Genomic DNA, 227,973 nt, shown 5'->3' with positions numbered 1-227,973 from the left:
TCGATGTAATGTAAGACACATTATATGCATAGGATATATCCATACAAGTGACAAAGGAAATGTGCAGTGTCCAGAAGCTGAGTGCCTTATTAATTCACCCACAAATTTAATTAAATCAATTGAGACTTCTATGACTGCAAATAATATTTCTGTACAACACGAAATTGATCCCGAGGACGAATTATTTAATGACGATGTAAATATTGTCGAAGAGTATGATAATATCAATGTTACTGGAAATAAAAGTTCATTGAGTAGTTACGATAACAATGCTATTGCATATTTTGCTGGATACGTAGCACGGAAAAGCATTGCACAAACTAAATGCGATAATTGTCGTAACATTATGACGAAAACGCCAATGGATGACGCCACAGCAAACGAAAAATATATAGAGCTGCGAGAGTTTTCAAATTCTGATGAAGATGCTCCTTCAGTTACAAAGTTGATACGACCGACAACTCTTTTTGCCAAAGTGATCGAAATTCAATTACATGCAATTGATTGTAACTGGGAACGCTATTGGGCATCTACAGCAGTTTTACAAAATATTAAAAAGGAATGCATAAACGTAACGAATAATACGTATTCAGAATGGTTTCATGAAGATAATTCATGTTATAAACATCGATTGGAAGCACTGCAACTTTTAATCCGTGTAAAACTATATTCACGTACACGATACAATAATCGTGCTGAAAAAACGGACAAGGAATCTCGTAAAAAGATGCAGAAATTATTGAACAAATAAAATGACGTAAAACGCATGAAAATAAAAAACAAATAATTTTTATATATCTCAAAGTATTTCCTTCCATTTATTTTTATTCTTTGTTTCTTCATAGTTTCATCATTGTAGAAAAAATAATTGCTGCATGTATATTATGATATTGTATTTATATAATAGTTCAACAGAGTGAAATATATTTACAAATCATATTACTGTGCAGCAAGTATTATTTTCAAGTAATGTGTAAAATTAATATGCATTTTTTAATATCGTAGAAGATCGCAATCACAATTGAAATAATTGCATAAATCTTAGATTAGCAGATGTTATCACAGGACAAATAAAAGATTAATGTGGTCATGCTACGACATTGTGAAATCATACATTTACTAGTTACTAATGATGTAATGCAAGACACAAAGCAAAAAAGAATGAAAGGAAATACATTAAATATGTTGGCAATAAATTATGCATACATGCATATATATGTTTATATATACATATAATATATATGTATATATGTATATACATATATTACGTACCGTGATTTTTAAAAATCACAGTATTTTATAATAAGATACAAAAATATTTTAATACACGTATGTGTATTAAAATATACAAAATATTTCAGAAAAAAAAAACTGATATTATATTAGTTATTTCAAAGAAGTTTACTACGTAAACTTCTCTGTGATAACATCTGCTAGTCTCAGATTTATGCAATTATTTCAATTGTGATTGCGATCTTTGTGACATGCTTAATAACAAAAACACCAACAATAATTGTAATTTTATAGTTTTAAAGAATTTCGATTTTTATAAACATGCGTTCTACGTTGAAAATATCAAATATAGATTATATATTTTACAAACTAAGAGATGCGCTCTTTTTAACTTTTTGCATATTCTTTCTCGACAGCGGCGGCGGCGACGTCGACAGCGGCGGCGGCGACGACGACGACGTCGACAGCGGCGGCGGCAACGACGACGACGTCGACGACGACGTCGACAGCGGCGGCGGCAACGACGACGACGTCGACGACGACGTCGACAGCGGCGGCGGCAACGACGACCCCAACGGCGTCAGCCGAAACGGCGACGACAGGATTCGTAACATTAAGTGTAAGTATTAATTAAATATAAACGAGTTTCTAGATGCGGCTATAGTTTCGCTATTAAAAAACGAGCGTATTGTCGAAACATGATCTTGGTTTGCCACGGTTCACCTACACAGGCAAATGTGGTTTTTTTTAATGACAAAGTTGACATATAAGCATCGTTTTATCTTTCTTCGGTATTCAATAAATGCTTTTACACATTCTTTAAATTTTTTGTTTCAGACTTTAGATCTAGAGAAAATAATTAGTGCGGCATTCGCTCGAGGAAGAAGGAGAGGCAGAGGAAGAGGGAGAGGACGAGGAAGAGGAAGAGGACGAGAACGAGGAAGAGGTAGAGGTGGTCGCGGGACGATAATAAGAGGAGGGGGGAGGGGCATACAAGTCCACAATTATTTATTATAATTAAAATTATTATAATAATTACAAAATATTTTAATAAAAATAAATAATTATTTTTAAAAAGGTATATATTTAATTAAATTGTCGCCCTCGTAACGTTGTATTGAAATTAGATCGATTATCTTCACGTAAAATCGCACTTGAAAGAAAATAAAAATATGATTCTCAGGTATCCATAAATTCTTTTATTACATTATTATTTTTTTGTACAATATTAAATACGCGCATATTGTCATTTTTAAATCATACATATGCGCGTACGTTATTACAACAAATATAACAAAATATAAAACATTTTTAAAGAGTAGGCGCTTTCTGGCCTTTCTACGTCCCTGCCCAGAAATCGTCCGAAGAGGACTTTCTGAATTTTACGGCCAAAACGTAGCGCGGAAAACGAGATAGGCGAGAGGGGAGTGGAGAGGAGGGTATCCGTAGAGATAACATCGCCGGTCGCTCCGTGTTTGCTTCTTCTTCTCAACGTTAATAGGCTTGTTTTCTGTTCCTGCACTAGACTGCACTGGAACGTTTCTTCTTGCTTTCGCTAACTTTGAAACATCTTTCTATTTCATTTTAAGTGTACACTTATTTAGAGAGTTCAGGAACAGAAAACAAACGGAATGGTACCCGTCCCCAGTGTAACAATGTGGCGGGGACGATTTGACCATAGTAACCAAGGTATTTTTATCTTGCTTTCAATAGTTATATGGGAAACAAAAAGACTTAAATAGGAATACAGAATATGCTTGCACAAGAAATAAAAAGGATTGCATCAGCAATCCTGACCGCGCTTTTTCACTCTATTACAAACACGCTTACTGGTACACGGCCAACCAGCGACCTCCGTGTTTGCTACCGCGATACTTTCTCTCTCTAACCGATGGTCTAAACAGAAGACAGACAGAAATCCATTATCCGTCTTTATCCAACTGATGCATCTCTCACTCCTGCACATAGCACAGAAGAGAACCGTAAAAATGGACATAGCACCGCTGAGAACCACCGAAGGCTGTGTTCCGATATAACTGCCAGTACTGGCAGTGGTGAAAAATCCGTTCCGTTATTGGTACGCAGCGCACTGCGACAGCATCTAGTAACATCAATGACGTCATGAATGGTAGCCATATTGCCACTGTGACTACTGCAGCTTCCAAGGTGAGGTAGCTACAGTGCAATATGGCTACTATGCTGTTCCGAAATACGATGCTATAGCAGTGCTGGCAGTAATGCAGTAATATTGGAACAGTTGTGACAGTGTACTGTCATGACGTCACATTTACTGCACTGCCAGTAAAAACGGAACACAGCCTAAACGTGGACATTACCGACGTGGAAAATGGACATTGGCTACGTAGTTCAAAGTCCATTTTTCACGAAACATAGAGGCGCTTCAAAATAAGGTTCCATCTAAACTCGAAGCCTGTCCCCTCTCAGGTTCCTCTCTGGTCGTGTTCATTATAGTTGCGACACTTTTTCTTAGATGCGTTTTTGAACGCGCAACTATAACGAGAGCTGAGAACGTGATTGGTTCTTACTTGTGGATCTAACCAATTACGTTCGCCCCTTGAAGAGCAAGGCTACATTCCAAAAACCATCGAAGAAAAAGTGTCGCAACTATAATGAACACGACTGTTCAGTTTCTATAAAATTCAATACTTTTTCGCGGATTCAGAAACATGATTCATATGGATTTATTTAATCCAATCATTTCTCGTTTGCTGGGGTGATTACTACTGAATCATACTGAATTTTACGAAATGGATAACGTAATTGAAGTAAGCAAAATATATAAAACTGAAAATTAATATTGTCCAATAATGTACAAATAAAATATGTATAATAAATTAATAATATGTAATTATAATAAAATTAATCATGCCCATCGTTGTATGATTATGTTTGCAAACTTTTGCTTTTACATCCTGTGACAAAGATCAATTAAAATAATTAATATAAATTGAGAAGTTTTAATTAGCTAACGTATGTAGTGAACAGCATTTCGCACGGCTTCGTATCGTCGCCATCGTCGGATGACGAACGACGCACGTCGGATGCAGTGTGAATCCAGCAATAGGCTTAAGAAATAGCATTGTGCTGCGTTCAGAATGAACGTCTAGGTGCACCCAGACATCATTCTATCCTTGTTTAACATTCGGTAAACAACAAAGATAAAATGACATTTCGGCTGGGCGCACCCAGACGTTCATTCTGAACGCATCTCTGATGATGGGCTATCCAAAGCTGCGTTCAGATTCCTCACCCGGGTGTACTATGATGTCGTTTTATCTTTGTTGTTTACCAAATGTTAAACAAGGATAGAATAATGTCTGGGTGCACCTTGGTGGTGAATCTGAACGAATCCCAAGGGCCAAGGGTGTGTTCATATTCCTCACCCGGGTGCATCCAGGGCTGCGTTCCGATATACACTGCAAGTACTGAAAATCTATAGTTCATGTTACGTATACTATAGATTTTCAGTACTGGCAGTGAATTTCGGAACGCAGCCCAGATGTCGTGCAAGTTTACTGAATATTAAACAAGGATGGAATAATGCCTGGGTGAACGCAGCTCAATGTAATTATTATTCGAATTTAATTTATTACCTAAAATTCAATTTTCACTAAAATTCACTCATCTTAAATACAACTAATATTTTTCAGTATTTTTCTTATATGATCTTTCTTTTCTATATTATTTATCTCATTTAAAAATAATAGTTGTTTTGATTCATTATATTTGCGTATAAAGAGGTATGAACACTTAACTTCCTTTTCTGTAAGAAGTCTCCTAGTGGCATCATACAACGTAAGTGTTTGCACAATTTTGCTCGATATTTTTATAATTTTTGTGCTAAATGAATCAGATGTATGTCGTCACAGGCATCTAAGATTCTTTTTGATATGAAATCTGCTTTAACGACAACAATTTTGTAATTAAATTAGAAAAGATGTGCGGCACACGTGGCATATTTTATCATTTTAAATACACATGTTTTCGGGTTATTTTTTTACATGTTATTAGTTCAAGCAGTAGAAAGGTTAAAGTATTAAATAGTATTTAATATAAAAAAAGTTTTACATAAATCAGATCCAGATTGATACATTATTTACGATTTTGAGGTTATATACCATTTGGTTATTTTTTCTTGATATTTTTCATTTAATGAATAAGGTATATACATAATTATATATCATATTAATTTGCATTGATGCGTATGATATTAAATTGTTTTTTATAAATTGTTTTCAAATATAATTTTGAATTATTAAAAAAATTTGTGGAACTTCAAAATTGAAATAAGAAAAAGTTTTTATATTTTATTTATAAAAGTAATTAATAATAAAAATATATTGTGAATCTTTTTATCAACTGAAAAGAAATTTATCGAAAAACTTGGAGAATATTTATTTTTAACAAAAGAGTCATAAACAAAGGTCATTAATGAGCAAGTAAAAATTTGGTTTGATTTCACATACACATTAATAAATACTTATTCCAGTTTTTCTTATAGTTTATTTGTTTGAGCAGTAGAAAGATTAAAATATTTAATATAAAAAAAATGATATTTTTATATAAATCATGGTTGATATATCCCGTACAGCATGTAATATTGTAATATTGCAACAATATTGCTGCAATATTGCTGTAATATTATTGCTATATTGTAATATTGCAATATTATGTGCTGTGCTGGATTACTTACAATTTTGAAGTTATATACTATTTATTATATTTTCTAAGTATAATAATCAAGTATTGTGCTAATGAAGGCTTAGCGAAGTTGAAACATTTATGATTTTTGTGCTTTATAAATTCCAGGTTAATCTTTTGAACATGTAATATCAAATAAAATATTTACTTTCTTGTTAATGATCTTTATTTATGATTTTTTGTTCAAATTAGAATTGTGTATGTTAAATACTTTTAATATTCATTTTTTTAATATAATGGTATATATTCTTTCCAAATACCAAATTAAAAATAAAATTCTTTCAGGTTGAATCGTAATTTAACCACAACGTTAAAATGTCAGGAGGTTTAGATGTGTTAGCCCTCAAAGAGGATGATGTTACTAAAATGTTAGCTGCTGGTACCCACCTAGGTGCTGAAAATGTAAACTTTCAGATGGAGCAATATGTTTATAAAAAGAGAGTTGATGGCAAGTAATCCCCACATGCTTCCAACATAATTTAAATTTGTACATCTATTTCCACCAATATAGAAATTAATTGTAATTTCTGTTTGAAATATTCTTTATTCTTTTGAAGAACTTGGTTTTAGAAAGAGAAAATTGAACCAAGATGAAAGCATTTACATTTATGAGAAATGGACATTAGTGTACATCACAATTTTCACATTTTTATATTTTACAATTTTAGGTGCTGGTGTAAATGTCATCAATCTTCGCCACACTTGGGAGAAACTGTTGCTCGCAGCTCGTGCCATTGTCGCCATTGAGCATCCTAGCGAGGTTTTCGTCATCAGCTGCCGTCATTCAGGTCAAAGAGCTGTGCTTAAATTTGCAGCTCATACTGGCGCCACTCCTATCGCTGGACGTTTTACACCAGGCGCATTTACGAATCAGATCCAGGTGAAAAAAAATAAATTCCTATTTAATTCAAAAAGATTCTCCAATTAAGAAAAAAAACAAAGGAAAGTTGTATGACTTTCTATTCATATATATCTTTTAACAAAGAAGCTTTATTGTCATTGCTTTAAAATAATAAATGAACAAAGTTGAAGCAAAAACGATAATTAAAAAATTTGTTTGTATTCATATTAATGTGGAAATTTTTTAAAGAATTGTTTATAATAATTTATTTTATTGTAGTAGTATTTTAAATATTACATTTTTACTACTGTGACATTTAGAAAGAACAGTTATAATTTATAAACATTTTATATTTGTCTACTTGCTTTTGTTAAATTAGTGAAAATTTTTCCAAATTACTTTAAACTCACTTTCATATAAGACTATTTTGGAAAGTTGTGTTTAAAGAAAATTATACAATCAATAAATTAGAAAAATTCAGGAATACCTATATATTAATTATAAACTCAAAATTCAACCAAGCTTTTATTTTATGTGAAATGGACTAAAGAACCTTTTTAATTTTATTAATTTTATATTATGAAGATTAAAGTGATGAAACACTTTATTCCAGAATTGGCATCTGTTGGTTTTTTTGGCTTAATCTTTTCTGATTTTTTTTTTATATTGGATATCTTGGCAAATAATTATTTTAGCGCAACTTATAATGACCAACTTTTTAGGCTGCCTTCCGCGAACCACGCTTACTGATTGTCACGGATCCGTCCACCGATCATCAGCCGATCACCGAGGCGAGCTATGTGAATATTCCTGTCATTGCTTTCTGCAACACCGATTCACCGTTACGTTTCGTGGACATCGCAATACCTTGTAACACCAAAAGCCTACACACTGTAGGTCTAATGTGGTGGCTGCTTGCCAGGGAAGTTCTGCGTCTGAGGGGATCCATCCCACGTGAAACCAAGTGGGACGTTGTAGTCGATCTCTTCTTTTACAGAGATCCCGAAGAGGTCTGTGTAATCTTCTTATTACTCTTCAATTTTCTTCACCTTTTGCTATCTTCCATTTAAGGAGGTTCTCTTTTTACATAATATAAGAACTTGATCAAATTTTGAAAGTAAGCTTATAATTAATACAAATACCTGAGTTGAATAAAGACTTTATTTTTTAAAAACTATATATACAGGGCATTCCATTTAAGGAGTAACGCCACCCCTAAAATGATACCTAAGTTTGAGAATTTATTGTGGGTAAATGAATAACTTTATATAAAAAAGCTTAGAGGTTTTATTGTACATATGTTGATGAGTAAAAAAATATGTTTTAATTTTCTTTCATACACAAAATAGCGGTGTACTGGCCCATTTACGAAATTCTTTATTTAAAGATAAATTTTTGTGTGCAAGTTTTCTGTGACATGGTTTATGCTGGAACCAAACAACAAAAATCTATATTATCTACATATTCAAAACTAAGGAAGTACGTAGGTATTTTTAAAAATAATTTTTATCAAAATGCCAGCTATTTATTTAAAAAAGTGCATTTTTCATCCAAAAATTTGTTCGAAAAATGCTGATTGCAAAAAGAGTTTTCAACATTTCGCAAAAAGCCTATGTACTTTCCTGTAGAATAGTTACAAGAAGATTGTGTTAATATTTCAAGTCAATTGGATAAAAATTGTAAGAGTGACGTACACAAATTTGAAAAACTGTTTTGAGAAAAATGCGTTTAAAGTTTTGGTAACTTATTTTTTTTGTATAAAATTGAAAACTTTTAATTTACCTCTAATCTGTGATGCCTGTCTCATAAAGCTGTCCTTCCACGAATTTAGCAACCTCATCATATTCCTTTCTTGTTGCTAATAATGATATTCTGGCCTCTTTTGCTTTTTGGGTGAGACTGCACTCGGCAAGTGCGATGCACTGCGCATCCGATTTTTGGCAATAATAATGACAAGTAGGACCCACCATGAGGTTTAAGACTTTCATAACTTTCATTAAACCGTTATAGCCATTATTATAATAGCAAACAGCTATAGTTTAAAAAAAACCGCTTTTTTTAAATCGCTAGAAAAAAACCGGAAAAATTCCCGTTTTTTTCTCGGAAAAATTGTTTTTTTGCAAAAAATTGCTGCTTTTACTATATAAATGACATGTTCCTTAATTTTTAATGTCTTTCATCACATTAATATGATCCTGTAAGTTATCTTATTTTTTTTGTTAAAATTTTTATTTCTTCTATTTTTATAGTAGAACATAGTCTAAACTTCCAATAGTAACATAGTAGAATTTAAATGTATAACTACACTTTGTACATATTATCTGCACAAGCGGTTATTGTGAAGATACTACTGTGTCCAAAAAGTAAGGTGACATTGCATTTATTTCGAAAATTATTTATTCTTGCAAATCAATTTCGTCCCCTTCAAAGTAATCCCCCCTGATATAATACACTTATTCCAACGGATTGTCCAATCTTCGAAACAGTTGTAATAATCGATTTCAGGAATGGTCTTTAGCTCCTTCTTCGCAGCGGCTTGAATCTCTTCTATCGACTCGAAACGGTGTCCCCATAGCCAGAAGTCGCATGGAGCCAAATCAGGTGAATACGGTGGTTGTGGAACGATATTAGTCGAGTTTTTGGTTAAAAAATCACGAATCACCGTTTCGAGTCGATAGAAGAAATTCAAGCCGCTGCGAAGAAGGAGCTAAAGGCCATTCCTGAAATCGATTATTACAACTGTTTCGAAGATTGGAAAATCCGTTGGAATAAGTGTATTATATCAGGGGGGGATTACTTTGAAGGGGACGAAATTGATTTGCAAGAATAAATAAAGAATTTTCGAAATAAATGCAATGTCACCTTACTTTTTGGACACAGTAGTATATACATATAAAATGAACTTAGCATTAGCTCTAGACATGTGAATCATAATTTTCCCAATTACCATAAGAAATTTTACCATGAGAGATTACAAAAGATGGCTTACCGATTGCTCGCACAAGCTCATAGAGCCAACGTTCTTTCTCTTCTGCTGTCTGAGAAAAACTTAAAGACAGAGACTAATATTAATTTAATTTTGTATGGACCATTCTGTAATTATTTCTCATTAACACAGATTTCTAACTTTAGTTCTATATATTCCGGTTTAATGAACTCCTGAAGTGTAGTCTCGTTTTATAGTTTATTTTTTCCTACATATTTTGTTATAAATGTAATTACTTTAAATTCAAATTATTTTCTCGATCTGCTATTGTTTTATAAACATTAAGTTTAGACTACATACTTTTAATTTTTATAATACAAGCTTAAAAACTTTAATTAGTATGAGAGTAATAAGACGGAAAATTGAGCTATCTCACGAAGTATGGCAAACTACGGATTCGAAAATAAGTATGGCGAACTAAAGTTAAAAAATCATCTCGTAAAACTTTGATACTTTTTGAATTTTTCTGATGAATTTTGCTACCCTTGGGAAAAAAACCGAAAAGTCCGCGGAAAAATTGAAAAAAACGGGTTTTTTCCGAGCTTTTAAAACAGCCAAGTTTGTTGCATAAATACAGAAAAACTAATGACATTGCATAAACACCGAAACCGACGCTTCCAAAACTATTTATTGATTTAGTACAAGTAATAACATCTATATTATGTTAATCAAAGGTTTATTTTCGATGCATAAATAGGTATCTATACCTACAGAGCATGGAGAAGCTCCGAATCACCTACAGCTGCTCGGTAGGCGCACAGAGACGATTCATGTAATCAGCTCAAACACTATAGTACAGTTCGAATTTTGTTCTAGAATCACTTGCATCATATTTTTATAAGTATAAACTAATAATTTAAGCAAAGAAAAAAAATCGATTTTTTTTAAACCTCAGGGGTGGCGTTACCTTTTAAGTTGACACACTAATATATTTCTTAAAGAGTACATTTTAGAGAAAAATGTTTCAGACGAAAGTTGTATGGTTTGGAGAAAGATGTAAAATTGTTACAAAAATCTTTGTTTTAAAAAAAAAAAGAAAAAATGTACGCTAGATATCAAAAAGTGTCGTATAGTTTTCCAAAATTTTTAACAAAAATTTTTTTTTTTTAAGTATCGTATATTAGTCTATCTTATATTAAAAACATGTTTTTAAATTAAACTATTCCAAAAAAAGATTAGATCATACAATTAGCCAGGTATTTCATTAGCCCTTAAACACGTAAGTGGGTCTGAGAGACCCCATATGAAGTTTTGAACGCTTGCTATGTAAAGACGGAATGAGATAGGAGGTTCGGACCAAGACATAAAAAAAGTTTGAAATCTCTTCTTTCGCTTGATATAGTTGATCAACTTTTTTGGTCAACTAGAATTTGAACGGCACAGCAGCAAAGTTTTGTTAGGGTCAGTGCGACCCATATAATGTGTAAGTGAAACTTTTTTTGTGATTATTTTACATAAAAAAGCTGGACAAAATACGTTTGAACAGGTCGGTTTGCGGATGTTACTCGCATATACTTTGTCTAAAGTTGGAATACTATAAAATGCTGTAGAAAAGGGAGTTTTTTCGAAATATGTCATGAAACATCAATTTTCAATTTTAAACACGATTTAATCAAAAATATCTCATATTTGCCTTGTTACATAAGTACATTTTTTAATAGAAATGATATAATTTTTTTTTTTTTTTTTTTTTTTTTTGAAAGATGAATCTTTAGCTTTAAAACACCGTATTGTAAAGTTCTTCAAAGTTTTTTGTTGCAAAGATATGATTTTTTTTTTTAAGTGGATTTTTAGATGCCCAAAAATACTTCATATTCTCCATGTTACATAATTATACTTTTTAAAAGGAATGACTTTGCCAATTTTTATTTTGAAAATGTGACTCTTTAGCTTTAAAACGCTGTATTTGAAAGTCCTTAAAAGTTTCCCAGACCCAAAAATGTGTTTCCGTATTTTACAGGATCGGTGTGTTTAAGGGTTAGACATAAAAAAAAACAACAGTATTTTCCTCTAAACTTATGTAAACTTGAAACTTTTTTAAAACACGTATATTAAGACTATTCATTAGAACATTTAGCAAAGTGTTCGATTACTAAAAAGTATATGCAGTAAAAGTTCAATCTATTATTTTTCCAAATAATTTTAAGTTTTATAAAACAGACTTTAAGTGACTAAACGACAAACGGGATTATAGTGAAAAAAAAATTACTTGGCGTGCCTGGGTCTCTTTATATTACCTTTTATATATTTAAATAATACCACTCGGGCATGCAAAGTATTCTTTTTTTACTATGCCGTTTATCGTTTACTTACTTGAAATATACTGTTAAAATCTTGATTTTTTTATTATACAAATACTTCCTAAGCAAGTATGCATACTTATATTTAATAACGTCATATATTAAAATTAGGAAATAATGAGCTCAAGAGCCACGCAGGATGTCAGACGCACATAAATAAATCAACGCATAACTTCAATGTCAGACAAACGTTTCGACCTTTAATGACGGTCTTCTTCAGTACAGATGTTACAAGTCTATAAAACAACAAAGTAATCGCACTAATTAAGATATGAATTTATCGAAATAAACAAATAAAGATCAAAAATAAAAAATAAAAACAATTTACTGAATAAATAGAGATTATGCAAAACTGGTGTACATCTTGTTTCAACATCTTAGCATAATAACATAAACGATCTCCCAGAGCGTGTGCAGAGACAAGAGCTTCATAAAATTACATAAATTGGTTGCTAACAAATAAATAAATGATATTAAAATGATGACTGTAAAATTTGTAACAGACAACAATACAAATTAAATAGTTAAAAGAAATAAACAGAAAATAAATAAAAGTAAAAATATGAAAGCTATACAAGTCATAAGATATAAAATTGTAAAAAAAACGCATAAAAATTATGCAAAATCAAAAAAAAAGGGAAAGGAAATAAATTGAAGCAAAAATTATATACAAAATATCTCTAAGCACTAAAACTCGTCACAGCCTTAAGATGGGATGTTACATCTCGGTGAGAATAGATATAATAACGACTGAAATAAGATAGTCTCGGTGGCCCGAACGAAAGAAATAGAAAGAGAAGGGATGACGAACCTAAGAAGGGGGAATACGATCGAGGATAGGAAGATACGCATCCGAGAGGAGTTTGGTATCGCTTTATTTATTGAGTCCATGAAAATGATTTTTTATGTGTAATTTCTCGGATATAGATCTTTTAACATAAGATGGCTTTTTGTCTAAAATTTCCACGTTCTCCCAATCAAATTCATGGTTTTCTCCAATGCGATATAACGAAATAACTGAAGGAGAACTGGCTTTCCTAATATCTGCTTTATGTTTGCTGACTCTTGTTTTTAATTGGCGTTTTGTCTGTCCAACGTAAGAAGAATCGCAATCCTTACAATTACTTTTATAGACCACGTCATTACAAGAAAGACGCTCTATATGGTCTTTGCCAATAGTTATAAATTTATTCAATTTAGAAGGGATTGTGGACGCAGCACTGCAGTCAAAGAAACTTACATGAGAAAGACGAAAATTTCTCTGATACCGACTCAACGTAAGGGATCGCAAAAAATCTTCTCACACGTTTATCCTCAACGCAGGTGTAATCTTTATAAAAATTGTATTTGAGTCTGAAATTTAGAAAGCCAGTTCTTCTTCAGTTATTTCGTTATATCGCATTGAAGAAAACAGTTACAAGTTTTAAAGTCATTATTTTAATATCATTTATTTATTTATTTGTTAGCAACCAATTTATGTAATTTTATGAAGCTCTTGTCTCTGCACACGCTCTGGGAGGTTGTTTATAATGTTATTATGCTAGATGTTGAAATAAGATGTACACCGCGGTTTTGCACAATCTCTATTCGGTAACTTGTTTCCATTTTTTTATTTTTGATCTTTGTTTATTTTGATAAATTCATATCTTAATTAGTGCCATTACTTTGTTGTTTTATAGACTTGTAACATCTGTACTGAAGAAGACCGTCATTAAAGGTCAAAACGTTTGCCGGACATAGGAGTTATGCGTTGATTTATTTATTTGCGTCTGACATCCTGCGGAGCTCTTGAGCTTATTTCCTAATTTTAATTAATTTATAAGAGCTTTAACTTTCGTTTTATTTTGTTTGAACATCATATATATTGTTTCAAAATTTTAATTTTTTTTATCAATTATTATGTCTGTCGATAATCAAACTTGGATGTTAACATTAAATTGCAATTTTTAAAAATCGAGAATTTTTGGGTTACAAATACATAAGCATATCTATGAAACATCAGGATAATAATAAATCATAAAATTAGTACAATATTATCAGTTTATCATTAAAAATTTAACAGTCACGCAAATTTCTGTAAGGTTAGCGGTCTTTAATAGTCTCTTGTTGGTGGCTTTACTTTACATGCTTTTTACGACTATTTACTGACTGTTAAGCGGAAAAAGGATAGTTGCGACCGATATTTAGAAGTGTTTTAAAATCATCAGAGAAATCTGTTTTATCCAAATTGGCTTTATTTAGAAGTGGCACGTCGGATAAAATTACGTGTTATTTTACGCAATTTCTCGTTTCTGACGTCACGACTTCAATATTGCCGCTGCGAATACGGGAGCCTTAAGAAATTGAAGGTGACCTTCATGTGATCTTTAAACGACTATCCGACGTCAAACCAGTGACATCACCTTGTTTTCTGCCAAATCATATTGCTTTCGCCTGAAACATTTTTTTCTAAAATGTACTGTTTAAAAAATATTTTAGTGTGTCAACTTGAATGGGTCACCCTGTATATGTATGTATGTATGGAAGAGTGGGGAAATTACGGACGTTTAAGGGAAATCGGAAATAAAAAAACAATGAGATAGTAATCACTTTATTTATAAGAAACAGAACTTTGTTTATTCTTTCGCCAAAATAAAACAATTTATATAATTTGTCATACATAACTGACAATTTCAAATTATAAAACAAAGTTCTTACTGTCCGCAGTTATCTAAATCTATTTGAGTAATACCAGATGGAAATGTGAGTAATTATGGACATTATTTATGAATGAAATGTACTTTTCAAAACAAATATCAAAGTTATACTCGCGAGAGAAACTGCCACCAGTACAGTTCTCATATTCCCATTTTCGGTACATAATACACAATGTTCAACCCTCTGTTGCAGCATTTTATTTTTGACTGCTTATAAAGAGTTATGAAAAAATATTTTTTTTCCTATTCTATAGTTTTTTTGAAGTCCTTCAAATTTCTTACTTTTTTCTTTAATCTTTTTTTTTTTTTTTTTTTGGTGGTTGCTTTCGATTTTTTTTAGCTTGTTTCTCTATTCGTTTTTGTTTTTTTTTTATTCCAATTTTTTATAGGTAATTTAGTCAAAATTTATAAATGCTTTTTTCTTTGTGACTTTTTAGTTGTTTTTGTTTAAGGAATAGGTTGTGTAAGGAATAGACATTATGTCCTTTAATAAAATAGATGTACTCGTATTTTGATTATTGAACTAACATGGACTCATTATGGCTGACACCGTTGGCAATATTTGACATATGTTGAACGGTTGATTTATTTGATATTGAAGGTATAAAGTTTATTATTAATTCTTCACAAATTTGGTTAATCAGATTTTGGTTGTGTCGAGTCTGTAAATACATAAAATTTGTCCGCATCAAACGGGTAAATACCCGCAGTTTTAAAGCCACTAATTTCTTTTGCAATCTCTGCAGTCTTGTTGAAAGCTTTTGTAAAGAGATTTACAATTTCACATGATGTAATATTCTGGTTAGGATTATTTACCTTATAATACTCCCATTCTTTATTATAAGCATTTTTTAAAGGGCCATAGAAAGTTAGATTTAAAGGCTATATTTGGTGTGATGTGTGCGGTGGGAGAGACAGAAGATGAATGCCATTTGTTCGGCAAAACTCATACGCGTCTAAACTGATGTGGCTTTCGTGGTTGTCTAGAATGAGCAATACTGGAGACTTGACAGATGGATTTGAAGAATTTGAAATGATGCAACCAATGAACAAATAATTTTGTAGTAATCCAGCCAGATTCGGAAATAGCTATCATATTACTATTGCTTTCTTTCAAAAATTGTGGTTTATCCTTTTACGTTTAAAGATTGCAAGGTACTTTTTCAGTGCTCGCTAGGTGCAGGAGAGCACGCTCAATTCTAAGGGATGGGAAGTGGTAATTAACTAAAATTGTAATTCTTAATTGGGAGCTAGGCGCGATTTCTCGCACCACTCGACAAAAATCAGAAAATGCACGATAACAGAAGACTTAATACCTCTGCCCGCGGCTTGCTTAGTATATGGCAGAGGGGCGCAGTTCTTAATAGTAGCGGGAGGAAGAGGGAGGAAAACGCAAGATGTAATTTTAACAATTAATAACATTGTATTTTATAGAGTGACTAAGACATATTTTAACAGTCATTCTCAGTTTGAGAGGAGCAGACAGTTAGCAATTTTGAGTCGATAGAAGAATGAGAGAACAGTGATTTAAAAGAAGATATATAAGTATTAGAGCCTTAACTTAGTTTCCGCCCGCAAATGTTAGATGGCGATGTAAACAGTGCTAATAGTCATTATTAACGCGTCTGGTACTTTTTGCTTAGTTTTGACATTTCTCGATAACATTCAGTCAGCATATACAATTATTTGCGTAAACAATTTTATTTTACTTTGTGAAAAATGGAACGCGATAAAGTGTTTTTTTGACATGTGCTTTTGCACTACTTTGATTTGAAAAAAAGCGTAGCAGAAATTTATCGATTACTTGAAGAAGGTTATGGTGATCAAGCTCCATCGCATACAACATGTAAAGAGTGGTATAGACAATTCAGAAGTAATGATTTTAATATTGGTGACAAACCACGCTCAGGACAGCAGAAAAAATTCGAAGACGATAGATTGCTAGCATTATTGCATAAAAACTCAGCTTGAACGTTAGAAGAACTTGGAAACGAGCTACGAGTTACTGAAGCAGTTGTTTTCAAACATTTACACGCCATGAAAAAGATTCAAAAGGAAGGAAAATGCGTACCACATGAATTGTCTGAAAGTGCCTTTCACAATCGTTTCAATATCACAATTTCCTTGCTTACCAGGCAAAAAAAGAAGTTTTCTATGGTGTATTATGACTGGCGATGAAAAGTGGATCTACTACGACAATCTCAAACGCAAGAAATCATGGGTAAACCCAGGACAACCATTAACATCGCAGCTAAAACGAAACATCCACGGTTATAAGGTAATGCTTTGTATTTGGTGGAATCAGCAAGGAGTGCTACGAACTACTGAAACAGAACAAAACTGTTACTGTCGATGTCTACAAACGTCAATTAAACAAATTAAATGATGAACTGTTGCGAAAAAGACCAGCAATAGCGAGTAACAGGCGCAAAGTTATTTTCCTTCACGATAATGCTCGGTCACATACTGGAAAAATTGTCAAGGAAACACTGACATAGCTAGAATGGGAAACTCTTTCTCACCCAGCGTACTTACCAGACATAACGCCTTCAGATTACCACTTGTTCAAATCGATGCAGCACGGCTTGAGTGGTACACGCTTCCGAAATGTTGAAGAAGTGCGAGAATAGGTGGACGAATGGATTGCTTTGAAACCGACATCGTTTTATCGAGATAGTATCGCCCAGTTGCCAGAAAGATGGAAAAAAGTTGTAGAAAGTGATGGAAAATACACTCGACGCCAAAATTAAGGGATCACCTATTCTAACTCCGAAAAATAGGCGTAATTCAAGAGAGTGTGAATTTGTCAAAAATGATCATAAAAAAATTTTAGAAAAAGCATTTTAAAACTTGAAATCTCTAGTTTTGAGTTGATAAGTTATTAAACGATTTACATATTATTTACGAAGTTACGCGAATTTAAATAGGGAAGCGTTAAATCTCAAAATTTTTTATAAACTTTGCAAAATTCTACGACGTGAAATAAAAATTGCACGCAAATGCGCTTTACAGCGTTTGAAAGCGTGGATTTTTTAATTTGTTTTTTTGTTGAGCGTTGTACGATTTTTTTTTCACTGAGTTAGGCAACACTGAAGCAAAAATGGTCTCTTTTACTTCAATGTTGAATACTTCAGTGAATAAAAATCGTACAACGCTCAATAAAAACGCAAATTTAAGGTAAAGATTCATGCTTTTAAATGCTGTAAACCGCATTTTTGTGGAATTTTTATTTCACGCCGTGGAGCTTGGCAAAGTTCGTAAAAAAATCCGACAAATGTCAAAATCTTATAAAAATTTTGCCAAGTTGTACAGTGTAAAATAAAAATTGCACACAAATGCAGTTTACAGTATTTGAAAACGTGAATCTTTATCTTTAATTTGCGTTTTTGTTGAGCTTTGTACTTTTTTTTTTTTTTTTTTTTTTTTTTTACTGAGTTATTTAGCACTGAAGCAAAAATGGTTCCTTTATTCAATGTTGAATAAATCGGTGAATAAAAATCGTACTCGGATACTTACAATTACGGTTACCGGAGCGGCGGCTTACAATAAGTCGGCAAGCGGTAATTTTCGGGTCCCAGGCTGAACCTCCTCTGACGACATCACACACGACCACACACGACAGTGCCGAATCGATCCGTGCTTTTTGGCTCACCAGGCTCCGCCGAATTTCCAAGTGACATCACGATTCCTTCTCTCGCCGGTTTTTCACTGTTCCGGTATTCGCGATATTGCTCTCTCGCTTTTTCTTGAGATTCTGCGCCGTTGACACGTTGGTGATGTGAGCTTTGCCCATCAAACAACGAGCCGGCGGAGCAAGACGGGGTCCTTCGGAATCGTCCCAGTGTCGGCGCTCTAAGTTAGAATGGCGTTCCTTCCTAAGGTTGTTAGGCTGACCAGACCTTGACGGCTTCTGATCGGGATGACAGCTCAGCGGCCTGCAGTCTGCTGGCTCGGTTTTGGAGGCTCCTTCGCTGACGTCCGCTGCAATTAAAGATGACTATAGCATTTGAAGTGTTCGAGAATGTAAATGAAAGGAATAGGCGGAGCCAAGACTTAACTTTCCGGCGCGGTGTTGGCGTCGGTGCGGTTCCTGCTGTTCCCTCGGCTTCCTCGTTCGACGTTTTTCTCTGGACAGTCGCCGCGAACACAGAATTAATGGTACCGTCCGCTCGGGTTTACGCTAATTCTCTCGCTCTCTAACGCTCTTGATATTCTTACACAGTACAAAGAAAATATATAAACAGATAAAGAGCGGTGCAATGAGGTAATTAAAAGCGGAGTATTCACTTTCTCTTCTTTTTCCCGGAGAGAGAGAGACGCAACCCAGGATACCCCCGCGGCCTTATCGCTCTCCGGGACGGTGCTGAGGCATCATGTTACAAAATAAAAAACGGCGGTACGTAAGTTCCTGCAACATTAATAACAGTCATAAGAAATCCTCGTTCAACGCTTGTGTATTTTCCAATTTGCTTTTGTCTTTTGGGGCTAAAATTAAAAAATTTTTTTATACATTACTTATTTTAATCTCGTCATATTAAAGATTGAATCTTGCATGAATGTGTACTTTTTTATCAGATGTTGAAAATTTGTGAAAAATTGTTTAACTTTATCTTTATTAAAAGCAATCACGTGATTTAACTTCATAAGAGGTAACTTCATAAAATTTATAAAATTATAGTACCAGTCTATTCCAGCCATTTTTTTCTCTTGTTGAAGTTCTTCAGTCCATTTACAGCAGCAAAGTTAAATTTTACTATTTTTTTTATTTGCGTTATTGTTAGGCCATAGAAAATACAACAGTATTGTAATATATAATTCTCCAGTTCTCTCTCTGGGTCTTCATTGAACACAGGTTGTGCTTTTTTTGTTTTTTATAACAGTATTTTTTGACTGGTCCAACAATGTTGCTCTTGGGGTTGAATATTTTCTTTCTGCCTCCTGATATGAAATTTTCTTTCATTAATCGAATTGCTTTATTTAATTGTTCTATGGTATGTTTTTTGTTTTTTCTTAATATATTTTCAAGGCATCTGAAACGAAACAATTTGTTATTACTATACAACAACAAAATACTGTAACAACAGCGGTGCTGAATTGTTCATTTTGAATTCCAAAAAAGAAACGTTAGAATTTAATTTTATCCGCCACTAAACTTGAACTGGCACAACTTTACATGTCATCAACTTAATTTTGAGTTTTATTTGCTTCAAGTTTGATGGACAGTGTTATAAACAGGTATTTGATAGTCTTATGAGATCTTCATTATTATCGATCTTAGCTGATATTATTTCTGACGACTTAGAGGCTGATTATTTGAGAAAATTAAAATTTTATGCGTTTTACAGATATGTGGATGTTATTCTTATTATTCTACTAAAAAATGAAATTGATTTATGTACTGTCAGTTGTTAACAATTACCGTCCACATTTAAAATTTTTGTTTGTGATTGAAACCAATAACACAATTGCATTTTTAAACACTATGATCATTAGGGATAATGATAAACTGATAATGAATTGGTATCAAAAATTTGTGTTTTCCAATCAATATGTAAATTTTTTATCCAGTTATCTTCTCAAATACAAGAACAATAAAATTATTGTTAATATTACAATTAATAAACATAATTAACCTATTAAAAAACACAGAAAACTTATATTATTTGATTTAGAACAGAATAATAATGTGCATTTAATGTTTGTCTTTCTCATCGTTTGTTTAAATTTTGTGTTAAACCATCAGTCGCAAACCTTCGTTCTATAAAGGTACATGTGATTTTGATACGTGTTGACTCACGCTATTATATTTTAACATTTTTATCAAATTTTATTAATTTATATAGATTATTGACAATGGAAACAAGTAAATCCAGTGAATTTTTCTTTTTCTCTTTTTCTTTTTTGTTTCTGTATTGTATAAATACATTTATTTAGAAAGAACTCATGGACGGTCGTATTTTCTAAATAAATGATTTAAAATTGTTTAACCAACTTGCTTGGAAAGGACCTTGAGACATTGTGAATTAATTTAACTAATAAACAATTTGCGAGTTTTTTGGCTAAAAGAATTATTTACTTTTTGAAATATTGTATTGAAGTATTGCTGATCGTAATTTTTTGAATATAATAAATTTAAATATTATTTCTAAAGTATTTTCTTTAAATTTAAAGTATGCTTTAAAGTGTTTCGAAAATAATATTTAAATTTATTATATTCTGATGATAAGTATTAAAAAAATTACAATAAAAGTTATATATAAAATACAATTAGTTTTTATTCTATATTTTAATTTATTATTTGTAATATAATAAATGTAATTATGATTTCTGAAATATTTAATTTAAAAAATGCATAATATATATAATGTATATAAGAAAATATTTTGTTTGCGTGTGTAGGAGTATATTCTTGTACTACACACGCCGTAAACGGACTTAAAAAGTTTTTGTTCGTCCAATCGACGAAAGTAACAAAGCAAGTTTTTTGTTTGAATCTGTTAACATTTTCAAGCAAAAAATATGTCTAAGTTGAAAATTTTAAAAAGCACAATTTGCAAAGGACCCCGCATGATTTATATGAAAAAAATATTTTTAGTTAACTTGCTTGAATTTTTTATATGTTGTAAGTACTTGCATTTCTAATGAAAAACCTCAATTTTTAGAACATTTTTATATCTAGTTTCAGAATAAAAAATATTTGAAAGTCTCTTTTATGACATCAGCTCATAAGTATACCTGCACTAGTTTGAACTTAAATGCTTGCTCATATAGAGGAGACCGGGGCAATTCGGGAGACGGGGCAATTCGAAAAATGGAAATATCTTTTTATGGATACATATTAAAAATTTATTTTAAATACTGTAAAGACGTCCTAATGTAATGATACTGCTAACAAAGTTTTGTTGATAATGGCGTCATATTCAAGTTGTAGTAGTAAAAAATGTGTTTTGCGACAGTTAAAGTAATTTCTGATAGTCAGTATTTCTTTAAAATTTAAGTAAGATAAATAAAATTTTTTTTGGAAACTTTGAATATGCCATGTCCATTTGAATGTATTTGAAACATTTCGTGTTTACTGTTTGCTCTGTGATGTCTATTTTTTGTTAATTATACGCAATAATGCACACAGTTGATATCTGGGTTATTTGAAACACCAAACGTCGAATTGTCGTTTGGATGATTATTTTTTATATTTGCGTTCTATGTACCAAATATTCAATTTAATATTCAACAGATGTAATTACACGAATCGTTCTTTACTTGTTTCGAAAACGCTAAAGCAAAATTTTTTATTGTGCGTTTGTATTCTTTTATTGTATGTAACATTTCTTAATAATACTATATATCCTTTTCTGAATAAAACAAAGTCTTAACAACAGCTTTTTTACATTTTTTTTCATTTTAAAACATAAAATTCAGAATATTTTTAGACTAGTTTCGAATTATCCTGGGCTCGGAGCTATTCGAAATATTTGGTATTGATCGACATTTTTATATGTATTTCAAAGCAAGTATATTTCCGTGTTTTATCTATAATGGCATGGTGAAGGGAAAGATTTAATCTTTCAAATGGCCCAACTTTTTTTATTTTTTTTATTTTATTTATTTTTTTTTTATGCAAATAGGACTTAAAAGACGCAAAAAGTCTTCCGAATTGCCCCGGTCCCCCCTATTTATATCGGTAAGTAGAGAGGGTTTGGAGTTATTAAATACTACGGAAGTAACAAATCGTGAGGTTTTTATCTCTACTGACGCGCGCGCGCAATACGTACACGTAGAGAGGGTTTGAAGTCATTAAATACTACAGAAATGACGAACCATGGGGTTCTTATCTCTACTGACACATACATGCGCGCACGCGCACACACGCCCGTGTGTGCACGCACACACAGTTATCCACGGACATACGTACCGATATACATATATGAGTAAGCATACAAGTTTAAACTAGTGTAGGTAGGTATACATATGAGTCGATGTCTTGAAAGAAACCTTCAAATCTTTTTAATTCGAAACTAGACATAAAAATGTTCTAAAAATTGAGGTTTTTTTATAGGAATGCAAGTACTACACCATATAAAAAATTTAAGCAAATCAACTAAAAACGTTTTTTTCTTATAAATTGTGCGGAGTCCTTTACTGCGTATGATATATTTCAGAAACGTTTCTATTGCAACGTTTTATATCACAAAATTTAGAAACACTTTTGTTGCAACATTTTACATGACATTTTGTAGAATCTTTTCAGAAATATTCCATATAAGATGCGAAAGGTTTTTGTTCTAAACTTTTTGAAAGTTCTCTGCAACAATTAGTGCTTTATGGGAATGTTTTACGAATATGTCTACCTTTGAGAAAAAGTTTGAAAAAAATCTATACTTTTTAATCCTTATAACTACAAATTGATTTCAAAGCTCAAAAAGTTTTTTAGGCTTACTTGGATTTTTGAGTAAAATTCATGGAAAAATCGGGAATTTTTAGGGAATTGTTTTACATTTGAATAGATCTCTGTAAAAAGTTCTGTGTTAAAAGATCTATACAAATAAAAAAATTACGTAACTATTTTTTTAAACTGGAGAACCTCCTCAAGCTTATCGCAGTGATGAGACAATAAAACTCAGAAAGCAAATGTTGTTTTTTTTAAGGCTTAATCTTTTCTGATAAAAATAAAACAAGCGTTCCTCGCTGTATTTTCGTGCATTTACGCGATTAATAACGAGATGCGAAACTATTTTTCCAGGCAGAGAAGGAAGAACAGGCCGCAAAAGAGATTGCGCCGGCAAAGGAGTTCACGGGCCCAGTGGAAACTGCTCCCGCTCCGGAGCCCGGGTGGGTGAATGAGGTCGAGTCGACCGCCGTAGCCACAGAGAACTGGGCCGATGATGTAGCACCACCAGCAGCTGCTGCTATTCCCGCAGCCAGCGCCGCGCCGGCATTCCAAGCCAGCGGTGATTGGGCTGCCCAGGTGAGACATTTGCATTTAAACTTACTTTTGATTCATTAAATTGGTCCTTGTTATTTCTTCACTTTTAGCTTTGATTCATTATTTTACAAACTTGTACAATAGATGTTAAAATAAGACGAAAATCAAAAGGAAAGTTAACTCTTTGTGGCACGGAACGACACCTATCATTTAACAAAGAATATATCATGGGTGTCCGGCGCCGATTGATTTTCCTTGAAATATCTTGTTAAGCATGAAAATCTAAGAAACCTGTATTTTTTTATATTTGCGGAATCTTATGTTCAGGGGGTAAAACATTCTTTAAAAGAAGTTTTGCTTTCAGGACGGATATCGTCAAAAGTTAAGAGATTAAAACAAACATTTTTTTAACAAAAGTCGTACAGTTTAGAGTATTTTAAAGTTGTAAAAAAATATTTTATTTAACAAAATATTCCTACAACCCAAAGTTTTTTCAAATTAAAAAATTTTTTTTCTTTACATTAAAGGATATTTTTTCTAAATTTAATTATGTATAATAAAATTTAAAAATTTGAAAAAAGCTTTGAGTAGGGAGGTATTTTGTTAAACAAAAAAAATTAAAAAAAAATTTTTTTAACTATTTTAAAGTACTCTTTGAACCGTATAACTTTTGTTAAAAGAATTTTTTTCTTTCCCTTACACTTTTGACGATATTCGCGCTGAAAGAGAAATACTGTATTTTTTTCAAATGGGTGTTTTACCCCTCAAACATGAGATTCCGCATATATAAAAAAATACGGGTCTCTTGGATTTTTGTGTTTAACAACATATTTCACGAAGAATCAAATTTTTTCAATAAAAACCAATAGCGAATTTGACTGCACTGTGGTGCACATTAAAGCCGTTGTACACTGATTTAATCACAAGAAAAGAGACAGAGGTATCCTCCGAATTTAACAAGCCTTTAATATGTTGTAGTATAGATAAAAATAAGACATGTATTTTTTTGATATGTGTCAATACTCACTTTTAAAGGGTGAAACACCCTTTTGAAGAAAATCGGGTTTTTTCTTCTGAAGGGTACATTGTCGAAACTATAAGAGATAGAGATAAATGTTCTAATTGAGAATTAAATAGTTTGAAGAGTATTTTATAACTGTGATAAAAAAATTTCTTAAAAATTTCTTTTAATACTTTCCCTAACCACCTACCTATTTTTTTTAAAATTTTTATTTTTTTTATAAGCAAAATAAAACTTACTTTATTACAAATTAAATAGTATACGATAGTTATGTTGCAACATTTCTATTTTCCGAAAATAATTAAAAATCACTTTAATGTGCATTAGAGCTCACTAGTCCATCTAACCGAATTCTCTATAATATAATTTAACGCAATCAGTGCTTCATATATAAGCTACAATGTATAATCTTTGTTAAAAAATTTTATAGTCTTAAATTTCAACAGTATATTTTTATTTCGATATTACTATTATCATCTAAAAAACACAATGACTATTTTAATAATAATGGTGTTTTATTTCGACATTTAAAATTATATCAAGAAGATGAAAGTATTAAACAATAATACATTATATTAGACTGACGAAATTAAAAAACGAGAATAGAAGGCCTTCCTCAGCAGTGATTCTTGATGCCGAATAATAACTGTTTAATTTTTACAATTTTTATCTCAAATTGTGCGCCGTATATTTGTCGGATTTGAAATACAGTCATGAAACCGGTAATATTAATATTACAAGAAGCATATAAATATTTTCTCTCCAAAAAAAACTGAATTATTTTATTGCGAATAAATGATACCTTAGCCATGGTTCGAACCTGACTCTCCCTAATTCCGTGCAGGCGTCCTTTGACTACTGATGCATGTTATAATGAAAGTATTATTTTCATAAAGTCACTTGGAATAAAGATACGACACTGAGTATATACGAACATGCAGGCTTTGTTTTGTTATACCAAGCATGGGAAGTTATTACTTTATTATTACGTTAATTTTTTTTATAATAGCGATTTGTTAATGACTTTTGACAAGCAATTTGTTATCATTATGCATTATTTATTGCAAAAAGTAACACAAAAGTAATGCGTTACTTTAATTTGTTACGTAACGAGTAAAGTTACAATTTAATTTTTCAATGCATAACGCCGTTACTTGTTATTTTTTTATATTTTTTATAATTTGGTAATAATGTTACAATTTTCCATAATGGCAAGGCAGAAGAGGTTATGGCAGGCAAGGGAATGGCGGGATCCGCGGGATTAGGAAAGGCCGAGAAGGCCGGAAAGGTAGGAAAGCAACTGAGAATAACTACGGAGAGAAAAGAAGGGAGTAGGAGAGTTTCTTTTAGGCTAGCGGAAGAAAAGGATAGGGGGAACGGGAAGATTTGATTAAGGTAATGATGTCGGAACTGAAGATATTAAAAGGTGATAAGAAAATGTACAAAGAGAAGATAGAAAAGCTCAAGGGCGTAGTAAAAGAATGCGAGGAAAAGATAGGCAAGTTAGAAGAAAGATTAGAAGAAATGGAAAGGAACTGGAAAAAAGGAATGGAAAGAGACACGACAAGCGAGGTGTTAGAAGGAAAACAGGAAGATAGGAGAAGCGTTAGAAGCGTATGGAGCTTAAGGAGCAGGGCGGATAGCATGGGAATTCAAATTCCCTTCAAATTAAATTTAAATTAAAGTTTAGAAAATGATATTAAATTAAAATTTTTATTTTAGAAATTTGCATACTATATTAATATCATCAAGATAAATGAATACATTTATTAAAAAAAAAAAAAAAATATTGCACACATCCGGGAGCGAACTCGGATCTTACGATTGTGAAGCAAGCACCTAACGCACGGAGCCGACTGCACTGGTTGCGAGAACAGTTACCGGGAAGGCTCCTATGGCGCGCCGCGGTGTGACCAATTTTTACAAATTTATTATTTCGAAACTAAGGCCTATTCGATGAAACGCCGGGAGACGTAAACTTTTTTTCGTCTCCAGAATAACTAAAAAAATTGGGATCAAAATCCCAGGGTCTCTCACCTGGTTCTCCCCTTGTTAGAATAGGATGGGGTATCAGAGCTAGGAGATACGAGAATAGAATTAAAGAAGGGAAAGCAGGAGAAATAGTTAAGGAGTGTTGGTGGGAGAAAGAGAACTATAATTGGAACGACACATATGAGAAAGGAAGGGAAAGATATTACAATAGAAACGGCTGGGGGATAAAGGGGGATAAAAAAGATAAGAGAAGATGTAGGAGACGACTTAGAAATGGGATTAATAAACAGGGAAAGGGATACGCAGAGACAATGAGAGGATGAAAAAATTGCAAAGGCAAGATATAATAGGATATACAGGAGAATAGGTTTAAAAGGAAAGCTGCCGATGTATTTGGAAAGTAGAAATATAGAAGATACAAGTAGAGGTGATGAGATAAGGGCGAAAATGAAGCTAAAGTGTGGGAATTTAGAACAAGTGAATAAATATTGGTTAGAGGAAATACATTGGTCTTGTATATTTTGCGAGAAAGACAGGAATTATAGAACACTATGTTAAGGACTGTGAGAAAACTGGCGGATAGTTTGCGGAATTAGGAGATGATAAAGATAGGCTCATAGATCAAATATACGAAGAAGACTTAAATAGGCAGAAGGGAGTAGTAGTGAAGAAGCTATGGAAAGAGAGGGAAAGAGTACTAAAAAGAAGGAGGGAAAAGACGAAAGAGAGTGAGAAGACAGGAAGAAATGGAGGAGAGGGAGAGAGAGGGAAGGGTAGAATAAGACTGTAATATAGCTTTAAATGTTATAAGGTAGTACGTAGAGAGGAATGTTACATAAAACAAGGGCTGTGAAAGACTGAGAAAACATGCGAGGTAGGATATAGATAAAAAATAGAGTAGAACATAAAAATAGATTAAGGTGCAGAGGAATGAGTGTTTTAGAAAAACTTTGTAAACCAAGTCCCATTCTCGGCGTTGTAAGCTGAAGAGAAATAAATATCTATCTAAAATCGAAAAACAACCGAACGTATTAGAGATATTAAATCGGGATTTGTACTAATATTTTTAATACATATAGCTTCGTTAATAAAACGTAATTTTTTTTATTAAAAAATATTAAAAAATTTAAGAGATATTGCTGTTGGCATTAGATATATTTGCTGTTGTAGCTGTTTACGGTATCCATCGTAGAATCTATATAATTTATCCAAAACACAAAAATGCAGTATATTCTTCAAATATACATTGAAATCTAGTCTTTGTCGTAGCCGATATTTAAAAATCGCATTTATTATAAAATGGTGCTTATCTGAATTTAAGAGTCCGCATTATCGTCTAAAATTGAATCAATTTTTTTGGCTGTTAAAAAGAACTAATTATAAGATCTAAAAAAAATTTCCTACGACAAAGACTGCGTATTTTTATACTGAATAAATAGAAAAAAAATCCAAATCCGATCTATCCATTCGTTTTCGAAATATTTTGAATACCGATTTGAAAAACACGGTTTCGAGAAAAACGCGTTTAAAATTTCCAGTTTATGTTTAATCTCTTTAAAACGCTATATTTTTTTTATTTTTGCACATTTTGAGTTGAAACTTTAGGAAAGTCTTCTTTAGATCTATTCTAAGAAAATGTAAAAATTAAAAAATCTGTACTTTTAACTCATCCAGTACGTAACTCTCCTTAAAAATTATTTTCTTTTAACAAATTAAAATTAATGAGCAATTTATTCATTTTTACAACACAAAATTATGCAAGATATTCACTATCTGGAAAATCCTGGAAAGTTGTTGATAACAAATTTTTTAAAATAATTATTTTTAAAAAATATTGACCAGAATGAATAGAAATAATTTTATTGTAAAACTTTTGTATAAAACATGTTTTGATATCTTAAATAGTTTTTGAGATATAACAAAAAAAAATTGCTTTACACAAGAAGAGTGTTTTTACCCCTTAAAACCGTTTTTGGACTGCGACTAATATTTTCTAAATTCATCTATTTATGTAACCTACATGTATACAAAGTTACATTAAAATAAAAAATTTATACTTGGGAATGTTTCCTTATTAATGTTACTCCTTGGATACTTTTAAGCGTTCTCATTTTTGTTGTTCGCGCTAGTCTTTTTTTGTCATCGCCGTTTCTGCTCTTATTTCGGCTGCGTAGATCAATATAGGGCGTACGCAGATTTTATGAATTCTGACTTTGCTATTGACCGACATGTATTTATTATTCCATATTATGTCTCTCAAGTTGCCGGATATCCCTCAGGCGTTGGTGGCTTGATTACGCACTCGAAGAGAAGTCTGTTGCTTGTAGTCTCTTTGAAGTTCATACCAAATTATAAAAATATTATAAAAAGATAATGAGTAACGGCGTTACTTATTGTAAATCGTTACTTCCTATTCCTATTATACACTTCACTTATTTTTCGCGTTGCACGTCTTCTACTTGCATCTATTACTAACTAGCAAAACGTGCTTTTGAAAATATAGAAGATAGTAAACATGTGTTATTCTTATTTTGATAATATTAATTGTTTTGATAATAGAGCAGAATTGATGGAATATTGTATTCATATTTTTGAAATAAGACAAAAGAATTGTTATTATAAAACTTCTAATTAGACAATTTAATAGTGCAAACAGATTTTTTTAAAAGTATATACAGTCAAGTAAATAAAATTTAATTTTTATTTTTAAAAATTCTAATTTTTAGTTTTACAAAATTGTTATTTCCTATTTGATATCTTTTTTGTTTGAACTCATGAAAATTATTGTGAATATATTTGTCTTGATGAAACTACAAACAGTCAATAAATAGTTGAAAAAGCATGTAAAATGAAGCCTCTTCAGAAAGGAAAATACACGGACACCTGTTGAAAGGAGTGATAATTATGTATAGAATTCAAAGAAACTTTATTTACTCTCCATTTTTACGAATTTGATAAATATAAAACAAATCACATTTTTACGAAATACATAATAAAGTGTTAACATCAAGTGTCCGTGTGTAATATGTAACTTTATTATTCGATTAACAATGTAGAAGTTTCGATCCTTTGATTTGGACCTTAGACTGTATGTATATATAAATATGGACCGCTAAAAGCTAACTTTACGCGTGTAGTTAAGATGTGTAGCGCCATTAGTGTCTAAAATCTATAGTATGTGCTATTGAAGTTAGCTGTCATGCGTGCTAATGTGCACATGCCGCTAAGCGTGTCAGCAAGACAATTTTTCTAACCTAAATAGTCATCAACTTTAAGGAATATTATTTGCAAGACGAAGCGACGCTTATTTCTGTCAGATTTTTTTATTCTGTGCAAAAACGCGTCGAATATACAATATATAATATTCATACTGTTATAAAATGGTGTTGGATAACGTGATGTGAACTTCGCGCGTTTTTGACTACTGGATATGTTGGAACTTGTTGGCTTACAGTCGTGCTATAGTTTATGCAGATCATTAGCACTCCATATTTATATAGTCTAAGGTTTGTACCATTTTCAGTACAAAAATTGAAGTGATAGGTATTAATAATTATGGTGATCATTACTATTTTTACGACGGACGCATGATTGCCTAATAATGACCATTACGAAGCGCTGTATTGTTAGGCGACTATGCGCTCGTCGTGGGAATTCTAATAATCACCATAATTATTAATACCTATCACTTTAATTTTTGTACTGAAAATGGTCCAAACCAAAGAATCAAAACGTCTACACTGTTAATTTTTATCGGATAATGAGTTATATTATACATGAACACCCAGTGTCGACTTTATATTGGCATTACATTTATACATTTAATCTAATTTGCTAAGCCAAATACTATTTAGTTATAAAATATGAAATATTTCAGAAGTATTTTTCAATCTTTTTACTAATTTGATATGAATAAAATTATTTTAAATACAATGAAAAGATTGATATAAAAAAGAATTTTAAACAGTATTAGTACTAAAGAAATGTCCTTTAAACTTTTCATTTATTATTTTTTTTTGTCAACTGTAAAGTAGGTGCGCACTCGCATGTGTGTATGTATACATAGATACTATTGTTTATAAGTTCAAACACACTTACGATTTTCTCGCATCTCGCTAAAATTATCTTGGTGACGAAAAAATTGTAAAAAAATGTCCAAAAATGCCTTTTAAGAAGAAAAGATAACTTTCAAAATCGGTTTTTCAATTTTATCTGTATGATATTTTGTTCCATAATTATAAAATTGAAAATTGATACTTTTCAATTTTATAAAATATTGTATGTATGTTTATTGCTTCACTCTTACAATTGCCAAGAAGGGACTTGGTTTACAAAAGATTCTTAACCCATTCATCCATCCACACTTCTTACACCTGAATTCTACTCTATCTTAAAACTAATACTGATATCTACTCCAATATATTTCATTCCTTCACTATTTACATATTATACATTTTGTTGTGCTTAATCTCTAATGACTAACCTTCGACTAGTTCCGTATTGTCTTAACCTAATCCTTATCCTATTACTTTACAATTATACTAATCACTTTACCTATTTACATTTTTTACATTTCCTTTCTGTTTGCCTCTTCTACCAATTCTTTTCTTTTCCTCTTTTTCTTCTTATTCACCTCTTTTTCTCTTTCTTTCCATACCCTTCCTAAGATTTTACTTTTTACTTCTCATAATTTTTCTATAATTCTAACTTTATCCCTACCTAATTCACTAAATCTTTCCTTCACTTTTTTACATTCCCCATATAATGCTCCAAATTGTGTCCTAACCTACTTCACGCATTTCTTCTCCTTGTCTTCCAGTCAATATTTCTTTATTCCTTTTGTTACCATATCTTAAATTCACTAATGCTTTAATCCCCGCCGCCTTGCCTATCTTATCTATATTCTCAGCCCTCAAATATCTTGGACCTTCTATACCACTTTTTACTCCTCTTTCTCTGTATTTTATATTGTGTTTCGATTTTATGATTCTACTTTCCTCCTCTTGTCTTTGTATATCCTGTTCCCTCTTAATTAATTTTGCCTCTAAACTTTTTTCTGCCTCATCCCACTCCTCTACCACTTTCAGACTCCAACCATTTCTATTATATTTTTCCCTTTCTTTATCATAACCTTCATTCTCTCTACTTTTCTCCTTCTTTTTCCAACAACTTGTTGCTATATTTTCGGCTACTCCTGCTTTGATTGACCCTGTCCTCATATTTCTTTGCTCTTATCTTCTTAATTGAGAATAGGGTGGGCCCTATTCTCAATTTTTCCATTCCTAGTTTCCTTGTTATTATATACCTCGGTGTGCAAAATTCAATCCCGAATATCTACCTAACATAATCTAACATTATCTTTTTAAGTTCCGCTCTTTCTGTCCATCCCCATAATTTAACCCCATATGCCATTACGCTCTATACTAGGTATTTAAAAAATATCCACCTTCTTCTGAAATCATTCCTGCACACTCTTTTATCTAGACTCCACATCTTTTTTGTTGCTAACCTTCTTTTCCCACTCAATTCCTTAATATGTTGTTTATAATTTCCTTTCCTGTTAAACGTAAAACCTAGATATTTAAATGTGTGCACCTCTTTTATTTCCTTCTTTCCCCATTTCCACTTCTCTGTTCTTTCCTTACCTTTCCTATTAAACACTAATATTTTTGATTTTTCCGCACTTAACTTCAATTTTTTTCCCCTAAGAAAGCCTTTAAACGTGCCCATCATGTCTTCCATTGCTTCCCTATTCGCTAACATGATGTCATCCACATACGTCAGACTCCACACCCTCTCTTTATCTATTCCTACTTCTTCTATCCCTCTATCTCTCATTTTTTCCTCTAATTCCGCCATGTACATATTAAATAAGAGTAAATTTATTACACATCTTTGTCTTACTCCTTTTCTTGTGTAGAAATTTTCCTTTATTTCCGTTTCTCGGTTCATCTTCACCACCACTTCCGTTTCCTTGTAGATCCTCTCCACTTTTCTTACTAGTTGCTCCTTTATTCCTTTTTTTCCTCATGATTTCCCATAATACCACTCTATCCACGTTGTGGACAGGCCGCCTTCAGGTCCGCAAATAAAGCGTATACCTTCCGGCTACCTCCTTCCACACTCGATTTTCTCTGTGCCACGTGTGTTAGTAGAAAAATGTTGTCGATTGTCGACCTGCCTTTCCTAAAACCCGCTTGACCATCCGACAACAGGCCTACTCTCTCTACCTCTTCCTCCAATCTGTTCTTCACTATTTCTGTATATATCTTGGTCGCCATACAAAGCAGAGAGATGCCTCTATAATTCTCAACTTTTTCCTGATCTCTTTTTATATAAGGGCACTATGATACACTTTTTCCAATCTGAAGGCATCCCCCTCCCCCCTTTCCAGATAGTTTTCAATAATTTTGTTGTCATGGTCCTCACGAGTCCTTCTGCGTATTTCCAAGCCTCCATCGGGATATCGTCAATACCCGCTGCTTTCTTTATTTTCAACTTTCTTACTTGTCTATGTCCGCCAAACTGAGATCTTTTTCTTTATCTTCTTCCTGTTCTACTTTGAGTTCCTCTCTTTCTACCTCTACCTCCATCTCTTGTGTCTCTTCTTCCCCTCCAAGTAATTCCATAAAATGTTTCCTCCATTCTTTCTCAGGGTGTTATTTTTCACCCAATTTTTACCTCCTCTCTTCCTGTTTATGAATTTCCATATATTTGCTTTCCTCCTCAGTTTTCTTAGCTCTTCTTCTTTCTCTCTCTCTCTCTCTCTCTCTTCCTTTTGCCTTCTCTTCTTTAGATCCTTAAATTTTCCTCTCTCTTCTATATACTTTTCCTTTATCATTTTTCCTATCTTTTATTTCCTATATACTCTTAACTTCTCTCTTCTTCCTAGTACAGCTCCTATCCCACCTTGTAACGTAGGTTCTTTTTCTTTCTTTTAATCTTCTTTTTTACCATTGCTCCTTGTATTAGTTGTTTAATTTTTTGCCATTTATCTTCCACTGACATCGAATCCTGTTCTTCGGTGTCTTCCTCTCCCTTTTCTGTTGCCTCCTCGTATCTTGATTGCTTCCTCATTCCATAATATAATTTCTACATCTTCTCCTTCATCTTCTGTTGCCTCTTTTTGTTCTTCTTCTTCTTCTTCCAGCTCCAAGCACAAGGGTATGTGATCCGAGTCCACTCTTTCTCCTACCTTAAAATTACTGACGCTTTTACATAAATTATCATTCCTAATGATATAGTCTAGTACTACCTCTTGTTCCTACGTTCCTATGTAAACTCTCCTTCCCAATCTCCATTTGATGCACCATTCAAGATATACCATCCTTTCTCTTGTAACTATTCTATAAATTTCTTTCCTCCATTTCCTATTGTCTTGTCTTTACTACATCTTATCCTCTCATTCTCAATCTCTTCCGTCCCCATCTTGCTTAGCCTTAGATACAAATCTCCTTTTAATGTTTTCTCTTCCAATTCTTCGCTGAATACTTCATCTATTTTTTCTCTTATTTTTTTCCCCTCTTGTGCTATATATTGAAACTATACTCAATTTTACCTTCCTTAAATTTATTTCTGATAAAACCATACTTTCCTCTTCTCTCACCTCTAAACTATTTCCTTGCCTATCCCAACCTTTCCTTCTTCCTATAACAAAACCTCCTTTGTATCTCCCTCTTTTCTTATTTTTTTCCTTTTTTTTGCATAACTACAAGCCCACTCATGTGTGGCTGGTAACCTTTTCTTTAATCTATTCCATTTTTTTCCTCCACCCATATTTCACATAAACTAATAAAATCAAACTCATTTACACATTTCTACAAATCCTCGTCTTTATTGCCTATCCCTGCCATGTTCCAAAACAAAAATTTCCTCCGCCTCTTCGTCTCCTTATTCATTCTCCTTGTCTCTTTTCTAGCCTTTTCCACTTTTTCTTCCCCCTTCTCTCTCTTCTCTTCCCCTCCCTACTACTCCCTTCTTGGCTTATGCAAAACTGTTTTTCTCTCCCACTTTCCACTTTCCTTCCTCCTATTTCTACATTCTTCCTTGTACTCTATATTCCCCCATGCTCTCCATACTCCCTCTATTCTTACCCTTCCCGTTCCTGTCTTTACATTTCTTCCTTTTTCCCTCTGTTTTCTTATCCATCTGTTTATTTTCTCTTGTTTCTATCTTTCCTCCCAGCTCAAATCCCTTTCAATGTAAATTGTGCCATCTTTCAATTTTCTCTTATTTAACATAATCTCTCTCCTTTGAGCTTCATTCTCTACCGTAACTACAATTAACTTGCCGCTAAATCTCCATTCTTTTACCTGACATTCTACTTCTAATTTTTCTTTAACAAATTTCTCAAGCCATACGCACCCTTCTTTCTTAACTCCTAATTCTTTTGGTATTTCCAACTTCTTAATTACTACGTTGCCACGCCTTTCTTCTCTATCTTTTTCTGTCATCCATCTTTTGAGTTTTATCTACCTCTCTCACACTAAGTCCCAAACTCGCAACTGTTTATTGACCGCCTGCTACCCATACTATATTCGCTTCTAACCTCTAACTGCTGATTAACCTCTGAGCCCTCTATATTTCTCTCGAACCTCCTTTCTAATATTTCCTGTCTCTACACTATCCATCTTCTCTTTCCACATCTTTTCTTTAACTTTAAATTCTTCTAAATAATCTTTCATTGCCCTCCTTTCCTCTCCCACTGTCTTTTCTAACTGCTCTATTTCTTTCCTTAATTTCTCTAAATCCTCTACGATTTATGCTCTCCCGACAATCTAAACGTAACTTTCTTTTCGCTCTCTTTATCCTGTATCAATTTCCTTTGCTTGCTATCTCCTCTCAATCTCCCCGGTATTCCCGTCTCCTATCCCATTCCCGCTCTTCAAGCCCATAACCTTACTTTTGCCTCGCTACTAAAACCTTCGAAACTTTTAATTCTACTTTACCTCTCCTCCACTTCTTCTGCTTCTCCCCTACCACCTCTACTTACTTACTTTTCTCGCTTTTCTAATTACTCTCTTATCGCTTTAATCGCAATCGCTCAATATCGCACGCATCCACACGCTCTTGCCACACCTAACCAAGTCCCTTGTAAAATATTGAAATATAAAATATCATAGAAATAAAAGAAATTCAACGTCCTCTCTTTTGTTTTGAAAATGCATTTTTGAAAACTTATGATTCTTTTTATTAGTATACATGACTTTTAACTTACTTTTCGCAAGATGCAGGAAAATTGCAAGCGTTCTCGAATTTATGAATGATAGTATAAGCTCGTTATATATAAATGTATTTTACATTTTCTGTAAAAATAGCTCATAATATCCTAATAAATAAATAGCACATTATAGATAAAAATTGGTTTATAGATCATGCTTTTTAGGACTTATATTTTGCTACAATAAATATTAATTTTTCTCTTGATGAATTGTCAACCAACTTGCATCCAATCAAAGAACTTACATTACAGTGAAGTATCTGATTATTTTGTATAAATTGTCTTTTATGATGCTAAAATAACAGATTAGTAGTAAAGTCGTCTATTATGGGATAGGTTTCAAATATGAGATAATAGAAAACTCATCATTAAATCATGCATGCAATTGTAAAAAAACATTTTTTGAAATTATGTTGTCAAGTTTTATTCAGTTGAGTCTTTATTATATAATAAACAAATATCTAGTAATAAATTCTGCATGCAGTGATAAAGGCATATTAATAGAAAAATACGGGGTATGATAATTTGTTTAATTCATTAATTCTAAATATTAGATTTGGATTATGAAACCGCAAGGCGTGGAACTCGTAATATGAGACACTCAAAAATCTCCATTCGTTATTACATATTCTGGCTTCGAGAGTTTTTCAATAATAAAGTTTTTCATTGTGAATTATGAGGCTTGAAAGCTACGGCATTCAGCATTAGCACTGAAACTTTAAAACATCTCGAAGGGAATAGGTTTTGGAGAAAAATTTAATGTATAAAAGTTTTTGAGTATCGAAAGAGCTATCTGATTGGTCAACTAAATATTGAGCCCGGAGCCTAATTTAAACCCAGTAAGGTCCAAGTCAATAAAACTTATTTCACATAAAAAAAGACACCTTTCTGTTTTATATGAAGTCTTTTTTTTTTAATTGGTAAAATCAGCAATTTTGATAAGAAATTTCAAACACAACGAAGTAAAACCATTATCCATGGCTATCATTTAATGATAAAACTTAAATATATTTACTATTATATGTATAATTTGGATATAAAAATAGAAGTTTTAATAATACAAATTAATTAAGTTATACAAGCCTTTAAAAAATTATCTCACAATAGACGACTTTACTTTATCAAATGGCATCATTTGATATTATTTTCTGTTAGTACTTTCTCCAATTTAATATTCAAATCTCAAGTGGCTTTTCTTTGTCATTATACGTTTAAAGAATATTAAAAAGTGTATATGTAATAAAATAAATTTACTAAGGTAAGTCAAAAAATATCTGCACTTGTGCTAGAACACGTCTTTAAGTTTGTCATACTGCGTTACGGGCAGGCAGGCTTTAAGTTGACACTACTGGGGTCCTATAATCAAAGATGGACCTTGATTGCGTTAGTTTGTTTACCGCTACGAGTGTATAAATATGACTGTTCCGTTTGCACCAAGGAAGAACAGAAAGCTGTAATACGTTTTCTTTAGTCGGAAGGAGTGAAATTCATCGGAGGCTTTTAACACAATATGCCAGTTTGCCAATATCAACTCTTGACCTTACTGAACCTTTTTGTCGGTGGTAGAAGTTGACGGGCGTCCTGCTTCCTCTTTGTGTGTCACACTTGTGCGTCTACTTTTAAACTTTTTGATCCATTTATATACACTTCTGCGTGGTAAAGCATTGTCCCCACATTGTGTTGAAAGCCTCTGATGAATTTCAGCACCTTTTATTCCTTCCGACCAGAGTTGGGCAAGTAAAATACTCTATGTAAATATACATCGAAAATCGTCATCTTGATTTAAATAATATATAGAGTTTTCGAGTGCAGTCGGTTTTTTATAACTCAACCAACAATTCGGAATGGATTCCAATCGGAATTATTCCGTTTTCCTTACAAAATATAATAAAAATTTAAAGAATAATTGAATAATTTCAAACAGAATTTATTCCGAAATCTGGATAGTTTCACAATGTCGAGATTAAATTTAAACTTATGCACAGGGTCTATAATGCAGTCGCACGGTTGTGATACTGCGACGGATTAATCGGAAAAGAGAGCATTATATTATTACGTTATATATAATATATATTATGCAAAAATGTAAAACTAATTAGTCTGTCATAGCGTCATAATACTGCGTTTTTATTACGAATCTCTTTAAACTACTTTATATTTTACATTTTATGCATATTTTACGTAATATACATGTATATTACGTATAGTGTAAAAAACCCTAAAATGTATCAAATGACCCAATCCTGCTTCCGACTAAAAATCGTATCACAGCTCTCTGTTCCTCTTTCGTGCAAATTTCTAGCGGAGCGGTTATATTTACACGCTCATAGCGTCAACAAACTGACGCGATCAAGGTCCAGCTTTGATTATAAGACCCCAGTAGTGCCAACTTAAAGCTTGCCTGTCTGGAACGCAATATGACAAACTTAAAGACGTGTTTTAGCAAAAGTGCGGATAATTTTTGACTTACCCTCGTATTTTAAAGCTGCATTCAAAAATTCTCTAATCTGGAATTTTTAAAAAAATTCCTGAAAAATCCAGGAATTTTCAGGGAATGCATTTACAAATTTTGAATGGACATTCTGATAAGTGACAAAAGATGACAGCCTTATAATGTTATTATGATTCTATATTGTATGTGAGGAGTGATACAAAATGATGATAAAGTCAAACAACATTTTAGCTGTATAATTGTGTTGACTTGTATTGTACTTAGAAAGCACTGGATTATGCACTGTTATACAGTGTACGTTGCTGAAAAATACCCTATATAATGACGCATGTACGTTTGTTTGTACGTGTTATGTATATTACCTACATATTAATTCTGAGCTGACACACTATTGGATTTGATATTTTGCCACACATGAGGTGTACATCACCCGACCATTTTCAATTGCGTATATCTCTGTATGTAATGCATAGAATTTGAATAACTTTTTTTTAATTAATACGCCAGAAGGTCAAGAAGACTAAATAGGTGCGAAAATCGAGAAATTGAATATACTTAAATTATTCAGAAAAGAAGGAGAAAATGATTTATGAATGCCAAATATTTTTATAAGCAGCTCTGGTGTACAACATCCAGTATGTCAATTGAGGGTTAAATACGTCAATATATAATTAAAGTTACATATAATTAAATGTAAGACGTAGGACTTGTGAAAATGTAAACTAAGCAACGTATAAACAGCAAATACGAGTCAGGCGCGATAAACAGTGCGCGTAACAAAAACCTCAAATAATTGAGTAATCACATGTAAAATTCGTATAAATTTAATACAGAACGTTTCGGTTCTTGCTTTAGGTCATCTTCAGTTTACAAAATTCTTGACAAATATACAAAACAGCGCTAAAGATGAGACAAGCAAGAGCCGAAACGTTCTGTATTAAATTTATAAAAAAATTTTACATGTGATTACTCAATTATTCGAGATTTTCTTACGCGCACTGTTTACCGCGCCTGACTCGTATTTGCCGTTTATACATTGCTTAGTTTACATATAATTACATTGATTGATATTAACGTACGATTATCAATTAATATTAATCTGTTTAGCCTCCGGAAGAGTGGACAACGCCTGTAGCGACTGCCGCCGCTCAAAGCTGGGGAGGTGCAACCAGCGAAAAATGGTAATTTTGTGCTAACATTTCGAAGACAATTGATTGTATGCAATGTCTAACAAAACTCTTTAAAACAAAACATCGTGTTTTTTTCTTTTAATCCCACATTAGCATCCTGTATTCACTCCACAATTTTTGCGGTATTCGTAAGTGATACTGAAGTAATTTGTATGTATAGTATGTTCACACTAGAATTTATACGGAAAACAGTGCGATTTTCTACATCAGAGAAATAACGTTCCTTCTAACAAATTTTTTTTTAAGCAGTTTTTTTAAGTTTTTAACTAACAAGTTGTAAGAGGAGTTCAAAGTTTGCTAAAGAAAAAAAAAACTAATAACCATAATAAATGAACCTTTAAATTACGCACGAATCGTAGAATGTGTATGCTGTTCATTATTTTTCTAAAAGATTTCGTAATAACTACAAAAAGATGGGGTAAGACAAGGTATCGATTTAAGACGTATCCTCTGTATCTTGCAAATGCAGAAATCACAAATATGCGTTAGGTGTAGCCTCTCGGTCGTTGAAAGTTACCCACGAATCTGCGAAGTAGCTGCATTATTGAGTTAGATCAGAATTTATTTTTTGGCGATTTTCTAATGATTTTATCTCTTCACTTGTGACATTAATATTAAATTTTAGTAGTTCCTTTGTGAATGCATATGTTTCTAGAACAAATTAAATAAAATTAAGGCTGATAAACGAGCAGAAAAGGGGGGAGGGTGGTGTCAAAATAAAATTATTTATTCTACTCCAAGAGTCAATAGCGGGACGTTTCGGACTTACTTGTGCTTCTTCAGCCGTACAAGTTTCTACATAAGTTCGAAGCAATACAATTTAGATTCCTCCATGGTTATTGAACGTGTATCCAAATACTGAAATCTGTCCGTCATTCTTCAATGTTAACATGTCCGAAACGTGCCATTGACTCTTGGAGTAGAATAAATAATTTTATTTTGACAACCCCTTCCCCCTTTTACTGCTTGTTCATCGGCCTTAATTTTATTTAATATTTACAATACGAGCGTAAAAAGTTTATAAAATTTCTAGAACAAAATTTAATAGGCTATAAAGAAAAAATGTTATTTTCTATTTTTGTAAACAGTATTTCGAAAATTATTGATCATTTTGATTAAACGAGAAGGAGCAAGATGGGATAAAGGAAAGTAGAGTAACTATGCAGCGAGATTGTGCACATTCTCTTTAGCGGAGTCTACAATGGGGTCGTAGAGTCACAGGAATCGTAAATTTCTGTATTTTCGGTCATAGTTGTAGTCGCTTGGAGTTGATTCAATTCCAATTCCAGCGACTACGACTGACCAATTACAAAAGAACATGGTATATCGCGTATTAACAGAAACTTTATTTGGATTTACGATCACTCCTGCGACTTTACGACCCCATTGTAGACGCCGCTTTTGGCAATTGACCACAGCTACTCACAAAGCAGTTTTTTCTTTTGAACAGCCAATTAGCGACATGGATAAATGGATTATCCGAAGAAACCTGTGTCTGATAATCTTACCTATAGCCGGTATTCATAGTAGATTTCAAAATTAGTGAAAAGTAGGTAAATTGCACGCAGGGAAATTTATCATAGTAAAGTGATTTTTGAAGTTGAAATCGATACGAGTACAGAAATAGAAACTTTAAACATTTTTTTATCATTATGTATTGTCATATTGAACAATTTTTAATTTGGTAATGCTATATTTAGCAATAAGAGGCAAGTGGATAAACGAAAAAATTTCTCGCGCCTTGAGTAATTGTATGCGTGGTTGTATAAATGTACGCGGAGGAAAAATGAGGTTATGTCCATTCTTTTAGCTTTACTACACTGTACTAATGGCATTATAGTTGGTTTCACGCCACATACTGTGCTCACGCCTTTCAAGATGGATGCGTAAAGTTGTCCACGGCGGACCTAATTTGATAAAAAAACATTTACTTGATGACTAATTGAATTTAATAAACAATAGTTCAAAGAACGCAGAAACATACTTTTGTTAGATATAACAAGATTAAATAAATAAAGTAAAAATACGGACTTTTGCCTTATTTTCTGAACGCCAAAATCGCAACAAAAATCATGATTTTACTTTTTCTTATTTTTTTCAATTAACCACGTTTTTAAATGATATAACGTACGGTTATATATTTAAAAAATACCTTCAATCTACAAATAGCGTCGTGATATCTCTATTCATCGGGAAGATGTCAAACCACGGCGTATAATTACCCAGTGCGTACAATAACCCTACTTTTCCCTATCTTAAGGCTCTTGTCGCTCCTGAGTACTCGCTGCGGCCATATTGAAATCGTGACGTCAGAAGCGAGAAATTGCGTGAAATGGCATGTAATTTTGTCCGACGTGCTATTTGCAAATAAAGCCTATTTAGATAAAACAAACTAATCAGATGGCTTTAAAACATTTCTAAATATCGGTCAAGACTATTCTTTTACCGTCTAACAGTCCTTAAATAGTTGTAAAAAGCATGTAAAATGAAACTATTGAAACTGGAAATCACACGGTTAAGTTAATGTTTCCAACGTGCTATTTGTAAATAGACAATTTAGATAAAACAGACTAATCAGATGGCTTTTAAAACACTTCTAAATATCGGTCAAGACTATCTTTGTTTCGCCTAGCAGTCAGTAAGTAGTAGAAAGCACGTAAAGTGACGCCTATTCAGACAGGAAAACACAAGGATAACTATTGAAAAAAGTGAAAAATGTACTTTTATGTATAAAATTTAAAGAAACTTTTACTCGTGGTCCATTTTTATGAATTTGGTAAGTACGAGACAAGTATTTTTTCACAATGAAACAATAACAAAATAACATGCACAACATCTCATCGTTAATCTGTCACGTTCAACATCTATTAGTTCTAATTTTGTCTGCGACGAAATGTCGCTACCGTCAACGCAGAGTTCTCCGCTGAGGAGTCAGGAGCTTTAAGTTACTCCGCACGCAATAGCTCGTTAGGTTAGATTAGGTTAGGTTTAATTAAGGACGGAGGCCTCTCATTCCACATCACGCAGGTGCTCTCCGGCACGGTTGCTTCGGAGTGTACCTCCACGAGGTGCCACCACTGCCCAGAGGTGAGGGACACGGCGCAGCATACTTTAGAGGTGTGCCCAGCCTGGGAGGACGAGCGCCGTGCCCTCACCGACAGAATAGGGACCGACCTTGACCTGCCCTCGGTGGTGGGGCGGATGCTCGCCAGTGCTGACGAATGGGCAGCGGTGGCCTCCTTCTGCGACGTCGTCATGTCGCGGAGCGGGGCTGCTGACGCGCCGCAAGAGAGGAAGTGAAGGGGGGGGGGGAGGCGCAGAAGGTTCTTGCAACATCAACAGGGACCTCCTCCTCCCCCTTAACTAACAAGGGGAGGACCAGGTGAGAGACCCTGGGATTTTGATCCCAATTTTTTTAATTATTCTGGAGACAAAAAAAAGTTTACGTCTCTCGGCGTTTTATCGAATAGGCTTTAGTTTCGAAATAATAAATTTGTGAAAATTGGCTATACCGCGGCGCGTCATATGAGCCTTCCCCGTAACTGTTCTCGCAACCAGTGCAGTCGGGCGTTGGGTGCTTGCTTCATAATCGTAAGATCCGGGTTTGCTCCCGGATGTGTGCAATATTTTTTTCTTTTTTTTTAAATAAATGTATTTATTTGTCTTGATGATATTAATATAGTATGAAAATTTCTAAAATAGAAAATTTAATTTAATATTTTCTATATAAATTTATTTCTCTTCAAGCTTACATTGCCGAGAAGGGGACTTGGTTTACAATCGTTCCTTATCCACTCATTTATCCACACCCTATACTGTTCTTATGTTCTACGCCCTTCCTATCTATACTCTACCGCGCTCTTACATCTCTTTTTGTTTCCTATCCTTTTACATTACATTTACATTCATATTTTATTTCTCTACTTTACGTCTATACTATTCCTACTCACAGCCGTTCACAGTCTTTATTCTATAGTACATAACCCTACGTACTACCTTGTCGCACTTAATACTATCGCTATAATGCTATCTTACCTTACCATCTACTTCCCTATCACGTTTTTATTTACTATCTCCTATTTCCCCGTATTCTTCCCACTCTCTTTTTCGCTCTCCTTCTCTTCCATTCTTTCACATAATGGTCCATACTATCGCTTCCTTTACCACAGAATAAACACGCCCATTGTCCCTCGTCTATCCAATATTTATTCGCATGCTCTAAGTTTCCACACCTTAATTTTATCATCGCTCTCACCTCATTACCCCTGCTTGAATTTGCAATATTCCTTACCTCTAAGTACCTAGGCATTCTACCTTTTAAGTCAATTTCCCTGTACCTCTTATTATATCTTGCTTTAGCTATCCTTCCGTTTTCCCATTGTCTCTGCACCCCTCTCTTTCTTTTTATCAATTCTGCTTCTAAATCATATTCTCCAATCTCCCTTACCTCCCTAGCTTCTATTCCCCATCCGTTCTTATTATAATACCTCTCCCTTTCTTTGCCATATTCGTCCTTCCAATCGTATTGCTCTTTCTCCCTCCAGCATTCTTTCCCTATATCCCTTGGCCTACCTTCTTTGATTCTATTCTCGTATCTCCTAGCTCTAATCCCCCAGTCTACTCTTAGTTTATCCATCACTAGTTCCCTCGTTATAATATACCTTGGTGTACAGAATTCCAAGCCAAAAATCCATCTCACATAATCCATCATCACCTTTTCTAAATTATCCTTCTCTTCCCATCCCCTCAATTCTACTCCATATGACATTACACTTTACACTAAGTACTTGAATCCACCTTCTTTTAAAATCATTTCTACATATCCTTTCACCTAAACCCCAGACCTTTCTCGCAACTATTTTTCCTTTACCGTATAATTCTTTAATATGTTCCTTACTATTTCCATTTCCATTCAACACATAACCCAAGTATTTAAAGCTTTTTACCTCCTCTATCAACTTCTCTCCCCATTTCCATTTCTCGATTCTTTCTTTTCCTATTCACTACAAGCATTTTTGTTTTTTCTGAGCATAACTCCAGTTTCCTTTCCGTCAAAAAACGTTTAAACGTACCTATCATATCTAACATCGCATCCATATTATTCGCTATTAAAACTATGTCGTCCGCATACGCTAAGCTCCATATCCTAAGTCTACCTATTGCTACGCCACCTATGTTCCTAACTTCCATTTTTTCCCCCAATTCCGCTATATATAAATTAAACAGGAGTGGACTCATTACACAGTCTTGCCTCACTCCTTTTCCTGTGATAAAGCTTTCCGTGTATCCTTGTTCCGTCCTCACCATGACTTTCGTTCCCTCGTATATTTTTGCTATTCTCCTCACCAGCTGCTCCTTCATTCCTTTTCTTCTCATAATACTCCACATCGTCTCTCTGTCTACTTTATCAAATGCCGCCTTCAAGTCCGCGAACATCATATATACCTTTCTTTTTTTTTCTCCTCTCCCTTTGTATCACGTGATTCAAAACAAATTATTGTCCATCGTTGATCTTCCTTTCCTGAAGCCCGCTTGACTCGTTGGCACTATACCTCTTTCTTCTACCTCCATCTCCAGCCTATTTCTAATTACCTCTGCATATATTTTGTATACTGTGCACAGCAAGGATATTTCTCTGTAGTTGCCTACTATTTCCTTATCCCCTCTCTTGTACAGGGTACCACAATACTTTTTTTCCAATCTTTCGGTATCGTTCTTGCCTTCCATATTTGTTTTATCAGATTCTTCATCCTTTTCCATAGACTCTTACCAGCGTATTTCCATGCCTCCATCGGTATTCCATTAATTCCCGCAGCCTTCCTCTTTTTCATTTTATTCAGAGCTTTCGTAATCTCCTTCTTGTAATTCTTCCTCTCCCTGTTCCTCCTCCATTATGTTTGCACCGGCGTCTACTCCAGGCAGGCTCGAACCCATCATCGCACGTCGCTGCTGCCTCTCTTCTTTCTTTTTATCCTCCCTCTCTTCTTTCTCCGAACCTTCCAACAGGTTTTTAAAATATTTCCTCCATACCTCTTTCCCTATCCTATTTATTATCCTTGCTCTTTTGCCTCTCTTTTTGTTTATATATTTCCATACCTCTGCCTCACTCTTCATTTCTCTTAATTCTTCTTCCTCTTCCTCCCTTTTCTCTCTCTGCTTCTTCGCCAATAGTTCCTTAAAATTCTTTTTCTCCTTGGTATAATCTTCTCTTCCTATTTTTCCTTTCTTCCATTTCTTGTATATCCTCTTTACCTCTCTCTTTTTTCTTGTGCAGCTTCTATCCCACCAATCCTTGTCTCCAAGCTCCACCTTTTTCCTCTTTCTTATTTTTTTCTTTATCATGGTCGTGTGCACTATCCTCTTTATCTTATCCCATTTTTCCTCAATCGTATCGTCCTCCTTTTCTTCCAACTCTTTCACTTTACACAGTTCCTCCGTTATTTCTGCATATACCTCTCTTGCTTCTTCGTCCCATACTATTATTTCTATTTCTTTTTCCTCTTCCTCTTCTCCTGGGTCCCTTCCTTCCTCTTCTATGACCTCCATCTCCAATGGCAAGTGGTCTGAGTCCACCCTGTCCTCTACTGTAAACTTACAAATTTTATCGCGTACATCTTCATTTACAATAACATAATCAATAACCGAACATCCTCTCGCCTCTACATATGTAAATTCTCCCTCCCAATCGTCTTCCATTGTCCCATTCAAAATATACCACCCTTTTTCCATTATCCATCCTATCAGATTCCTTCCTCCATTTCCTATCACTTTATCCTTGCTATACCTCGCTATTTCTCCTTCTCCTATATCTCCTATATCTTTCCCACTTAATTCTCCTATTCTTATATTGAAGTCTCCTATTATCACATTACCTTTCTCTTCTTCCCCTATAAACTTTTTCAGTTTCTCCCTTAATCCCTTTCCCTCTTGTGCTCCGTACACTGATACAATTTTCACTCTCTCTCTCTCTCTCTCTCTCTCTTTACCTACCTCTGTCATTATCACCTCCTCTTCTTCCTTTATTATTTTTAACTTCATCTTTTTTTTTTTGACGGAGGAAATGCGTTACCGCATACCCCAGACCTCGGGAGAGGCCTGGCGGTTATGTTGGGCTCTCCCCCGCCGGCGAGGTCCTACCCACTAAAACCTCTCCGGGTGTCCTGCCCTGGTCCATAACTGGGGGGGCTCCGGGAACGCGTGCAGCATACTTCCGGAGCCCCCCGGACCCAGTCGGCCAGTTGGCGGCCGACTCGTCTCGCCAGGGGCGCCTTAGCGGTAGGCACCCCTGGCAGGGCTTTAGGGCCTAGTCTGCCCTAGGTCGGGGGAGAGGGACACCATCCCTTCCTCGCCTCTTCCCTTGTTGGCGTTGGGGGTACAGGCCCGGGGGTCCGGCCCCCGGATGGTTCCCGGGCCTAGCTGCACCTTTGGTGCAAGCTCCCATGCTCTCGTGGGGAGGGGACACTTGCCTTGCCCCACTCCCCTAACCCCGGCGAGGCTGGGAAGGTTACCCCATCTGACGGGAAAGGGGCCCTCTCCCATTAACTTCTTTACCTGTCCTATTCCTTCTTTACCCCTATTATGAAACCTCTCCTCGCCCTCCCTTTTTTCCTTTCTTTTTTCGCGAAGCTACACACCCAGTCATGTGTTCCTGGCAATTTATCTTTAATCTTTTCCCATCCTATTTCTTCTACCCAGGTTTCACACATACTAATAATGTCATATCCTTTTACATATTCTCAAAACTCCCTTTCCTTATTACTTATTCCTGCTACGTTCCAAAATACGTATCTTTTCCTATTTTTATTTTCTACCCCTCTCTCTTCCTCCTCTACCCTCCCTTTCCACTTTCCGGCTTACTTGAAATCCTGATCTCTCTCTTCTTTGTTGTTCCTTTCCAGCTCTTCCTCCCTCCTCTTTTCCATTCTTCTTTTTTCCTCTTTTTCTAATTCCCACTCTATTTCCTCCCACATTTTCCACATCCCTTTAACTCTCACCCTACCTGTTCCTGCCTTTACTTCTACACCTTTTTCTTTTTGCTCTTTTGTCCATCTATGTATCCTTTTCTGCACTTTCCTTTCCTCCCAACTTAAATCGTTTTCTATGTATAAGTTTTCCCCTTTTAATTTATATTTGTTTCTCATTATTTCTTTTTTACATTCCTCATTGTCTAATTTCATTAAAATTATCTTACCGCTTTCTCTGCAGTTAACTATTTTACCATCTATATCTACACCTATCTTTTCTTTTATTAAGGCCGCTGCCCTTGCACGGGCAGCACTCTTCCTTGCACTCTTTCTCCTTGCACTCTTTCTCATTCCTCTCTACACCTTTAGGTATTTTTATACCTCATTATAATATTGTTTTTTCTTTCCTCCCTATCTTTTTCCTTCACCTACTTCTTAATTTTTCCTACTTCGCTCTCGCTAAAGCCGCTACATACGCTTATTCTACCTCTGCTGCTCAAACTACCTACGCTGCTATCCCTTGATCTTGCACTATATGTACTTCTTACCTCCTCCCTATTGCCTTCCACGCTTTCTACCTCTCTTCTTTTTCTTTCTAATTCTAGCTCCTCTACTCTCTCCTCTCCTCATATAATCTCACTTTCGCTCTTAAAACCTCCATCTCATTTGCTTTTTTCCTATCCTCTCTCGGTAACTCTTTATTCTCTTGCCTTATCCTGATTCGTTCCTCTTTCCAATATTTTTCTTCACCTACCTTGAGAGTTACCTTCTTCCTTACTTCCTACCGTTAGCTTTCTCTGTCTCTCCTCCAGCTTCGTCTTTCCCGCCTTACCGGCCGCTCCCATTTCCATACTCGCCATAACCTCACTCTTTGCCTATCTCTAATCCGCTCGCAAATTCCGCCTTCCTCCTATTTCCTAAGCACGCCTCCACTTCCCTGTCTTCTCCGCTCGTTCTTCTACCTATCCTACCTTTTCGCACTTCTCTCCCTCACCTTTTTTCTCCTCAATCGCTTACTCAAATACGCTACGCTCTCACACACGTTCTCGTCCATGCGCTCCACCTAACCAAGTCCTTAATATCATTTTCTAAATTTCAATTTCAATTTAATTTGAAGGGAATTTGAATTCAAGTAATAATATTTGAAATAATAAATAGGTAATAATAATAATAATAATAATATATAAGTTATTTGAAATGGATAACATATAAAGCAGGGTGTCCACTCAAAATTTATAAATCAATTCCATGAAAATCCAGGATTTTCCAGGAATTTTTATTAAAATTCCAGGTAAAATTAGAGAATTTTTGAATATAGCTTTGAAATAAATTGATTTTATTTCACACTTTTTAACATACTTTAAATATGTATTATATAATCACAAAAAATATGTAACATAAATCTCTTTCAGACAAAAATAGTTCAAAAACTATATAAACATAAACTTATTAAAAATTGTAATAACAAACGTAATATATCTAATAAAAAAAAAAAAAAATATTTATATATGATTAAATAATTGAATATTTAGTAAGCACAAAGTAGTTACATACATATAAACATATAATCTATGTTTTCAAAGTTTTAATTTGTTTTTTAAGTGCATTTGCTTCTTTCTGAGCATTTTCTAGAATTTTTAAACGTTTGTTCTCCAATTCTGTTACTTCTCAAGTTTTTTCCTTTTTATAGACGCTTCTTGTTCTACAACAGATGCTTGCTGTCGACGTCGATTAAGATCTTCTATGTAACGGAAATAAGCATTTCGAACAATAAGCAAAAGAGCTTTAGGTATTTGTAAAACATCAATACCTTCATGTAATACGGCATCATGTATTTAACGACGCACAACTATGGATTCTTCCCGCATATTTTTAAAGACATTCAGCATTTATTGAAAAACCTCGTTCTACATTTGCATTGCCATGTGAAAGGCAACAAATCATTATTATTACATTCATGAATTCCTTAAAATCTTGGCCTACAATATTTCGCCAAAAGTGATCTAAGCGTTTTTCATTACGATTATAAGATTTCATGGTATCCATGATGTACGGTCGCGATGTTAGGTCTCGAAACTGTCGAATTACGATATCAGCTATTGATCCAGCTAAACGATTGTTTTTATTAATACTACATAAATTGTGTAACGTCTCTTGGCTAAATTTAAATTTGAAGTTATAAGACTTGGATCTAACCAAGTAACAGCTTTTGTCAAAGTATATGTTAACGGAGATCGTGTCATTAATTTGGAAACAAATTTCTGGAGACACTTCTTACAATCTTGTCAAAATTGAAGAAAATCTACATTCTTAATGTCGACTTTTTTTATTGCTTTTAGAGTATCAAATCCTAATATAATATTTTTTGCTGAAAGTAGATTTTCCTGTGTCTGAACATCTTTTAATGAGATTGATGACATATTGTCTATTATTTCGGGTTTCATAAAACGTTCTAATACGTTTTTCAACATTAAACAAAGAGCACTATGTAAAAAAGGAACCAAAGATGCGTTTGACTGGAATTCCCTTAAAAAAGGTTCTGTATCGGAAGCAAGAGGTTTAAAGAAAGCAAACTTTGCACATAATATATGATCTTGAATGCATTTTACAATTATCTTATAACTTTCACACGTTGGTTTAATTTTGTCTCGTTGTAAACCTTCTACATTTTTTTAATGCATTGTGTAACATCAATTGCTCTTTGAGCTACTGCACAATTTTCCAACCATCTTATAGGACAAAATTTAAGTGGAAAAATATCAGAACCGGAATAATGAATGTATAAAGCTCTACGAACTGGCACATCTTTGAAAAGATTATACAATGCTCTCATGTATGAGATAATGTTTCAATCTGTAGCACATATACCGGATTTGAATGTACAATGCAAAGAATGGAGACCGCAACTTCCAATATCAAGTAATTTGTTATTTGAGAATTCCAATTTATATTATTTTAAAAAAGTCCAATTTACGTTTGGTTCATCCATAGATACTTGCAGCAATTTTTCTGTCAGATTTCCAATACCTTCTTTAAATGCTTCAAAAAAATCCGTTGCTCTTGCGTCGAAGAAAACGTGAAGTTAAGTATCGTGTTTCTACTTCTTTTTCTTCGTCTTACCAAAATCTTACATTTTTATCCATGTTGACGTTTTATAACTTTGTCGAGAGATTCGTGAAAGCCAACAGCAATAAAAGTTGCACGGTTTACATTTTCTATTAATTTCTTATTAAAGAAAGGAGCGATGTCGTACATAATAATATATAGTATCCAATTTTGGTTCTCATCAGTTACATTTTTTGAGCAATATAATTATCCGTAAACATTTTCTTAAGGACACGTACGTCTTTCTGAATCACGCAATGATTTGTGGGTCATTACAGTTTCTATGCACCATAGTACTTCAGCTTTTATAATATCATCTTTCAACAAAAATGTTTCAATACCATGTTGCATCGATTGATTAGGTAAAAATTGATTAGTATAGAAACACGTAGACGAAGATTCAGGATTTACTTGAGATAATTCAGAGGAAGAAATAGAAGAAATAGCTGAAGCAGAATCGTCAGCTGTAGCTAAAAAAATCTCTTAATGATATGGAATTACATCGGTCAATGTGTTTCTTGCTCTTCATGTGACTTACAAGAGCTGACTTTTCCATATTACTCAAAAAAATATTGCAATAACATAAAATGCAGTGAGCATAATTTGGCTTCTCTGTTATAGGCTGTAGCCAGTTTTGAAATTCAGAGTTTTTAAGCCAGATTTCTTGGAATTTTATTAATTTTGACATCATAAAAGCCGTCAATCTGTGCATAATAATCAAATAATAACTTTAATATTGAATAAAAATTAACAATATAGAAGTTTTGATTCTATAATTTAGATCATCTTCAGTACAAAAATTAAAGTAATAGTATTAATAACTACGGTGACTATTACAATTCCTACGACGGGCGCATTCGAGGATATTATAATAGTCACTGTAATTGTTAATACTGTTACTTTAATTTTTGTATTTTTGTTACCGAAAATAATCCAAACCATAGGAACAAAATTTCTACATTGGATAATTATTTGGGCCTTACTTCCAATTTTGATAAAATTAAATTTTTTGCTCAAAATAAAAGAAGATGACAGAAATAATTGCTGCTCTGCCCCCCCGAAGTGAAATATCAATTGTTAAAGTTGACGAATTTAGGTTAGGAAACCTGTCAGATAAGGTACATATAGCGATATAAAAATGCCATGATAACATGCGCATGCTCTATGGTATATGAAAAGTGCACAAATTTGAAAGACGTATATAATGTAATATTTGTGATTTCAATAAACTAAATTTAAAAAATGTAAAAAATTATTTTGTCAAAAGATATAAAATTTTAGAAGTAAAACTTCAAAAAATTCCAGGACTTAATAATCAAATTGATCAAATTTCCAGGAAAATCCAGGATTCCAGGGGGCATAATGTGAAATCCATGACTTTCCAGGTTTTTCCAGGTAATGGACACCCTGTAAAGGCAACGTATCTAAATTTTCAAATTGTTTAAATTTAACACTGGTAAAAGAAGCGAATATAAAATGGTAAATAAACGAGAGGTTTTTAATCCCTTTGCATTGATATGTAGTCGGTTATAAAGCCGAAATTCTTTCACGTTTTGTCCTTGCTGTCCATCAAAATAATTTAATTTTGTAATAAATCTGCAATATTTGACTAATTAAATTTTGTAATAAAAGTATTTACATTCACATTCATAATCAGATGTTTGTTTATTATTCTTCTTTTACGATTAATTATTTTAAAAACTAGAATTTTAAAATACTGTTAATATTATTTCTAATTAAATTTTAAATTAAACAATTTGAAAATTTAGATACGTTGCCTTTATATGTTATCCATTTCAAATAACTTATACATTATTATTACCTATTTATTATTTCAAATATTATTACTTGAATTCAAATTCTCTTCAAATTAAATTTAAATTGAAGTTTAGAAAATGATATTAAATTAAATTTTCTATTTTAGAAATTTGCATACTATATTAACATCATCAAAATAAATACATTTAAAAAAAAGAAAAAAAAATTGCACACATCCGGGAGCAAACCCGGATCTTACGATTGTGAAGCAAGCACCTAACGCACGGAGCCTACTGCACTGGTTGCGAGAACAGTTACCGGGAAGGCTCATATGGCGCGCCGCGGTATGGCCAATTTTCACAAATTTATTGTTTCGAAACTAAGGCCTATTCGATGAAACGCCGGGAGACGTAAATTTTTTTTTCGCTTCCAGAATAACTAAAAAAATTGGGATCAAAATCCCAGGGTCTCTCACCTGGTCCTCCCCTTGCAAGATAGAAAGCGCGAAGGCTGGCCGGAAAGAGAGTGTGTTTCGCCGCCCTCTCCGGAGTTCGCCGACGTCAGTGGCGACAATATGTCGCTGTTGGGAAAACCCGGCTCGGCGCGGCTCACCGCTCCCCTCATTGAAGGTTTGAGCCGAGCCAAGAAGGAACAGTGGGGAGGGGGGACCCTCACGGCGCCGGCTAGACCGGACGGAGGGCCCACTCTTTCCACTGTTGAGGAGGTACGCCTCGGGCGGAATCAACGGCGGGGTAGTTGCCCGGCTGGCCCGTTCCGAGGCTTGGGATGTGGAAGTGTGAACCTAGGACCCTCTTCTACGGGGGTCCGTCGCACTCCTGGCATCCCGGTTCGGGCGGCTGGGGCTCAACTTCTGTCGAGCTGCTAACTCCGGAGGGGGGGTCCCTGCTTTCGGGAGACCCGTTTGGGCTAGGATGGATCGCGGTGCATGCTAGTTCGATTCCGTGATCCGTCCCGAGCCCAGACGCCGGAAAAAGTTGGGTTTCAGTGAGTATGCCGGCCACTTGTAGGTCGAAGAGTCTTACATACCCCGCGTCCTGCCCCCACAGGTGCGGAGACCCATAAAGGCGTTTCAAGAAAAAAAGGGGGAGGAAGCAGGTTTAGTTGCGTCAATCGCGTTTTCTTGAACACTTTCTTTTGTCTAACATTGCTCGTTACTTTCTTATGTTGATTTGCTTGCTACAATATATTTTCTAATTCTGTTACGTCGGCCTTCGTGTAACTTCTCGCTTGCTTCTTTCCTTTTTTACGAGGGCTATCTGCTTCGCCCCATCTTTTCCGCTCTGCCTCTCTACCGGTTAGGGGATTTGGCTGATCGGCCGCGTGCGAGCGATGATTTCTCAGTTTCGCGTTGGTTAAAAGTAACGTATGGTTTATGATAATGTATACGAAATTACCAACGCGTACTTGCGTTGGTAATTTCGTATACATTACTATCGGATCAGCTGACGCAACCTGTAATCGCGTTTGGCGTCCAACATCTCACGATTTGATGCAATTTTGATATAGATTCGGATCGTCGCTTTTATGTGATCGGTATTTCGCCTCCGCTCTCGCAAAAAAAATACAGGACAATATATATATATATAAAAAAAACTCAAAGAATATGTGAGACATAAAGGATTTATTTTATTATACATTAGTGAAACATAAGAACTATTAAAAACTCATTTCTAAAAAATGGATAAATGTCTAGCTAGCATATTCGAGAATAAAATTTGGCAGCATTAAATATTGAAATAGAAGTTGCATTAAAATAATTAAAAGATCTTTTAAAGCATATAAACTTGTAATGTCTTCACCTTTTATGATCCAAAAATGTGTTTAAAATGAGAAAATGGTATACATTAAACTTCAAAAGTATTTTGTCCTCTGTATGCATGTAATTTTAGAAGTGTTAATGTAACAAAAAATTAATATAATTTTAAAATAAATGAAAATACCTAAAATACATTTTCTATATGGTAATCGTGAGAAATCGGTTTACGCGCACGCGCACATATAAATAAAATACATATGAAACTTCATATTTTTCAACTTTTACTGTACTGAACTTTAAAAGTTAATAATAAAAATTTTAATAAGCTCTGCAGTGTTAATACATGCGCACAGAGGGCAAAGATTTCCATGTATATCTTTCTCACACGCATTTTGTTCTCTTTCATGCATACTATGCATATTATATGTACATATGGCTTTAATTCGATCAAATACAAAAAGTATTTCACACTGTAACAATTCTATTTCAAAATAAACATTTTATTTAATAATAACTTGGCACCAATAAAAAATGCTAGATAGTTTCTTAAAATTCATATTTTTTGTTTCGAAATGTGCAAATGTAAGCTAGATTTATATTCAATTGTGGATGCAAAAATTTTTTCTCATTGTTTTTAGACGTTTTCAAATCACAGATTATAATTTGAGATAATTTGATAAAATTTTAATTACCACTTTTATTCAAAAGTATAGTTATATTTATCATTGGCGTCGTCAAAAACATTCTTCACTCACAAATCAATATTACATATTTATTAGAAAATATCTTATAAAAAAAATTATATATATATATATATATATATATATATATATATATATATATATATATATTTATTATGCACACATACGCATTCACATACATACATATATGTATATATATTATAATCACTTATATTGTAAACTTTGAAATCGGAAGAAAAATAGCTTATAAATGTATGTAATAACTTTGGTATACAAAAAAGATAAAACTAAAACTGTTACTTAAACTGATTCATAGTAATTATAACGTAATATTTCAATTGCTCGAACGCAGTATCGCAAAGAGGGAAACAAAATTTCCGAAATCAATGATTACAACAGTGTAATAAAAAGTATATATGAATGGCACATTAAAAATAATCGAGCATTTTATTAAGTTATGGAAGTTCATTTATCGACAACTCAGAGCGATAAAACTCCGATTAATATGATCTTTTCTGCTGCAATCATATTGAATATACACTCACAATATATTATATGAGAAATAAATGCATTTTTTTTTCTATAATAATTCAATATAGATTCAAGAGTCGTAGCGAGAGTTTTAAAAATTATCTGAAAAGTTAGGACGCTAAAATAACCACTGATATAAATGCTAATTATATCCCCAATTTAAAGTTCATCATTTTTTTCTAAATAACATTTCATATTAATGTTAATATTGTCATAAAAAAAAAAAAGATTTTTTTTTAGAGCATTACTTTATAACAGCGTTATTATAAAAACAATAAAAGTACTGTAACGTTTAGTCGTAACCCCAAACCCTCTACGATCTTAATATCACAAAAATAAAATTCATTTCTTATCGAAGTAATTCGCTTGAGTTGTAAACTGATAAAAACAAAAAAAGACATACAAAAGTGAAATGATATGACACTAATGTTACAAAATAAAAGATTACAAGAAGTACAATGTATTTTGTAGTTGCGTATCCGGCGCCCGATGAATGAACTTACTCACTAGGAACGCAAGTTTGTGAGCATAATGACAGGGTGCCGGTACTCTAACAGTGTTTGAACAATTATAATACATATGGGTTAATTTGTACGTTAGACGTTGTATTTTATCGGGATCTAGGCGGAGGTTGTCGAAGATGACACTATACGCGGTGGGCGTTACCGTGCCTTGTCGCACTTTTTGCGACACAATAAAGAAATCGTATTTAACTGGGCTTGTGATGATATCATCAACCACCGTGCCTGGGGGTGGGTTGTCATCATTATGAAAGAATCGTGTATTCAAACGCTTCGTTACGATTATAAAAGCCATGGTGTACCTATCCGGAGCACCATACATCTGGTCGAGCTTCCTTTTTATTTGCGCGACCTCTCGCTCCAATACCTGCGATACTTGGCCTTCGCCAACGCCGTCGCGGTAAATCACAAAGCGTATCGGCAGAGACTTGTTAAGCGAATAATATGCTTGCACAGCCCTACAGATATTGTCGGAGAGATCATTCGACAGCTCCTCGCCATTCTCATGCGCGTTTACCGCGCTAAAGTACTTTGTCATAGGTTTATTTAAAGTGGCCACTGTAGCGCCTGTAACAAATAACAAATCGTTATTAACGCGAGTTCAATGAAATCGAGAGAATTTGATGTCTTTAATATTTTAAATTATCGCAAAGATAACATTTAAAACAATTATAAAGTTTGTGAATATTTTGTGCATAATAATTTATTGATTTTTTATTACAATAATATTCGTAGAATATCTTCACAATATTTCACAAATATTAAAACAATATACTACAAATATTATATAAAAATGGACATACGAGGTGTGTTCAAAAAGTATCGCGAATTTTGAATTTTCGCGGGTTACGTATATTCGAATTTCGATCTTTTTGTGGCGTTATGTTGGTACTCATGTCTCTCACTTATGCCGACAAGCTCGGCCATTTTGAATGTTCACTTAATTGTTGACAGCTGCTTTGCTTGCACGTGTTTTGGATCGTCTTCGATTTTTACCTATTCAAAAAAATGGATCAAAGAACCTGTATCAAATTTTGTGTGAAAAACGAAATTAAGTGCGCGGATGCATTCCGAATGTTGACTGTGGCATACGGAGAAGCTACCTTGGACCGAAGCAACGTTTATCGGTGGTACAAAATGTTCTCAGAAGGCCGAGAAGATGTGAACGACGAAGAGCGTGCCGGACGCCCGAGCACTTCAACAACAGACGAAAAAATTAATGAAGTGGAGAAAATGGTATTGGCCAATCGTCGAATCACCGTTAGAGAAGTTGCTGAGGACCTAAACATATCGATTGGCTCGTGCCATTCGATTTTTATCAATGATTTGGGCATGAGACGGGTCGCCGCGAAATTCGTACCAAAATTGCTCAATTGCGACCAAAAACAGCATCGCATGAACATTGCTAATGAGATGTTGGACTCTGTCCGCGACGACCCAAATTTGCTCCAGAGGGTCATAACTGGTGACGAATCGTGGGTTTATGGTTATGACGTGGAAACCAAAGCTCAATCATCTCAATGGAAGCTGCCGCACGAACCAAGACCGAAAAAAGCGCGCCAAGTTCGGTCGAATGTGAAAGTTTTGCTGACAGTTTTCTTCGATTGCAGGGGCGTGGTGCATCATGAGTTCTTGCCACAGGGTAGAACGGTCAATAAGGAATATTACCTGCAAGTTATGCGCAATTTGCGCGAAGCAATCCGCCAGAAACGCCCGGATTTGTGGAAGAACAAAAATTGGCTTTTGCACCACGATAACGCCCCTGCTCACACATCGTTGCTTGTGCGCGACTTTTTGGCCAAAAACAACACACTAATGATGCCGCAGCCACCGTATTCCCCAGATCTGGCCCCCTGTGACTTTTTCTTGTTCCCTAAACTGAAGAGGCCCATGAAAGGACGACGTTACGCTACGCTTGACGAGATAAAGACGGCATCGAAGGAGGAGCTGAACAAGATAAAAAAAAATGATTTTTTGAAGTGCTTCGAAGATTGGAAAAACCGTTGGCACAAGTGTATAATATCTCATGGGGATTACTTTGAAGGGGACAAAATAGATATTCATGAATAAATAAATAATTTTTGAAAAAACACAAAATTCGCGATACTTTTTGAACACACCTCGTAATAATATTCCCATAATATTAAAATATTAAAAATATTGAATCTGAATATTATTTTAATATTAGTTTAATTTTTAATAATATTCGTATAATATTTTAGGAATATTGTGGCACTTTTAGAGATGTTCCTTAATCATTCAATTAAAAAGAAAAAAAGCTTTAACTTTTGAATATTAAATTTGAGAAAGTATTAAAAAAGAAATAATATGAATTAAATATGACATAACAATTTGTTTACAATACACATATTTAGCTCAGCGAAAGTACAGAATTCGAAAGGTAATTAAGCACACAATGTCAATTTAGAATGATTTATGTGTTCTATTACTACTTTCTTAAATAAAAAATTGTAAATAAAAGAATGTATGTGGATGTATATACCATATTTATTGCTTATTAATTTTACATTATGTAAAAAAAATAACTGAAGAAATAATTTTGTCAGAAAGATAAAATTTAACCCTAACTTTCCACACTTGTCAAGAGGCGCGGTTGTTATTATAATTTATTATAAATATTTTAAGCTCGAAAGTAATTATTATTTTTATAACATTATCTTTAGATTGTATTTAGACATCTAGTAGCGCCAAGTTTTTGTAGTTCAAAAATTTTTTATTTCAATAAAATTTTATATTTCTTTTTCCTCTTTAATTCTTTGAGATTAAATGTTATATATTAAAACTGGAAACTTTTTAAAATAAAATACATCTATTTGGGTTAGAACAGATTTTTCATTGAAAATACACAGATAATACCACTTGAATTTTATTTAATCCTCCATTGCTCCCGTATGAGGTGGACGCTCAGGTCACATCTAATTTTGTTAATTACATGAACGTGGCATAAAATTTGACTATGAAACTTTTTGACTTTTTCACTTATAAGCTTCTAGATTATATTTGTATATTTTCTCAATTTTCGTAAAATTTTTATCAAATGCTTTGAAGATGTTAACGTGTGATACGTCTGAGCGCCACGCTCATGACGAGAGCAAATACGTACAGTCGACAAAACTCGCGCTGTTGCCAAACCTTGTTTACTGTGATAGCTAGATCAATGTATCGGTCAATATCTTTTGTTTTTACAAGACTGCGTTGATATAAAAGTAAGTAAACTTAGCTATTAATTTGACTCTAACAAGGAAATGCTACAAATTGTGAAACATGGAATCAGATGAGCCTTAGCTTATTCGAAATGGGTAATCGAGAGTATAAAAAATGTCAGAGCGTTTGAACGCATGGGCCTTTGTTTTAGAGACATTTGCATGTGAAGTTTGGCATTCGCTGCGCGGTGTGTTAAGTACTATTGTGCGGTAATTTAAAGCGTGAAACGCAGTGGCCTAGGAGACTAAGATGCGCGCCTTCTATCTTGTCCTCGGCGGCAGCGTGTATTCGAAACCTCGCAGTGTCTCTCTCTCTTTCTCTCTCTATAATAGCTACAATTTATCAATTGTAATTAATTTTTATTATTCTTAGCAAGGTATTAATTATTGTATATTATTTGTTATATGTAACAAAATATAATCAGAAAGTTTGCATATTTGCTCAAATTTATTTATTTATTTTTATTCATTATACAATTCTGACATTGCTGTACATTGTCCTGATATTGTTGGCGAAGAACAGAGTTAAATACGCGATATGATGCAATCAGAATTCAATCGTTAAAACACTATTATCTGCGCCAAAATTTAAAAATATGCTACAATTTGCTTGGTACGCGTCAAAGTTAGCACATGATCGCGACATTTTTAGTAATGTGAATCAATTATGTTTTCCTGTAAACTTACATAATACTAAAGCCTGATCTACAATGTGCTCTTTGCGTTTTGTCTTGTCCTTTTTGCTTTTTGTTTTGTGCTTTCTGCTTTTTGTTTCCTTGCTTTGTGTATTTTTGTCACACGAAGCCGAGAAACATCGTCATGCACAAAAGGCAAGGATTTTTCTGCACAAAATTAGCAAACAATTCGCCAAAAGCTTCGTTTACTTGTATCTCAGCTTTATTTTCTTTATTATTTTTTATTTAGACATATTTTTTATCAGACTTATGTTCGATTCGCCACGATACCGTGGTCGTATTTAACCTAACCAACATGTTTCTTTGTCTTTCTTGTCCGAGATAAAATTTGACGAACTTCAGAAAAGACAAGAAACACGTGACAAAAACACGATTGTCGGTAAAACAGTGCGCGATGAGACAAGAAAGCAAGAGGCAAAAAGCAAGAAATAGGAAGCAAAAAGCATATTGTAGATCAGGCTTAAATATTCTTGTAAAACACGTTATTCTTTTATACAATGTTCATGGTGTACAGTCACTTTGTGTTTTCAATGCTTTTACGTAAATTTTCACTCACAACATTGTACAGCAATGCCAGAATTGTACAATGAATAAAAATAAATAAACTCGAATAAATAAACTTTCTGATCATTACATTTTGTTACATATAACAAATAATATATAACGATTAATATCTTGCTAAGAATAATAAAAATTAATTACAATTAACAAATGTAGCTATTATTAGGGAAAAAAAATTGGCACTGCGAGGTTTTGAACACGTCAAAAACCGAAATAACTTTGAAATTTTTGAGGTCACAGTCACATGCACGTGCTTCATTTTTTGAGTAATTCTCACGCGTGATTAGTAGTGACTAATAGTACTTAACGATAGTGATTTGTATAAAGTGATGCGTTAGTAATTTTTGATCAAGAGAATGATTGCAGTGAATGTGACAAGTGATGTGATTTAAGAAAAAAAGAGGAAAATCTTAAGTTTAAGGCTCCTGAATACTCGCCGCGGCTATATTGAAGTCGTGACGTCAGAAGCCAGAAATTGCGTGAAATGACAAGTAATTTTGTCAAGCATGCCATTTGTAAATAAAGCCAATGTAGATAAAACAAACTAAACAGATGGCTTTAAAACACTTCTAAATATCGATCACGACTATTCTTTTGCCGCCTAACAGTCAGTAAATAGTCGTAAAAAGCATGCAAAGTGAAGCTATTGAAACAAGAACACAGGATCACGTAATTTTGTCAAACATGCCATTTGTAAATAAAGCAAATTTGGATAAAACAAACTAAACAGATGACTTTAAAACACTTCTAAATATCGGTCACGACTATCCTTCTTTCACCTAGCAGTCAGTAAATAGTCGTAAAAAGTACGTAAAGTGACGCCCATTCAGACAGGAAAACACACGGATAGCTATTGAAAGAAGTGAAAAATGTACTTTTATGTATAAAATTCGAAGAAACTTTACTCGCGGTCCGTTTTTACGAATTTGGTAAATACGAGACAAGTCATATTTTCATAATGAAACATCTAATAACAAAATGACATGCACGACAACATTTCATCATCAATCTGTCATGTTTCACGTGTATTAGTTCTAATTGTGTCCGCCACGGAACGTCGCTACCGTCAACGCAAAGTTCTCGGCTGAGGAGTCAGGAGCCTTAATACGGATTTTCTTTGTGAAAATAAAGCTGATTGCTGTGCAGGATAAGTGAGTATACATGTTCAAATTTGATAGAACTCCCCTCCCCCCTCTCTCTCTCTGTTTCTCTTTCACTCTGCATTTTTATGTTTCAATCACGCATTTTAAATATTTTTACTTAAAAAGAATATTTTTTACTCGTACAAAATTATAAAAGACATATCAAATAATTAAATATCGTTTTTAATTCTAGCATTATTTTAGTGTTAGTGTATGAATTGATAAATAGATAAGAAAAAAATGAAAATGAGAATGGGATAAAGGTTTTAAGAGAAGGGGGGGGGGGCAGTGTTCGAGCTGCCAGCTGATCATTGCGATCGTTTCACGTAATCGCCCATTTCAAATGATGAATTGTACCGGCTTTCTCACCGCTGTACGCGCCCAGTTATTAGATCAGTATTTCTTTTTATAATTCAAAAACTAAGCTTCGGACAAATTTTTGCCAAAAAAAGTTGTTTCAGAATAACCTCAGGAATATGTCTCTTCAAAGACATAAGGTTATTCTGAATCACCCTGTATACTGACATATGTCAAAAATCAAGATCATTGGCGCAATGTTACTTAATTCAAATTATATAAAAATTCATAAAAAATAAAAATGTGATCTGTTCTTGCATACAATATAGTATAGCTTTCAATTATCTCATGCTGGTTTTTTTTTTTAAATAAATAATATTCCTCACATCTCTTGCGATTTCTTTCTTATATTAACCCTTAAACAAGTAAGTGGGTCTGAGAGACCCCATATGAACTTTTGAACGCTTGCTATGTGAAGACGGAATGAGATAGGAGGTTTGGATCAAAACGTAAAAAAAGTTTGAAATCTCTTTCGATTGATATGGTTGATCAACTTTTTTGGTCAACTAGAATTCGAATGTCACGGCAGCAAAGTTTTGTTAGGGTCAATGCGACCCATATAGTGTGTAAGTGAAAATTTTTTTGTGAGTATTTTACATAAAAAAAACTGGACAAAATACGTTCGAACAGGTCGGTTTGCAGATGTAACTCGCATATACTCTGTCTAAAGTTGGAATACTATAAAATGCTGTAGAAAAGGGAGTTTTTCCAAAATATATCATGAAACACATCCATTTTCAATTTTAGACATGATTTAATCAAAAATACCTCATATTCGCCTTGTTACATACAAAAAATACATTTTTTAATAGAAATGACAATGATATAATTTTTTTTTTAAAAGTATGAATCTTTAGCTTTAAAACACCGTATTGTAAAGTTCTTCAAAGTTTTTTGTTGCAAAGATATGATTTTTTTTAAGTAGATTTTTAATTGCCCAAAAATACCTCGTATTCTCCATGTTACATAATTATACTTTTTAAAAGAAATGACTTTGTCAAATTTTGAAAGTGTGACTCTTTAGCTTTAAAACGCCGTATTTGAAAGTTCTTAAACGTTTTTTGTTGCAAAGATATGATTTTTTGAAGGAAAAGTGGATTTTTGACCGATTTCTCATTTTTGCTTAATGGTTTTTCTTTTATAACTTCACAATAAATTATTTTTTGGCAATTCCGATTGTGCAGTCACACTCCCAAGATTTTGAACTTTCGTTTAAAAAAAAAATCGTAGAAAAATATTGATTGTAATCAAAGTTATAGTTTCTCAAAATTGAAAGTCTTCCAGACCCAAAAATATGTTTCTGTATTTTACAAGATCGATGTGTTTAAGGGTTAATAAAAAGATTCAAATTACTCAAATTTTGTATTTTAAGTCTTAAAAAAAAATGATAATCAAAAATATACCGTGAAAACTGAATTAATTGTATATATTTGTAATTAAACTGCAAGTTATATCATAAAAAAAATTATTTTTCCAAGAAAAAAAGCATCATAACTAGTACTGCTAAATCCGCAACTCAACTACAGCTGAATGATATAACTAAGGAGTTCAAATTTCTATCGTGGGTTTCTCGATCCTCTCTTGCTGACTCTTAAAAAAAATTATAATTTCGCATAATCTTATCTTGTAAAATTGTGAAACTTAAAAATTTTAATATTTACCGAAATCTTTGTTCTTCATTGTTGTGTCATGACAAACGTCAAATCCGATCATCATTAGCCCGTCCAATGGAATCTCCACGTACCATGGTGCCCCACCTAATTTACAATTCATTTGAATCGCTATTTTCGTAGCAATAGACACAACATTCCTATGTGTCATTGTTTTGGACAGGCAGACCTGCGATGGTACAGGACGGTCTAAACAGCATTTCTTCTTAATCGCCGAGTAACGATCGCTGCGATTGTTCGACACCACGCAGAATACTAACTGCGGTACTTGTTTGGACAGAACTTTTTCGAGTTCAGAGTTATATGTGCTCGGTTTATCGTCACGAATAAATATTTTCGTCGGTAACGCGATGCGGAATGACATTCCATCTGCTACTTTGATTAAGGTACGCAAAAAGACCTGAAATAAAATATCAATTAAAATCAGAACTCGATATTCATTTAAAATTTTTGGCGCCTTAGTCAAGAACTCCGTATTGACGGTAGCGTACCATCGCGGACAAAATTAGAATAGGCGTAAAACGTGACAGTTTGATGATAAAATTTTTTTTGCATGTCAGTTCGTTATGTTTCGTTGTGAAAATGTAACTTGTCTCATATTTACCAAATAAAAATAGACTGTATTTAAAGTTTCTTTATATTTTATACATAAAAGCATACTTTTCGCTCTTTTCAATAATTGTCCATGTATTTTTCCGTCTGAATAGGCTTCACTTTACATGCTTTTTACAATTCTTTATTAACTGTTAGACGGAAAAGATAATTGAGGCCCATTTTTATAAATGTTTTAAAGCAATTACATTATTCTGTTTTATCCTAATTCTTTTTATTTATATGTCACGGATCAACCTTCAGCTGAACCATGTTTGCCTGCCTAAATAGACTTCATTTCATGGGCCTTTCACGACTATTTACTAATTGTCAGAAAAAAAGGAATAATCAAAACCCATTTTTACAAGTGTTTTAAAGCAATCTTATTATTTTGTTTTATCCAAATTCTCCTTGTTTACAAATGCTACGGATAAAACTTATGCGACTTTTTACTTATGACGTCACAACTTCAATAAGAGTAGACGACAGGTACCAATCAATATATATTGTAATACAAGTTAACAATATACACACAATAAAATATTATAATTATAAAAAAACAAACGTTATTTTTCCTCAAAATTATTTTTTTTTTATTAGTTTTGTGTACGTAAAAATAAACTACAGAAAATTTTAATTTGGAAATTCCTTGATTTCTTCATGTTTTTTAGATGTCAGTAGAAAATTGTCTATGGTCAATATGAAATAAACTAAAAATTACATTCATACTTCAAAAAGCGCATACACCGAGACAAATCAAAATAGGACCAAATTTTTTCACACAAACACAAGTCGTGTTCATCCTGTTGTAGATTAAATTTCTCTATTTAATATTAAAATTTATCAAAAAATAATACAAAATAAAGTCATTCAAAAGCTTTTTTAAAAACAATGTTTATAGTGACCATTATTATTTCTACAGAACTCATCAGAAAGTAAAATGTAGAAAGTAGATATATTATTCGATGTAGTCATTTCTTTTTTAAAGTTATGTTTAAACAAAATGGCAGTTAATAAAAGTTAATGTAGGAGGTTTCTAAATATATTACATCAATGCAACAATTCTTAAATTTTTACAATCTTTTATTACAAAAAACTAAAATATAAATTAATTAAAATTTCTATAATTTTTTTCCCATCTTTCCGGTAACATGCAAATATTACATAAAAAAAGATCGTTTTTTAAGAAAAGTCCTTAAGGCTCCCGACTCTTCAGCCGAGAACTCCGCATTGACGGTAGCGACATTCCGTCGCGGACAAAATTAGAACTAATACACGTAAAACGTGACAGATTGACGATGAGATATTGTCGTGCATGTCATTTTGTTATTATGTGTTTCATTGTGAAAATGACTTGTCTCGTATTTACTAAATGCGTAAAAATGGACTGCGAGTAAAGTTTCTTTGAATTTTATACATAAAAGTACATTTTTCACTTCTTTCAATAGCTATCCGTGTTTTCCTGTCTGAATGGGCGTCACTTTACGTGCTTTTTACGACTACTGACTGCTAAGCGAAAAAAGGATAATCATTACCGATATTTAGAAGTGTTTTAAAGTCATCTGATTAATCTGTTTTATCCAAATTGGCTTTATTTACAAATGGCATATTTGACAAAATTATGTGACCGTGTTTTTCTGTTTCAATAGCTTCACTTTACATGCTTTTTACAACTATTTACTGAATGTAAGGCAGAAGAAAGATAGTCGTGACCAATATTTAGAAGTGTTTTAAAGCCATCTGCCTAGTCTGTTTTGTCAAAATTGGTTTTATTTACAAATGGCATGTTTGACAAAATTACGTGTCATTTCACGCAATTTCTCGCTTCTGACGTCACGACTTCAATATGACCACGGCGAGTACTCAGGAGCCTTAAGTATGCCACATTCCCTACTCTCCCCCACATACATTTTTTATTAATACAATATACTTTGTTTTCAAATTTTTCTTTTTCTTTATTCTTATTAAGCCTCTTGCCTATAATGATTTGGAATATTCTTGATAAGAATTCCACGTCATAATAATCATTTTTTGAATAAATTTCAACTCTAAACCACCTGCAGTTTGGACTACATTATATATTCTTACAATAATTGATCTATTGGATTTTCTATTTCAATCTTCTTATTTATTAAAAACTCTCTACAAGTGCATTTCTGTAACTAAAAATTAATATTTTCTTCATAAATATCTCAGATTATTGGAAAAAGACTTATCATTAAGAAACAGCTCTATAAAAATGATAAATTCTTTGACTCTCTCTTGTATTCCTTCAAAAATCTTAAATTGTTTTTCAATTTTATTACATTCCTTATTTGTCTGTACATTACAGGTAATTAGCCAATTAGTTTTAAGAAATAATTTTAAAGCTAAATCTAACTGCTTTAAAGAAAAACTAGATTTTCCTAAAAAAATAGGATCACCAAAATTTATCAATTTACATAATGTGTATTTAAGACATTTTTCCCAAAATTATAAAAAAATAATCTTTAACTCTTAAACACATATTGAAAATTCCCCTAGAATTTCGATCACTTACTGTGTGAAGACAAAATGAGAAAAAATTCGAACTAGGTAAAAAAAGTTTGAAGTCTCCTCTATCGACTGCTATGATTGACCAACTTCATTGCTAAAATAAAATGACACGAAAATAAAGTTTTTTTCGGAAAAGTCTCCCAGATCCACTTGAGCGTTTAAGGGTTAACATTAATTTATATTCATTTTAAAATTTAAAAAATTTTTAATTTTGAAAAGCCTTTTACTTTGTGCACCTCAGCGTCAACTGATTACGTAACTTCATATGTTAAAAAAAAAAACAAAACATCATTATTATTATTACTACCGAGATCAATTTTTTCAATTTTTTTTATATTTTCAAACTTTACTTTTGACGAACATTGTTACAAGCGCTTGCATTATACTTGTTAGACAGGAATACAAAAAGATATTGATTTATTTACTTGGAATTTAATCAAGAATGGTTCCAAAATATTAAAATTATAAGAAAAATAGCAATTTAGGATTTATCAATTGATTATTATTCATAGCATCAAGCATTAGGCGTACAACTTAATTCTCAACTTTTAATCAATTAAAATGCTCATTCAAATTGAAATCTCTTTTCCACAATTTGATTTAAAACATTACCAATCAGTTTTAAAACAAAATGTAATAGTTGTCGGTAATGCCAATATAATCTCAAAACACAGTAGTGAAAGTGACGGTGTTCAAAAAGCATTTCATCCGTTTTGCATTTCAACTGAAGAAAAATGCTAGCGAGATTAAGGAAATTATTTTCTTGATCTTAGGTAAAGTGTCTTAAAGCACATGTAAAAAGTAATTTTAAAAGTTTCAGGATTGTAATTTCAATCTTCAAGATGAAGAACACCCTAAACAACCAAAAAAATAACAAAAAATTGTAACAGCTTTTAGAAGAAAATACTTATTAGACTTGATCAAAGCTTACAAATGTACTTGCAATGCAGTGATCCATTTCGAAACATTGACATAAGCTTGGTAGAATTCAAAAAGTGGGCCGTTGAGTTCCGTATGCGTTCAGTTCTAAAAACAAAGAAAGACCTCGACACGGTTGTCTCTACTATCACGATTCAAGAAAGACTTTGTACAAAATTGTGATTGGTGATGAAAGATGAGTACTCTATAGTCACTATTCATAGTTGATTTTTATATTTAAAACCTTAAATACCATCTTAATATTACCATCAACCAATTAGAGAAGCATATTAGCATCTTAAGACATTACTTAAGACGATTTTAAAATAAAAAATAACTACAAATACCGGCCTATTAAAAAAAAAAAAAAAAAAAAAAAAAAAGGGTGGGTTGTCCAGGTGAGCTACTGACCACTAAGGCAAAATAAAACATTCACGAAAAAAAATGTGTATTTGGTGGAACAAAAAAAAAAATTTACTATAAAATTACTCAAATCTGGCGAAACAGTCACTTCTGAGTATTACCAGCAGCAATTGATTAGATTCAGTGACGCACTTAAAGAAAAGACCTTTTACTGGCGCTGGAAGGTGATTTTGCTTTACGAAAATATGCGACCGTACATGACGAAAACAACTTTAGAATCCAAACCATAGCGGATTACATCTCTTTCGATTCATGCAACATCACCGAATTGATTTTCACTTCAAGACCTGTGTGAAATTAGTACCCCTATGTTGAAAAAATGCCAAATTTTTTTTGTAAACGTTTACCACCTATTATTTGCCCGCAAATGTCCTGTTGGAATTTTTGTTTCTCTCCTTTCCAGTTCAAAAGTTATAAGCAAATCAATGTTGGGGTGCTAACTTCATACTGGTACTTCAATGTTGAAAAGTACTAAATTACATGCCTCGGTGATCAAAGTGATAGGACGCCCGCATTCGAGAAATCCAGGTTTGCACCCTGGCTAAAGTATTATTTTTTTCGCAATAAAATACTTCAGTTTTTTTCGGGGAGAGGGAGATATTATATATGCTTCTAAAAGCATTAATATTACTATTCCGGTTTCATGACTGTGTTTCAAATTCGACGAATATGCAGCGCACCATTTAAGTTAAAAATTGTAAAAATTAAAAAATATATATATATTTAGCACCAAAAATCGCTGTTACTGACATAGGCCTTCCAGTCTTGTTTTAATTTAATATAAGTCCAATATAATATATTAATTACTAAGTTTCCTTTTTGCAAACGTTTGCCCCGGTGGAATTTTTGTTTGCTCTTAATTTAAAAGTCGCACTCAATTAAATTTGAATGATCTTTACTGTAGTCCACAATAATTGTTTACTCATTCACAAAAAAAATTTCTAAAGTCAAGTAGAATTTAAAAATAACTTCTTCAAATTACTTTTTGTTCAGTAACTATAATTTAACTTTGGTTCTTTCTTTCTATTTTCTTTCTAAATTAACTTGCAAGGTGTCTCCATATATAATAGGTCAACTTGCATCAAGTGTCTCCCTTTGATTTTAACAAACTTTAGATATATTAAATTATAAATAAAGACGTACTTTTTTTTTAAGTTACACGTTAAGGAGATAAAAAAAGAACCATTTTCGTTTTAAACGAAAATTATCAAAATTATAAACAATAGAAAATATTTAAATTTTGAAAATAAAAGTTGAATGGTTTTAAGAATTCTGTACAACAGTATTTCTTTATTTTCATTAAAAATATTTTTCTCAATTCTTGTTTTAAAATTTATTTATTATAAAATGCTGTTTATTATTTTGATGTATCTTTTCTAAAAAAAAGTATGTAAAAAAATATATCAAATGTATATCAAAATATATCAAAATTATTGTTGTTAAATCAATCGGTATCGCTTTTCCGCGTTGCCGATTAATTCTTTCGTTGCGCTAACTTCGTGAATGGCTGTCATCGTGGAAATCGTGTATTAACTTTATGGATTGAGGGGTTAACAGTGTAATATTAAATTTGTAATTTATGTGAAATTATGCAACATCAAAAGCTATATAGGTGCACGCCTGTTTTGTTTAATATATGGGCCATTCCACGTGAAAGGGGTCCACCTAAAAATAAACTGTTTGGGATTTTTAAAATGATAATGAAAACATGTTAGTGGATATATTGTATAAGGTTAATGATAACAAAAAAAAAAAAAAAAAAAAAAATGATTATATGATTTGCATCAAAAATATTGAAAGCTATCGTTTAAATTAAAAAAAAAAGAAAGAAAATTTTTTTCTTTTTTTAACATTTGTAGCTAAAATTTAAAATAATTTTTTTAGGATTTTTCCCGTACTTTCAAAAATATTAATTTTAGTGGGAAAAATTTAATAGTATTAAAAAAAATTAATTTTTTAGATTTAAATAAAAAAATGAACAATTTTCTCTTTTTTTTATAAATCTGGAAAAATTCTCAAAAATACTTTAATACATGTAGAATATCGCATCATAAAGCAAATTTTGGGATCGCATTGGGATTCTCTCAAAAATATTTTTACCAATACAAAATTATAATTTCAACCAAAAGCTGAATAATATCAATTTTTATTGGCCAGTTATTTACTATTACGTAAATAATATATTTTTAACAAATAACTATAAGATAAAAAATAATTGTGAAATCTGCGTTTTATATTATTCAGTCTTAGAAATAAAACTTGAAGATTATGTAGAAAAATAGTCAGTAGATAAAATATTATTCTTTCATACGAGTAAACATCATTTTTGTAGAATAGTTTTATGCAATAGAAACACGTTTTTCGCGTTCTCCCAGGAACATGGGCGTAAATGGGCAATCTTAAATGGACAACATTTCCGTAAGGCGTGCATGCGCACTTTTATGAACGTTTCTTGACGCATGCGCTAAGCGTAGGGTCAAAATGCATGAACAAAGACAGTACAATTATCTCTTATAACCTTTAACAGAAACAGGCAGTGACAGAAAAACGCCATGCGCTTGTTTTGTTTGGAATGCCGCGAAAAACGTACTTTCATTGCATAAAGTACCATATACAACACAGAGCCAAGCACCGGTCTCGACTTCGGACGCTGTTTTCAGCACTCGGCTGCGCTACGCGCGCTTCGAGACCGGCAAAGCTTGGCTCCTTGTTGCACAATATACTGTTTGAGAAAAAAAATGTGGGGCATTACTTTTTGGGCAACCCGTATCATCCTGAAACTTGTAAAATTATTTTTACAAATGCTATAGCATTTTCACCTAAGGCCAAATAAATCATTTTCATAGTCTCGCTGGCATTTTTCTTTAGATAAAATGCGTAAAAAAGACCATGTCTCAGATGCTACCTTTCAAACAACATCGCTCTTACTAATATTTTTTGAAGTTATATCAGCAGCACCGTCAAGCATTATTCCTCGCTTTGAATTTAAAGGGTAATGTTTTAAAAACGACTATATGGTGGCAAAAACATTTAAATTTGAGGTGTTGTAATTAATTAAATGTAGGAGTTGAGAATTAAGTTATATTCTAATAATTTTGTCAGAAAGTAAATTAAACTTTTTATTCGGTTATACACATTCCAAGTTATGCAAAGTTATTCAATAGTATATTTTGTTGATGTAGTCAGAAGTGTGTTGATGGTATAGGGCATATCAAATTTTTCATATAAAAATATTTATCGATTGTGTCACTCTAGAGGTATTTAGAAATATTAGAAATATTTTATCTTTGTTGTTTAACAAATGTTAAATAAGGATAAAATACACTCGGATGCACCTAGACGCACTCATGCGATATTTTTACACACTGCTTTTCTAACCGATAATTCACAAGATATGTACCATACCCAAGCAGAACGAGTGGCAATAACGTAAAAATGATAATAAAGTGAATTGTGATTAATCAAAAAATGATTTTACTAATCATTTTGTGGTTATTTTGATGACGTAATGATTTTTGTTATGCTTGGAATAAATTTGTAGTGTCGACAGTAGGTAAATTACGTGTAAATGTTTGCATTTCGCAATATTTTATTATTTTCCATAATTAAAAATATAAAAGTTTAAAAGATTGTTTTATAAAAATTGCCTTTTTGGCTCTTTATATCTTGTAATTAAAATATGTATATCAGTATTTATCTTGAACTTTGCGATTACATTATGGATCTAACAATTTACTTTAATAAAATATAATTTTGTAACAAAACATCGAATTTTTTTAAACAAAATCTTTTTAATTTTTTAAACTTATTTTTGTAATGACTTGTATTACCATCCCTTTCTCTTCCATCCATCACGTTGTGTCATCATATTTTTCGTAAATCACGTCCTAAGTAATAAATATTTCACAACTTTAAGTCTAAAATTTATTGAACAGTTCGATGAATAATATAACTGTTAAAATTTCAAAATATTAATTAACAAGTCATTAAATAAAATGTAAATGGATGCCTATAATACCATCTCTTCTACTATTAACAATTCTATTTTTCTTGGTCTGAAAATATTATTTCCTATCTAACATTAATTCCTCTCAACTCATAAAAATTATTATTAAATAATATATTCTTATTTTGTTTACGCTATATTTTTATTTTTTTTTTAAATATTATTACTTTCTATTCAATATTTTTTCTCTCAATTTATGAAAATTATTGAACTATATATTTTTCTTAATAAAAATACAAAATTTAAAACAAAATTTAAAATAAAAATACAAAATTAAAAAAATTAAAAACAAATACAACTTTAAGGCTCTTATGAATAATAATTCAAATAAAACAAGACGAGCTAAGAAGCCGTGCTGGGTGTTGTGTGCCAAAAACAAATGCCAAATAAATGTAAACGTTTCGACCTTTAATCAACGGTCTTCCTCAGTACAAGAACTTAGATTCAAATGTGAAAATGCGACATCCGCTTACAAAAATCGTGATGTTGGAAACGCCGTAGTCATCTAAATGATAATCTCGAGAACCGTGAATAGATATCGTTTTCGGAACAAGATCTTCCAAAAACTACATCTTGCAAGAGGTTACTTAGAATGTCACAACACAAAATTTAAAATTCTAAATACAAAATTTTTCATGTAAACATATTGTGTTTAACACTGTATAACGCTTCTCATTCCAATGTTTAATATTTCAAAAATAAAGATGTTCTCAAACCAAGAATATCCTGTTTCTATACGTATACACATTGATCTATGTATTAATATTTAAAATCCATTTTTAATATAGATATGGAAATACCTCCGTTAGACCCTTATCTCTCTCCGAAATCATGAAGACCCAATCATTCAGTGATGGAGAAATTATGCATTTCATTGTCTGCATTTCTCTTGTCCAATCACCATTCGTTGCATTAACAGTTATGTTATAACCAAAAAAGAGTTTCTCTCTTTTTAATTCCCGCGCGGGGATTTCGAGCAGCTTATTATCCAACTGCAAGTTCCACTCGGCTAATTCCTGCACAATAGCAGGTTGGTTTTGAAGTCTATTATTGAAACTCATCAATTTTTCAATGCGTCTTGTGGGATTAAGACGCGTCTCAGCAGCTAGACTCGACATGAGTTTAAAGTTTTCTCTCATGGCATCAGTCAGACCTGTAAATAATAGTAAAATTAAGCAGAAAATACGAATTTCATAAATACTTGTAATAACATTTGTTTGCTATTAAATTTAAAGACAATGTATAAAAATAAAAAATAATGGAAAAAAAATTTTGCAAAAGTCAATAAAACAATAATACAAAGCACCTGTTGTACGACATAATTCGGGCACCAAAAAAACGCGCTCTCCCTCTCCAGCTTGTCTATCCCTTGTTTTGGATCTCGTCACCAACATTGGCTGCCTTGGATTCGAAATCCTGATGTCGTATCTTTTTTTGTAGTAGTTTGTATACGTTATTCTCTCACCGTTTTTCAAGGTAAATGTGTCATTAGGAGTCGTTGAGTAATCTACGTCTTCAATACGGTACGTATTATTGTTGTAATCAGTAAGGACTACCGTGCCAATCACCTGGTTAGAGAAAGCTCTCTGCACACACACACACACATACACATTCAACATATGCAACATAACCGAGAAAACAAGAATATACTTATATACAAATAATTAATAAAATTAAAAGTAAAATAAAATATATAAATAATTTCGCTTAAAGCTCTTATTTCCTGAAAAGATACATTGTATAGTGTAAGAAAAATTCGCATGATTCCTTTGTTAATTCAAGTATTAATGTTCAAAATAAGTCAATTCAAGTATATATACAGAAAAAAAATTTCTCTTAAAATTTGTCCTCAAACCATGGTAGTCGTAAGATAACGCGGAATTAAAAAAATTTTACTATAATTTTAACAAAATATAACTAAACTTTACTAGTATATTACAAGAAAGTCTATTTTCGTTAAGGACTTTCAGAGTTATAACGCTTGAAAATTACAGTATACCGTAGCTTTCAAACCTCACAACTCGGAAGGTACTTAACGAAAATAAACTTTCTTGTGGTGTGGAAAGGTCTCGAGATAAACTACAAAAATATGTAAATAAAAAGTAGACAGTCCCATTTAAAAAATTAAAGGTGTCCTTCAAGCAACTATTAATGACACCATCTTAGGACCCCCTTGAAACCATACAACTTTTGTCTGAAACATTTTTACTGAAAATGCTTCATTGAAGAATTATCGAAGTGCGTTTTTAAAATAGGATACCCTGTGTGTGCGTGTGTGTATGTATAGAAAAATTTTTCAGAGTCAATATTGTACCACAAATATTAATTTTGAAAATAAATTCTATAAAAAAAAGCTCTCTATATGACTAAAATAAGAAAACCAATATATTTCAAGATCTATCATCTTAAAAAAAAGAAAAGGAAGGAATCAAGTATCTTTTCATTCATATTTCTCTTAGACGAATACTGGAGTCGATAGTTTTATATAGAAAATAACAATTCATTTAATGCGTTTACACATATATAATTTACAATGCACATACGCACCTACAATTTACAAAACATCAAAACATCACCGCGTACTACTGTATCAATATTGCACGCATATGTATATTTGCATAGTAAATGTACAAGTGAATACAACACACCAATAAAATTTTATTACATCTGGTGACTAGAGACAGTTAGGTTCCTATTGTTAATGTTCTCAAACTTAATGTTCAGCATACAAAAAACTCAAATTGTTCAAATGTTGGACAGCGATGAGAAAATTCAGACTTTTTTGCCACAAGATTATAACAATTTAAGTTTTCAATATGTTAAACATTAAATTTGGGAACATTAAGTTTTGTATAGTACTTCACGAAGTGAAACTGAAACTGAAACGTCCATATGCATATGAAAATATAATACATTTTTTAACTAAACTAAATTTTTTTGCACAGATTATCGCATGTGAAACTCTAATTAATTAATGAACAAAATTTTAACCAAAAAAATTAAAAAATTATTTTTTTATAACATTGATAAACATTGATCACAAGATGCTATGCATAAATGGTAATAACATAAATTTATATCAAAACTGCAAAATTCAAAACTTCTATTCTTACCTGAAATTTTAAATAAAATTTTTAAAAAATCTAAAAATTCTTAGGAAATTCTTATACAAGGATATAGCCGAATTTGTATATAAAATCTGCCCCCACTCCAGAATAAATTTACCATACATCAATCTTTAGCCCTCAAGAAAAGAACAATTTTCACCAAGTTTTAACCCGCTATTCCGATTATGACAAATAAAAACATAATTATTTAATTATTTTTTTATTCACAAAAAATTCTAAAAAAATCAGTGATGTTTCACTTATTAAAATACATATCCAGAAATTTAAAATTGTTAATTTCTAAGTGAAATTATTAAAGTAACTGATTTCATTTTTTTTGTTACAACATTCTTTCTAACATTATTTACCTCAATTTTTTTCAGATTTTTTAAAAATAATCGTCAATATTGAAATATTAAAAATATAATTTTTTAAGTTTTTACATAAAAGATTAATTTAATATTATTTATAAACTTTCTAATATGCTATTTTATGTATTTAATTATTAATTGTATACTTCAATAACTTAAATTTTGTTCATATAAAAAGATAATATAATAGTCTTCTTTTGTTGAAATTTTTGCATTGAGGAAATACTTCTCATATGAAATTGCTTATTATACCTTTTTTTAAAGGCTTATAATTTAGTTAATTTATACCATTAACACCTAATTTTATATCTAAATTATAATAAATAATTTAAGTTTCATTGCCAAAAGTTAGCAATCGATAATAATTATGTTTATGACATTTTTTATCAAAATAGTCAATTTTGCTAATTCGAAAAAAAGTTCCTAAGATACAAAGGTTTTTTATATGAAATGAGTTATCGATTTGGACCTCACTAACAAGGGGAAAACCAGGTGAGAAACCCTGGAATTTTGATCCCAATTTTGTTAGTTATTCTGGAGACAAAAAAAAAGTTTATGTCTCCCGGCGTTTTATCGAATAAGCCTTAGTTTCGAAATAATAAATTTGTAAAAATTGGCCATACCGCGGCGCGCCATATGAGCCTTCCCGGTAACTGTTCTCGCAACCAGTGCAGTAGACTCCGTGCGTTAGGTGCTTGCTTCACAATCGTAAGATCCAGGTTCGCTCCCGGATGTGTGGAATATTTTTTTTTTTAATAAATGTATTTATTTATCTTGATGATATTAATATAGTGCAAAATTTCTAAAATAGAAAATTTAATATCTTTTTCTAAACTTCAATTTAAATTTAATTTGAAGGGAATTTGAATTCAAGTAATAATATTTGAAATAATAAATAGGTAATAATAATAATAATATATAAGTTATTTGAAATGGACAACATATAAAGGCAACGTATCTAAAATTTCAAATTGTTTAAATTAAAATTTAATTGAAAATAATATTAACAGTATTTAAAAATTCTAATAATTAATCGTAAAAGAAGAATAATAAACAAACATCTGATTGTGAATGTGAATGTAAATATTTTTATTACAAAAGTTAATTATTTAAGTATTGCAGATTTTACTTATATATTATTATTTTTACCTATTTATTATTTTAAATATTACTACTTGAATTCAAATTCCCTTCAAATTAAATTTAAATTGAAGTTTAGAAAATGATATTAAATAAAATTTTCAATTTTAAAAATTTGCATACTATATTAATATCATCAAAATACATAAAAAAAAAAAAAAAAAAAAAAAAAAAAAAAAAAAAAAGGGAACCCGCATCCGGGAGCGAACCCGGATCTTACGATTGCGAAGCAAGCACCCAACGCACGGAGCCAACTGCACTGGTTGCGAGAATAGTTACCGGGAAGGCTCATATGGCGCGCCGCGGTATGGGCAATTTTCACAAATTTATTATTTCGAAACTAAGGCCTATTCGATGAAACGCCGGAGACGTAAACTTTTTTTTCGTCTCCAAAATAACTAAAAAAATTGGGATCAAAATCCCAGGGTCTCTCACCTAGTCCCCCCCTTGTAAGTTTAAATTAGGCTCTAGACTCAAAATCTAGTTGACCACTCAAATAGCTCTTTCAATATTCAAAAACTTTTTATGTAACGTTTTTCTCCAAAATCTATTTTCTTCGAAATATTTTAAATTATCAGTGCTAATGTTGAGAACCATAAATTTCAAGCTTCATAATTTAAAAGTTCTCAATAAAAAAACTTTATTACAGCATTTTGGAAAGCTCTCGAAGTCAGAATGTGCAATAACAAATATGGATTTTTAGTGTCTATTAATAGGTCCATGTTTTACAGTTTCATGATCATCAAATCTAATACTTATAATTAAGCAAATTATTACATTCCATACTTTTCTATTAATGCAACTTTATCACTACATGCAGAATTTATTACTAAATATTTATTTACTTTATAATAAACAAGAATTAAAGACTCGTCTCAATAAATCTTGAGAACATTCAATTTCAAAAATATTTTACTTCAACGACTGCACGCATGATCTAATGATTTTTCTAGAAATTAAATTTCATTCCAAGCGTAATAAGTTTATGATGACACCAATCACATGTGTTTATTAATGTAGCAGAAACCTCATTATCTTATATTAGGAACCTGTCCTATAATAAGCGACTTTATCCTATAACCAATGCAAAAGTATCAGCAAAAAAAAACTTATATTACCTTTTTATCTAAACAAAATTTAAGTAATTAAAGTGTAACAAACCGCCTTCCGACCCCCCCCCCGGACCGCCTAATCGTCCAAGCCGTCCGGCCAAACATCCGCCGGACGGCAATTATCGGCGCATGGCGCCTAGTAAAACACGACATCGGAAGGAACGAGCGATCGCTCCCGCGCTTTCGTCTCCGCGCGCACGCGCTCTCGTTCCCGCGCAGTCCGTAGCCACGCTCTACGTGTGTAGCCCGAAGCGAGAGACCCGAGATTGAGTGGCGGGGATGCTGCCGCCGGATCGCTCCGCCGTAACACGCCGCACATCCTCTCACCTCGATTTTCGGGTATATAAGGCAGCGTTCGCCGGAGGCAGGGACCTTATCCGTTTCTGGCCGGTCCGCCGACTAGAAGCTCCTAGGTTGCTACTGAGATCGAGCACCTCGGTCTCCGCTAAGCCACTTAGCTCGCAACCGATTCCGACTCCGCTTCCCGACTCGTCAAACCGGGCTCAAGAAAAACTTGGGCCCTGTCAAGACACTTGACGAAAAGGCGACTTCCATCCTCTAAGCCTCCCGAGTCCGACGCCACCTCACGTACGGTGCTCCGTGCCTCCACCAAGCGCACTTGGCGTGAGGGAGTGTCTTCCGGCAATCACTAGCGGAATTAACCGCCTCGCAACGGGCCGCGCGAAAAACCGAAGTCAACACACGGATCCGTGTACGCGCCGCGCTCCGCTTTCCGCACAACACACCGCGTCTCACACTGATTTCACGGCCACAATAACAACCCAGTAAACATTTCGCAGCATTAATGTCTTCGAGACATCTAAAAGACATCTTAAAGACATCTTGGAAAAGATGTCTTGAAAAAAGACATCTTCAAGACATCTAAAAGATGTCTTAAACAAAACATCTTGAAGACTTCTTTAAATAATGTCTAAAAGATATCTTCAAGACATCTCGTAAAAGACATCTTTCATACATCTCTAAAAAATGTCTTAAAGATATCTTTAAGGCTCCTGACTCCTCAGGCGAGAACTCCGCGTTGACGGTAGCGACATTTCGTCGCGGACAAAATTAGAACTAATACACGTGAAACGTGACAGATTGACGATGAAATGTTATCGTGCATGTCATTTTGTTATTATGTGTTTCATTGTGAAAACATGACTTGTCTCGTATTTACCAAATTCGTAAAAATGGACCGCGAGTAAAGTTTCTTTGAATTTTATACATAAAAGTACATTTTTCACTCCTTTTAATAGCTATCCGTGTGTTTTCCTGTCTAAGTAGACGTCACTTTACGTGCTTTTTACGACTATTTACTGACTGCTAGGCAAAAAAAGGATAGTCGTGACCGATATTTAGAAGTGTTTTAAAGCCATCTGATTAGTCTGTTTTATCCAAATTGGCATTATTTAGAAATAGCACGTCGGACAAAATTACGTGCCCATGTGTTTTCCTGTTTCAATTGCTTCACTTTACATGCTTTTTACAACTATTTACTGATTGTTAGGCGGAAAAAGGATAGTCGTGACCGATATTTAAAAGTGTTTTAAAGTCATCTGCTTAGTTTGTTTTATCCAAATTGGCTTTATTTACAAATGGCATGTCGGACAAAATTACGTGTCATTTCACGCAATTTCTCGCTTCTGACGTCACGACTTCAATATGGCCGCGGCGAGTACTCAGGAGCCTTAAGAGATCTCGTAAAAGACATCTTCCACTTGCGCACGCGCACGGTAACGGCCAATCAGACTTAGACACACTTTACCTCGTCGCAACATTCCGCAGTATTAGCTTCCCCCCGCATCGTAATGCTCTCTGTCCCTATATTTCTATGTCCATGGTGAGAATTATAACCTAACGTTGTTCCGTAGCCGTCATTGACGTCGTTGTTGACTCTGGTTGAATCTGCTGTGAAGTCCGTTGATCCGTTTGGGGCAACAAACGTATGTGGACGCGTTTATTGTTTATCCGTTACAAGTACTAAAAATTAACTAAGTGAACTGTGCTAATCAAGTTTAAGAGCAACTTAATTATATTAACCTCATCAAAGGTCAGTAAATTGGTTTATCATGAAATGTAATAATGCTTAAGCTCATTACAAAATGTCAATATTAATAAAAATAAGGCTAATATATTAACGAGTCTAATTTCTGATTGAGGAACATATATAAAATTCGTTTGCTTTGGATTTTGTTGCTGTGCTTTTATTTGTATTCCTATTACTGTTGTTTGACATTTTGCAAAGGTTGAACTTCAAACAAAACAAATATGTGGTTTTGGTGTGATATTCTAAAGCTTCTTTTATATATTTTCCGTTTTATATGCATGATACGCATGTATCATTTTATCCTTGTTAAGTTCCTTGAATTTCAAATAGGATGAAATAATGAGTCATCTTACATAAAACAGAATAATAGACTAATCTTAACAGATTTCATCAATAAAAATATTGACATTTTTGATGCTTTAATAACTATATATATATACATGCATATATATATATAGTTCTTAAAATAAATAAAACTACAAAAATTATATGGAATTTTCTGAATAAGATTCATATAGAATTTGTTAAATATAAACTACATACATTTTTTATTGATATTTTTAATAGGAAGTTAAATAATTACGTCACAAAGGTTTAACTTTTATCTGAAGATTTTACTTTGTAATGTAATGTAAAAATTAAACCATGAAAATGTTTTACTTTATATAGTATTATATTTTTATCGGTATTAATTTACTATTTACTTTAAACAAAATTAACATCTGTAAAGTTCGTTTTTATGCTAATACAATTCTGTGATTGGTTTATTTTACAACTATTCATCAAAACGATCTTAAATATAATATAACAACGAACTATGAATATTGATTGAATAATGAAGATTAAAAATTATATTATAAATTAAAAAGTATGAATATTGATTGAATAATGAAGATTAATAATTATATTATAAATTAAAAAGTAACAATGAAAATAACTATTAAATTCGTTACTGTTACTAGACTGTAGCTACGTTATCGTTACAGTTACAAAAAATAAAAATTAACGCCGTTACTAATTTGTTACCAAAAAAAGTAACTATAACAGTAATGCCGTTATAAATAACTCGTTACTGCCAATCCCTGCTTACAACATATGAAAAATTTCAATTTTTTGAAAGGCTTTTTGAACATTTTATATATTTATGTATACAATAAATGCAATTTTCTATTTTTATTGATTTCATATTAATACTTAATCTTTTTATAGGTGTAGTTAATGCTAAAGATAATGGAAAAATTAATAGTATCGCAGAGATTAAGAAACACATTACAAGATGGTTTCAACATGCTGGTGATAAGATGCGATATTGCTTAAAAAAACAAGCCAACAATCTATAACATATGATTAATATTTTTATATACAGATTTTTATCTTTTTTTGTTTATTGTACAGTGTTACTGTTATGTGATAAGATGCGGTATTACTAAAAAAAAAGCACAATAACTAATGACACAACTAATATTTTTATATAATATTTTTATATATGTATTTTTTTGTTTATTGTGCAATGTTACTGTGATGTATGTACTGTTATGTATTCTACGATAGTACAATAAGTATTTTCAAAAATGACAATAATTCTGACTGAGTAATATTTTAAGATATAGTCATTTTTATTTTTAGTTCATTGTGCAATATTAATTTTATACGCTATATTTATATGTAAAAGTTCAATTATGTATTTATAAAATACCGAGTCAATAATTCTAAGTAACATTTTGATATATAAATATATTTTTAGTTTATCCAGTTTATTGATTTAAAATATGTATAATGAATTCTATTAAAATTATATTTACGACAAAATTTATTATCTCTTTAATTTAATGCAAATTCCTTATACAAATTAATTATGGCGTGACAAAAAAAATATTAATGTCATTAATTACTGTAAGGAGAAAAAACTATAATAAGTAATTACTACTAAAATAATTACGTACGTCTATATAATATAAGTGATTATTATGATCTAACAGTTTTATTGTCTTACAAACAGTTTCTTTGTGTCCAAAACGTGTTTTATATCCGATGTATGCTTAGGTTTAGATTCTATTATAAATTGGTGTAGTAAAGTTTAAATAAGCCTGTAGACCATGGGATGATTACAATCAAATGTGAGAAGAATAATTGACTATAATAATTGATCAATCAACTTTTTAAGGCTTAAGGCTTACTGCATTATCAAAGCTGGGCAAAAAGTAATTCAAGTACAAAATACAAAATATTGGCAATCTTAATATTTAAATTATAAAATACAAAATATTGGAAATCTTTTAATTTGAAATACAAAGTACAACTTATATTTTGTATTTTAAATCAATATTGCCAGTATTTTGTATTGTAATTCAAATACTAATATAAGTAATAAATAAACTAATATAACTAATATTTTGTACTTTGTATTTGAAATACACTCAGCCCTACAAAATATCTTCAAGGCGTCTTTTAAAGATATCTTAAAGAGATCTAAAAGATATCTTCAAGACATCTTTAAAATATCATAAAGATATCTTAAAGATATCTTCAAGATGTCTTTAAGACATCGTAAAGAAGTCTTAAAAATATCTTCAAGATGTCTTTTAGATATCTCAAGATATCAAAAAGATGTCTAAAACTGTTGCGTAAGAGTTCTAAAAGACTTCTAAAAGATGTCTTTACGACAATTATTAAGATATCTTGCAAGACATGCAAGACATCTTTAAGAAGTCTTTATGATGTCTTTTTGTCTATATGGAAAGGTCGCCGGGGTTCTGAGAAAAGAACCCAACGCCGTTCCGCGAACCGCGCAGCAGGTGCGCTATATAAATAGCCTGTAAATAGATTTCCGTACCACGTTCACCGATCATGTAAATAGATTTCCGAAGTTCATTGTTACGTCCGTCCGCGCTTTTTTATTACTAGTTAAGCTCCGCGTTTTGATTACCACCCGATCGCGTCTTCGGATTTTTGGATTGTCTCACCGCCGACAGTACTGCGTACTACCGACCATATATGTACGAGACTTATGTAGGTCTCACCGTGTCTTAGGTTCTGAACAAACGTTTTGTTTCATATCAACCTAAAACAACGTCTAGTTCCTCCAGGCGACCTTTCGCGCCCGTTCCCGTACCGCCAACCGTCCGCGCGCGAAGTACGGTCGTTACAAAAGTATATAATTAATAATTAGACACATAGCATATTAAAAAGTTCATAGATTAGAACACATAGCATATTAAAAAGTTCATAGGTTAAATATTAATCTTCAACGTAAAAACTTGAAAAAAATATTTTCAATATTTTAACATTGACGCTTATTTTTAAAAAAATCTGAAAAAATTTGAGATAAACAATGTTGGAAAGATGTAACAAAAAAATAAATAAATAAAATCAACCACTAAATAATTTCACTTAAAAATTGATAATTTTAAATTTCTTGAATTTAAAATTCAAACTTTTATCTTAAAAATCTCCAAAAATTTCTGAACATATATCTTAATAACTAAAATATCACTGATTTTTTTCAGAACTTTTTGTGAATAAAAATAAGAAAAAAATATAATTGCATAATTGTGCTTTTATTTGTCACTATCGCAATAGCAAGAATAACAGGTTAAAACTTGGTGAAAATTGTTCTTTCCTAGAGAGCTACAGATTGATGTATGGTAAATCTATTTTGGGGTAGGGGCAGATTTCATATACAAATCCGGCTATGTATTTAAACATCATCCCTTTGTATTTAACACCGTCTTGGCTGGGGGGGGGGGAAACTACATAATTAGTGATCTTAGAATTATGTAGTTTGTATTTATTATTACTAATTTTTTAATAAAAACTCGCAAATCATAGAAAATGTACATAAATGTACATGTCATTATTTATTGCTAACCAATTACCGATATTTGTATTTAAAAAAATGCTTAAAGAAACAATTTTGTCACAGAAAAAGAGAATTTAAGTTGAAAAGTAAAATTCCAACATATTCTCCAAGTATCAATAAAATCCATGACGAGTAAAAAGAAAAGAATTTCTTTGAAAATTTCAGATTTTCCCGATTTTTTCGGATAAACCCTGTATGGTAACTATTACGAATTGCGTATCTAGTTTAAATTCGTAAATCTAGTTTGAATGTATACATTACGAAACTCTGCACTAAAGTCACATTTCTTTCAAACTTATATAAATCACATCCCATTTTTTAAATAAACATCTGTAACTCATCTAGCTTTAGAAATGAAAAAACAGGATAGATAAATTGATTATTTACATCGCTTTAATTCTCCTACTTTGTAATTTTTTATTGTATGTAATTTTGTAAATTAATTGCTTAGAATTCATTAAATTTTCACAAAATTTTAATCAAAATTTCCGATAAAATTAGAAAATTATTTAATGCAGTCTTAAAATAAATTTATATATAATAAAGATTTCAATATTATCATTAAGTCAGTGATCCAAAAAAAGTAAAGCAGTGACAAAAAGTTACTTTTCTAGCATAAAATAGTAACCAAAATAATACTTTCTTTTTCAAGTTTTTAAAGTGATTAAAACCATTTAAGAAAAACTACTTTTATTTACTACGATTTACTTTGGATTAGCCTAACAGATAACATCTTTTCATAGTACGATTGAAAAGTTTATAAAGAAAAAGCAAAAAGAGACTTGAACGACGGAACACCAGTCTAATATACAGGATGATTCAGAATAACCCATTGTCCTTCAAGGGACGTATTCCTGGTCGAATTTTAAGATGATTTTTCCTTTGGCAAAAATTTGATAGACGCTTAGATTTTGAAATATAAGCCGATTAAGTTATCGTATCATAAGTCGAATACAGATAGTACGCAGGAGCGGCGCACTCATCGTTACGCGCGGGTGTGTCGTGAGGCGCCTGCTGCATTCAGCTGATACAACACACCAATGAAATATTTAACTTAAAAATGTAATTATTTTACGTCTTGATTTTAATAATTTGATAAGAAAAGTGCCAAACTCTTTGTACAGTCAAAGAATCAAACAAAGAATTACACAAAATCTACAAAAGTATTTACATCTCGAGTTTTTAGAAACAATAGTACTTTTCTTGTCACACACGCACGCACGCACACAGAGAAGGGGGGGAGGGGACTCTTGTGTTGTTTCAGGTGCGCGAGCAGGCGCCTTACGACATATCCGCGCGTGACGGCGAGTGCGCCGCCTCTGCGTACCATCTGTATACGACCCGTGATACGTTAACTTAATCGGCTTATATTTTAAAATCTAAGCATCTGCCAAATTTTTGCCAAAGAAAAAATCATCTTAGAATTCGACCAAGAATACATCTCTTGAAGAACAACGGGTTATTCTGAATTACCCTGTATTTTTGGTAAAGTTTATTAGATAAAGTAATAATATATTGTTATTAAATATAATAAAATAAAGATGAAACAAAAAACTAAAAGACTAAACAATAATTAAACAAAAATATTAATATCAAAATTAAACATTATTATCTAATTAAAACAAACAAATAAATACATAAATATGTACAGAAACACAGTATGTACTTAAAATATATTATTACAATCGTAAGTACATATTGTCTGACTTAAGTAATTGAAAGCTGCCTGAAAACTATATGTTAATAATTAAATATCGTTTCAAGAAATCATTTTAATAATCAAATATAATAAATTTTAAAAATTCAAAGAATTTTTTTAAACAGATAAATTGGTTATGTGTATGAAAACAGATTAGAAATACTTTCAAATTTTACAAAATACAAAAACTCAATTTTAAGAGTTAATGATAGGAGTAACAAAAAAGGGGAGGAGGAGAAAGAGAGAAGAAAAAAAGAGAATTTTTCAAGACTTTTATATGCAACTTTGTAAAAATAAAAAGAGATATTACTTTAGTTTAAAGATTGCCAAATTTTATAGACATTTAGCCTCTTCTTTTAGCTCTCGAAAGTAAACTCGGTGTTTGGATGAATTGATAGAGTTCTCGAGATCAACTAAAAAAATAAGAGTTTCTATTCAATTTGAAAATGATTTTAATAATTTCCAAAATATTAAAAGGTATTGATACTTCTAACACTCTATATTTTTTGTAGCATTTTCTTGTAGTCGATCTCGAGAACTTTTCAAAACACTATAAGAAAGCTATTTTTCCTTAAGTACTTTTCGAATTATAAGAATTGAAAATTACAGTTCTCACGGAATTGACTTTTTGAAGCCCATTTTCTTTGAAACAGCATGGCATCAAGTAAAGGCCTACATATTGGAATCAGTGTGAAAAACTATAGATCCATTCAAACATAGTTTACTTTCAAGGGCTAAAAAAAGGACCCAAACTTGGCTTTATCCTTCTTTTATATTTTTCGTCGTTTTGACATTTATTCTATAGAAAAATAACCTACATTTTTTTTCAAAAGATGATTTCACTCTTTTAACCCTTAAACACGTAAGTGGATCTGAGAAACCCCATATAAAGTTTTGAACGCTTGCTATATGAAGACGGAATGAGATAAGAGGTTCGGACCAAGACATAAAAAAAGTTTGAAATCTCCTCTTTCGATTGATATAGTTGATCAACTTTTTTGGTCAACTAGAATTCAAACGGCACGGCAGCAGTTTTGTTAGGGTCAATGCGACCCATATAGTGTGTAAATGAAACTTTTTTTGTGAGTATTTTACATAAAAAAGCTGGACAAAATACGTTCAAACAGGTTTGCGGATGTTACTTGCATATACTCTGTCTAAAATTGGAATACTATAAAATGCTGTAGAAAAGGGAGTTTTTCCGAAATATATCATGAAATACATCAATTTTCAATTTCAAACACAATTTAATCAAAAATACCTCATATTCCCCTTGTTACAAGTACATTTTTAATAGAAATGACAATGATATAATTCTTTTTTTAAGTATGAATTTTTAGCTTTAAAACGCCGTATTGTAAAGTTCTTCAAAGTTTTTTGTTGCAATGATTTTTTTTTTAAATGGATGTTTAGATGCCCAAAAATACCTCATATTCTCCATGTTACACAATTATACTTTATAAAAAAAATGACTTTGCCAAATTTTATTTTGAAAGTGTGATTTTTTTAGCTTTAAAACGCCGTATTTGAAAATCCTTAAACGTTTTTTGTTGCAAAGATATGATTTTCGACCTATTTCTCATTTTTGCTTAATGGTTTTGCTTTTATAACTCCACAATAAATTATTTTTCGGCAATGCCGATTGTGCAGTCACACTCCTGAGATTTTAAACTTTGGTTTAAAAAAAAAAATCATAGAAAAATATTGATTGTAATCAAAGTTATAGCTTCTCAAAGTTGAAAAAGTCTTCCAAACCCAAAAATGTGTCACTAACGATCCCTTTCTTCAAGAGAACAATAAATATATTGCCAGACATAAAGAACTTTCATATTTATTACTGTAGTAAAATATAAATTCTTGAAAAAAAAAAATTATAATTATTTAATATAATTTTTATAAAACAATTTTTATCCAAACTTTGCTTTTTTATCCATTAAAACATTATGAGCTTTTTTTAACCCTTAAACACATCGATCCCATAAAATACGTAAACACATTTTCGGTCTGGGAGACTCTTTTTAACTTTGAGAAGTTATAACTTTGGTTCTAATCAACATTTTTCAACAATCATTTTTTTTTATATTAAAGAAGAATCTCAGAAATGTGACCGCATAATCGATATTTCCGAGAAATTACTTATTGTTAAGTTATAAAAGAAACACCATTAAGCAAAAATTAAAAATTATTCAAAAATCCCCTTTCCCCTTAAAGATCTCCACAATAAAAAACTTTTAAGGACTTTCAAATACGGCATTTTAAAGCTAAAGAGTATCATATTAAAAAAAATGATGGCATTGTCATTCCTTTTAAAAAATAGTATTATCTAAGAAGAAGAATGAGGTATTTTTGGGTATCTAAAAATCCACTTTTTTCAAAAAAATCATATCTTTGAAACAAAAAACTTTTAAAGACTTTACAATTCGGCGTTTTAAATCTAAAAAGTCATACTTTCAAAAAAAATTACGTCACTGCCATTTCTATTAAAAAATATATTTACGTAACAAGGCAAATATAAAGTATTTTTCATAAACTAAAAGTGTCTAAAATTGAAAATTGATGTGTTCTATAATATATTTCGGACCCTACGCAAAAATCCTCTCTTTCACGGCACTATAGCATTTTAACTTTAAACAAAGTAACATACGCGAACGGACCTGTTTGAACATACTTTGTCCAACCTTTCAACATAAAATTACTCATAAAAAAGTTTTATTCACACACTATATGAGTCGCATTGACCCTAACAAAACTTTGCTGCCGTGCTGTTCGAATTCTAGTTGACCAAAAAAGTTGATCAAACATATCAATAGAAAAAGATTTCAAACTTTTTTTACGTTCTGGTCCAAACTTCCTATCTCATTCGTCTTCACATAGCAAGTGTTAAAACTTCATATTCTTCAGACCCACTTATGTGTTTAAGGGTTAAAGAAAATACATATTTATGTATAGTGAGTCTATGGCGGCGGTACGATTCGCATTCGAAACGCTATTGGCATCATTTTAACGTTATTGTTCATTAGGCATAAGTAAGACTAGATTGAAACCAATAGCAGTTTGAGCGCGAATCAGACCACGGCCTATACATACACTGTTCATAAAATCGAGAACAGTTACAATTTTCTCGCATTTTGCAAAAAGCATATTAAGCTAAAAGTTAAATATATTTAATATGGTTTAGTTAGTATATCGATAAAAAAATTGTAGTTTTTAAAAATATATATTAAAAAAGAAAAATAATGCTTTAAATATATCTTTTAGTTTTATTTCTATTATATTTTGTATTTCAATATTTTTAAAAATTGAAACTAATTTTCAATTTTAAGTAATTTTGGAACAAAATATTATACATGAAACTAAACAGATTCCTAACCCTTGAACACAACGAATCTGGAAAACTATGTTAACACATTTTCCGGTCTAGTTAACCCCACTTGATTTTAAAAAGCTATAATTTTGGGATTTCAGCCAATGCTTTTCAACTTTTTTTTTAAATGAAAGTTTAGAATCTTACAAGAGAAATGTCACGGGTGTCCGGCGCCAATTTGATTCTCCTTGAAATATGTTGTTAAACACGAAAATCTAAAAGGTCCATATTTTTTTATTTTATGTTTAGAAGATAAAACAACCCTTAAAAAAAAAATTCTCTTTCGGGGCAAATATCGTCAAAAATTGAAAACAAAATTTTTTTTACAAAAATTTTACGGTTTAAAGAGTAATTTAAAGTTGTGAAGAAAAAATTATTTATGCAAAGAAAGCACGTTTTTCGCGACATTGCAGGACAATTGGTAACATGGCCGTAAATGAGCAATCTTTGGGGTGGGAGATATTGTCGTCCGTGGACGGCAAAATGGGCAAAATCGATATTTTCGTACGGTTCCGCATGCGCACTTTTGTCAAGAAACTGTGACCGTTTCGTGACGCATGCGCTGAGCGTAGAGTCGAATGCATGAGCAAAGATAGTACACTGACAAGGAGTAAGTGCAAGAACTGTAAAATGAGATAAGTCATAGCTCATTCAAAAGGGGGGAAGAAGTATATTAACAGTGTAAAAGGGTTAGCGTAAATGGGCCTTACTTTTTAAGAAAATCGCAATTAAAGTTTAACATTGGGACGTTTGTACGTTAAGTACTAGAATCTTAAACCACCATCCAAGATAGTATCGTGACTAGATGCTAGCGTTACTAATTTTCCACCGTGGTGGACCGGGTTCGAATCTTCAAAAAAGCATCATTTTTTTTAAGTCTTTTGCTATTATATTTTACAATTACGTTATTTTTATTATTCTTTTAAATTAATTAATAATGTAATTACATATAATAAAATTTGTATTAATTAAAAATTAATACAAATATTTTATAAATTATTATAATAAAATTATTTATAAAAGGCCTTAACAGATCTATTTTGAAAAATAATACACTTTAAGAGTTTCTACAATATTATAAGTTATAATACCATAATAAATTAGTTATGAGTAAATGATATACTTTAAAAAACATTTTATTTGTCAAACATGTTTCTCATGCTACACAGAGCTTTCATCAGTAAACTTGTTAAAAACTAGTACATTTTAATAAATTATAGATAACTATATTAATATGTCTAACATTTTTCATGTTGATATCTCAAGTATCACCGCGAATTACAGAAATCCTAATTGACAAGCTTTTAATCCAAATTTTGAGATAAACACGCAAATAAACGTATGAAAGTAAATAAGTAAATAAATAAATAATAAAAAAGAAATAATTAATAAATATAATAATATCCATGTGCGTAAGTTGAACAAAACAATTGAAATAATATATTAACAAGTTAAAATTACTATGACTGTTTTGTGATTAAAATTATTTATATATTAATAAAATCTGTTATAAAACTTGCACATTGTACAATATTGTGAAAATCGAGGTAACAACATTTAAAACATAAATAAGACTGACAGATCGAAATTCCTTTATACGGTATAATTTGTAAACACGTCGGCTTATTTTTGTCATCTCGGAAAATTTCATTGTACATATAAATATCTTTGACCGCGTCAAGATTAATTTAAAAAATAATAAAAATAGTGTAATTGTAAAATATAATAGCAAAAGGTTAAAAAAGGGAAAAAAAATTCGGAAATTCGAACCCGGTCCACCGTAGAGAGAAATTAGTAACGCTAGCATCTAGCCTTTTTAGCCACGACGCTATCTTGGATGGTAGTTTAAGATTCTAGTATTTAACGTAGAAACGTCCAAGTTAAACTTTAATTGCGATTTTCTTAAAAAGTAAGGCCCATTCACGCTAACCCTTTTACACTATTAATATACTTGTTTTCCCCTTTCGAATGAGCTATGACTTATCTCATTTGGCATTTTACAGTTCTTGCCTACTTCTTGTGAGCTCTCATAACCAGTAACTGAAACAGGTAGTAGGATCGAAAGCCACATATCAAAGCCTGTAAAAATTGTACGTTTTCAAGCATGTGAAGATAAAGAACGAAGAAATGGAAGAATTGATGTAATGCACGCCGTCGGAGCTTGTTGAATTGGCCAATAATGCATCAACACCTTGCCAAAAGTCTCACGTAACAAATACGACGCGGCATATTCGGCGTTTAACGGGTATAAAAAGCAGCGGCGACATAAAACAACGGCGACAACGCAGAATGTGTTGTGCGCATATTCCAAAGAGTTGAGTTTACTTCGCGAAGCGCGCATAGCTACGCTTCGTACTAAAAACACCGTTCTCAATCGAGAACGGCAAGGCTCGGTTCCAAAGTACATAATGTACTATTTTGTTTGATTCAACAAAATACCCCCATCTCTAAAGTTTTTTCTCAAAATTTTCAAATTTTATTATATATGGTTAAAAAAAAACCTTTAATTTGACTGAAAAAAATATGAAAAAAACTTTGAGTGGTGAGAGTATTTTGTTAAACAAAAAAGTTTTTTTTACAACTTTAAAGTACTCTTTAAACCGTACTTTTGTTTAAAAAATTTTTTTTGTCTTCTATTTTCGACGATATTAGCCTCCAAAAAAAATATCGTTTTTTTTCCAAAGAAATATTTCACTCTCTAAACATGAGATTTCGCCGATATAAAAAAAAAAAGAGGGTCTCTTATTGTTAGATTTTCGTGTTTAACAACATATTTCAGGAATCAAATCGGCGCCGGACACCCGTGACATGTCCCTTGTCAAAAATGTAACTACATAATCGGCAATGCCAAAAAATAATTTATTGTAAAATTATACCAAAAAAAATCATAAAAAAATGAAAAAATTTGTCAAAAATCCACTTTTCAAAAAATCATTACAACAAAAAACTTTTAAGGACTTTCTAATATCGCGTTTTAAATCTAAAAAATCATACTTTCAAAAAAATCGTGGCATTGTGATTTAAAAAAATATAATTATGTAATAAGAAAAATGAAGTATTTTTGATTAACTTAAGATGTTTAAACATTAATGTGTTTTATAATATATTTTAGACCCCACGCAGAAGCCTCCTTCTCTACAACACTATAAAGTATTCTAACTTTAGACAGAGTTGCTTTCCAGCAGCGGAACACAGTCATACACTGTATTACATAGTGTCGACTCGTAATTCCAACACTGTTTCTGTCGAAAATGAACATATTCAACCTCCCACGGATAAATATCGGTCAGTTGACATCGTTCAAAATTGCGCAAAAACTGAGATTAAGATTGTTCGTTAAAAAAAAAAACGTCATCTGCTCCAGTGATACCAAATATAAAAATATCTATGAGCGACACAAAACAAGCTACACAGCATTTTAGCAATTTTGTCATAACTAAAAAGCTCTGGGTTGTACAGACTGCATTAATGCCTGGGTCACCGATTTTAGAAACCACGTTTTTGTCTTGGTTAATTTTTACGTTTATGACCGAATGCCGCGTACATGTTCTGTGCGTGGCATTAAGTCATGAACGTAAAAATAACCAAAAAAGTAACATGATCCCTAAAATCAGTGACCCAGGCATTAATACTACGGTCTGTATCCTGTGCTACACAATGTCACCTGTTTACACAGCTGGAAAGCACCCAGAGTATATGCGAGTAACATACGCAAACGGACCTGTTTTCAAACGTGTTTTGTCCGGTTTTTTTTTAAATATAAAATTACTCACAAAAAAGTTGAAAAAGGAGGGCGTGTTTAACTTTTGTAGGGAGAGGGGGAATTGGGAGACAAAAAAAAGTAAAGATGGGAAAGGATAAAAAAATCGACGGGGGACAAATGGTATCAGAAAATAAAAGGGGAGAAAATACCAGAATATTTAAGGAATGGGTGGGCTAAAAGTAGTTGAAAAAGAATAGCTAGATACAGATTAGGGAAGGGAATGAGGAAGAAAAACTATTGGGCAAGTGAGAAAAACAGAAAATAGAAGATATGCGGAATGGAGGTGAAATCATGAGAACATGTATGGGAAAAATGTGGAAATTGGGGAGAGATCATGGAAAGAATGCTTGGGAAGGATGGGGGAGAGAGAGGGGGAAGACGCCCCATCCCTCTCCCCCCATTCTTCTCTAGCATTTGCCCAAAATCGGTCAAAATTTAGAATAAAAAATATAAACAGAATTTTAATTGCGACGGAAACGAAAGTCTCAGGCATGTGTGTGCGCGTATGTAGGTATAAAAAGAGAAGTTAGCTTAAGATACAAGTAAGATAGACATAAGTTAGAAGTAAGGATTGTAATGTTAAGATTTGTAGCTCTAAGGAGATCAAATAAATTTATATTCTATTCTGCTCACAAAAAAGTTACACTCACACAATATAAGTCCGACAGGCTCTAAAAAACTTAGCTGCCGAGCTGCTCGAATTCTAGTTGACTAATAATAAAGTTGGTCAATCATATCAAAAGGGAAAATTTTAATCCCCTCCCCCTCCATCTCAATCAAGCATATTATATCATTCCGTGTTTACATAGCAAGCGTTCAAAATTTTATAAAAGCTTTTTTACTACAATCTTTTCACTAAGAAACTTTTCGCAAAATACAAAAAATTGCAAGGATTCCCTCTACATACCCTTTAATACGATTTCATAAGCTACTTCAACTTTTAATCTGGATACAAAAAATGTAAGAAATAAATTTTCTCAAGGAAAGAAATAAAATTGAAATTTAAAAGTAAAAATTCCCCAAATTTTCCTGAGTACTAATAAAATTCCATGAAAATCCATTATTCTCACAAATAAAAACAAAATCCTTGAAAATGACAAATTTTCTTCATTTTTCCAGGCAGTAGCCCACCTAATTCTCAAAACATAAAATATAAAAATTTTAAAAATGCACTTTTTGTTAGTAATTATTTAAGAATTTATTAATTTTGATTCCCAACATAGATAAATAATTTTTATTTATCTATATTAAGATCTATGTTAAGCGAGGTAAAAATTGACACATCCATTAATAGGTTGCGACTCATGCCTTGAAAATGTCAACAAAAAGAAATTAATATTAAGTTATTAGCTATAAAAGAAATGTACGTGCCATAATTATCGGTAACTGATTGTCATGACCATTTTGTATGTCAAGAAGAAATAATCAAAGAAATTTAAACATGTTTATTCAAATTTTGTAAGATTTTCCCAAAAACTTCCGGATTATTTAAAAATTTTATTCTAAAGTCCAAATAATATAAAATTTTATAATGTAGTTTTAAAATAAATTTATTCTTTTTCATGAAATTTTAACTCTCAGTGTATACACTGGATTAAAATTACCCGGGCCAATTTTCAAAGTTGTGGCATAATGGCGCTAGAGTTTAAGAAAAAAATTTGTGTATTTTCTCGACAATTCTCTTGGTTTGTGGACTTGGTGCGCCATTACCCTCAAAGTTGCCAGCATTAAAAATGCTTCCTCAGGTGAGATTCACCCTTACGAGGTGTGTTCAAAAAGTATCGCGAATTTTGAATTTTCGCGGGTTACGTATATTCGAATTTCGATCTTTTTGTGGCGTTATGTTGGTACTCATGTCTCTCACTTATGCCGACAAGCTCGGCCATTTTGAATGTTCACTTAATTGTTGACAGCTGCTTTGCTTGCACGTGTTTTGGATCGTCTTCGATTTTTACCTATTCAAAAAAATGGATCAAAGAACCTGTATCAAATTTTGTGTGAAAAACGAAATTAAGTGCGCGGATGCATTCCGAATGTTGACTGTGGCATACGGAGAAGCTACCTTGGACCGAAGCAACGTTTATCGGTGGTACGAAATGTTCTCAGAAGGCCGAGAAGATGTGAACGACGAAGAGCGTGCCGGACGCCCGAGCACTTCAACAACAGACGAAAAAATTAATGAAGTGGAGAAAATGGTATTGGCCAATCGTCGAATCACCGTTAGAGAAGTTACTGAGGACCTAAACATATCGATTGGCTCGTGCCATTCGATTTTTATCAATGATTTGGGCATGAGACGGGTCGCCGCGAAATTCGTACCAAACGCCCCTGCTCACACATCGTTGCTTGTGCGCGACTTTTTGGCCAAAAACAACACACTAATGATGCCGCAGCCACCGTATTCCCCAGATCTGGCCCCCTGTGACTTTTTCTTGTTCCCTAAACTGAAGAGGCCCATGAAAGGACGACGTTACGCTACGCTTGACGAGATAAAGACGGCATCGAAGGAGGAGCTGAACAAGATAAAAAAAAATGATTTTTTGAAGTGCTTCGAAGATTGGAAAAACCGTTGGCACAAGTGTATAATATCTCATGGGGATTACTTTGAAGGGGACAAAATAGATATTCATGAATAAATAAATAATTTTTGAAAAAACACAAAATTCGCGATACTTTTTGAACACACCTCGTATGTACAGATTGTTAGAAAACTGGAAATTTCAAAAAAGTAAAAATAAAAGTTTAGAGTAAAAATTGGATTATTTGTAATTTGAAACATTAATGTACATTATAAAAAATAAATTCAATGTTATTGTGTCTTTAATATCAGAGAAAAAAACTACCTGATTGGAAACTGCCTACAGCAAAACATTTAGTTTTGGATAAAGTGAGTTTTTTAATAGGAAACAGAAAACTCTTTTTAAACTAAATAAACGATTTTATAAATAAGAGAGAGAGAGAGAGAGAGAGAGAGAGAGAGAGAGAGAAAAAGAAAGCGTACAATTACATAATTTTATAATTATTTAAAAAAAGGGGGGGGGATAACATTATTGCGAATGCTCCATTCGCCATGGAAATTAATATAACATCGTCATATAATGTAACATTGTTAATATTTTTTAATTACCTTTCTTATCTATGTTTGAGGATAATTCATCAAAAAATGAAAATAAAAATAAGTTACTATCTTTCTTTGTAAACCGTCATTTTTTTATATGCTACTTTTATTGCTATTGTAAATTGTTAATATTTACCATAGAATAACACAGGACTTTTCCTTATTCATTTCTATCAAAATTCAGAGATATTTTCGGCCATATAATTATTTTTAATAAAACTGAAAAACAACTCATTTTTATTTCGCAAAAAATATCATTTTTGAAATTGGTCGTAAAACCGTCTTTGGTTTCTTAACGTTCAATGCATCAGCTGTTGATTTATCATTAATAAAATCTTCTCTCATTTATTTTTAACAAAAATACGGCAATTAAAATCTTTTTCTTTTCAAATTTTTTTGCAAAATATCTTTTGAGCTACGACTTTTCCAACTGTTGTACCAAAAAAATTTTTTTTTCATTCTTTAAACGATTAATAAAAAATTAAATAAAATCGATATATTATAACCGAAATATAAATGATAGAAAACGCCGAGTGAAAAATATCCAGTGTGTACAAATAAAAACTTTTTTGAAGTACAAATACTGAGGATTAAATTCCTTAAATCCTACAATCACAAAAAAACCTCTTAAGTCCTAAATATTAAATTTATTAAAATATTAAAAAATATATATACAAAATATAAACTAAATAATATATAACAATCTGTTTAATAAGGTATTAAAAAAATAGGTATAAAAAAAATTGAATGACATATAACAATCTGTCCACGACACACAAATCTAATTCATCGAAAGTACAGAATTCGAAAGATAATTAATAATAATTACACAACGCCAATTTAAAACAATGATTGTCTAATGCTATTCATTTTTTCATATAACCTCAAGAGAATGTAGTACGTGAATGTGTATGCCATTTTTATTGTTAATCGAATATCGATATTTTGCATTTAAAGAGAAAAAAAAATAATAATAAAAGAACAATTTTGTTAAGAACAAAATAAAATAAAAATTTAAAAGTAAAATTCAAAAAAATTTTGTTCAAATACTCCATAAAATTCTATAAAAAACATTGTATAAAAATCTAAATTTCTACCTTTCACGATAAATCCTCTGTTAAAAGTAAAATTTTAAAAATTTCTCTGGATGCAAATAAAATCCCATAAAAATAAATAAATTTTTTTAATTCTGAAAAGTCCAGATTTTTTCAATTTTTCCCTATAATAAACAATCTCATGTCGTAATATGGAAAAAAAATTAAGCAAAAATTGTTTATGATTTAAATATAGCAAAATCATTGCTACATTTTCACCAATATAACAACATATATTATTTAAGGCTATCAGAAGCATTAACTTTGCCTTAACAGTGACGACACAGTATCGCAAAAAGAATTAGAAAAGGGTGTGTGAAACTTTCAAGATAAAATTTTGTCTTACATGCCATTTCGAGCCTATGTACTCCTTAAAAACGTGACTTATATTGTATAATTATTTACTAAATTCGTAAAAATAGATCAAAAGTGATCTTTAAATTTTATACATAAAAGCATATTTTTCACTCGTTTTAACAGCTGTCCATGTTTTATTGTTAGAATAGATTTTATTTCACGTACCTTTTACAATTATTTATTAACTGTTAGAGAGAAAAAAAATAAATTTTTTTTAAATGTTTTGAAGCAATCTCATTATTTTGTTTTATCCAAATACTCTAAGAGCACTTTCCATTTGATAACACAAGTCGATACAAGCATCATTCTAGTTTTTTTTGGTATTCAATGAGTAACAAAGATAAAACAACACTTGTATCGACTTGTTTCACTAAATAAAAAGTATCATTTATTTACAAATTGTATGCAAGAAACATCATCTCAACCATGTGTTTTCCTGTATAAATAAACTTCACATGTCTTTTTAACTACTGACTGCCAAGGAAGAAAAGAATTTAGATTTTTATAAATGTTTGAAAGCGATTTCATTATTTTGTTTTATATAAATCCTCTTTAATTTTGCAAATAGCACGTACAAAACTTCAACGTGTCATTTCACGATTATGACGTCACGATTTCGATATGACGGGATGATTATTATTACTCAGGAACCTTAAAAGGGAACCTTAAAGAGAATTGTATAATTCATGAACATTTTATATCTTCATGAAAACAATACAGTAAAATTTCCATTTTTTTTAATTCAAAAAATGTTCTTTAAAGTCCATTCTTTCTTATATGGTTTTTTTGAAGGCTGCGTTTTAAAGTTTGGCAAATATGCCGCATGCAATTCGGGAGAATTTGTAAATGTACATATTCTCCTTGAAAATTCTTGAGCATTAAAATCTGCTTTTGGTTAGCAGATTTCCTTAGTTTAAATATATTACTTCTTGGTCATACTAGATTTATTGAGTTTCTTAAAATTTTTATATTTTACTTACAATATGTAACTAAATTACTCAAAATGTCTTCTCTTAAGACAGCCACTTTAGAAAGTTATTTAAAGAAAACTAAAATTTGAAAACATTTCAAAAAATGCCACTATAAATTTTTTAATAAACTTGTTATACTTATTTGATCAAATTCTTATATTATGTGAAAATACTGAAGAATTCCCTTAAATATTTTTTGAAAAAAATATGCAAATTATTTTCATATGAAAATTCCAGTAAAAATTTAAGCAGTTCTAAAATGCAACATACCTGGTAATTCTCCTGATATTGCTGGTAACAATTATTCAGAATATCTAGTAAAGTTTCTAGTCGCATAACTTTATTTGTTATTTCGACACACATCAAGATATCCTTTTCATGTTGACGAATGGATGACAAGTATCCTGGCCACAATTCCAATTTCCACTCTGGTAGCACAATCTACATTAACGCAAACAGAAATATTTTATATCGTGAGCATCTATCTCTTTCTGAACACCGATGCATTTCGTACTTACTTTATTCCCAGGATCAAAATAATTGCGTCCAACCAATTTTAGTCTTAAGTGGTCATAACATTTCCTCATAATTATGTTGAAAAATTGAATATAATGGGCATCTCCTGCTACCATATCGCCCACGAGACGAACAGTAATTGTGATATGTTGCTCATCCGATTGTCGGGTTGAAGTAAACACCATTCGCTGAAAAATTTCGCATGATTGTACTTAAATGTTTGCAAAGGTACACAGAAAAAAACATTAATATCAAATTAAAATGTATTTAACAATCATTACTTTATACAGACAAGAAATTATAGAAGATAAAGTAAATCAGACTATTTGCAGTTTTTTTTCTTTATAAAACGCAAATACAGTCAGATTATATAATCACTGGTTTCAAATCAAACCACTTCCTAATACAAATCGGACACTCCTATTGTCAACTTTTAGATAAAATTTTAAGAGACTTTAATGCACTTTCTTTAGTATTGAGTAAAAATAAGCAATATGAGTAAAAATTTTATTTAGAAAAAATCAATAAGTTTATATAGAGTTAAAATCAATAAAATTTAATTATATCACTCATATTTTATTAAAACCTTCAATGTACACACTGCGTTAAAATCACCTGGCCCAATTTTCAAATTCATTTTAAACACGCATTGAACAATGGCGCTGGGATTTGGGGGAAAAAACTTGTGTATCCTCTCAACAATTTCCTTTGTCCGTAGTTTTAAGGTGCCATTAGTTTCGAAGCTGCGAGCATTATAAGTGTGCGTATGGATAAAATTCACTCAGTATGTATAATGAGGTGCATTAATGAGATTCTCTTTCAGTGTAGAAACTTCAACAATTTAACCAATTATGTGTTGCCATTAACTCCGCCGGGGTGACTGCTGGAAGTCACGCCGCCGGTCCCAAGCCCAGATAAAGGAGGAAAGTTTGAGGGTGAAATTAGCAGCCTGCCCACTAGGGGAAGAAAAAAAAAACAAGATGCTCATAGTAACAATAATGCTGTCTCAGATAAGAACGGAAATACTGGTGACAACCTGGCGAGAAATAGAAAAAGAAAAAGGAAAACAAACATGCTGCGGAATGGAAGCTGGAACGTGACCTCATTTAATAACAAAGACCAAGAGATTCTGATCAAACTAAAAAAGCACAAAATAGACATATGTGCCATTTCAGGAAAAAAAAGAGAAAGGGAAAAAGAAGAAACATGAAGTACGAGGATTACATATTTATATACAGCGGAAAGAACAAGAATGAAAGAGCAACATCGGAAGTTGGCTTGCTAATACACCAAAGATACGAAACACACATACGAGATATAAAATACATTAGTGACAGGCTACTAAGAATCACAATCAATCTTGGAGCTAAAACAACACACTTGATAAGCATATATGCACCGGATACCACCAAAATCCAGGAAGAAAGAGAAAATTTTTACACAAATCTACAAAAAGCACTGGATGAAATACCAACCCAAGACAAAGTAATAATCCTTGCGACCTGAACGCAAGAGTCGAAAAGAAAATCATCACTGGAATAAAAAACCAATTTAATGAAGAGGCAATCAACGGAAACGGGGAATTACTCATCCAATTCTGTGCGTATAATAAACTGTAAATAAACAATACATTCTACCCCCATAAAACACAACATAAAACGACATTTGAGAACACTAGGGGACAAAAATCAATAATAGATTATTTGATAACAAACAGAAAAATCCATCCCTCTAGTGTTCTGGACGTTAGGGTGCTGAGCTCGGCAAATGGTGGGAGCAATCATAAGCTAGTATTGGCGAAGATAAGATGGCATATACACCTTGCTAAACAGAAAAAGGAGAACATCACAGAGAAACTGAACATAGAGTCATTATCCGACAAAACAACAAAATATCTATGCCAGCAGAGACTAACACAAAAAATCAACAGCAATAGAATACAAGACAAGGACAAAGTGGAAACTGCCTGAGAGAAACTCAAAACAAACACCATGGACACCGCTAAAAAAATAGTTGGCAAAAGGAAAATTAAATATGGCAGAAAACAAAGTAAACCCTGGTTCTGCAAAGAAATCAAAGAACTCGCAAAAGAAAAAAGACAATCATACTTAAAATATAAAAGCAAGACCATTACATTCGAACAGTACAAACAAGTAAGGAATAGACAAATACCGCAATACAAACAATTAAACGAGAATAGTGGGAAAAATTCTCAGCAGACATGAAACATGACCTCTATGGAACACAAAAAAAAAAAATATGAGACATGTTAAGAAACCGAAAAAAACCAGTCAACGAATACATACAGATTAATACAATCAAACCAGAAGAATGAGAGAAGCATTTCAAAACACTGTACAAAGACAGCGAACCGGAAGAGCCGTATAGGAGCAATGAGGACTCAGACTACAGTATTGTCGAGGTGATCCAGCAAGCAACCCGCAAAGAATAGGAAGGTACCAGGGCCGGACGAAATAACAAATAGAATGATTAAATATAGAGGAGATGCGCTGAGGAAAGAAATAACTACGCTGTACAATAACGTCATGAAATCCGGAAGAACACCCACACAATGGAAAGAAAGTGTCACAATCCCTGATAAGAGGAACAAAAGCTGAGCCACGAAATTACCAAGAAATTACATTACTAAGCGCAGCCTTGAAATTGATGACAAAAATTCTATCCAAGATCGCGGAGACGAGGATCTGCGAAGGACAGATCAACGTCAACGCGATATTCACAATACGGCAAATAGCCGAAAAGGCTAGAGAATACGACAAAGTGGCATATATATGCTTCGTGGACCTGAAGCAGGCATTCGACAAAGTCAGACTAAGAGATGTCTTGGAGCTGCTAAAGAGAAGAGAGATAGACCCCAAAATCATAACAAATCATAACAAAATCATTACAGAGCTTAATACGAACAATAGCACAATAATAAAAGCAGGTAGCAAACTCACAAAGAAAATTCCAATATCTAACGGAATAAGACAAGGAGATAGCCTCAGCCCGATACTGTTCAACTTAATCATGGATGAACCGATTAAGGAAGTAAAGACGGCGGGCAGGGGGTACCGAATGAGCAAGGAAGCTATCAAGATAATTTGCTATGCCGACGAAGCCGTCATCATCTCAGAGGATGAAGATGACCTACAAAGAATGGTACAAGTTCGAAGTAACTGCAACTAAATTCAACATGGTTATATCCGTACAGAAGACCGAGTCACTTGCCGTAACAAAGGAGCCGAGGCGCTGTAAGCTAGCCGTATACGACAAACTAGTAAACCAAGTCATGAAGTTCAAATACTTTGGAATAAACATCACAAGCGACAGAGACATAAAGAAAGAAATGAAAGATCAAATAATTAAAGCATCAATAATCTCGAGATACTTAAGAGGCATCGTGTGGAGAAATAAACACATGAGGATTAAAAGCAAGATCAGGATCTACCAAACGTGCATCAGACCAATAATGATATATTCGGGAGAAACAAGAGCAAAGACAACAAGCACTAAGCGGTACCTAAGGACAACCGAAATGAAGATACTCCGAGCAACTATAGGATACACAAGACACGATAGGAAAACAAATAAGGAAATAAGACAGGCGTGCGGAATCCAAGACGTAATAAGATGGATAAGAAGACGCGGGGAGTAGAGAGATCACGTCGACAAGATGGAAGACGATAGAATAACCAAAATCGCGAAAACGAACAAACCGAATACTACCAAACCTGTAGAAAGGTCACCAAAGAGATTATACAAAAGCTGGACGTCGACATCGCAAGAACGATAAGAGGACAGCGAATGTTGGGAATGACAGGACTGAGTCCTAACAAACGAAGAAGTGTTGCCATTGGCTTAGTGAGTTCGTCTGATTGGCTAAGATTACTGTGACTTATGCACTAGCTATATCGAAAAAAGACCTCATTAATGCACTTCACTGTACACAGTATTAGAAAATTGGGAGTTTTAAAAAAACCATAGTAAAAGTTCAGGTAAGTAATTAAATTATGATTTATATTATGAGTGTACATTATAAAAAATAATTTAATTCAATATGATTGTGTTTTTAATATCAGAGAAAGCAGGAGTGTCTAACTAGAGACTGTCTGAAGTAAAATCTTTATTATTATTAGATAAAATGACGGAGTTCTTTTAATAAAAAATAAAATATTTTTCCAAACTTTTAAACAGACAATTACATAAGATATAACAAAAAGTAACGTGGCGAATACGAGTCGAGCGCAGTAAACAGTGCACAAGTAACAATCTCAAATAAATAGTATAATCACATGAATAATTCGTTAAAATCTAGACGTTTCCGCTCTTGCTTCGAGCCATCTTCAGTATAATAAATTTAAAATAACATTGTTATTGTTACAGTAAAGATGGTTCGAAGCAAGAGCAGAAACGTCTCGATTTCAATAAATTACTCATATGATTATACTATTTATTTGAGATTGCCACTCATTGCGCACTGTTTACTGTGCTCGACTCGTATTTACCGCGTTACTTTCTGTTATAATGACATTTTCACGAGTCTCAATTCTTTTATTTAATTACATTTAACTTTATAATATATATTAAAACTTCAAAAAACACTGTCAAAAACATTATTGAATAAGAATGTTCTATTCACCGTGGATAGTAATATAATATTGTCATATTCTTTTAATAAACTACTTTCTTATTTATGTTTGAGTATATTTGAATATATGTTATCTCTCTTTGCAAGCCATTTTTTTATATGCCATTTTTATTGTTATTATAAATTGTTAATATTTACCATAGTATAATGATAAGAACACTTCCTTATTCATTTTTATTAAAATGTAAAAATTTTCCATGTGATTAATTTCAGTAAAACTAAAAAATGACGCATTCTTATATCACAAATAAAAAATAAAAAAAAACATTTTTTTTTACAGATCGCAAGTCTTTGGTTTTTTAACATTTAATTCATCAGCTGTTGATTTTTTACTAATAAGATCTTTATTTATTTATTTTTAACAAAAATACAATATTTAAAAAATTGTTTTTTTCACGTTTTCTTATGATCACTTTTTACTTATTGTAGAATATCTTTTGTCCTACGACTTTTCCAACTTTTGCATAAAAAAAACCGCCTTTTTTCAGTCTTTCAACAATTGATTAAAAAACAAAAATTAATTAAAATAGATGCATTACAACTCGAAATATAAGCAATAGAAAATGCCGAATGAAAAATACCTAGTGTATACACAGAGAGATTTTTTTGAAATGTGCACCGTGAGGGTTAACATTTCTAGAACCAGATCTGATCAGTCTATTGCCAGTGTTACGATCAGGATCGAGTTGCAATTTTGATATAGATCCGATTTGAAACGAGTACTTTCAAACTTTGAAACAAATTTTACAATAAATCGCAAAAGTAATCACAAACGTTAAATATTTTTTAATTCTACACTCTTTAAGTACTTTAAATTAATTACAAAATTTTAATAGCTTTTAAATAATTTACAAGAATTTTCTATTTTTTTTTTTAAATTGTTGCAAGACAGCTGAAAATACACATTCGTATCTATACTATAAATGTTATGACAAAGAAAGAAATAACTACTTTATAAGACATGTTTAATGTCTTATAAGAACTTAACCATTATAAATGGCATGCAAATCTGCTTAATTGTATTCATTTAAATTAAAAATTTCCTATTTGGAACCTGGTCAAATTTACCTCATTTTCCCATATTGTTGCTAATATATGATAAATTTGTTTATATATGTATAATTTAACATAACTTTTTCAGAAAAAATTTTTGTAGTGACCTGCATTACCACCTCTATTCCTCTTTCACTCACGCAATATTGTTACATTTTTATTACGTCTTAAATAATAAATATTTCATAACTTTGAATCTCTTGAAGAATTTATTAAAGAACAATTTATTGAATATAATCGTTGAAGTTTCAATACAAAATATTGATTATTAAATTAGCTATTGAATAAAATAAGTATAACACCTCTAATATATTGCATTAAACAATTATTTTTTCATACCTAAACATGAATTTATTCTTGCTTCTATACAAAAAAAAATACACGCGCGCACGCACAGCGATGATCTTGTTTAATTAATCTTTTAAAAAGAACTTGATAATCTTAAATTTTAGTAAAATATTTTGTATTTATATTTCAATATTATATTACTCATTTGAAGAACAAAATATAATTATTTTCACAATAATATCAAAAATATTCTTGATCTGAAAATATTTCCTATTCAATATCTTCTTTCCTAGACTTATAAAAATTATTGCCAAATAATAAGAATGCATTTTTCTCAATTAAATTATACAAAACTTCTTCATATAAGCAAGTTATTCTTTGTCCTCTTAAAATTACATAAATCTTATTTCAATATTCAACATTTTCAAAATAAAGATAATGTCAAAACAAAAATTGTTTATTTTTTAACAAAAATAAACAAAATATAATAAATTGTATTGCATTCAGTTGCAATCATATTTACTACTTACGTCAGATAATCGGTGGCTTGTATACATCACAGTACCATCAAAGATGTAAGCGCCAATACTCCTCTGATGTAATTTTAGCAAACCTTTACGCACAACTGTGCGATCTTCTTCAGGTGAAAAATCAACGTGATATTGGTAGAGAGCCCAATCGGTCGCCTTCAATAGCTTGAAATAATTCACTTTTAGCGTTTTAGGATCGCCAGATACACCTGAAGATCATATGTAAAAATGATCATGTTTGTAAGACAAAATAAAAATTATTAACTTAAGCGGAAAACTACGCGGTGTTCGACAAAAAAGTAAAAAAAAAAATTAACTATGATTCTAAATGACAGAAAAAGCAAAAATCAAGAACATTAATTAAATCGTCATTTATTTCATAAATGTTAAAATATTTATAAAAAGTGTCTAAAACACGTGAATATTTAGATAATTATATTTAAATAACAAAAGTTCCATCAAAAAACTCAAAATGTTTTTTATTTTATAACTCTAAATATTCAAATATTCTCGTAAAAATTAAAAGCACCTGAATATTTCAACATTTATAATTAAAACAGCCTTAATCACAATTTTACAATTTTTGATATTCATCCTATTTTAGCTAGAATTTTAAATTTTTGTCTCATTTTATTGCTAAACATCCTCTATAGATTATTATTAAGTAGAAAATATTCTAAAAAATTATGTTGAAAAGCAATGTTCAGGAATTTGTGAAAGTAAAAGATACACCCATCAAATATAGTTACTAATTACAATTTCTCATTCAACAATATAACTGTTATATAACACTGTTATAACCAAATATAAGTTTATTGTTGTACAAAATTATAACAGTTGTATAATTGTAATTTAGTGTTTACTGAAATAAATGTAAAAAGAATAAAAATAAATAATTAAAAATAAAAACAATTAAAATAATTTTCTGAAGAAAACAAATACATAATAAGATAAAAGAAAAGGAAGCAATACAGCACTTATTTTTTATTTTATTGAATAACTTTATTCAATGATCAATGTTTTATATTGAAACTTGAATAACATTCGTTAAAATATTGTTTAATAGGTTCTGAACTCAAAGTAATTAAATACTTATTATTTAAGATGTGATTTATAAAAGTGTGACGCACTGTATAACCAAAAGAAGAAAAGAAGTGGTAATACAACTAGCCCAAAAATAAATTAAAAAATTGGTGTAATTAAAAAACACAGTATTTTGTTACAAAATTAGATATTTTTAATTTTCTACCGTATAAAATATTCTTAATTTAACATTTTAGTGCGTTCAGAAACATTAAAGATATTATTAAAAATATCATTTATTTTATCCTGTTAATATTAACAAAAATAAAATATCTCTAACGTTTCTGAACACAGTCCTCCAGAGCGACAATCAACTCATCAAAGAAATATTTCAATATGAAAATTTCACTTAAAAAACCATGTTAACAAAATTCCATGTTATTGTTTAACTTTGCATAACTCAAAATGTGTACAGCCAAATAAGAAATTAAAACACAAAGACATTTAAATGTACGTACATTCGTGTGATAATATGCTCAAGTTTAAAAACAATGAGGAAGTATGTGTAATTAAGAGTGCTAAAATGTACCTTGAAAAAATTTTAAAGTGCTCAAAAGTAAAAATGCCTTATAACAATTGTCAGTTATTGTATATTGGCATATTAATATTACTAAAGAATAGCGGGCTACTAAACATAATACCACAAGCAATTGTTAAAATTTGTCACTTAATAAAGGAAATAAAAGGGATAGCCTTTTATTTCCAAGGGGTAATGTTCATAGTAACTATACTACCTCATTCTCTATTTAAAAATGCACAGAAGACATACTGATGTAAATTCATTTTGAAATTTATTCAGTGTCTACTCAAAATTTGTAAATCCATTGCATGAAAATTCCAGGATTTTCCAGGACTTTTTATCAAAATTGCAGGTAATTTTTTAATGCAGCTTTGAAATAAATTTATTCTATTCCACACATAAATACTTTGAATATGTAATCACAAAAAAGATACTCGAGATTTAAATATTAAATTAGACAAAGTACTGACAAAAAAAAACAATATCAACTAATGCCATACAATAATTTGTCTACAATATGTATATAGAGCTAACAAAAGTATAGAATTTGAAAAATGATAAAATAAACATGCTACGCTAAAATTTATCATAAAGAATACTATAGAGGAGAAGAGGGTATGTATTATGGCTACTGTCGCCAATATGGCTACCCCTATTATTTCAGTTATTAAGTGATGTATTCTAACAAATGCTTATGGAGTTATTCGTTTAGTAGCGCGCCGTTTTTTTAATGATGCTAATATGCCAATACATAATGATTGACAATTGTTATAAAGCATTTTTACTTTTAAACACTTCTAAACTTTTTCAAGGTACACTTTTAACCTTTAATTACAAACACTTCGTTATTATTCTTAAACTTGAGTGTATTATCACACGAAGGTACATACACTCGAGTGTTTTTTGTTATTTAATTTTTTATTCGGCCGTGTACATTTCAAGTTATATAAAATTAAAATAATAACATAGAATTTTGTTAATATGGTTAAGCAAAATTTTTATATCAAAATATTTCTTCGATAAATCGATTATCATTCTAAAGAACGGTGTTTAGAAACATTAGAGACATCATTTTATGTTTGTTGTTTAATGTTAAACAAAATAATATTTTTAATGAAATTTCTAATGATATTTCTAAAGCTTCTGAACGCAGGAAAATTCTAAATGAAGAAAATTCTAAACAATAGAAAATTAAAAATATATAATTTTGTAACAAGGTACTGTGTTTAAACTAAACTGATTTTTTTAAATTATTTTTATGGATAGCCATATTACAACCACTTTTTTTCTTCCACCGATTATACAGTGCATTAGATTTTATAAATCACGTCCTAAATAATATTTCAATACTTTGAGTCTAGAATCTGTCAAACAACACTCTGATGAATGGAATCGTTCAAGTTTCAATAGAAAACATGAATTATAAACAAAGTTATTCAATAAAATAAAAATGGATGTCATATTACCCTCTTCTCCTCTATTAATTGAACAATATATATTGAGGAACAAAGGAATTAATATTGAGTAATTAATTAGACAAATCTTTGGTAATAAAATAAAACTCAACAGTCATAAAACTTTTTCGCAAAAACTTAAACATTGAGATATAAAATTTACGAACTACAAAAACTATTTAACACAATCTCTTTCAAAAAAAATAGTTTAAAAACTGTATAAATATAACTCATTTAAACTTGTAATAACAAACGTAACTTATGTATTCAAAAAAAAGCTAAATAATATTTACGTATAATTATTTATGTATAATTTCAGTAAACTAGATTTAAAAAATGTAAAAAATTATTTTGTCAAAAAAATATAAAATTTAAATTTAAAAATAAAACTTTAAAAAGTTCTAGGATTAATGATTAAATTTCCAAGAAAATCAAGAATTCTAGAAGACACAATCTAAAATCCATGACTTTTCAGGTTTTTCCAGGTAGTGAACCTTATTATTAAATTAATAAATTAAATAATTTATTTCTTATTACTATTCACCTTTCTTGTTTTCCACATGACTCGGTTTTGAAATAAAAAGATCAGCAGGCAAGATCCTCTTGCCGCGAGCTGCGCCTCTTGTAGATGACACAACAACTACAGCACCTGCACCAGCGACTGTGGATGGTGCTGCACCTGCACTGGTACTAGCATCTCCACCAGCTACAAAAAACATCACTCATTTAATATTGTAAAAAAATATGTCTACTACTGCATAATAGAAATTAATGTTACTTAAATTTTGTAAAATATTTCTTTGAGAATTTCCAAGATTTTTACTTAACATTTCAAGTAAAATTAAAGAATTTTGTAAAGTTAAAAAAATCATACTTTTTTAAATCGCTGAAAAAAAAAACAAAAAAAATTCCAGGTTTTTTTAACGAAAAATTGCTATTTTTGCTGATTTTCTGAAGATGGCATGCTATCTAATTTTTAATATCCATTATATTAATGTGATCCAAAAAATTAAATAAATTTTATTTTTGTTAAAATTTGTATCTTTTTAGACACGGAACAAACATAAATGTAGTGAGCTAAAGCAATGCTGCATCAAGCAGCAACAAAAAAAAGAAATAAAAAAAACAAAAAAGTAATAGTGATTACTTTTTGATACAAAAGTAACAAAAAATTATTTTTTGGGAATAAAATAGTAATCAAAAGTGACACTTTTCATTAAATTTTCAGCGTAATTAAGACCATTTGAACAAAAAAAATTTATTTTCTAAGGTACACTTTTGGAAAGCTCAAATAACAAAAGTTTTTCAGAAAAAATCGAAGTATGTCGATATACTGCATTTCACAGTTTTGACAATTCGGTTTATATATGGCTTGATATTTCGTAATATTAGGCTGACATTAATGCTTATAAATAAAATAAATTAAATAATCACAGATGAGCAAAACAAAGTTTAAAAGTGATCTTATCATTATACGAAAAATTAAGTTAGTAGCAAGTCAGTTAATGTACAACAGCATCTTCACTACTTTACTATGTACTATGCCTGAGCGCTTGAATTATAAGCGCTATAATTGATTAACTTTAATCATTTATTATTTTAAAAATATTAAGCCTCGATATTTTCATATTCGTATTATGATCGGCTTAGAATATTCCGAAAAATCCGCTCATAAAAGCACCTCCGCTAATTCTGGAACACCCTGTATACTACAATATTCGTTGTATTTAATGTTTGTTTAATTGACCCTTAAACACACCGATCTTGTAAAATACGGAAACACATTTTTGGTTTTGGGAGACTTTTTCAACTTTGAGAAGCTATAACTTTGATTACAATCAATATTTTTCTACAATTTTTTTTTTAAACAAAAGTTCAAAATCTCAGGAGTGTGACTGCACAATCGGCATTGCCGAAAAATAATTTATTGTGAAGTTATAAAAGAAAAACCATTAAGCAAAAATGAGAAATTGGTCAAAAATCCACTTTTCCTTCAAAAAAAATCATGTCTTTGCAACAAAAATATTTAAGGACTTTTAAATACGGTGTTTTAAAGCTAAAGAGTCACACTTTCAAAATAAAATTTGGCAGTCATTCCTTTTACAAAGTATAATTATGTAACATGGAGAATACGAGATATTTTTGGGCAGCTAAAAAATCCACTTAAAAAAAAAAATCATATCTTTGCAACAAAAAACTTTGAAAAACTTTACAATACGGCGTTTTAAAACTAGATTCATACTTTCAAAAAAAATTATATCATTGTCATTTTTATTAAAAAATGTAATAAGGCGAATATGAGGTATTTTTGATTAAATCGTGTCTAAAATTGAAAATTGATGTATTTCATGATATATTTCGAAAAAACTCCCTTTTCTACAGCATTTTATAGTATTTCAACTTTAGACAGAGTATATGCGAGTAACATCCGCAAACCGACCTGTTCAAACGTATTTTGTCCAGCTTTTTTGTGTAAAATACTCACAAAAAAAGTTTCACTTACACATTATATGGGTCGCATTGACCCTAACAAAACTTTGCTGCCGTGCCATTCGAATTCTAGTTGACCAAAAAAGTTGATCAACCATATCAATTGAAAGAGATTTCAAACTTTTCTTACGTCTTGGTTCGAACCTTCTATCTCATTCCGTCTTTACATAGCAAGCGTTCAAAACTTCATATGGGGTCTCTCAGACCCACTTACGTGTTTAAGGATTAAATATAATATAATTTTTCAATAATTCCTAATTTTCACCCAGAATATTCCATGTTCATAGTGTTACGGTCGTGCGATATTTGTAATGTGTCACCGTATAGTTTATGTAATCGATAGTAATGAGTTGACGGTCGCTCGTTGACGGTTGTTGTTATGTTGCTGACGTCTGGAGCCTCGTTTCGGTGACAGACGTGTTCCAATAAACGTCTCAGTTTCTTTTAAAGAATCTGCTCAATTATTTATTGTGCGTGAGTGCGCGTGAGTGTCTTGTGCCACCGTCGGACGTAACAATATCATAGATATATAGATTGCTGATGTTTTAGGGTGCTTTCCAACAAGAGTGCCACAGTGTGACACAGTGTCACACAGAGAGACACAGTGTAACACAGTTGTGTAGTCTAATTGGAACGGATAAGTTACCAAACACGATCATTAGAGTGCGTAAAAGACTGACTTAGTAAAAAAAACACAGATACGAATTGAATCAGAAATCTTTCCGTAGGAAATCCAGACCCGTTAAAGAAAGAATTTTACATTATCCAACGTAGAAATAACTTCTTTACAATGCTGACAAAAGAATAAACTTGCAAATTAATCCGATGAAATATGAATAATAAATAATCAACGAATGCATGGTTTCTTAGACTTATACAATTCTTTAAATAAAAATAATGAATATTGATTACTATCTAAGAATTCTGGGTCCGGTACGTAATTTTCGAACACAAAGACATTTTTAGTAAACATACAAGTCCATTGTGCTAATTTAAAGATGTAACATGTAAAGAAACAAAAGATTCAAACTATAATTTTAATTTTGTATGTTAAGGCGACAAAACTTGACCGAACATGACTAAAATGTACCAGTACCACTTAAAAAAATAATTTATTTACCCGATGTGTTGGCACTATTGATGACTGACACGGCCAAACTTAAGATTGAGCTGTGTTTTGCAGTGTCGCTCTGTGTCTCTGTGTCATAGTTAGAAAGCACCAATGTAGACACTGTGTTACACAGTGTCGCCTGTGTCTCTTATTGGAAAGCACTCTTATTCTCCACCACAATTTTCAGGTTCCTCATTGAATGTCATCATATTGGAGAGATTGTGCTCACGCATGCACAATACGTGTATAAAGGCGCGCATTTACAATTGTAACTTGTAGACGAAAAGTGCAGAAAAGTAACGCAAACTTCACTTGATATCATTATAGATATATATTTGAAGTTATTAAAGAATTATAGGCTTGTTAGAGCATATATATGAATATATAAAGTAGATTATGTGTGTGTACTGTATGGATATATGTGTATTCATGTTATATCTCCCCGCAATATTTTCGTTCCAAATTAAATACAGGAATTTTTTAATTAAACAAAAGTTACTGTTGATAATTATTATAAATGGTTAAAGCATAAAGTGATCGAGTTAGTTGGTATCCAATTTTTAACAAGATAATTATTTAGCTATTGCTGTAAAAGTTGCTAATTGTTAAGCTATAATATATTTAAGGATATAATATTTAGATTTTGAGCTATTTAAATTAATTGCTTAAATTGATAAGATAAACATAACTTTTATATTGTACATACATATAACATATCGCTCACACGGATGAGTAGCGCACGCGTGCGACCGGTATCATACGATATGATCAAATCTCATATGATGACGCATCCGTCGGATACTGTGAGCTCACACTATGAAGATAATGTAAATAAAAGTAATGCAATAATGTAATATTTGTGATATAATAATGTAAATTCGTGCCTTCCCGTATTATTGCAAAAGCAACACCGTCCCAATTTAATTTATAGAAGCAAAACTTATTGCATAAATAGCTGTAAATACTTTTATAAACATTTTTTTTTTAATTTTGTGTCTTATTTGGGGCACGTATCGTCAACTTAACTAAACTCTTGTAAATAGAATGAGTTTTTTAATTTATCAATTGATCAATCGTATTATGCGCAAATGCAGCTTTTACAGAACAAAGTTGTATTTGCGCATAATGCGTTTGATCAATCGATGAATTAAAAAACCCGTCCATAATCCAACCTAGAGATTAAATAACTCTATAGGTGATGCGTTATATAACCTATATTAATACAAGGTTTACGACTCTGGTTTGATTCTCAAACTGTCAAAAAATAAATAAATAAATAAAAAACAATTCTGCGAGAAAATGCGCAAGCGTGAGCACTGTCTTTCTAATATGGCGATATTCAATTAGCGTTACAAATTCGACGCAATCAGCAATCTATATATCTATGATCCATGTACTTGGCGTACTGGATTTTTTTAGAAATATTTTTATATATAACATTTGCGAAATTGGTACATGTAATATATGGAATTGCATTTTTTTTTTAATTTTTTAAAATATTAATATTGCTGCAATACTTTTGCTGTCATAAGTTGGCGTCGATGTGCGGAATATAGTGCACATATCAGAAAAGGCTCTGAGAGAAGAGAGGGGAGGGAAAGAAAGGGAGGGAGGGAGGGAGGGAGGGAAGGAGGGAGGGGGAGAGAGAGAGAGAGAGAATGTACAGTCGTGAGCTAAAAGGTTGCAACACATTTTCTTCGATTGTTTTTGGAATGTAGACTAGCTCATCAAACGGTGAACGTCATTGGTTCTTACCTGTGGACCCAACCAATTAAGCATCGAGCCATCTAACCATCAAAGAAAATGTGTTGCAATCTTTTAGCTCACGACTGTACATCCTTCTCTCACAGCATTTTGCTCATATTGCCTTATAATCAGATTTTTATTTTAGGATCTTTAGAACGGTTATATTTTGCAAATTTTATGTCAACTCGGGAAAAAAGTAATAATAGTAACACTTTTTGAACAATAGTATAATTTTAGTAACTCGTAAAAAAAGTAACAAAAAGTAAATGCAATGACTAAATGGCAGCGCTGTTAAGGTTACAAAATTATATACTGTAGAAGGACTATTGTACTGATAACGTCACCATAGCACAATAACACTTTTTAGTTATTTAATTTTATAATGTAACGTCCAGCACCCCTCCCCCCTTTCCCTTTCTTTTTTTTATTTCGTAAATCGTACCTGCATCTATATTATTCGTTAGCCAATAAGTTTATTAATTAACAATTGCATTTAACGCGTGAGGAAGCAAGCAGCGAGTAGTTGTCGGATATCTTTGTTTAACCTAAATCGAAACCTTCAAAACCGTCATAGAATACTTTTAAGCGTCAAATTTTCAAACGTTAAACGTAACAAACAAAAGAAGTCACTCCTGTTAATCTCTGCCGACTGCAAGTCGCAACAGTCACGATAAAAGTTCTAAGCACGCCTCCGGCGATCGGATGTCTGTGAGAAACTATGGCTCGCTGTTTGGCTTCACACAAATATTATATTACTCGATAATGTTGGGGGAAATCTACACCTACATTTTATAATTAACTTCACAATTTACACCCTTTGTTCGTACTGACAATTATTCAATTCATTCAAATCTTGTTCTCTAGAAATTCGTTACCACCTTGTATCCAGCTAATCGTTATACGTCGACCTTGTCAATCGTGACTCCTAAATCATATATCTGTTCACTTCATATATCTGTTCTCTTTCAACTCCCCCTGCGTGCGTTAATTACTAAGACATATTACTATTTGCGCTAATTCTAAATTGCGTTAATTTTAAGTTGCGTAAATTTTAACCTGCAATTAATTAGTAAGTTGCGTTAGGAAGACTTCTCGAGCGTTAGAGTGCGATAAGCCGTGCGCAGAACGTTGGGCGGCTGCGCCACGGTCTTACGTTTGCGCTCACGGAGGAGTAATACAGCGCCCTTACGCCCAAGAACGGCATACGTCCCTTTCTTCTATTCGGATTCATTCATTCTTTGTCCGCAACTCATTAAATCCGGTCGTCGTCATCCGACATTTTAATACGCGTGTTAACTCTTTTCAATCGAGTTTACCCAATTCTTATACAATAAGTTTCAAATTCAGAAACACGTATTTCTTTCTTTATTTTCGTTATAAGCTCCCCGCGATATTCAACCAGTTCGAGCATCAATTTCATTGTTAATTTCAATATCGAGAATAAAATATTAATCTCAGTGAACCACCAAGAAAAATCTGGCCCGACGACGCCAACCAGCGGAGGCCGACCTATCCTCCACGCTACGAGACTTCCTTCCATCTATCCAACGACCATAACAATAATAGCTGGACGTGACAATAACGTACACATGTTACTACTGTCACAAAAAACCTGTTATCTAAATCATATTTAGGGTCCTGGCGCCTCAGTCGAGAAATCTGCGTTGACGATAGTAACGTATCGTCACAGATAAAATTAAAACTAATAAGCGTGAAACGTGACAGATTGAAATTTTGTTGTGCATATCATTTCGTTTTATTGTGAAAATGCAACTTGTTTCATATTTACCAAATTAGTAAAAATAAACCGCAAGTTTTTTTGAATGTTATACATGAAAATATTTTTCATTCCTTTTAATAAGTTATCCATGTGTTTTCCTGTCTAAATAGGCTTTAAGTGCTCTTTAAGACTATTTACTGACTGTTAGGCAAAAAGGATAGTCAAAGTTTATTTTTGCAAGTGTTTTAAAGTTGTTCTGTTTTATCCAAATTCTCTTTATTTACAAATGCCAATTACAAATGTCGGAAATTTTTATTCGTGATTTCTCGTTTATAACGTCACAACTTCGGCCGCGGTGTATAGACAAAAGCCTTACTAAATCAGCTTTTTCCATGACAGCAGTAAACATTAACTCGCTATAATTTAAAAATTTTTAAATGTTGTAACAAAGTTATCAAAAGACATTGTAATGTCTCACGCCAAAACTTACAGCGCGAAAAACGAGTGCGAGACTATCTCGTGTCTCTTTACGAAAGTCGACAACTTCAAAGTACTCGAGATCGGATTTCAATAATGACTAATCAATTAAATTCTGAGTAAGCTCAACATCGATAGATTGGGTTTAAATTGTATAATAAGTGTTTTTTTTCTTTGTACCTTATAAGTGGAGATATCGCGACGTAAAATCTAAATATTGAAATTTTCATAAAGATACCGTCGTTTTTGTCCATAATTTCAACACCAGCGGCGCTTGTTTACGGCTTGCTACTCTTATATGCGTAAAAAATTAGGACAAAAATGCTCCGTATATTCATTTAAAATGTATAACGCTATCAATAATAGCGCTTGGAAAATATCCTTCCAAGAGAGGAATTCTGCAACTTTTAACCGACACTAGCCAACATAATATTTGGTTCCTCACTAGCCAACATAGGCTCACTCGCGTTTTACGCTTCTATTAAAAAATACACCATAACGAGTTTCCAACCGTAGATTTACTTAGTTTCAACTTTCTAGTATACGATTACAAAGTGAAATGGCAATAACAATTGGTGAAACTATGCAATTTTGGCCCGTACTATAGCAATGTATGCAACGCGGGAATTTTGCTAGGATACGAGTAATCCTATATTGGCTAGTCAAGATTAATGATGTATATTGTTACAGTATCATTACGCAGTTTTTCCATCTTATAAGGTACTCGAGCCGAATAAGGCCCACCTAACTTATTTTATTTTTTATAAATTTTATTTACAAAGATATTGAAATAAACTAAATAAAAATAAAATGTTTATTTCAACCATTTGCCAAAATAAAATTATCATCTATATAAAACATTTTTAAATAAACAAAAAAAAATTTTTTTTAAGTCTAACATTGGGCCTTATTAAATTCTTGTGCTTTTAATAAAACCGGAATTAAAATCAAATTGAAAATAACAATGAAATTGAACATACTTTCCAACTCACTGTTAAAATGATTATTAATCACAAATACAAAATCCTTTAAGATCTATTTTACTGTAAAACATCACAATTATTTTTAATTTTGTCTATAATTAATATTTTAACTTTAAAAAATTCTGGTTATTTTAGTGCAATTTTAGCTTATGGAAAGTTAGTGTCATTGAAAATCATTATTCTCTGTTGCAAGCCACATACATAATAAACAACTGGCAATGGCTATAACAATAAATGTATAAGTGGGTCTTATTTAATAATACATTATTTATAAAAAAGTATACTTATTCCAAAAAATCCATATATATATATATATATTTTTTTTTTCTACAGTTAGAAAGTTAAATAATATTATATATTGTAATAAATCATAAAATAATGTATATTTATAAATTTACAACAAATTTTTTTATAAAAACGGCTAAATTTCCCCACTTTGTTACACTAAATAAACGTGTTGCTACCGGTATTAATTTCCTAGTCCCTTTTTATCTACTTCCTATGACACATTTTTTAAGCATATATTTTAAACATAAAGCGCATTTTTAAATAGTAAATTTAAAAGTGGGCTTTATTTAGTACTGGGCCTTATTCGTCTCAAATACCTTACAATATCTGCGAATATAACGATACTAATACTGTCGTTAAGAGTTCTAAAATTGCTAGACTCTCGTATCGTGATCATGATAATAGGATCATGATATTAGGTTACGTTCATAAACAGATTATGATTTAAAAAACGATAGTAAACGCACAATGTATGAAACCGATATGTGTACTAAATCCGTATACCATACGCAAGCCGACGAAGTCGCAAGAGCAAACCAAAATTATCTCTACTGCTGCGTCAAGATAATAATTGCTTTGAACTCCTACAAAAGAGAATAGTCGGTCGGATCCTGATTTAATTTTTCATTACTTACTCAATATGTCTTCAAAAATATTCCTTAAAATTAGAAACATGCTAAAAATATGCATATTGTTTTTCTGATACTACATCATCTCTACAAGTTTGTTATAATTTGTTTCTATTATAAGTTATTTGTTCGTATTAAATCTTGCAAGGTTAATAAATAACTGTTCTGTACTGTGGATGGAGATATACATCTTGACATTCAACGTTATAAGAACTTGGGTTTACTACGATGATAAATTTGTGTAATAATAGAGTTTCCCCAACGCCAAACAGCATCTAATACCGGATATTAGCTATATCTGTGACAGTTGAATTGCTGCCGCGCATTATTTTACGTAAGCCGAAGAGACGACAATAGAACAATTAGATTTCAAGACGTTCTAGTCGCGTGTACCCTAAGAAGATCGGTTGAACGTTGAGTTTGATTGGAAGCTACGGTGCATTGTATAAAATTATGAGTTATTATATCTACCAATTTGTGTGGTCTAAAGACATGAGTTGCGTTATTATACCCTGTCGAGAATTTAAATATTAATAGTTAAATAAGTATTTTTTTAAATAATATTTATATTTTGTGTACACAATGCATTGGTTAAAAAAAATTTAATAGTTTCATTGTCCCCTAGTTTCGGACAAAACAATTTCCCCTATTGCCGAACAGTACAAATATAAATCTTGCGTTTCCATTTGTACGGGTATTTATTATTCAAGTTTCAATACTTAAAAAGATACACCTAAGCAACATAAATACGAGTAAAAAGAAAAATTCGTGGAATAAAAATAATTTACAAACTGCACTTCTGAAAATTCTGACAAAAGAAGTTAGCCTAAAAGAGATCAAAATATGGTATTGTAAGAAGCACTTTAACAAAGAAAAATGTATAAAATCTGGTCTAAAAAATACTTTGCAGTCTATACTAGGTAATTCACCAAAACTTTCCCCCTCCAGAATACAAAGAACAATTAGTAAAGCATGTAATCACTTGACTAATCGTTGTTTGACATCAATAAAAAAAGAATTTTTTAAATTGGCTTGTGATTTAGCGATAGAACTACAGCTTTCTTATCGTTCCAACACAAAAAAAAGAATAGCAGGCAAACATTTTTTATTTTTATGGTTAGAAACACTGATCTTTCATTAAGAATACCTGAGTCTAAGTTTAATGCAAACTGTGGATTCTAATAAGCCGCAAGCTCAAAATTATTTTTATAATCTCATCAAACAGTATAATTTCTCTGCTTCTAGCATATTCAATGTAAATTATATTAAAACTGTTATAAATTATATTAGTAAGTCTTATTGTGTCCCGTACTAGGTGCCACTTAACGATTTCTTAAAATTGTATACCAAAGTTTAACGTTAATTTAACTATTAATATTCAAATTCTCGACAGGGAAAAATCTTGGACTAAAAAACTCATTTCCGAGACATTACATATAAAGCGATAACCACAACGGTTTAATTTATACACAAATACGCAACTCTTAGATGTCACCTACAATATAATACTCGACAAAATAAAAAAATAACTAATTCCTCTACCTCTATTTTCTGTTTTCTATTTAAAATTTTTTTTCTATTTCTACTTCTATTTGCGTTCGGTTGTTTCTTCGTATCTTTCAACTTCTTATTTACTTTCTTGCTCTTCTTTCTCCTTCACTTCCATCCCCTTTTTAGCTATCTTCCTTCCCACTCTCCTTTTTTCCTATTTCTCCTTCTATATGCCTTTTACAAGTAAAACTGTTATACTTCATCAACGACAAACGGTGCTCACAGTTATAATATACCACGGATAAATATCTGTTAACAAACTTGTGCTCTATTTAAATCTAACTGTAAGTTTATTGTAACACATTTTATATTAATTTATGTTAATTTATTCGGACTAATTAACTAATTTTATATAATTGATAATATATACGCTTTAAGATCAACAGCACTTCTGGCCTAATTAACTCGCCGCCGTAATAAAAAGATTTAGCATATACGTTGATTATATTCAACACACCTTTAAACATACTTAACGATTTGGAAGGTTGATCCATAATAGAAGAGATGCACTAAAGAAAACTCAAATTGTAAGTTGAAACGTTTGCGTACTTATGTAAAATTAAGGGGGAAACGTCTTTTATCGGGTCAAAAAAATCGATATTTTGGAAATAGTCTTAATCGATTGTTAAACTATTCAAGAATATTCCCTGAAAATTTCAAGTCAATATCTGCAGTATCTACGAAGTTAAAGCGGACGGGTCGGGTGACGAGGCCTAGCGACCCTCGGGCGGTCGCGTTTATATCTGCGTTCTCGGAGCGTGTTTATATCTGCGTTCGAAAAGTCCGTCCGATCTTCGACGATCTTTCGAATGACAGTCTTTTGGAAAGATGTTTAGGCGGTTACACAAAGAATGCAAATAAAAGTTTCAATTCTACCGTTTGGCGTTTATCGCCTAAACACATTCACAGTGGAGCAAAAATCGTCTGCATTGCTGCGTATATTGCTACATCGATATTTAACAAAGGCTACAATGCAGTGTTAATGATAATAAACAAATTGGATATCGAAATTGAGATCCAGGCACACAATTTTGCCATAACGAAAGACGAGAAGCGAATAAACAGACAGAACCGCCGAAGCTATAGTAGCTCAAAAGAGGCAAGAACGGCTCGTAGGATGGAGATGATGGTTCAAAACGAGTTCTACGAGGAAGCGGAGAGACTACTTTATGCAGATGGAATCGCTGATTAGCGTAAGACTGACGTAAGTTGTGAATATGTAGTATTTTTATGAATCTAAAACTTTAAACGCGTTTTTCTCGAAACACGTTTTTTCGATTTTGTATACACGATTAAGAGAAATCTACTGAACCGATTTGGCTTTATGACCTCTCATTTTAAAGATAATTAAATTCTTTTCGATGTGACATTAATTGTTAAAAAAAAAAATCATATTTTTTTTCTTATTTTAAAGTCGATTTTTAAAATGAAAAACGCACTTTCAATTTTAAACTGTGTAAAAACATGCAATTTCGACTTTTTCTTTAAAAAATCGAAATGTCACATAGAAGCTAGTACCGTAAACGTTACAAAAAATTGTTTTTTGTTTCAGATCAAAATTAAGGACGCTACAGTGTACACAGCGGAGACACTCCATAAGCAAAACGATATTAATATAGCGCTCGTTTTTATAGTAAACTTTTTTTTTATTCCTGTGTACTCTTCGATTGTGTATTAAATCATAAAAATTTCAAAACATTTCAAGTTATTATACCCCAGAAAAAAATTCGTGAAAATCATGTATTTTTTGATCGTGTAAAGGAGGTTTCCCTCTTAACGACAGCCAACATCAAATAAACGCCATTTACCAACTAATAAATTTCTTTTCCCAAACTAACTCGTGCTGACTATCATTGGTCAAACTTTAACTTTTGTTAACTACAATATTATTATAATGTTGATTATTTTGTTGCTTTATTTTAATTTCTAATATTGTTAACTTAATACGCAGGATAAAAAGATCATATTATTTTTTTTATTTATTTGAGAAAAATCTTAAACATTCGGCACTAGGGAAACTCCCCTCGATTCAACAAATTAACGAGTAACAATACCCGTCGAAAGCAGTTTTAATGTTCATTTTTCTATGTAAATTTACAAATATTTATTAGATTCTCTAAACTGTGCACCAAATTATTTTTCCGGGTTTAAAACACAGATCTTTAAGAACTCCAAATGTAATATCACGAAATTAAATCGTTAACCAACTTAATTTCGCGCATCAAACAAATAATAAAATTGTTAATCAATTTAATTATTTTTTTGATGCTGCACGCATCTCTACTTATTCCTCCTAAAAAAATAGTGAAAAAATAATTGCGAAAAATATTAATTACATCGACTGGGGTGTGAACGTAAATTCCTTAACTATCCGGGAACAATATCTTATATTATTGGACTACACCATAATACTAATTACACAAAACCACAAAAAAAATTTTTTGAGACAAATTTTTTTATGTCAAACCAGAGTAAGTATTTCTTATAGATTTGGGTCGCTAAATACAAATTCGTAAGACGTTTTGCTCCATCACGTCCAGTTTTTTAGATAATCATAAAACATTATGGAAAATCGGTGAAAATTAAAATATTTGAGGAAAAAGCAAAAATAAATATGACATTAAAATGTGGTCCTAGAATCGATTTAAATATATTTTAATAAGTTAAATAAAATGTAGGAAGTAAAAAAGTTTCGTTTACTAGTGTTATTATAGCCTATAATAATAAACAAATCGACGTAAAGTAGACTATTGTGTAACAGACAGGTGATCTTCGGAACCCTGGCGAGTCGAGTCGGCCATAGGCTAACCGGGTCCGGGGGACGTTGGAAGTATGCTGCACGCATTCCCGGAGCCCCCCCGCGCTAAAGACCAGGGCAGGACACCCGGAGGAGTTTTAGTGGATAGGCCCCCGTCGAAACGTCGTCGGCGGGGGAAAGCCCCACATAACTACCAGGCCTCCCCCGGGGCCTAGAGTATGCGGTAACGCATTTCCCCTCCGTTACAAAAAAAAGGGGGGGGGGCGATCTTCGTAAGTAAGTCTTAGATTTTTTCAGAAATGGATTTTAATTGTTACTGTTGGGAGATAAGTTAGATGAATTAGAAAGTTGTTAATCAATTAGTTAATTAGTTAATTATTTTTTTGCATTTTTTATACTATCAGACATTTTTAAGTAAATGTGATACAAATATGCGATACAAATATAAAATATAAAATAATGTATAAAAATAAAAATATAAAATTATGCAAAAGGAATTAACTAATTAACAAATTAACTAATTGATTAATAACTTAAATTCTAATTTATCTAACTTATCTTCCAAGAATAACATTTAAAATCCATTTCTGAATAGATCTAAGATTAACTTATGAAGATCGCCTGTCTGTTGCACAATAGTCGACTTTACGTCGATTTGTTTTACGACATATAGGCTGTAATAACACTAGTAAAATTTTTTTTTACTTTCTACACTTTATTTAACTTATTAAAATATATTTAAATCCATTCTAGGACCACATTTTAATGTGATATTTACTTTTGCTCTTTCCTCAAATATTTCAATTTTCACAGATTTTCCATGATTTTTCATGATTACCTAAAAAATTGGACGTGATGGAGCAAAACGGCTTACAAACTTGTATTCAGCAACACAAAATCTATAAGAAACACCTATTCTGGTTTGAGATAACTCTCAAAAAATTTTTTTTGTCGTCTTGTGTTATTAATAAATAAATAATAAATTTATTATTATTTATATATGACACTGTCCTTATATCACACATTTTTTCGAAAATTTATATACTTATAAAATTAATTAGAAATATGCGATTAAAAATATAGAAAGATCTATTTAAGAAACTAATAAAATTCTATATATCAAAAAATTTTTTATTTTAATAAAATTTTCTCGTTTTGTATTGCTCCTTCAACACATTAAGTGCCACAACGGTCTCTAAAGACAGGTTTTAGACCGGCTAAAAACCGACTAGACTTTCCATTTACGCCGTGCCGGTTCTCACGAAACAGTGTATATTGTGCCTTCTGCAAGAATGAAACAGGATCTGTAAGAAATTGATAACAGTCCCAATATCTCCCCATGTTTGTTTATGTTTCGGCTCACTTATCAAGTGTGTTTTGACACGCTCGTCCATTTACGGTGTGCAAACGGAAAATCAGGCAAAATCAGTGTAGTTGTTAACATCAACATGTTAATTTTTGAGATTACATGTTATTTTTTATTGAAATGTTTTTAATTTAAATACATTCAACTTGAATTGGAATAGGAAGACTTTTGAATGAGAATTCCAACATAGTACCACTTAGGTTTTATAAAAAAATATTAAAGATATTATAACTTAAGTTTTATAATCTTTTACACAGTATTTTAATAACATTATATTTATACTTATCCATAACGTGTTCATTTTAATTCTTTAAAAGTGCTTAACATCTCTGACAGCACGAAAATCGCCATAAAGATATTCTTTAGATGTTTTTTAGATATCATATTTACATTTTTTAGACTTTCGTACTGTCTAGAATATAGCATATTAACTTTACTTAACTTTAGTTAAATGTACGCATTCATTTTTTTACGGAAAGAAGCAAAGTGTTTTACAAATACAATAAATTTTTCTACCTTTAAGAAAAAAACTAAAAAAGCCCATATTAATGTGTTTAAAAGCAATAGTGCATAGTTGGTTTGTAAAAAAGCGAGAATAAAATTTCAAAAGTTTAATGTAAACGGCACAGAAGTTCAGTATTAATGCTTGCTCTCGCTACAATTATTGCGCGACTGATCGAGAATCGGCAACAAGCTGCTTCTCTGCTCTCTTGGTGGAAACCAATACAATCAATACTTCACACATCGATAAGAAAATAATATTGAGTGAGGATGTGTATAAGTCAAAGAATTACCTTATATGGGCATCTCTAACAAGGGGAGGACGCGATAACTCACCCTAGGATTTCGACTCCAATTCTTTTAATTATTCTAAAAATAAAAAAAAAGTTTACGTCTCCCAGCATTTGATTGAATAGACCTTGGTTTCGGAGTAATAAATTTGTAAAGTGGCCATACCGCGGAGCGCCGTATGAGCCTTCCCGGTAACTCTCCTTCCAATCAGTGCAGTTGGTTCCGTGAGTTAAATGCTTGCTTCACAATCATAAGATCCAGGTTCGCTCACGGAGCTGGGCAATATTTTTTTTGTGAGTATTTTTATTTATGTTTATTTTGATGATATTGATATAGTATGCAAATTTTTGAAATAAAAAATTTAATATCACATTCTAAACATTAATTTAAATTTAATTTTAAGGAAATTTTAATTCAAGTAATATTTAAAATAATAAATTAATAATAATAAGTAATTTGTAATGGATAACATATAAAAACAACGTATCTATATTATTATTACTTATTATTTCAAATATTACTTGAATTAAATTTCCCTTAAAATTAAATTTAAATTAATGTTTAAAATGTGATATTAAATTAAATTTTCTATTTCAAAAATTTGCATACTATATTAATATCAAAGAAATAAACACTCATAAAAAAAAATAAAAAAATTATTGCCCACCTTCGGGAGGGAACCCGGATCTTATGATTGACCTAGTTTACATCGTTAAAACTTTGGTACTCGTATTAAGTTTAGTGCGCACCAATGCTTTAATATAGGCTCGTTTACATCGAACGTACTAACGTTTCTTACACATTTTTTAATATGTTATCGTTTCAGAAAGACCAAATAAGATTACTTATCATAAGACCGGTCAATTAAGGTTATATTTAATAGGCCTAATCTACTACAAAATACGTTTCAGTGTTTTCATCGTCATTTGTATCATTTGGTACGCGTATCAGTTTGATATGATACTCTTGCTTGATACGTTCGTACCAACTTGATCCGGCATCGTTTACATCGTGAGTACTAAAAATTTAGTACGAATTTGATATGAATATAATGCTTAATCGTATCAAGTGCACGATGTAAACTAGGCCATTGTGAAGCAAGCACCTACCTCACGGAGCCAACTGCATTGGTTGGAAGGAAAGTTACCGGGACGGCGCACCGCGATATGGCCAATTTTCACAAATTTATTAATCTGAAACTAAGGCCAAACACCGGGAGACGTAAACTTTTTTTCATCTCTAAAATAATTAAAAAAATTGGGATTGAAATCCCAGAGTGAGTCATCGCGTCCTTCCCTTGTAAGTGTATAAACAACTGATTGGCTCGCACACCAAGAGACAATATGGGCACGTAAAAACCGTCCGCAGTACACATGGACATTGCCAACTTCCAAAACAAAAATATTATTTAATTAACATGAAAACAATCTTCATAATTTTGACAACACTCTTATAATATAAAGTATATCGATGGACATTTACTTAAAAAATTATAAATGAAAATTCTTGAAGTTAAAAATTAACTAATACGTGAGAAAGAATTTAACAATAAAAAAGCAAGAAAATCAAAACAACTAAATAGAAAAGAAATTAAATAGTAGCGTAAATGTATAGAAGAAGGAGGGAGATGAAAGGCATTTCGAAACAGTCCGCAAAAAAAACTAGTTTCTTTCAAACCTTTATCATTATAGAAAATTATAATGTAAACAGAAAAAAATTTTAAGCGGCACAGGCTCCGCAGTGACGGAGCAATATCAACGCTACAGGTGATTGCATTGAGTCCAACAAAAAGTTACTACAGCTCCAATTTGTCAATGATATAGCTTGATTTTTCGCGAGTTCTTATAATCGTTGTCATACAGGTGACGCTTGCTCCACAGATAAAGACGTCGAGCTTTGCGCGGTGCAACGCAATGCAAAACAAATTTTTTAATGCGTGTAGAACAACATTCGAGCCTGAATATCAATTTTCTCTGTTGAGCTGAGACAAGGGTTTCTTTAAAAATTTATAATAAAATTTCATACTCAAATAAGCTTAAAAATAAAAAAAATGTTAAAGTCATAAAATAAAAAAAATAAAAAATTGGATTATTTAAGAAAAATTTAACATAAAATAAAATTTATTTTTTTGTTTATCCAAATCTTCATATGTTGATAATAAGGAAGTTTGTCTTGTTATCTATCTTATTGTACGGTTTTTAATACATTTTCTGTAGGAACTTCTGTTTCAGAAATGAATTTTCGAAGTAATAAAGCCATCTGTAATTACGATACATAGAGAACAAATGTTATGAGAAAATTTCTTAAAAAATTATTTAAAGTATAATTTAAATAAAAAATGATAAGCAAATGATTGTGTCTATTCTATGTAAAAAGATGCACAAAGTTTCAAAATTTATAAAGAACAATTTCGAAATAATGTGTAAACGAAAAAATTGTATTTTTTTATGTAAGCATTATGTAATCTTATACGCTTTGACGTCAGTTCTATCTCTTGTCGAAATTTTTTTTTAAGATGCTTCTAATGGAAGAAATATAATTTTCAACGTAAAATAAAATTTTTCGCACCATTACAACGCTAAGAATGTTATACGCGTATCGGCAATACAAAGTTGCAAAACAAGTAGCAACGTAACGGCGAGCGCTCACGTATACTACCAGACCTCGTGGTTCACCGATGTATGTCTATCTAAAGGATGGCGCTGATTGGATTACTTATTACTTACTGCTTTATTAAGCACTATCGAAAAAAATGGTTCAGGACTTTTCAACTCAGCTTTTAGCAAAGAATATCACTAATTAGTGGGCGCTTTTTAATATATACCCTGTATATAACGATGTGCACTATCCAATCAAGACACCGAAATAGTATCTAGTAAACAACAATGAGCAAGTAGCAGCAATGTAGTATTGTTATCAAAATTATAAAATATAAATAAAACACTTGTTTTCCAATTTTCTGTAACTTTAAAAAATATGACTATAATGATTATTTGACTGAATGGTATCGTTATTAATACTATAAGATGCGTAACATCAGTACAAAATGACCTTTCAAAAAAAAAAAAGTTAAAAAAATGCCAAATGTGTGTGCGTGTGTGGGCGCTTCTATCTTTTTTTATAAAATCCAAGTGGTGGCATCTTTAATTTTCTTACAAAATCTAAGCAATACTATCTTTGTATTCCCATTGATGTCTTCCTATTTCAATCCAAGTAGCATATATAAATCCCCCCTCCTAAAAAAAAAGATACTAAAATTGTGTAATCTAATTCAACCCAAGTAATGTTTTAAAAAAATGTATGAAATCTTTTAATTGCGCCTAACATTTAATAATCCTTCGAGCCGGATATTTAAACAAAGTAAACAAGAGATAAACAATTAAAATTTTGATACTGTTATCAATAAATGTGCTCAGTGCGGTAATCATTTGAAATTATTAAGACTAAATTTAAAAGAGTATATGACTATAATATTGAACAATCAGTGATATGCGGATGTTGACGCAAAAATCCCCGGACACATTTTTATGTAAAATTGGATCGGTAAAATGGTTAATTCCAAAATTTAATTGCTCATACCAAGAGCTTTTCAAAACACTATAATAACGGTAATTTTTATTTAGTACTTTCTGAGTTATAAAGCTTAAAAGTTACAGTAACTTTCTATCTTCAATAACTAACTATCAAAACACTATAATTTTATCTACTTTGAACAGCCGTTTTGAAATTATTGAGTATCTTATGACAAGATGTCGGTGACTATAGGTAAATCAAACACGAAAACTGTTCATTTTTTTTGTTCAAAGTTTTACATGTTTTGTTTAACAGGTCATAATCTACAACATATAAAAAAAAACTAATTTTATCGAGATCCTATTTTACACAAAAATGTGTGCAGGATTCTTTGCGCAAAAGCATTTGTATGTAGCTACTAAAACAAGATTGGTAATTATTCAGAAATCATAATTATTAGATCCGTGATTTACATTCCAGGCAAAACGTAGATTTTCGCGTAAATTGCATTATTTATTGTTCTCGAAATAAATACAAATAAAGCCAACCGTTAAAATGCTGGTACAAAAGCAAACAGCAATTAAAGGTAAAATAATAAAATATCAACCTTTCTGAATAATTACACAACAAATCCCCTGACCTCGATGAATTGAACGTTTATAGCAAAAATAAGACCTATTTGAGAGGTTTGACATTTAGAAGCAGTAGGCATAATCCGCGTGATTCGTTCGAGAAAGCTTTGTATAAAGACGTGTATTTTGAATTTGTATCCAAAACTGGACGATATATTGCTGCGGCTTCAATAACCATACCGACCAGCTACCCCAAATAGTATGTTTGCAAACTCAACGCGTGTTATAAAATTACTAACTATTAATTTATCTCATTTGATGGCAGCTATGATAAATGGTTGTACTTTTATAATTTTAAATCAGTTATTCTTCATAAATGATGATCAAGTCAACTTGTTCAAAAATTATAATATTTAAGGTTTTATTCAAAGGAAAATACTGCACAATGTCATAGAATCACTTATAACATCCGCTGAATTGTGAAAATGCGTGGGCATTGATTAAGGTATTGATAATATTGATAATAAGCGCATTATAATACAAAATCACATGTGATTGCAATTCGTGCTGCCAAGCATGGCGAAATAATCTTGTATAGTTTCGTGAAATTTAATTGATAGTTCATTAAAGCATATTCGAACGTTGGGTTTGTAAACCAAACATGCAATGTTGATCCATTTAGTGATCTCTAAGCTAGATAAAAGTTAGATAAACGCGTGAAGAATAGAAAAGTCCAATTGATTGAATCGTTCTGCTTTTAAGGGAGAAACCTCCTTTATCGGGTAAAAAAAAAATCGATATTTTGGAAATAGTCTTAAACGATTGTTAAACTATTCAAGAATATTCCCTGAAAATTTCAAGGCGATATCTGAAGTATTTACGAAGTTAAAGCGGACGGGTCGGGTGACGAGTTCAGACGAGCCTAGCGACCCTCGGGCAATCGCATTTATACCTGCGTTCTCGGAGCGTGTTTATACCTGCGTTCAAAAAATCCGTCCGATCTTCGACAATCTTTCGAATGACAGTCTTTTGGAAAGGTGTTTAGGCGGTTACACAGAGAATGCAAATGAAAATTTCAATTCTACCGTTTAGCGTTTATCGCCTAAACACATTCACAATGGAGCAAAAATCGTCTGCATTGCTGCGTATATTGCTGCATCGATATTTAACGAAAGCTACAATGCAGTGTTAATGATAATGAACAAATTGGATATCGAAATTGGGATCCAGGCACACAATTTTGCCATAACGAAGGACGAGAAGCGAATAAACAGACAGAACCGCCGAAGCTATAGCAGCTTAAAAGAGGCAAGAACGGCTCGTAGGATGGAGATGATGGCTTAAAACGTATTCTACGAGGAAGCGGAGAGACTACTTTATGCAGATGGAATCGCTGATTAGCGTGAGACTGTCGTAAGTTGTGAATATGTAGTATTTTTATAAATCTAAAACTTTAAACGCGTTTTTCTCGAAACATGTTTTTTCGATTTTGTATACACGATTAAGAGAAATCTACTAAACCGATTTGGCTTTATGACCTCTCATTTTAAAGATAATTAAATTCTCTTCGATGTGACATTAATTGTTTTTTTGAAAAAAAAAAAAAAAAATAAATAAATAAAATAAAATAAAATAAAATCATTTTTTCGTATTTTAAAGTCGATTTTTTTTAACGAGAAACGCACTTTCAATTTTAAACTGTGTAAAAACATGCAATTTCGACTTTTTCTTTAAAAAATCGAAATGTCACATAGAAGCTAGTATCATAAACATTACAAAAAATTTTGTTTTTTTTGTTTCAGATCAAAATTAAGGACGCTACAGTGTACACAGCGGAGACACTCCATAAGCAAAACAATATTAATATAGCGCCCGTTTTAATAGTAAACTTCCTTTTTATTCCTGTGTACTCTTCGATTGTGTATTAAATTGTCATAAAAATTTCAAAACGTTTCAAGTTATTATACCCAAGAAAAAAATTCGTGAAAATTATGTATTTTTCGACCGTGTAAAGGAGGTTTCCCCCTTAATTCAGGCATTGACTTGTGGGTGCTCACGCAGCACGCGAAGAAAACATGCTCCCTCTTCGCACGGCTGCTTCTTTCCGTCTTTCCTTTCTGGCCCCGCAATCCACCTATCTCCTCCATACGACCTCACTCTCAATACCTAGGCCTACTATACTAGAGTATGTGTACGCAACTTGCACGTATGGAAGAGGAAGCGGAAAAGCTCGAGCTATAGTTTGTGGACCATGCCTATTGATGATCTTTGAAAGTTTTCAAAAAATAAATGCCGCGTTTTAACGATTATTGCACTCGGAGATGTGTTGCTACTCAAAAATAATAGACGATTATCAATGATATGCGATGGTAAAGAAAGTAATCAGGAGTAAGAAGTCGCATAATTATCTTATTATCCAGGACAAGTCGCGCTGTCCGGTATGTAATAAAGCTCATGTAATTCAAAAATACAAAGAATTTTTACGTTGAGATTATTCTACAAAAATGTCAATGGCTAAGGCGGCATGTTTGTTTCAATTATTTGTGTTACTATCATTCAGTTAACTTCTGTAAATTTAGGCGTTATCTGAAATGTATAATAAACGTTGGCATGACTTATTGCATTTTTTTAAAACGCAATTGTCATTAAATGTCAAGTTCACGATCGGAAAACAAAAATGTACAAACAATAGCAGCATCGCATGTGCTTTTATCCACTACCATATAGTGTCTGATAGTTTAGTAGAGGACATAAATGTAAGATCTTGCTGAATTTCGATTCCCAATCAAACATTATTAAGACTTCATTAGTGGAAATATTAGGCTTGCAAAAAAAAAGTTAATAAGCCGGAATCTGGTTTTGGCCAAGCTCTCATACACATAAAATATGCTGTAGATGCAAAATTCAATGTAATAACGATTGTTTCAATACAAAACTTACGTTCTTGATGATACAAGAAATCCTGCATAGATAAGAGCAAATTTAATGGACCGCGAAAAACTATTTATTCTACAAAAATGATGTTTACACATACAAAAGACTGATGTTTTAGTCTTTTATACTCTATTTCTTACTCTATTTTTCTACAAATCTCCTTGAAGTTCTACTGCCTTCCTCCAGCAATTTACTAGGGCGTCTGTACTCTGTCGGTCTCAGTCCTCGTTCTGATTACGGAGATAGGTTTCCACTGCGCTTATCACCGCTTCGTCATCTTCAAAATGTTTTCCGGCCACTAAAGAATAGCATTCATGGAAAACATTTTAAAGACGACAAAGAGGAGATTATAGCGCAGCAAAAACCTGACTCCGTAACCAGAGCAAGGACAGCGCATAGACGCCTTAGTGAATCGCTGAAAGAAGGGAGTAGAATTTGAAGATTATGTAAAAAAAAATAAAATGAGTAGATAAAATATCATTCTTTCACCTGTTTAAACATCATTGTAAAATAGTTTTGAGAAAAAAATGTGGGGTATAATTTTTTGGGCAGCCCTCATGCAAAACCTAAAATATTTATCAGATGAGAAAAAAGCATACAAAGTACACTTTAAAATACTTTGGAGGCGCCGATACAGCATTAGGCTATCATTTAATAAAAATGTAAATAAGAGACAGACGAATCGTCCTGTGCAGTCAAAAGACGATTGTATTCGATAGAATAACGCTTATCCCCGAATAAACTACAATGCTCTGAGTACTCACGTTTGATTTGTAAATATGCGGATATTGGACAAATTTGATTGAGATAACGGATAAATATATATAAAAAAAAGCATATTTTATGTCGCATCCGTGATCGTAAACGAAAGTTTTACAGCAAAACTAAGAGTGGTCTTTGATGCGTCGGCATTAAAGTTGTTAAAAAAATTTTTATGTGAATAATCTTGTCGCTGGAATTAACAGTTATGAGAATTTCCAATTACAAAATAAGCTGATTGAACTTCTCCATAGAGAAAAATTCCAATTGCAATAATAAGTTTCTAATGATAGTAAACTAATTATCTTACTAAGCAATCTGAAGTATCTTTGTATTCCTTGTAAGAATTGTAAAGACTCTGGAAATTCATTGGAATTACAGAAATGATATTATTACCAAGCGAACATTACTTTCACAGATTGCGGCAACCTTTGACCAGCTAGGATTATTGGAACTAATTATAACCAAAGCTAAGATTATACAGCAACTTTGGCAGTTCAAACTCGATAAGAATCAAACAATCCTGATGGATGTAATCGTGCTATGGAATAAATATAGAAATCAGCTTAATACAATTATAAAATACAACCCTAAATGCGCAGTTAAATCCGGACAAAACAATTTATTAAAACATTTCTTTTTTCAGAAAGATTTAAAATTACAAACAAATTTTTATACGTCGTTTAAAAGATTCTTCCTAAGTCTTATTATTCAATATAACTTTCGTTTGCTGCAATTACTGCCTCCATCTTGCTTGAAGCGCAAGCACGCTCTCTTGAACTACTCGTCCACATTCACAAATACTATCTCAATAACGACATGAAGGGTTGCCACGTTGGGAAATCTGAATATGTTAAATAGCCTGTCAATAACGTCCCAAACGTAATAATATAGGGGGTTTAAATCTGAACTATTAGTTCAGAATTTCTTAAGCCAAAACGCGTCCACGTTATTAGAAAGCCAGTTTTGCACTAAATGGCTTGTATAAGCCGGTACGCTGTTCTGTTGAAAAATGTCTCAAGTCCTCTTCAGCAATGCGACGTATGATAGCCTTATTCATCTTCGAAATCGTTAATTTCCTAAGCGATATCCCTGGTCTTCTAAAATGAGCTCTTTATACAACAACCAATGTCCTTGCAGTTTTTGCTCTCAAATAGCTTTAACTTACAGAGCCTTCATCGGAATTCTCCGCGTCCGTATACTTTTGCGCAATGTCGTAAACGATCGACTTCGTACTTGAAAAACCGAATAACTTCGGCCAATAAATGTCCAGTGCAAAGTGCTTCAATTATCACCGCTTTTCGATTATATTCCAAATTTAATTTCACTAAATCGAACATTTTAAGGTTTATACACATTTTACATAAATCTAACTTACCCGAGTGCCAACTATTATCTACTATTAAAGTTACATGTAACGAGAAAAATTAAATTTTTTCCAGATTTGTCCAGCTGACACACCCTGTAGATATTTCAACTTTCCAAGGAAAATAATTTTGAACATACACTACAACTTAACTTGCGGCTTCAAAAATTTTGCGATGCGAGTGAGAAAGCTTTTTCAACATGTACTTGCGCTCGATAAATGAGAAGGGTTATTGCGTGGCAAAATTGGTATGCTCTAAATCACGAGTAACTCCGTTAAAAAAATAATCCCTGCCAAGGCTGAAATGGTATACCGCAATGTTACTGGCAAAAGCGAGATTACATGTGGCTGTGAATAAAGCACTAAATCAAAATTTTGACAAAATGTGTTTTTGGTCAAATTCTACGATTGCAATTCATTGAATAAATTCTTCACCTCATAAGCAAAAAACTTATGTAGATAATAAAATCGCGCAGATATAAACTGGCACAGAACACTTTGGAGACATGGTCCATCTCAATCCTGCTGACGCATTGTCGCAAGGTCAGTTACCGACTAAATTCGCACAGAATGCGCTGTGACTAAATGAACTCAAATGGTTGGTTGAAGACAAAAATCAATGCTCATTAATATAATGGAAAAAATTGAGATACTCAAAGACCATCAATTATAAATCTAGAAATATTTGGACATCATTAAACGCTTTTCCTTAAATTCGTTACAAAGGATCGTAGCATATTATTTGCGATTCACACATAATAATCGTGGAAAGAAAAAGCGCATTAGGCCTATCAAAACTGTTGAAATTAGAAGTCAAAAACTAAGCCGGACAAATTTTTGCCAAAGGAAAAATCGTCTCAGAATTCGATTACGGATATGCCTATGAAAGAGGCATCCTCTTATACCATCTGTTATCAAATCTCGATTCAATAATTTTCTCTCATCTCTCCTTCCTCTGCTCTTTCTTGTCCCTCCTCTTTAGCTCGTCGAAAACAAAACTCGCCTCCTCTCTTCTCTCCTCCACTTCTATCATCCCACAACCCCTTTCTTCAAAAAATTCTTTCTTTTCCTTCTCCCACTCCGATAACCTGCCTCCCCTCCTAATTCTCCCACTCATTTCTTCCCAGCATCTCCTAGCCAACTCACTACTCCTCCTCTCCGCCAGTCTCTCATCAAAACCGTAGGCAACCGCGGCAGACGGCGTGATGAGAAGGAAAAAGCAACAATGGCTGTCTTACCCGCCTCACCGCGCCGCCTGCCGCGGATAGAAAAGAAACGATTATATTTCTTGCACTTCATATATATCACAGTAAGCATAAAACGTTCAAACTTGCTAACTTACACGCGTTTCTCCCTACTTTGTTTCGTAGTAAATCTCTCGCGGTAGACTTCAAAATGATAATATTTGGAAATACGTATATACATAGTATCTACGATCATTTTTTATCCCTTCCATTTTCCTGCTATCCGGCAGCAAACTCAACAAAAACAAAATTGATTTCTTAAGAAACGTTTAAGCAAATGCTAATTTGGCTAGAAAAATAGCATTTGAGCACAAATAAAGCTATTTCAAATAGTATTTGTATAATAAAACATTTATTATTACTATTTTCTTAAAATAATTGACTATGTTTACTTCGTAAAATAGCATTTACACGGTATTTAATGTCAATTTTTAAGTTATTAACAATGTTATAACTTCGGCATAAATCAGGCTGTGTAAACATAGTCGCTGTTTGCAATAACATAAATACTATTAAGCGTTTCGATTAGTTTTGAGGCATTTTTTTCAACTTTCAAAATAGCTCTAAATTTAATAGAATATAAATTTTAACTTTTTTGCATTGAATTTATTAAACTTCTCTATAAATAGAGAAAATTAGGTATGTTATGGTGTTTGTTTGCCTGGGTGAATTCTTGCGCAGTGCTGTACTAAGGAGAGGTAAATGAATAAGTATAGGAAAATATAGTTAGCACTGGTATGTAAAGGTATGGATAAATAAATATATAAGGATCAACTGTAAACCAAATCTCCTTCTTAGCTTTTGTATGCTAAAGATAAATAAATTTTATTCTAAAGGGAGTAGTTAAAAATAAGTATATAAAAATATATTTCTTTAATAGAAATAAGTATAAAAAAATGAAGCTTGAATGTTCGAGTAACAGGCATCCAAGTGTTTTTAGCAAAAAATTAAACTAGAAAAAATGGTTATAAAATTTCAAGACACTAGAACATAAAAAAAATTGTTTCATAAATAAAATGGGTACCTGAGTACTCCTTTGATAGAATAAGGGTTAAATTATTGAAAATTCAACCTCATAAAACTCAATGCTATTTTAGAAAATAATTTAAAAATTATGGTCAAAGATTGTAAAAATTCAGAAATCTGTATGTTAATAATAAACTTATTTTTTCAAAATTTAATCAAATACTAATTTTATGTAAAAAGATTGAAAACCCTTCTCAATCAAAAATAAAACGTCTATAACGAAACAAATTTCCAAAATATTTCTAACTGAAAAATATAGAAAATATACGTAAAGTTAAACATAAAGAATAAAGTAATAAATACAATTACAAATGTAAAAAAATGACAGAATATATAATCATATTATTTATATGACGTTATCAAAATTGTATAACACCAACGTTTATCCTCATATATATATAAAAAATATATATAAATAAAAAGTATAAAAATCTTATAAATTGTTATCAATTTTACATCTAAAAAGAATTATATTAACATAAGAAAAACTTTCAATTTGTACAATGCAAAATATACATATCGCATTTATATTTTATAGATTAAATTTGAAGATAATAAAACATACCGGTGGGTTGAATTCCAAGTTTCTCCATGCCTCTGCCGATCTGTCCAATTGCTGCACTGTCGCCTCTCTCACCAATGCGTTGCGTTATACCGCGCCCAGTGCTCTGATAAAAAAATACAATTTTAAAAAATAATTCTGATTATAATATTTAAAATTAATAAAATACAAAGTATTTTTAGCTCAAATAAATCAATCAATAATTACAAAAATAAATTTTATCTGAACTACCGCAGTTGCGTGTGCGTACAAATTGACAAAAAATATTATTAACAAAACTATTAATAAATATTAAATACTAGTTTGTGTCAATTTATACGCACAAACAACAGCGGTGGCTCAGATAAAAGTATTTGTTCTTGTAATAATAATTACACAAGTCTACAAAATTTAGGGGGAGTTTCGTGCTTTGAACTTCGAAGAATGTTTTTACAGAATTTCGATGCGCGAAAAACGACTAATAATCGCCAAAACAATTTTTTTCAAACTTGATTTTTTATGAATTTTTTCTGACTAAAGAAAAAATGATAGCAAGATCAGATTCGTAATCAGCAACCTCCAGTAAAACTCCTGAGTAACGAGTTTCAAACAATTTCGGTTGATTTTGAAATTCCGTTTACCATATTAAATCCGCCATTTAAAATTTTGTATTTTTTTTTACACCGGAATCGTACTCAACGACCCCCAAAACTCTCCGGATAACAAATTTCACAAAATTATATTTACTAAAAAAAAAAAAATGACGCGAAGAACTAATATTCATTGTGTATGTATAAATCCAGCAGGTACAAACCGTTATATTTAAAAAATCAAATTTATATAAATATCTAAAAAAATTCTACGACAGTGCCAATTAATTAATTAAAAAAAAAAAAAAGGGGGGGGGGAGAGAGAGAGAAAAGAGTTAACTTTTCCTCATAATATATGCTAAGGTCATCGGCGCTGTGTCATTTAATATGCATATATACCCAATCTTTCATTAAGTGATTAGGAAAAAACAAAACAAACAAAAAAAAAACAAATTTTTCAAAGACCGGTATTTTTGTTTAAAATAAATAAAAAAAGGATTTTATTAGTGTTATTAGTCATTTTGTTGCTATCAATATAATTTAATAATTATTGTAAAAATCTATAATCGTAAGTAATGAGATTGTTTCGTTACAGGAATAATGCCGTAATAAATGTTGTAAATGAAAAAGAATAAATGCTTCTCAAATAGCAGCTATACTCATCTATCTCCCTTCACATGCTATAACATGCCGTAAGAATAATCCTAATTTTAAATTTATCTTCTTTATTAGATTAGCGTTCAACAGTATTAGAAACCTTAGTATACTCATTGTCAGTTAAAATAAAATTTCTCGTAAAATCACTCGTATTAAAAATTATATATCAAAGTAAAACTAAAACTTCAATCTAAAAAACAATTTTAATTCTCACATTTTTAATGAAAAATAATAGCATTGTGTTCAACAAGTCAAAATCTGTAAAATTTATTGTTTTTTAGGTTTCCATTAATGGACAAAAGAGAGCCTTTTTTAAACATTGTTCTTTCATACCTAATTAATCTCAAAAAATGTGCTTTCAATAAAATTTTCTTCTATTTTCTTTTGCAATAAAACAAAAAATAAACTAAAAATTTATTTTATCTCTTCAGAGTAGCAAAATAAATCGTTACATTAAAGCATCCTCTTCAATGTACTGCCACGTTTCAATTTTTATTCCTTAACCCTTTGCGTCACTTTCTTCTAGTAAATATTGTGCAATTTGTTATCAGGAGATTTTTGGGTACGCTAAGTACGATTCCGGTATAAAAAATACAAAATTCAAAATGACGGATCCAATATGACAAACAAAATTTTCAAAATCAACCGAATTTGCTTGAAACTCGTTATTTGGAAATTGTAGAGATCGCCCATTACGAATTTGATGTCAAAAATACAAAATTCAAAATGGTGAATCGAATGGCGGACGGAATATTCAAAATCAACCAAATTTGCTTGAAATATTGAAAATTTCATTTGCCATATTAATCGGCCATATTGTATTTGGCATTTAAAATTTTTAATTTTTGACATCAAATTCGTAATGGGCGACCTCAAAAACTGATTTTAAAGTATAGATTATTTTGAAATATAGATTTTAAAAAATTTTATGCAAACAAATTTCATCTCTAAAAACAATTTTTCAGTATATATTAATAACAAATTATTTATTTAAAATAATTTTAAAACTTGTAATTTATTAGTTAGAGAAAACTTTTAGCAATCCAACAATACCAAACATGTTAAAGGAATACGCGAAACAATTAACTCATTGATCAAATAAGCTTAAATAGTAGATGTAACTCCCAGAGCTACACCGTGACGCAAAAGATTAAATTTCGAGTTGTAAAGGTTTCTTTGTTAAAAAAAAAAGAGCTATGATCCAGCGCAGTGCAACCATCCTGTAGACTCTTAAAGAAAAATCTAGGTGTAAATAGCATGCCTTGTACTACCACTAACCTTGGTTAAATCATTAGGGCACAGCAGTCGTCCTATTTTGCATAAAAGCCAAAAATTTACATTTGATCATTTTAATAATTGAAATAATTACTAATCTTATTATATCAATCTTAAACATTAAGTATGTGATTAATGTGTATCACAAAATAAAAAAAAGCATATTTTAAGAGACTAATATTTTTTGTTATAGGTGCTTGTACAATATAATTGATTTTCAATAAATATACATTAACAAAAAAATTTTTTCAGCTAAATGTTTTGTACATATAAATAACATTAAAAATCTATAATATGCATTTCATATATAGGCACAGATATCTATCTAACAACTAGATCGCTACCTTCGGCTGAATAGCTGCGTCCGGCAGGATATCCGAATTCGGCCATCTTACCCAACAAGAAAATGGCGTCTACGCGTAGATTAGGTTAGTGCGTATGTGTTTGACAGGTTTGACAACTGAGCCGGTTGACTGCTGAGCACCGTTGATGAGCGTATTAATTGTGATTATCGAGTGTGTTTTTTCGATACCGTGCCATAATGCCAAGAGCGGCATTAGAGCAGCATTGGAGCGGCCATTTTGTTGTAGGTAACATGACTGAAACCGGATATCCTTCCTGCCTCAATACTGTCATATGCTAATGCCACAGGTTAGCGATCTAGTTTAGTATAGATATCTGTGTATATAGAGTATTCGGCAACAGAATGGAGAAAAAATTTAAAGAGTAAATAAAAATATTATTTTGTTCGAGAATTATCCCTTAAGTTTTAAGAATTAGAATAAAATTGCGATTAAAAGTTTATTTTAATTATAAATGTTTAAATATTTATATAAAAAATGATTAACGTGAATATTTGAACATAAAAAAAGTAAAGAGAGAGAGATAGAGAGAAGAAAAAGAAAAAGTCTCCATCTAAATTTTGATACTTTTAATTTTGCAATATTTAAATATTTTAATTTTAAGGTACACGAGCCAAATAAGGCCCATCAAATATTTTTTATTTTTTATAAATTCTATTTGCAAAGATATTGAAGTAAACTAAATGAGAATAAAATGTTTATTTCAACCACTCGCCAAAATAAAATTATCATCTATATAAAACATTTTTAAATAAACGAAAAAGAAATATGTTTATAAACTCTGAAATTGGGCCTTATTAGATTCTTGTACTTTTAATAAAACCCGAATTAAAAATATATTGAAAATTACAACAAAATTAAACATTTTCCAACTCACTGTTAAAATAATTATTAATCACAAATACAAAATCCTTTAAGAACTATTTAATTGTAAAACATCACAATTATTTTTAATTTCATCTATAATTAATAATTTAACTTTAAAAAATTCTGGTTATTTTAGTGCAATTTTAGCTTATGGAAAGTTAGCGTCATTAAAAATCGTTATTCTCTGTTGCCACACACATAATAAACAAATAGCAATAGCTATAACAATAAATGTATAAAGTGGGCCTTATTTAATAATACATTATTTATTAAAAAATATATCTATTCCAAAAAAAAAAAAAAAAATATATATATGTTTCTTTTCTATAGTTAGAAAGTTGAATAATACTATATGTTGTAACAAATCATAAAATAATGTATACGTATTAATTTACAAAAAATTTTTATAAAAATGTCTGACTCATTCAAGCAAGCTTTTGTTGCACTAAATAAACGTGTTGCTACCGATATTAATTCCCTAGTCTCTCTTTATCTACTTCCTATGACATATCTTTTAAGCATATATTTCAAACATAAAGCGCATTTTTAAATGGTAAATTCAAAAGTGGGCCTTATTCGACTCAAGTACCTTATAAAAACTATATAAAGCCAGAGTTGGCAGGAAAAGTCCAGTGGAAAAAACCATGGTAAATTCCGGATTTTACCGTCCCGGACTTTATCCCATAAACTGGCAAATTGGAATAAACTGGCAAGAACTACAAAGTGACTATTAAATAAAATATATTTATATGCAAAAGAAATATTTTTGCTGTAATCTTATAATGAATCTTATATATATAATCTTATATATACTAATGAATTTTATATAAACCAATAAAATCTTTCTAAATTAATATATGTAATTAAATGAAAAATAGTATTATATGTAATAGTAAATAATAGTAGTAATTAATAGTAATAATAGTAATAGTAGAAATAATTAGTAAAATTTTATGTTTACCAATGTTTACCAATCATTAACGTCTTTGCGTTCGCCATTTAACATTTTATAAGAAAAAACTAATTTATTTGTTACGTCAATTCCTAATCTATTACGAATTTTGTTTTAGATAAAACTTAGATTGGAGAATACTCTCTCCATTGACGCTGAACTTGTTGGACAATTATGTAAATGCATGACAAAATTAACGAAATCTTCGGGAAAATTATTTTTAAAATAAAAAAAATTATATTAAATTATATTTAATTGTATTAAATTATATTCATTATTTTTGCCAATTTTTTCCCGGAAAATACCATTTTTTCCTGGAAAATGCCGAGTTTTTGCCACTGGCATGGACTTTATAAAAAAAAATGTGGAATTTTGCTAACCCTGCATGAAGCACATGAATATTTAAATATTTGTAATTACAAAATAAAATATCTTGATCGTAATTTTATTATATCCTTTTTTTCTTGTTTTATCACCTAAAACTATTTCTTAAATTTTGATTTTGATGAAATGCTATGCATGATAAGAGAATTTTTTAGATGTTTTGGCTGCGTAATACCAGCTAAAAATTACCAAAATTTAAAATTTTTTAATTTATTTTTTGCCGATTAAAAATCTTGTTCGTAAATCCAAATTTTGCCCTCAAATCAGCTGTACAAAAAAAATGCAAATTTTTATTTAAAATAACACTTTCTTCCACCTGTTGCCAAACATCTATAAACACAAAAAATGTTACGATCAAATTAAAATTAATATAATTTAGTAAACATTATTTTATTATATATAAGAAAAAATGATATTCTTGTTTATACAAAACATAATTTTGCTCATAAAATTTAATCTTTAAAAATTTTCATAATCTTAATTTTAACATTTTTAGTTCACTATTATAATCGTCATCTAAAGAGCACAAAAATATTTTGATAACAGTAATAAAAAATTTAAATTCTTGGTTCAAAAATATTACTATTTTCTATCCGATCCTTTTCCTCCCAACTCATAAAAATTGTTACAAAATAATAAAATATATTTTTTTGATAAAATTATACAAAATTCTTTATATAAGCAAATTATGTGTGTTAAGTTATATAATCTTACTTCAATATTTAACATCTAAAAAATAAATTTTCTCAAAAAATAAATATTCTCAAAGAAAAAATGTTTTTTTTTCTCTGTATGCTCTTGCTCAAAAAGTATTGGAAATTGTTATATAAAACACAAATTTATTACAAATACATTAATATCTTTTTCAACCAATGTAACTTTAATCTAGATTTAACTTTTTATCTTTTTCTAGTTCTAAGAATTAGAAAGAGTTGAAGTAAGAATAAAGTTAATACACATTAATGGAAAGGGATACTAAATTAAATAAATATGTATTACTCTTTCAAAATACAGTCCTCATTCTTTGCAACGCACATGGGCCAATGTTTTACTGATTCTGCAAAACATTTTTCATAAACTAATGAGAATATATCTTAAGCAAATTTTCTTTTACAGTCTCTGTCTACTTAAGAAAATACTAAAATTGAAGTCTCGTTTTATCGATCAAATGCAATTTTTTTAGCATGCTATTATTCAAATTCTATAGTCTCTATAAAGTTAGCATCTTATTTTTCGGCACCGCAAGATTTTATATGAGTTCTATTTGCACCCTCAATAATTCTAGAGTTCCTGATAAGTTATAACAAAGTTCCGCCAAAATAACATTAAAAATGATAATTTGATAATATAAGGCGCCAACTTCGCGTGGCACCGCAAGTTCCAAAAAATTGATTTCAACTATGGAATTCTAGAGTTCTCAAAAAGTTCTAAAGTTCACAATAAATTACGTTAACAGTTCCGACCTATATATGTATTTAAACAATTTTTAAACCATCACGCAGGCACCGCATTACAAGAGTAAAGTACCATCATGTTGAGTTCTGGAAGAGTTATTGGCATTTTTCGATAATTCCGCAATAGTTCTAAAGCTTTCTATATATTTCGTTAAGAGTTCTCACCTCTAACCATCTTATAATAATTTTTAAACCTGCGAGTTGGCACCGCACTACAAGAGTAAAGTACCATCTTATCGAGTTCTGGACGATTTCTTAACATTCGTTACTTTTGTAGTATTAATGACTCCAAACCCTTTCTGTTCTGTGCGCCCGCGTACGCGTGTGCACGTTTTGTGTACGTGTATTCGCACGCGTGTTGTTTGTGTAAATAAAAATGTTTTTATACATGCCTAAACTGACATAAAAGTGTTACGTAATAAAATCTGTAATACGTTATATTCTTATAAACTATTAAATGCAAACAAAAATTAAATTTGTGAGTTTTTATTAAATTAAAAATAAAATATAGTTCAGCTTCAAATAGCATTTAAAATTTATATACATGAGAATGAGGAATAGAATTGTATAAATAATAAAATAAAAACATTGGAAAAATTTACGGTTTTTTAATATTTAATTATATAGCCGAATCTACAATAAGTCGGTAGTCTAAAGCAATCGTAAGTCTGAAGTCTTAAGTTTTAATCTAAGTCGGTGACTTTTCAATTTTTCGCATCCACAATGAGTCGCTAGTCGTAAAGCGAGTCGATCGATCCCAACATTTTTTATCTACATTTTTGTACAATTTTAAATCTTTAGCGTACAGGCAAGGATTTGACTGTACAATTTTAATGATTTCTAAATCGTCAAGATTAATAATAGAGATTGCGTTAATGATCTCACAATAATCACACGTGTAGGTTAATCACATACATGCTACGACTTGTGAGTTTCACGCGTCGCCACGGCTTTTAAACGTAAGTGTTTGATTGGCCAGTCTTAAAGAAATCTGCAGTCGCAAGTCTTAGAAGTTGGCTGTTGGCCAACTTTACCAATTCACCAATCCAACTCATCGATTACTATTCCAACTCGCCGATCGTGGCTTAAAACTACGATAAAACTACTGACTACAGGGGCTCTATTCTTGAAAACATGCAAATAATTTTCGTATACAAAAGTGGCAGAATAGCCAATGGAATTATTCAATGATATTCCCCCATTGGTTATTTGCCATTTCAGACTACCAACTCATTGTAGATTCGGCATATAATATGACATGTGGGATTCACATCTTGGTTGTGATTTATCGTATTTTATTTTTGTTCGTTTGTTTAAGTCGTCATATTCATACCAATGAGTACTTTACTCTTGTACTGCAGTACCAACGCATTGGTTTAAAAATGATTAAAAAAATGGTTAGAGGCGAGAACTTTTGACAAAACCTATAGAAAACTAGAACTATTGCGAAAGTACCAAAAAATGCCAAGAACTTGTCCAGAACTCTCAACAAGATGATACTCCACTCTTGTAGTGCAGTGCCAGCTCGCGAATTTAAAATTATTAAAAAATAGAGGCAAGAACTTTTGATGAAACCTATAGAAAGCTTTAGAACTATTGCGAAATTATCGAAAAATGCCAATAACTCGTCCAGAACTCTCAACGTGATAGATCTTTGCTCTTGTATTGCGGTGCTAGCGTGCTGGTTTAAAAATTGTTTAAATATATACATACAGTGTCCCAGTATAAGTGGCTACCCTCCTTTATCTTGTAAACTAACAGAGATAGACCCAATAAATATAATATCAAATTAAATGGTTTAAACTAAACTTTATTGTGAGTATAGTGGTTACTTAAAGAAATTATCTATATTAAAGAACGAAGAGACATGCACAACTTTTCCATGGTAAAATAAATATTTTTATATGATAAAAGTTGTAGCATTTTTTTTAATAAATACAATGATGTATGATTTATCAAAATTATTTTACAAATTATAGAAGTTAAGTCGGTTTAAAGTTTCGCGGATTAATATCATTTCAGTTTAGCTCTTGCGGTGTGGCTAACTTCCGATTCCCGTTTTGGCGATTGACGTGTAACATGTTGACATCTGATTATAATATTTGATATACGTAAAATGTAAGTAATAAGAATACGAAAATCTACAAGTTTATAAAATTATTACACCAAATATTATAATCAGATATCAACATGTTACACGTCAATCGCCAAAACGGGAGTCGGAAATTAGCCACACCGCAGAGGCAAAACTGAAATGGTATTAGTTGCCCGCAAAACTTTAAACCGACATAACTTCTATAATTTGTAAAATAATTTTGATAAATCATACATCATTGTATTCATAAAAAAAAACGCTACAACTTTTATCATATAAAATTATTCAATATCATGTAAAAGTTGTGCATGTCTCTTCGTTCTTTAACATAAATAATTTCTTTAAGTACTGTGCTCACAATAAAATTTAGTTCAAACCATTTAATTTGATATTATATTTATTAGGTCTATCTCTGCTAGTTTACGAAATAAAGGGGGGTGGCCACTTATACTGGGACACCCTATATATAGATCGGAACTGTTAATGTAACCTATTGGGAACTATAGAACTCTTCGAGAACTATAGAATTCCATAGTCAAAATCAATTTTTTCGAAACTTGAGGTGCCACGCAAAGTTGGCACCTCATATTTTCAAATTATCATTTTTAATGTTATTTCGGCGGAACTATTGTTATAAACTATCACAAAAAGGTTAAAAAGTTCCCAACAAAAATCTTGAATCTTTTTGTTTAAAGCAGCAGTGTGAGGATGCGCGTTGTCATAAAGGATTATGCTGGACAAATTTTTTTTCCTTTTCTTGCATTGGAAAAAATGCAACTGAATAGCGATTATGTAGAAAAATAAAAGGGAGGAATCTAGTAAACTAATACTGTTAATAAAAACCTTTTCTCACAAGCTTATTTTTTTAAATGATCAAACGGTCCTTATTTTAAGAATACGCTTTGTACTAAAAATTTTTTTCCCAATAATGATCTATTCACTCGTGTTCAGCAAAGGCTGGCACATCATCAAACTGATGAATAAGCCATTCATCTAAGAGATAAACTTCAGAAATCCCTAGTGGAAGGACTTGATTGATTTTTACGATACTAGAACCAATTTCAGGTTTCTTTAACTTATGAGGTTAAAGAAACCAAAAATGTTTAGCTATTTTAAATTTTTAAATAGATTTTGACAATAGATGTTTAACAGCTGCTTTGTAATGCTGTTGAATATTATCGAGATTTTAGCTTATAAATGATAAAGAAAATCAAATTTGGAAAAAAAAACCAAAAGTAACCACTTACAAAAAAAAAAAGTAAAAATAATCACTTATAAAAAAGGGACAAAAAGTGAAAAAAGGGGACTTGCTAGCATCTCTGGAATTTCCTAGAAATTCCCAATTTTTTAGGAATTTGATTTAAGATTCATATTAAACATAAGATTAGATATTAAACAATTTGATTTTTAAACCCAATACTTAAAGCCTAGAGGCAATTAATCCTTAGCCTTTCTAACCCTATATCCTTAAACTCTAGACTCTAGCTCTCCATATATTTTTGCTTACTTTCCTCCCCACCTATGAGTTTGTGGAATCCTGCAACTTTAACAAGCTATATCTCTGAATAAAAAGCACATTTTTTAGCTCATAATGAAATTGATACCTCGGACTCTGATAAAAACATTAAATGAAACCAGAATCAAAAATATTTTATTTTCAATTACAATTTTTAAAAAATGTTGCAAAAATTTGCAAAAAATGAGTATAAAAAAACTCAAATTTTTTAATTTTAATTTAAAACAAAAAACTAGTGGTATTTTTTATAGTTGACCCTCTGAGCTAATAAAAAAAATAGTTTCATATGAATCATTCCAAAAAGCTTCAAAGCATCAAAAAATCGCCATTTTAAAAAAATCGGCAATTCATGATTTTACACTAATGAATAAAAGTTCATTATTTGAACAATGTAAAATGACAAACAAAAATATAACGATTAGTTGCAAAATTAATTTTTGTAATGTGCTTTTATTCCAATAAGATAAAATTTTTTAGTCCTATTTTCAATTGTTATTTTTCAACTATCTTCGTTGGTCTGGCCATAGGCAGGAATAAATTTTAATTATTATAGTTCATTCTTTTTTTGTAAAATATAAATGTTTTAAGAAATCGTAATGTTTCTTTAATTTTTCCTATAGAATCGACTGGCGCAATCAGTTTTCCTCTACAATCAATTTCTAACCATTTGTTCATAACAACTAGTTGCAAAATTGACTTCAAAAGATGTTTTTTATGTTAATAATGTTTTTCCATGCTCCGGTCCTATTTCTAATTATTATTTTTTGACTGTCTATTGAGTTGGACACGAGTTTTAATGGGTTAAAAATTAACCGTTAAATATAAGAAATAATGTAAATGACACGTGATGACCTATTACAATATATGATACACAAATTCTATTATAGCTTAATGAAAGTATAAAATTCAAAAAATAATTAAACAGTAATTTAAAAATTTTTAAATGTAATCTCACATCTTTAATTCACTGATTTAAAAAAAAAACTTGTCACACACGAAAATATACAAAAATGTATTAAAACAGTTAAAAAAATAATTTATTCAGAGAGATAGAATTTAAATGTAAAATTCCAAAAATTTTCCTCTAAGTACTAATAAAATACAATAATAGTAAGAATGAATCTGGTTGAGTTCGGAGAAGTATTTAAAATCACATAAATAAAAATAAAAACACTAAGACCTAACTACGACCGATGAAGGCTTTCTTACTATTATTGTGTTGTTACACTATCGGTCCAATAATATATTTGTAATACTAATAAAATATCGTAAAAATCCATGATTTTCAAGAAAAAAAAATTTCCTAAAAATTCTAGGTATTATCCCAGTTTTCTCAATTTTAATAAATACTCTGTTAAATATTCAAAACTATAAAGTCAAGATTAATAAAATTTCAATGGAGATTTTGTTTTTTAATCATATTGTCTAAATTGTGTGCTTTAGGCACTTTTATCATAAATATTTGAACATTTATAATTAAAAAAACAAAACCTCTTCAATCCATTTCATATTACAATTTTTTAATTTAATTCTCACATTATTATTACATTAATATTTCACGATAACATATATATTACCGATTGTACAGTAGTTTGTCCCGGTCTGCGGACGGCCCCACTGCTCGTCGATGCTTGAGCATGGGGAAGTTGAGGATCCTGAGACACAGAAGTCTGCTGTTTCTGTATCGCCCGTCCACGATTTCCTCTTCCTTTTCCTCCTCTTTGCGACATTTTCACCTAAGTGACTGAAACAATGCAAAAAATTAATAAGAAATTTCGACGGTGACAATTGAGAAAATAACTATGTAGTAAGAACTTAATTTTAAATAGGAAATATTTTGAATTTCAATACATAAAAATTAAGTTAAATCCAAGATTAGATCTTAAAAAAAAATATTAATTTGCAATTTATTATTATAAAGTCTTATTATTTTAATATTTTTCTTATACATGTAATGTAAATTATTCAATATTGACAACTAATGGAATGCAGCCCAAGTACAAAGTAAGATATAAAGTATTATATTGAAATATTTATATCCAATTACACAATTAGAATGCAATCCATCTAATAGATCAGCAATCAGAATAATAGAAAGTAATGATAAAATAACTAAATTTGTTATGGCTGTAAAAATATGACAATATCATTAGACAGAAAAAAGTAAAAATGTAACAATCAATAGCAAAAACAAATAACAAAAACAACGTTACAAATATGTTACTTCCAAACGTTGTTGAATATCTAGTACGATGACTATATTGTCTTAGAAAAAAATAAAGAACAAATCTACAAAGTTTAAGGCTTTGTTTCTATACATTTTCAAATCACTTTGACTACCCAGAGTTTGTGCATTACAAAATAGTCTTGCACAGTATATCAAAATGAGATACTGAGCAATTTTCAAAGTTTGGAATTGGTTTGATTATACTGAAAAAAACCCTTGCTTCAAATATAAAATAATAAAAAAGCAAAAACAGATTTATGTTATCGGCCTCTTCTCAATTATAACTGTTGTATACTTTACATGTTTTATATATATGTGTGTGTGTGTGTGTGTGTGACCATCTTATATGTATATTAAATATTGAAAACAGATCTAATTTTAATTTTAATTTAAAAAATGCATGTTTGATAAAAAACAACTTACATTGTATAAAACTAAATTTATCTATTGCTGTAAAAATTTACTCATTAAGACAATATTAGACATTGGCTAACTAAAAAAGAATTTCCCATAATATCGTTAAAATAAACAAAATTAAATTTTGAAAAATTAAATCTATATTATTTACTTCATCATATAACATTCGTATGTCAGAAAGACACAACTACTTTTATCATTAATATTAAATATTTCAGAAATAATAAATTTAATATTAAATAATATTGCTTATAAGCATGTAATAAAGCATTAAATAAAGAAAACGAAGAATTTTATGTTTATATCAAATTATTGCTCATTTCCTTTTCCCTTGAATGTCTGCAGTTAATGTTAATTTTCACTAATGTAGAACAAATTTGATCAGTTTAATTTATTCTACCCTTTTCTAATTCAAAAAATTAGAAAAGTTGAACTGAGATCAAAGTTAGTCTACATTAGTGAAAATGGATATAGAAGTTAAGAGAATTGACCTATTGAGACTCTACAGAGTATCAGGTACCAGGCTTTGTTGCTATGTAACATCATAAATGGCAATCACTCCTGTAGGTTCCTATATATCCCAGCGGTGGTGTTTTATTTTTCCTAGAAATTTCCGATACTTCTCTCTTGTCCTTTTTTTCCCTCCGTCGATCGGGACAATAGAATTCCATTGTCGGATCGCCCATAACGGAATAATGGGCAAAGAGTTATTTTCGACAAAAAAAAACTTAAAAAAAAAATTCGGCATGTTTCTCCGACATATCGTCTTTAGTTTCATGCAAATCGCAAAATTTTTCACTCTGCGAAAAAAAAAAATCTGACTACAACAGAGCCTACGAACGTATCTACGCATCAAAAATATTCAGAGAAAAGGTTAATGGCCACTTTAATACTTCGCTCAAGATTATCGAGACTTCTCAAAATAATTCACATTCCCTCGTTATCACATCGATTATGCTGTGCCTTTCCTATGCTTACTTCTGCTGATACAGCTTAATTCCGATCTCGTTTAGTTTACTTCTCATCTTTTTTAAGGACTTGATACGATAAATTAAACAAGGATCAAAGTTAATCCACATTGATAGCAGTGGGCATTACGTACGTATACTTTTCACCATTTCCTTCATACGATACAAGAGTCTTCGTTTCGATAGAATAAAATTACTTATTATTTATATAGAAATTGCTGGTGTCCAACTTTATAACGCGGTTACCATATTATGCTCGCCGCTTCACTAGGAAAAATCAGCTACTGCAACCGAGCGAAATAAATCTACACGACTTCTTCGACGCTCGAAAGACATTAGATTACTTATTATGAGCGATACATTATATTTTTATACAATTTACAAGATAATCTGGTCTTATTCATGCGATATACGTGCGTGTACACAGACCGGCAAAATAAAGCAGATTAATTACCTGCCGATAAACTGGTTCCTTCGTCGATCAAAATTCTTCTATTCGCCACACTAAATCCAACAATCCAAACAATACCACCGCTCTCGACGAGTTACCAAACTGCTGAATGCTGCCGAACCAAATGCAGAAGGCTGAATATCATCCGACCCGAGAGCCTAGAAGAGCGCGCTTTACAGGTAGCACAGGCTTCGCAGTGATGTGATATCGCTCTGATTGGTACCAGTAGTCACGTGACGGACAGCTAAGGAGGTGCTACGCAACACGTGACTTTCAAAAGTGTGGATTTGAACATGTGGAGGATTAATTTTGATTAATTTTTCTCGAGATATAAAGCAAGACGATATTACGGCGATGAACTTTGACTTGTCGAATATAGCATGCAACGAAATAAAGTTGCGAGGTGGACGGCAAAGTGCGATTATTTGGCGATATTGTATGTTGAAGCAATATCTCAAGCGACCAATAGGAGCGTTTGGATACAATTACGTAAAATTTATGGCTCCTATACACAGGATGTTGAAATGGGTGCATCCATATGCGCGATCGCTCACTGGCCCTGTTTACATCGTACACTTGATATGCGTATTAATAAGTTTGTTCTTTTTAGCTGCATTAGTTCTGGGGGACTATTACGGTTCTTAAAACAAGGTGAAAATTACCAAGTGAGCAAATTTACTAGAATATTTATAACTTCATTGGTCAACAACTAATGAATTTGTTCACTTTTGTAATTTTCACCTCGTTTCAGAAATCGTCCGTTTGTTTTCTGTTCCTGAACTCCCTGAATTAGTGTGCATTTAAAATGAAACAGATATATATGTTTGAAAATTAATGAAAGCAAGAAGGAACGTTCCAGTGTAGTCTAGTGCAGGGGTGCGTTCAGAATGAACGTCCGGGTGCGCCCAAATGTTATTTTTTCTTTGTTGTTTACAAAATGTTAAAACAAGGATAGAATAAAGGACCTCGCACATGAAATGCATAACAGAGCATAAGCATAGCATAAGGCCTCTGGACCAATAGGAATCTTATGTAAATCAATATAGTGACTTTATGCTTGATGCTCATTGGTCCATCTGTCTTATGTTGTGCTTATGTTATTATGCATTTTATGTGCAACAAACCTAATGCCTGGGTGCACCTAGACGTTCATTCTGAACGCAGCCCAGGAATAGAAAACAAGCCTCGTAATAGCCACTGAACTGAATACATACAGGAAAGAGCCATGGCCGGAAAAAAGGGGTCAGAGAGAGAGAGGGTTACGTTATGTTAGTTGTCTCTTTCTATCATAGGCCTCTTTTTTAGCGGTACATCGTCAAAAGTATGCTGACTGATGAGTTCAGAGAACGATTCAGAGGGGCTTTAGGAGGTTTGACTAACTTTTAGATATGATTGTACCATCAAAAATGGCGGGTTTCAAGAGCTTAAGAAGAAAAGAAACAGCCAACATAATGGAAACCTCTCTCTCTCTGACCGGCCTTTTACACACGATTTCTATAGGACGGCTCTTTCCTGTATGTATTGAGTTTAGTGGTAATAGCCCCCCCAGCCATTGAACTATACTCTAAAGCTCGTATCAGACTACGTATTGAAAATTGAAGATTGAAGATTAAAGATTGAGCTTTGGCCAATCAAAATAAAAGGAATTAAAGTTTCCTTGTTTTAATTGGTCAAATTTCAATCTTTAATCTTCAATCTCAATCTTCAATGCGTAGTCTGGTACGGGCTTAACTGGAATGGGCACTGCCATATAACGTCCGTAAGCGGAAAACGTGATAGAAATAGCATGATGCGAGGGGCCACCTCTCTTTTTCTAAGCGTTCTCTGCGCATGCGCCACCTTTCGCAGCAATCACCTTACATTCCTTCTCAAAAGTTAAATTTTTTCTTTGTTTTCATGTTGATACAGCATGTAACGGAATTCGTGGAAACGAGGAAGAAATTAACTTTTACTTAAAAAGTTACTTAAATACTTAAAAAAATATAATACAATTTTGCTTTTGTTTTATTTATGTACACCCAAGGACTTTGATTCTGTCCATGGGGAAATTTTCCAAACTGAGAAGTCACCACTTTCTACATACTCGCAGTTTATGATTAATGAAATGACTAGAGCTTATTGGTCGTTACGTTAATCATGAACTGTAAGTATGTAGAAAGATAGCGATTTCTCAGTTTGGAAAATTTCCCTATGGACAGAATCAAAGTCCTTGGGTGTACTGGGAGAAAAGCGATAGATACTTGACGCTGGCGTTACTTTTCTCCCACTTCTTCCAAGTCGCCAGCGATTTATCGCTGCATGAATTCGCAGCTTTACGCGTGGCGGATAGTCAGTCATTCTTTTGCTTTCTTATTTCTTTCCATAAAAGCGAAAAAATGATTGGCTACCTCGCCACGGGTAACGCGTTGACGCGTGCTGTGTGCATTGAGCATAAGTATGCGTTTCAAGTGTTCGGTGTAAACTAGGTCTATGATTAATGTAACGACTAGAGCTTATTGGTCGTTACATTAATCATAAACTGTAAGTATATAGAAAGATAGCGACTTCTTAGTTTGGAAAATTTCTCCATGGACAGAATCAAATTCCGTGGGTGAACATCCCTGCCCTGCAGTCGAAAACACTAAACGTTTCTGAACGCAGCCCTACCGAGAACAAAGTAGAAGAGTGAAGAGCAGGTTGGAAGAGCTGGATCAAATTGGAGGTGTTTCCCTTGGTTAACAAAAAATTTTATATTCTATAGTTTCTTTTGAACAAGAATTGTACATTTACGCTGTCCAATTAAATAATCGCAAGTAAAAAAAAGTTTTTCAGATAATTCAACGGTAGATTTTGTTTAGATTATCGCGTAAGTTTTGTTAACCTTAAATGTCAAATGTCACTGACTGATTTTTTGCTGTATAAAATATATCTTTGTATATATGTATTTTTATATTGGTCTCGATACTGTTACTTCAAATTGTCTGAACTTAAAGCAATTTTGACCAACTCCGATTAATTTAAATCGACGATTAACTTAATCTTTTTGGTAGTAAGCTGATTATTTGTTGCAATTTTGCTATCAAAATGACATTTTTAATTTGATACCAAAATAATGATTAACTTTAATTGATAAGTTCAATTATTTAAATAACAAACTAACATTATTGTTATTTTGATGGCAAAATATTTTTAAAAATTTTTACAATATTAAAGTGATTCCACTTAATTTTAAACAATGTTCAACTTAATTATAAAATTAATACAAGTTGATTGAAACAATTCTTGATATGAATAATGGTTTAGAGTAGGCCTATTTGAAACCTTTGGAAGTCAAAGTGCTTCTTCTCAGTTGCCTTGATAAAGCGAGACATTAAACAAAAAAGAATAGATGCTATCAGTTCTGTTTTGATTTGAAGCTTTAGGACCAGTTTTATAACCTCCAATTAACTTGATTAACTGATTAAGTGTCTCATAATTTCTCTTTAATTTTATTTAACAATGCAATTGCTTAATTTCAGTTAAAATTAGTTAATTAAATTAATTGGAGATTGTGAAACTAGTTCTTAGAGTCTATCCTTTTATTTGTTGTTTGTCTTACTTTATTGAAGCGACGGAGAGATGAAAATGCTTTGGTTCATGAGCCAGGTTTTGGACAAGCCAGTTTAGACTTATTTTATCTTTAATGAGTAACGTGTATAACATTAAACAATATTTTTTTAGACAATGGATGCCTTTGGTGACAATTTTGTCAACGAACCTGATGTAGATCCAGCTGCAGAGTTCCTGGCGAGGGAGCAGGATCAACTAGCGGGTTTAGAAGATGATATCACTCCAATGGCTGTAACTCTGGCTGCTGCAGCAGCAGGCCAAACTGAAGGTTTCTATCTCATTCCATTGAAAAATAGAATTCAATATACACAATGTGTCACAAATTTACAGACAAAACTTGGGAAATTTGTAGAGAATAAATTAAGAAAAACTTCTTTTGTGATTGTTTGTTTTGGTTTTGTTTTAGAGTCCCAAAAATAAAGCTTTTATTTCTTCACTTACTTATTAATGTTTATTTATGTTGCTATTTTCTAAGGTATTGTTTAAAATATCGATCTTTTGCACACAAAGAAAAATATCTTGTGCTAAGAAAAGTGATTAATCAATTTTCTTCTTTTAAGTAACAGTTCTTTTTGCAATAAAAATTTTCTTGATAATCTTATCATTTGCTTGAAATTAGTAATATTTACTGAAACTTCTTTGGATACATATAAATATATGTGTATATATATATATATATATATATATATATATATATATATATATGTGTGTACACATATAAATTACATACATTTATTATGTATATCAATTATATACATAAATTATATACAATTATATAAATTATATAAATTATATACATATATTTATATGTATACACAAGGGTATAAAAATTATATCCTTGACATTTTTGTATTAGGATTTTTTTCTTAGAATGTTCCAAAGAATCCACTCTTAAAAGGAGATCCAAGCTTTCTGGGATATCCTGTGTACACACACGCACGCATGCACGCGCACACACACACACACACACACACACACACACACACACACACACACACACGGCAACAAAATTATCGCAACACTCATTTATACCAAAATTTTGCACAATTTCAAATAATCATAATTTCGTTAAAAATTATCGTACTTAAAAAATTTTTTGCACTTTAAAGCCTAAAGTCTCTACTTTAAGGTGCATTTGATCAATCTTGATTTTTTGCTTTCCTCCTTCCACTGTTTCTTTAAAGGTAAGGACGTGTTTTGCTTCTAAACATTTGCCTAGTTTGACGTATTCCATGGAATACGATGAATTTTTTTTGCAAGTGTCACGATAGCCATCGTAAAATTTGTAGTTTTTCCTGCAAATTGAAAAAAAATCAGGTTTTTACAATTTTTTTTTCGAGAAATTAGGATGTATCCAAATTATGTATGCTTTTTTGTCAATTACTGCTAGCATTACTCGGATTTTGATTTGTCTCATTCATGAGGCGATCTTCTCTAGTTGACGTTATTTGTCTTTAACCCTGTCCTCTTCTTCGACGAAATCTGCCTGTTTCTTGATAACGAGCCCAAACTTGAAAGATAGAGGATCGATGAACACTTATTTTTCTTGCAATATAACTTTGATATAATTCTTCCAAAAGAGCAATGATTTGCGCACATTGAATTTCGTTCAAACTAGGCATTGTTATGACTTTATCGTTTGCTTCTTAAATGATACAGTAAAGAATAAGTTTACGCTTATATAGAGTTTTGGTGTTTACAGTTTTGCATGATTCAGATAAACGCTGTGAAATGTAGCGATTTACATTGATTCCTATAAAAATTTCCATAAAAACATCCAAATTATATAAGTGTAAACTTATTTTTTACTATCACTCAAGAAGCAAACGATAAAGTCGTAACAATGCTTAGTTTGAACGAAATTCAATGTGCGCAAATCATTGCTCTTTTAGAAGGATTGGATCAAAGTTATGTTGCAAGGAGAATAGGTGTTCATCGATTCTCTATCTCTCGAGTTTGTGCTCGTTATCAAGAAACAGGTGGATTTCGTCGAAAAAGAGGACAAGGTCGAAGACAAATAACGTCAGCGAGAGAAGATCGCCTCATCATCAATGAGACAAATCAAAATCCGGGTAATGCTGGCGGTAACTAACAAAAATGCATACATAACTTTGATACATCCTAACTTCTCGAAAAAAAATTGTACGAACCTCATTTCTTTTTCAATTTGCAGGAAAAACTTTAAATTTCATGATGGTTATCGTGACATTTGCGAAAAAAATTCATCGTATTCCGTGGAATACGTCAAACTAGGCAAATGTTTAGAAGCAAAACACGTCCTTACTTTTAAAGAAACAGCAGAAGAAAAAAAGCAGACATTCAAATTTGACCAAATGCACCTTAAAGTAGAGACTTTGAGCTTTAAAATAAAAAAGTTTTTTAAGTACAATAATTTTTAACAAAGTTATGATTATTTAAAGTTGTGCAAAATTTTGGTATAAATAAGTGTTGCAATAATTTTGTTGCCTAGTGTGTATATATATATATTTATTTATTTATAACGATCTTTAAATAAATATTACGACAAAATAAGCTTAAACAATAATGTTTTAATGTTATTTCATAAGTATCGCAAAAATGATTACAAAATGATTAATATTTTTTAAATTAAATTCTACGCTCCTTAATTATATTAAATTAATTACTTTTTAAAATTTGTACACCTTTTACACAATACAAGGATTTTCTATTTTTATAAGAATTTTTTATTTTTAAAAAATTTTTGCATGATGACTGAAAATATTCATTCACATCTATTCTATGAATGTTACGACAAAGAACTGTCAAATTGTTGTCACATATTCAGTGTCTTATAAGAACTTTATATTAAAAATGGCACGCAAATCTACTTAATCATATTTGTATAAGTTAACAAGGTCCTATTTATAACACAGTTCAATATATCCCACTCTCTTCTGAATGAAAAAAATAAAAATTTGTGATATTCTCTGAAAATGAAACAGAAACGAGCTAAATTTTTTAGCAAGAACTTTTTATTAGCTTATTGATTCCAAAATAGTTTAATGCTCTCAAAATTTTCACATTTAAATTTAAACATCTTTTATAAATAATAAGTAAGAAAATGTTTATAAAAATTAATCACATTTGTTTATTTGTGTTACACACACACACACACGCGCGCGCGCGCGCGCGCGCACATATTATAAACGTAGATGTAGACTAATAAGTATATTTCGTAGATGAGCTGTCTGGAAAATTTGGAAATCTGAAAGTCGGTCCAGGAGGCGACGCTGAAGGTTTTGAAATTGTAGATACCATCGGACAATCTGTAGAGACACAAGCATTGACGACATCAGGTGCTTGAAATAAAATTATTTCAAAATCTCAGCTTGAAAAGAGTTCATTCTTATGAATTCATATATATTTTTATGCATACAGAACCAATGCCTCCTCCACCAGTTAAGGAGGAACCTGAAAAAATTAAAAAATGGAGGGAAGAACAAAAAGCGCGTCTTGAAGAAAAAGGTAACAAAAATCATAATTGGAAATTTTTAATAAAATTTTGATGAAGTTTTGATAAATTTGATATTTCATATTTGATAAATTTTAATAAATATACACGTAACGAAATTTTAATTCTATTTTGTTGAAAAGATTATTTTCTGCATTTAATGAAAAATTGATGACATTTGAGAATTTAATGGAATTATAATAAAATTTTTACAAAAAATTATTATTAATACAATAATAAAAGAACGTGTAAATTTTTTAGATGCAGAGGAAGAAAAAAAGAGAGAAGAGTGGAGAGAAGCTGCGAAGAAAGAGTTGGAAGAATGGTACAAGCATCACGCAGAAGCTATTAATAAGACGAAGACTACCAACAGGTAAACTAATCCTTTTTCTTTTTATATATCTATTTATATATCTATCATAAAAAAAATTGATGAGTTAGAACGGAATAATAATAATTGTTAATTAAAATCTTTTGTGCCCGTCTATTAAATTATATTTAATATGGCTTATACTTAATAATAATAAAAATTTTTATTTAAAAAGATGGATTTAAGTAATGAAATAAAAACACAAAATATTGTTGAGAGATATACAGGATGATTCAGGTCGCTCGCAACACCCGGCACGTACGTATTTCTTATGAAAAATTGAGTCGAAAATGGTAATGGCAAAATGTTGAGGGGTCAATAGTTTTTAAATGGTGAGCATTTGAAAATATTCAACTACAGGATGTGATGTTCGTGTCGTCAAGGGTGGCGCAACCAAGCCGCTGGCCGAGCGGACGCCGTTAAACGGCACAGTGCCAAACTTCAAGTATTGTAAAGGTTCCGTAAAATCTTTATTAACATCTTGAGATCAATTTAATCGTGACAAGAAGTAATGTCAATTGCAAATTCGTTAAAACATTTATATGAGTAAAAAATGTGTGTTTTTAAAATACATTTTATGTGTGAACAAATTAATAAATAAAATCAATATCAATTAAGTTATCTAATCAATTAATATTAAAAGCTTTAGTCGACAAACATTTCTAAAACTTTTTCGTCAAAAGTTCTATCAAAAATAATATCAGAAAAAATTAACATTTGAAATCTGCATTAATATACATAAATATTTCATATTTAGGAAAAAAATGAACGAAAATCTAAATTGCAATATGAGACTCTATTGAGAGAGAAAGATGTGAGGAATATAGTGAAGAAATTGAGGTAAGCAAATAATAAGCTATATGTATTGTTCCTGCAAATTACATTAAAAAATTTTTAATAAATAGTACAAAATAAATAATAAAAATCAATAATTAAATAAATAAAAACAAAACAGTGAATAAACAGCAAAGACGGGCGCGGTAAACAGTACGCGTAAGAAAATCTCAAATAATTGAGTAATCACATATAAAATTTCATATAAATTTAATAAAAAACATTTCTGCTCTTGCTTTGAGCCATTTTCAACTTGCAAAATTCTTAATAGATGTACAAAACCGCGCTGGAGATGAAGCATTAATGGCCGCCAGTAATGAAGTAGAGGGCTTCCTCGTAGGGAAGTGACAAAAATGCAAGTTGTTTGGCTCGAATAATATGTACGATACATGGTTCATACTCAAAAACGGCGGTAGTCAAATTTTTAATAATTGATGCACCCAAGAAAATCGGTGCATCAAAGCGCGCTCACAATTTACTTATTTCAAAATTAAATAAATAAATAATAAAAATAAATAAATAATAATGTTTCAACTTGACAAAAAAGTTTTAGAAATGTTTTTCGACTGAATCTTTTTATATTATTTGATCAGAAAACTTAATTAATATTGATTTTATTTATTAATTTATTTGTTTACACATAAAATGTATTTTAAAAACACATTATTTACTCGAAAATGTTTTAACAAATTTGCAATTGACATTACTTCTTGTCACAATTAAACTGAACTTAAGATGTTAATAAAAATTTCACGGAACCTTTACAATACTTGAAATTGACACCGTGCCGTTTAAAGGTACCCGTCAAAGCGCTCGGCCGACGGCTTGGTTGCGCCGCCCTTGACGGCCAACATCATGCCTTGTAGTTGGATATTTTCAAATGCACACCATTTAAAAATTATTGACCCCTCAACAGTTTGCTATTAATACTTTCGACCAATTTTTCATGAGGAATACGTATGTATCGGGTGTTGCGAGCGACCTGAATTACCCTGTATAATAAATATTGGATTAAGTTATCATTACGTTATTTGAAGTACAAATATAATTGGTATGAATAATTAGTCCAATATTATGCTATGTATTGATTTTTGAAGTTTTTAATATGTATGTAATTGTGTTGTTTCTATTTCGCTTCTTAGGGAATCAGCCAAGTAAGTTAAATTTTCTTTATCTGCACGAAAACATGCATTGCATTGTAACACAATTTGCTTTGCAAACTGAGATTATGGTTGCCCGAAATCAAGAATATAAAAGCGCAGTTTTGGTATTCTCTTTCTCTCTTTCTCTCTATCTCTCACAATTGTCGCGATATTGCTTCTTAATAAGCTACTTCAAAATTATACTAAATACATTAATGACACTATTCTCAAAATTATTTTCATTTTTTAATAAGCATAAACTGATTGACTTGAGGAGGTTTTTCAGTCTTTTTGCATAATATAAGAAACTTGATTAAATTTGAGAGTGCAAGTTTATAATGTGTATGTGTGCGCGCGCGCGCGCGCGCGCGCGCGTGTGTGTGTGTGTGTGTGTGTGTGTGTGTACAGGGTGTCTCATTTTAAATGATTCAGCCAAATATCTCGAAAACAAAACTAGTAGACAAAAATGTTTCAGAAAAAATTGTATGATTTTGAGAGGGACATAAGATGGTGTTATTAATTTGACCTTGAATAGTTGCTTGAAGGTCACGTAAAGGACACCTTCATTTTTTTTTAATGTTACGCGGGCGCTTACCCGTGTCGAACGGTGAGTTCCGCCGCCTTTGTCTATCATGTGTACACGGCCCGTGATTCGCTAACTTTATCCTCTTATTATTCAAAAAGTAAGCGTTGGACAAAATTTTCGTACAGGAAAAATCGTCTCAGAATTTATTCAAGAAAACGTCTTTACAGGGACACATGGGTCGTTCTGAATCACCCTGTATATATATATATGTATATATATATATATATATATATATATATATATATATATACACACACACACATATATATTGTTGGGTTATAATGAGAGAATCTCTGATAGATGAAAATAAGATAGCTTTATTACAAACGGGCGAAGGTGTGTGTCATCTGGCGGCTTACAGCAGAAGAGAGGGTACGCGGGAAGAACAGCGCGCCATGAGACATGAACATAGGGTATAAATCTAGTCAGATCGAAACTTGCATAACATAAATGTACTAGGTCTACCAACCTCTTATAAACGAACTAACTAAAATTAATACAATGAGTACGCAAAACTCCACATTTCCCCACCTGCGTGGAATTGTATAATTTTATAAAATAACCGACATATATAAACACACAAACTTTATCATTTTTTTTTGGAACAATTAATATAGATTCAGTTCTTTACAACTCCACACAAGTTTTTCTTTGGTTACAGCTTTGGTCAAAAAATCCGCTTTCATAAAATCAGTATTAACATACATTAAGATACATAAACACGCCCCTCGGCAATCTCATCTTTAATGTATTGTGACTTTAGTAAAACATGGCGTTATCTACGTGATGACTTCGCGTCTTTGAGTACGTCTATCGCCGATTGATTATTGCTTGCTATACACACAGGTAGTTTATAAAGTGTTTCGAAGCCGAGCTCCGATAATAATCCTATTAGTCATTTTACATTTTTAATTACATCGTTAATTGCAAACAATTCTGCCTCACACGTAGAATCCGCTACACATTTCTGTTTACGACAGTTCCACATTATAAGCGATTTTTCTAATTGGAGGACGCCACCCGAAAAAGATTTCATTTTAGTCCCATTCATTTTAGATCCCATTTCTCCACTTGCATCACTACTCGTGTTCAATCTGCCTTGTTTTCGACTATAACGGAGCTTATAATTCAAAATGCCTGATAAGTAACGTGAAATTCTTTTGGCCATTACATAGTGACGCTTCTCTGGCCGTACATTGAATTGTGATAAGTAATTTGTCGCGAATGTAATGTCTGGCCTAGATCTGTTACTTAAATAAAGTAATTCTCTTATTATCTCTTGGTAGCCTTTTGGCTCAACAATATCATCAGGTGAATCGGGCTCTTTATCCTGTCCTGGTACTATTGGCGTACTTACTGGTTTACAATGTAATATACCGTATTTTTCTAGCAATGTTTTAATATACCCCTCATGAGTTATCGTTATTTCTTTTTCGGTCTCTTTAATTTCCATGCCTAAAAATATACCTTTATTTGTGGTTTCGTTAAGTTTAAATACTTTACGTATATTTTCTACGAGCATGTCACCTGCCTTTGTGTTGTTATCAATAATAGATAGATCGACATAGACGCTCACGCATAGGAATATATGTATTACCTCTGTTATGTATGAAAATACAATTATTGCTGGCTAATTGTTTAAGGCCTAAATTTAACAATTCTTTACGGAGTCGTTTAAACCAATTGCGCCCAGATTGTGGCAATCCATATATACTTTTTTTGCAATCTACATATTTTATCAAGACCAATTGTTTTTTTGAATCCTGGGGGTGCCGTCATATATACAGTTTCGTCAATGGATCCGTACAGGTACGCTGTCTTTACATCATAGAATCTCACACGCATATCTCGTTTAGCTGCAACGCTCAACAGCAATCTCCATGTCTCAATTGTTACTACGGGGGAATATGACTCTTCATAATCTTTATATTTTATTTGATTAAATCCTGCTGCCACTAATCGCGCCTTATATTTTTTAGTTTTGTTTTCAGGATTATTTTTAATAGAATAGACCCATTTACTTTTTATAACTTTTACCCCTGGTACTTTGTCAATAACTTCCCATACATTATGATAATTCAATGACTCTATTTCATCTTTCATGGCTTTATACCAATTTATCCACTCTCTACTTTCCTTTGCATCTTTAAAGTTACTAGGAACTATTTCAGTACTTGTTTTGTTAGTCTCAAAAATATTACTATCGTTTCTAGGTACCTTGTCATTACTTTTATCAGCGATTCGCTTAGATCTACGGACACCATATTTCAATAGTTTTGCCTTACGATTGCGTTGTTGCTCAGATAATCGAGATTGCATTACCGCTTTCGTTGTCCCTTCTGGCTTTTCCCTTCGTTTTTCGTTTACGTCTATACTTTGAGGTAGCTCATCTACGTCATCTATTATATCTGAATCGTAGTCGGATCTCGCATCTACATCATGCTCATGTATTTCATCTATGTCCTCAACTAATTCTTCATTTGTTTCTTTAAATAATGACTCAACATCAAAATTCTTAAATTGTTCATCAAATGATTCTTTAGTTTTAAGTAGCGTATAACCCATAGTATTTTCATGAAACTTGGCTGTTCGTTCTTCGACTATCTTTTGATTTTTAATATCGTAGATGTGATATCCCGTACGACTTTTAGCGTATCCTACCATTATTCCAATTTTACCTCTTAGTTCTAACTTATCACGATGCTGTTTAGGCACATAAAAAAATGCAACGCAACCAAATACTTTCAAGTGTTCTAATGATGGCTTATGGCCAAAAAATGATTCAAACGGAGTATTATCCTTCCCTTTTCTAGGAGTTATATTCGATACGTGACACGCTGTTGCCACTGCTTCTGCCCAAAATTCAGAAGGCAATTTATTATCGTTTAGTATGGTGCGTGCTCTGTCTAACAAAACGCGATTCGCTCTTTCCATTTTTCCGTTGCTCTGTGGATTAAATGGTACTGTTTTTTGATGACTAATCCTTGATTCATTTAAGTACTTGCGAAAATTCTCATTGATAAATTCTCGACCATTATCGGTCCTAATACTTTTAATTTTAGTTTCTAGTCTATTTTCAAATTTTTTCTGGAATTCCATAAAATGATCGAATGCCTCACTTTTATGTTTAAGGAAGTATACAAAATACATGCCCGAATAATCGTCTACTATCACTAACATATATCGAGAACCTTTAATTGAATTCGTTGGCATAAGTCCGCATAAATCAAGATATATTAACTCTAATGGTTTCTTTGTAACTTTAATATTATGTGGCTTTTGTATTAATTTTGACATACTACATGACTCGCATTCGACTTCATTTTTTGGAATATTATGCGCATTTTCAACGAGTGATTCTTTAACTAGTCTGTTAGTATATTTAGAACTTAAGTGTCAATCGCTTGCGCCATAGCATTTTGTTACTCATGTTCCCTGTATTCTTTGTGCCCATGAAACACACGTCATTTGTAGTTTTGCCTTTTATAATATACTTTGATCCGTCTTTAATTCCTTTACCTACAATTTTTCTATCGCTATCGTAAATTAATGCTAACTCATTACCGAACGTTATTTTATAGCCTATTTCATCTCATTTTCTTACGGAAAGCAAATTATTTCTTAATTCCGGTACGTACAGAGTATCTTTCAGACATACATTGGTGCCATATTTATCATCAATTTCGAATCTACTATTGATTGAGCCTATTCCTTCTGATTTCGTTACATTTCCTTTACCGGCCAATAGAACATTACCATTTATGTGATTAAAATCATCAATTACAAATTTTTTTTTATCATATGGCTGTTACAACCGCTATCTAGAATCCAACTTATTATGTAACTGTCGCCATCGCTCGCACACTCTTCGTCGCATGCCTCGAACGCGTAGTCGTCGGTGGCTTTGTTAGCTTTCTCACTCTTATCATTGCGTCCCTCCTGACGACTCTGTTGCGAACGGCCTTGAGATCGAGTGTCACTGCGCTAATTCGTGCGCTTTTTGTCTGGTCGATCTTTCTTGTCGCCATCATCGTTGGATCTTCGGTGCCAGCACACCTTCGCCACGTGTCCTGGTTTTTTGCATACGTGGCACTTTTACCGTAACGCTTTTCTTCTCTCGTTGCGTAAGCCGCATCGTTGCTCTTCTTTTGAGTATTTATCTCTCTTTCTTCCTCTCGTAAGTCTTCTAGTACGTCGTTGAGTCTCTTGTCTTGTTGCGTCTTAAGTGTGTTCCTTATTCGACTGAATTTGCCATTTAATCCTCTCACGACGTAGTACACGAGCTCGCGATCTGTGATGTTGACGTTCAGTCCTTTGCACTTTGATGCTAGGCCTTGTGCACGTGCCACGTAGTCTGCTGCTGTTTCCTTGTCTTTCATTGTGATGCTACGTAACTTGACTGTGGCGTCGATTTTCGAGTCTTCGAGGCGTCCAACGTAGGTTTCCTTTATTTTCAGCCATAGTTGCCTTGCGTGGAATTCATCCGCGAACTGCATTGCCTGGTCGTCGGACAAGGTTAGCTTTATGATGGACACGACGTCGTTATCGCTGTCCCATCTCTCGCGGTCTTTGTCGTTTACAGGTCGATCGGTCGTGAGAACGTATCTAACCTTTTTTAGGCCTAACACGGCTTCTACTTTCATGGCCCATACGTAATAATTTGTCGCCGTGAGTTGTGGGATATTACTCATAGGTATCTTATCCATTTTCTTTCTTTCCACGTGGCCGCTTCTTACCTCGGTCGCTGAATTTTCTTATTTTTCGGCTTTTGCTCTCAGCAGCTTCTGATTGCACGAACCACGCTCTGCTACCACTTTGTTGGGTTATAATGAGAGAATCTCCGATAGATGCGTATGAAAATAAGATAGCTTTATTACAAACGGGCGAAGGTGTGTGTCGTCTGGCGGCTTACAGCAGAAGAGAGGGTACGCGGGAAGAACAGCGCGCCATGAGACATGAACATAGGGTATAAATCTAGTCAGATCGGAACTCGCATAACATAAATGTACTAGGTCTACCAACCTCTTATAAACGAACTAACTAAAATTAATACAATGAGTACGCAAAACTCCATATATATATATATATATATATATATATATATATATATAGTACACACATACATACATACATTTCTACATTTTTTTAAATTTCTTGGCCGTATAAGTTTTCTTTAATTATTTCCATGTTTAGTGGGACATACAATGACATATATGTATCAATTTTTTAAAACTGTATGTCTTCCACAAAAATAAAGATAATAACTTTTTTTTAAGCTTATTTTAAAGATAAAGGGTGTTTACGATAATCCAAGTTGAGTTGGGTTCCACTAGGGCCGAAAAATGTTGGGCGTAACTCTCTCTAGTACCTTTATGATTTATGACAACTCAACGCTGTATCCGATACAGTATATCGTATTGCCTGAGTTAAGTTAGACCTCGTGCTCAGCCGATGTACTATGTAGAAATTTTATAATAGTTATTTGTATAAGTTTCTTATAAACCTCACACATAAATGTTGCATCTTTTGAAGAAAATAATAAGCCTCCTTTATTTTTTATGGAAATCAAATCATGGTCGTAAGAATTTAGCTGGAGTTCTGTCAAAACGTCGATACATTGTTCACAATTTTTTTTTGTTATAAAACGTACTGCAATGTCTGATATGTATGATATAATGCTGCAGGAACCTTTCGTAATTAGCTGCGAGTTATTTTTATTACAATACAAAGCAATATCATATATTTCTAAGTTTTTGTTATCACAATTTGATGCATCAGTTACTAATGTCTATTTTCCATTATTGGCGGTTTTATTTATCGTCGTAATTAAATTTAATCAAAAAGTAAAATATAATATATTTATATTTGATAACGAAATACAGTTTCCAGATGAATCTTCTTTCAATTCCATATAAAGCAAATTTTTTTTATTGCTCTTTGAAATTGCTTTAAACTAGGGTTATTATTGCATCTAAATTGCTGTCTTATAATACTAAACATAAGTTCTAAATGATCTTGACTTAATTTGTAAGTGCAAATATATTATAACAAAGAATTTGGTTTTTTGCAAAGCATAATCCCATTAAACATTTAATTGAAATACAAGAATCTAAAAATCTAGCGTTTCTACGAGAATTAATGAGCATGTTTCCATATGGAGTTTCTTTTAAATTGGAAATATATTCAAAACATTTATTTAATTTTGCATACATGATGTTTCTAAAATTAATTTGTGCCTTATAATCGTATTGTTTCATATTTCGACTATTCTACTCAGTCCACCGGTTAAGCGAGTCCACGAGGTTTAACTTAAATCAAGCAATACGATACAGCGTTGAGTTGTCATGAATCATAAAGGTACTAGAGAGAGTCATGTCTAGTATTTTTCGGCCCTAGTGGAAACCAACTCAACTTGGGTTATCGTAAACACCCAAAGACTAGGCCTCTTTACAAAAAAATCAATATCCTTGTGAGTTTAACTTTTTGATTTGAATACTTCATCAAATATGGATAAAGTGGGGTAAAAGTGAAAAATGTATATACGAGGTGTGTTCAAAAAATATCGCGAATTTTGTGTTTTTTCAAAAATTATTTATTTATTCATGAATATCTATTTTGTCCCCTTCAAAGTAATCCCCATGAGATATTATACACTTGTGCCAACGGTTTTTCCAATCTTCGAAGCACTTCAAAAAATCATTTTTTTTTATCTTGTTCAGCTCCTCCTTCGATGCCGTCTTTATCTCGTCAAGCGTAGCGTAACGTCGTCCTTTCATGGGCCTCTTCAGTTTAGGGAACAAGAAAAAGTCACAGGGGGCCAGATCTGGGGAATACGGTGACTGCGACATCATTAGTGTGTTGTTTTTGGCCAAAAAGTCGCGCACAAGCAACGATGTGTGAGCAGGGGCGTTATCGTGGTGCAAAAGCCAATTTTTGTTCTTCCACAAATCCGGGCGTTTCTGGCGGATTGCTTCGCGCAAATTGCGCATAACTTGCAGGTAATATTCCTTATTGACCGTTCTACCCTGTGGCAAGAACTCATGATGCACCACGCCCCTGCAATCGAAGAAAACTGTCAGCAAAACTTTCACATTCGACCGAACTTGGCGCGCTTTTTTCGGTCTTGGTTCGTGCGGCAGCTTCCATTGAGATGATTGAGCTTTGGTTTCCACGTCATAACCATAAACTCACGATTCGTCACCAGTTATGACCCTCTGGAGCAAATTTGGGTCGTCGCGGACAGAGTCCAACATCTCATTAGCAATGTTCATTCGATGCTGTTTTTGGTCGCAATTGAGCAATTTTGGTACGAATTTCGCGGCGACCCGTCTCATGCCCAAATCATTGATAAAAATCGAATGGCACGAGCCAATCGATATGTTTAGGTCCTCAGCAACTTCTCTAACGGTGATTCGACGATTGGCCAATACCATTTTCTCCACTTCATTAATTTTTTCGTCTGTTGTTGAAGTGCTCGGGCGTCCGGCACGCTCTTCGTCGTTCACATCTTCTCGGCCTTCTGAGAACATTTTGTACCACCGATAAACGTTGCTTCGGTCCAAGGTAGCTTCTCCGTATGCCACAGTCAACATTCGGAATGCATCCGCGCACTTAATTTCGTTTTTCACACAAAATTTGATACAGGTTCTTTGATCCATTCTTTTGAATAGGTAAAAATCGAAGACGATCCAAAACACGTGCAAGCAAAGCAGCTGTCAACAATTAAGTGAACATTCAAAATGGCCGAGCTTGTCGGCATAAGTGAGAGACATGAGTACCAACATAACGCCACAAAAAGATCGAAATTCGAATATACGTAACCCGCGAAAATTCAAAATTCGCGATACTTTTTGAACACACCTCGTATCTTTCACAAAAATTAAGATAGTAAGCTCTCTAAGCTCATTTTGAAGCTTAATTATATAGGGTATCCTGTAATGACTGCCGTATCTCTTGTGTGTTGATAGAGCAAATCAAATTGAGCCCAAGTTCTTTATCATTTTGGAAAGTTATTGAAAATTGACTTAATCAATCCTATCGCCACATGCACTTGCGCGAGATAAAATTACCCGACGTTGCGAGAAAATTATATATTGCAAGCGACAATAGACGCACGAGCGGCACGAAGGGTACCACTTGTAATAAATAAAAACAACTTTCTGCACGTTTAGCAACGCTGGGTGGGTGTATTTCATTGCGCGTTTGCATTTAGCGGTAAGTCAGGTTAAATTAATGATTTTTAGTAATTAATATCTTGTTAATTATTGTAAATTTTGTAACATAGTAGACAATTTTTCGACACAGTTTTTCTTGTTCTTTTATTAACCCACGAGAGGTACAGCGGTCATTACTGAGCACCCTGTATAAGGGCTATATAAAAAATGTTATTTAATTTTAAAATGGCGGTTTTGACATGGCGGACAAAAATGCTAATTTTGTTGAATTTTGGTCTGTTATATTGGATTTTTAATTTGGTATTTTTTAAGTTTGGAAATTTTAGATTCATATACCCTAAAGATAGATTCATATCTCCTTTTAATAAGACATAAATTAGATACTAATTTTAAAAAAATTAGGTGCGAAAAAATTAAAGAACTTTCTAATATTAAGATTGCTGAGAAGGGGACGGGATTCGATAGCACACGGTGCGATAGCCCACCAACCAATCATCTTGACTTATCTAATCCAACCAACTGAAAAATTCTAGGCACCACTGTGAATAGTGATGTGCTATTGATCCCATGTGCTATCGGGATCCGCCCATGAGAAGGAAAGTTTTAAATAATTTAATTGCAAGTAAAATATAAAAGTTTTAGAAAAATTATATTTATAAAAAAGAAGGAAATTTAAAGGATATTTTAGAATTATAAAAATGAAATTTTATTGTTTAGTTGTCATGTAACAGTATGAGATGTTTATGACTTAAAAAAAAGAATTTTCTTTATATACTATCTTTTACGTATTAATGAAAATATGGCAACGTTACTACATTTAAATTGTTATTATATAATAAACAATTTTTTTCAATTTTTTTCCATGTTAATATTTATTAGCATTAATAAATATTTGTAAAAAATAAGAAATTATTTTTATTGCTTGAATTGTTTATTATTTATTATTTTTAAGGTTGCAATATGGCTGCGCCGAGTATTTAGGAGCCTTACAAGATATACAAGGTATCTCAGAAATAGAGTATGAGCCGTATTGGGGATGTGGAAGCGGTCAAGAGGAACAAAAAGTCTTATACTATTTAGGATATTTGTTATAATTATTGACTTAAAAAATAAAACATTTGAATTAATGTGCGGTGACGCCGCGCCTTGCAAATTCATAGCACGGTCTATTTTGTCTTGCTTGATAGAGACGGCAGTGAAAAGAAGTTGGCAGCGCGATGGACTATGCTATGAGTTTGCTAGTTGCGACATCACTGCATATTGGTTCAGATGTTTTATTTTTTATGTCAGTAATTATAAAGAATATCTTAAATGGTCTAAAACTTTTGTATTTCTCTTGACCGCTTCAATGTTCCCAATGCGGCCATTTCTTGGACACCTTATATATGGATGAAAGTACACATAAATTCCCTCTATTTTTTGAAGAATTATTTATTGAAGAATCTCCTTAATGAACTTGTTTTTATTACAAATATGTTATTGGACCGATAGTGTAACAACACAATGATAATAAGAAAGCCTTCATCGGTCGTAGCTAGGTCTTAGTGCTTTTATTTTCTTACTCGACATGCTGTATTATGACCGAAAATTAATTCGGCGCACATTCTGGTTGAGTTCGGAGAAGTATATAAGATCACATAAATAAAAATAAAAGCACTAAGCTACGACCGATGAAGGCTTTCTTACCATTATTGAAATTGTTTTTATTTTATAAGCAACTGACCAATTTTAATGGTTAAAGCTAATATTTATAATCGATTCTTATATTTAAGATCGTCTTAAGCAGATTTAAGATCGTCTTAAGCAGGTTTGTGTCATATATTTTCATGTTACATTTATACGGGTTTTTTTACATAAACAATACCTAATATTTACACAAACTTTCATGTAGGCAATAGCAATACAAATACATAAAATATGTGAATTATTGTAAATTGAACAATACAGAGCACAATACAAAAAAATAATTATATTTTAAAACTGTTGATATATTTAATTTTAATATATTAATAGTAAAAATATATACAGTTAAATATATTAAAAATTTAAAAAAAATTAAAGAAGATGATATATCAAATTTTCATTTTCATATTACATATTAATTTAAATGAAAGAATCCATTTATTTTCTATTTGATTTTGAATTACTTGTGTATTTATTATACATGTTACATGTTCAATTATGGCTGTTATTTCCATTATTTTTAAGGAATTTTTTATGATCCATAGATTATAGTTTATATAGATGATATTTTAGTTTACTATTTATATTTTACACGTAACTGCACAACCTTAGTCTTAAGTACTCAAGTCTTAAGATATCATAAATTAATACGTCTATATTGGCATCTTAAATATTACTTAACGGTTTTGAAATAAAAATCGATTATTAATTATAACTTATACAGACCTAAATGCATTTATTAATCTTTGAATGTTATCATTCATAAATTACTAATCCTCTCAATCATAATAAAAACTATTTAGAAATATTATAAGCTAAAAGTAAGAAAAAAGTAATTTAGTTTTAGATTTTTTAATTAATCATTTTTTGCTTATGTCTAACATGTATATTATAGAAAACTGTTAAGGATCTTTTTATATCGAGTTTAATAGCTATACGTTATATTTGTATCTAAATATATCTTGTAATAATGTAAGAAAACTATGCCAAATTTTTTATGTTTTTCTGAAGATTCTAAGATATGTATACAGTCAAACGTCGAACCGCTATAACTCGAAAATTTCTATAAGACGAAAATTTTGTTTATTCTCTTCTGCTCCGTTGCGGAAAATCTCTAAATTGAAATAAACATACCTTAGCTCGAATTATTTGTCAGATTGAGAAATATTATTCTATCTCTGTACCTAACTCCAATTTAAAGTAGCCAGATCTCTACAAGTTGAAGTTTATCTCTCTAACAAGTGGGGCAGCCCTTGACCAACGGGTCATCGATTTTAATAAAATTTTATGAGTGTGTAGTATTTACTCGCACATTTGCTACAGTAAAGTTATAAATTACGATATGTAGGCATTCTCGAGAAAATGTCGATTAAATATTTCTAGCATAGTACCTATAGTACTGTTACAGAAGAACGATTGTCAGCGGTGTAGCGTCCGGCGTTAAAAAAATCGCCATATCTACAACGGTCTCCGAGTAAAAGGGTTTTGTTATTGTTTCTTTTTTTAGTCTAGACCTTAAAAAAAAGCTAAAAGCTGTAACGGTACTATAGGTGGAAATATTTAATTGTTATTTTTTTCGAGAATATCTAAATATCGCAACTTACGGTTTTACTGTAGTAAATATATGAGTGAATATAATTCAATTAAAGTGTTTATTAAATTCCATTAGTGTAGAAATATGCATAACCACGCTACTGGTGCGTGCACTTAGGGTCATTTCCTATCTTGAAATAGAATATTTACGTCTCGGCAGTATTGACATGTATAGATTCAAGAGTTACGTATGTAAGGAAATGACCCAAAGTGCACGCGTCAGTAGCGTGGTTATGCATATTTTTACACTAATAGAATTTAATAAACACTTTAATTGAATTGTATAAATGCAGTATAAAAGATGAAATTTCTAACTAATTTTTTAATTAGTTTTATGTTAGTTCTCTTGTTGTTAGTTGATGAGCTGGCGTTAGATAGTAAAGATATGGAATGTGTGAGTAATAATTTTTTGTAATCCAAGTCTCCTTATCTGTAAAATGTTGAAGAAAACAACTATTCTAGTCGAATCATGTAGACCAGTAAATAAATGTTTAACTTATATTAATTACATATTATTTTCTAAACAAGAAATTAATGTCTTACAACACCGTAATTGTTGTTATTCTTTAGTGTAGTGTCGTTTTATTTTGTAGTAAATGTTTTTCTCAATGTCTGCGTTTTCATATTAGACACAGACTGTCCTCGAAATGTTTTTGTCATCTTATGCGAGAAAAACATGCATTTAACTTTCATTGAAAACATTTTTCTTTATCTCTTATAGTTTCGACGATACACGCTTCGAAAGAAAAAACCCGATTTTCTTCAAAGGGGTGTTTCACTTAAAGTTTATTAGGACACGTGTAAAAAATACGTGTCCCTTATTTTAATCTGTACAACATATTAAAGGCACGTCGAAATTGGAGGGAGTCACTTCCGTAGCGCACGAACGCGCGGACGGGTGCGCGTACCGTGCGTATAGAGAGGTTTTTAATTATTTTTGGAAAATGAGGATGTTGTATCGTAACTTTATCGTATACCGTTGAATTCGTAATAAAATAAGCTTTATTTTGTTTATAAAAAAAATAAAAATTTTGAAAAAAAATAGGTAAGTGGTGGGGAAAAGTATTAAAAAAAATTTTTTTTTTAATTTTTTTCCGCTGTTATAAATTACTCTTCAAGCTATTCAACTTTTATTTAAAACATTTTTTTCTATCTCTTATAGTTTCGACGGCATACGCTTCGAAAAAAAAACCGATTTTCTTCAAAAGGGTGTTTCACTCCCTTAAAGTGCGTATGGGCACGTATAAAAAAATACGTGTCCTATTTTTAGCTGTACTATAACATATTAAAAACTCGTTTTAATCTGAGGCGGACACTTCCCTGTGTTTCCTTGTTAGTATACTTATAAAGTATAAAAAAATAATAGACATTATATATCTTTTTTTATATCTATAATCCAGGCTTAAGGATGGCAACAATCTCTTGTAGTCATAAATACGAGTATTTAAATTCTTGCATTTTAGCTCACGATTAGAACTATTATATTTCTAGAGGAATTTTAGAGATTATAAGAGGATATGTTTTTTTGAAAGCAAATTCAATGTGAATATTGCAGAATTTAAAATGACGAGTCCAATATAGCGACCTGATTAATCTAAGTAATCGTGTTTCGCTTTTTGCTGAACTTAGGAATAACCGACGAGGAGGTGGCGAATGTCATTCCTCATTTTGTTTTTTCTTGCTTTTCTATTTTATTTTATATATTTTTATATTTTTTGTTTTATAATTTTTTAATATGTATTTAGGAATATATTTTTTGTTCTCTGTTTTTACAACATTACTTCCCGGACCTCCCGATTCTTATCATCTCTAAAATTTCTTTAGAGATAGTTTTAATCGTGAGCTGAAATGCAAGAATTTAAGTTCTCATGTTTATGACTACGGGATTGTTTCCACCCTTAAGTCTGCACCATTGCAGACATAAAAAAATAGGTTTTTATTATTTTTTGATATTATACAAGTTTGTCTAGTTTCATTAAAATTAGTGAATGCCCCAAAAGTAATTTACTAGTTAGTACAAAAGTTAGTAATATCACGATATTAAATAGAAAATCAATTTAGTAATAACTAATTTTAAATATCTAAATGTAAGAACTCTATTTCTCCTAAGAAACTATAAAAAATTTTAAAAAGTTTTGTAAGCGGAAAAGGGGTACTTCTGGTTGAATAGCGTTAGAATGCAAACGAGTGTCCAACGGGTGAAAATAAAATAGCAGATTAGTGCAACTGCAAAGCGAGGAGAAGGAAAAAGCGGGAGGAGAAGGAAGATAATGAAGGAGAAAAGCCGAGGCAGTGAAGTGAACAAAAAGACAGGAAGGATTAAAACACAGAAGAATTCAAAATGTGAACAAAAGTTTAGGTTAGGAAATTGTGAGAAGAGAAAAGAGCGAGGTGAGATAATCAAGAACGAAAAGGTCACAGAGAGAAGAAACAAATGGCGCCACCGGGAAGACCGGCAAGAGGTAAGACGAAAGGGGAATGCAACAGCATAGAAAAGTACGTAGCACGAGGAGAGGAGACAATAATAACTGCACTGAAAAAGATGGGAAAGGAAATTGAGCAAAATATTAGTAAAAAGATGGAAAAGATGATGGAACAACTTGATTAGATAAGAAAAGAATGGGAAGAAGAAAAGCAGACAAGAGAAGAGGAAAGAAGGAAAGAAAAAGAAGAATGGAAGAAGAGAAGAAGAATCTGGAGAGGAGAACAGAGAACCTGGAATGAGAAAAAGAGAAAAAAGATAAAGAAAAACGGAAAAACAATATAATGAGAGGAGTAAATAAATGGGAGGAAAATAAAATTGAACAAGAGACAAAGGAGTTCATAAAAAAGAACCTGAAAATAAAGGTGGACATAATCAAAGCATACAAAGTGCAGACCAGAGGAGACAAGTGTACGGTAGTGGCAGAAGTAGGAACCTGGGAGCAAAAGAGAGAGAGATAATGGTCAAAAATGAAAGAGCTAAGAGCAGGAGTCTTTATAGACGACGATCTAACGAGGATGAAAAGGGAAATGCAGAACAAGCTGAGGGAGAAAGCGAAGGAAGAAAGAGAAAAAGGAAACAAGGTCAAGGTAGGATACGGAAAGATTATGATAGAAGACAGATGGTATCGATGGAACACAAGAGAGAAGAAATTAAAGGAAGAGAAAAAAAGAGGAGGAGAATGAGATACAAGCGGCGGGGATGGAAAAGGGAAGGGAGGGGGATTAAAAATTTGCTTTTGGAATGTAGCGGGACTAGCTAACAAGTGTGAGGAGGCGTGGGAATACTTAGAAGAATTTGATATGCTAGATCTAACAGAAACGTGGATAAACGAGAAAGGATGGAAGAAGATAGAAAACAAGGTCTCAAAGGAATACATCTGGAAATGCATATCGACAAAAAAGGAACGTACAAAAGGAAGAGCAAAAGGCGGGATCGTGAAGGCAGTAAGAAAAAGTCTAGAACAAGTGGAAATTAAAGAGATAAACAAAGAAATGGCAGAAGCTAAGCTGAAATACAACGGAAATAGTTGGAGGATTGTTACGCTTTATAGCCAAAAGATAGAAGAAACGGTAGAAACTCTAACGGAGCAGATACCAGAGGAAGAAGAAAACTAATTACTGATAGCAGGAGATTTCAATGCAAGAACAGGTAACAAAGGAGGCCCGATAGAAGAAGAAGGAGGAGAGAGAAGTGAAATCAGACGGTCCATAGACAAAGTAAGTAATAGAAAAGGAAAGATATTATTAAATAAAGTAGAAGAAAAAGGCTGGACAATCTTAAATGGAAGTTTCGACGGAGAAGGAGGATGGACATACAGGAAACAAAAGGATCAGGCATGTCGGTCATAGACTATATAGTAGGAAATGATAGAGCGATAGGAGAAGTAAAATCGATGAAAGAAGGAGACAGAACAGAGTCAGATCACATTCCATTAGAAGCGGAGATAATAGCAGCACAAATAAAGAAGGAAAAAGGCGGAAACAAGACAAAGGAAATAGAGAAAAGTGTCTGGTCAGAAGAAGGAATAGAAAACTACAGAGAAAATTGCAAAGATTGGGCGAGCACACAGAACGAGACGAAAGATATATGGAGGGAGATAAGAGACAAAGTAAAGCAATCCATAATGAAGCAGAGAAAAAAGATTAAGCTCTGGAAAATAGGAAAAAGAGAGTGGTACAATAAAGAATAGAAAAAAAAGAAAAGGGAATTAAAAAAAACTTTAAGAAACTTAAAGAAAGGAAGAATTGACAGGGAAGATTATATAGCAAGGAGGAAGGAATACAAAGAATGGTGCAAAGAGCGGAAGAAGAGACGAACAAGCAGAAGAAGAGGAAATACGAAAGATGAAGAGTGAGAAAGAGGCGTGGAAATACATTAATAAATACGTAAAGAAGAGAAAGGAGAGGATAAGCGACGATATAAAGATGGACGAATGGAGAGAGTATTTTATTGGATTACTCGGGGGGACACAGAGAAAAATAGAACTAGAAAAAGGTGAACAAGAAAAGGAAACAGACATTACGAGAGAAAAAGAACCAGAAGACATAACGAGAAAAGAACTAAAAGAAATATTGAGAAAGTTTAAAAAAGCAAAAGCTCCAGGAGAAGATGGAATAGAGAACAAGGCGTGGATATATATGTCACATGAAATAGGAGAAGAATTCTGGAAATTGATAAATAAAATGGAAAGGAGGAAGACTACCAGAACATTGGAACAAAGGCGTAATTAGCCCAATACATGAAAGAGGAGACAGAAACGAAATAAAGAATTACAGAGGGATAACGCTAATGGATTCAGCGTATAAAATATATGCAAGTATCTTGAACAAGAAGCTAGAAGAGGAAATAGAAGATAAGCTGAGAGAGACACAGTTCGGCTTCAGGAAGGGAAGAGGAACTATGGATGCAGTTTACACGGTGAACTACATAGTGAATAGAGAACTAAGCAAGAAAGAAGGAAAAATATTTGCATTTTTTGCGGATTTAAAAGCGGTCTTTGACAAAGTGAACAGAAACCTATTGATAGAGATGATGGAGAAGATGGAAATAAAAACAAACTTGAGACGGAGGATCACAGAAATATATAGAGACACGTAACGTAATAAAAATAGGAGAAGAAAAATCGTAAGAATTTTGGAGGACTCAGACAAGGATGTCCACTAAGCCCAGCCCTATTCAATATATACATAAAAGATCTGGAAGAAGAGATGGAAAAAGGGCAGGTTGGAGAAGTCGTAGGTAAAGAAAAAATCTGGACTATAACATATGCAGACGATATCGTTTTATTGGCAGAAAGACAAGCGGAACTGAAAGAGATGATGAAGAGATTCAGAAAATACTTAGAGAAAAAGGAGTTGAGCTTAAGCGCAGATAAATCGAAAGTACTGGTTTTTGAAAACGGAAGAGGAAGAAGAAAGAAGAGAGAATGGAAATGGAAAAAAGAAAACATAGAAGAAGTCAAAGAGATAAGATATCTTGGCTACATGCTGCAAAAAAAAGAAAGCGCGGAGAAACATACAAGAGAAAGACTGCGAAGAGTAATAGCGATGAAAAGGACATGGAGCATAGAAGAAAGAATATTCAAAGAAGACTTTAGAAGAAGAATAAAAATATTTGAAGCACTAGTAAGAAGCGTGGCCCTATACGGGGCAGAAGTGTGGGACTGGAGAGACGAAAAAACACTAGACGGAATAAAAAGGAAATACGCGAAATGGATATTAAGTCTGGACAGAAGAACACCGAACTATATACTACTGGAGGAGACAAAAATGGAAGAAATCAGAATACAGGCGATCAAAAGAGCACTCACAATTAGATATGAAAAAAAGCGAGAAAAAGAAAATAGTGAAGGAATGCATAAGAGATCTGGAAAAGAGACGGCCTAAAGCGGAAGAAGGAAGATGGGAAAGAAAAAGGAAAGAGATATTAGAGGGGGCAGGAATAAACAAAGGACAATTAAGAAGGGAAAGAGGCAGGAAACGAGGAAATAACAGAACATCCTGAAAGAATTAAAAACTAGACAGAGCAGAAGACAACAAAAAATAAATGAATCCAGATATAACATTGACTACAAAACGATTATACCAGAAGAAAGACTGAAATACCTAGAGGGGAAGATGAAGAAGAAAGACAGGTGTCTAATAGCAAGATATAGATGCGGGAATGAGACAAAAGGCAGTCAGTATTGGAGAAAAGAAGCAGAAAGAAGATGTAGAATTTGCAAAAGAGAAGAAGAGAGTTTGTACCATATGATGAAAGAATGCGAAGCAACAAAGAGTGAAATGTTAGAAGAACTTATAGGAGAAGAAGGAAAGGGGCTACAAACGATGAAAAGGATAGAAAAGGTGAGGATGGAGACAACCAGAAAGGAGAAAGAAGAAAGAGAAAACAGAAAGAAAAAAGAAGCAAAAGAAAGTTAGATTACACCAAAGACAATGTATTAACAATGACAATGTAGATTCATCTGTAAGGTTATGATCAATTAACCAAAGATTAAAGTCTGGTAGCTGCATATGCATACAACTTTTAAGTCTAACTCTGATGTAATTCTGTTTATTTGTTTTTGTTTTTGTAATCTTGTTTTTTAAATTTAAATTTTGTGTTTTCTAATTTATTATCTAACTTGAAGGTAATTTTGATTCAGATTTTTATTTTAATTGTATTCTTAAGTTTAAGTATGAACTGAGTATAATATGAAGACTGATATTTGTATAAGATAAACTAAGGCAATTTAATTGATAGAAAGAAATGTTAAAATAAGGTTTAAGTGTTAAATTTTAAGAACTATATGTATACCAAAGAGAATGTAACCGGAAGCTATCCTAAGCCGCAAGGATTAAATAAAATAAATAATAAATAATATAAGCGGAAAAGGATTCTCACATTTAGATGCTTGTTAGCTTAAGTTATTATTAAATTGATTTTTAATTTAATATTGTAATATTACTATTTCTTGTTCAACTTGGAACTATTTTAAGATTGAAAAGTTAATCGGCGCGCAGTTCTTCTAACTTAAAAATGTATATAAAATTATACAACAATCAGCATTAATTTGTGACCTTATAAGGCTTTTCATTTAATATTTGTGTTTTTTTTCTCGGCTATCAGCTCTCCGCTTCATTTCTATCCTATGCAACATCAGAAAATGTCCATTTTTTATAATTATTATTATTTTTTTTAACCGTTTTAGATTGATTTTACACACATATAGAATTCAAAAAATGCAATAAAAAAAATCAATTTTTTTTCCTTTTAATGAAAGACACCTTAAACTTATATTGTAAAAATTAAAAATGTATAGTTTAAATATTTTGTTTATAAGATAATAGTAGGCTAAGAAAATTATTTAATTTAAAATAATTAAATTCATAACAAAATATGCAGAAAAAAATAAACTATAAAACAAGACTGCACTTTAGGGGTTCACCGGATCGAAGTATGGCGAACTAGAGTTAAAAATTTGTGTTAATGAGAAATACAGAATGGTCCGTATAAAGTTAGTCTGTCTTTAAATTTCTGTCCTTAAAATTTTTTCTTTTTATTAATGATAATGTTAAGTTTGAGGAAAACAAAAAACAAACTACACAAAAATGAATAAAAACAGAATGTATTTTTTAAATAAAATAAAACATGTCTTTTGCTAATTGCTAATATTCAAAATTCTTCACAAAATTAACATAAATATTAACTTAAATTAGTTTTTAGACTAGTTGTTAGAATTACATTTGTTCTTAAAACTTTATTTAATAATTAATAATTATTAAACCTTAAATGATGTAGAGGAGAAGAGGGTTTATAACTACTATGGACATTATGGCTACTTTCATTATCTCTGTTATTAGATGACGAATTCTAACAACTGTTTATGGAATTGCTCAATTAGTAGCTCGCCGTTTTTTAGTGCCGCTAATATACCAGTACTTAATAGCTTACAATTGTTATAAAGCTTTGTTATATGCATTTTTACTTTTGAACACTTTTTTTAAGGTACATTTTAGTACTTAATTACATTTATTTTCTTATTGTTTTTAAACTTGGTAGTTCCAGAGATGACACTTTTTTGATCTTTATTATTGCTTGAAACCGCTATTAATTTGTCATTTAAATGGTAAAGATGAAGGAAACGCAAGTATGGCAGATTTTCTGCGGTTTTACAATTGATGACGCGTGATTAAAGTTGTAAAAAATTTTTGGTTTTTTTTTCTTATGTGTTACCGTCTAATATTTGTTTTTAGTGATTATTTACATAAAAAAACCAACTGGCAAGTAGGTGCCATGTCCATTTCGTGGGTCGAAGGAGCCGTCATACTAACAAAGATTGGGCAAGAACTGTAAAATGCCAAATGAGATGAGTCATAGCTCATTCGAAAGGGGGGAACAAGTATATTAAAAGTGTAAAGAAGTTAGCGTGAATGCGCCTTACGTTTTAAGAAAATTGCAATTAAAGTTTAATATTGGGACGTTTGTACATTAAGTACTAGAATCTTGAACCACTATCCAAGAGAGCGTTGTGGCTGAGAAGGCTAAGTGCTAGCGTTACATTTTTCCCTCCGCAGCGGACCGGGCTTGAATCTCTGCAGCAGCAAATTTTTTTTTAAAGTTTTTTGCTATTACATTTTATAATTGCATTATCTTTATTAACTTTTAAATTAATTAATAATAATGTACTTATATATAATAATAAAATTAAGCAACTTTTTATTAATAAAACATTAATAAAAATATTTAATAAATTATTTATTATAATAAAATTATTTGTAAAGGTAAATAATTAGGCCTTAAGTTTTTACAATATCATAAATTATAAGACTATAATTTATTCATAACTAATTTACTATGATCTTATAATTTATGATATTGTAGAAACTCTCAAAGTGTATTATTTTTCGGATTAAATCTGCTTGTTAAGGCCTAATTATAAATAATTTTATTACAATAAGTAATTTATTAAATATTTTTATTAATTTTTTATTAATAAAAAATTGTTTAATTTTAAAGTAGTAGAGAGATATTTTGATCATTGCTGTATCTATACAAATTGAATAAGAATGCTTTTTACAGTCGCAGCTAGGTGCTTGTATTGTTTGTGTGATTTTATATATTTTTCTCAAGTTTAATGAACTGCGCGCCGAATTAAGTTTCAGTTATAACACACTTCTAAATTGAACATGATTAAGTAATATCATGTATTATTAAATATTAACTCTTTTTCCTTCTGAAAAAACTCTAGAGAAATTATTGCGCGTGCATAAAAAATTAATTTGGCGCGCAGTTTATTGAACCTGAGGAAAGTATATAAAGTCACACAAACAATACAAGCACGAAGATCTAGCTGCGACCGTAAAAGGCATTCTTATTCAATTTGTATTGTTTAATTTTATTATTATATGTAAGTACAATATTATTAACATAAAAAAATAATAAAGACAATGTAATTGTAAAATATAATAGCAAGAGTTGACTTCCCGTTTGGAGGCGCTTAATGAGTGGACATGAACAGTGTGACGAGGAGATATTAGGAGAAAACATGTGAAAGGGAGTTGGTGAGAGGGGAGAGAGAGGAGTGGCGGAGAGAGAAGGGAGGCGAGAAGTGGTGAAGGTGGAGTGGAGCGCAAGGAAGGTGGAGTAAAGAGAATAGAGGCGAAAGAAGAGGCACGTGGCGAAGAGAAGTTAGGAAGCGGATAGACGGGGAGAGGAGGGGAGGCAGTGAGAAGGAGAGCAAACAAGTGTGTTCGAAGGAGACACGGCAACCGCAGGCGGCAGATTGTAGAATTGGACCCGACGTCGATAGGTTGATTTCGGAAGCCAATCACGGTTGGTAGATTCGGAGCAGTCGGCTCAGGGAGTGTGAGAGTAAGAACACGGCGCAGTGAATCCAGCGGAAAGAGAGAAAGACTAAGAGAGAATTAGGCTCCTTAACGAACACATAGACAGAGAAGCGGAGAAAAAGGAAATAGGAGGAGAATAGAGGAAGGCTCGAGGGAATGGAGCAGGGAAGGCAGGAAGAAGGAAGTGGGGAAGAGAGGGTAGAGAAAGAGAATCCGGGAAACATGTTTTGGGGAGGGATAATGAGACAGGACAGACAGTGAAGTGATAGTATCGGTACAATAGAGGACCTGTGGAAGAGAAAGAGGAAGAAAGAGGAGGAAGAAGGGAAGGAGGCGGAAAGGAGTAAAAAGGTGACAAGGTCAGGAATAGATGACGGAGGAGAAATGAAAGAGATTTTGATAGACATCAGGAAGGAGATTAGAGACCTGAGAAGGCAGGGACAAAACACGGAAGATATTATAAGACAGGAAGTGAGAAAGTTAAGAGAAGAAATGGAAGAAAGAGAGAAGATGGATAGCGGAGAGAGATGAAATAAGAGGCAGGATAGAGAAATTGGAAAAAGATTAAAGGACTGGGAAGGAATGGAGGATAGGATGAAGAAGATCGAAAGGAAGATGGACCTATTGGAAGAAAAAGAGAACGGGAGGGATAACAGCATGGAAGAGAGAGAGTAAGGGTAATGGAATCAAGAATGGAAGCGAAGGAGAGAGAAGAAAGGAAAAGGAATATAGTGATCAAGGGATTGGATAATGATAAGAGCAATACGAAAGAAGAGATAGTAAATTGGATAAAGGGAGTAATGAATTTGGAGGTGGAGACAAAGGAAGTGAGAGAGATAGAAAAGAGGTTAGAGAAAGGGAAAAGAATGGTGATAGTTAAACTAGGAAGCATGGAAGAAAAAAGACATAATGTAAAGGAAAGGGATGTTAAAAGGAAGAGGAGAAAGGATTGAAGACGACTGGACGTGGAAGGAAAGGAGGATACAATATAAACTGGTGTATTGTGAAAGAAGAAATAAGAAACGGGAGGAGAGTGAGAGTCAGATATGGACAGATAGAAATTGAGGGAGAAGGATGGAAATGGGACGAGAGTAAAGAAGAATTGAGAAACTGGAAAGGAGAGATGGGCAAGGAAGAACGAAGAGGGGTGGGGGGAAGGGAAGTAAGGGTAGAAGAAAGAGGGGAAGAAGGAAGTGCTGAGGAGAAGGAAAGGGACGGAGGGAAGGAAGATAATGTTCTGGAACGTGGCTGGATTAACAAGAAAAGATGAAGACTTCTGGAAGGAGATGGAGGAATGGGATATAATCGGATTTACCGAAACATGGATAGAAGAGAAGAGATGGGAAGCAAGAAAAAGAAGAATGCCAAAAAGATAGATGGGTATATCAGCCGGCGAGAAGAAAGAATAGAAAGGGAAGAGCAATGGGTGGGATAGTAACAGGAGTGAGGGAGGATATAAGAGAGATAGGAGAAAGGAAAGAAATAGACGCAAGAAAGGGACAAGTGCAAAGAGTGATAGAAATGGAGGGGAAAATTTGGAAAATAGTAACAGTGTACATCAATGAGAACATAGAAGAGAAGCTAAAGGAACTAGGAAAGGAAGTGGGGGGAAAGGGCATTGGAGAGATCATGCTGATAGGAGGGGACTTTAATGCCAGGACAAGAGGGGGGAATGGTGGGGTTCACGGAGGAGGAGGAAGAAGTAAGGAGATCAAAGGACAAGAAAATCAATAAAGACAGAAGGAAACTACTGAAGAGGATAGAAGAAAAGGGATGGGGAATAATGAAGGAGACAAGGAAGGAAATTGGACATGCAAAGGGAGAAGGGGAAAGTCAGTCGTGGACTATGCTATAGAAAACAGAAAAGCATGGGAGGAGATAGAGAAACTAGAGATAGGGACGAGGGTAGAATCGGACTATCAATCGATAATGATTACGGCAAAGGCGAAGCGAGGGATACAAAAAGAAGGGAGGAAAAGAAGAAAGGAGAGGAGAAGAATAATGGACTGGTCAGAGGAAGGAAGGGTAAGATACGCGGAAAGGATGAAGGAGAAGAAGATAGAAGTGGAAGGTGCACAAGAGATAGATAAACAGATAGGAAAAGCAGCGATGGAGGCGGTGCAATGAAAGGAAATTAAGAAGAGAAAAGGTAACTGGAGCAGATTGTGGTGGTGGGACGAAGAATGTAGGGAGGGAAAAAAGGAAGTTAGAAAATTATTGAGAAAATGGTGGAGGGGAGAGGGAGATGACAGGGAGTATAGAGAAGGGAAAAGGGAATATAAGATACTATGTAAAAAGAAGAAGGAAGAGGGAAGAAACAGGTTGATGGAAGAAGCGAACAGGGCAAAATCGGAGACAGAGGTCTGGAGAATAATAAACAGGGAGAGAGGTCGGAGGAAAGAAATATGTCAAAAAATAAGCATGGAGGAATGGAGAAAGCACTTCAATAAATTGTTGGAAGGAGTGGAGGAGTGGAAGAAAGAAAGAAGGGAGGATGAGGGGGAGGAGGAGATCAGAGAGGAGAGACTGAGCAGAGAAGAAGTGAGGGAACTAAAGAGCGGAAAGGCAGCAGGTAGCGACGGACTGGTGAATGAAATGTGGAAATATGGCGGAGCGGAACTGGAAGCGGCGACGTGGAAATTATGCGACCGAGTATGGGAAGGTGAAAGAATACCAGAGGAATGGAAGGAAGGGATAATAGTGCCAATAGCGAAAAAGGAAGGAGGACAATCGGTGAAGGACTACAGAGGGGTAACGTTAATGACAGCAACGTATAAAATATACCTAATAATACTGGCCAAGAAGTTAAGAGGGGAAATGGAAGAGAGAGGCATGGTACCAGATAATCAGGCGGGATTTAGGAAGACAATGGGGACAGTGGACAATATCTATACACTGAACTGGGTGGTAGGTAGAGAAGTGAGGAAAAAAGGAGGAAAAATTGTTGCATTCTTTGTGGACCTTAAAGCGGCGTTTGATAGCGTGGAAAGACAAGGAGTATGGAAGGCAATGGAGAGCAGAGGAGTAAGCGGAAAATTAAGGAAGAGAATCAGGGAACTGTACGAGGAGACAAGCTGTAAGGTAAGAATAGGAGAAGAGTATAGTGAAAAATTTTGGACGTTAAAGGGAGTGAGACAAGGATGCCCGCTTAGTCCTTTGCTATTTAACCTATTCACGGCGGACATAAAGAGAACTATGGAGAGGGGACAGGACGGAGGAGTGCTGGTGAGCAATAGGAAAATATGAACACTGGTCTACGCTGATGACATGGTATTGTTAACAAAGGAAGAAGAGGAAATGAAGAAAATGATAAGGAGACTGGAGAGATACATAAAGAAGAAGAAGCTTACAGTAAATGTGGACAAGAGCAAGATAATGAGATTCAGGAAAGGAAGAGGAAGAAGGAAGGAAGGAGAATGGAGATGGAAAGGAGAACGGATAGAGGAGGTAAAGAAATTTAAATATCTGGGTTACACCTTTCAAAGGAATGGGCAGCAAGGAAACACATCAGAGAGGTAACAAGAAAGGCGCGATGAGAGAGGTCTGGGGGATAGGGAATAGAAGGTTTGGGGGGGACTGGATAAGAAGAAGGAAGATGTTTGAGACAATGGTAGGAAGTATAATGCTATATGGGGTCGAAATATGGGGATGGGGAGAAAGAGAAAATCTGGAAAAGCTACAAGAGAAGTACATTAGGTGGACACTGGGACTGGATTGGAGGACACTGGCATACATGATAAGGGAAGAAGTAAAATGGGAAAAGATGAGGACGAGAGCGGGAAGTAGAGCGATCGGATACGAAGAAAAATTGCTAGGAAACGGGAGTGAGCTTGCGAAGAAATGCTTGATGGAGATAAAAAAAGGAAGGAAAGAGGAAGGATCAAGATGGGAAGGGGAAAGAAAAAAGTTTTTTGAGGAAAGAGGGTTTACAGTAGAGGAAATAGAGAGAAGAAGAGAGGGAGGGAGAGATGTAAAGAGGGAATTAGAGGAGAGAGACAGAGCGATGCAAATGCAGAAAAGGGTGGCGAGGATAAGAAAATCGAGATTCAACAAGGTGTACAAAGAAGTAAAGGTAGATGGATTAGCAAGGAACTTGAAGGAAAAAGGAAAGGAAACAAGAATGAGAGTGGCTAGATTCAGGATGGGGAATGAGTTAAGAGAAGGAAGATATTGGGAAGAAGAGGAGAAAAGAAAATGCAGAGGATGCGGAGAGGAGATGGAGTCGTGGGAGCACGTGCTGGAGAGATGCAAGAGAAGAGATAGTCCGGGAGTCAGAAGGAAGGTGAGCGAGATACTGCGGGAGGATGGAGGAGGAGAGGAGTGGATGAGACGGATGATAGCAAGATGGAAGGAGTGGAATGAGAAGACGGAGAGGGAATCAGAGGAGAGAGCGGAGGGGGGACGGGAGGCAATGGGAGAAGAATTGGTTTGAAGTGGAGGAGACAAGAAAAAATAAAGAAAAAAGATGTAAATAGACAGGAGGTATAATATATGTATTGTAATATAGCGATAGCGGAAGTTCTTGTAATACCGAAAGGGATATGCAATAAAGCTTTATATATAATAGCAAGAGTTAAAAAAAAAGTGATGCTACGGAAATTCGAGCCCGGTCCGCCGTGGAAGGAAAAGTGTAACGCTAGCACCTAGTTTTTTCAACCACGACGTTTTCTTGGCTACTGCTTCAAGATTCTAGTACTTAAAATGCAAACGTCTCAATGTTAAACTTTAATTGCAATTTTCTTAAAAAAGTAAGACTCATTCACGCTAATCCTTTTACACTTTTAATATACTTGTTCCCTCTTTTGAATGAGCTATGACTCATCTCATTTGGTATTTTACAGTTCTTGCCTATTCCTTGTAAGCTAAAGTAATAAATTTTTTAATAAAAAAAGTGACTTGTTACCAGCTGATTTTTTGTACTTATTTTCACTAGGAAACAAGCGAAAATCTATATGCTATATCGTTTGAGCGGGCCTAAAGGATTACATTCTCTCGTTAACATGTTGAATCATTAATTTAAAAGCCATAATTTGTTACCGTACGGGACTTCGTTTTTTGAAAAGTTTATGATTAATGTATTACAAAAAATTATTGCAAAAAATAATATCAATCATATGAATGAAAACACTTGCTATCCTCAATAAAATACCATTATAATGTTCGTAAGCACAGCCAATTCTTTTCCAATTGGCCAAGGTAAAATTATGTCTCTTCCAATAATGCTCCGTAATAATATTATATAATAAAATTGAAGAAAGTCAAACTTTGCAGTCATACAAATAACTATACCCTATATAGTCTATCTAAGGTTTGCGGTTTTTTTTTAATTTTTTACTGAAAAGGGGAGGACCAGGTGAGAGACCCTGGAATTTTGATCCCAATTTTTTTAGTTATTCTGGAGACGAAAAAAAGTTTACGTCTCCCGGCGTTTCATCGAATAGGCCTTAGTTTCGAAATAATAAGTTTGTGAAAATTGGCCATATCGCGGCGCGCCATATGAGCCTTCCCGGTAAATGTTCTCGCAACCAGTGCAGTCAGCTCCGTGCGTTAGGTGCTTGCTTCACAATTGTAAGATCCGGGTTCGCTCCCGGATGTGTGCAATATTTTTTTTTCTTTTTTTTAAATGAATATATTTATTTATCTTGATGATATTAATATAGTATGCAAATTTCTAAAATAGAAAATTTAATTTAATATCATTTTCTAAACTTCAATTTAAATTTAATTTGAAGGGAATTTGAATTCAAATAATAATATTTGAAATAATAAATAGGTAATAATAATAATAATAATATATAAGTAAAATCTGCAATACTTAAATAATTAACTTTTGTAATGAAAGTATTTACATTCACATTCACAATCAGATGTTTGTTTATTATTCTTCTTTTGCGATTAATTATTTTAAAAACTAGAATTTTAAAATACTGTTAATATTATTTCCAATTAAATTTTAAATTAAACAATTTGAAAATTTAGATACGTTGCCTTTATATGTTATCCATTTCAAATAACTTATATATTATTATTATTATTACTTATTTATTATTTCAAATATTATTACTTAAATTCAAATTCCCTTCAAATTAAATTAAAGTTTAGAAAATGATGTTAAATTAAATTTTTTATTTTAGAAATTTGCATATTATATTAATATCATCAAGATAAATAAATACATTTATTTATTTATTATTAAAAAATAAAAAGAAAAAAATATATTGCACACATCCGGGAGCGAACCTGGATCTTACGATTGTGAAGCAAGCACCTAACGCACGGAGCCGACTGCACTGGTTGCGAGAACAGTTACCGGGAAGGCTCATATAGCGCACCGTGGTATGGCCAATTTTCACAAATTTATTATTTTGAAACTAAGGTCTATTCGATGAAACGCCGGGAGACGTAAACTTTTTTTGTCTCCAGAATAACTAAAAAAATTGGCATCAAAATCCCAGGATCTCTCACCTGGTCCTCCCCTTGTTAGTAAATAGAGAAGGAACGTTTTTCCAATTGTCTACTTTTCACTCTACTTGTCTTTGTACCCCCACCATTATCATTAGCAGTCCATTCTATATGTCGATGGTCATAATATATACTATGACTCACAAGTCTTTGACTATATAACTATGCTAGTCGACTTTTTTACACTGTCACCAACACGAAGAGTGCTTTCATTAACTAAGTGGCGAATGCCACTTGAATTATGTTTACATGGCTTGATTTATGCCAAAGTTATAATATAGATGTAAAACTGACCTATTATAAGTATTTCTCTGAAGAATAGAATGACTGTAATTTGCCAGTTTCACAACTACGGATATTATTAAAACCGATTAATGGTGTAAACGTAGCAAATAACTACATTTACACAGCCTGATTTATGTCGGAGTTATAAAACTGGTTAATCATAGTCTAGTTTCATGTCACCATTAATCGGATTTAAGGATATATTCCTCTGAAGAATGGAATAAGTGTGATTGGCTAGTTTCACAATTACGAATGTTATTAAACACGATTAATGCAACGTGTAAACGTAGTATACAGGGTGTCCCAGAATTGCGTATTTTCCCGCTATGGGGGACATAGAGGAGATGAAAAGGATCAAAAAAGTCTTATACTATTTTGCGATATTTTTTATAATTATTGAGTTATAAAATAAAACGTCTAAACCGGTGACGCCGCGCCATCGCGCTTAGCTTATAGTCACGGCGTGCGATGGGAAAGGTGACGCGTCGCTGTCTGAATTTGTTGCAAAATGTGTTATTTTAGCTAAAGCTATTTTAGCTAAAACCATTTGATAAATAACACATTTGATTTTTGCAGTGTATGTACACATGGTGCGACGGAATTCAGACTGTCGCGACGTCGCGCGTGCAAATTCAGACAGCAACTCGTCACCTTTCCCTTTTCCTTTTCATCTCCTCTATGTCCCCCATAGAGGGAAAATACGCAGTTCTGGGACACTGTATAAATACCAGCCTATGTATAATATACAGGGTGATTATTAATGACTGTTACAGCGTTTTATCTTGAGAGCATTTATAGCGCCAGAACTTGTAATATACTAAACGCTCGTTAGATGACAGCTGCTTCGGCCGGCACGTGCGCGCGTAGCCCAAGCAGTGCCGAGTGATACGTATAAACCTTTACTGAAAAATTTTTCTCAGAACACTTATATAATTTTTCAGAATATCTGTATAATTTTATAGTTTTTTTTTAGATTTTTTCACAAGAATTGGATTACTTTTATAAATACTTTATGAAAAGTATGAGACTAAATAAATGTCTACATCTTTTCTCAAAATTCTTAAATGTGTTAATTATGAAGTATCCTAAGATTTCTATTATCTTTTGTTCTACAATTTCAGATAAAATTATAAAATTTGAAATAGTTAAAAATATTTGATAAAAATTATAGGATGAGAAATCTTAGAACATTCCAGAATTCATACGTATGAAAAGTTCTAAGAGAAGATAAACACTTTCCAAGTAATTCTAATTATTTCCGAAAAATATTCCAATTCGTATAAAGATTATGAAAAACTTTTATTAGGGATGTTTTCGGGAAAAATATGAAAAATTTTCATAGAATTGTTCTGACAAGTTATGGTATTTTTCATTTTTTGTTTAAAGATTTAAGAAAGTGTTAGAAAATCTAAAGAATTTCACATAACTTTACTTGCGAATATTCTGAGAAATTATGTGATTTCTTATGTTATGTTTCTTTGGAAAAGTGTGAAAAAATATTAGAAAATCTTAAAATTTTTTTATATCTTCTCAGGATTGTTCTGATTTTATTGTGATATTATGAAGCTTTATATTTTATATTTTAGTGAAAAATATTAGAAAATTTGAGAAAATTTTTACATAAATTCATATAATTACTTACAAATTGTTGGCATGAGAAATTATGAGAACTTTTTTAGAAAATTATAATAAAAGTTTTTCCAGGGAAAACTGTACGTATTCCGTTATATTTTCCATTTATTACTCAAATTATCTTTATTTATTAATCAAGTTAATAAATAAAAGTAGTATGTAATAACGTAAATTATTATACTAAATACATTTTATATCTACATAATATTAACTTTTATTATAATTTTCTGTAAAAGTTCTCATAATTTCTCATGCCAACAATTTGTAAGTAATTGTGTGAACTCATGTGAAAATTTTTGAGATAACATTTTTATCTAAAATTATAGAACAACGAAATCTTAGGATACTTCATAGTTAACACATTTAAAAATTTTGAGAAACGATGTAGACATTTAAAGTATTTATGAAAAGTAATCCAATTCTTATGAAAAAATCTGAAAAAACTATGAAATTATACAGATATTCTGAAAAATTATATAAAAGTGTTCTGAGACAAATTTTTCAGTAGGGGCTTATACGTATCACTCGGCACTGCTTGAGCCGCGCGCGCACGTGCCGGCCGAAGCAACTGTCATCTAACGAGCGCTTAAGGAGGTTTATCTGGTACATAGTACGTCAAGCGAGAAACACGTTCAACTTTGACTTGACTAGCGCAGTACGCTGACTAGATTTGGCAACGTCAAATTTCTACGTTATGGGTTTTTTCTAATATTTTTTCTCAAACTTTTACATTTTAAATAGCGCGTACTTTGGTAAGAAGTTCCGATGTTGCCGCTCATCGAGTAATGGAAGATAACCTACGCGTAAACGAGATTTTTGCAAAAAATATCTACTCATTTCTTATTTCTCAGATATCCAATCGATCTACACTCTTTGCACAAATTTTTCTTACATATTTTTTTGTTATTATCATTAATTTGTACAAAAACTGTCTGTTAATTCTTTACAAATTTTGTGGAAGAAGGCTCGAAAAATGTCATTTTCCATAAGACACAATGTAAAGTTGCACTAAATATTTTTATTAATATCTCATCACTGAGGTATCCAAAGGACTTAAAAATTTGCGAGATATATTTTTATACACATCTTAACTTGTATTTAATTTTTTTTCAAAATTCATCTGTTAATTACTAACCAGATGAACCTCCTTAAGTATATTACAAGTTCTATCGGTATAAACGCTCTCAGGGTAAAACGCTGTAACAGTCATTAGTAATCACCCTGTATAACATCATAATACTGAAAATATGCCAAAATTTTTTATGATATTTGAGTTATTATTATAAACAATTCTTTCTACGTCAATATTTGTCAGTATTATAAAAACTTTTTAAATGACAATTTATTGTTTTTATTATTTAAATTTTGTTCAGTTTTTATTATTTTGAAGATGGCAATGCCAAAACTTTTGTTAAAAAATATACATGAATTAAAAAGTCATGTGATTTTCTTCCTCATTAGTTCCTTCATTAGTTTTTAAGGTGAAAAACTAATGAAATTATTTTCACTTAATTGTTTTCACTTTATAATAAAGATAAACTGGCCGATTTAAATGATTAAATGCACTTATTAACCTCTGAATGTTGTCAATGATGCCAATCCTTTCAATTGTACTAAAAACTATTTTTATGAGCTGAAAAAAGGAAAGAAAGAGCATTGCTTATGCACAATATGAATGCTAAAAAAAAAACTGTGATGAACTTAGAGTTTAATAACTGTACTTTTATATATGTACACATATCACATAAAAACAATAGAGGAGACCATAGCTATTTAAAACACTTTTTTTCTTTTGCATCTCCTGAGTCCTGTATTCATATGAAAAACATTCGTTAGACGATTTGAAAGGTTGAACCTTCACAATGCTGTTTATAGATAGAATAATTTTGCTATGAACTGTATATGAAAATGTCGATCAGTGCAAAGTGAGTTTTTGAAAAGCCCCGGGTCCGGGGCAATTCGAAACAAGTTTGGGACTATTTAGAAATTTGTTTTAAGATCAAAAAATGTAAAAAAAAACTGTTTTTAAGGCTTAATTTTATTAAAAAAAGGATATATTGTGTTATTAAGAAAAGTTAATAATACAATATATCATTTTTTAAATAATTTAAGAATAAATATACATTAAAAAAGAACAAACATATAATAGAGAATTTGATTACTTCTACGTTTTTGGAATAAGTCAGAAACTATTTATATTTCATGTACATCTATTGAGTATTAAATTATGTATTTTGATACATAGAATGCAAATATGGAAAAAAAATTGTTCTAATAGCTATCCGACGTTTGGTATTTTGAATAGTTTCGACGTCAACTTAGACATCACACGGCAAAAAGTAAACGCAAATTGTTTCAAATACATTCAACTGGATACGATACATTCAAAGTTTTCAAAAAAATCTTATTTTTCTTACATGAATTTTGAAGAAACGCTTGACTGTTAGAAATTATTTTGATTATCGCAAAACACATTTTTCACTATTACAACTTCAATATGACACCGGCGCCAACAAAACTATGTCAACAGCGTCGTTACATTACAACATGTTTACAGTATTTAAAGTGAATTTTAATATGTACTATATAAAGAAGTTTCTATTGTTTTGAATAGCTTCGTGTTCCGAATAGCTCCGGTCTTCCCTATAACTGATTATATATTCTTTTTTTTTTCAAGAGTTTGGAATAAATTATTTTTATTACTTGAAAGTTTCAATCCATTTGAGATTTTTTTACATCTCACAATAGCTTAAGTATCTTGATGAAAAAAAATCGTAGATTTTTAAAAATACATTTTAAAGAGGAAAGACAGTTTTGACAGTTTATATTTACTTTGATTTCTAGAATATTTTGTTCCTAAATTACTATAAATTTACTATAAACATAATTTTTTAATTAAACATAAAATTTTTTAAAATTATTTTTAAGTATAATTCCTAAATTTTTAAATGTTTTTTTTAAAAAGTGATATGACGATTTTTTGCATAAATATCGAACTTTTTTGTAAAAACTGATGTCTTATACTATATATTTTAACTTTAAGCAGTTTATGGAAAAAAGAGAAAAATGTATGATATAGTGTTTGAGATTGCATGAATTTTTAAAAAAAATTTTATAAAAACCTTTTATATTTTTTTGTGAAAAAATCTCAAGCATTCGGAAACTTTTAAGAGACAGTATATATTAATGAAATATACGTATCACTTTCTAATTTTTTTTTACATTACTAACTGATATACAATGCGTGACTTGATGCTGGTTTAATACATATTTTTTTATAATTAGGAACGCAGAGAAGCAGTTTGTCGCAGAAGCGGATGAGGTTGAACCAGGCACCGAGTGGGAACGTATTGCCAAGCTTTGCGAATTCAATCCGAAATCGTCCCGCACCTCCAAGGACGTTTCCCGAATGCGTTCAATTATTTTACAATTAAAACAGACACCGCCCACTCCTATTAATGCTTGATTAAATTGAAGTTATCTCTGCAGTTAGATTCTGAGAATACGTGTTATGATAAATAAGCGAAAAAATATGATAAAAAAGAAGATATAATGCACGTCGTGATCACGACGATATTAACAAAGCAAAATTCATAAATGTTCTGTTAAATAAAAAATAAGTAATATTATATGTATAATAAAAGTTATTAATAATAAATACATTATGAAGTATATGAAAAACACAAGTGTGTTATATATTAGACCAGAGCGCGGAAAAAATTTACATTTCAACCGATTTTCAGATTGGTTCCACCTACCACTCAAGAGACGCGATATAGTCTCGCGGTAAGTGAACACGCAGCGAAAGAGATCGCGTCTCTTTACGCGAGTCAGCGACTTCCGAGCATCTGGGATTACTAGATATCAATAACGGTTGAACTTAGCAAGTTCTGAGTAGTCTCAATCGATAGCTTGGGTGGCAATTCTTCAAAGAAAGTATTTTTTTTCTCTGTGCCTTATGAGCGGAGATATTGCGATGTGCAAAGTTTAATCCTCGGAATTTTTAACTAAGAAAACGTCATCGTCATCGTCTTTGTTCAGTTCAAATTTTTGACATTAGCTGCCCTTGTTTACAGCCGTATCACCTGCTGATTGAATGCAGAAAGGAACCTGAGAGCGGCCATGCTTTTTTTTCGTAATACTCGAAACTTCCAGCACACTAATGATCTTAACTATTTTTGCCCGGAATGTAAACTTCAAGTTAGGTACATTTTGCAACCGTGCCGTTAAAATTGTGTCTCATAAAATCAATGTGATTCATGTCCATACTAAAATTACATAGTAAAGGCAGACTTCTGAAAAATATTAGTTGCAAAATTATACGTGACTTGTAGTTTATGTTCCGGGCGAAAATAGATGAGGTCGTTAGTTTGCGGGGAGTTTCGAGCATTACGGAAAAAAGGTTCGCACAGTCGCTAGGTTTTTGTCATCAAGTCCTTTCTGTTCAGAATGACGAGCGGAAGTGTAAAAGAGAGAGCGACAAAATGAAAAAAAGAGCAATTGAGATACGCAGTTTCAAAAGATATGAGTGCCTCACGTACGAAAAACGAATGTGTGATTATGTGCATTTATTTGTTATTCAAATTAAGCGACAAGTGATAACTTTGCGAGAAACATAACCAAGTAAATAGTAATTATCTGGAATACTGCCACCATTTCTAATTTTGATAAAATTAGTTTTATTCAAATGAGCTAATTAAGAATGACATGGTATTGTCCTTATTCTGTTTGCTTTGAGCAATTTTGTTAGAGCTTGAAATAGAGTGGATTCGAACTGTGTCATAAGTATTTAGTTTTTACTATAACGGCTGATGCTCCAAATCGTGTGACTCAGGATGAATAAAAGATCATTGCGATGATGTCGGCTGAGATATAGATGTGGCTTCAGGCCATTGAGTGTAGAGAAGCTCTAGGAGAGAAAATCGCCAACTGGGGTCACGTGACCGACTCTATGATTGGCTGGCGGAAATGTGCAAATTTTGCATTGCGACATCAATACATTGACAGGCTTCGTCGCGAAGAACCATCGGTGGTTTTGCGTGATGCTTGCCGGCCAATGCATTGATGTTGCAATGCAAAATTTGCACATTTCCGCCAGCCAATCACAAAGTCGGTTACGTGACCCCAGTTGGCAATTCTCTCTCTAATCGAGTGAATCGATTGATGACTGTTAGGCAGTATTTGCAACTATGAGATACAGGTAACGGTGCTATTATATCAATATGCATGAGATAGAAACTTGTATTCAGAATTTTGATGTGTTCTGGAATGTTGCAGTTATGACATTGAATTTTAGCATGTTGACATGTTAAACAAGTCTTCACCGAATGTATAATATTCTTGTTAATGCTGGCCCATATAAATCTGCCGGTGATAAATTGTTTCGTAGCATGTACTTCTCTCTCTTAGGGGATAAGCCATGATGAACGTCAAAGATTCTTCGTTGGAGAGAGGCTGGAATATAAGGGTGGACATTATCACCGGAAATGTTGCAAAAGATTGTGCATTCGCTACTGTCCAAACGTAGCTTGCGCAGTTTAAGGCTGGTTTCAGATTCCACCAGAGATTGAAGCTCTTCATCTTTTGCTTATGCGTCAGCTATTTCTTTAGTGGAAACTATTATAGGCATAATAATAATAATAATAATAATAATAGTGAGAAGAGGGCCATAGCGAGCAGCCGCCTATAGACCTAGAGAGGTCTATTGTAACAATGCCTTAGCTTAGAGTTGCGCCAGGTCAAAGTTGTTTTAGAACCTTACGACTCGCCAGGGATCTAGTTCCCTAATCTGGTCAGGTGATGAGTACTTTCCCCATAAGTTTTGTCTGAGATAGCCGACGGCCGGGCAGACACATGATATGCTCAGCCGTCTCCATGCAGAAACGGCAGCCATCATCCTTAACTTTGTCAATTGTGTTGATGTGATATTTGAGTTGGCAATGGCCAGAGAAAAGGCATATCAGGGTAGTTAGATCCCTTTTGTCCAAGGAAAGTAAGTCGCGTGTTTTTTGCGGCGAGTATGTTATAAACTTTTTGGTCTGGACCAGTCCAGTTGTGCCGCTCCAGTATGAAGATTTTAGTCCGTCTTCCCAATTCATAATATGCCTTTTGATGTAGTTGGCAGTGATCCCGCACCAGGGCTCCGGCTCTATTGGGAGCGTACTCCTTTTTTTGCGAGCTTATCTGCCTTCTCATTACATTTAATGCTCTCATGCCCCAGAATCCACCAAAATGTGACATGGTTGTCCTTAGCCAAGAGCTTGAGGTTCATGATAAATTCCCAGACCAGTGTAGAGATACACGAATAGGCTGTAAGAGTCTTAACTGCTGCTCGACTGTCTGTTAATATATCAATAGATGCACCTTTTATATCTTTATTTTGGTTAATTATGGCGCATGAGTTAATGACAAATATTTCTGCCTGGAAGATAGAAGGCGTTTTGCTTATGGGGATCGATATGCGGTAGTTAAGCCCGCTAATACCGGTTCCCGCTTTGCCCTTTGCTGTTTTGGAGCCGTCGGTGTACCACTAGAGGGCATCTTTTTTAAAAGGGGGTCCCCACAGTGCCTACGTCTCTTTGTCTGTATAGACAGCCTCGTAGTTGTACGCAAAGTTGAATTTTGTCTTCATCGCATCCATGGGGAGTTGAGCTATGTCGCATATGCCGTCAGTTGTATATTCTCATATGCCCGGTCCGACCTATTGACATAGGTGTGTGGAAGTTAAGGATTCGGATTGCCGAGCTAGCGGCAACTTTTTGAACCTGTAGGTGGAAGGGTAGCAGGTCCAAAAGGGCCTCTAAAGCTGCAGTAGGGCAGGTCCTTGTAGCTCCCGTGATACTGAGACATGCAAGCTTCTAAATCTTTTGCAACTGATGTTGCGCTGCCATCTCAGTTTTTAGCCACCATACTGCAGCTGCGTAGGTAACCATGGATCTAATAATAGCTGCATATGACCAGAGGATCATTTTAGGCCTAAGACCCCAATTCTTGCCTAGGAATCTACGGCAAGTGTGAAGGGCTAAGACAGCTTTAAACTGAACCTTTTTCAGATGAGAGTTCTATGTCAGTTTCTGATCCAGAATAACTCCGAGGTATTCTACTTCTGTATTGAAGCCAATTACCGTGCCGTCCAGTATGGGTGCTGTAAGATGAAGTTTCCTCTTCCTGGTAAAAGGCACTATGATAGTCTTCTCGGGGTTGATGCGTAGCCCCTTCCTTCTATACTACTGTTGAGTGATATTTAGGATTCTCGGCATACTGTGTGAAACGATGGCGTCCAGCTGATAATAGTAGTCACTATATCGTTGGCATAGCTTTGCACCTCGTAACCATTGGTTGTTAGTGTGTTAAGCCACAACCACTGACCAGAGAAACGGTGACAATATCCTTCCTTGGGGGCGCACCCCTTTGTCGTGGTGATGGTTGCTTTCCCTGTAACTGTGACTTTGACCGTCTGTTAAGCCACTAACTTAGGCCATTAACTGACACTAAATTAGACCACTTAGCATGGTCTTGATCCAAGTAACGACAGCTGGGTGGAATCCTTTCTCATTAGCCGCTTCTTTGATAGAGTCATACAATGTGTTGTTGAAGGCATCCTTTATGTCCATGAAGGCATACAGGGTTATTTCCTTGACCTCATCGGTCTTTTCTATGCTGCTCACCAGACAATGTAAGACGGCAGTCGTGGATTTCGCTTTTTGGAAAGTATGCTGATTTTTGTGGAGTAGCGCATGAATCAGCACCTCATTCCTAAGATACTGGTCCAGCATCTTTTCCATATCCTTTAGCATGAAGGTGAGGCTAATCGGTCTGAACGATTTGGGTTGGGCACTAGAACGCCTTCCACCTTTTGATATAAAGACCACGTTAGCCTGCCTCCACTGTTTGGGGATTTACCCTAGCATAAAGCTATGTTTGTACAAATTTGTTATCTGTGGCAACAGATAATTTATGCCCTTTGAAGCAGTGCCGGAAAAATCCCATCACCCCCAAAAGATTTGTAAGATTTAAAAGATGAAATGGCCCACCTCACCTTATTTGGCACAAAGATGTAATTGGTTAGTCTTTTTACTCTACGGTAGTGGATGAAGTGAGGCAGCAAGGTCACTTTTTCCCTTTTTGTTTTGTCATCAGTGACAATATAAGCGCCGGGAAAATGAAAGTGATTAGGAGAAGTTTTAACATCTCCCCCGTGTCGTCCGTGTATTCGTCATTTGCCTTGAGCAAATGGCCGATTTGGTTGGAGTGGTCTTTTGCCATTACTCTTTGTAGGCGAGCCGCAACAGGAAAATTGCAAATGCTTTTGCAGAAGCTTTTTCATGATTTTCTCTTGGACCTTCTCAGTTCTTTATTGTAATCGGTGAGGACCTCCCTATACCGATCTCAATGTTCTTGACGTTTGTTCTTCTTGGCTTTATTGAAGAGCCTTCTGACTGAGGAGCGCATTTCCTCCAGGCTTTGCTTTCACCGTGACATTGTGGATGAGGACTTTTTGTGCTTTGTAGAGCAGCTACTTTTGTAGGCCCTATAGATAATGTTGTGCAGGTCAGTTGAAGCTCTGTTCAGTTCCTCTATACCTCCAATAACTTCATTGTAATCCTCTAGTTCATCCCCTAGCAGCCCCTGGTAGATCGTCCAGTCCATGAACTTAGGGATTCTTATTATTTCCTTCGCTAAGCTCCCCATCCTCAGATCAAAGACTATGTATCTATGATCCGAGAGCGAGACTTCCCGGGAAACATGCCAATTGACAATCTTGGAGCTAAGGGGGGTAGCTAGTGTGAGGTCAAGCACCTCCTGCCTGACTTTCGTAACGAAAGTGTGTTCCTTTCCCCTATTAATTATATCTAGGTTAGTCTGACACAAATACCCGAACAGGCACTCACCTCTGTCGTTGATATCCGTGCTGCCCCAGACCTTGTGGTGTGCGTTTGCATTGCAGCTGAGAATGAGGCCTTTGTTCCTCTTTCTGCAATATTAGATGAGATTTTTTACCTCCTCTGGTGGTGGGTTCTTAACTGCGTCCCTTGGAAAGTAGGCCAAAGCTATTATCGCCGCTTGCCATCCGTTGGCAACATCAGCTGTACTGCTACTAGGTTCCTGCAAGCAAACTAGTAGTAGAAATTTAACGTGTTTTTTAAGGAGAACTACGACAGCCTCTTTATTCCTTTCCGGTAGACCAGCCTACCTGCATTGGTTGTTAGTCTGTGGACTAAGCCTCCATAGACATAGGGCTCTTAAATTAGAGCTATGTCTACTTGTTTGTTGAAAATCCTCCACAGCACATTGGAAGCCGTCTTCCTGTGCTGCAGGCTGATCTGCAGGACTTTAAAGATGTCGGCTTAGGGGCTCTAACCGGGCGTGGGAGGGACACGAGGAGGTGCTTTAGCACTTTTGGCCCCAGTGATCTCTTTTTCACTAACCCGGCTTTCGACGCCGCCCTTGGCTAGGTAGATTGCTTTAAGACTGTGGCTCTTCTCGACTGGTCCGACTTTCCAGCACCGACCATGGGGACGATAATACTCTTTGGTTTCCTAGAAGTAGTCTGAGGATTAGCCGGAGGCTTACAGCGCTTTTCGGTTATTAATTCCTACTTGACCAAATTTGTAACTGGTAGCCATTTTTCTTGAGGGTTTTGCAGGAGGAATCGTCTATCGACGTCGTGAGATGTACGATAGATCCCTCCTGCATCGTCATCAGGATCCTCTAGTCGGAGGTGCTCAGGCCATCGTTCTGGCTTTTAATAAGCTTGAGGACCCTTTCGCTTTTATCTTTTATGCTGTCTGGGAAAAAGACGTTGACAATAATGGCCTAGGGTAGGTCCTTTTCTTTAATGGCCTTTAGTTTGGCTCTCTCCCATGGAGAGGCCAGCATTCTCCAATAGCCATTTGGCATTGGTTTCGTCCGCACAGTTAAGGACCATCCAACCCTGTATGTGGAGCCCAAAAATTTAGGGTTTACAGAGCCTTTTTTCTGATCTACAATTTTTTGGAGGATGGCCTCCTGAATGGCCCTCATTTAATTATTTGAGAGACATTCCTCCGGGTATTCTTGATGAAGGATCCCTACTTTTTTGCCCTTTATCGTTTGTTTAAAGCTGATAGGGGCTGTGACCTTTGGCGCCGTCAAGGTGTCCCGGGGCGTTTCTATACCCGTAGGTTTCGGTTTTTTCTTGGTTGCAACCTCGGCCATCAGATTGGCCTAGTTTACACCGGGTGTTTGATACGCGTACTAAGTACTATATTCGTACTAAATTAATTTAATTCGATGGTGTAAACGATGACGTATAGTCTGGTACGATACGAATCAAACAAACGTATCGTATCAAAATAGTACGCACTTTCAGCACACATGTAACGGTGTAAACATTTCCGTATTAAGTAATAGGCGATTTAGGTTTTCTCAAGTTTTCTTCAGTTAATAGTTAATAATGTCTTCGTCTTGTGAGAATAAATCTGCGATAATTAACATAATGTGTAAAAAAGGACAAAATTGGGGTGAAGAGGAGACGCATGTTTTTTTAGAATTATGCACGGAAAAACAAATATTATCAATAATGGATGGAAAAAGACATAAACATGTTGAAAGTTTCCGGCTACTTGTTCCAGAAATGGAACAAAGAGGTTACAATAAAACTGCAGAGCAGATGAAGCTAAAATTAAAAAATTTAAAACTTGCAAAAGAGATAATAATGTTAGTGGAGCTGCAACTACACGTTGTCCATTCTATGATGAAATGGAAATATTATATGGCTGCAGACCAAATGCAGCAGCAAGCTCATGTCATTCAGGAATCGATACTGCTATTTCCAATATTAATGATAATAGTAAGTAATAATGGTAATAGTAAATAATATATAGATATTTATTAAAATCTAATTATTATAAATTTAATTAAGAAGTGGTATAGAGAGAGATAGGTCAATAAATAAATAATTGAAAGGATTTAACAATATGTTATATACATAGTTGTCACACATGTATGTTCTTAATTTAAAAACTAAAAATAAGATTTGATTTTAATTTTAAGGATCACGACATTATCAAATTGTTTTGAAGTATGACATCATTAAAAAAAACATTTCAATATTGCAATTATATATATATATATATATATATATATATACACACATACATATATATATATACATACATATATATATATATATAAGAACTCGATTTTTAATATTTTGATATTTATATTATATTCAAGTTTATATTTTATAAATTATTCTTATTAGGCTGAAATTAACTTAGTAAAGACAACTTTTTATTATAATTCTATATTATGTGATGAAATTATGATATATTGTTCATCCTTTTAATTGTTAGTTTATTGACCTATCTCTTTATATTATTGTTTAGAACAATTATTAATTAAGACAATCATAATTAAAATTAAGTCATAATTAAAAGAATTTTTTAACCTTAGTTGGCAACGTAATTGAAAATGAACATGATAATATTGATAATGATAATGGTGGTGCTGATACTAATGGAAGTTCTGATGGTAATGATAAGGCTCACAGTAGTAATAGTACTGAAAATATTTTGCCACTTGAAGTTAATCTTGAAGAAAATGAAGAACCAGCAAAAAAAGAAGAAAAACAAAACAAAAATCTGGTGAACATATATTTTTTATTTGAATTTTTAATAATAGATTATATGTGTAACAAATAATATTTATTTTGCTTTTTAGGAAGAGAAAGTTACAAGACTGCTTTAGAAAACTGTACAGAGAAATGGTTCACATTGCAAAATACTACCTTGAATTCAATGTTAGAGCATCAAGATAAAAGGCAAAAAGAATTAATTCAACAAAAAATGGATAAGCAAAGAGAATGGGAGAAGGAACGTAATTTTCAACGGGAACAAACTAATTTTATTATGCAAACTTTTTTACAAAGTATACAAATGTTAAAGCCTCAGATGCCTCTATTACCTCAAAATAATTATCCATCTGTAAAATTAATTCCTGTAAGTTCTGAAATAAAATGTTTTTACTAAATAATGTTTTATTAACAAAAATATAAGACATATTTTTTTTAGGTTATATAAATAATGTTGGTTTTTCACCTTTTAAAATAAACCAAAAAGAAAAAGAAAATATAAAGATGCAAATAGAAGCTACTTCAAAAGAGGATTTATCCAAAAAGTTTTAGTTTAAACTATGTTTTAAATTATATAATGTATTGCCAAAAAAGTCAGTTTTATGTTACTATATATTTTTAATATTTTTATCTCAATGTTTAATGTGTTATGTCTAATGTTTTAGTTTGAAATGTAATCTTTACATTATGCTGTAGTTTATTTACAGTTTTGCAATTTCATTTTGTTGTAAAAAAGCAATGTTTTGTAAGGCAGTAAAACAGTTTATTTTTTATATTAATTATAAGTCTAAGATTTTTATTTTCTATTTTGTGTTTATATTTTATTTAATATTTCTATGCTCAATATGATTAAAGATATAAGTGTAAGACAAATATTTGCAATGTCTAATGGTTTAGTTTTAAATGTGATCTTTACATTATGTTGTAGTTTATTTATAGTTTCGCAATTACATATTCTGTTGTACAAAAGCAATGTTTTGTAATGCAGTGAAACAGTTTATTTTTTATATTAATTATAAGTCTAAGATTTTTATTTTCTATTTTGTGATTATATTTTATTTAATATTTCTATGCTCAATATGATTAAAGATATAAGTGTAAGACAAATATTTGCAATGTGTAATGGTTTAGTTTTAAATGTGATATATATATATATATACATATATATATACACATACATATATATATATATATATATATATATATATATATATATATATATATATATATACCCAGATAGCCAAATAATTGCAAGTTGTCGACAACTTGTCACAAATATTCATATTAGTTGTCAGCAAAGCAACAGAAGGGGGTATCCTCTTACCATTACGTTCTTGCCAGCAATAGTTTTTAAAATATAATACCAACAAGTTTCCAACAACTTATCAGCATTATACTTATTACAAGTTATAAATGGGAATTGTTGCTCACATGTTGCTGTCATGTTGCTCGCAGATTGCTATAAACAATTTTTAAAATATAGTAATGGCAATTTCTAAACACAACTTACCACAATATAATAACACAGATTGACTTCAATAATTTTTCTACATTTGCTCGACAATAAAACTCAGCATATTGATACTAAATTGACTAAAACATTTTTGTCGCATTAAATAAAAGGCAACGTAATAGCAATTAACAAGCAATTTAATCTGCGCGATGATTTGCTTTAGATTGAGTTATCATGTTTTGCTGTCTGGGTATATATATATACATATTGTCACGTACTTTTCCGACGTCGGAGAGCAACGGCGTAATACGCGATCAAACAAGGTAGCGGAGACGCTACACGAAGCGTGCGCGAGAGCGACGAGAATACCGATAGCTATATTCTAACAAAATTGCGAAATTGGGCGTCAGACGCGATTACACCGGTCGCGTCGCCGGGTTCATTCCACGCTAAACGTCAATTCGTATCACGCGATAACTCGTCACACAAAACGCGAAATCGTCACTCGCACGCGGCCAGCTAGCTCCTCTAACCGGGGCGGGGTAGCGGAGACAGCGACGAAGCGGCTCTCTTACTGGAGGAGACGGGTAGGCGAGAAATCAAGCAAAGTCAGGCCGATATAACAGAGAGAGATCCCATGTATTATGGTGTATAATGGAGGCGACATACAGTAAAACAAGAAAAAGATATCAGTCAACGCAAGAAAAAAATAAAGAGATAAGGAGTGGACAAAAAAAAAGAATAGGCAGAACGCGAGAATGTCCCTGACTTATCCAACAATTACGCTAGAAGCGCAGACTACGGTTGGTCCCGCGCGGAACACGACAACCAATCACGCGCGCTCTGAACGGCGCGGCAAGAATGCAACAGCCGAGCCTTCGCTAAAACGAACCGAGTAACTCAAAGACAAAGCAAGTACAGTAAAAGATTCGCGCCGGCGACCACGCAGTCGCCGGAACCGCACTACAAAATCAATCCAACACGTGCGAGACAACACGCACCGATAGCTTAGGCGGCCGTGCGATCACGGCCGTACCACGACTCGCACACGTGTGCGAGGGCTTTGCGGCTTCCCGGGAAGCCGGTCGTCCGCGAGCTTCTACGGCGGGATCGCGGAACTACACGCGGCAGCCGACAGCTGGATGCCTCGACGAGGTCTCGCGCTTAAGGTGGAGAGCCAGCCAAACACCAAGAAGCAAGGTGCATTCAATCGCCACGCGGCGGACGCACTCGCACACGAACCTAATGGCTCCACCTCAGAACGCGAGCCGGTCGACACCGACAGCTCGTGGCTTTACACGAAGGTTAGAGGGTCACCTCGACTTCCGCACGGTCCTCCTCCGGGTCCTCGGGTGTCCTCAACTCGCTCCGACGACGCTCGCCAAGGCCGGGCACTCCTTCCGATAGCGGACACGCCGATAGCCGACCGATAGCTCGCACTCGCTCGATCTTTTCCGCACACGCACGCAGTCGAACGGGTCGCACGCAAAAGCCGAGAGGATCGCGCTCGATGCGCGATCGATGAGCGCTACCCCTCCTACAGGGTGCGCGATATCCTTGCGCCTAGCGGCGCGGCCTATCAGCGGCCGCCCTTATCTAGCTGTGACGTCACGGCAGCGCAGTGTCGTGCGGTCCCCGTCGGCATCCGACATCCTCGTTGTTCTCGTCGTCCCTGCGGACGACCGCAGCAGAATTTTCCGAGCGACGACTCTTCGCCGCTACACTCCTTGATGGACAGCCGGCATTCGACGGCCCTCGTCCTGGCCGTTCGTCCGCCCCAGCCTGTCCATCAGCTGTGCCACTCGCGAGCCTCCCTTGCGTGGCGCTTAGCTGTCGCCACGTCTTATCTCCTCCTCTCCGTCGGCGTTTTCCGGTGCGCCGGCCCTGGACGATCGCCCTCTCCTTTCCCGGTCGCTGTCCGTCTCCCTCGCCGCTGCTGGTCCTTCGGCAGCATTTGTCGAGGTGCCCGCGGTTACATAAAAGAAGCCGCGAATGATTAAATGAAATAACACGCAACGCAGTCCCGCCGGAGATTTAGCTCTCTTGCTGAGCGCCCGACCCGGTCATACGCGCCTCCGTGCGCGACGCTTAGGCGGAAGGCGGAGCGGCGAGGCAGCTAAAACTGCCACGTCACAATATATATATATATATATATATATATATATATATATATATATATATATATATATATATTGCGACCGCGCTCACGAGCGTGGTGCAACTAAGTTAATTGTTCGTGACACTAGTTAGGTAGCCAAGATGTTCGCAAAGTCGTTCACATCAAGTGCGCGAAGTTAGATGGTACGATTGAGCGCCAGGCACGAGCGAGCGTGCCACTCTTAGATCAGGACGTTACCGATCTCGCGATTCAGGCCGGGAAAAGGAACGCGAAAATACTTTACTTTGTCACGGGCAGTAACGGGCTCTTTTAACCGGTAGCTCAGCTACGGAATTGGCAGAGGGGGTGGTTCGCGGAGGGCGGGGTGGTAGAGGAGAGCGAGGGAACTTAAAGAAAACACTTCAATTTAATAAAGAAATGGACAATGTATTTCCGAGATCTAACACTACTCACATGGTTCTGCGACGATGTCTCGCGACCCGGGCGCGGTCGGAAAATACTACACGGTCGTCGGTACGAGCTCACCGAACGGAGAGAATCAAAATTCCATTCTAAGTAGCGGCGGACAAAACACGCCGTGCATACTCGCAACTCTGCACACGCACTCTCATTTCACGCGAAATTATATGGCGACGCGATACGAAGCAAACGTTCGGAAATACGCGATCGCCAAACAGAAACACATACAAACTACTACAGACGACACACAAGAATATGACACAATTAACGCGACTTGGCTGTGGTGTCGGCGACGCTCTCAATAAACAGAACCGAAGAAGATTAAGATGCGACTTGATCGGATGAGGCGCACGGCAGCTGAGCACGCGGACAGCACGCGATCACTGGAGTGTTCCCGGCGGAAGATTTTACGGCAAACGATAACTCTAAATGCAACTATCGCACGCGCGACTCATCCGACCGGCGAAATCGGTGGCTTTACACAAGTCTCGTTTGTCTCACCACGACGCTGGTTGTGCTCGGAAAAGTGGTTGTTAGCGGCTTCCGTCGTCCTAGCTCGTGGCAGCTTCTCGGGCGATCCACAGCGAAGTGATCGATAGCGCGAGGAAATTCGGCAGGCGGCACGCAGGATCTCTCGCCCCACGCACAAGGGTTCGTCGCGCCGCTCTATTGGTTTCGCCTTGCAACGCGGTCCTCGCGACCCTCTAATCAGGCTGTCGCGCCGCGACGCGCAATTTGAGATAGGTCGGTGTCTTCGGGCAGCTCGCGACTCTTCCCGCTGTTTTCCCGAGGCCGGACGGCTATCCCTACGGACTCTTCGACGTCCGGTGCCCCCGCGCTCGGGATCACGTCAGGAACTTTCTCTCGCGGCTCCTCGTCCGGGGTCTCCTACGCGATGCTCTGCGTCGAGTGTTGACATCCCCTGCGTCGGACCTTCCCTCTTTGCGTCCTGCAATTTCAGCGGCCTTACTGTTGCGTACAGACGCGATGGTAAGAGATACGTAATTAAATGAAGAGAGATCACCTGTCGTGCGCGCTACTGCGATCCTGCGCACGATCCAAAAGATCTCAAGTGGCAGAAGGTCCTCCCTCTTGCAGTCCGCTCGCCGGGTGAGACTTCGTCGATACAAAAAAAATGAATAGCCGCTAGCCGCCGATCCGCAAAACGTCGCTAAAATTAACGGACGAACACAAGCGCACAGAACCAAAACGCGGAATTATTAGCGCACGCGCCGACACGTCCGTCTCCGAGCTGAGAGGACGTAAAGCCGCAGCGTGCGCTCCTCGCTCGGATCTTACGATCCCTGTGACGGACAGCCAAACGAGATATTTATATAGATATATATATATATATATATATATATATATATATATATATATATATATATATATGGGGCATTCTCCGTTAAAAAGGCCACCCCTGCTGCCCATTTCAATGTTTGAGATCAAATGTTCGAAAAGGGCTTAAAATTTTTGTTGAAATGTCTATTTTTCGATGCCGTTTGGCCTTTTGAAAAATTCAAAATGGCGGACCTAATATCACGGCTAGAATGAAAAAAGCCTTTGAAAAAATACATAATAACGTGAATAAATGACGTAGCAGAGGTCTAATCCTTATGTGTAAGTGTGTGAGTGTGTGTGTGGGGGGGAGGTGGGGGGAGGGGGGATACGCGCGCTCATACGCGTGCGTGTATAAATGAATCACGTAAAAATCCTTGCTCAACATGGTCTGGCTATTAAGACATTTGCATACAAAATTTCGAATCATTTCATTATCCTTGTCCTGAAAAAGTACGTCACAAAAAACCTACGGTACAGAAAATATTGTTCTTTAAAAAACATTTTCTCCACAGAATAATAGTAAGATTACTTAAAATTACTTTGAAACTTATATTATCCCTCATAACATTTTTTACAATTGCAAATATTGGCAACAGATTAGTTAGTAGAAAAACCGCAAACAGAAAACATACTTTGTTATAGTCAATTATGGTAGCACACTTTTGTTAATATGCAATAATCTTGGTAAAATATATGACAGAGTGGTTAACAGTAAGCAAATGTCGAACATATTGATGACAGACTGTTAACAAACGCCAAGCAGTTTTTTTATTGCAAATAGTGTTAGCAAACATTACGTAAAAATGCAGCAGCATCTGTTGATCAAAATACATAAGATTGACAGTCGATAGCGAACAAGTCAATCGAATATATTGACGACATATTCACTGCATGAACCCAAAAGGTCTATCTTTAAAGTCGTACACCTGCGAGTAGTACGCGGTATCGCCGCTAGATGGATGTGGCAGTGCTTATATCTCGTACATAAAAAACTACACATATGGAATAAAAGGCACAGCAATATTTTTTAATTTTTCAAATTTTCTCGTCTTATTTTGGATTAGAGAACCTCATCACAATACATTTATTAGTCACAGAATTTATCGAGTTAATTAATTATAGTTTGCAATTCAGTCAATCAATAAGTTTTTTTATGTTAAATAGAATATTTAACTCACGTTTTTGTCTCTTCTTTATCGACTGTTACTTTTTCTACAATTATTCCAATTATCTCTTACCTGTACCACATCCAAAATAAAAAATGTCGGCTAAATCTCGTACAGATAGATGTATGAATCCATTCAAAAAACTTGGTGAAAAAGGACATTGTGGTAAAGATTTACGAGTGATACCAAAATTCATTCGGGACAAATTTCCTGAGATACCGACTAATTCTAAAATTTGTTGTGCATGTAGGAAAAAAAGTAGGACTGAATATGTTGATATGTCTTTAGATGAATCTAATGATTGTGTCACAAATATGGAATGTGATGGAAGCTCATTAACAATGGATATTGATAACTCGGAGATTTCTTATAATGAAGATAACATTCGATCACCTAGAGAAATTGAACTGGAAGAAATGCTTGATGCTCTTAAACAAAAATTTTCCACCTTGAAACACAATGATCCTTTAAGGGTGCGAATTCTCACTATAGCTCCGTCGTCTTGGAGTGTGAGAAAAATAGTAAAAGAATTTGGTGCATCACGATATTTAGTAAAAAAATCTAAGGAATTGAAATTCAACCATGGCGTATTAGCTGATACTACTAAAAGAGTTGGGAAAGTTTTACCGCAAACTACTGTTGAAAAAGTAATTGAGTTTTATAATAGTGATATAAACAGCAGGATAATGCCTGGAATGAAGAATGCCATTTCCTTAATAAATAATAATAAACGGATAATAGTGCAAAAACGTTTTTTACTATTAAATTTAAAAAAACTGCATGCCTTATTTAAAGAATCCAACCTAAAATATGATGTTAGCTTTAGTACATTTGCTAAACTTAGACCTAGAAATTGCATACTCCCTGGGGCTTCTGGAACACATTCCGTTTGTGTTCACAATCCATGAAAATGTCAAGTTAATGATTGATGCAATTGATGTACGGAAACTAACAGAAAATATAGACAAGCCACTTTCCAATTATAAAGATTGTTTGAACGAAATTATATGTAATGAATCGAATCCTGATTGCTATCTTGATAAATGTGATCAATGCCCAGGTACTATCGAGCTTTCTACAAAGCTTTCTAAACTATTGGACGATTCATGCATTTCCCATGTTCAATGTTCTTTATGGACCGGAACTGATCGATCAACTCTATTAACGCAACAGTTAAAAGTTGATGAGTTCATAAACGAGTTATGCAACAAATTACAAATTCTGAAATCTCATTCATTTATCGCCAAACAACAAATGCTTTTCATTTCAGAAAAAAAGAGAATCTTTGTGAAGATGAAGTAATTGTCATGTTTGATTTTTCTGAAAACTATTCATATGTTTGTCAAAATGCCTCACAAGCATTTCACTTCAACAATGATCAGTGTACTGTGTTTCCTGTTATTTACTATTATAAAGAAAATTCTGAATTGAAGCACAAGAGTAATGTATTTTTATTAGAGAGTTTGAAACACGATACCGCTACCGTTTACACTGTACAAACATTATTAATTCCAGAGATTTTAAAAAATGTCAAAAATCTTAAAAGAGTATTATACATGATGGATGGGGCGAAACAGCATTTTAAAAATAAATTTCAGATTGCTAACTTAGTGCATCATAAACATGATTTCAATATTCAAGCAGAATGGCATTACAGTGCGACTGCTCACGGTAAAAGTGCTTATGATGGCATTGGTGCTACTTTCAAAAGAGAGGCATATAAAGCAAGTCTTGTTGCTAAACCACAGGATGCAATACTAACATCTCAAGTTCTTTTTAATTGGGCTAAAAAACATTTCAAGAACATAAAGATTTTTTATTTAAAAAAAACTGACCATGAGAAGGTAAAAAGAAAACTTAAGAAGAGATTTGAAACTGCACCGCCTGTACCGCAAATTCTTAAAAATCATGGGTTTATAGTTGTGGACGAGAATAAAGTACTAATCAAAAGGTATTCCAATGATACAAATGGAATACTATGGCAGTTATGAGAACAAAAGTAAGAAATATAGGATAAAAATAAAAAAATATTTCATGAAACATCTATCTACATATATAGACACACATACACATACACGCACACACGTACACACGTGAGAGGCAAGGAAACTCACGTAAATCAAGCACCCCAAATGTGAGAGGCAAGGGGACTCACTTAAATCAAGCATCTCGAATGTGAGAGGCAAGGGGACTCACGTAAATCAAGCACCCCGAATGTGAGAGGCAAGGGAACTCACGTAAATCAAGCACCCCGAATGTGAGAGGCAAGGGGACTCACGTAAATTAAGCACCCCAAATGTGAGAAGCAAGGGGACTCACTTAAATCAAGCACCTCGAATGTGAGAGGCAAGGGGACTCACGTAAATCAAGCACCCCAAATGTGAGAGGCAAGGGGACTCACGTAAATCAAGCACTCCGAATGTGAGAGGCAAGGGGACTCACGTAAATTAAGCACCCCAAATGTGAGAGGCAAGGGGACTCACTTAAATCAAGCACCTCGAATGTGAGAGGCAAGGGGACTCACGTAAATCAAGCACCCCGAATGTGAGAGGCAAAGGGACTCACGTAAATCAAGCACTCCGAATGTGAGAGGCAAGGGGACTCAAGTAAATCAAGCATCCCGAATGTGAGAGGCTAAGGGATTCGCGTAAATCAAGCATTTCAAACATAAGAGTGACTAATATAGATCAACTATCTCAAAAAGAGGAATATAAGTATAGTATAAGTTTCAAAGTAATTTTAAGTAATCTTACTATTATTCTGTGGAGAAAATGTTTTTTAAAGAACAATATTTTCTGTACCGTAGGTTTTTTGTGACGTACTTTTTCAGGACAAGGATAATGAAATAATTCGAAATTTTGTATGCAAATGTCTTGATAGCCAGACCATGTTGCGCAAGGATTTTTACGTGATTCATTTATACACGCACGCGTATGAGCGGCGTATCCCCCCTTCCCCCACCTCCCCCCCCCACACACACACACACACTCACACACTTACACATAAGGATTAGACCTCTGCTACGTCATATCTTGCACATTTATTCACGTTATTATGTATTTTTTCAAAAGCTTTTTTCATTCTAGCCGTGATATTAGGTCCGCCATTTTGAATTTTCCAAAAGGCCAAACGGCATCGAAAAATAGACATTTCAACGAAAATTTTAAGCCCTTTTCGAACATTTTATCTCAAAAATTGAAATGGGCAGCAGGGGTGGCCTTTTTGACGGAGAATGCCCCACATATATAAAAGATTGTTATATATCATATTAATAAAATTAAACTAATAAAGTAATAAATTGAATGTAGAACCACTACCATTCTGTAACTTATCCGTTCTATAATTTATTGGAATTATTGGTTGTAGATTATATACGAAAGTAAGGTAAGCTATATACATTCATTTATTGATTACATAATCTTGCTGTATTTATCACTATTATATATATATTATTCATATAAAAGATATAATATTATTTAAGTTCAATTTTCTAAACCGATAACTTTATTTCAATTACTATTATTACTACAAACTGCAATTATTTTAACGCAAAATACTTTTATGGTATCAAGGCTTTTCTTAATGGAAAATTGTCGGATAAATATTGTTTTAGATGATTCCGAATATTTGTACCATCTATAGAATCTGTACCAGTAATCGTTGCAGTTCTTGGTTGTGATATTACAAGTTCTAATTGTTCAATTTCTTGTAACCATTGTATGTTAAACCTATCCTTGTTTTTTTCAACAAAATTGTGTAATACACAACAAGCTGCAATAATTTCTGGTGCAAAACTGTAATCGCAATTAATTTTATGTAAAATTCTCCATCTAGCTTTCAGTCTACCAAATGCCATTTCTATAGATACTCGAGCAGAATTTAAGTAGACATTGAAAGATTCTTCTTCCGATAGTGATCTTCTGATAATGAACCAGAAAATCCTTTTATGAGCCATGGTAACAGTGGGTAAGCAGGATCTCTCACAATTATAAACGGTATTTCCATTCCATTTATGTTACAAGTTTTCTGATCATTTATAAAATAAGTTTAGAAAATAAATTTCAGATTACATGTATATTTATCATGTATATTTATTCCATCAGTGCAATTAGGTGTTTACTATGATCGTGTTTCAATATTCATTACCAGTACTAAATGTTATACTTAACATTAAGTACACTATAGATTTTTAGTACTAATAGTGAATATTAGAACACAGTCCATATAATATTTATAACTTTAAGAACTTGCGCCAATAGAGGAACATTATAGAAATATTAGCAAAATTTTAGGAATATTATATTATATTTACAAAATATCCCCAAAATTTTTGTATCAAATTATCACAACTATTTATCAAATAGTTATCAAATTATGTCAACTAAGTAGATATACGTATGCATATTTTATATAAAAATAAATATAATTAATAGTTTATGCAATATTTTAATTTTAAAATAAGTCTAGATACCTTAGGTATTAAAGTATCAGCATCTTTATATAACATACTTTCTTTTAACACAGCTGCATCGTGACAACTCCTTGGATATTTTATTACAATATTTCTAAATCTGTAATTTAAATTTATAAATAATATAAAATTTGATTTTTACATATTGTTTGAAATATAAAAAATTACCTTCAATTACCAACAATTGCAAGTACATTATATGAAAGTCAACCTTTTCTATTTATAAAATCTCTGTATCCTTCTTTTGGTGGAATAATTTCTATGTGCGTACCATCGATACTACCAATAATTTGTGGAATAAAACATTTTTTTTCAAAATTTGAAGCTATAAGTTGGCTTCATTTTCATTTGGCATATTTATATAATTTTGAAGCATTACTTTATTGATAGCCTTTATTACTCTGTATAAACATTTCTTTACAGACGATTTATATATTCCCATTGCATTGCCAATAACTCTATATTCTGCAGTAGATGCTAATTTATATAAGGCCACAGCTTGTTTTTCTACAGATATAGATTCCCTTGGCATTAAAAATTGTGGTTCTGGTTCTAATTCATCTCTGAGCATATCACATAATTCTATAAAACTCTCCTTAGACATACGAAAACTTTCAATCCATTCTTTTTCAGTATAATGACAATTCACGATCCTTTCCCAAAAATCTGAACTTCTCTCAAGTTGCCAAATCCTTTGATATCGTATAACTTCTGCAATTAATTCTATTTGTTTTAGACTATTAATTTGTTTCCACCTTAATAACAACTCTGTTCTTTCTTGAAAACATAACCTTTCAAGCTTTGCCTTCAATGCACGTCGTCTACGGAAAAACAATTGTCGTAATTGTTTTTTCCGACAATCTTGTTGAAGTCTATTTATTGCAAATAATGCAATAAATAAGGATGTAACCTCTTGTATATTATTCATTGTTGTACAATTTAACCTTTATATAAAATTATTCTCTCTATGGAACTAAAACAGTTAGCAGAAAGATACCATAATATTTGATGCGTATTTTATTGGATTCTTAATGGTTCGTACTATTCACTTGATATTGTTCGGTGTAAACACATGCAGATTTAATACTTGATGCGTATTAACTTGATTCGCGTATTAAAATTGCGTACGGTGTAAACAAGGTCATTGGGTCCGTTTGGAACCCTTACCCTCCAGATTGATTGGCTGGGCAGTTTGAGTCCTGGCCTAGTCCTCAGGGATCCTCTGTTTTAAGAGCGGACGGGATCTGATAACGCACGGTGCGATAGCCAACCAACCAATGGAAAAATTCTAGACATTGGCCGCTGTGAGTGGAGATTTGCTAATGATCCCCTATCGGGATTCGCTCTTCAGGAGCCTTAGCTTCTTTCGCGCAGCTCCACTGAGGCGTTTGTGAGCTGGCAGCTCCAGCTTGAATCGTTTGACAGATTCATGTAACTGAGCGGTATTCTCCACTCTGACGCTACCCTCTGGGATAGTTGTGGGGATAGGGCGAATTCCGATAGCGCACAAGACCGATAGCCCACCACCACTCACAGCGGCTGATGCTTAGAGTTTTTCCGTTGGTTAGGTAAGATAAGTCAAGATCATTGGTTGATGGGCTATCGCATCGTGCGCTATTGGATCTTGTCCGTGGAGATAGTTGCTGCTTCTTCTACTGCCATCTCACATGATGCACTTGAAGTGGCATCCCCCTCTTCAAAATTGTTCTCAGATTCCATTGTTGGTCCCACGAAAAGCTAGGGAAGAGATGGTCCACATGGCAAAGCCAAGCATGCCGCAGTAAGGGAGTTTTAAAACTGGAGGTTCTCTTGTCTCTAGAGTCTGCATGCTAAAAGTCGAGCACCCCTTTGGTCACACAACCATGGGCACACTCTGTTCCACCATTGGTTTGCGGTTTTTTTAAAGAGGTAGTCTCCTCTAGGTTTGAGCATTAAAGCTAAGACCCCCTCTCTACTGCTTACAAGACATGTCCACAGACAGTGGAAGGTATGACGGGTGTGGTCCTACAGGAGGAAATTACGACACCCGGCGTTGTTTTCCCCGGTGCAGTACTCATTAGTCACCACACGACGGCTCGGAGCGGGGGATGATTTCTCGATCTTTTTTGGTCTAGATCCGTAGTGTTGTGCTAGACAGGGGCACCTCGAGGTAGGTTGGGATTCATCATGCTGCACCACTTGGCAGGGAAAGGATAGGACCCTAAATATCGCGCAGCACCTGCCGCTGGTTAAGATTAACCTTACCTCCATTATAGGCATACTAGCTAATAATTTGGATACATGAAAGAGAGTCTGCATCGGCGTTATCAATTCCAGGTAAATGTATACGATTTTCGTAGAAAATTGTCCGATAAAATCAAGGTGACGTAATTGACGCAGCAATGTTTTGTAAGCTTTTTGATCAAACGCATACATTAGTGGTTTGTAATCGGTGACAATTATGCAATCACGTCCTTGGAGCATGTAACGAAAAAACATTGGGAAGGTTCCATTTGCGCACAGTACTATTGCACACAGCCAATCACAGTGGCTGGTGCCTAGTGATATTCTTCTGTTCAAGCGCTGTGAGTGGCTTGTGCAATAGTACTGTGCGCAAATGGAACCTTCCCATCCTTCACTGGGGTGTACCAAGAGGAATGCGTTTGCGAGTTGCCGCTTATTTGCTTCTTCAAAAACGTGTTTCGCTTTAAAAATTCATGTAATACGCTAGTGAAAGTGTTGGAAAGATTCAGATATAGATCGGACAAAAATGGATTCAAGAGGATAGAAAAAAAGAGAGAAAAAAAGAGAAAGAAATATAGTTAGAAAGTTTTTTTTCAAATTGCTTATTCTGATTAACACACGAGATGAAGGATAAAAAACCTTGTACGGAGAAGCCTCGGATTCGTTTAGATCGGACTCATGGATTAAAAAAGATTGAAAAAATTATCACGATAAGGGTTCATTCGGATTGCACTCCTGGATTAAAAAAGATTGAATGACTGTTTCGGATTCATTTAGATAGAACTTAGAATTCATGCACGGATTGAAAAGGGTTACAAATTTGATTTGATTTAGAACAGGCACAGATTTTGCAAGTGTTCGTAAAAGTTCGGAAAAGTTTGTATTAAAATCCTATCCAAAACTTTTATCAGGTTAGGACGTTTGTCTTGTTTAGTGGCTCCACTGGTAAGTGCATTAAGAGGGACCTGAAAGGCAACCGCGTTTTTGATGAATCTGCGCTACAAATTAATTGATGCAAAGAATCTACGTAATTCCGCTACTGTATTGGGTAATTAATGACTGCATCGACCTTGTCTTTAAGTATGGTTGTCCCCTTTTGGTTAATTGTATGCCCTTGGTGAAAGTTTACGAAAGACTCGGATAGGAAAATTTCAATCTGTCTGAATCCATTTTAGTCCTAAATCTGTACCCACATGAGTCAGTTTTATATCAAGTAAATCCATGTTATACCGAGTGAATCCATGAAAAATAGAAATAGCATCCCATTAAATCTGTCGTAATCCGAAGTCAGTGGAAAGATTCCAGTCCGACTAAATCCGATCTAAACCGGATGCCTGATAAGAACATTAATTATATCATTACATAATTCTAATAAATAAAATAATATTTTTGCAAGATTTTATAAAAACCTTTTTTGCAATGAAAAAATTTCCAAAAAAGGAATTTTTCTCGGAAATTTGGCCTTTTTTTTCTTTTTGGTACGATAAGGGAAATGCTCATGGCACGCCTGGTTGACTAGACCTGATAGTGTTGGACTCGAGTCAGGACGGTGCTAACCCAGTCACGTAATTTCAGCGACCGGGCTCGCCCTAACCCGCCTACCAACTAAAAACCTCACCGAGCCACCTCGCCCCAGATAAGGAAGGCCCCGGCCGACAATAGGAGCGTCAGCCCCCCGATGCGCCAGTTTGTCAGGTTGGGAGAGGACGTGCCAGGGCGGCAGCCGAGATACGTCAGCTGCCGCTTTGTCCACTCCGGGGTAGCGCCGTGAAAAACACCGCACGCCCCCCCGCGCTCCTTTAGGGCAGGAAGCGAGCGCCGAACTTACCCGTTCCGCGCCAACCCCCTACCCAAGGTCCAGTGGTCCCGAGGGACCGACCGGGCCTACCTCCTATCCTCGTGTGGCCGGCTCACTGGATGAGTGGAGACCCCTACTCATCGGGTGACCCAACAGCCAGCGTCCTCGTCTTCTGGGCATCCCCGAGCGCAGGGGCAGCCGGAAACGAGGCCCAGGATCACGGAATGCCCCCCCCCCAGGGAAGTCACTCCGCGGTTCTATCTCCTCCGAGGATAGGCGACCCCGGAGGAGAAGGCGTCAATGCTTTCTCCGCCCGGGATCTCAACGCCTTCTTGAGAGGGGTGCTCGAGTCGCGTCCCACTCGCTTCTCCCGTTGCGGGAGAGGGAGGGGCTCGAGCACCACCTTCGCCTGGGGGAGGTGCGCGGTACTCGGACTGTCGAGTGCCTCGCACCTCTTTTTAGTCGGCAGACTCGTCCGGAGCCCAGATGCTCCGGACGACTCCGACGATATCTCTATCACTCCCGTGACGAAGGCCTCACCGACAGAGGCCTCCGCCATGGGAGGGGTCTCCTCCATGTCTATATCGGCCACTGGCCCCTCCGACACATCACTATCCACGGCCTGAGCGCCAGGCGGGGTGGGAGGCGGAGAGGTCACCGGCCGATCTTCTTCTGATTCTCCGCCCTGCTCCCGCTGCGGAGGAGGGGGAGCCTTCTTCCCCGGTCGCACCGCCGGGGCGGTGATTGTGCGCCTTACCTTTTGAGGCACACTCCGGGCAGAACGGCCTATTCGCGCATTCTGCTTGGGTGTGCTTCTCCCGCCCGCAATTGAAGCAGCATCGGGCCCTGTCGACATTGCCAGAGCACTAATGCTGCGTATGTCCCTGGACTAGGCATCGGAAACATCGCTGTGGAGGCGCCTTGAGCACCTCCACGCGAGCCGCCACCCAACCCAGGGCCAAGCTGCCCACTCGGGCGATCTTCGCAGCGGCGGCGACCGGGCACTGCACTATCACAGAGCCCAGCCCTCGCCGACTGCGCGTCACTCACCCTGAGGTCCGCCATGAAGCATGACCCGGAGTCAGCGACCGCCGTGGCCACCTCCTCCGGGGTCACCGAATCATTAAACCCGGAGATGCGGATCCCCACCCTCCGAAGAGGGCAAGAGATCCGCACATCCGGGACTCCCGCAACGCGACGCATCTCGGAGGCCAGTCGCTCCGCCGCTGGCCTACTATCTTCGCCGGGGATCTCCAGGAGGAGCCCGCCGGCCTGGGCTCGGCTAACCCGGAGCCCGTTACCCCCCTGCGGCAGGATGTCCCCGAGGACAATGGCCTCCCTGGCCCGCCGCATTACACCTGCGTAGGAGGCGTCGTCCCCAGTCACCGTCACCAGAATCGCCGATGACTTGGGGACGCGCCTCCCTATCTTCCTCGCCGCGAGGACGTTGCTTTGCGGCGGACCTCCCTGCTTCTTTTCCCCCTTTTTCTTTTCTGGCTCAGCCACCGGGGGGGTGGGGACGGATGGGGGACGCTCTTCGGCCACCCTTGTCCACCTTCCTCCTCTTCCTGGTGCCGACGACCTCGACCCAGCTCCGATCGCTCGCAGGCGTATCGGGGTCGGGCGCTGCCGCCGGCACGGCGGGGACCGCAGGAGGCTTCTCCCGCGAAGTTCCCGCACTCCCCTTTCCTCCCTTTCCTTTCTTCTTCTTGCTCCTAGCGTCGGTGGGGACGGCGGCTGGAACAGCCCCCGTCTCCACCCGCGCCAGGCGCCTCTCCAGGCCCTCCATCGTCGCCGCCAACCGCTCCAACGTCTCCAGCACTCGCTCCTTGAAAGGAGAAGAGCCGGGGGCAGAAGCGACCAGCGGAGGCGGCGGAGGGGAAGGAGACCTTCTCGCAGGCTGTGAAGCAGCCGTGGACGAGGAGGGACCGATTTGCAGCATGAGGGCCCTCTTTGCGACCCCCAGCTACCCCCTCATCTCAGCGACCTCGGCCCGGAGGGAGCGCACCTCCTCCTCCCGGGCCGCAGTCGTCACCTCCTCTTGCCCATCCTCCCGCCCGAGACGGTCCATGGCGCGGTACGCCAGCGTCATGAGCGCCTCCCGGGCGAGATGGGTGTTCAACTTAATGCGTCCAGACAGGTTGCCCGATAGTGGGCAACCTGTGGACGCCTTATTCCGCGCGCCTTCGACCTCCCGGAGCCACCCATCAGCCAGATCGGTGGTCGTACTCCGGGAGATCACCCCCAGCTGACGATCGACGTAACGCCGCTGGTCCGGCGTGAACAGGTCGGGAGGATCTTGATGCGCTGCCGAGGCCTCGCATCGCTCACCCCCGTTCCCTCCTCCTCCGACCCCGAGCTACGTATAACGTTAGCTCGGAGTCGGCGGGTCCGAAATTGCTCCAGGGGAACCCCATGGAGCCGGTCTTCTGTGTCCGCCCCGTCGGACAGTGGGGAGGGGGACCTGAAGGGTCCACTCCCGTCTAAGCGGGATCGGCCACGGGCGCGTCTACTTCTTACGTGAGTCAGGAGGTCGGATCCGTCCCCCGGGACATCCGGGATTCGGACACGGCCCTCCGACTCGTCCAAATCGATGACCGGCTCCAAGAGGTTTCCGGCCATCGCTTCCTCTTCCTCCTCGCGCCGATCAACCTCCATGGGCACGGCCGAGGCTGAGAGAGTCCCTGCCGCCTGCTACGAGGCGGGTCAGCGAGGTCCTCCCCGCTCGAGCCTCCCCCACGGACGCGGATCGGCGTCCTATCACCGCGTTTTTGCAGCGGCGTCGGGTACGCCACCATTTCAAAGAAACGGGTCCCCGACGACCCGATCGCGCTACTGTCCTGCCGACCGTCGCCCGTCTTGCGACGGCCGTCGGCCAGCAAGATTGATTCCCCACCAGCGGGCAAGGCGGGGGCCTCGACCCGAGAGGCCGGCTTCATCCGCTCCATCCCACTGGGAGAGACATCACCTCCACCCTCTGAGGAGGAAGAGGACCCCCCTGAAATCTCCCCCTCCCAGTCGGAATCTTCCCCCTCGGACAGCTCTCCTTCGAGCTGTTCGAGGGCAAAGAACCGATCGATTGCGTCGCGGGCCTTGGGCCCGAGGCGCTCCCGCATCTGCAAGAGCGTTCCCCTGCGCGATTCCCGCGACGCACCAAGACAAGCACGAACATTCACCTCCACAGTATCTCGTTCGTCGGCGGGGCCTGTGGGCACCCCGCACGACAGCCCGTCGGTTGATATCGACAAAGAGGCACCCGGGACACTAGTCCCCCCTTCCCGGTCCTGGGGTATCCGACCCCCCCTGCGCGGTAAATTTCCTTTGCCGTGAACCATAAATTTATGATTGGGGTATTATTTTGCGAGGGGAACCCCACCCTTGTCCCGAGGGGTACTACGGGCCGGTGTCCGGGGACCACCGACCCGAGGCGACCTAATGGACGGCACAACATCACACGCGCCGACCAAGGAAGAACACAAAAAACGAAACCCGAGTGCACGCAGCGAAGCGCACACCCGGGATAACCCACGATCGACGCGCGCCAGACAATAGACTGCGGCGGGCAACAGGGACCCCCAATCCCAACCGGCACCCAGAACGATCCCCCGATCAATGACCTCGGCGAGGACCAGCACCCCCCCACGACGATGCCCCCGCGCTAACGAGGAACATCCCCGGGAAGAAATGCCAGCCGTGCCGATATACGGGTTGCTTCTAGGGCCGGTGTCGATGTACCCGGGCTAGCCTGGGCCATCGACAGCCAGCGGGTCAACACGCGGGATTCAGTCACCGATCAGAAGATCGCCCCAGGATTTGGCAAGGAGAAAGCGACCCGCCCCCCCGCCGCGTTGAACACCGTACATTGAACAATTTACACACCATCATGGCGTCTGAGGCGCGAAACGCGGCATCTCAGACGCCGCCTCCTTGATTTTTTATAGAGGTTGACTCCTCGCGACCCGGGCGGTGAAGCCAAGGTCCCCGGTCCATCCCGCACGTAATTTCAGCACGTGATGGTTATGGTGTGTCAGCTCGGGCGCCAGGGTCGCTGAGATCCCTGAATCTACGGTCTGCGAGAGACCGCAGACCCCTAGCGAGCTCGAGAAACCGCACGAACGCCAATTCCTGTATCTAGAGTCGATCCGCAGCCTCGGGAGGCCTCGAAACGACTCCAGACCCCTACGGGAGAGGAATTTAACCTAACCTAACCTAACTTAACCATTTTTCGGAAATTTTCAAACGGTCACCCATCCTAGTCGCGACTCCGGTGAATGTTGCTTGACTTTTGTGATCGCCGCGAACTGATCCCTCGTGATGAACTGTAAACATTTTATACTGATATCTGTACATAACTGATAGATCAGGTCAATATATATGTTATCAAAAGAATAAAATATGTTTAATTAAAACATATTATTTATATCAATATAAAATCATATATATTCTGAAATTATTTGGATTGAAAACACGGATTAAAAAAATTAGAAAGTTTGTTTTGGATTGTTGTCGGATTCATTCCAATTGATCCTTGAGAAACTGCACGGATTAAGAAGGATTGTAAACCTTGTCTGGACTAGTTTCGAATTCGTTTGGATTGAATTTACGGATTGAGAAGGCTGAAAGTTTTTCCGGATGAGTTTCTGAATCATTCGGATTGGATGCACGGATTGAAAAAGTTCAAAAGTTTATTTCAGACTTATTTGGATTGAACCTCGAGAAACCGCATTGATTAAGAAGGATTGAAAACCTTGTTCGGGCGAGCCTCGGATTCGTTTGGATTGGACTCACAGATTGAGAAGGATTGAAAGAGATTATTAGAATAAGCCTCAGATTCATTTGGATTGAACTTAATAATTAAGAAGGATTGAATGACTGTTTTAGATTCAGTCGACTTAAAATGGTAAAAGATGTATAGATTGAAACTGATTTCCTAATGTATTACAAATTCAATAGGATAGAATTTGGAGTGGATGAACGGATTGAAAAGGGTTACAAATTTGATTCGGATAATCTCAGTTTAGAACAGATACCGATTTCGGAACAGTTCATAAAAGTTCGGAAAAGTTTGTATTAAAATCTTATCCGAAACTTTTACCAGGGTACCCAAAATATCTTTGGTAAATCTTTGGTAAATTGAATAAACACTTCTCGAGATTAATGAATAGGCTGTGTTCTTGTAGTCTCTTGAAGACTTCACAAAGATGCTTTATGTTGTTGTGGCGTTTTCGAGACTATTAAGATATCGTCAATGTAACAAAAGACGGACTTAGAATAGTGTCAGTCTCTGGAATGTTTGTGCAACGTTGCATAATTCGAAGGTCATTTGTTTAGATTGAAAAAGGCCAAAGGCGTTATAATTACAATCTTTTGCTGATCTTTCGGAGCTATAGGAATTTGATGAAAAGCTCTAGATAAGTCTAACATAGGGTGCTTTCCAGCTATGACACAAGTCGATAATGTGTAACACAGTGTCCATTAGTGTAAGAGAGAAAATTTTAGTTGTCTTACTCACACTAATGGACACTGTGTTACACAGTGTCGACTTGTGTCGTAGCTGGAAAGCACCCATAATAAAAATGGTATCCTTGTAAACAATGCGCAAAATCGTGTATATGCAGGATCGGATATTTATCGGAGGTCGTTACTTTGTTCAGACGGCGGTAATCACCTCATGGTCTCCATCCGTCGTTCTTTTCATGTACCATATAAAGCGGGCTAGCTCAGAGACTGGAAGATGGCTCGCAAATTTGACTATTAGGTATTCGAACTCGGCGTGTGCGGCTTTAGTGTGAATCGGTGAAAGACGACTAGCTCTCTTGGCTACTGGTGGGCCTTGGATGGTTATGGGTGCTTTCCAGCTACGACACAAGTCGACTGTGTAACACAGTGTTCATTAGTGTGAGACAACTAAACAGCACAGAGAGATTCCAGGAACATTGCAGAATGATTTCATTGAAACATTGTAATATTGCATTTTGATTGCAAAACATTGCTGCAAGATTGTTGGAAGATTATAGCAATATTAAGATGTCCGCTTTTTGAAATATTGCATTGAAACATCCCATTTTTCCAAAATATTCACATAAATATTATTACACCACATAATTTCAATGAACAAAACAATATTTGTGTAACATTTAAAAAAAACATTTTTCGCAAAAAAAATCTCGCGAATCTTTTTCGAAAATTTCCAAGCGGTCACCCATCCAAGTCGCGACTCTGGTGAACGTTGCTTGACTTCCGTGATGGCTGCGAATTGATCTCTCATGATGACCTGTAAACACTTTATGCTGATATGTGTATATAACTGGTAGATCAGATCAATATACGTTATTGAAAAAATGAAATATGTATAATTAAAGCTCAGTATTTATATAAACAAATATAAAATTATAGTTTTTTTTACTAATTTTGCAAATACAAAATAGCATTTAGAATAACTTTTCTGTTATTTGTTTAAATAAAAATGTAATTAAAAAATATATATCAATATAATACAATAATTAAATTAAATATGAAAAAATTTTTATTAAAAATACAATTAAGAAATATTGTTTTTTCATTGGGCTGTAGATCGAGGTTTCTTCATATATGGACCTATTTTGTCTATTGATATAAATATTAAAAAATTATGATATTGCAATGTTTCCGGAATATTACTAGCATATGCCATGAGACGTTGCAAGCATATTGTTAATTTATGTTTCTGCAATGTCTCCGTAATATTACATTGCAATCTGCAACATTGCAACATTGCTGCAATGTTGCTGCAATTTTCTGTGCTGTATGGAAAATTTTCAATCTTACACTAATGGACACTGTGTTACACAGTGTCGACTTGTGTAGCTAGAAAGCACCCTATGTGATGCTGCACTGAGTACTTGGACTCCTATGTCTTCGTTGGGCGAGTGATGCTGCTGAATTCCCGTAAAAGATCTCTATACGCCCTTACGGAAAAAAATTACAAGAATACGAAAAAATTACTAGAATACTATTGAAAAACTGCAGTTTTTATATAATATATCAATAATTTTTTTGCATTTTTGTAGTTTTTTTTATAAGGGCGGACTGTTACTGTTAATTGTGGATAGCGATAGAGTGTGATAAAGGGTTAAACCTTCGTTGGTTTTAAGTTTTGTTGTTCCATCAATGAGACGGCGGTTATGCCCAGGTAGTCAAGTAAGTTCAAAATGCCGTTATGTTACTGTTACCTGTTTCAGCAACTGATATCGACAAAATAAAGACAAGATGCTTTCTCACTATGTGTGAAATCTTGTCCTTACATAAATTCTAAATTTGATGATAGCAAATTGATTTTGATGGCATTACTTCATTATACTTAAAGAATATACGTATGATACAACATGATAGCAACTGTTGCCATCGGTTTGCTGTCCGCGTTTAACAGCATATTGACGGCATGTTGATGGCATCTTTCGTTAAAAAGATTTAAATTCAATTTTAAAAAAATTGAATTTGAATTAAACTTTTAATTTATTGTACAAGGTTAAATAACAATACAAATTATTATTTATATGTAAAAGTATAAAATTTTATGTGGAACATCGTTCCACACATGTAATGTTTGAAAAAAATGAGAACGAGTACTCGTCTCGAGGTTACAAGCAGCGATTCTCCTAAAAATCTCAATGAAGTGTGAGCTGGTAAGTTGGCCGCGGTAGCGCCTAGATATAACGCCTGTGGCGGCACTCAACTCACGAAAAGATCCCTCGTGACCGCCTAGCGGTGGCGCGAGCACTTATTTGTTCGCGTAAAGCCTTACACACACGGCAAGACCGCCTAGTGGCAATGCGCATGCTTGCTTATGTACCATCAGTTTGCAATTATGTTGTCGGCACAATACTATATATGAAGTGCGAGATCATCGCATGTCGTCATCTTGCTATCAACATAACATGTTATTAATCCTCATTAATTGCTCTTGAAATTTCATAAACTAGTAATGGCTATTTGTTCTCATGTTGTTAACTCAGTTTGCACAGGACTTCGGTGTCAGCAAATTGACGGCAACTTCACAACAACTCGTGAAATGCATTAATTTACTTTACATCACGCTTGGCTATCAGAGTATAAGTACTAACTAGCAAATTGTGCTACCTAAGGAAGTGTGCTCCTAGTGTTGTGTAGTGTATACTAGTATATGTTTAACAATAAACAAGACTGATATAGACTGATATTAAGTTTATAATTATATTAAACAATTATACATAAGTGATGTCAACGTAGAGCGTGTCCAAAAGCTAAAACAGTTCAGTGCCTCGTACTCACACTCACGCACGCACTAACTATATTTCATCCGGCGCCACCTATCTATCTTACTTCTACAACACCTCCCTTTTTAAGCCGTTACAATAAGTACTCCTTTGTTTTTTTTTTAAATGTAATAAAATCCTTAAATCTACTAGGTTGTTTAATATTTCTTCGCGGCCTTACATTTACTTCACTTCTTTCCGAGTTTACATTTGTTATCTCAGTATCGCTTACATCACTAGCAACGCTTACTTCATCCGAGTCTGTATCGCAGTTAATTAAATTCGGTTCTATATTATTCATTGCGCCACTGTTACAATCTTGATTATCCTCCTCTTCACTGTCCGACATATAGCTTGTTTTTGTCTCCGACTTACAATTAGACAGTCTAATATGATTACTGTTCCTTCTTAACACTTGGCCACTGTCATTTTTTATTAGATATGATCTAGGTTCTTTACAAATTCCTATAATTGTAACTGGTTCCCATGTACCTCCCTTTTTAAATGTTACATTATCATTTATTTTAAATGGTGTTTGCAACTTTGCCTTATTATCATAATATGACTTAAATTTATTTTGTTTATTGAGTAACTTAGAATGAGCTTGTTTACTATTAACTTTACTACTATCTAGTAATCTTTGTGAAATCGGTAATTTAGTTCTTAACTTGCGATTCATTAACAATTGCGCAGGAGAATATCCTACATCTGTTACCTCTGTATTTCTGTAGTTTAGTAATGCTGTATCTAAATCAACTTGCTTTCGCAGGAAAGACTTTGCTATTTTTACACCACTCTCTGCCTGCCCATTACTTTTAGGATAGTGTGGGCTTGAGTTTACAATTTGCATACCGAAATCTTCCGCAAACTTTTTAAATTTATATGAATTAAAAGGCATATTATCCGCTATTAGGTATTCTGGTATTCCATGTGTCGCGAAACAGTTCCTAAATGCTACTATGATACATTGAGCGGTTTTATCTTTTATCTTTATTATCTCTAACCATTTAGAATAGTAGTCAAAAATGACTAAATAATTGTCTATGCCATGTTGTGCAATATCTGCTGCAACTTTCACAAAAGGTCTCCTTGGGATGTTATGTTTCAACATAGTCTCCTGTGATTTAGCTGGAAGAAATTTTTCACACAATCTACATTTCTTAACAAATTCAATAACATCATTTATCATGTTTGGCCAATAAAATGTTTCCTGCATCCTTTTTAAAGTTTTACTAATCCCAAAGTGACCTTCGTGTGCAAGTTTTAACATGTCTGTTTTTAAACTATCTGGTACAACTACTCTACTATTATATAATATAATATTTTCGATGACCGTAAGATCACTTTTAACATTTTTAAATGCAAGTATTATCTTATTATCTTTTATTTTATCTGTTGGCCAACCACTTAAACAGTAACTCTTAACTTGTTTTAGCACTTCATCCTTTTCTCTCATCTTGAAACTTAATTTTCTTTTCCTGCGAAATATTAATAATTGCATGAATATTATGTACAACCTCTAACATACTAGGATCTTCTTTAACTGGTTCCTTAACGTAATCTCTCGATAATAAATCAGCTACATACAAGTATTTTCCTGGGCAGTATTTTGTCTCTAACTCAAATCTAAGTAATTTTAATTTTAATCGCTGTAATCTAGGAGATATGATGTCTGATAATTTCTTTTTCATAATTGTAATTAGCGGTTTATGATCTGTCCAAACTGTAGCTTTTCTCCCATAGATGTAATTCTTAAATTTATGCGCCGCATACGCTATCGCCAACAACTCTTTCTCAATTTGAGCATAATGCTTCTCGGACTCAGTTAAACTTCTCGACGCAAAAAATATTGGTTTTCCTAATTGTAACAAGCATGCTCCTAAACCCTTGCTGGACGCATCTGTTTGAATTGTAATTTCTTTATTAATGTCAAAATTTGCTAAGACCGGCGCTTTTGCCAACAATTCTTTTAATTTATTGAATGCTTGTTCATGAGATGACGACCACGAAAATACCACATCTTTTTTCAGTAGATTTCTTATCGGCTCCGAGATTTCAGCCATGTTGGAAATAAAACTACGAAAATAATTAAACATTCCCAATACTCTTTGCATATCTTTCCTATTTTGTGGGCTATTTAAACCTAATACAGCTTTTACTCTTTCTTTATCAGGCTCCATGCCAGCTTTTGAAAATTTATGTCCTAGATAATTTACTTCATTCATTCTGTATTGTACTTTGTTTGGATTAAATTTAATACCTAATGTTCTTGCTCTATCTAATACTTTATTTAAAATTAAGTCATGTTCCTCCTTTGTTTTAGCAAAAACTAAAACATCATCAATGTAAACAATTACACCTTCTATGTCACAAAAATTTTTGTTATTTATTTTTTGAAATAATTCTGGAGCAATGCTAAGACCAAACGGTAACCTTTTGAATCTGTAATTACCAAAAGGAGAGTTAAATGTACAAAGTTTACTTGAATTCTTATCCAACTCCACATGATAAAATCCATCTATTAGATCTAAAGCCGTAAACCAGCCATTACCCGATAATGCGGTGCTCACCTCTCCTAAAGTTGGTAATAAACATGGCTCCCTTTTTATACTTTTATTTAGGTCAATTGGATCTAAACAGATTCTTAACGTACCGTTCGGTTTTTCTACAATAACTAAGTTACTCGCCCATTCTACTGGTCTTTCCGCTTTAACGATAATCCCTTTTTGCTCCAGATTATTCAGCGTAGCTTTTAATTTATCCCTCAGGGAGTACGGTATATGTCTCGGCGGCCTCACTACTGGACAGCAGTCCGGTTTTAGCACAATTTTGCATTTTTCTTTAAAAGTTCCTATTCTTGAAAATAAATCTTTGTTCTTTTTAATGAATTCTTCTTTATTTTCTAATACTGAAATTGTTTCAATTTTCTTTAGTAATCCTAAATCTATACACGACTTTAGACCCAACAAAGGTACTCTTTCATTTTTAACAATAATGAATTCTTGTTTCTTTACACAGTTTTTTAATTTACAACTTAACCAAACTTTACCCAATGGTTTAAATTTGTGCCCTCCATAAGCTTCAAGTATAACATTTGTTTTTTCTATTAGAATATTCTTTTTATTAAGACTATTGAACACTTTATCTGGCAGAATGTTTACTTGCGCTCCGGTATCTATCTTAAAT

General features: G+C 33.4%; 4 protein-coding genes and 3 long non-coding RNA genes across 12 annotated transcripts; 6 read left to right on the top strand and 1 right to left on the bottom strand.

Moving 5' to 3' along the window:
- Window positions 1-4,880: 4,880 nt before the first annotated feature.
- Window positions 4,881-39,637, top strand: LOC105194043 (40S ribosomal protein SA). The gene is made up of 6 exons (XM_011158756.3): window positions 4,881-5,049; window positions 6,241-6,403; window positions 6,624-6,835; window positions 7,519-7,806; window positions 23,519-23,743; window positions 39,494-39,637. Exons 2-6 carry the CDS (start codon window positions 6,271-6,273, stop codon window positions 39,569-39,571), a joined length of 936 nt encoding a protein of 311 aa, XP_011157058.1. The 5' UTR covers window positions 4,881-5,049; window positions 6,241-6,270; the 3' UTR covers window positions 39,572-39,637.
- Window positions 39,638-54,026: 14,389 nt separating this feature from the next.
- Window positions 54,027-150,454, bottom strand: LOC105194044 (piwi-like protein Siwi). 2 transcript variants are annotated; one of them, XM_011158757.3, is made up of 11 exons: window positions 150,240-150,454; window positions 147,751-147,917; window positions 136,046-136,148; window positions 108,700-108,861; window positions 105,099-105,307; window positions 98,579-98,764; window positions 98,331-98,501; window positions 73,362-73,641; window positions 72,856-73,208; window positions 63,574-63,982; window positions 54,027-56,500 (listed from the first exon to the last, which is right to left on the bottom strand). In XM_011158757.3, the coding sequence occupies exons 2-11, from the start codon at window positions 147,901-147,903 to the stop codon at window positions 55,857-55,859; spliced, it is 2,670 nt and encodes an 889-aa protein (XP_011157059.2). In that variant the 5' UTR covers window positions 147,904-147,917; window positions 150,240-150,454; the 3' UTR covers window positions 54,027-55,856. The 2 variants fall into 2 exon arrangements, with proteins under 2 accessions (XP_011157059.2, XP_025996030.2); XM_026140245.2 differs by lacking the exon at window positions 150,240-150,454 and adding an exon at window positions 138,547-138,578 and having other exon boundaries at window positions 55,857-56,500.
- On the top strand, window positions 79,484-81,644 carry LOC113005703. The gene is made up of 2 exons (XR_005576390.1): window positions 79,484-79,838; window positions 81,045-81,644. It is a non-coding gene; the product is annotated as an uncharacterized LOC113005703 (long non-coding RNA).
- LOC120359613 lies at window positions 117,029-120,846 on the top strand. The gene is made up of 2 exons (XR_005576392.1): window positions 117,029-120,354; window positions 120,703-120,846. It is a non-coding gene; the product is annotated as an uncharacterized LOC120359613 (long non-coding RNA).
- LOC120359612 lies at window positions 126,438-136,128 on the top strand. The gene is made up of 3 exons (XR_005576391.1): window positions 126,438-129,564; window positions 129,954-134,519; window positions 136,019-136,128. It is a non-coding gene; the product is annotated as an uncharacterized LOC120359612 (long non-coding RNA).
- A 2,328-nt stretch (window positions 150,455-152,782) lies between the features above and the next one.
- Window positions 152,783-193,556, top strand: LOC105194045 (clathrin light chain). Of its 5 annotated transcripts, none has more exons than XM_039457669.1 (7): window positions 152,783-152,937; window positions 153,936-154,092; window positions 157,025-157,141; window positions 157,224-157,310; window positions 157,558-157,669; window positions 159,643-159,654; window positions 193,156-193,545. In XM_039457669.1, exons 2-7 carry the CDS (start codon window positions 153,939-153,941, stop codon window positions 193,334-193,336), a joined length of 663 nt encoding a protein of 220 aa, XP_039313603.1. In that variant the 5' UTR covers window positions 152,783-152,937; window positions 153,936-153,938; the 3' UTR covers window positions 193,337-193,545. The 5 variants fall into 5 exon arrangements, with proteins under 5 accessions (XP_039313603.1, XP_039313602.1, XP_039313606.1 ...); XM_039457668.1 differs by having other exon boundaries at window positions 152,812-152,949; XM_039457670.1 differs by having other exon boundaries at window positions 152,888-153,081.
- Window positions 176,837-177,979, top strand: LOC113005705. Its single transcript, XM_039457667.1, has one exon. The coding sequence runs from the start codon at window positions 176,872-176,874 to the stop codon at window positions 177,547-177,549; it is 678 nt and encodes a 225-aa protein (XP_039313601.1). The 5' UTR covers window positions 176,837-176,871; the 3' UTR covers window positions 177,550-177,979.
- Window positions 193,557-227,973: the final 34,417 nt, after the last annotated feature.

Source organism: Solenopsis invicta, chromosome 14 (assembly GCF_016802725.1).
Source record: "Solenopsis invicta isolate M01_SB chromosome 14, UNIL_Sinv_3.0, whole genome shotgun sequence".
Lineage (NCBI taxonomy): Eukaryota > Metazoa > Arthropoda > Insecta > Hymenoptera > Formicidae > Solenopsis > Solenopsis invicta.
Note: the sequence above shows the minus strand (reverse complement) of the source record. Positions and strands in the feature narration are given on the sequence as shown.

What these genes read in the sequence shown, in the direction of transcription:
- LOC113005705 (XM_039457667.1), top strand. Translation starts at nt 176,872, where the DNA reads ATGGAAAAAGGGCAGGTTGGAGAAGTCGTAGGTAAAGAAAAAATCTGG.
- LOC105194045 (XM_039457669.1), top strand. Translation starts at nt 153,939, where the DNA reads ATGGATGCCTTTGGTGACAATTTTGTCAACGAACCTGATGTAGATCCA. An exon ending in ACAAGCATTGACGACATCAG is followed by an intron (nt 157,142 to 157,223) that starts GTGCTTGAAATA and finishes TTATGCATACAG; the next exon opens with AACCAATGCCTCCTCCACCA. An exon ending in AGCGCGTCTTGAAGAAAAAG is followed by an intron (nt 157,311 to 157,557) that starts GTAACAAAAATC and finishes TAAATTTTTTAG; the next exon opens with ATGCAGAGGAAGAAAAAAAG.
- LOC105194043 (XM_011158756.3), top strand. Translation starts at nt 6,271, where the DNA reads ATGTCAGGAGGTTTAGATGTGTTAGCCCTCAAAGAGGATGATGTTACT. An exon ending in CATTTACGAATCAGATCCAG is followed by an intron (nt 6,836 to 7,518) that starts GTGAAAAAAAAT and finishes CCAACTTTTTAG; the next exon opens with GCTGCCTTCCGCGAACCACG. An exon ending in TTTACAGAGATCCCGAAGAG is followed by an intron (nt 7,807 to 23,518) that starts GTCTGTGTAATC and finishes CTATTTTTCCAG; the next exon opens with GCAGAGAAGGAAGAACAGGC.
- LOC105194044 (XM_011158757.3), bottom strand. Translation starts at nt 147,903, where the DNA reads ATGTCGCAAAGAGGAGGAAAAGGAAGAGGAAATCGTGGACGGGCGATA. An exon ending in ATTTTGATCCTGGGAATAAA is followed by an intron (nt 98,502 to 98,578) that starts GTAAGTACGAAA and finishes GCGTTAATGTAG; the next exon opens with ATTGTGCTACCAGAGTGGAA. An exon ending in AATGAAGAACAAAGATTTCG is followed by an intron (nt 56,501 to 63,573) that starts GTAAATATTAAA and finishes TATTTGTTACAG; the next exon opens with GCGCTACAGTGGCCACTTTA.